The 288358-nt window shown below is 42.2% G+C and overlaps 13 protein-coding genes and 1 pseudogene across 20 annotated transcripts in view; 8 read left to right on the forward strand and 6 right to left on the reverse strand.

Moving 5' to 3' along the window:
* The first annotated feature begins 15338 nt into the window (after positions 1-15338).
* Positions 15339-45826, forward strand: LOC124005190 (ubiquitin-conjugating enzyme E2 E2). 2 transcript variants are annotated; one of them, XM_046314194.1, is made up of 6 exons: positions 15339-15494; positions 17481-17666; positions 19296-19346; positions 42980-43112; positions 44457-44604; positions 45066-45826. In XM_046314194.1, exons 2-6 carry the CDS (start codon positions 17488-17490, stop codon positions 45161-45163), a joined length of 609 nt encoding a protein of 202 aa, XP_046170150.1. In that variant the 5' UTR covers positions 15339-15494; positions 17481-17487; the 3' UTR covers positions 45164-45826. The 2 variants fall into 2 exon arrangements, with proteins under 2 accessions (XP_046170150.1, XP_046170149.1); XM_046314193.1 differs by lacking the exon at positions 15339-15494 and adding an exon at positions 15593-15738.
* A 385-nt stretch (positions 45827-46211) lies between these two features.
* LOC124005191 (ubiquitin-conjugating enzyme E2 E1-like) lies at positions 46212-59193 on the forward strand. Its single transcript, XM_046314195.1, has 6 exons — positions 46212-46348; positions 47755-47929; positions 48154-48204; positions 55688-55820; positions 58429-58576; positions 58964-59193. The coding sequence occupies exons 1-6, from the start codon at positions 46216-46218 to the stop codon at positions 59059-59061; spliced, it is 738 nt and encodes a 245-aa protein (XP_046170151.1). The 5' UTR covers positions 46212-46215; the 3' UTR covers positions 59062-59193.
* Positions 59194-62460: 3267 nt separating this feature from the next.
* On the forward strand, positions 62461-70995 carry LOC124005830 (nuclear receptor subfamily 1 group D member 2-like). 2 transcript variants are annotated; one of them, XM_046315429.1, is made up of 8 exons: positions 62461-62910; positions 66195-66422; positions 66652-66740; positions 66884-67028; positions 67216-67940; positions 68198-68374; positions 68712-68913; positions 69572-70995. In XM_046315429.1, exons 1-8 carry the CDS (start codon positions 62727-62729, stop codon positions 69766-69768), a joined length of 1947 nt encoding a protein of 648 aa, XP_046171385.1. In that variant the 5' UTR covers positions 62461-62726; the 3' UTR covers positions 69769-70995. The 2 variants fall into 2 exon arrangements, with proteins under 2 accessions (XP_046171385.1, XP_046171386.1); XM_046315430.1 differs by lacking the exon at positions 62461-62910 and having other exon boundaries at positions 66389-66531.
* A 12252-nt stretch (positions 70996-83247) lies between these two features.
* Positions 83248-101554, forward strand: LOC124006234 (retinoic acid receptor beta-like). Of its 2 annotated transcripts, XM_046316100.1 has the most exons (9): positions 83248-83863; positions 87332-87480; positions 90043-90184; positions 91800-91829; positions 91938-92104; positions 95371-95547; positions 98128-98332; positions 100103-100261; positions 100621-101554. In XM_046316100.1, the coding sequence occupies exons 1-9, from the start codon at positions 83713-83715 to the stop codon at positions 100797-100799; spliced, it is 1359 nt and encodes a 452-aa protein (XP_046172056.1). In that variant the 5' UTR covers positions 83248-83712; the 3' UTR covers positions 100800-101554. The 2 variants fall into 2 exon arrangements, with proteins under 2 accessions (XP_046172056.1, XP_046172057.1); XM_046316101.1 differs by lacking the exon at positions 91800-91829.
* A 1196-nt stretch (positions 101555-102750) lies between these two features.
* LOC124004855 lies at positions 102751-111074 on the reverse strand (annotated as a pseudogene).
* A 1133-nt stretch (positions 111075-112207) lies between these two features.
* LOC124005206 (septin-7-like) lies at positions 112208-126458 on the forward strand. 2 transcript variants are annotated; one of them, XM_046314216.1, is made up of 15 exons: positions 112208-112360; positions 113339-113340; positions 114038-114140; positions 118582-118688; positions 120756-120856; positions 121026-121160; positions 121885-122002; positions 122267-122359; positions 122682-122778; positions 122857-122908; positions 123053-123181; positions 124073-124093; positions 124716-124851; positions 125152-125294; positions 125514-126458. In XM_046314216.1, exons 1-15 carry the CDS (start codon positions 112357-112359, stop codon positions 125551-125553), a joined length of 1281 nt encoding a protein of 426 aa, XP_046170172.1. In that variant the 5' UTR covers positions 112208-112356; the 3' UTR covers positions 125554-126458. The 2 variants fall into 2 exon arrangements, with proteins under 2 accessions (XP_046170172.1, XP_046170173.1); XM_046314217.1 differs by lacking the exon at positions 124073-124093.
* Positions 125856-128326, reverse strand: LOC124005207 (protachykinin-like). Its single transcript, XM_046314218.1, has 5 exons — positions 127804-128326; positions 127467-127569; positions 127342-127365; positions 127008-127064; positions 125856-126921 (listed from the first exon to the last, which is right to left on the reverse strand). Exons 1-5 carry the CDS (start codon positions 127942-127944, stop codon positions 126911-126913), a joined length of 336 nt encoding a protein of 111 aa, XP_046170174.1. The 5' UTR covers positions 127945-128326; the 3' UTR covers positions 125856-126910.
* Positions 128327-128456: 130 nt separating this feature from the next.
* si:dkey-256h2.1 (uncharacterized protein LOC337520 homolog) lies at positions 128457-140439 on the forward strand. The gene is made up of 12 exons (XM_046315238.1): positions 128457-129144; positions 129226-129365; positions 129635-129810; positions 129969-130129; positions 130424-130564; positions 130985-131106; positions 131799-131967; positions 134715-134860; positions 136076-136200; positions 136380-136506; positions 137147-137280; positions 139803-140439. Exons 1-12 carry the CDS (start codon positions 128660-128662, stop codon positions 139926-139928), a joined length of 2052 nt encoding a protein of 683 aa, XP_046171194.1. The 5' UTR covers positions 128457-128659; the 3' UTR covers positions 139929-140439.
* Positions 140440-140456: 17 nt separating this feature from the next.
* Positions 140457-154427, reverse strand: LOC124005734 (collagen alpha-1(XXVIII) chain-like). Its single transcript, XM_046315239.1, has 37 exons — positions 154153-154427; positions 153846-153939; positions 153609-153742; positions 150318-150886; positions 149599-149619; positions 149448-149507; positions 149223-149276; positions 149078-149122; positions 148910-148936; positions 148773-148817; positions 148633-148677; positions 147667-147720; positions 147041-147109; positions 146882-146950; positions 146604-146672; positions 146375-146443; positions 146160-146227; positions 145964-146033; positions 145759-145827; positions 145604-145675; positions 145418-145486; positions 145259-145330; positions 145105-145173; positions 144910-144978; positions 144734-144802; positions 144562-144630; positions 144356-144424; positions 144137-144205; positions 143954-144022; positions 143699-143779; positions 143579-143614; positions 143456-143492; positions 143148-143368; positions 142548-142881; positions 142113-142297; positions 141400-141673; positions 140457-141271 (listed from the first exon to the last, which is right to left on the reverse strand). Exons 3-37 carry the CDS (start codon positions 153733-153735, stop codon positions 141099-141101), a joined length of 3567 nt encoding a protein of 1188 aa, XP_046171195.1. The 5' UTR covers positions 153736-153742; positions 153846-153939; positions 154153-154427; the 3' UTR covers positions 140457-141098.
* Positions 154428-155258: 831 nt separating this feature from the next.
* On the forward strand, positions 155259-165396 carry LOC124005818 (GATOR complex protein MIOS-like). The gene is made up of 12 exons (XM_046315390.1): positions 155259-155524; positions 156132-156991; positions 157167-157656; positions 158410-158508; positions 158722-158976; positions 159403-159572; positions 159845-159910; positions 160023-160181; positions 160559-160711; positions 161102-161306; positions 161823-161952; positions 164105-165396. The coding sequence occupies exons 2-12, from the start codon at positions 156173-156175 to the stop codon at positions 164193-164195; spliced, it is 2637 nt and encodes an 878-aa protein (XP_046171346.1). The 5' UTR covers positions 155259-155524; positions 156132-156172; the 3' UTR covers positions 164196-165396.
* Positions 165397-166039: 643 nt separating this feature from the next.
* On the forward strand, positions 166040-183446 carry LOC124005067 (glucocorticoid-induced transcript 1 protein-like). 4 transcript variants are annotated; one of them, XM_046313980.1, is made up of 9 exons: positions 166040-166701; positions 169770-169918; positions 173147-173239; positions 177000-177110; positions 177843-177980; positions 178639-178822; positions 180338-180458; positions 180733-180973; positions 181727-183446. In XM_046313980.1, exons 1-9 carry the CDS (start codon positions 166359-166361, stop codon positions 181730-181732), a joined length of 1386 nt encoding a protein of 461 aa, XP_046169936.1. In that variant the 5' UTR covers positions 166040-166358; the 3' UTR covers positions 181733-183446. The 4 variants fall into 4 exon arrangements, with proteins under 4 accessions (XP_046169936.1, XP_046169934.1, XP_046169932.1 ...); XM_046313978.1 differs by having other exon boundaries at positions 166040-166189; positions 166309-166701; positions 180733-183446; XM_046313976.1 differs by having other exon boundaries at positions 180733-183446.
* Positions 183447-184002: 556 nt separating this feature from the next.
* Positions 184003-195319, reverse strand: LOC124005068 (islet cell autoantigen 1-like). The gene is given in 15 exon segments (XM_046313981.1): positions 184003-185218; positions 185443-185535; positions 187659-187937; positions 188089-188151; positions 188415-188455; positions 188570-188673; positions 189137-189235; positions 189347-189472; positions 189919-190117; positions 192903-192927; positions 192930-193025; positions 193171-193243; positions 193472-193646; positions 193761-193790; positions 195263-195319. Coding segments are annotated over 14 exon segments (1512 nt in total). The 5' UTR covers positions 193778-193790; positions 195263-195319; the 3' UTR covers positions 184003-185096.
* A 16005-nt stretch (positions 195320-211324) lies between these two features.
* LOC124006468 (neurexophilin-1-like) lies at positions 211325-218586 on the reverse strand. Its single transcript, XM_046316501.1, has 2 exons — positions 218287-218586; positions 211325-212952 (listed from the first exon to the last, which is right to left on the reverse strand). Exons 1-2 carry the CDS (start codon positions 218359-218361, stop codon positions 212191-212193), a joined length of 837 nt encoding a protein of 278 aa, XP_046172457.1. The 5' UTR covers positions 218362-218586; the 3' UTR covers positions 211325-212190.
* A 774-nt stretch (positions 218587-219360) lies between these two features.
* LOC124006364 (thrombospondin type-1 domain-containing protein 7A-like) overlaps positions 219361-288358 on the reverse strand; it is a 99631-nt gene continuing 30633 nt past the window's right edge. Inside the window, 29 exon segments of the mRNA XM_046316339.1 lie at positions 219361-221428; positions 223198-223285; positions 223921-224134; positions 224493-224578; positions 224783-224827; positions 224830-224877; positions 227640-227813; positions 228321-228495; positions 229912-230057; positions 232622-232739; positions 233392-233507; positions 236958-237099; positions 238507-238660; positions 238881-239019; positions 239906-240085; positions 245344-245610; positions 246030-246159; positions 246161-246225; positions 247585-247688; positions 247944-248079; positions 250678-250793; positions 255063-255321; positions 263747-263941; positions 268505-268708; positions 269522-269677; positions 271845-271913; positions 277733-277914; positions 278872-279126; positions 282853-283684. Coding sequence (XP_046172295.1) covers positions 221338-221428; positions 223198-223285; positions 223921-224134; positions 224493-224578; positions 224783-224827; positions 224830-224877; positions 227640-227813; positions 228321-228495; positions 229912-230057; positions 232622-232739; positions 233392-233507; positions 236958-237099; positions 238507-238660; positions 238881-239019; positions 239906-240085; positions 245344-245610; positions 246030-246159; positions 246161-246225; positions 247585-247688; positions 247944-248079; positions 250678-250793; positions 255063-255321; positions 263747-263941; positions 268505-268708; positions 269522-269677; positions 271845-271913; positions 277733-277914; positions 278872-279126; positions 282853-283684 — 4886 coding nt within the window. The 3' untranslated portion in view covers positions 219361-221337.

Consider the following 288358-nt stretch of genomic DNA (forward strand, 5'->3'; position numbering starts at 1 on the left):
TTCAGACGGCTATATTGGTCCACTAATACAGGACTCGTAAAGGCCACTAATACAGGACCTTGTTTGGCTGGGTAGCCAGCTCTAGGAAGAGTCTTGGTGGTTCCAAATGTCGTCCATTTAAGAATGATGAAGGCCACTGTGTTCTTCAGGACCTTCAATGCTGCAGAAATGTTTTGGTACCCTTCCCCAGATCTGTCCCTCGACACAATCCTGTCTCGGCGCTCTACGGACAATTCCTACGACCTTATGGCTTTTGTTTTTGCTCTGACATGCAATGTCAACTTATATAGACAGGTGTGTGCACATTTCCAAATCATGTCCAATCAATCAAATGTACCACAGGTGGACTCCAAGTTGTAGAAGCATCTCAAGGATAATCAATGGAAACAGCATGCATCTGAGCTCAACTTCAAGTCTCATAGTAAAGGATCTAAATACTTATGTAAATAAGGTATTTCTGTTTTTTATTTTTAATACATTTGCAAAAATGTCTCAAATCAAATCAAATCAAATCAAATGTATTTATATAGCCCTTCGTACATCAGCTGATATCTCAAAGTGCTGTACAGAAACCCAGCCTAAAACCCCAAACAGCAAACAATGCAGGTGTAAAAGCACGGTGGCTAGGAAAAACTCCCTAGAAAGGCCAAAACCTAGGAAGAAACCTAGAGAGGAACCGGGCTATGTGGGGTGGCCAGTCCTCTTCTGGCTGTGCCGGGTAGAGATTATAACAGAACATGACCAAGATGTTCAAATGTTCATAAATGACCAGCATGGTCAAATAATAATAAGGCAGAACAGTTAAAACTGGAGCAGCAGCACAGTCAGGTGGACTGGGGACAGCAAGGAGCCATCATGTCAGGTAGTCCTGGGGCACGGTCCTAGGGCTCAGGTCCTCCGAGAGAGAGAAAGAAAGAGAGAATTAGAGAGAGCATATGTGGGGTGGCCAGTCCTCTTCTGGCTGTGCCGGGTGGAGATTATAACAGAACGTGGCCAAGATGTTCAAATGTTCATAAATGACCAGCATGGTTGAATAATAGTTACTAAACCTGTTCTCGCTTTGTCTTCATTGAGTATTTTGTGTGGATTGCTGATTATTTTATTTAAATCAATTTTAGAATAAGGCTATAATGTGAAAAAAGTCAAGGGGTCTGAGTACTTTCCAAAGGCATTGTATGTTTTCATTCTCAAAAATATAGACTCTTAGCTTTCATTTGACACCCAATTTTATATCCTCCTATAAATTTCACATGTTTGTGCTCATGAGTCCTTTTCATTGATATGCCCTTACATAGATTTCAAATCAAGGTTATTGGACAGTTCAACGTATGGATGCCTTGAAAAATGCACATTTTCGTTGTGCTAAAAATCATTAGAGACAAGGAATGTTTTATGGCATTCCCATGGTTGGATTAATGCCTACATAATAGAAAAGCAACCAAAAATATGTATTGGGTTCAGATACACAAGTACAATTCAAAAATCACTAACCCCTGAAAATGTTTGTCGATTTTTATTTTCTTCTGAACAGAGGCGATCATTCTTGAGTGCAACAGCAACAAACTGGCAGGTGTCCAGCTCCATTTTGTGAAGAGAATCAGTTTCACACAATTTGCCTTGAAATAGGGCAAGACAACCACAAAAGAGAACTATTGCACACTTGAATGATTTCTACACAGTCCAAGGTCTTCTGTGATTATTGGAAAAGTTTCAAGTCTGTCTCAGAAAAGCTCTTCTTGGTTTCAATGGGCTTGGGTATGATAGGTAGGTGTGCTGAGTGAATGTTTTTTTTCAAGGAATTCTTTGTGGCTCTCACAACAGGAGCAGCCAACTCTGAAATGAGAAGGATGTGATGTCTGCAGGCTTACTAATCAGGTATAGGACTAAACCACCGGCTTCAGTCCATCTCCTGAACATGGATGGTAATCTATCGACACTGACTTAATCACGATTAGTTCAAACAGGATTATAGTGGTGCCGGATGTGAACAAAAGTGCTGAATCTGTAAGACCAATGTTGACATTGTAATGCTATAGGAGAATTGATCAATCTACATGTGGATAATAGTCATGTCATTCCCTTCTATAAGAGTTCAAGGAGACTCTCAAAACACTTTACTCACGGTATGGGTTCCCATAAAAAGATAAGACTACATTTCATTGCCTTTGGATGGGCAAAACAGATGCCGTTGAATAGATATCTAGTGAAAATATTCCAAATTCAACCCCTGAATATAATCAATAAACACAACACCAGAACACCTTGGTCTCTCTGCTTACGGGTCCTTTGATAATAGAAACTCCTCAAAGCCCCTATTGATAAGTCACCCTCTGAAAGAAAATATTTATGTTTGAGTTTGCTTGTCCCTGGCTTCCTGTCCAATCAGTGTCTCTCAGCCTGAATTGCTGCCAGTCCCTGGGATGGACGAGTAGCAGACAGCCAGACAGACAGTCCCCTGGCCTCCTCTCCCCTTGTCCTCACCACATCACCATGACATTAAGATGACAGAAATGTCACGGGTGTCAGTGCGGCATCAGACCACAGAATAACATGGGGATATACAGGCATGAAGAGAACAGTACAGCAGAGAGTGAGAAAGTCCAGGAGAGGAGAGTTGATTAGGCCACAGTGGCAGGTGTCATAGCCCCACCTTGTGTTCAACACCAGGAAAGGATTAATACTCGCTAATACATTTAGTGTGTATTAATCCACACTGATTAATACACACTGAATCTCAGGATGTTGAGCCATTTCAATGTATTTTATGTCAGACAGGATCTGATCACTGTGTCTGCCATTGAATAGGGCCGTCAAATAGATTCAACATATAAATGTTGGACAACAAGGGATGCACCGATATGACATTTTTGGTCAATACCGATATCCAACATTTTCCTTGCCAAAAAAATGATACCGATTACAAATATTTAACATTTTAGCTGCCTTTTAAACATTCTAGTACAGTTAAATAGTTAACACACACACACACACACACACACACACACACACACACACACACACACACACACACACACACACACACACACACACACACACACACACACACACACACACACACACACACACACACACACACACACACACACAGACGCAGCGGTCTAAGGCACTGCATCTCAGTGCAAGAGGTGTCACTACAGTACCTGGTTCGAATCCAGGCTATATCACAGCCGGACGTGATTGGGAGTTCCATAGGGCAATTGGCCCAACGTTGTCCGGGTTTGGCCGGGGAAGGCCATAAGAATTCGGTCTTAACTGACTTGCCTAGTTAAATAAAGGTTACACACACATACCACACGCTGACCAAAAAGTTATTTTGTTGGCATTTACGTACTGTATGTCCCCATTACCAGTAAAACATAATCAAAACCTATTTCTTTCACTTACTTGCTGTTCTGTTTCGTTATTCATTTGTTCAGTCGTTTCATTCTCAACCAGGATTTCATCATACATGTTAAGAAGTGAAGATTCAGCTCTGTCTGTCCGTGGACTCTCTTCCTCCGTGCCCACTGTCACTGTGTCCATTTCCATCTTGTCCAGCTATGTCTGTAACATTTCACGTTAACCCTGTTTCTTGTCTGCATCGAAGTAGCGGTCCTTGTACCTAGCATCGAGCATGGTGGCGACACAGTAAAGAGGCTCAGAGAGAATGCCACTAAATCACTTGTTCACAGCCTCCAGTACTTTTGCAAGTTTTAACCCCACGGTCTGTGTCAGCAGTTTTGTTGAACAGGCGTTTCAATGCCATGACAGAGGGTATCATGTCTGCTGCAGACGCAGTGGATGAGCTTATTTCTCCAGTCGGTTGTTCGAATGGAGCGAGGAGTGTGTTCATGTTTCCAAGTTTCAAACATGTTCTCAAATGCCACTGAAATGACAGCAGGTGTATGAGAACCAGCACACTCCAGCCCCATGAGCATGCAATACAGCTTTCCTCAGTACGAAATCCTCGTCGACCCACTGTGCTGTCAGACTCAGCATGCTTATGGGGCTGACATCGCTGGTCCAAATGTCAGTGGGGAAGCTAATAGCAGTGACGCCCATAGAACGTAGCTCATGGATGTGTTTCAACAATAGGGCAACATCTGAGAAATAGCACCTACTGTAGGTGGTGTGTACCGGTGCTCGACCAGTCGGCGAAAGCCAACATCATTTGCGACAGAGAACGGTTGATTGTCAAGGGCAATGATTAGTTTGGCATTAATGGACTTCACCTCTGAGTTGCTGAAATTGTCTTCCTCTTTCAAATGACTGCTCGACTTTAACTTGTTTAGTTGTTGGAAGTGTGCGCTTAGTATTTTTCTGCTTTTGTTCTGTGTAGCGCTGCATTTTTAGTGGTGTCATTACGTCATCTACCGATGTTTTATTTGTATAGTTTTTTTACCCCTTTTTTCTCCCTAATTTCGTGGTATCCAATTGGTCTTGTCTCATCATGGCAACTCCCATACGGACTCGGGAGAGGCCACGGTCGAGAGCCATGCGTCCCCCGAAACACAACCCAACCAAGCTGTGTTATATGGGTACATGTATGGGTACATGGGTACATGGGTACATGTATGCACGTCAGCTTTGACAACGGGTTTTACACATCGGCGTTAAACTAGACATCGGGTGGATGCCGATGTTGGCATTTTTAGCTATAGCGGCCGATTCCGATATGCTCACCGATATATCGTGTATCCCTAATAACAACTGATGTGAGCGCCATCAACATAAAGCCTTTATAATACACCCTGCCGCTGGGGCGGTAGCCTAGTGGTTAGAGCGTTGGACTAGTAACCAGAGGGTTGCAAGTTCAAATCCCTGAGCTGACAAGGTACAAATGAGTTGTTCTGCCCCTGAATAGGCAGTTAACCCACTGTTCCAAGGCTGTCATTGAAAATAAGAATTTGTTCTTAACTGACTTGCCTAATAAAGGTTAAAAAATATATATACACTGCTCAAAAAAATAAAGGGAACACTAAAATAATACATCCTAGATCTGAATGAATGAAATATTCTTATTAAATACTTTTTTCTTTATATAGTTGAATGTGCTGACAACAAAACCACACGAAAAATTATCAATGGAAATCAAATTTATCAACCCATGGATGTCTGGATTTGGAGTCACACTCAAAATTAAAGTGGAAAACCACACTACAGGCTGATCCAACTTTGATGTAATGTCCTTAAAACAAGTCAAAATGAGGCTCAGTAGTGTGTGTGGCCTCCACGTGCCTGTATGACCTCCCTACAACACCTGGGCATGCTTCTGATGAGGTGGCGGATGTTCTCCTGACGGATCTCCTCCCAGACCTGGACTAATGCATCCACCAACTCCTGTACAGTCTGTGGTGCAACGTGGCGTTGGTGGATGGAGCGAGACATGATGTCCCAGATGTGCTCAATTGGATTCAGGTCTGGGGAACGGGCGGGCCAGTCCATAGCATCAATGCCTTCCTCTTGCAGGAACTGCTGACACACTCCAGCCACATAAGGTCTAGCATTGTCTTGCATTAGGAGGAACCCAAGGCCAACCGCACCAGCATATGGTCTCACAAGGGGTCTGAGGATCTCATCTCGGTACCTAATGGCAGTCAGGCTACATGCATATGGAGGGCTGTGCGGTCCCCCAAAGAAATGCCACCCCACACCATGACTGACCCACCGCCAAACCGGTTATGCTGGAGGATGTTGTAGGCAGCAGAACGTTCTCCACGGCATCTCCAGACTCTGTCACGTCTGTCACATGTGCTCAGTGTGAACCTGCTTTCATCTTTGAAGAGCACAGGGCGCCAGTGGCGAATTTGCCAATCTTGGTGTTCTCTGGCAAATGCCAAACGTCCTGCACGGTGTTGGGCTGTAAGCACAACCCCCCACCTTTGGACGTCGGGCCCTCATACCACCCTCATGGAGTCTGTTTCTGATCATTTGAGCAGACACATGCACATTTGTGGTCTGCTGGAGGTCATTTTGCATGCTCTGGCAGTGCTCCTCCTGCTCCTCCTTGCACAAAGGCGGAGGTAGCGGTCCTGCTGCTGGGTTGTTGTGCTCCTACGGCCTCCTCCACGTCTCCTGATGTACTGGCCCGTCTCCTGGTAGCACCTCCATGCTCTGGACACTACGCTGACAGACAAAGCAAACCTTCTTGCCACAGCTCGCATTGATGTGCCATCCTGGATGAGCTGCACTTGTGTGGGTTATAGACTCCGTCTCATGCTACCACTAGAGTGAAAGCACCGCCAGCATTCAAAAGTGACCAAAACATCAGCCAGGAAGCATAGGAACTGATAAGTGGTCTGTGGTCACCACCTGGGGGTGTATTGGGGGTGTCTTGCTAATTGCCTATAATTTCCACCTGTTGTCTATTCCATTTGCACAACAGCATGTGAAATGTATTGTCAATCAGTGTTGCTTCCTAAGTGGATAGTTTGATTTCACAGAAGTGTGATTGACTTGGAGTTACATTGTGTTGTTTAAGTGTTCCATTAATTTTTTTGAGCAGTGTATATATATATATATATATATATATATGCATAATGCTTAACTGAGCTGCTCTCTCAGGTCAAATCTTGGACATTTGATGGCACAATACTTACTTATTCCTCATGATTTGCTGCGGAAGGTATTGAATATGCTGTAGCTAATGCTATGTTGAATATGTTGTAGCTTTAATAACTCTCTATAAAGATGTTATGTCGTTTTCATTTAATTAGTGATTGTGTTATCAGTGGACATGTAGCCTATAACAAACTATAATTCAATATATCAAATATTGATACTACTTCCAAATAATCCTACATTTGCTCAACAGCTTTATCAGTGAAATACTATTTACACCCCATACAATCCACTGACACATTTGCCCAGATGGACCTAATTGAATGTGTTTCTCTCAAGCAGCACAACATCTGTGTTGAATTTGGTGAATCTAATGTCACTCCACTCAACTGTTCAACGCACACAAAAAGCACAACAGCCACGAACTCAAGTTCCAGCCAATCTGAAGACAAGCCTAGTAGGCCCTAACTGTGAACTGCCTCAGGAGACTCAGCATTCCTTCTCCATTGGTTTCGGTGTGGAGAGGGGACCTGATGAACATGGAGGACGAAGTTCCCAATTGTTCTGGGTTTAAACTTATCCACTGCAATTTCCATCACAAAGGCCCTCCGCACAGTGCAGAGCTGACCTTGAGCCTTGTCGGGGGAGACTCAGGAAGTGCTGGTGCTGCAGCCAACTCTATTCACACACTGGCCCGTAGGTCGCTGTCAGGACCTTCCACGGCCGAATGCTATTGTTATGTTGATCTAATGGCTGTGAAGGGTAATCCAAAAGGCCTTCATTAAAATGAGGATCAGAATTCATAAACATTCAATGATGGAGGAACATGGAGGCATTGCATGGGAGGGCTACATTTAATTATTTGATTGAATATGTTTGGATTAAATGGTGTGTCAGTGTGTCATAATGAAGTATCTCACAGTCCATACAGGAGAAGCTCTGCCCTGCACAAGAGAAGCTCTGCCCTGTATGACAGTGTGTTGTATTAGGCTATTTTTGCAAGGAAAGACTTTGTTTGAATTCAAACCTTAAATGTTTGAATGAACATGGCCTTGTGCCTATTACAGCATATTGGATGACTGTCATTCATATTCCATTCATCCAGCTCAAAGTAACATCGATAGGTTGAGGCTCCTACATGATGCTACAATTTTCCCTGTTCCCATCATGAGGTTGTTACAACCTAGCCTATGAATTAAAGTATACAACGTAGGTGATATTTTAGATATTTTTATGTAATCAAGTTGAGAGACAGTGACACATTCAATACTGCCTTGCACACTCTTTCCTCCATTTAGCTGATCTGGGGTGTAATCATTAGTCCAGCAGTTGCAAACGAGAGTGTCTATTGGACAAATTCAGATATGTTTATCCCTGTTTCGTTCAGTTTGCGTCCGTTTAAGAAAAGTTTTTCAACAGAATCTGCGCAATGAATTCACCCCTGAGCACACGCAAACACAGTTCACTTTCATAGCAGCCACGTACAAACAGCTTGTTGTATATACAATTCCTTCTTGCATCTATCTATGTGCTCTCCTCCATTGACCTTTTCCCTTCGCTTGTGGGCTTCAGTGCACAACACATCAGCTGTTTGTGGCGGAAAAAATATTCCAAGCCAAACCTTCATAGTCAACCTAGCTCAGTGTTACTCACTATTTTATTTTGTAAGGGGAGCACTTTGGGTTGAGACAATTATTCAGAGGGCCACACAGATCTTAAATTTTTTGTACTTTTTCTTCCAATATGATCAATTATCAATTGAGAAAAAATTCTGAGCAATAGAGCACATGCAATTGATATGATGTACAGCACATTAGAAACATATACATACACACATCAAATAGGCTACAACACATGTATAAGACCCATATTAAGGGTTACCTCAGTAGTTGGATGAGCGAAAATGTCTCTTCTTGACTGAATTAATTCTAAATGTATAGTCTGTTGTTGCTATCCTTGTGAGGCAATCCATGTGTGCATTGGTCAGTCTGTTTCTCTGTTTTTGTTTCACAATGTTCATTGTTGAAAATGTTGCTTCACATATATAAGTGCTGACAAAAATGGCACTTTTTGCACACACTGCTTCAGAAGTGGATGCTCTGTGTCTGACACAAGGCTCCAGAAATGGGTAACACCTGATCTTAGTTCACCTTGCAATGTGTCAATTGCTCGCAGCTCCACTATCTCACTCTCTATTCCAGCACGGTCAGGACAGAGGGCTGTGATGACAGGGGTCAGAGATCACACTGGCACATGAAAGTGGTTCTCATGAAGTTGAAAAACTCCTTGTACTCAAATCAAATCAAGTGTATTTATATAGCCCTTCTTACATCAGCTGATATCTCAAAGTGCTGTACAGAAGCCCAGGCTAAAACCCCAAACAGCAAGCAATGCAGGTGTAGAAGCATGGTGGCTAGGAAAAACTCCCTTGTAAGGCCAAAACTTAGGAAGAAACCTAAAGAGGAACCAGGCTATGAGGGGTGGCCAGTCCAAATCTGGCTGTGCCGGGTGGAGATTATAACAGAACATGGCCAAGATGTTCAAATGTTCATAAATTACCAGCATGGTCAAATAATAATAATCACAGTAGTTGTTGAGGGTGCAACAAGTCAGCACCTCAGGACCTTGGCTTTTCATAGCCGATCATTAAGAGTATCTCTACCGCCCCTGCTGTCTCTAGAGAGTTGAAAACAGCAGGTCTGGGACAGGTAGCACGTCCGGTGAACAGGTCAGGATTCCATAGCCGCAGGCAGAACAGTTGAAACTGGAGTAGCAGCATGGCCAGGGGGACAGCAAGGAGTTATCATGCCAGGTAGTCCTGAGGCATGGTCCTAGGGCTCAGGTCCTCCGAGAGAGAGAAAGAATTAGAGAGAGCATACTTAAATTCACACAGGACACCAGTGTCATGACGTTGGCCTGAGGGTGACAGTCATAAATACCTCTTCCCCCTTTTTCCTCTCTCTACCCTACTGATGTAACATTTGCAAAACCCTTGGTTAACATAGAGATTCTGGGAACATCAGAAGGTGTGGGGAAATTAACTCTATTCTGGTAATCCGACCAATTGAACATATGCAGTGGTACTTAATGAATATGATGTCAGTTCGGTTGTCATCTGACACATTTTCAGCAATGATAAGGTGACATAAACTCTACAGTGGAAAGTCTACGCATCAGAGTTATCGGATTCCAGTGGTGGGCCGTCAGGGCCAGCAAGGCCTTCTCTGCTGGCCTAAACATCATCAGAATATATATATTTTTAAAATATATTTTCCCACAAATATGTATTAAATTATTCCCCAGAGTAAGAGTTACACTCTTCACTTCATAGCTTTCCTCTCGGTTGCACTGCTTCCAGCCCCAGGTTGAGATTTGGAGGGTTGGTCTTTATGTTAGATATTTTATCCAATCATATTCAGCCATCATGAGTTGCCAGGGGTCTAAAATCTGCCCTCAGGCCTTCAGAATCAACAGTGCGGGCGCTTGTAGCTTAAAGTGAATGGAAATTAAAATTTAGTGTCAACCAATCAGCTTTAGAGTTGGCTATTGTACGCCTGCTGGCTGGCTCCAGTGTTACACAGGAGCCAGCTAGCAGGCGTAGTGCGTGCACGTCTTTTGATTGGATTACCAATATTAAGAGGCAGGTCCTATATGGGCAGGTCTCAGAACAAGGAAACTCAGAACTAGGAAACTGAAATTGATAAACAAATTAATTTGCGTACTACTAAGCTGTTTTTTCAACCCACAATGGCGGAAGGAGAAGATATCGATTTGGTCGAGGATATAATTAACGGCATTCTCATGACAAACTTTTCAAGAAAAGCTAGACATTGTCAGGAGTGGTCGACGCCGACGCTACAAAGCCTGTCACAGGCGGGAAAGGGGTTCGTTCGCCACTTTCAAAGTTCCAACTACGAGCGCTATTAATGGTTCACAGGCTCCGAGAATCACTGCAAACTGTACAGCTGGGAATGCCTATTATTTGCAAGTGATCGATTTGGTGTTTGGAGCCACACTGGCTTTGCAAACCTGAGTTGTCTAACCAAGGCAGCAACGAGACACCAAAGTACGGCTGGGCACTTACAAGCAATGGTGCTTTTGAAAACTTTTGGGGACACCCGAGTGGATCTACAGCTCAATGAACAAGCGCGCAGGGCAAAGAAGCTGCACAATGAAATGTTATTGTACTCTTCCCCTGCAATTCTCTGAATAGAAATGTCAATTTCAAGGTGACGCAACGCCTGGTTATACTGCATTTCTGTCTAAATGTATAGTGTCTAGAGCCATGGCATCATAATGATGGTAATAAGAGGTGGATTAATTTGGGTGGGACTGTGTAGGACTTCACTGAAGGCCCAGGCCCCAGGCCCACGGCACGTCACTGTCGGATTCACATGGAATTGTTGTTCAATTTACATTTTTGACTATGAAATTATTCGGGATGAAATGTGATTTTAGCTTCTAAAATGTGAGATTTGGGTTTTCATAAGACTGGGCTCTGCTCAATCAGTGGCCCGCCCCTGTGAAGGGACATGGGCTATAAAACTTTTCAAACATGCCCTCCTCTCCCTTCCTATATAAGCCCTTGACGACAATATAACGTCCTGTTCCGAGGATGTGGGGACGACGGTACGATGTCAGAATGGTTCAGATAATAACTACAGAACGAAGCCAACATCATCGTGAGCTTTGGTTGCAAATGGTATGAACTTTGAACTCTTATTCACTACAGAAGTAATACCTCCTAGCCGTTGAGTTAGCAACAGCTGCTGCAAACGAGGCTTAGGAAGGAACAGACAGAGTATCCCGTCTATCACACAACGACGTTACTACAACGTATCCAATTGACAACCAGAGAAATTTTTCAAAGTACAAAGGACTTGGTTGGGCAACACGGCCTTCCATCTACCACCAACCTACCGAAGCGCAGCTCAGAGTAAATATTTATTGCATTTTCCTTTTCCAAATGGGCGGTAATTTAGAATGCATAATATACTGTATTTACGATAGCACAGCTTCGCCCTTTGTTCCTCAGTCTTCCTGCTCTTTCACTCCAAACCAGCCCTTTTCTTTTGTGTAACCAGGTGTCATATCTGTTCTGCCCGCTAGGGACTCTTTCCTTTATGACGTTATTTGTAATCAAGTTATGATATAAATATGTGTATGTATAATTCTGTGTGATTAGTTAGGTATTTAGTAAATAAATAATTAAACCCAATTTTGTATTGCTGATTCAACTTGTTAGCCAGGGTTCGTGCAGATAACTAAGAATTTACAACTTTCAGATGAGTCTGAATTAAGATGACGATTAATAATGACTGCTATTGATGTAAAATATTACTAGGTCTTTAAGAGTTTCTTCGGAAGATAACAGCTCTATAAATATATAATCAGGTAATATTAATTACGGAGAAATTATTTTATAGAATAGCATGTCATATCACTTAATCCGGCATAGCCAAAGACACGACACCGGATAAGACAGGAGAAGTACTCCAGATATAACAGACTGACCCTAGCCCCCCGACACATAAACTACTGCAGCATAAATACTGGAGGCTGAGACAGGATGGGTCAGGAGACACTGTGGCTCCATCCGATGATACCCCCGGACAGGGTCAAACAGGCAGGATATAACCCCACCCAATTTGCCAATGCACAGCCCACACACCACTAGAGGGATATCGTCAACCACCAACTTACCATCCTGAGACAAGGCAGAGTATAGCCCACAAAGATATCCGCCACGGCACAACCCAAGGGGAGCGTCAACCCAGACAGGAAGATCACGTCAGTGACTCAACACACTCAAATGACGCTTGAATCTAGACTCAAACTCCAACTTCAACTCTTCCAACACACACACAAATGCATGTTGCAGTATGTTTGGGTAGGATGTTATGACAGCTCTGAGTTATGGTAAATGAACAAACTTTCTATCAGGTATGAACATGTGGTGATTTTAATTTGAAATTCTGTGACCACACGCAGCATTTTGCCCGGAGTTTTAGTTTTCCCTTGGAACTGGAGGTTCCCCATGTTCAGGTGACAGGTGATGTCGGTTACAAAAGCCAGCTTTAATATCCACTGTGGATCACCCAGCTCTGGCTTCTCTCTCCCCTTGCTTGCAACAAATTCATGGATTTGAGGGAGGCGAGAAAGAAATCTTTCCAAAACTCTGCCACGAGACAGCCATCTCACCTCATTGTGAAATATCAAGTTGCTGTATTCTGTCTGGTATTCCTCCAGCAGCTCGCAGAATTGACTGACAGAATTGACAGTGTCCTCGCAATAATAATGTTCACCACGCGCACGACTTGCTGTAAGTCACAGTCTTTGAGTTTAGTCACAAGTGCTTCCCGATGAATGATACAATGAAACGTAACAAATTTGGGAATATCTTCTCTCTTTCTCATCAAGCCTATGAATCCTCTTTCTTTCTTATCAGGCCTATGAGTCCCTTCACCTTCCCTCGCATGTTTGGGGCACAGTCAGTGCACACAGATGCCAGATTTGACCAGTCAATATAATTATCAGCAAAAAAATGTAACAAGGGCTTTCAGAATATCCTCTCCTCGTGTTTGTCCCTGAAGGGGCAGTAAACATAAAAGTTCCTCTCTGAACAACTCGTTTTGAGGGAAGCGGACCCAAACACATAATTGGGTATTGTCACTTACATCAGTGCCTTCGTCAAGCGCAATACTAAAACACGGCGCCACGAATATGTCAGTAATCAGTTGCTTACCGATGTCCTCGCTAATGTCTTCTATGCGTTCATTTAGTTTAAAATAGTTTCCTTGTTCGTGATATCAGCATACAATATTTCGGCCAAAAAACATTCTTTCACAATATTCCGCATCTGTGCTGGCCTTCTTGTTTCTTGCGAGTATCCAAGCAATCATTGTTTTCTCTGCAACAGTGCTCGATCTGTCCATCATTTGTTGTTGTCCTTTGAGCTGTTCTTTGAGTTGCACTATTTTGTTGTTTCTGAGGTTGCTTTGTGTCGGATATGTTTTGTCAATGTGGGCAAGGTGTTACTGGAAATGTTGCTCTAAATTTGCTTGTTTAAAACAATTGATTGCCTCCTGGCAAATAAGACGAAGTGGCCTAGTCCCATCATGCAGTACAAAAAATACTTGTCTGTCCATCTCTTGGAACTTTCTGGGTTCTTCTTGAATCAACCGTATCCTTCTCTTAGCCACCGGAGCCACGTTAGCTATGTTAGCTAGCTGCATTTCTCCGTCGCCATCTCACTGATTTTTCTGGTTCTCTGGTGGTTGTTCGTTCATAATTGTCACGTTGTTCTCCAGCTCTTCCCCTTCATTTTAATTGTCAATAGATTTACGTTTATTTTTTTACAATAAATCAATCCATGTCGACCAGACTGCAAATGTAGCTAGTAGCAAACTGATATGTGTCGGTCCCTGTAGCTAAGCAGTTGCGTTCTATTTTGGCAAATGTTCTATTTCGGATTTTCTGTTCATCAGCTGTGCTATACTGCTATCTATCTGCTGTCCAGGGAACAATAGTTATATTCAATGAAGTGATTCAGGCCTGCACTAACCACGTTGAATTGAAATTGCGTTAGTAAACCAGCTACGATCATGCAGTACAGTGTACAGTCAGCAGCAAGCAGTTTAGCAGTTCCCCGGCGGGCCCTGGTGGCAATGCATTTATAAAACCAAGAGCTTACCTTGACTTGGAAGAGTTCCAATGTTGGATAGCCATAGCTAACATAGGTTCCCTTTCTGTTGGAGTCGGGTGTTTGAGTAGGCTAAACTATTGAAAGTGATTGACCACAAAATATAGTTAGCTCACTCTCTCTCTCTCTCTCTCTCTCGCTCTTGCTTTTGGAAGAAATGTATTTGTTCAAAACTGTTAAACTATTGTAATTTCTCTCTTTGAGTCAACTACTCAGCACATGTTTTGCACTGCAGTGCTAGCTAGCTGTAGCTTATGCTTTCAGCACTAGATTCATTCTCTGATCCTTTGATTAAGTGGAGAACATGTCAGTTCATGCTGCAGAATCTCTGATACGTTTGAGGACATTCTCCGGAAGTTGTCATAATTACTATGTAAATCTATGGAAGGGGGTGAGAACCATGAGCCTCCTAGGTTTTGTATTGTAGTCAATGCACCCAGAGGAGGACGGAAACTAGCTGTCCTCCGGTTACACAATGGTGCTACCCTACAGAGTGCTGCTGAAGCCACTGTAGACCATTGCAAAACAGTGTTTTAATAAATTATTTGGTGATGTGAATATATTTAGTATAGTTGTACTATTTATTTATTTTGAAATTCAATGAGGAGGGTGATCCTGCCCTTCCTCCCCTGAGTAGCCTCCACTGATATGCACATACACTATTCATGCCAATTACACTTAAGTTATGTTGCCCATGGACAACTATGTGTGGACAAAGTCTGGGTTTCCCAAAAGCATTATAGCACTAAGATCATCTTTCGTCCATTTAGTTTCAATAGAATTAAGATGATCTTAGTGATAAGATGCTTTTGGGAAACCCAACCCAGGGTGTTATGCCATGCTTTGTTGAGTATCTTAATGTACAAGCACGTTGTCATATCCTACCTTGCTCACTTGACCTACAGTGTCCATCATTTTCAGTAGTTTAACTAGTAGTTTGACTAGTTAAATTCTATCTTTGCTGTTTTGAATATTACAACTGTTTTGTGATAAAGCATACAGATTTGTTTCATCTCCGGCCACTGGGACCATCACACGTGCACGAGCTGCGCGCGCAATATGAGAGCGCGCGTGGAGGCGGTCCGGCTTCTTCAGTTTTCTGTAATCGCTTTTCGGTTGCTACCTTCAGTTAAATAGCAAGGACACGAGTGCGAGCAGACGGCCGTGTGTGTGGATATAATTTTCACCTGGCATTGTAATACTAAGTACAGCATCGACAGTCAGCTGCCAGGTAATATTTATGCACGCTTGTTACTGTCCTTGGTATGTGTACAAAAAGTAAGTAAATGTCCCGTGAAAGTGGCATTTTCCGATGAGGGGGTGTGGGACGTGCCTCCCTTTGTGCCTGAGCAGCTCAACGCTTTTTGTGGACACTTGAGAAACGTTGGATTCACACATTTTGAAGCCGTTCATTTGGCCCTCGCGTCGACTGGCCTTGACGAGCCCTTGATGCCTTGTCGAAGAATCTCTAAAACGTGAGGTTCTCTGCATATTTTCCCGAGTTTTAAACGCTCAGGCCTCTTCATTTTAAATTCCCCATAGCAGGACATAGCACAGCGGGTGCAACTTTTTCCCTGCAGTGTTATTGATGTTTGTTATGCATTGTTTTTTTTGACAGCTCTATTTATGTCGCGTGCACATGTTATTAAAAAAAAATTCAGTCGAAAGGGGGAGGCTTTGAAATTGTGTTGACCTATTGCTCAGCTGGGTCCGAAACAACGACAGGAGAAAGTGATGCATTGTTGTGTCCTATTTATTGAGGCCCCTATAGTCAACATGCGCTTCTTCTTTGAGAAATGTAACTAACAATTTTCAGAATTAATATAATTTCCCCAACGTTGCCGTCACTCACCTGTTTCGCAAGTTGATACATGTCTGGCGAGTGGATACACAAGTAGCGTTGATGTCCTTATCATAACACCCCCGGGAAAGATAGTGGTTAAGCACTACTGACGGTTTGTATCTTTCACCGTGACGTTAGTCCTATTCCCCAGGCTTTTATTCGAAACAATATAAACGGATATCACTGACCGTGATAGATAAAAAATGACCTCACCTCATTATTATGATCAAAGCCTAAGGCGATATCTCAGTCATCTGATGCCCTTTGTAGAGGCACATGCCTACTGTTCTAGTGTCTCTTTAGCCTACTGAACTCAACTCCCTGATTAGTTGAGTTTAATCGCCTAGTGTCTCTTTCGATCTATGTTCCATCAATCGATGTGGTTAACTATTTAAAAGGTTCGTGAGTGGTGATATTGAATTCATTGTTTAAGATAAGACTATATTGTCAGTAGGCCTGTGACAAGTTGACTCTTCAAGTCCAGGCTAGTCAAGACATCTTGACAGCATTGTTCTTTCATACTAGGCTATATTCCATTACATCTCACCGGCATTTTTCTAATGCATTCCACAACATGTGTAGGTGGTTTGTTAACATGGTAATGTTTAATCTTCTTGAATGAGTTTGAGATCTTAGTAGTTTGTCATAATACTGTTGAACAGCTCGCAACCTTTTATTTTACAACACACAAAATAGCTTCACCACCTTGCCTTCAACACATTAACCAGCAAAGTGAAACAGACTTACATAATTACCCTGTTGTGAAAATAATTTCCTCCTGCAAGGACAATAAAGTATTCTGTTCTACTCAACCATGCAATGGAGGCAGGTAGCCGTTGTTGTGTGGTTAGAGAGACGAGCCAGCAACACGATGCTTGCCAGTTTGTGGGTCCAGCGGGAAGTGAGCTGGCAACCGGAGTGTTGCTGGTATAAAATCCTAGATGCCATTGCCTGCTGTTGTGCCCTTGAGGTAGGTACTTAACTCCCCACAACAACAGCTCCCCGGGCGCCAAGTGTGGCAGCCCCACGCACCTCCCCCCCCAAAAACTGTATTTGTGTCTATCGGAGGTGTTGGGTTAAAAGCGGAAGTCAAATTTCAGTTGGACCGTGTGTGCAATTGACCAATACAGTCAATTGACCAAAGTGCCTTGCTCAAGGGCAGAATGGCAGGTAATGGCATCTTATTATTAACCTGCCAAACAGCACAATGACAAGTAAAATTATAGAATGTGCAACTTCGGAACCCCGGCAGTCCACACAAAGTATTTTTTTGAAAAGGCCTGGGAAGGCTAACATACCATTACAGCACTCATTTATTTTGTATAGAAAACATAATGAAAGATAAAGCTGTGCTGCTTGTTGTCTGTTTCCCAGGGCCAGGATGTCCAGTGAGGTGCAGAGACCGGACGACAGCCCCAGCACCAGTGGGGGGAGCTCGGATATCGAACAAAGAGAATCATCAGTACCCCCAGAACAGGAGCGGGAACAAGCACAGCCCAAAAAGAAGGAGACCAAGATCTCCAGTAAAACAGCTGCCAAACTCTCAACCAGTGCCAAGAGGTAAACCTTGAATCTGTCTCAGTTTAGTGGTATTTAAGTGGGGCAGGTTTGAGCACCTTCCTATCCTCAGGGTGGTGAGTTGCACTGAGTGTACAAAACATTAGGAACACCTTCCTAACATTGAGTTGCATCCCCAGAACAGCTGCAATTCAGAAGGGCATTGGCTGTACAAGGTGTTGAAAGCGTTCTACAGGGATGCTGGCCCATGTTGACGCCAGTGCTTCCCACAGTTGTCAGGTTGGCTGCATGTCCTTTGGGTGGTGGACCGTTCTTGATACACCTGGGAAACTGTTGAGTGTGAAAAACCCAGCAATGTTGCAGTTCTTGACACACTCAAACCGGTGTGCCTGGCACCTACTACCATACCCCTTTGAAGGCACTTCAAATATGTTGTATTGCACATTCACCGTCTGAATGGCACACGTACACAGTCCATGTCTCAAGGCTTAACAATCCTTCTTTAACCGGTCTCCTCCCCTTCATCTACACCGATTTGAAGTGGATTTAACAAGTGATATCAATAAGGGATCATGGCTTTCACCTGGATTTACCTGTTCAGTCTATGTCATGGACAGAGCTAGTGTTCCTAATGTTTTGTACACTTAATGTATATAACGCTAACCGGTCCTATGGACATCATTATTTTAGTCACACTTATGCTATTAATATATCCATTAGATGTAATCCATACAAGATATGTAATGAAAGGTAACATTGATCTATCCCATCATGACACTAATGCCCGTCATTCGTCTGACAGGCAGATTACTATGATGACTATGCTCCCCGAGTCTTTCCTGGAGCTGACCAGGAAACACTCTGGACCCGGCCTGGTTATCCTTGGTTATAGCATTTTCATAGAGCTTTCGTTAGTTAGGTCCGGTGGCCTGAGCCCTAATGATGATGACCATACTTTCATTCATATCACATCTGTGTGGTTAGTGTTGTCACGAATAGCATTCCCACTGTCGCCCACCTAGCCTTGCCAGTGGAAACACAGATTGATGCGGGGTGATGATAGAATTATGCAACCAGCTGAGCCAGGGATTGGCTGAGGCTACAGTGCTTTTTATAACTACCCTCTGATATTTGGAACATCTTCCTGATGTGTAGCGCACTTATAAGACAGTCCACTGTGGTCAAACCCAGGGTTTTAGTATTACGACCGCAAAACTGGACACCACAGCTCTCTGTTGATTAAAGGGGTGCAGTCAGTGATGGTACAATGTGTTTCCATGCTGTTTTCCCCCATGCCTGGTTCAACACAGATGGTTGTGACATAACGTTATGACTGTTATGTCACAAGATACATTGCACTGTTGAGCGTTTAATCATTGCATGTCATTGTAATTCGTCATCCTTTTTATACAAAGATGTTTATATGATGTTATTAACCCTTCCCTCGCAGGTGACTGCTGCGTGGGTGAATTTGAAAGAGTTATTGAAAGATGTTGACATTTGTGCAGTTCTATTGTAATAACACACACACTGAAAAATCATTTCAGGTTTGAACCTTTCAGGATCTGCAATTTGACACTGGGGTCAAATGCATTCTGGGAGCTTTTTCAGTTATGTGATTAGAGATATTCATTTCCACAAAGATTAAAAGAGAGTATCATTGTTTTTCAGGATTCAGAAAGAACTTGCAGAAATTACACTCGACCCACCTCCAAACTGCAGGTAAGGAAATATTTCTCTCTACCAGCATTTATGTTTATTCACCTTGCTCATGTTATGGGTTTGGGATTTCAGGATATACTGTATTTCTGTTCGGGATTCTTGGTTCTAAGAATGAAGGTGGGACTTCAGTCTTTCTGGTTTTACATAGGCGGTCGGATATTACAGTTGTATTTATTGCCTTACCTCCCTAATCTTACTACATTTGCACACACTGTATATAGATTTTTCTATTGTGTTATTGACTACGTTTTGTTTATCCCATGTGTTTTGTTTATCCCATGTGTAACTCTGTTGTTTGTGTCGCACTGCTTTGCTTGATATTGGCCAGGTCGCAGTTGTAAATGCCTTCCTGGTTAATTAAAGGTGAAATAAAAATCTATATATATCCTTGTTATGATAAAGATGTTTATCATGTGCGTAAGAGTTATTACACCAGCACTTTTCACAACATTTCTGATGTTTGTTATTCTACCTAACACAAGATGTAGGCCTACTTATCTAACCGTATAGGAAACGTACCATTTTAGATCCTAGAATGTCAGTTGAAAGACCATCTAAAAAGGGAAAAGAGAACGTGTGATTTAAAAAATAAGTTTAGATTCTCATGTGGTTCTGCTGGGGATTTTCCATAGACAGACAATGGTTATTGTGTTCTGCTGCCTGTCCTTTGAAGAAGAGATATGGTGTTCAGCTAGCGAGTGGTAGACCGACCAAATGTGCATCAGCCGCTGAATGACAAAAGGCATCCCAGGGGGATGTTGTGCAGAGGCCTTATTAACTTAAAGAACACAAAGTGACGTTGTCATTGATTATCCCCCTGTTTATAACAGCACAGTAATTACCTCAGTCTCAGCATTCAAAGGAAAATTACCAGAGAAAATGGAGGCCAGGCACAAGGCAAGTTTAGGCATTTATCTGCAGGAGATGGAGTGCAATAGCAGATGCTGTTGCTTTTTGGCCATTTTAGATTGCTTGTGTTAATTTTATATGCACCTGTTAAAACAACAAAGAGAAAAGGCCCCGAGTGACTCATCCAGCTCTGTGTGTTGTGCTGTGCAGGAACTCATCACTTTAACTGAGTTTCATGTAACACCCCTGCTGGAAGGATGTGTGTATATATATATATATTAGTGTGTAACCTTTTCATTCTAATTCAAAATGTAGTTACTGAAGGGTAAATTAGATATTGAGTATTGGCTCTTTACTCAAGGACTTCAAATACTCTGTTTCAATGGACTCTGAAAAATGAGGTTGACGTGTTGGAAATAATTTTGCTTGAGGCTACACAGGCAGGGGGATTAAAGGCAGCATCATTTTTAAGTAAAATAATCACTAACAGAAATATACGCAGCCATAAAAATAACTAGTTGTCTGGAAAACAATTAGGTATTTTAAAGATAATCCTCTCTGTGTATTCCCAGGCTGCATATTCATGCTAATCCCATAACAACTAGGGCTGGGGCGATACCAGTATCGCAATATTTTTTCTGTACACAAAAATGAAAACACGAAGCAGACCAGACTCTGGTCCTTTCTAAAAAAAAATCAGCTCTATGTAAAACAGTGTGTGCTATAGCTTGAAAATAAATACATGTGACTGGATGACATCGTAATGTTTGTTTCCAACATCAGGGCTATTTTCCTAAAGAAGTTAAATCCAATTTGTGTTTGGATTTTGTTTCCTTGCCACAATACTGGTATCGTCCCGGCCTCAATAACAACTGAAATAATATGGATTTTATAACACATTCCAATTCATGTTCTTCCATTGTTATAATGGTCTGATTAGGATTATAGAATATGTATAGAGGACAATTTAATTTATCCTTAAGAGTCTATTGATGCACCCGTGCGTCAATATAAGTAACAAAATACAAAAATCTGTCACTTTAAGCTAGAGAGATCTGCATTCGCCTATGTCGGTCTCTCGCATCTGCGGTAGAAGGTGGCCGAACTATAGCATTGTTTGTCAGACCATGAGGCATCCTGAAAATCGGTCTTCTCACGAAGCGGTTTGGTTCTATCGTGGAACATTTCTGAAGGTAACACATACAAATGAATAGAGGTAGTTTTGTGCCAACACAAATAAGGGGTTAAATATGTGTCCAAAACTAAAATATTTCCTTATATCCTAGGACATATAGGACATATAGGACAGACACTAAAACCTTATTCCGTATGATTTTCCTTTCCTGTCTTTTTTGCCATTTAATAATGTGTTATACAATGTTATTTGTATGGTTTATAGTAGTTGAGGCCAAATTCAATATTTTATCAATTGTTTTGTATATATTTTTGATGCCTACAGGGTTCCTAAAATTCTAAATCCAATTGCTAAATGATCCATGGTATGACCATCTTAAAACAATTCCATATGTTAGCTTAGTAGAACCTCCCCGCCCCCCCCAAACACACACACACACACACTTAAAAAAAAAGTAAATGTCAAAAAGGGCAAAAACAATTATTTGCTTTGCATGAAAAAGAGGCTTGTCAAAGTCTTCATTTATGCCTTACACACCGCTCACTACCGACCAAGTTAGTCCCAAAGGTTATTCATTTTATTTCACACTGCAAATGGTGTCACTGTCTGTTGGCCCCTTCAGGAGACAGTGTGTGTTGTGTTGTGTTGAAAAGATCACCTCGCTCGGCATATTACACACAGAGCTGGGGTGGCTGATTTATTTCCTCTCGTCGCTCACCCCACTGAGAGGCCTGCAGTCAGACATCCCCTTTGTTCAAGCAGGGGAGAGTCTCCCAGCCTTATCCTGTAATAAAACATCTCTGGAGATTCGGAGACTGGCCAGAAAATTTAATCATGTGATTGTGGAAGGTTGAAAGTAATGGTTGATGAGTAGTTGGCTACTGTCTAATCACTTTCTAGTACTCTGCTTTATAACAGTCCTAAGCATCCATGATCTGACATTGTCTTTCATCAGCACTGTTACTAAATATTTGTTAGAAATTGTGTTCGTTTCAAGCGGTTTGGAGCCTGTTGGTGCTTTTTCAGCATGTGAACACGAGGGCAATACGATGACATTTCCAGCACCAGTTTACTAACATTATTGTGACAGCTCTCACCTTGTCATTGTCACTCATCAAACCAAATAGGAATTGGGAATTGTGATTTTGCTAACTATCAGATATTTCAAGTATTGCTGTACAAGCAGCAATGTTTGTCATGAAACAATGAAAAGAGTCTGGAGCAGAGTAGCATTTATTCTGACTGAATGTTGCCATTGACGTATAGCCTACTGTAGCACTGGACACGTCTCTCATGAGACCAGATGCACTCTAATTAGGATGATTTACACTGTCAGTCTTCAGCACAAATAGCTTCTGCTGGCCTCTGAATCCAAATGGCATGATGTAATGCCTTTAAAGATGACCGAACCGTGTCACTTTCAGACAATGCCAGGTCCAATGGGAAATGTCCGCACTCAGCAGGATTTATAACATGACATTGTGTGTTGTTGACTGGTTGCTTGTTGCCATACTTATTGTCTACATGCATTCTCTGAGCCATGAGGCAAATAACCAATAATACCCACACAGATCTCCATCCCCCCTTTACACGATGGAATCATGACTGAGTGACTGCTGCTTATTAGTGTTGCGTTGTGGCCCTCTAGGTGTTCTGTAGCTCAGTTTGTAGAGCATGGCCTCTAGGTGTTCTGTGAATGTATGCACACATGACTGTAAATAAAAGCTCTGCTAAATGGCATATATTATTATATTATTATATTATATTATATTATTATTATTATATTATTATTATTATTATTATTATTATTACAAACTCGGAGCCATTTTTCACAGGCTTTACCAGGGGACTTCACATCTAAGAGGCCACAGCAGGGGAGTTATCAATATTCATGAGGGGGGAGGAGATGTGCGCCACAGTTGCCTCTGGGAAATATACTTGATCATTGTCATTTGCAGCTCAACTTTCAAGAATTTCAGCACATATCTCCAAGATTTGTGAGATTAGGGTTTAATAACGGGAACCGGGTTACTAGGATATCCCGTCCAAACCCACTCCTGTTTCCCAGGATAAATATCTGCGAGAAACTGCTAAATTCTAATAAAATTTTTATATGAACAGTATGACGTGAAATGGAACTGTTAAATAATACAGAGTGGCTACGGATACAGAATTTCTGTATCCCAATTTGCCCAGGCTAAAAATACAGATATTTTTGCGCATGTGCCAGATAATTTTTTCTACGTAGCCGAGTGCCCACTCAGCTTCCTAGTAGCTACTGTGCTGAGTGCTCCGCTGCCGCTCCCCTTCCTTGATCGCCTTTGTCTGGTCAATGGTGTAGCTTACAAACTTCATGTTGTATGTGTAGTGGGGGGGGGGGGGGGGGGTCACTGGGGGGTGTCCAAACTATCAGGTATGCTATTAGCAAAATTAGCATCACCATTACAGCACTTAAGTCCCTCCCAAAACATTATTTTGAGGTAGGGAGTCGTTTTACCCCAAGTTACCCTACAATTGAGCCCAGTTACATTTAACTTTCATGTTTTGAAAACGTTTTAAATGGTGCAAATCCTGCATATTTAAAAGTTGAGTAATAAAGTAGGAATGGAAAGCTGGGATCCCCCTCTTTTTTTAACAAAGGCCATTAAAGCTGCTTTTTCCCCCAGCGATTGCAAGAATTTTTGTGCATTGACTGCTTGTCAGAAAGCATGTTTTGCCATGTTCCCCATAACTTGAATGTGTTTTGAGAGGAATATGTATTTTGCATAGAACACACAACTACAAGCTGACCTTGGTAAATAGAAACCATTCTACTATGGGGTTGTCTGCTGATTTTTCTTTATTCATTACTTTTTTTGTTTGCAGAGGACTGTTCTAGCATCTTCAAAGTGCACCTCGGTGCACATCTTTTTTCCCATGTTCCATATTTGTTTTGCCGTGGGCTCAGCGCCACAGCTTGCAGTGGAAAACAATGCTAAGCTCACCGAGAGGCAAACAGGAACTACAATATGGCAGCAGTTAAAGATTAGCCATCACACACAACGCTGATCGTTTTTTCCCCAAGGTGTAGGAACTGCTTCCTGCTTGTGCAACTGCAATATCTGTTCTGACAGAGAGAGAAGGTTGTAGCCTTTATAATATATATTTTCGAATGTTTGTTCAAAACGCTGTAGGGTTTTTATTTCAACTGTTCAGAAAGAGGTCGAGACGGGCTACATCATCATGGTTAAGAAGAGGGTGAGATAAAGAGCAAAATGTGAAGGGAGGGGTAGTGTGAGCAGCAGCTACGTTAGGAGAAATGAATGTCTGCGGAAAATAACACATGTGCAGAACATGATTGGGATCTTTAGCTTTGAGAAAGAGGATTTCCTGGTGCGGGGCATGGGCGAAAACTCACGCGTGATCTGAAAATGTGGTCGGAGGCGCCATATGGATGGTGTGACGCAATTGCGGAGCCTCCGGAGGCATGCAGAGGCCAAATTGAGCTCCTTACTGCATCGTCGTGCACCGCACAATGCGGAGGGCTCCGTATAGCTCTGCTTTGACATGGTTGGTTGGTTGGTTGGTTGGTTGGTTGGTTGGTTGGTTGGTTGGTTGGTTGGTTGGTGGGAGGTGGGGGTGGTAGGTCCTGTATTAACACAAACTCACTTCCTTGACTACTTCCTTCATAACAGTTCTGTGCTGCTCCGCGAAGCGCAAAAAAGTATGAATGCCATATCTTCTGCATAGGCCGTATCACCCTAAATGCTGCACGGCCAATGCAGACGTCAGATTGACCATGCAACGCCTTTAAATTATATGCAATGTCTAAATCTGTATTCTCTACAGCTTTCTCTATTCTGCTATATGCATGATCAATCATCAACGCTCAGGTTAGGGACAGGCAAGTGAGAGAGGTACAGTTTCTGCAGCATAGCTTGTTCTACAGTAATGATTGGTGGAGTGCTGCAGAGATGTTTGTCCTTCTAGGAGGTTCTCCTATCCCCCCAGAGGAACTCTGGAGCTCTGTCGGAGTGACTATTGGGTTCTTGGACACCTCTCTGACCAAGGCCCTTCTCCCCCAATTGCTCAGGTTGGCCGGGCAGCCGGGCTCTAGGAAGAGTCTTGGTGGTTCCAAACTTTTTCCATTTAAGAATGGTAGGGGCCACTGTGTTCTGAGGACCTTCAGTGCTGCAGACCTCTTTTGGTACCCTTCTCCAGATCTGTGCCTCGACACAATCCTGTCTCGGACCTCTACGGACAATTCCTTCGACCTCATGGCTTGGTTTTTGCTCTGACGTGCACTATCAACTGTGGGACGTTATATAGACAGGTGTTTGCCTTTCCAAATCATGTCCAATCAATAGTATTTACCACAAGTGGACTCCAAGTTGTGGAAACATCTCAACTGGTTAGACAGAGACCTACAAGCCAGTGTCCCACTGAAATTTGGTGGAGGATCGGTGATGATCTGGGGGTGCCTCAGCAAAGCTGGAATTGGCAGATTTGTGTGTGTGTGAAGGACGCATAAATCAAGCAACGTACAAGGTTGTCCTGGAAGAATACTTGCTTCTTTCTGCTCTGACAATGTTCCCCAACTCTGAGGATTGTTTTTTTCCAGCAGGACAATGCTCCATGCCACACAGCCAGGTCAATCAAGGTGTGGCTGGAGGACCACCAGATCAAGACCCTGTCAGGGCCAGCCCAATATCTAGACCTGAACCCCATTGAAAACCTCTGGAATGTGATCAAGAGGAAGATGGACGGTCACAAGCAATCAAACAAAGCCGAGCTTGCTTGAATTTTTGTGCCAGGAGTGACAAAGTCACTCAACATCAATGTGAGACTGGTGGAGAGCATGCCAAGACTCATGAAAACTGTTATTGAAAATCAGGGTTATTCCACCAAATATTGATTTCTGAACTCTTCCTAAGTTAAAACATTAGTATTTTGTTTTAAAATTAATATTTTAAAACAAAATTTTCTGCAAATAAATGCTCTAAATGACAATATTTGTTACTTGGAATTTGGGAGAAATGTTGTCAGTAGTTTTTATATAATAAAACAAATGTTAATTTTACCTAAACACATACCTATAAATAGCAAAACCAGTGAAACTGATAATTTTGCGGAGGTCACTTAATTTTTTCATGGGCCGTATATGGATGTCCTAGCCAACTTCTTTTAGGTAATACATTCAATGCAGTATTAGCTCTCCAATGGCCTCCCTCCTTAGCTCTTATGCAGCCCCAGGAAAAGCTAGACTAGAATTGCTTGTTGGACATTTTTTTGTGCAGTTCTTATACTAATAGACTATTCGAAGAGGGATGCAGCCTTGCTCTTTTTTGCTGAATGTTAAATACAGCAGCCAAAATAACTTGTGGGGAATTTGAAAGGAGAATGGGAACTCGTTATGGCGATAGGCTATAGCAGTTATTTCTTCAGACCATAACCGTTCTGTTTGTGAAGAGAAGCGAACTCCATCTGCATCTTAGACATTACAACGCGTATTTCATTTAACTTTTGAGAGCGAGGAAGGAATAAAGCAACAGTTGAGAGCGAAAAGAGAAAGTAATACGCACGTCTCACAACATTAGGAAATATTGAAAGGTAGCCAATGCGTTAGCCTACTAATTATCAGTGCTTGACTTGGGCAGTCCGTAGCGCCACACCGGCACCTATCATTTTTAGGGAATTACATACCAGCTCCTCTATAAAACAAAGTATCCTATCTCTGGCTCAGATTCACACATCGAGGCAAAAAAGTTAATCAAAGTGGAATGAAGACGGGGTCTGCATTGAATAGCAATGGAGAGTGGGCATTCATTTCTGATTCTGCTTTGTTCAAGTTTATTTGCTGTTTGTCTGTGAATCTCGACGTGACAGTAGGCTATTTGAGATTGTGCAGATTGAAAATGCGCATGCGCTACTCCAAGTTGCCAATTGAGGTCATAAAAATTTGTTTAATCATTTTTGTTCGTGTAATTCATCAAGGCACGCTTTTAAATTGTATCAATCACTCACTTAAACTACATATCAACCATCATCGGAATGACCCTTCAGTGCGTGTGTGTGTGTGCACGAGTGGGCCGTTGCCCAAGGGGGGAGAATATGACATTTCAGCAGCAGGGATAAAATGACAAGCAACAGACTGACTAGATAACTTGTAGTCGTTATGTTCTGAATTGGCTATCTCGCTAGTTAACTAAGCTTTAATGTCATTGTTGCCTTTCCACCAGCACTTTGGAAAGCCTGAAATAAATATGCTGGAATTCCCCTTGATTAAATAAGATGGTATTCCCCTCTATTAAACAATAGCCATTGTTTGGGTGGTTTAGTGATAAACTGATGGCAAACATCCATGGCATTACAACATAAACATATCGCTGATCAGTTTCAACAAATAATTGCAACAAATTGCAACAAATAATGTGCATTGATCTCCCCTGAAACATGAATATTTTAACTTTAAAGTAGCCTACCAAATCCAAATGATTAATTGAATTAGGGAATAATTTTATAAAGACAAAGGTATTGGTTTGCAATGTTGCAATTATGGCAACCATCCTCCAGGATAGCTACTAGGTGTGCAGGCTTTTGTTCAAGCCCTGTCCTAACCACGTTGTAGCTTAAACATCGACTGCTCAACATTATCTTGATAAGCAGACTTGGGTGTTGCAGGGCTGAATCAAAAGCCAAGCCTGCACACCCAGGAGCTCACCAGATAAAAGGTTGACCACATGTTGACAACGTGACTGATGGGTACCTTGATCAAGGGCACTATTGCAGGAGATGGTAGGTCTACATGGGATCAGACACAGCAGCCTTCCGGTCAATAATGCTTACTTTTCATGTAGGCTATAATAATGGACAGTTGGTTAAAAGTGTATTAACCCTTAACAGAGAATAATCAGAGGTCTCAATAGCATAATGTCATTTGTGAATTTCGGTGAAAATGGTCTAATGGACCGACTTGGGAAAAGACCGCTCCTGCATTCTTTCATCCCAAGTCAAGCACGGCTAATACAAATTGTAAATGGACCCTAATTATATTTCAAAATCAAATTGGTGTTAGTGTTGGCGGAGTTGGTGTTAGTGGTGGTGACCAACCCTCCACCTGAACAGAGCGCTACTGGTTCTGGGTGTGCAGGGTTTTGATTGACATCTGATTCAACTAGGTTTTAGTGTAAAACTGGGATATCCTGATGGCCAAACATCCATAGGATTACAACATAAACATCCATGATCAATTTCCCTATCATAATGTCTGGGATTGGTATTTACAATGTGGGTGGGTGGGTTTGTTTGGGTGGTTTAGTGATAAACTGATGGCAAACATCCATGGCATTACAACATAAACATATCGCTGATCAGTTTCACTATCGTAATCTAATGTCTGGGATGGGATTTGTTTTATTTAGGGGGTTTCTGCATGCATGTTTTCCACCAGCATTGCGTGTTCTCTCCCAGCTTCATGGTTTGAACGGGGTGTGTAATTCCAGTCCATATAGTACAGTAATACAATCCACACTCAAAAAGATTACTGGCGCTTGTTTAATTTATTTACCCAAGAGAGCATACATATATGGGCTTTTATGTTTTTCTGTCGTGCGTAATGTGCGATAGCCTATCATATGTACACCTATTGGATAACGGCACAATCATTGGTGCTTTTTGGTGTTTGGGCTCCTAAAATGTGTTTAATGTAGGGCTCATAATCTGGCTCAGGTAGCATCAGGCTTGAAATTTCATCCCGATCAAATCCAGACATATTTATATGCTTTAGAATGACACTTACAGTTTTGGCTATAAATACCAGGTTACTCTGGAGGAAAGCGATTTATTATTGGGATGGAACATTTTGTAAAACACAGGGAAAATATTAAACCCTAGTACAAATACAGGATCTTAATTTTATCAATCTTTTGCTGTGGCAATGTAGGTCAAACTGAGATCCTACACCTGTACAAGATTTCAAATGTTTCACCTCAAATGCTTTTGATAAAACTGAGCTGGTGTAGCATCTGTTGAACTAAGCATGTTCTAATGAACAGTCTGTCAGTTGTTTTGCAGAGAAAGTTGAGTGGAAAAGAAATTAGCTGTGAGTGACTGAAGTTAACATGCTTTGTTCCAGACCTCAGACATCATCTCACTTTAATTTATCCTTATTGCCCTCCACCAAGGCACTTGTTTGAAAGCTAACACAGCCTGTCTTGATTCATGCGTGTCATTGGATTCTCAATGTCCTCATTTGTGCAGCACTTCCCATAAACATTTGTCCCAAATGTTAATGTGTTCTATGGGAATCCAAGTGTGACACACCACGTGGCCACTTTATGGTGAAGTCTAGCCATTATACAATTGGTTTACAGAAGCCGTTTAGGTCATTGAGACTGACAGGATGGTAATCCACAGCTAACGTGTAAGCAAACAGTCAAATCTTGACAAAGGAACAAATGACTCCAAAGTAAACAGTTGCTCTTGATCACATTACAATTTTGGCAGGGATACCATCTCAAAGCTTAATGGCTTTCTCCAAGTTACAAATAATAGACCATCCCAAGAGGATTAGGTTTCATTTTACCATCTGTTATTTCTATTATACAGACAAAAATGTACAATTTGTTCATCAAAATCAACTGAGATTTATCGTGGTGACAACGTGTAAATGACGTGTCATTATCAGATGAGTAATAACCTGAGAGCCTATATGAATGAATAATACCTTTTTTTCTGCGATGTCGGCACAAATGTGGCCTAGGCCTAAAATATTTAATCAGCTGGACAAACTTTTTTTTAAATGAGGCAATACAGGATACCGATAGGGCTGTGACTGATGGAACTTTGGTTACCGGTAATTGGCCAGCCAAATGACCGCAATCTCCGTAATAACCGTTTGAATAGCAAAACAAATTAAATGTATATATTTGTTTTTTTGGTGGGGGGCACATTTTCTCCTTTCCTCCATTCCGGACTGCATGTGCTGCCATAGAAATATAATGTCAATGATCGCATAATGGGTGGACTGGCGGCCATTGAAAGCATGAAGTGTACACATTAGGGATGTTAGTCGGTTAGTTGCCGAAAATACATTTGACCCGTCATGCTTATTGCGCTATGGGGTAATTTGCATAATTTTGTTGAATCCAATTGGTGCGTGTGTGTTTTAGTTCGTTGTCATGCATCTTTTTTATCACACGCGCACAGCATACAGAGCCTAGTTTGAGGAGCGGAATAGCCCACCATCTGTAAGACAGCGGGAGAGTTGCTCCTCAAAACGCCTGTAGGCTACTGGAGTGAAACCTGCTTTTGTAAGCTTAGTCATTGCGCAAAAAAAATAAAAATTCTAAATTAAATCGTGTGATAACTTTGGTGGCCACGATTCATTAAAAAATTAGCTATTTTTATTTGTCAAGGAAATATTTTTTTGATTGTGTTCTCCCATTCTCCATTCCCATTCTCCATTCTTATGCATAGGCTATAGCCTACCTATCAGAGCGCCACCCACCACTTTGCCGTGTGAGCTTGAAGCGGTATAATTGTTTGAAACCTGAACGTTTTACTTTACGTCAAATAATGAGGCATGTCTTACCTTGCTTCAAAGTAGCTCTGCGAAAATCAAGCCATAGAAACGTGGAGGCAATTATGTTATAGACTTCCTCGTGCCATAAATGCTAGTTAATCTCTTGTTCTATTGGTTTTCATATCAACTCTATCGTTGTCTAGAAGCCAAAGGCACAATCTTAGTGATTTTAGCAACCCATCATAGTTGCTATTAGATTCCCCCTCTAAATTTCTAACTGCGATTTTAATCTCGGTCACATATGGAACTGCTCGCATTAGATGCGCAGTTTTCCGCAAATGTTTGAAAATGTGTTTTATTAACTGCAGCATTACATGAGTTGCATGTTCAATAATAGTCTATAGCATTTTGACTGTAGGACGATAGGCTTGCTATTGTTTCATTTTTCCATGCGTTTAATAAAAATAGTCCGGTCCTTGTATGCATGCATAGTATCAGAGAGGAATAGGCGAAGTGAGAGGTTTTACTCTCACCCAGATCTGTCCAAAATAAATCCAATGCGTTTCTATGGGCGTATTTCTATGGGGCCTAAATTTGTCGCCTGCCTTCCCGCCTTGGGACGACTACCATCGTTAGTGCGGAAACATAAGCATCTCGTCATTGTATACAGATCTCTGATAATATTTTACATTTACATTTACATTTAAGTCATTTAGCAGACGCTCTTATCCAGAGCGACTTACAAATTGGTGCATTCACCTTATGACATCCAGTGGAACAGCCACTTTACAATAGTGCATCTAAATATTTTAAGGGGGGGGTGAGAAGGATTACTTTATCCTATCCTAAGTATTCCTTAAAGAGGTGGGGTTTCAGGTGTCTCCGGAAGGTGGTGATTGACTCCGCTGTCCTGGCGTCGTGAGGGAGTTTGTTCCACCATTGGGGAGCCAGAGCAGCGAACAGTTTTGACTGGGCTGAGCGGGAACTGTATTTCCTCAGTGGTAGGGAGACGAGCAGGCCAGAGGTGGATGAACGCAGTGCCCTTATTTGGGTGTAGGGCCTGATCAGAGCCTGGAGGTACTGAGGTGCCGTTCCCCTCACAGCTCCGTAGGCAAGCACCATGGTCTTGTAGCGGATGCGAGCTTCAACTGGAAGCCAGTGGAGAGAGCGGAGGAGCGGGGTGACGTGAGAGAACTTGGGAAGGTTGAACACTAGACGGGCTGCGGCGTTCTGGATGAGTTGTAGGGGTTTAATGGCACAGGCAGGGAGCCCAGCCAACAGCGAGTTGCAGTAATCCAGACGGGAGATGACAAGTGCCTGGATTAGGACCTGCGCCGCTTCCTGTGTGAGGCAGGGTCGTAATCTGCGGATGTTGTAGAGCATGAACCTACAGGAACGGGCCACCGCCTTGATGTTAGTTGAGAACGACAGGGTGTTGTCCAGGATCACGCCAAGGTTCTTAGCGCTCTGGGAGGAGGACACAATGGAGTTGTCAACCGTGATGGCGAGATCATGGAACGGGCAGTCCTTCCCCGGGAGGAAGAGCAGCTCCGTCTTGCCAAAGTTCAGCTTGATTTTCTGTTGGTCAAGTCATTTTACTGTTTATGAAAAAGTGTACCCGTTTGTTGACCGGTTTAGGGTCAGTTAGTCGGCCGAAATTTGAATCCCATGTACCCATCGATATGGGCTGTGATTTACTGATTTAACTCAGCTGAGATAACTAAAAACACATGTATTTGCATGAGCTTCATCAGTTAACATAATTTGAATGAACATTCTACTTTACTATGTCAATTATTGCATCACAATACCAGACAGCTATTGCGATTGTACCCATGAGTTCACCAGTCAAATTGCCAGCCCATTATATTCATGTTTGTATGGAACACGGTTTGATACACATCAAATAACACTATCTGACGTGTCAAATAAGCTTGTTGACCAATCGGGACCCGAATATGATTGCACGTGATGTAATAATTTTAACACGTTCATTAATTTGACGTAGTTATATTACACATTGATTACACGATCACTCATATTTCATATGTCACATTGATTCACCGATACGTATGCTATGATGCTGGTATAGTTTTGTCTGGCGCCGTTGGTAAGAGCACAGAAACGCTTCCCCAAGCTCTGGACAGTGCTGGTTGTAAAAAGGCTAGCAATTTAATGGATGCAAACAATGGTCTTCCCCAAAAACATAGCAAAACGACATCTGTTTCAGTAGCTATAGTTAGCTAGCGTACTATTTAGCTAAGTGTCATCATCTAAAATACCCCTAATTTATAAAACAGTTCTTATTTGATTAATGGTGGTCAGACCCAGCTATGTGAAGCCAGACACAATAGTGGAATTTGCAGTTAGCCTTCAAAATAAGTCTCAAAGAAAGGCATGCAAATAATACAAATAGTGGAATCATGCCATAATTGAATAGATGATGCTAAACGAGGTTGGAATGTTCTTATATAAATTCAACAAAATATAATAATTTGTTAAATTTACAATAATCTGTTGAAATCACACTGGATGTATTAGACTTTAGAATTGCATTGGGGGCATACTTATTTCACTGTACAGCCTTGCCTATGGATTGTGTGTGTGTGTGTGTGGGGGGGGGGGGGGAGAGTTGGGTAGTTAGTAGGCTGATGTCTAACAGTTGGGGATAAATTAAATGGGGTAAGATGGGGTTTGGCTGTACAATGCAATATGAATGTCAATACGCACAATAGGCAGGCAGACTAGGGAGGTGATTTTCCATAGTCAAAGTCCCACAATAAGAGCTACGACGCTAATATTCCCGTAAACTCTACACAGTTGTGTTCTCTGGGTGTATGTTCAATACGTTCAACTGTAGAATCAGTGTAGTAAAATAGTGTCAAACCTAGAAATGTCAATGGTTGTATGCAATTTGAGGCCAAGATATAGTTTTACATCAGTCCAGAACACTTCTATATATTCTAGTTCACAAAAACTGCATTAACTGGTAACATCAGGTATATATTTAGAAATCAAGCTATTACATGGATAGAATCTATGGATAATCTTAAAGGAGATCTCCTTTACTGTATTGGTCATCATAAATTTGTGTGGAGTGAGCCAAGCACGGTGCCAGTTTACATCAAACGATGAAGCCCGACAAAATATCGCAGAGGGAATAGACTTCCTGTAGAAAATGTCCCTTAATAAACGATTGTTGAATTTCGTATTTAGTAGACCTATGCCGTTCACATGGATATCGCTTACAATCGTGGATATTCCAAAATATGCATTGTTCTGAAGTATAGTTTTTATCCCACTAGGTATAGCTTTAATAATAGTGTAATATGGGCGGCAGCGTAGCCTAGTGGTTAGAGCGTTGGACTAGTAACCGGAAGGTTGCAAATTCAAACCCCTGAGCTGACAAGGTACAAATCTGTCGTTCTGCCCCTGAACAGGCAGTTAACCCACTGTTCCTAGGCCGTCATTGAAAATAAGAATTTGTTCTTAATAAAAAATAAAAATAAATATTCCTTACTTGAAACCTCAAAGTAAATAGATTATCACTAATATTAACTAATTGGCTGACAAGGACAATATTTTTCGATAACCATTTATGGTAAAATAACTTAATTTTTCTATGTAGTATCGACCCATTGTTCCAAATTAAACATTTATGAGGTGAAAAGTTGTGTTTATACAATAACGGCCATCTTTACACCGAGGTAGGCTACAGTATCTTTTTCAGAGATGTTACAATCTGCTGGATTGTAGCATCTGGATTGTCCCTACTTGCACGTGCAAATTCAGCACACACAATATTCTATAATAGAATTGTGTTATTTGACGTGTCAAATGAAAAGCTTATTTGATGCGTCAAATAGTGTTTTGAAGTGTATATTTTTTGACACGCAAAGACCCAAACAGCATTCCATATGTTTGAGCAAAGGGCAACAAAGTTTTGTCACGTGGCCTAAATTCACTATAATAGGCAAGGCGTAATATGTAGACTAGTATTCAAAAGGTGGATTAATGACCATTAGTGTAAAGTACTTAAGTAAAAATACTTTAAAGTACTACTTAAGTAACTTTTTGGGCTATCTATACTTTGATTTATGATTTACGTTTCTGTCAACTTTAACATTTACTTCATTGCATTCTTAAAGAAAATTATGTACTTTTTACTCCATACATTTTCCCTGACACCCAAAAGCACTCGTTACATTTTTGAATGCTTAGCAGGACAGGAAAATTGTCAAATTCATGCACATATCAAGAGAACATCCCTAGTCATCACTACTGTCTCTGATCTGACGGACTCACTGCACACACATGCTTTGTTTGTAAATGATGTCTGAGTGTTGAAGTGTGGCCCGACAACCAGTAAATAAAAAAACAAAACAGTGGCGTCTGGTTTGCTTAAAATAAGGAATTTAAAATGATTAATACTTTTAATTTTGATACTTAAGTATATTTAACACCAAATACTTTTAGATTTGTACTCAAGTAGTGTTTTACTTTGTGACTTTCACTTGAGTCATTTTCTATTACGGTATCTTTACTTTTACTCAAGTATGACAATTGGGTACTTTTTCCACCACTTGTTAATCCCCCAGCCTATGAATTAACTTCTCTCTTCTGTCTTCACTTTTTGCGCAATTCATGCGGCTCCACTGGCCTCTCTTCCATCCTCTCTGTATGTCTCTTAACTCTTGAACCAGTAGCCTAGTCCAATGCGTGTCCCAGAAGTAGCAATATATTTTTTGACATATTTTGAGCAATTAAAAAATATACTTCGCAAAAATACAAACGCAAGATGTAAAGTGTTGGTTTCATGAGCTGAAATGGTCCCAGAAATGTTCCATGCGCACAAAAAAACATGTTTCTCCCAAATTTTGTGCACAAATTTGTTTACATCCCTGTTTGTGAGCATGTATCCTTGCCAAGCTATTCCATTGACCTGGCAGGTGTGGCATATCAAGAAGCTGATTAAACAAAGTTATCATTACACAGGTCCACCTTGTGCTGGGGACAATAAAAGGCCACTCTAAAATGTGCAGTTTTGTCACACAACACAATGTCACAGATGTCTCAAGTTTTGAAGGAGCGTGCAATTGGTATGCTGACTGCAGGAATGTCAACCAGAGCTGTTGCCAGATAATTGAATGTTCATTTCTCTACCATAAGTTGCCTCAATGTCATTTTCGAGAATTTGGCAGTATGTTAAACTGGCCTCACATCAACTGCAGACCACGTGTAACCACGCCAACCCAGGACCACCATATTCAGCTTCTTTACCTGCGGGATGGTCTGAGTCGAGCTACCCGGACAAACTGTGGGTTTGCACAAGCAAACAATTTCTGCACTAACTGTCGGAAACCTCCTCAGGGAAGCTCATCCGTGTGCTCGTCATCCTCACCAGGATCTCGACCTGACTGCAGTTTGGCATCGCAACTGACTTCAGTGGGCAAATGCTCACCTTCAATGGCCACTGGCACACTGAAAAAGTGTGCTCTTCATGGATGAATCCCAGTTTCAACTGTACCGGGCAGATGTTGTGTGGCTGAGTGGTTTGTTGATGTCAACATTGTGAACAGAGTGCCTCATGGTGGCTGTGGGGTTATGATATAGACAGGCATAAGCTACGGACAACGAACACAATTGCATTTTATCGATGGCAATTTGAATGAGTAGAGATAGTGACGAGATCCTTTGAGCCCATTGTCGTGCCATTCATCTGCCTCCGTCACCTCATGTTTCAGCATAATAATGTATGACTCCATGTCACAAGGATCTGTACACAAATCCTGGAAGCTGAAAATGACCCAGTTCTTCCATAGCCTGCATAATCACCAGACATGGTGCCCGTTGAGCATGCTTGGGATGCTCTGGATCGACGTGTACAACAGCGTGTTCCAGTTACTGCAAATATCCAGCAACTTCACACAGCCATTGAAGAGGACTGGGACAACATTCCACAGGCCACAATCAACAGCATGATTAAGTCTATGCGAAGGAGATGTCAAGCTGCGTATGGGAAATGGTGGTCACATCAGATACTGACTGGTTTTCTGATCCACGCCCCTACCCTTTAAAAAAAATTAAGGTATCTGTGATCAACATATGCATATTTGTATTCCCAGTATTTGTGAAATCCATAGGTTAGGGCCTAATGAACTTATTTCAATTTACTGATTTCCTTATATGAACTGTAACTCAGTAAAATATTTGAAATTGTTGCATGTTGTGTTTTATATTGTGGTTCAGCTGCTCTGATCACATTGGCTGATGGTAAAAATGCATTAAATGGGGAAACATCTGTTCTTCCAACACCAAATGTTTGTTTCCAATGAAATGTATTACATCAGAATTCCCAATGTTTGAATATTTCCAATCAAATTTATGAAGTAAATTAGAACGTTTTGCTCTGTCTCATTTGCATAAACATTGTGATTGGATGATAGCTGTGTGGGTTATCGATTTGGGATCAAATCCTTAGATCTCCTCGAGCTCATTAATGATAGAATTGGCGAAAGGAGTGGAAGGTAATAGCTGAATAGAGACGGAAATCAGGCTATAAATCATGTGCTTCACCAAAGAATAACACCACACCACTCATCTCTGCCAGTAACCTTCTGGTAACGAGTCCATTTCCTTGGCCACAGGCCAAGCAACTGCCCCGGGAGCTGCAGCTTTGTGGGGGGGTTATGTGTACTGAAATAAAACCTCTGGTCATGGTTGAATGTTTAAGGGTTTGGAGTGAGAGCAGCGTTGCTTTTCTGATGTAGCTACTTAAAGTATGGCCTCCTTTGTTTGTTGTAACATACTTCAGTTCAGTACACAAACTTTGTGGGTTAAGTGATTTATTTTTTAATGACTCATCATTTTGAGTCATTCATGTATGCAAAGCCTGTGTATTATGATATATGCTGTACATTATTTATGGAGAGTCCTGAGACACATTTGCAATGCATAAGAAAGCTTGCTTCAGGCACCAGCAATGCTGTGAGGAGAGCGATGTTTACCCACCAAAGTCTCTGTTTTTCCAGAAACATCTTAGTAAATTAAAATGGAGGAATGGGAATAGAAAATATTTTATTACCTATTGATGTCTTAAAAGTATCTGAAGTGCCTTCCAAAGTACACATTCTCATCAATACCAAATGGAAGGTAGTTTAAATGGATTTAACCAGCATGTGAAATGGCCTGTTGGGGGTAAATATTGGTATGTGGTTCACTTGGACTCGAAGAAACCGTGCACATATTCAACCATTTCTGCCAGAAATGCTTGTTTCAGGATAAATCACAGGCAAATAATTACAGTATTCATAGTAAGGATGAACAATAAAACGCTTGATTTAAAAACAAACCATGTCATTTGTGCAAATAAAGACTAAAGTCTGGAGAGGGAGGTGTCACCTCTGCTGCTGAGCTACATGGTAATTGGTCGTCGGCGCTTTGCTTTCACGGTCAGGGGAAACGAAGATTGTGTCATTAAGTTCCCTTTCTGATAACCGCCACAGCCGCCGCGCCAATGGAACAGAAGATCTTAACTGAATGACTATGCCATTAGCAAAGAAAAGTGCCTAAGGGAAATTAACTGGAATGGTGCATAATTAAGATAATAGCTCTATTTGCACATGGCAGCATTAAAAAGCACCAAAACCGACTGAATCACATTCAATTATGGGTTCCGTTACTCTTTTATACAACACCTTTTGCTGTGGCGGTCAATTTTGAGACCTTTTTATACAGCAACATACTGAACAGCTTGAGGTATAAAAGGTTATTGCTCAATTATTTTAAGGAACTGTGGTCCTGGAGGATTGGGCCACTTGCACCAAGCACATGTTCAGTCGGTACTGCAAAAGAAGGTACTTTCTCTAGTCTCCACATCCATACGGTTCCCTGGCCTTGTACGTTAACAATTCAACACATGAACATGTACCCAAATGCCTTTTTAATTTGTTGATTTAGTATGGTTGTTGCTACTATGCCTTCTGGCAGCATACATTAATTATTATTATTTTGTACGCTTTGACAGTTTTTGACCTTGAACTGTACTACAAATTCTGGCATAGTTTATTTCTGTGTGCTTGGTTCTGTCTGTCTTCTGCAGTTATTAGCTTGTTGTGTTAACAAGCTAATAAGTTGAGGAATAAATTACACTCTCTTAAACTTTTTGTGCTCTCTTGTCTCTGGCTGCACAGCAGATGTCAAAGGTGGAATAGAGAGAACATTTTAGACATTCTGCCGAACAGACACACTCCTACACACAGTGAGTGCTTGCCAGAAAATAACCCACAATTTAATAAATACTGTAAGTGAACAGCATGGGCCCTCCTAGAATGGTCTGAGTTTTGTGGATTTTTGTCTGTCTCATGCGCAATCAAGCAATGTTCCCTGTAACTGAGGTCAGCAGCGGTAGAACACTGTCATCGGCTTGTCTCTGTCATCATGAGTTGGATAAATGACACAGGCTGATCACCTGTCTGCATCTGCTCGTCAACTCAACTGCTTCCCTGATGTCAGGGAGAATTACCAGGGCTGGCGATAGCCCGGGGAGGGAAGGTCACCGATTTGCCAGAGATTACTGTAATCGCCATACAACAAGATAAAGGTTTTGGCATGTTGGCACAATCTCTAGATTGTCTGGAATCATGTAATATAGACCATGTTAAATGGGACATGGGGTGCTCTAGTCCCTCACAGCCACTGCAAGGAAAGGTCATTCAATATATATGGAAATTATGTCTGGTCTCCGTTACTTATGGATCACAGCTTGTTACATGGATAGTTTCCAGTAATGTTGGTGTGAAGTGGAACGGTGTATGAATGGAGAAGACCTGCAGTACACCGCCTCCATAAAAACAACATTTTGTAAGGGTTCCTTTGTGTCAGCCAGCCTAGTATATTTTATATTGAAATGGTGTTATTTGTATTTATTATGGAGCCGCAGCAGCTAATCTTTCTGAGGTCCGGCAAAATTAAGGCAGTAATGAGATGTATTTCAGAATAGATTCTTTGTCCACTGTCTATGGGCATGTAAGAACATATAAGAGCATGCATGAAATTTACATGGTTCATTATGATATGTATGTGGTTTGTCCATGTCGTCGTTCAACATCATGTAGACGATCTAGTCAGTGGTTTTGTGTCTGTGGTCATATGAATAGCCATCTTCTGTTAATTGAAAATGTCTATATGTATGCCAGATTTACCAGTGTATTATTCCATTTAGAATATGGCATGATAAAAGATGAGATACAACTTGTATCATGTTAAAAAGGAATCAACCATGCCTAGCTAACTGACAAGCATAACATGTTTTAGCTTGGCATTCCATTTTTAAAAAATTGGATTCGAACAAGATGATAAGTGGTTTGAAAGCAGAGTAAATCGGGCCCGAGGGGTTTTATTTGGGGATTCTGTTGGGTTGCATTCTGTTGCGGAGGCAGCACTCCAGCTGTCGGGAGCCATTCCCACATGAGTGTAATCGCAGAGGATGGCTAGTGGTAGATTCTCACGGACACCCGCACACTAATGCATCCCAGATTCTTGGAAGAAATGACCCAAATACTCTGTGACTCAAAGAAATCTACTGACGTACTGTAGATTTATTATAACTCTCGAGTCGCACAGAGGATATTATTGTAAACCGTAGCGATTTCATGTTTAATGTCATGTGTATTAAACTCCTATGTCTGCATTAAAGGATGAGTGTTTCCATAGTAGAGCGAGGAGAGCTCTATTACTGTTGCGAAATCGCAGTATTCGGCTATAGGCCTATATGCAGTCAAATTAGTCACTGGTTAGATCTGGGGTTAAAGTCTAGCGACTTGACGTAAGATTTTGAGCAGGCACATTCATTCCCTCTAAATGTTAAGCATCTAAAATTGCAATTCTTTGACTAGCATTAAAATCATTGGGCATTTTAAAGTGGTTCAGTAATGATTACTTATACCCCTTGCACAGTTTTGGGCTTGGTGAATAGGATCTGCTATAAAACATCTCTATTCATCCCATGACCAAAGCAGGATGTAAGGGTGAGCAGAATCTCCCTTGACACCTAAACCTGGCCATTCAGGATGCTGATTCAGTCGATATCCTTAACCTAGACAGCTTCTCTCTGTCTCAGTCCGATGCTGTGGCCTCGGCCCTGCTCTCCCACTCCACTGTTCTAATGAGACACTGTCAGTCAGGTCCTGAATGCTTAGGCAGCCTCCACAAAGCACCGCAATCCCTGCTGCTGGGGTGGGGGGGTGGTTGCCGGGCAACCTACAGTCGTGGCATGTACTTTAAACTATTGACAGCCTTTACCCAGAGGTCCGTGTGTTGTCAGATCTACACAGAGGTGGTGTAGAGTGGATCCTCTGCCATGCTGTCTCATCTATCTCATCTGGGCTGGAAAGTGATCGGCCTCAAAGGACATGAAAGAGTCCCTGTATCTGTGCTGCTTTGAAAAGGATCACACATCTGGCACAGTGGGAGGTATTTATTTTTTATTATTGCATCAAGCTACAATGAGTTTTTCACCTTGAATCATGTTTTATGTAGGCGCTTGATTTAAATTTGATTTTTTTCCGTGAGTATTGAAAAGGAAATTGCCTACAGCTAAAGTGTGCGTTCAAAATGGCACACTGTAACAAAACCCTTTACAACGGAAAATGAAAACCAGTAGTTCTCGTTGTATAATTTCACATACAACCTTCCCATTTTACTCATCTTTCTTCTGTTTCGGGCCTTATGAATATGACCCATTAAATTTGCAGATTACCTCTGGTGCAGGGATGTGTAGATGAGTAAATAACTTCTTCCCCCACCCACATAAAAACTATTCTCCCTGTGTCTGGTTGCAACTCATTTTCTCCATGAACAGTGCAGGGGTTACCTCACCCACCAAGCAACATCAGAACATTTCTTCATTACAGCAAGCTATTAATAGGCCACATCTGCCCTGTTGCAATGCACTGACAATGAATTTTTCCCAATATGGTCTCCAGATGATATGCTTAAGTCATTTCCAAATCATACCAGTATAAAACAGATTTCCTTTGTGCCTCATCAAGATAAGTCCATATTTGCATTGCTCTTATGGGCACAAAACAGCTATTGAAAAATATTCAAGTTCCTTAACTAATTAAAGAAGGCTTTGAATAGTTGCTTTAGAAAAATAAATAGTATAAGACGAAATCTGAATGGGTTGACACTCGTCCTTTCATTCTATTTGTGAAGACTGATCCATTCTCATGGGCATGCACTGAGTCAGACACTTGTTTGATACGCAAGTCGCGCTATTTGAGGTTATTATGTTGTGGAGAAATCATAACTTGCTAGTCATTTCATTCTGACATGGCCACCTGGAAATGTCAGTCACAGATTATTGGTGCTTGTCAAGATGAACAAAGCGATTGGTGACTTTGCTAGTCATGCTTTTTCTGTGCTGCTGCAATCCTGCTCCCAATCTCTAAGTATGTGTGAGCATCTGTGTGAGCAGTCGTCGGTGTGTGTGTGTGTGTGTGTGCACCTGTGGGTTTGGTCGATGTTAAAGTTCATGTACAGTAATGACATGAAATCTGAGGAATTGCTCATTTGTCCTGGGATTTCTGATCTGGTCGGTGTTCAAGACAGTCTTCTGTTGGGGGAGGGTGGAGACTTAATATGGAAATTACATTAATTACCAGACTATCCAACAGATGTGACCCTCACCCCACTCAACATAACTACACATCTAATAAAGGACCTTCAAGATACAATTACATTTGTGTGTGTGTATATATTGTATGAATTGACATAGCTAAATTGTTCTCTATTTGTGAAATGATAATCCTCAATCCAACTAACAAACTGTTTATTTCAATGGATGGATGATTATATTAGCCTTTGAATGTTGCACATTTTTGGGGGTTTAAGAATGTTTCAGATTTTCTTTGGTAGCACAACCTAGATAGCTTGAGTGATAATCATTGAACAGAACTAAATCTCAGGCTAAAAGTACAAACTGAGAATCTCAAATCTCTGCTTCATTAACTCGTCAGAAACTAGCATTTCCTCCTCTCTTGCTCACTTGGACTCAGACTGTCTACTCTAGGCTACTCTGTCAGTAGCCGGTTGTCAATCCCAATGCCCTGAGTTGCTTAACATATTGACATGTTTCTGTTTCAGCGCCGGCCCCAAAGGAGACAACATCTATGAGTGGAGGTCAACCATCCTGGGACCACCGGGCTCTGTTTACGAGGGAGGGGTCTTTTTCCTGGACATCGCCTTCACACCTGACTACCCCTTCAAACCACCCAAGGTCAGCACCCACCACCACACTGTGACCACAAATGGTTTATAGCTTTAGTGCCATTGTGCTGCTCTCTTCCTGTGTGGAGAACTCTTGCTTTAATGTAATTTCAACAGCTAACATGATTTTCTGGAAATCTGGTGTGCTCCGCCAAGCCTTTACCAGTTCACTGTTCATATTTTCAATTCATTCTTTATTAGCCTTTTCATGAAACGTACCCTGTGGAGTATTTTCGGTTGTTGAGTGGATGTCATTATCATTGTATGAAATGTGCTTTTGGATATCTCTTTGCTTCTTATAACCCAATTTCCCTCTCACTGGCTTTCATTTTGGGTTCTGACTCTCTCTGTTTCCTCCCCCCTTCTTTCATTCTCTCTTTTTGTCTCTGTTTCTCTCTGAGCTGTGTAAGAACCGGCTCTGCTGTTTGACAGCAGACTCAAACAAATCCACAGGCTCTGCTCAGTGTAGCCAGAGGGCTCAAGTGTTTTGTCCCACTGTGATCTGTAGCCAGTCCTTCCGTCACTATAGCACATGATACATGCTCCATTGGAGTTTTGCTGTATACTATAGACTCTTACCATAGCTTTTTTCAAGCCCCTAACTGAAACTCCAGTTTGACAAGCTTGTTGGGCAGATTGGAAGTATAAGATTCAGTTGTTAAGGTTAGTGGGGCAGAGTGCACCATTGTGGGGTTATTTATAATGAATGTCCTGTTCTCTGTGTGTTCAGAATGCCAAGGCTCATTAGAAGTTTCCTCTGCAAGGTCAGGGTCAGTCTGTCCAGATGTTGGTGATTGGAGGACTGGGCTGGTGTCAGGTGTCAGGCCTAAACAGATGTCAGACTCACGGTCAATCAGAAACATGATAGTAAACTTAACAGGGATGTTTGTGTGGATGTTTCTTGTACAAAGGTTTGACGTCAGCACATTTGAAACCAAATAAAGTAATTTTGACCCCTTATTTGAATCCCTGTTAAAGTCTTATGGGAATGATTGTTTTCCTCTCAAACTAATATATGTAATGGTTATAGCGAGATTAGAGATGGGCATGGGTTTTTCCTGGGGCCATTTCATGACAATTATACATATTTTCTGCATATTGGTAAATGCACCATGCTGCCTCCTGTTGGCTATATTAAAGCCTATGGAAATTAGAAGGCATATGAAAATTCTGGTATTTTGTTATGGTATATCGAAGGTCTGCAGCCGTGTTATAAGGGTTGTCACCATCTGCTCAACGAAGAAATTACACATACTGCTACTTTATTTTGTCCAATTCAGACTATTCTACTGTCAGTATTGCTGCTGAACCAGGCTTCTAAACTATAAATGCTGTCTTTTCCTGTACTTACCAGGTAACGTTTCGGACAAGGATCTACCACTGTAACATCAACAGTCAGGGGGTGATCTGTCTGGACATCCTGAAGGACAACTGGAGCCCCGCCCTCACCATCTCCAAGGTGCTGCTGTCCATCTGCTCTCTGCTCACAGACTGTAACCCAGGTAAGAGACCCGTCAATGTCCACATCAGGATCTGCAGTGTTCTCATTTCAGCTGGTGATTCATGACTGATTTTAAATGACATTTGAGTTTACACTATCTACACACAGAGATAGCGATAGTGTAAACTCACCGCATGAAGCATTATCACCATCTCTGTGTGTAGATAATGTAAACTCACAGCATGAAACATCTATACACAGAGATGGTGATAATGTTTAATTGATAACTGTCTGCAGCTCTACTAGCAGAGTTCTAGTGTTCCCTTCCCCAGGGACAGTAGCTCCGTTGCTGTTGAACCTGTTGATGGATTTTAAATTGTTTTTTTTTAAAGTCCTTATTCATATTTTAATACAATGTAATAATATGCTCTAAACTCTCTCTGGTCCAAAAACTATACACCTGTGAAATGCTATTCATTAATGCATGCTCTGATCTGCATCCTTTTCCTTTTGTCATTGCAGCGGACCCTCTGGTGGGGAGCATTGCCACACAATACCTGACCAACAGAACGGAACATGACAGAATAGCTAAGCAGTGGACGAAGAGATACGCCACATAGATCCCCGTCTGACTTTTCCACTGCCCCCCCCCCCACACACACACACCCCTCACCCCCACTGTACCTCTCTACCTCTCTCCCCAGCCTTTCAAAGCACACTCACTAAGTGCAACGGTATACCTGTAATCCTCCCCCTAAACTTTGTATCTACCTTTTTATTTGTAAAGAACTGTCCTTTGTTCCTTGTTGACTTGAAAGCTTCTTTTTTTATACAAAGAGTAGATTGGGATTTTATTTTCCAATATCTGAATGTTGGAATTGTATTGAAAAAATACTATTATTCTGATGAGTATTGTCCCTCAACTATACAGTAGGTATCCTTTTTTCATAGTGGCTCCAGGAACAAAATGCAGATTATATACTCTTTTTACTGTACCCTAGGTTCTTTTGTGTTTTTTAAATTTCCTATTCCAGTCATCAATGTTATCTGCATGGAACAGGAGGAAGATTTGCATCAAATGACATGTCATGCTCTTCTGCGCTCTTTGGTTTTGTTTGTACTGTATGTATTTTTTCAAACGCTTTTGAGGCAGACCACAGAAATATAGGTCTGCTTGTGAAAGAGGCAGGACTTGTACATTTACTGGCTACTCTGGCATGGCAGGGTGGTTTGTTATGACTTGTATTAATGAAGCACCCAATAAAACACTGGTTGGCTTGTGACTATACTCTCTGTTCTGTAACTGTGAACCCTCTGTGGTCTGTGACAGGTGTTAAAAGGATCATCTCTGGACCTATCAGTCTTCTGCCTCATGACTGACTGACACACATTGCCACTGCCTGTGCATATAATGAACTCTGGGGAATCCAGGGAATCAGTGAAACCAGGGTAAAATAGACTACATCAGAACAAACTGCATTACAGGTCTAGGTTAGAGGTGGGCATGAACCATAGACCATATATGAACCTCTCTCTCACCCTGACTTTGTAACACCATATTCAGTGATACTCCACATTTTATATTGGCCCTCATCCAACAAGTGCTTTTTCGTGCATATTTTTCAAATGTATGATATCAAAATGTCATCAGTCTACCATGACCTAATATTGAATGATCCCTACGCGCCGATATACTGTCATCATAGTGAGTGCGCGATATGATTCCACTGCACCCGCGGCACTTCCGTTCCACAGAAGGCGATACGCACGAGCTCAGGCAGTGGGGAGATCCAGACACAAAGGAGGTAATTTGCTACTTGGCTAACGTTACTTTTAATATTGAATAGGTCTCATGATTTATAAAATACATTGACGTTCAATGAGTGTATTCAACTTGTTTTGTATTGGAAAAGACGGCTAGTTAACGACTCGACAGACACATTTGTGGTGACACTGCCTGGCTCAGGAAATAAATCTAACGTTAGCTAGCTCAAGCTAGTAATGTTAGTAGCTAAGCTAGCTTTACTGTATGGTGTAACGTTGTTTGCCTTATAGCTAGATAGCCAACTAACGTTAGCTAAGTTAAATATCTCAGAACGTTGAAAGGTTGAGGTGGGCGTCAACTTTCATGTAACTACAATATTTTGCGAACTTTGGCTACGGTCTGGGCAGTCAAACGGTCGGCTAATAAGGGGGGGGGCGAGGAAATCAGGTCGGCGGTTTGTGACTAGCGTTAACTAGCTAGCTAGATGGTTATGCTAGCCAACTGTTAATGTCCACATAGTTAACCAAACCTAGTCCAACCAGCTTGACTTGGCACAAGCAGTTGCAAACATAAACTCCATTTGTTCCTCTGGGCGCTTTTATTATTAGCTGACGGTAAATGAGCTACATTTTCACATATCATTCATGATCTATTACATTTGGGGAATCATGGAGGCTTGCCATATCAGGGCTGGCCAACATTGTTTGCGCAACCAACCATAATCACAATATTATTGCCAGGGGTGGCAGCTAGCCAGTTACTTATATTTCAACTGAGCACAAGCCAAGCAGCAAGCAGTATGGGACTCCCTAACCCAGTGGTTCCCAACCAGGGGTACTTTGCCTATCCACAGAGGGTACTTGAAGAATCAAGAGACCATAGGCCTGCTGGTAAAATGCACATGAGGGGGTACTCTGGGCAGAGCAAAATTCTGTTGGTGGTACAGTGACCGAAAAAGGTTAGAAACCACTGCCGTAACCTAACGTAGCAGGTGTAAAAGCTCAGTTGGATAAACTGTATCCCTGAAAAGCAGATGCATCAGGTTGTTGGCATCTCCGCTAAGCCTAGGGACTCCCTAAAAACATGCCACCTCAATACAGCTATGACCGGAAGTGACTTTTCCTAGCAGGTTAGGAAAGCATTTTCACTAAACCTTTTCCTAACCTTAACCTAATTCTCCTAACCAGCTGCGTTAATTCTCCTAACCTGCTGCGTACATTCTCCTAACCTGCTATGAAAAAGTCACTTGTCGTAGCTGTGTTGAAGTGGCTTGTTTTTAGGTCTTCTCAGCAAGCTATGTTGAGGTAGCTGTTTTTTCCTAGAATGTCTAAGGTGCTCTGTCATAACTGTAACGTAACTTCATTTTGCAAATAGCTTGAAAGCAATTTCATTTGTCAAAGCTACTGTTTTTTGTTCTTCAACTGCTGCATCACAATCGCATTGTAGGTTCCTGCTCATTTCTTGTCCAAACCGGTATGTCAGATGAGGAGTCGCGTGTCAGCACCAGCTCTTCATCTTCTTCCTCCAATCAAAACAAACCGAAGGACACACCTTGCAAGAAACGGGAGAGCAAAGCCAGTATGAGCAAGACCTCCAAGCTGCTATCCACCAGCGCGAAGAGGTAACACCCAAACCTCATGAAATATTGTCTGGTTGTCACACACAACACCAACAAAGTGACAGTCAGAGGGGTGGGTTAATCTCCTAGATGATATTCTCTGTACTTTATTTGTGTTTTAAAATATTCTAGCCTCACTGTATTCGACCATGGCTGAGAAAATAAAGGTGTGTAAAGATACGGCTGGGCAATCAATGATTGATCTGAAGGCATGTTTGTTTCTGCAGGATTCAGAAAGAGCTGGCAGATATCACGCTGGACCCTCCGCCAAACTGCAGGTTGGTTTTATTTGAGCTCATCTTCTCTGTTCTAATCCGTCCATAGTCTTTCGTATTGCCATGGTCAATACCAACATGCGACTCTCCAAACAATAATGATTTGACCACTTATTCATAAAGGCTTGCATTACTTTCTGATTTTTCTCATGTCCCATATGCTGATAAAATAAAACTGCACCTTCTATTTTGATCAAAATGTTTAGACTTGAAATGCCAGGCTGGATTAAGATGGTGGGAAAAAAGGTGTTTAGAAATCAACCAAGTATGATTTTTCGATACCGATTTATTGGCGGACCAAAAAAAAGCTGATACCGATTAATCGGACAATTTTTCTATATATATTTGTAGTAATGACAATTATACAATACTGAAAGGACAATCATTTAATATAATACATAAAATCTATTCTATTAGTCTCAAATAAATAATGAAACATTCTCAATTTGGTTTAAATAATACAAAAACACAGTGTTGGAGAAGAAAGTAAAGTGCAATGTAAAAAAGTAAAAATAAACATTGAAGTTCCTTGCTCAGAACATAAAGTAAAAAATAAAATAAAAAACATTTTAACTTCTTATGGCTGCAGGGGCAGTATTGAGTAGCTTGGATGAAACGTGCTCAGAGGAAACTGCCTGCACCTCAGTCCCAGTGGCTAATATATGCATAGTATTATTAGTATTGGATAGAAAACACTCTGATGTTTCTAAAACTGTTTGAATGATGTCTGTGAGTATAACAGAACTCATATGGCAGGCAAAAACCTGAGAAGAAATCCAAACATGAAGTGGGAAATCTGAGGTTGGTCGATTTTCAACCCAGCCCCTATTGAATACACAGTGGGATATTGGTTATTTTGCACTTCCTACGGCTTCCACTAGATGCCAACCATCTTTAGAAACTTGTTTGAGGATTCTACTGTGAAGTGGTACCGAATGAGAGAGAAATGAGTCAGAGGTCTGCCAGCAGTCACGCTGGTCACGCGCATTTCACATGAGAGGTAGCTGCGTTCCTTTGCTTTTCTGAAGACAAAGGAATTCTCCGGTTGGAATATTATTGACGTTTTATGTTAAAAACATCCTAAAGATTGATTCCATACATCGTCTGACATGTTTCTACGGATTTCGTCTGCAACTAGGGAACGCGCTTCATGACTTTGGATTTGTTTACCAAACGTGCTAACAAAAGTAGCTCTTTGGACAAAAATGATGGACATTATCGAACAAATCAAACATTTAATGTGGAACTGGGATTCCTGGGAGTGCATTCTGATGATCATCAAAGGTAAGTGAATATTTATAATGCTATTTATGACTAATGTTGACTACCCAATATGGCGGATATCTTTTTGGCTGCTTTGTAGTCTGAAAGCTGTACTCATATTATTGCATGGTTTTGCTTTTTCTGTAAAGATTTTTTGAAATCTGACACAGCGGTTGCATTAAGGAGAAGTGTATCTATATTTCCATGTCTAACAATTGTATTTTCATCAACATTTATAATATTTCTGTAAAATTATGTGGCTTTCTGCAATATCACCGGATGTTTTGGGAACTAGTGAACATAACGCACCAATGTATACTGAGATTTTTAAATAATATATAATATAATAATATATGCCATTTAGCAGACGCTTTTATCCAAAGCGACTTACAGTCATGTGTGCATACATTCTACGTATGGGTGGTCCCGGGGATCGAACCCACTACCCTGGCGTTACAAGCGCCATGCTCTACCAACTGAGCTATTTTAAATATAAATATGCACTTTATCGAACAAAACATACATCTATTGCGTAACATGAAGTCCTATGAGTGTCATCTGATGAAGATCATCAAAGGTTAGTGATTAATTTGATCTCTATTTGTGCTTTTTGTGACTCCTCTCTTTGTCAGGAAAAAGGGCTGTGTTTTTCTGTGGCTTGGCTCTGACCTAACATAATCATTTGTGGTGCTTTGGCTGTAAAGCCTATTTGAAATCGGACACTTTGGTGGGATTAACAACAAGATTACCTTTAAAATGGTATAAAATGTATGTTTGAGGAATTTTAATTATGAGATTTCTGTTTGAATTTGGCGCTCTGCACTTTCACTGGCTGTTGTCATATCAATGCCGTTAACCACTTGCTCCTACCTGGCACGCAGGCGTCCCATCTAGAGCTCTGGAAATGCAAATGCGCTACGCTAAATGCTAATAGTATTAGTTAAAACTCAAACGTTCATTAAAATACACATGCAGGGTATTGAATTAAAGCTACACTCGTTGTGAATCCAGGCAACAAGTCAGATTTTTAAAATGCTTTTCGGCGAAAGCATGAGAAGCTATTATCTGATAGCATGTAACACCACAAAAGACCCGCAGGGGACGTAAACAAAATAATTAGCATATTCGACGCTACACAAACCGCACAATAAAATATAAAACATTCATTACCTTTGACCATCTTCTTTGTTGGCACTCCTAGATGTCCCATAATCACTATTGGGTCTTTTTTTCCCGATTAAATCGGTCCATATATAGCCTAGATATCGTTCTATGTAGACTGTATGATAAACGGAAAAAAAGAGCGTTTCATAACGTAACGTCATTTTTTAAAATTCAAAAAGTCGACGATAAACTTTCACAAAACACTTCGAAATACTTTTGTAATGCAACTTTAGGTATTAGTACACGTTAATAAGCGATAAAATACATCAGGAGGCGATGTAACTTCTATAGGTGTCGTCTGGAAAAAAAAACATGGCCGAGAGAGCTCGACCAAAACATCCGGTCGGAGAACGGAGGGAAGGAGTTCCCTTGAACCGGTTAGAACAAGAATCAATTGCGAATCAAATGACAAGACTCTAGACAACGTGTGGTAGCTGTAGGCGCTGAAACCTCGGTCTCATGTAATTCGGTTCACTTTGAACAATTCCTGGAAGTAAGCGCAAGGATATTTATTTCCATTTTCAGTGATCAGGTTTTCCTGCGCTATTCGATGAAACTCACGCTCTGTTAAAGTCACAGCCGTGATTTAACCAGTTTTAGAAACATCAGAGTGTTTGCTATCCACACATACTAATCATATGCATATACTATATTCCTGGCATGAGTAGCAGGGCGCTGAAATGTTGCGCAATTTTTAACAGAATGTTCGAAAAAGTAGAGGGTCGACTTAACAGGTTAACGGGATTGCAACCCTAAGAAGTTTTAAGTTCCTTGCTCAGGACATGAAAGCTGGTTGTTTCAATACTCCCAGTTAATAAGTTTTAAGTTGTAGTTATAGGAATTATGCCGTGTCGACTATTTCTCTCTACCATTTTGTATTTCGTATACCTTGGCCTATTGAATGTTCTAATAAGCACTTTAGCATTGCCAGCCTAATCTCAGGAGTTGATAGGCTTGAAGTCATAAACAGCGCTGGCAAACGCAATAAAGTTTGAATGAATGCTTACGAGGCTGTTGCTGCCTACCACCGCTCAGTCAGACTGCTCTATCAAATCATAGACTTAATTATAATATAATAAACACAGAAAGATGAGCTGTTTGTCATTAATATGGTCAAATCCATAAACTATCCTTTCGAAAGCAAAAAGTTTATTCTTTCAGTGAAATACGGAATCGTTCCGTATTTTAATGAATGGGTGGCATCCATAAGTCTAAATATTGCTGTTACATTGCACAACCTTCAATGTTATGTCCTACTTGTGTAAAAGACTGGCAAATTAGTTCACAACGAGCCAGGCGGCCCAAGCAGTTGCATATATCCTGACTCTGCATGCAATGAACGCAAGAGAAGTGACACAATTTCCCTAGTTAATATTGCCTGCTAACATTAATTTCTTTTAACTAAATATGTAGGTTAAAAAATATATACTTCTGTGTGTTGATTTTAAGAACGACATTGATGTTAGGTTAAGTACATTCGTGTAACGATTGCGCTTTTGCTAAATCATCCATTTGGCGAAGTAGGCTGCGATTCGATGATAAATTAACAGGCACCGCATTGATTATATGCAACGCAGGACAAGCTAGTTAACCTAGTAATATCATAAACCACGTGTAGTTAACTAGTGATTATGTGAAGATTGTTTTTTATAAGATAAGTTTATTCCAACTTCCGCGACGCATATAAGGCCCTGCCCCACTCTCCTTTCGGAAAAGCTGACCACGACTCCATTTTGTTGATCCCTGCCTACAGACAGAAACTAAAACAAGAAGCTCCCGCGCTGAGGTCTGTTCAACGCTGGTCCGACCAATCTGATTCCACACTCCAAGACTGCTTCCATCACGTGGACTGGGATATGTTCCGTATTGCGTCAGACGACAACATTGACGAATACGCTGATTCGGTGTGCGAGTTCATTAGAACGTGCGTTGAAGATGTCGTTCCCATAGCAACGATTAAAACATTCCCAAACCAGAAACCGTGGATTGATGGCAGCATTCGCGTGAAACTGAAAGCGTGAACCACTGCTTTTAATCAGGGCAAGGTGACTGGAAACATGACCGAATACAAACAGTGTAACTATTCCCTCCGCAAGGCAATCAAACAAGCTAAGCGTCAGTATAGAGACAAAGTAGAATCTCAATTCAACGGCTCAGACACAAGGTATGTGGCAGGGTCTACAGTCAATCACGGATTACAAAAAGAAAACCAGCACCGTCACGGACCAGGATGTCTTGCTCCCAGGCAGATTAAATAACTTTTTTTGCCCGCTTTGAGGACAATACAGTGCCACTGACACTGCCCGCAACTAAAACATGCAGACTCTCCTTCACTGCAGCCGACGTGAGGAAAACATTTAAACAGGTCAACCCTCGCAAGGCTGCAGGCCCAGACGGCATCCCCAGCCGCGCCCTCAGAGCATGCGCAGACCAGCTGGCTGGTGTGTTTACGGACATATTCAATCAATCCCTATCCCAGTCTGTTGTTCCCACACGCTTCAAGAGGGCCACCATTGTTCCTGTTCCCAAGAAAGCTAAGGTAACTGAGCTAAACGACTACCGCCCCGTAGCACTCACTTCCGTCATCATGAAGTGCTTTGAGAGACTAGTCAAGGACCATATCACCTCCACCCTACCTGACATCCTAGACCCACTCCAATTTGCTTACCGCCCAAATAGGTCCACAGACGATGCAATCTCAACCACACTGCACACTGCCCTAATCCATCTGGACAAGAGGAATACCTATGTGAGAATGCTGTTCATCGACTACAGCTCGGCATTTAACACCATAGTGCCCTCCAAGCTCGTCATCAAGCTCGAGACCCTGAGTCTCGACCCCGCCCAGTGCAACTGGGTACTGGACTTCCTGACGGGCCGCCCCCAGGTGGTGAGGGTAGGCAACAACATCTCCACCCCGCTGATCCTCAACACTGGGGCCCCACAAGGGTGTGTTCTGAGCCCTCTCCTGTACTCCCTGTTCACCCACGACTGTGTGGCCACGCACGCCTCCAACTCAATCATCAAGTTTGCTGACGACACAACAGTGGTAGGCTTGATTACCAACAACGACAGCACTCACAAACTTCTACAGATGCACAATCGAGAGCATCCTGTCGGCTGTATCACCGCCTAGTACGGCAACTGCTCCTCCCACAACCGTAAGGCTCTCCAGAGGGTAGTGAGGTCTGCACAACGCATCACCGGGGGGCAAACTACCTGCCCTCCAGGACACCTACACCACCCGATGTCACAGGAAGGCCATAAAGATCATCAAGGACAACAACCACCCGAGCCACTGCCTGTTCACCCCGCTATCATCCAGAAGGTGAGGTCAGTACAGGTGCATCAAAGCTGGGACCGAGAAACTGGAAAAACAGCTTCTATCTCAAGGCCATCAGACTGTTAAACAGCCACCACTAACATTGAGTGTCTGTTGCCAACACACTGACTCAACTCCAGCCACTTTAATAATGGGAAATGATGTAAAATATATAACTCGCCACTTTAAACAATGCTACCTAATATAATGTTTACATACCCTACATTATTCATCTCATTTGTATACGTATATACTGTACTCTATATCATCTACTGCATCCTTATGTAATACATGTATCACTAGCCACTAACTATGCCACTTTGTTTACATACTCATCTCATATGTATATACTGCACTCAATACCATCTACTGTATCTTGCCTATGCCGCTCTGTACCATCACTCATTCATATATCTTTATGTACATATTCTTTATCCCCTTACACTTGTGTCTATAAGGCAGTAGTTTTGGAATTGTTAGCTAGATTACTTGTTGGTTATTACTGCATTGTCGGAACTAGAAGCACAAGCATTTCGCTACACTCGCACTAACATCTGCTAACCATGTGTATGTGACAAATACATTTTGATGTTGATGTGATGTGATGATGTGCTAGCTAGCAACTTACAGTGGCTGCTTGCTGCACTCAAGTAACAGGTGGTCAGCCTGCCACACTGTCTCCTCGTGGAATGCTATGTCATCGGCGTCCAAAAATGCAGATGTACTGATTTGTTATGAACATTTTTAATCGGCCATGCCAATTAATCGGTCGACCTCTATTAGAAATCTACATGACGCTGAATTTTTACATCTCCCACGTTATATTGGATCACCCTTGTAGTCATCACTCCCTAGATAATTCCCAAAACATGTTCAGCATGTACCAAGGATAAAGGCTGATCTGCTCTGAGGAAATCAATATGGGTCATGATACAGAGGCACGTCATCAGGGATTGGTTGTGAATGGAGGCTTCTTCTTTGACGCTTGAGAGAAAATGTACTGTTCTCTCAAGCAATATAAAGCTGTGTGGTCACCAAGCGAGTGTAACCCCAAGGGATAATAGGCTCTAAACAGTTTGACAGACACGTTTTTTTGCAGATGCAGTAGTTTAAAGGGACAATCGATTAATCAATTTTGGGACTTCTGAATTAATTACATGTACCCATAACTTATTCTATAACCTTATGAGCTTAGTTCAACTCATCAGAACCCAAAATATATATGGTTGTTTCACTCCAATGGTTGTAAACAAAGTAAATGTTAACCATGTTTTGAGGCTATATAGTGATTGTTAAAACTATCATTTTGAAATATTGTATGGTCAGTCTCAGCATCCATTGCTCTGTCTATGAATTTGAGTGGTTACATTTCTCTAGCCCTTTTAGCTTTTTACATAAGCGGGTGGGGAGAATGCTTTGTCATTTTTGCAACTGCTGATTTGCAGCTTTAAATGATCTGTTCCTTGTGGCAATGAGACAAAGTACACACACACACACACACACACACACACACACACACACACACACACACACACACACACACACACACACACACACACACAAGTGACCTGAGCCATAACAATAACAAAGAACGTTGTCTGGTTTACACCAATTAGGGAGACTGTTCTCCTTTGGTTTACCTGGTGGGTAATGACAAAGGAGTGGGCTATAGCACTTACAGATCTGTGACCAGGCTAATAGTTAAAAATAATCTGTAACTTTCTCATTTAATACCAGCGCTGGTCCCAAAGGAGACAACATCTATGAGTGGAGGTCAACCATCCTGGGACCACCGGGCTCTGTTTACGAGGGAGGGGTCTTTTTCCTGGACATCGCCTTCACACCCGACTATCCCTTCAAACCACCCAAGGTACTAGGCAATCGTCAGCTTCCAGTCACTACTTACTCTCTACCAAACAGTCATCTTGGTTTAGTCCCGCGCAATGAATGGGACAGATTTACTTAGTATTAATTTGCTTGTTCGTCAGGGTATACACAGCAAAAAATGCGACCGGCGATGACGCCAGTGTTTCTGTTATATTACGCTGCTGCTAAATTGTTGCCGCCACAGCAAAAAAAAGAAAACAAAAAATGAGACTCGCTTTCCAGATGCTAGAGAGCTATTTGCATGTGTGCCTCTGTTTGTGCGTAATGTGTGTGTGCGAGTCGGGTCATTTCCAGAGAAGGAGGAGAGACAGGTAGCCTATGCAATTTGATACACAACAGCAACACAAACTAAATAGACAATTTGAAACATAGCTTGTAGCTTGGCTAGTTAGCTCACTAGTTAACTTTTCCGTTCTAAGTTTAATTCCATGTGCTAAAAACGAATCCAAACGTTTCATAAAAATTTGCTAAAATGAAATTCTATTATACTTGGATTGTTTTGTCACATTTGATCATTTCATTACAATATGGAATTTCTTTTTGAGAATGGTGAAATGAGGATGACTGAATTTCCTCCCGTTTCTAGAACACAGCAGGCAGCATATCTACAGTACTTACCATCCCTGCGGTTTGACAGGTTTTCCCTGTTAACATGTGGAAGTACTCTCATTAACCAACACCTCCACTTGGGTGCCAGAACAGTCTATGGATGTGATTTTCTTTCACAGTTAGATATTTTCTGCCTTGTGTGTTTAAATGATTCTGTGAATATTGGTTAGTCCCATATTGCTCCTCAGTAGTTGACGCTTGAATTAAGTCCAGGATGACAAGTATCACAATTTTGAAAAAATGGCAAAAATGAAAACACGAAGTAGACCAAACTCTTTGGTCCTTTAAAGCCTTTTGTATAGAGCCTCCCGAGTGGCACAGCGGTCTAAGGCACTGCATCTCAGTGTTTGGTTCCCAGGCTGTGTCACAACTGGCCAGGACCAGGAGTCCCATAGGGCGGCGCACAATTGGCCCATCGTTGTCCGGGTTGGGGAGGGATTGTCAAGGGGGGTTTTACTTGGCTCATCGTGCTCTAGTGACTCCTTGTGGTGGGCAGTGCGCCTGCAGCCTGACTTCGGTCGTAAGTTGAACTGTGTTTCCTTCCGACACATTGGTGCAGCTGGCTTCCCGGTTAAGTAGGCGGGTGTTAAGAAGCAAGGTTTGGTTGGTCATGTTTTGGAGGACGCATGATTTGACCTTCGCCTCGCCTGAGCCCGTTGGGGAGTTGCAGCGATGAGACAAGATTGTAATATCACGATTACAAACAAAAAAATGGCGAATAAACCTGCTGTATGTAAAACAATTGTGATGTAGCTTGGAAAATAAATGTGACTGGATAACAACGAATTGATGTTTCTTTCCAACATTAGAGCTATTTTGCTAAAGAAGTCAAATCTGCTTTGTTTTGTGTCCTTGCCACAATACTAACAAGTATTGCGATACTGGTATCATTCCGGCCCTAGATGTATTGTCTTTTGCCCCAATAAATGTTGATCCACTTTAATAAATAACTATACTGAACAAAAATATAAATGCAGCATGTAACAACTTCAATGATTGTCTTGAGTTACAGTTCATATAAGGAAATCAGTCAATTGAAATAAAATCATTAGGCCTTCATCTATGAATTTCACATGACTGGGCAGGGGCGCAGCTAATCAGAATAGGTTTTTCCCCACAAAGGGCTTTATTAGAGACAGAAATTCTTCTGTTTCATCAGCTGTCCTGGTGGCTGGTCTCAAACAATCCCGCAGGGCTCCCGAGTGGCGCAGCGGTCTAAGGCACTGTGTCTCAGTGCTAGAGGCGTCCCTATAGACAGCCTGGTTCGAATCCAGGCTGTATCACAACCAGCCGTGATTGGGAGTCCCGTAGGGTGGCACACAATTGGCCCAGCGTCGTCTGGGTTTGGCCGGTGTAGGCTGTCATTGTAAATAAGAATTTGTTCTGAACTGACTTGCCTAGTTTTTAAAAAAAAAAATTAAGAGGCAGGATGTGGAGGCCCTGGGCTGGCATGGTTACATGTGGTCTGCGGTTGTGAGGCCAGTTGGACGTACTGCCAAATTCTCTAAAATGACATTGGAGGCAGTTTATGGTAGAAAAATGAACATTTAATGCTCTGGTGGATATTCCTGCAGTCAGAAGGCTAATTGCACACTCCCTCAAAATGTATTTCTGGTGTTGTGTGACAATACTGCACATTTTTAGAGTGGTCCTTTATTGTCCCCAGCAGAAGGTGTGTGTAATGATCATGCTGTTCAATCAGCTTCTTGATATGCCACACCTCTCAGGTGGATTGATTACCTTGACAAAGGAGTAATGCTCACTAACAGGAATGAAAAGCAATTTGTGCACAAAATAAGCTTTTTGTCCATATGGAAAATGTGTGGGATCTTTTATTTCACCTCATGAAACATGGGACCAACACTTTACATGTTGCGTTTTATATTTTTGTTCTGTATAGATTTTGATCTGGATCTCTAGCCTTGTTATTATGTTTAATATGCACATGGCATGTATGTTTTCTACTTTTATTTTTCCTCAAGGTAACGTTTCGGACAAGGATCTACCACTGTAACATCAACAGTCAGGGGGTGATCTGTCTGGACATCCTGAAGGACAACTGGAGCCCCGCCCTCACCATCTCCAAGGTGCTGCTGTCCATCTGCTCTCTGCTCACAGACTGTAACCCAGGTAAGATATCCATCGGGGAGCCTAATTGGCTTCCTTGTCCCCTTTTACTTGTTTCTCTTCAGATCTGCGTCTGTCCCAGGCTGAAAATATGATACCAGAACAAATATGAGTATTCCTGACTCTCCAAGGGTCAAATTGAATCTGCAGGTAACATGGTAAATAGCAAATACCTGTCCATTTCTTTGGTGGCATTTTGTGCTCAGATATGGATTACTTTTTTAAAAGTTATGGGTATCACTTTGAGGCCCACACATAATGCCTTATATTGCATGTATAATTCATAAGTAGTTATAAAATGCTTATAATTCATCACTTGGAGCAAAGTAATTGTTTCAAGATTCACCACCCTCTAACTGTTATTTCCCTCATGTTGATTTTCACTTTCAGCTGATCCCCTGGTTGGAAGCATAGCCACCCAGTACACGACAAACAGAGCCGAGCATGACAGAACAGCCAAACAGTGGACGAAGCGGTACGCCACATAGGCCCATAGAGCACAGCCGTGTGGGGGGGATTTCTATTTCAGATTTTTAGTACTTTATTGTCTGGTATATTTTTTGGTTTCTGATTAAGTTATCTGTGCATATATGGAAATAAAGAAAAACAATGAAAATATATGTAATGTCATATATTTTATTACTCTCTGTAGGATACTCCACTGCTTAGCCTATTGCTAATCTCCTGAAATATAGTAGGCTGTCCCTCAAATAAAATGCAGAAACAGTGCCATTAAAAACATGGATTTCACCTTTTAATATGGAACTACAGTACAGTTGTACCACAATAGCCACGAAATTTAAGTACTCTTTTACACAGTTCTGTTGTCCATGTTTTACTTTTAATAGCATTTAGTTATTGCAAAATAACATGGTAATCTCTCACTTGAAAGGCCAATGGAATTTGGTGCTAAAGGAACAGTGCAAGCTCATATACATACCGAGTGTGCTTGGTTATGGTCAGATGAAGGAATAGTGATAAATTGCCTCTACTGCAGTGTTTTCAAGAAATATTCAGACCCCTTAACTTTTTCCACATTTTGCCTTATTCTAAATAGGGATTACATTGTCGTCGTCGTCGTCCCCCCCCCCCCCCGTTAATCTACACGTAATACCCATATTGTCAAAGCAAAAACAGTTTTATATAAAAAAATATTTAAACCTTATTAAAAAAAATCACTCAGGATTCAGACCCTTTTACTAGGTACTTTGTTGAAGCACCTTTGACAGTAATTACAGCCTTGAATCTTGGGTATGACGCTACAAGCTTGGCACATGTTTTGGGGGAGTTTCTCCCATCCTTCACTGCAGATCCTCTCAAGCTCTATCAGGTTGGATGGGGATCATCGCTACACAACTATTTTCAGGTCTCTCTAGAGATGTTCTATCAGGTTCAAGTCCGGGCTCTAGCTAGGCAACTCAATGACATTCGGAGACTTGTCCCAAAGCCACTCCTGCATTGTCTTGACTGTGTGCTTAGGGTCGTTGTCTTGTTAGGGGAACCTTCACCCCAGTCTGAGGACCTGAGCAGGTTTTCATCAAGGATCTCTCTGTGCTTTGCGCCGCTCATCTTTCCCTCATTCTGACTAGTCTCCCAGTCCTTGCCACTGAAAAACATCCCCACAGCATGATGCTACCACCACCATGCTTCACTGTAGGGATAGTGCCAGATGTCCTCCAGACGTGACGCTTGGCATTCAGGCCAAAGAGTTCAATCTTGGTTTCATCAGACAAGAGAATCTTGTTTGTCATGGTCTGAGAGTCCTTTAGGGGCCTTTTGGCATACTCCATGCGGGCTCCCATGTGCCTTTTACTGAGGAGTGGTTTCTGTCTGGCCACTCTACCACAAAGGCCTTATTGGTGGAATGCTGCAGAGATGGTTGTTCTTCTGGAAGGTTCTCCCATCTCCACAGAGGAACTCTGGAGCTCTGCCAGTGACCATCGGGTTATTGGTCACCTCCCTGACCAAGGCCCTTCTCCCCAGATTGCTCAGTTTGACTGGACGGACAGTTCTAGGAAGAGTCTTGGGGGTTACGAACTTCTTCCATTTAAGAATGATGGAGGCCACTGTGTTCTTGGGGACCTTCAATGCTGCAGACATTATTTGGTACCCTTCCCCAGATCTGTGCCTTGACACAATCCAGTCTCGGAGCTCTGCAGACAATTCCTTCGACCTCATGGCTTGGTTTTTGTTCTGACATGCACCATCATCTGTGGGACCTTTTATATAGACCGGTATGTGCCTTTCCAAATCATGTCCAATCAATTGAATTTACCACAGGTGGACTCCCAGGTTGTAGAAATCTCTCAAGGATGATCAATGGAAACAGGATGCATTTTCTTTTGTATAAATTTGCAAAAATTTCTAACAACCTGCTTTTGCTTTGTCATTATGGGGTATTGTGTGTAGATGTATAAGGATAATAAGGCTTTAATAACGTAACATAATTTGGAAAAAGTGAAGGGGTCTGAATACTTTCCGAATGCACTGTATGTACAACATGCCAATGTGGCTTTGCAGCAGTCCAATAAGTGGCTGTTTTACCCTTCCTAAAGAACAGCTGTTCTAAATGGACATGAAATGATTTCAATGAAACTACAGTAACTTTGGGCCCTGAGGTTTAAACCATGAAATGAATAACCGGTATGGCAATATCTCTTGGTTTTGTATTTATTATTTTTGTTGAAAATGGACGTAAGCATTTTAGAAGCGCAATCTGTTGGACAATGTTTTAGATGCTCGGTTGAACAATGATTTTAAGCTGCATGAATATACATAAAAACAATACTTTTACCAAAATATTTACTACTTATGCAGGTCATTCCAATAATAACAACAAATATCTATTTCCATCTCACATGGAAATAGAAGTACACTCACTCATCAGTAGTATTAGCCAGATTACTTTTAATCAAACTAACTCTTGCCTGTCAAAATACATCTGGCATTTGATGTTGACAGACTTTTACCTGCACTGTGTGACTACTAGAGCAGAAGGTACATGATAGGAATGATACAGGCTTTTTGAATGTTGATGACATCAGTGCTCAAATTTGTATGCACACAGATTGTGTAACTTTCCAGTAGGGACACAAAGCTTTCTAGCATATTCTTTATTATTGACATTAATAATAGTAGTACCCCTATGTACCATTAGGAGTTTGTAGTTTTTGAGTTCTATTTCTGAACTATACATATGTTGCATTCCTTCTGTACCACCTTGACGTTATCCAATGGAGGATGGATCATCACAATGCACTGCCTATGGATTCACGTTAGGCGAGGCAGTCAACCTGAGAGCAGTCCAGAGATTGGCTTGGAGCAGTCCCGATTATGTTTATCAATTGTGTTAAAGGTCCAATGCAGCCATTATTTGGTTATCTCTATCAAATCATTTCTTGGTAACAATTAAGTATCTTAGTGTGATTGTTTTTCCATTTTAATGGAAAAAACAATTAACTTCTCAGAAAATAGCAATTTCTCAAGCAGTAATTTTGCTAGGACTGTTTGGGAGTGGTCTGAGTGGGGAGATGAAAACTAGTTATTGGCAGAGAGGTTTGGAACTCTTATTTGTATATTAACTAATTTTCCGCCTGGTGTTGTCGCCAGGCAGGCCAAAACTCCATCCCACCAAATCAGGCTGAAATGTCAGGTGGTCTTTTCAAACAGCTCGTACACTAAAGGGCATTATCATTTTCATAGTATTATTCCAAGCTCATAGTGTGGATATATAGTGTTTGTATGTATAACACAGATAATTCACGTTTTTGTGTGCACTGAGCCTTTAACTCTGCCTCTGGTCTGTAAAAGTGTGTCACTGGGTTAAAGTGACTCAAGCGCCCAAGGCAAGTGGGAGTGGCTGACAACTGGGTCACATGGTTAACGCACTATTTAGAACATTGAGTACAGAAAAGTCGTTCAACAAGGGAGTTCGTCCAGCGTCTCATCTTGTTACATGTTTTTAAATGTACAAAAACTATTCAGGTTGTATTAGATGCCGCATAAACGTCTCGGGAATTTTGACTGAAAGAAGATCGGGAACTTGTTTTGTTCAGGATACTGACATGAGAGTGCAGATAATTATATTCATGCTACCAATATTTACTACAGAAATGTAGTTGAGACTGAATTAATATACAGTGTTGAGCTTTAGATGATCGACGCTTTTAATTTGAGTTTGTTACAGTGTAACCACTGTGCTACTAAGGACAATAGAACTTTGCAATCCTTAAAGTCAAACTGGCGAGTTATTGACAAGACATTTAGTCAGCATAGGTTGCTTTCTCCAAATATTCACGGAATCAAGGCGCCTGCAGACATGGGATCAATCAAGACTGGTAAGACCGGCTTTATTATCCGTGCTATTACAATGTTACATGTAATTGGAAGTGTCCACCTCTCGCTACATTGATCAGTTACTTTTTTGCAAATGTGTTACTTTGTTACAAATATAGTGTTACTGTTGCTGTCTAGAATCAATGTGTCGTGCTAAGAATCTGTTCTAGAAAAAAGCTTGTGCAATCTGATTTACCTGTCCACATTTTATTTAGTTGTGTGCTTTTTAAACGTTATATGTGGACCACAATTAGAAACCTTCTAATGGATTATTTAGCTTTTGTGGTCTGCTTATTGTCAAGCCATGTATATTGGGTTAGGAATGCCACTGTGCTACGTTTTTGTTTGTTTTGACACTACAATGTTCTACTTTGCATCACCTCACATGGAACCAAGCTGCCTAGCCATGTGCCGATGCTTCTCGACTCTCACTGCTCATTGGTCGAGAAGAGGCTGTGACGCAATCAGTGCATAAATCTGCACTGAGTCTAAACTCGCGGGCGGCATGCAGGTCCACGTGAGCCTGAATGAGGCTGTTTTGGTGACCTAGATTTAATCTCTTAGACATGACAGCTCCACATGTGGGTGGGTTTTGGAAGAGAATAGTCGTAGCTGGTTAGGTAATCATGGCCAGGTCTTCGAGACCATTAACTACATTTAAGGCTACATAGTATAATATATATGTTGATTTTGTGACAGTACACCAAGCAGCATGTGTATTATTTTCCTAGTTTGTCTTATTTAGCCCATATTTAAGCATTTGGTTTAATGTCTACATTCTTATGTAATAATGTTATTTAACACCAATGACTACAAGAATAACTTTGATTTTGCCAGAAACTAAAATAAGATATATTTTTGTGCCCTGTCAAGCAAAAGAGCAGTAACTGCTCATAAATGGAAACTTAGAAAAATGACTTCAGTGTTTTTTAATTGTGGAGCCAAATGAATTGTAGTCAGATCATTGGAGATGTTAACTGTTGTCTTTTTTCCCAGTTTATTTTGGATTCATATTGACCCTGACCTCTGGCATTATCTGGCAGTTACCGCCTTCTGGCTTGGTACACCCACTGGAATGACGATTTCTTTTTACAATGCAAACTTGTGTTCGTACATGTATTTGTATGTGTTGTCAGTGTCATATGGTTTGATACTTGTTTCAACAAACAACAATAAATTGGTAAACCATAGTAACTACAGCCCAAAGCTTAGGTTAAAAATAAATCATTAAAAAGCAGTAACTGAGGTGAGCGATTGCATTTAATGCTTTTTTTCTTTGGTTTCACTAACTTTTACCAGCCACTGCAAACATGACATCCCATTTTATCTGAAATAATTTATCTTTATCTGCCATCAAAAAATCCCTGAGGTTGACAGGTGGGATCTCAAGCGAAAGATGATCACCTAAGTCTCCTGAATATGGGTGGGGTGGGATGGATCTGCTTGACTCACTGATTGCACTGTACCGGAACAAAATCAGATCAAGGAGGTGGTACGACAGGCTGGTGTTTCACTTCCTGGATATGATCATCGTGACCACCTGGCTGCTCTACTGAAGAGATTGTAAGGTGACTGGCATGAGAAAGAAGGAACAAATAAGCTGTATACCTTCAAGTTATACATCGCTGAAGGCCTATGCAAAAGTGGAAATAGTCTGGAGCGCAAGAAAGGTTGTCCCAGTTCCACAATTGCTGGTGAGTATGAGGAGAAAAGGGCCCACTGCTCCAATTCCAGTCCCTGATGTGCACCTGGATGCCACGGCCCACTAGATGATTATGGCTGAAAAGAAGGGGAGACGCAAGGTACACCAAAATCCAAGTGCCAGAATTGTGATGTCCACCTCTGTTTCACATCCACCAGCAACTGCTTCCTGAGGTTCCACACAGAATAGGAAATCAGAGTGTGCTTTGTCAAAAAGAGAAACACTGATTCAAACATTAACCCACACAAACACACATTCAGAAACACTCAAACACACACACACACTCGCACATATAGGCTATACCCTCCAAACACACACATACACCACACACACACACAGTCATTTGGATATTGGTTTATATGTTTATATGAAATGTGAGAAACATTTATACATGAGGTGTTAGTTGTAGTTTGTTTATTTGATCCTTGATGTTTTGACTTTAAAGCTTCTAATTGTGATTGGTTGGAACTATTTGTGGTTGATGTTTGTCTAAATAAAACCCGTTCCAATTCATATATTGCTTCTTTTCCTTATTCCGCTTATCATATGTATTATAGAAAACTAGACACATTTTATGATGGATATATTAATAGGGACCCCCAAGCTCCCAAAGAAATTGGGTGAAATATCTTTTCCCCCACAAAATAATTAAGGGTTAAGTCATTTAGGTCAAAAGGAAGATATTTGCGATTTTGATTATGTTTCTGTGTGTCATGTAACACACTTTGTCACCCTGTGCCCAAACCTCTTTAAATGAAGTATTTTTGTGATTATTTGTGTTTTTGTTCTAAAAAAAAACGTCAATAATGGTGACATGCATGACCCTGGCTGGGACTGCAGGCTTTGCTGTGCTGTTTAGAATAAACACCCATAGAGCCAGCTTGTTATGTAACAGTGGTGTTATTGTATCGCCAGGCATGAGGTGGTAAAAACAGGTCAAGCCTCCCGGGTGGCGCAGTGGTTAAGGGCGCTGTACTGCAGCGCCAGCTGTGCCACCAGAGACTCGGGAGGTCCGTGGGGCGACGCACAATTGGCCTAGCGTCGTCCGGGTTAGGGAGGGCTTGGTCCTTGTCTCATCGCTTATCAGCGACTCCTGTGGCGGGCCTGGGAGCAGTGCCCGCTGACCAAGGTTGCCAGGTGCACGGTGTTTCCTCTGACACATTGGTGCAGCTGGCTTCCGGGTTGGATGCGCGCTGTGTTAAGAAGCAGTGCGGCTTGGTTGGGTTGTGTATCGGAGGACGCATGACTTTCAACCTTCGTCTCTCCCGAGCCCGTACGGGAGTTGTAGCGATGAGACAAGATAGTAGCTACTAAACAATTGGATACCACGAAATTGGGGAGAAAAACGGCAGATGTTCAGGCAGATGTTTTATGGTTTATATATGGTTTATTATTTACCTTTTGAAATAGTTGGTCGATTTCCATCACTATTATAACCTTACTCTGACATACAATGGGATAAAAACTCATTTGTGTCTCTCTTAGTTGTTACAAAATATTTCGACTTCAATATTATGTTTTTGATATGACATTTGATTTATTTTCCAATAACCTTTTGTGTTTTTTTTTTCCTTCTCCCCTCAGGTGGTGTAATAACTTACATCTCTTCTGGCTCCGCCTCCAGCCCGGAGTCTTGTTTGAGTGACAGTTGCAGCAGCAGCTACCTGTGCTCCTCTCCACCTCATCCCTCACTGCCAAGCCGGGCAGTAGGAATCATGGTGGACATCGCCCGCACTACAACAGCCAAGCACCCACGTAGCCACGGCACAGAGAAGACTGGGCGATCTACCTCCGCTAAGAGCAGCATCACCAGTGAGTGTATTTCAGTCCTGGAAATACATTCAGTATGGCAAAGGATACTAGATATGTTCAGAATGGCAAAGGATAGGAAATGCATGTATGAGTTGCCACACTAATCCAGGTAATAGGTGCATTTCGTTTTCTCAAGTCTACATGAGTCATTATCATGTACAGGTGGACCAGTACATTTGTTAGAGAGGTGTGAATTAGTAGTAACATTGCTGTGCACTTCTCCTTACAGAGATCAACGGCATGGTGTTGTTGTGTAAGGTGTGCGGTGACGTGGCCTCAGGGTTCCACTATGGCGTCCACGCCTGCGAGGGCTGTAAGGTAAGACTAGTCCTGACTGCTTCTCATGGAATGCCACACGGCCAGTCCAAGGTTTCATTCATGTTATTCAGTGGCTCTGTGTCATCCGCGTTTTAACGTGGTAATAACTGCGCACAAACAATGTTCTCTGTGATTGTTCTCAGGGTTTCTTCAGGAGGAGCATCCAGCATAGCATCCGGTATAAGAAGTGCCTGAAGATGGAGAACTGCACCGTCGTAAGGATCAACAGGAACCGCTGTCAGCAGTGCCGCTTCAAGAAGTGTCTGGCTGTGGGCATGTCTAGAGACTGTGAGTCTCCACTTTTAAATGTACATGTAAATAATAATGGAATTTATCCCAAACGGAAATACAATGGTTCATGGGGGTGAGGGGGTTTCCTTTTACAAGTTTGATGGATTGACTGACTGTAGGGATATTTCAGCCCTTATTAGTGATATATGTACTCATGTGTGTTATATTTGATTTCCTTCTCCAGCTGTTAGGTTTGGCCGCATCCCAAAGAGAGAGAAGCAGCGCATGCTGCTGGAGATGCAGAACGCCATGAACAACATGATGATGAACAACAACAGCCAGCTCCACAGTATGCTCCACGGCACCCAGAGTCCACCCTGCCCCATGGAAGGGCTCCCCAATGACGGCAGCTCCTCTTCCTCTGCCTCTTCTTCCTCATCTAGCTCGTCTTCATCAGGCTCCAACCCTTCCTCACCCCGTTCCGTTCAAGACTCCCTGGAGACCAGCTCTAGCTCCGCCTCTTCCTGTTCGTCGGATAGCGGTGATGACGAGGTTCCTCCTTCCAGGGTGTGTCACCAGGGCACATTCACGTACCGCCGTGAGCAGCAACAGTCCATCAAAGAGGAAGCGGAGGAGTCACCTTCGCAGGTCGCCGGGGAACCTGTAAAAGACAGGAGAGACAGCCGCATGGAGGAACTGCAGGAGAGCTGGAACCGCTGCAACAACGATGCCAGGGGCTACCAGCCTAGTTGCAACATTCATCAACAAGTCTCCAACGTTCCCTACCGGGAAGAGAGAGTTGTTTACCAGCAGCAGCCTGCGCAGCTAAACGGCGCCCCCAGTGGTGGCATGCCAGAAGACTCCTGCAGCCTCCATCACAGGAGCGATAACACAATGCACAACGTACAGACTGTCTCCAATGGCTACAGTGGACCATCATACAGCCTACAGGACCACAAGACAAACTTGGTGTGTGTCCTTTTATCATTTAATTGGCCTTCGTTGAAACATTGAGGAGATTGGAGGTCTCTTTACAAAATGTTACAGTAGAAATGCATTGTATACTACACACCTGAAATTACCCCATAACCATGCCTAAAGCACACATGGAAAATACCTAAAAAGGCCTATCCTCTAAATCCCCCCATTTAGTTTCTTCTGCGTTATTGCTCCTGTGTCCTGCTTTCCACAACTGAGGGCCCTGTTCTCGACTCTTGTCACCCCAGGTCATTCCTAGTCTCTATGTGGACCCCAGCCAGCGCAGCCAGGAGATCTGGGAGGAGTTCTCCCTGAGTTTCATCCCGGCCGTGCGCGAGGTTGTGGGGTTTGCCAAGAGGATTCCGGGCTTCCGAGACCTCCCAGAGTACGACCAAGTCAGCCTGCTCAAAAACGGAACGTTTGAGGTAAGAATCCCTGGACTCTCTGACACCAAAAATAGATATTTCCCAACTCTGGCTGTCGTGTTCCAACTGAACATTGCACTCTTATTAACTCTGAGTGTTGAATTGGCTAAATACATTACAGTCTGTAGATATGTTATGGTAGAGTATCAGTGTATTTTAACTCAACATAGAACTCTCTCTACCTGAGTTAGGTGGGCATTATCACTGTTAAATTCTGCCAGTATGTTGCCTAGTGCTAGTCACCATAGTGCTAGTCACCATAGTGCTAGTCACCATAGTGCTAGTCACCATAAACCCCCGTTCTAACACACCCTCTCTCCCACCTCTCTCTCTCCAGGTGCTTATGGTGCGCTTCGCTTCTCTGTTCGATGTGTCCGAGCGCACCGTGACCTTCCTGACGGGGAAGTGTTACAGCTTGGAGCTGCTGCGGGCCGGGGAGCTGCTCACCTCCATGTGTGACTTCAGCGAGAAGCTGGCCGCTCTGCAGCTGGACAAGGATGAGATGAGCCTCTTCATTGCCGTCGTCCTCGTTTCTGCCGGTAAATAACACTGTCCCTGTAAACAGTGTCCTTGTAAAACACAGTGTCCCTGTAAACAGTGTCCTTGTAAAACACAGTGTCCCTGTAAACAGTGTCCTTGTAAAACACAGTGTCCCTGTAAACAGTGTCCTTGTAAAACACACTGTCCCTGTAAACAGTGTCCTTGTAAAACACAGTGTCCCTGTAAACAGTGTCCTTGTAAAACAGTGTCCCTGTAAACAGTGTCCTTGTAAAACACAGTGTCCCTGTAAACAGTGTCCTTGTCAAACACAGTGTCCTTGTAAAACAGTGTCCTTGTAAAACAGTGTCCTTTTATACACACTGTAATTGTAAACACACTGTCCTCATATCACTGTACTCTGGCTGTACTCTGGCTGTCTGTCCTCTGGTTAGCTGGCTGGCTGTTCTCTGGCTGACTGGTTGGCTGGCTGTCCTCTGGTTAGCTGGCTGGCTGTCCTCTGGCTGTCTGGTTGTCTGGCTGTCCTCTAACTGGTTGGCTGACTGTATATAGTGCACTACTTTGGTCAAAAGTGCCATTTAAAACGCAGTCCTGTACATACCATTCAGCCACTGGTGATAACACAAAATACTTATGTGTACGATGAAACCTAAAGCCTTGTTTGATACAGACTGTTCTTATGCTCTGTTCTGTGATCAGATCGTTCGGGGATCCAGGACTTGAAGTCAGTGGAGGCGCTGCAAGACACGCTGATCCGAGCGCTGCAGAGTCTGATCATGAAGAACCACGCCAACGAGACTACCACCTTCACCAAGCTGCTGCTGAAGCTGCCCGAGCTGCGCTCCCTCAACAACATACACTCTGAAGAACTGCTGGCCTTCAAAGTGCACTTGTAATGGGACACTCACAATAGGGCTCATCTGACTCCTAATACCCTCCTTCCACACTTTGAAACCAGGACTGGCCTCGTCTGCCACTCCTATACCAGGACCCAGGGGAGAACTTAGGGACCTACTGTTTGCAGTCAACCAACTCAGTGTTTTTCTCCAGAATGTATTGAGAAGGTCTTCTTTTGAACTATGTTGATAGGGACAAAGGTCAAAGAAGAGAAGATACTGTACTCTAGTCATTGAAGGCTTGAGAACTGAGCTATTGCTCGTGTGTGTGTGTGTGTGTGTGTGTGTGTGTGTGTGTGTGTGTGTGTGTGTGTGTGTGTGTGTGTGTGTGTGTGTGGGTGGGGCTTGTGGTTTTACCAAGTTAGAGGCACCTTTCTATTTTTAAAGAAAAAGATGAAGAAATGCTATATTGACATTTTGAAATGATGAAGTGCAGAACTACTTGGTTTGTTTGTTAAATCCATTTAATTCCAAAGTGAATTGCTCGCGAGCAGTGTGAATGTGATGATTATGCCACCTATTGGATGTTTCATTCGAAGCGCAATATCAAATGGTCACTGTTTTTGACCCAATAGGTTTGATAAAAGCCCTCAAGACTCAATGTAAACATCTATCTATCAAAAAGAATGCTTGATGAATCTGATAATTGCCCTAATTGCATGGCTATCCTTAAGTGAACAACTTGACATTTTCCTCCCAACCCTCCGAGGAAGGACTCGTATATTTATTTTTGAATTGTTCAACTGTATTGTTATGTTTACTGTCCTTTGTGTAGGGTATTTCATTTGTCTGAATATTTCATCTTTGCGTGTCTTTGTTAGCTGCTACTGCCACGCCTCCTTCTGGGGAGTTGTTGATAGTACACTTTTTCAGCAACACAACTTTGCACATTGTGTTGTGGACCGTCAACCTCCAAAATCACACATGTCAGCACAGACCCACATCATGTGTGCATGATGTGAACACGATGACACTGAAGTGTTCCTTAACTGATTCCCCACCTTCCTCACAGTGAGGAGTTACTGGGTGGTTTTGACTTTGCCTCCTGACATTTCAGCACTGACTTTAAAACTGATAGTTTCCCATCTATTGTTTTTGTTGTTGTTGAACAGTCTGTATTTGTCTCCATTTACTGACAAGATTGCCGTTTGTAATGAATAGTTATGCTATATATCTATCATATAAATGTCTATATATAAATAGTAGAAATAAATACAAGTGAAGTTATTTACGGTGTTGAGTTTTTTCAGCCTGGATTCAAACCAGGGACTGTAGTGATGCCTCTTGCACTGAGATGCATGTTACGGTTTTCTTCCGTCGAAGGAGAGTCGGACCAAAATGCAGCGTGGTGAGTTCGATACATCTTTAATAAAGAAAGAAACGAACAATACAAAAACAACAAACGGAATGTGAAAACCTACTGGACCGAGGACACGCACAGGAAGCCTGGTGCGGGGAGCTGCCACCGGAGGACTGGTGTGTGAAGGTGGCACAGGATGGACCGGACCGTGAAGGCGTACTAGGGAGCCTGAGAGCAGGACTGGCACAGGACGTGCAAGGCTAGGTAGGTACACAGGAGGCCTAGTGCGTGAGGCTGGCACAATTTTCACCAGCCGACTAACACGCACCTCAGGACGAGTATGGAGCGCTGACCCAGGTGCCATTAAATCCCCGACACGCTCCGTCGGGCGAATATCGTACTTAAAGCACCAAACTAGCAACTCCCTCATAACTCTCTCCTCCACTTTCCCCATTAACTCCTTCACAGTCTCTGCTTCACTCACCTCCAACACCGGCTCTGGTTCTGGTCTCCTCCTTGGCTCCTCACGATAAACAGGGGGAGTTGGCTCAGGTCTGAACCCTGACTCTGCCACACTCTCCCTGAGCCCACCCCCCAACAAATTTTTGGGGCTGACTCTCTGTCTTCCGTCCGCGCCGCCATGCTTGCTTCGCCAACTCCATTCTCCGATAACCTGCTTCGCACTGCTCCAGAGAATCCCAGGAGGGCTCCGGCACTCTCTCTGGGTCGACCGCCCACCTGTCTATTTCCTCCCAAGTCGCATACTCCAAACTTCGTAGCTCCTGCTGCCGCTGCCTGTCACCACGCCGCTTGGTCCTGGTGTGGTGGGTGATTCTGTTACGGTTTTCTTCCGTCGAAAGAGAGTCGGACCAAAATGCAGCGTGGTTATTTCGATACATCTTTAATGAAGAAAAACACGGACAATACAAAAACAACAAACGGAATGTGAAAACCTATACAGCCTATCTGGTGTCTCCTGACCCCTCCTGTCTCAGCCTCCAGTATTTATGCTGCAGTAGTTTATGTGTCGGGGGGCTAGGGTCAGTTTGTTTATCTGGAGTACTTCTCCTGTCCTATTCGGTGTCCTGTGTAAATCTAAGTGTGCGTTCTCTAATTCTCTCCTTCTCTCTTTCTTTCTCTCTCTCGGAGGACCTGAGCCCTAGAACCATGCCCCAGGACTACCTGACATGATGACTCCTTGCTGTCCCCAGTCCACCTGGCCATGCTGCTGCTCCAGTTTCAACTGGCCTGGGCCCTAGGACCATGTCCCAGGACTACCTGACATGAGGACTCCTTGCTGTCCCCAGTCCACCTGGCCATGCTCCTGCTCCAGTTTCAACTGTTCTGCCTTACTATTATTCAACCATGCTGGTCATTTATGAACATTTGAACATCTTGGCCACGTTCTGTTATAATCTCCACCCGGCACAGCCGGAAGAGGACTGGCCACCCCACATATGCTCTCTCTAATTCTCTCTTTCTTTCTCTCTCTCGGAGGACCTGAGCCCTAGGACCGTGCCCCAGGACTACCTGACATGATGGCTCCTTGCTGTCCCCAGTCCACCTGACTGTGCTGCTGCTCCAGTTTCAACTGTTCTGCCTTATTATTATTTGACCATGCTGGTCATTTATGAACATTTGAACATCTTGGTCATGTTCTGTTATAATCTCTACCCGGCACAGCCAGAAGAGGACTGGCCACCCCACATAGCCCGGTTCCTCTCTAGGTTTCTTCCTAGGTTTTGGCCTTTCTAGGGAGTTTTTCCTAGCCACCGTGCTTTTACACCTGCATTGTTTGCTGTTTGGGGTTTTAGGCTGGGTTTCTGTACAGCACTTTGAGATATCAGCTGACGTACGAAGGGCTATATAAATAAATTTGATTTGATTTGATTTGATTTGATCTGGTGACAACTAACACAGAGACAGGAACAATCACCCACGAAATCTTCAAAGATTATGGCTGCCTAAATATGGTTCCCAATCAGAGACAACGATAATCACCTGACTGATTGAGAACCGCCTCAGGCAGCCATAGACTATGCTAGACACCCCACAAAAACCCCATGACAGGGCGTGACAATGCAGTACCACTTAGGAGCCCTTGGTTGATGAATTAAGGTCACTAATTAGTAAGGAACTCCACACATCTGGTTGTCTAGGGCTTAATTGAAAGGAAGAACCAAAAACCTGTAGACACGAGGCTCTCCATAGAATGAGTTTCACAACCCTCACTTAAAGTGACCACTCAACTCTGAAACCACAATGTGGACCTGGAATGCAGTGACTAGGTTCCTCCACAAGGGCGTGCTGTCCACATTTTTATGTCGTACCACTATTTCCATGTTGGAAACTGATATCAATACAGTAGCATAGAAATGTACACATGTTTATTTCAGAAGAATAATTTAGATTTTTTTTTGTAGTACAAAGTACAATGTCCAAAAACAACAGCAGAGGAACTGCCCAGAGACTGACAGAAGTGGAGTCTTTGTAGCCGGTTTATACAGGTAGTCTAGTGGTTAGAGCAACTAGTAACTGAAAGGTTGCAAGATTGAATCCCCGAGCTGACAAGGTAAAAATCTCTCATTCTGCCCCTGAACAAGGCAGTTAACCCACTGTTCCTAGGCTGTCATTGAAAATAAGAATTTGTTCTTAACTGACTTGCCTACTTAAATAAAGGTAAAATAAAAATCACACCAGCCAGTGTAACGGATGCTGCGTGAGTGTAAGGTAAGTACAAAGTACACTCAATTCAACACAATTCTGACTTATGAATAAGTTATAGCTTGTATTTTAATGGATGTAAGACTGCATTAAAATGCCCTGAAGAAGCAACAATTAGCATCAATCAGCTTTAAATATTGAATATTTGTATAGTTGCATGGACAGTGATAGTTAGAATTTATTAGCGAGACAGGAAGGGCTGAGATGGGATTCATACACACGTCGCCAGGGGTGTATGTGGTCTAGGGGGCCAGACTCTGGCACAATGAGCATCAATTCTGTCCTAGAATAACACATTTCATTTCAGCGTGCTCAGATAATTGTTTTACACATAGTATTATCAGGGATTGTGCCCTCCCCACACACACACACACACCGTCATTCAGGCTGTCATTGTAAGTATGAATGTGTACTTAATTGACCCGCCTAATAAAATAAAGATTAAACAAAAACTGTCTGATCAAACAAAAGGCAAATGCTGAGGGACGCCATATAATTTTTAGCGTAAAAGTTTGAGTGTGAGTGTGTGAGTTTGAGTGTGAAGGTCTACCAAATTCTAGACCACTAATGGTTGAGAATAGACTCTGGGAAACACACAGTACTACATCTGCTATGGTTGCAAGCCAAATAACCCTTATTTGGCACTATATAGAATTCTAACTCTTCTAAGAACTTTGCTAAGAACTCTTCGAAGAACGCTTTTCCATAATACACCCCACCCACCCATCCTCATTCCTCACCTCACATGACCGGTACCCAAACCGAAAACAGATTTAATGCGTTGCTCAGTTCAGTATAGAGTCATGTATTGTAAAGTGACTGTTCCACTGGATGTCATAAGGTGAATGCACCAATTTGTAAGTCGCTCTGGATAAGAGCGTCTGCTAAATGACTTAAATGTAAATGTAAATGTAAATGTAATCATGGAATGCTCTGCAACCAGAGGCTACTGCAAAAAGCAAAACATCTGATAAAAAAAACTATTGTATGACAGAAGCTCTCCTCTTTTTAAAGATCTAATTGAACTGTATTGTATATAAGAATATAAATATGTGTATATGAATAGTGTGTAAATAATATTTTTGTTGTCTCTTGGTGTCTTATTTTTTTATATATTTTGCTGTTCTTGTCTATAACAGTTCTGTACTTTTTCATGTATTTGTAAGTTTTATGTAGACCCCAGGAAATGTAGCTACTGCATGTCCGAATAACTGAACTAAACCATGTCCCCAGGCTAATTGCTAGAGCTGGCTGGTGGACGAGACTACCCCTGACCTGATGTGACCTGCAATAACCCCACCTCACCTTCTACACACTAAAAACAAATGGTTCTATAATGTGCCTAAGAAGAGTTCTTTAGCTTGTAACCACTGCGGAATACTTTTTGGTTCTATATGGATTTTTTAAAAGGTTTTATAAAGTACCATGCTCATCAGATCCTCAATGGAACCTGTATGTTTCTATAAAGAACCCTTTCATATGGTTCGATAAAGAAACATTAAAAAAGGTTCTATATATCACCAAAAAAGGGTTCCGCTATGGTTCTAACCCATTTTGGGGCTATATAGAAAGAACCATTTTTTTAATGGTTATTTATATAACCTTTTTGGAGAATGGTTCTTTATAGAACCAATCTCAAATTCAAAGGTTCTTTGTAGAACCATATAGGGTTTTTTATTCTAGTTTAATAGTCATATTATATTGTAAAAATTCTGTAGGTTTTAATATTGTGTTAATTAACAAGTTGAACCAGGTGTGCTAGCTCTGGAAAGGCTGCGGGTCCCTGAGGAGAGAATTGAGAACTACTGGCTTAGTCAATCGTTCTCAATTGACACAAGGCCATACGTGAGTCTTTCACAGGACACCGTCACTGGACATAGCCATAAATAACACGTACTAGCATAAAACAACAGATTGGATCAACTGGAATAACGCTCACTCACGATTGCACAAAAAGAGCTGTGAACAAACCACGCCCCAAAATATTTGAATGAGACGCTTCTACATTTTAATTATCACTAAAAGAGGAAATAACCCTTTTCTGAAAAGCAAATAACCATTGAAGGGCTCAAAGGGTTATTTGAGTCAGTATGGTTCCACACAGAACCACCAACTGTTCCCAAAAAACCCTTGAAGAACCCTAATTTATTGCTACACAGGAGGTTGGTTGCACCTTAATTGGGGAGGACGGACTCAAAGTAATGGCTGGAATGGAATTAATGGAATGGTATCAACTCATCAAACAAATGGTTTCCATGTGTTTGATACCATTCCATTCACTCCATTCCAGTCATTGTAATGAGCTGTCCTCCCTCCTGTGGCTTGCAGCTTTTCTACAGGAAAACATACATCACAAACAAGTTCTCCCTTTTCAGGATTCATCCCAGCACATGCCTTCCCTATGACTATTACTATGTGAACTTGCCCATGACCTGGGCCTGAGCACAGAGCTACTGCAGAGAGAAGTATATTGACCTGGCCACCGTAGTCAGACATGGAGGATATGACTCCACCGAATGACATTACGGCTGATTATACTGACTTGGCCTGGATAGGACTGTATGATAACATTACCAACTGGACATGGCCATTGGCTAATAGCACTGATGAGAAAGATACAGGGTTTCAAAACTGATGGACCGGTCAACCGAATAATAAGCATAGCGATCAGCACTGTGTAACGACAGAGAGGAAAATGGGGATAGCAGAGACTGGAATGATGTGCCCTGTAGTGATCGAAAATCCTTTGTCTGCTATTATGGTAAGAGCCATACACAAACGGTTCTGTTAAATCAACAGCAACTGTGGAATGGTTTCCACTATGGAAATGACACGTTTTATTGGGACAAAATGGGATTGTGGTTGGGATTGAATGTCCTAGTGTGTCATTTAAGTCATTTCATTTTATTGTTCCTTTTACAGTAAGAGTATAAGGTTTATCTCATTGTATGCATAAAACAAGCTAAATGTGTGCAGAGGTTTGGTGACAAAATTGAAATATTAAATTGATGTACGCAGTGGTTTCTCAGTGTAATCTGCAAATTGTTGTTAACTTGTGTTCTGTTGCATTTAATAATTTGTTTATGTAATTATGTTGTTTGTACAGCTGCTTTGAAGATACTCAGCATTTTGAGTTATTTATATATATATATTTTTAAATGTTTTTGGTTCATTACAATGTTGAACAATGATAATACAATTTAGCCATTTTCAATGAAACAATTGTGCCAGACACACTTTGTAAACATCCTTAGAATACTCTGCTCTGTGTCACATGACCCATGCTATAATCCATGCAACTCATCTATGTACTGGTGTAGGATCTTCATTTGATCATTCTTTTTCTTGGGCTTCATGATTTAAATAAATTCACTGAAAACCTGCACGACCACACGGTTATATTAACAGTATGGCACTTTTCAGGTAGCTAATAGCCTAACCACCCTATCAACCAACATTATGGACTAAATGTTTAAATCCTGTTGCTGCAGGATTGTTTTGCTATGGCAATACTGGTCAAATTTAGATCCTACATCTGAATGAATTTTACTGTGTCTTTTACAAATATGGGACAAGTGCAGATGAATGTCCTCTTACAGTCTTAATTCCATATAGATTAGGGTTATGGTCCCAAAACAGAGACAATGTGGATGTCCTCAATCCCCATTGGCCACATATGCCCCATTTTGAATAACCATGGCAACCATACATCAATCAAGAAGATGGTTTTCCTTTGTTCGCGTCTTAATAGGCCTGACACTTTCCCTTTAGAAAATCAAACACCCCTTTAAAAAGGGTTTGATTGAACGTTGGCAGCTTTAAAGCCACTTTGTCCCTCTCATCCTGTTTCTGCTTGTGTAACAGCCCGTATAAAAGATATATAACTCCAATAAATAACTCTTTAAAGATGTGATGGGCTGAGTGAGGGCTAACAACAGGCTGTAAACAGCTAAAAAGCAACGCTAATAATTAAAGAAAATGTTGCCTTTACTCATAGTATCTCTTTTCCAATTCTTGCCTTTTTAAGGGTGAGGAGAAGAGTGTCATTCCTTCCAGAACTAAACTATAAGGATATTCCCCAGGGTTTGGAATGGGATGGGTGTAATGTAGTCTGATGTTGAACAGCAAATAACATGCCAATATTTAGTCAATCATACTAAACTCAGCAAAAAAATTAATACATTTCAGGACACCGTCTTTCAAAGATAATTCGTAAAAATCTAAATAACTTTGCAGATCTTCATTGTAAAGGGTTTAAAGACAGTTTCCCATGCTTGTTCAATGAACCATAAACAATTAATGAACATGCACCTGTGGAACAGTCGTTAAGACACTAACAGCTTACAGACGGTAGGCAATTAAGGTCACAGTTATGTAAACTTCGGACACTAAAGAGGCCTTTCTACTGACTCTGAAAAACATTTTTTTAAAGATGCCCAGGGTCCCTGGTCATCTGCGTGAACGTGCCTTAGGCATGCTGCAAGGAGGCATGAGTAATGTAGATGTGGCCAGGGCAATAAATTGCAATGTCCGTACTGTGAGATGCCTAAGACAGCACTACAGGGAGACAGGATGGGCAGCTGATCGTCCTCGCAGTGACAGACCACGTGTAACAGCACCTGCACAGGATCGGTACATCCGAACATCAAACCTGCGGGACAGTTACAGGATGGCAACAACAACTGCCCGAGTTGCACCAGGAATGCACAATCCCTCCATCAGTGCTCAGACTGTCCTCAATAGGCTGAGAGAGGCTGGACTGAAGGTTTGTAGGCCTATTGTAAGACATCAATGGCAACAACGTCGCCTATGGGCACAAATCCACCATCGCTGGACCAGACAGGACAGTCAAAAAGTGCTCTTCACTGATAAGTCGCGGAGGTGATGGTCGGATTCGCGTTTATCATCGAAGGAATGAGCGTTACACCAAGGCCTGTACTCTGGAGCGGGATACATTTGGAGGTGGAGGATCCGTCATGCTCTGGGGCGGTATGTCACAGCATCATCGGACTGAGCTTGTTGTCATTGCAGGCGATCTCAACGCTGTGCGTTACAGGGAAGACATCCTCCTCCCTCATGTGGTACCCTTCCTGCAGGCTCATCCTGACATGACCCTCCAGCATGACAATGCCACCAACCATACTGCTTGTTCTGTGCGTGATTTCCTGCAAGACAGCAATGTCAGTGTTCTGCCATGGCCAGCGAAGAGCCCGAATCTCAATCCCATTGAGCACATCTGGGACCTGTTGGATCGGAGGGTGAGGGCTAGGGCTATTCCCCCCTGAAATGTCCGGGAACTTGCCTTGGTGGAAGAGTGGGGTAACATCTCACAGCAAGAATGGGCAAATCTGATGCAGTCCATGTGTCATGTTTTGTCTTATATTGTCTTGTCATTTTGCTTTTCCTTCTGTTCGTTTTCCCCCTGCTGGTCTTTTTAGGTTCGTTCCCCTTTTTCTCTCTCCCTCTCTCTCTCTCTTCTCTCTATCGTTCCATTCCTGCTCCCAGCTGTTCCTATTCCCCTAATCAATCATTTAGTCTTCCCACACCTGTTCCCTATCTTTTCCCCTGATTAGAGTCCCTATTTCTCCCCTTGTTTTCCGTTTCTGTCCTGTCGGATCCTGGTATATTGTTCACCGTGCTGTGTCTTTGTATCGCCCTGTCGTGTCGTGTTTCCCTCAGATGCTGCGTGGTGAGCAGGTGTCTGAGTCTGCTACGGTCAAGTGCCTTCCCGAGGCAACCTGCAGTTTATTATCGAGTCTCCAGTCAGTTCTCGTGATTACGAGTGGAATTGTTTTTTATGCTTTATTTACCGCTCCGATTTGTCTAGGAGTATTGCTATTTCCTTAAACTGGATTAAAGACTCTGTTTTCGCCAAGTCGCTTTTGGGTCCTCATTCACCTGCATAACACCATGAGGAGGAGATGCACTGCAGTACTTAATGCAGCTGGTGGCCACACCAGATACCGACTGTTACTTTTGATTTTGACCCCCCTTTTGTTCAGGGACACATTATTCCCATTTCTGTTAGTCACATGTCTGTGGAACTTGTTCAATTTATGTCTCCGTTGTTGAATCTTGTTATGTTCATACAAATATTTACACATATTACGTTTGCTGAAAATAAACACAGTTGACAGTGAGAGGACGTTTATTTTTTTGCTGAGTTGAGTTCATTGATGATGTAGTTTATGTGGCTAATTGGAACAGATGTATTGGATAATGTGGGAAGAGAAAGAGGACAGGCACAGTTCATATACAGGACCATATTTATTCACTAATAATAAATGATTCATCACAAATACATTTACTGTGGTATCAATGTTTCACTGGGATCTGAGTAGCAATGTGGGAGGGTGCATTGTGACAATCTAACTATGGTCTTAAAGTTGGGAAAGCTGCTTCCCATATTAGGGCATCCTTATCTAATCAGTGCAGATTTGCTAGTAATCGGCACTACTGCACTCCTTTGAGATGAAATTTCACAGCTATTTCACATGCGTGGGAAGAGAGTGCTTATCTTGGTAGAAAGGAATGCTATTTTTATTTTTTTACGCTCATGCCACAGAAACATGCGGCATTTTAAAATGTAAAGTGATGAATAGATGAACAGACAGGCAGACGCAGACACAGACCGACAGGTAGACTGAATGACCACCAGACCAACAGACAGACAGCAGGTCCTGTACCATGTCCGTGGTATGGTGGCGCTGAAACATTTTTACAGAGGAAGAGAGTGAACGGGGATGTATCATGGAAATGTACCCATGGAAAGCGAGTGAGTACATACCAGCCCACATCCCACTGCTGGTCTCTGAAGCTAAGCAGGTTCGGTCCTGAGTCTGTCTCTGGATGAGAGACGCTGCTGGAAGTGGTGTTGGAGGTCCAGTAGGGGGGCCCTCTTACTTCTGGTCTAAGTAGATAATAACAAGTATAGATGTTTTCTGCCCTACAAAGCAAAAAGGCAGTAACTGCTCATTGCGTGGAACTGAGAAAAATGGCTTTTATTCACCTTGGTTAAACAGTAACCATTTTCTCCCCCATTTTGTCCTAAACACAATACAATATAGGCAGGATACTTGTCCACATGATTAAGCATGTAGCAAATGTAGAACGGGTGTCCCGACTCTCTGTTGTCACTACAGATCCCATGGCACTTATTTTAAGAATTGTGGTGTTAACCACGGTGTCCTGGCTAAATTCCCAATCTGGTCCTCATACCAACATGGCCACACAACCATCCCCAGCTTCCAATTAGCTAATTCATCCCCTCTCCTCCCACTGTAACTCTTCTCCAGCTTTTTTTCTCTTTTCAATTGAACCTTTATTTAACTGGTCAAGTCAGTTAAGAACAAATTCTTCTTTACCACGATGGCCTACCCCGGCCAAACGCGGATGACACTATGCCAATTGTGCGCCGCCCTATGTGAATCCCAATCACAGCCGGATGTCTTACAGCCTGGATTCAAACCAGGGACTGTAGTGACACCATTTGCGCTGAGATGCAGTACCTTAGACTGCTGCGCCACTCGGGAGCCCAGTTGTTACTGTAAAAGACAATATGTTCTCAGTCAATTTACCTGGTAAAATAAGGGGAAACTTGAAACTTCGAGAGAGAAAGAGAGATACTGTAAAGGGAGAGGGAGTGAGGCTGCCTGGGCTGGGTGGTGGGGGCCAGCAGGCTGTAGGAATGCTCTGCATGCCTGTCCTCTGAATGACCCCTCCTCCCTGGAGTGTGGGAGATACTGGGTAATTAGCCTCCTTTACCATTGAAGCTATGGTCCCGTGGCATTGAGGGAAACTATTAAGTGTATTTACAATGTAAAAAACCCACATTCTAATATTTGTTGTATTTGTTCTCTCAGTCAACCCCCATCCGGTTTATATGAATCAGTCAACCCCCATCCGGTTTATATGAATCAGTCAACCCCCATCCGGTTTATATGAATCAGTCAACCCCCATCCGGTTTATAGGAATTTCCAGTTGATATTTCTGAGTTAATCCCCCACTCCTATTTTCTTTGGTTTCGTTTCCAGTTGATGTATGCTGCAGTTGGTGCTGTTATGATGAAACTGGCAGATTTTTTTCTCTTTTCTCCCTTTTTCCCCCATCATGATGGCCTACTTTATCTCTCCTGCACTAGATTGAATTATGATGCTCTCTCTCAGTGAATTTGTCTTCCTTGTGGCAGGAATTAGAAATGGAAGAAGACATGGATTAAGAAAAATGGAAGCTAAAGAGTATTGATTTTCCAGAGACATGGTAGTTTAGATAACAAAATGCCAATACTGTGACATCCTCCATATTAGTTTTATTTTCGACTCTTGTCATTTTATTGAATTCTGAGTGTCCCTTCAAAAGAGACAATTGAAGTGTCCTTTTCTGACAGTTACAGGTTCTGAATTTGCCTTAGCCACCTTTTTGCTTACAAAACCACACATTCTCAGGGAAAATATACTATTAAAATCAACAACACAAATCAGCTTTAAGTCACACACTGTGAGATGCATAATATTGTAAAGGTGTGCCAAATGTGTGTAGTCTTTTTGCTAGGAAAGGCAGTTGTACTACTCATTGAAGTATTTTAATGTGTCATATCTGTTCTTTAAAATCAAGGGGTATACTTCTTCAGTTTAGATTACCGTAAATCTTACAGACTGGGGCTTTAAGGTTCCTTATCTGAGATTGCCTTGTTATTTTAGGTTTAACTTAAAGACGAGGAATTTGACATATTTCAAATTAGAATCTACATACCTCTACTGACCTTTCCTTTCTATTTCATTCCATCGCTATCTTTAGCTTAAAGCTATCATTTTCTTATCATGTTTTCTGCTGATGTGAGAGCATAGAGAATAGCTTTGAAATATTTGTTATAACAGGATTCAATCTTTGAACTGCTTATCTATCTCACCCACCCAAGATGTACACTTACAGAAACATTTAGCTCAATTTTTAAGTATCGATTACGCAATTGGCTTTACTGTGGAACAAAAGAGTAGGGCCTAGTTCATTACTATTAGGCCTACCTTCCAGATAGGAAAGACAGCCTAGCTTCCACTTACTCACAGGGTGAGACTTAGATGATTGCACATGGTTGCTAGATAGCCTACATTTTGAAAAGTGTGTTTTTCCAAGTATCTATTTTATATTATTCTGTTCTGTTGTATTTCATTATATTCTATCGTGTCAGACTTACCAAATACATGCCATTTCAATAATCAGTAAAACGTGTGAAATCAATGAAGAAAGTCAGAATCATACAACTTGCTTGCACACTGTATTTCTACTACCATTTACCTAACATTCTATCCAAGCGCACACAAAATATTGTCGTCTATCTCGTCTGGTGAGGGAATCATTGTACTTGGTGATGTCAGACAGTGTTTGGGTCATTTGCAGGTTAGCGGCCGCCAAAAAGGTTCATGGAAAGTTCACCCGCATATATTAGGTAATTCAATCGGTCCCTGTGACATAACTAGTATGAAGTGGTTGTGTAGAGACAACATAACCCATTTGTCAATAAATGGGAGCTAAGAACTCCAAAACAAACTTTGTTATGTAAAATAGCCTACTATTCTGTTTTTGTCGGGTTTTCACAGGGACGGACTATTTTGCTGAGCCCCCTGCGCGCGATGGACGCAAATATTTTTTGAATGAATCCATCGATGGAAATCTTCTCTCAGCGCCCGCATACAACTGTAGATATTTTTGCATCGACTCAAATTAATAAAATATAATTTTGGTCAATTACAAACTTTGAACAAAAATGTCCATCATACGCTTGACTGAGAGGGAAAACAGAATCCTACTTGGGCGTGCGAATTAAGGACAGTTGCATTCCATTTGTTCCATTTGTTCCATTTCTTTAGATCCTGACGCATCTTGATAAGGACTCGGCCTTACACTAATGTTATAGAAAACCATGTTTGACTATATGGATTTTCTCGCAGTTGGTCCAGGGGAAACGCTGGACTTCTATACTGCAAGTCCTTGTATGCTCCTGGAACCATCTCAAACCGCATGCTTCACTGGACTAACAGAAACGGAATGGCAAGTTCATCGGGTCGCGCAATGTAGGTGAAGCTTTATTTTTATTTAGTCTATTTACAGGTTTAAGTAATAACCCCTCATTTGCCAACTGTTTTACTCTTTACTAAATCGAAGTATTTGTTTGAAAGACTGAACGTGGGACTTGACATGATATATCCAGTTGTATCTTCTTCTCACACCTTTGATGCACTGTTTATAATATAGCCTATTCCTTGCGTCAATTGTTCGTCCATTGTAGCCTAAACTGTTCCCTGTGCAGTCCTGTATCATTGCATCTTTAATCCAAAGACAATGTAAACATATTTATTTAGGTCATGTTGTATGCAGGCTACCATCTTTTTTTCCAGAGGCTGTTGTTCGATGGCATTTATTCATATATCTTTCTGAATATGTCATTGATGTCATATCTAGTTCAAATCAACAAAAATTACACAATTATTTCAGATATAGGGCCTACATCAAATTCAATACAGAAGCCTGCACAGTAAAATCAAGCTTAAACCAAAAATAACACACAACAGCATTTATGTAGGCCTACACGTGAAAGTTAAAGGTGCGGTCTGCAATATTTACTGATTTTTATGGTCATTTCAATTAATGATACCCATTGAATCTTGAAGAATAATTTATAAACGCCTAATGCGTTCAGTGCAAGTGTATTACTTACACCTCTATAACCCAAAATATAAGGTTGCTTTTTAAAAAACTCCATTTGTAAATAACGCCTTTGTAAACAATGTATAGTTCAAAATATGTTTCAAACTATAATGTTGATATAACTGTCAGTCCTTGCATCCATAGCTTCATTGATAATCAGAGAGTGGTTACATTTCTCCAGCCCCAATCCCTCAGCTTTATAGCAAACCAAGTGACAGGGCTGCTATTTGGCTGGGGGGGGGGGGGGGACAGATTGTGGCTTTATAGCAAAGGAATATGGTCAATATTGTTGTTATTTTACATATGCATATTGTTTGCTTTGCTGCAACTGATGATTGCATTAGTATATATTGGTAAGTCTACCTCCTAGTTTATGGAATGAATTCACCGTTGTGCAGTCAGTCGGTATACTTACTTGTTATCCTAAATCAATCATACATGGATTATTACAGTGAACCCATTGATAATGAATTGGCCATAAAATCTGCACTCTTATTTGACTTGTCACGCCTCTGTTATCACCTACTACAGTCACTGTCCCTCTTTATTAAATGTTGTATTTTACCTTTATTTAACTAGGCAAGTCAGTTCAGAACAAATTCTTATTTACAATGACGGCCAAACCCGGACGACGCTGGGCCAATTGTGCGCCGCCCTATGGGACTCCCAATCACAGCCGGTTGTGATACAGCCTGGAATCAAACCATGGTCTGTAGTGACTCCACTAGCACTGAGAAGCAGTGCCTTAGACCGCTGCGCCACTCGGGAGACCATTTCCTCAACTTGTTGTTGATATTTACAGATCCAATCAGATACCTTTGGTTTCCTCTATCTGATGGTTGATCTAGCTGTCTCTTCAGAGGTTTTCATTTATCCAACACCGGTGTGCTTCTGACAGTCAGCCTCAAGGGCTTCACATGACATTATGGTCCTTATATTTTCTGCGATATCAAAAGCATTTCGAAGGCAGCACCAAAGCTAGTTACAACATTAGACCTTCTCTGGCAGCGCTCAGTGTTTGTAGATGGAGGAGCATCTCAACCGAAGCACAGCCAATGTGGTCAGCGGTCACTGGAGGTCACTGAGTGTTCAGTGGACGGTCACCAACAGGAGGTCAGACGAGACTCAGACTGCTTGGCTTGTCTCACCCACAGCAAAGAAGTTGTTGGAAAACAATCATATATTTACCCCGTTCGTCACTTTGGCTATTCTGTGAGTACATTCATGTTGTATGGCCAGTGCTGATATCCTAATGACTATAATTATTGTTCCTGTTTACAAGTGTAATGTTAAGGGTGTTTGGATTTCACTGAGGAATTGACCTACTCACAACACATAGACATTCCCTCACTACAGATTGCCTTTACTTTCAGCATCCAGCCCTAAAAGTCCCCCAAAAGACCTCAGTAGAGTGTGATAGCATTGTGATAGCATTGGGATAGCATTGGGATGGCATTGTGATAGCATTGGGATAGCATTGTGATGGCGCGCAGAGAAAGTGACTTTCCTTTGACATAGTGGAAGCAGATCGGGGCACACATCTTCAAACTTTACTCGTTACCAGTTTCTCTCTTAATAAATGTGGATGAGCACCTCCCTCCCCCTCCAAACCACTTAGTCTAGCTTAATATTCCACTGCTTCATCATCAGTCAGTTGATCTTGTGGCATGCACCACCATTGTTTCGCAGCGGAGAGAATACTTGCTAATGGGTGTGTTCTCTTGTTTGACCCGGCGAGGGTAGGTTCAACTGGAGGCCACGGGTTCAAGGGGATGGATATAAGGACATTTTCTATTTTAGTCCCCTCAATTTGCCTTTTTTTAGTGATCTGCCACTGATCTGGCACTATGTGCTTTTATGGTAGAGGTGATAAGAAGCCAGCAGGGATGCTTGCCCTGTCACAGTGGAGACTCTATAAAACTGAAGAGATGTCTTAAGAGTGTCTGCTGTCGTCATTTTCCCACAAAGTATGGCATTGGAATAGTATGACTGTATCTGGCCTCTTCTTCACCCATTTGCTCTCTCTGTGAAAAGGACGACACAAAAGTCTGAAAAGAAAACCTGAACATTATCTCGGTCAGATATGCCTATCAACACAAGGCCTCAACATGTCCTCGGGAACACAAGTGGACTTGGCACTGTGGGCTGACATTATCTGTGTTATCAGCTCAGCTACAGTAAATTCGTGATTCTTTTTCCATAGAGATAGTTCTGTGGCTGAGTTCCGCAGTACAATGTTTACCGGCCGTAGAAATTAGTATTTGTATACTAATGAAAGATCAAAGATGCCCAAGCACTTTTCTGTTATTTGTTTGGTTGAAAAAATAAAATAAATGGATTGAATGCTATGTTGCGTAGTCACTTTGCAGAATGTTTACTGACCATAGAAATAACTGTGGGTCCTCGAATATAAAAGAGGAGGCCCAAAGACATAATCCAATTTGTTTGATACTTCAACAGTTTTTAGGGATTAAATACTGTTTTACTTCAATGCGTTACTGTTTGAAGAACATTAAGCTACATTAATTCGATGTATGACCGCATTTTCAGCAGCTGCATTGGAATTTTCTCCTTCTCCCAGCTTTGTCCGAATATTACTTTTCTCTCCTCCTTGTCTCCACGGTAGAGATTTTTGTGAATTAAAGTGACAGAAAAATGATGAAAACTCAGTCACAGCTTAGAAAGGAGACAAGGAAAGGAGGCCATTTTAGAGTTTATGCAGTGGCAGCCCTCATCTCACTCCCAACACTCAGTGCCTGTCATTCTTCCCAGCGCCTCATCATCCCTCTCTCCCTCACTTCCTTTCTACCTCTATCCCCCCTGTGTGTCAGCAGCTGTGGAAACCCAGAGCTCCAGCTCAGAGGACCTGTTCGCCAGTCCTCTCTCACCTCTGCCCCCTCCTCGCACCTACAAACCCTGCTTCGTGTGCCAAGACAAGTCCTCAGGCTACCACTATGGCGTCAGTGCTTGTGAGGGCTGTAAGGTAAGGGACCAGACTGGCCATGTACATATCGCAAAAACCATCTGACTGCTCAAATGATGAATCAATTCCACTTTTATTTCTTCAGCGGTTTCAACGTATTCAGCATGTTCATTTCTACTTTGGAGTTCAATCCCAGACCTAATTTACCTGGGATGTGGATATGTAATGCGAGAAACTGCAACAAACACCACACACACACACACACACACACACACACACACACACACACACACACACACACACACACACACACACACACACACACACACACACACACACACACACACACACACACACACACACACACACACACACACACACACACACACACACACACGATTCCCACTATTCTCTGGGGTTCTCAAATGTCCCCCCCTCTATCACCCTTTGATGGTCCATGGCAGTGAGCTATAGTGAGTAGGTGTTAACACAATTGTTCATGAAAGCTAGGCCGATTGGCCCTTCGCGCGAGCTGAACGCTCAGGCAACAGAAGGCTCTACAGAGAGAAGGTAAATAATTGATGGGCAGCACCGTGAACAATACCAAGAGCATGGAGGAGACCATGACTACAGATGACATTCTCTCCTCAGCGTCTTTCAGAACAAGATGAAAGGCAATGATCCTAATTATAGATTAAGTGTGAGATCACATCTGTGTTAGAGATGAGAAGTGGCGTTTAGTTACAGAGTTTTCCCGCTGACAGTTTAGTGCAGAAGGTGAGAATGGAGCTCATCTCTCCTGCCCTGGAGGGGGACCTCGTATAAGGAGCTGCATGAAAGAGATTTGTCGATGGTTCGTTTTCTCAACTGTAGCAGGTCGAAAGTGGAAATGGCATGCTTTAGAAATGTCAGTTGGTGTCTGTTGATACACGTATTGGTCTGACCTGGCAGATCTATTTAGATGTTCAAATTAAAAATCAGATATTTTTTTACTCCAATATAGCATATATATAGCATATAGATGTATTTACATTTTTTATTTAACCTTTATTAACTAGGCAAGTCAGTTAAGAACAGATTCTTATTTACAATGACGGCCAACCAAAAGGCAAAAGGCCTCCTGCGGGGAAGGGGGCTTACAAATCAAAAATAAAGCTTCTGTTACAACTATGTAACGTTACTCAACCTACTGTTTTGAACCCTAAAGAGTAGACTCAAGGCCACTAGGGACTGTTTGACTGCCATGTTTACCCAGAGCAAATACTAGTATCACTAAAGGGCCTGAATCTTAGCCCTGATAAACTGCTCATGTGTCGGGATACTATTGACTGACTAAGAACAGGACAGTGCGTGTGGTGTTACCCCGCTACACCCTATACTATTGACGTGTTTCACAACATGTGTGGTGTTACCCAGCTACACCCTATACTATTGACGTGTTTCACAACATGTGTGGTGTTACCCAGCTACACCCTATACTATCGACGTGTTTCACAACATGTGTGGTGTTACCCCGCTACACCCTATACTATTGACGTGTTTCACAACATGTGTGGTGTTACCCCGCTACTCCCTATACTATTGACGTGTTTCACAACATGTGTGGTGTTACCCCGCTACACCCTATACTATTGACGTGTTTCACAACATGTGTGGTGTTACCCCGCTACACCCTATACTATTGACGTGTTTCACAACATGTGTGGTGTTACCCCGCTACTCCCTATACTATTGACGTGTTTCACAACATGTGTGGTGTTACCCCGCTACACCCTATACTATTGACGTGTTTCACAACATGTGTGGTGTTACCCCGCTACACCCTATACTATTGACGTGTTTCACAGCATGTGTGGTGTTACCCCGCTACACCCTATACTATTGACGTGTTTCACAACATGTGTGGTGTTACCCTGCTACACCCTATACTATTGACGTGTTTCACAACATGTGTGGTGTTGCCCCGCTACACCCTATACTATTGACGTGTTTCACAACATGTGTGGTGTTACCCCGCTACACCCTATACTATTGACGTGTTTCACAACATGTGTGGTGTTACCCCGCTACACCCTATACTATTGACGTGTTTCACAACATGTGTGGTGTTACCCCGCTACACCCTATACTATTGACGTGTTTCACAACATGTGTGGTGTTACCCCGCTACACCCTATACTATTGATGTGTTTCACAACATTATTATAGTTGCATTTGGCCTGTTGTTTTGTTATTTCTCTAATTTCATTGTGATTGTGTGATAACAGTCATTCATTATATATGAAGTACTTAAAAGTCGTTTCTTCTTCTTCTTTGCATGTGGAAAGCACATGTTGATGTTAAAGGGATACTTGGGAATTTTGGCAATGAGGCCCTTTATCTACATCCCCGGAGTCAGATGAAATCGTAGATACCAAAATTCCCGAAGTGTGCCTTTAAGGTCCTCATTTTAAGAAGGATACATGTATTCAGAGGGTGATGTAATAACACTACTACGTCACCTACAAAGACATTCGAGCTCCTTTCAGACGTCTGTAGAATGTTAACTGCTGGTAGCTGAATGTACAAGGGAGATGTCTTCTCTACTGAAAGCATATTATTCTTTCCGTTGGTGGCTCCCAGGGTTTCTTCCGTAGAAGTGTCCAGAAGAACATGGTTTACACGTGCCACCGGGACAGTAACTGCATCATCAATAAGATCACCAGGAACCGCTGTCAGTACTGCCGGCTACAGAGGTGCTTCGCCGCGGGCATGTCCAGGGAGTGTAAGTGTCAATAATATTTCAGTGTCTCCATTCAACCACTGAAGAGCAGCATTTCTAAACAACGCCCAACTCCTCTGTAATATACCCCAAAACTGCTAAACACTGCTATGCAATATTCCCAAACTTTTTCATAAAACTCTTACCCAAAATACCCAGTGCCTTCAGAACGTATTCACACCCCTTAATTCCCCCCCACATTTTGGTGTGTTACAAAGTGGAATTCAAAATGAATTGTGACTATATGTAACTTTCTGCATAGTGCAACTTTAATTGTCATTTTTTTGTCAAGGATCTACACAAAATAATGTGAAATGTCAAAGTGTAAGAGAAATTATACGTTTTTTGGGGGGGGGGGAATAAAATGCTCATATATTTTGATTAGATAAGTATTCAACCCCCTGAGTGTTAGAATGTTAGAATGTTAGAATCACCTTTGGCGGCGATTACAGTCTTTCTGGGTAATTTGACTTAAAACATCTTGAAAATCTATGGCAAGACATGAAAATGTCTGTCTTGCAATGATCAACATCCAATTTGACAGAACTTGAAGAATTTTTAAAAGAATAATGTGCAAATATTGTACAATCCAGGTTTGCAAAGCCCTTAGAGACTGTTGGAATATTTTTATTCTGTACAGGTTTCCTTCTTTTCACTCCGCCATTTAGGTTAGTAGTTTGGAGTAACTACAATGTTGTTGATCCATCCTCAGTTTTCTCCGATCACAGCCATTAAACTCTGTAACTGGTCTCAAATCCCCATTAGCCTCATTGTGAAATCCCTGAGCGGTTTCCATCCTCTCCGTCAACGCTGTCAAGGATGCCTGTATCTTTGCAGTGACTGGGTGTAATTGATTCATCCAAAGTGCAATGATTATTGCACGCAGAGTTAGTTTTAACTCAACAAAATGTGGAAAACGTCAAAGTGTGTGAAAAGTTTCTGAAGGCACCGTACCTAAAAACCTGTCTAATCATGTCAATGCTTCTGCTGTCTGAACGTTTTCCAAGAAAACTAATTCCACCTCCGCTGTCCAAACACCATTTCCCAGAAGGCACACTGACCCAGATACAATCTCTGTTGTGGGTAGGGGGATGGTGTCATGGTGATGGATGCCTGCTATTCTGAATGTCATTCATCTCTTCTACCCAGCATGTCAGCAATACATAAATCCATCAGCACACGCATCAGCCTTGTGGCCTTGTGGCCTTGTGGCTGGAATGTAACGGCTACTAATATTACTGTGTCATTGTCTGCCGTTGTCACTGACTTGTATGTAATGCAGCCCAGAGGGAAGATTTTACACAATGATTGCAGGAAGTAGGGCAGACTAGAGTAGACTATCCATTTACTGAACAGATCTGTCAGTAAATGTGCCTGTCTGAGGAGACCAGGTGCATAAGATGGATCTCTCCCTGAGATCCGGCTCAGTGAAACGAGTGGCCTGTGTTGAAAACCAATGGTTGAAGTATGTTGACGTGATTTATAGATCAGTTGGAAGGTATAACATGACTATTTTACATGACTTAAGACACTCATTGGTAAATGTGCATGGCTTGTTGAGAAAAATATGGTCCTTTAACAGACTCTTTACTGTTAACACCTACTATATATTCTGCAGGTGTTGCCCACAAGGGAAATCACACCAGAGGTATTGTGTTACAAGCACCATGATCCAACCAACTTAGCTATTGCAACAAATTCAATTTCACATTTTTTCTTGAGTTATCTCCGTTCATATTTCATCCTCTCTTCCCAGCTGTCAGGAATGACCGGAGTAAGAGGACGGAGAAGAAGGAGACTCCCAAGATGACCATCATCGAGACATATGAGCTGACAGCAGAACTGGGCTGTATAGTGGAGAAAATCTGTAGGGCTCATAGAGAGACCTTCCCTTCCCTCTGCCAGTTGGGCAAATACACTACAGTGAGTAACAACCACTGCCATGTTGGCACCATATATACAGTTGAAGTCAGAAGTTTACATACAATTAGGTTGGAGTCATTCCAAACTCATTTTTCAACCACTCCACACATTTCTTGTTAACAAACTATAGTTTTGGCAATTCGGTTATGACATCTACTTTGTGCGTGACACAAGTAATTTTTCCAACAATTGTTAACAGACAGATTATTTCACTTATAATTCACTGTATCACAATTCCAGTGGGTCAGAAGTTTACATAAACTCAGTTGACTGTGCCTTTAAACGGCTTGGAAAATTCCAGAAAATAATGTCATGGCTTTTGAAGCTTCTGATAGGCTAATTGGCATCATTTGAGTCAATTAGAGGTGTACCTGTGGATGTATTTCAAGGCCTACCTTCAAGTGCCTCTTTGCTTGACATCATGGGAAAATCAAAAGAAATCAGCTAAGACCTCAGAAAAAACATTGTAGACCTCCACAAGTCTGGTTCATCCTTGGGAGCAATTTCCAAACACCTGAAGGTACCACGTTCATTTGTACAAACAATAGTACGCAAGTATAAACACCATGGGACCACGCAGCTGTCATACCGCTCAGGAAGGAGAGATGAACGTACATTGGTGCGAAAAGTGCAAATCAATCCGAGAACAACAGCAAATGACCTTGTGAAGATGCTGGAGGAAACAGGTACAAAAGTATCTATATCCACAGTAAAAGGAGTCCTATATTGACAACCTGAAAGGGCGCTCAGCAAGGAAGAAGCCACTGCTCCAAAACCGCCATAATAAAGCCAGACTACGGTTTGCAACTGCACATGGGGACAAAGATCGTACTTTTTGGAGAAATGTCCTCTGGTCTGATGAAACAAAAATATAACTGTTTGGTCATAATGACCATTGTTATGTTTGGAGGAAAAAGGGGGAGGCTTGCAAGCCGAAGGACACCATCCCAACCGTGAAGTATGGGGGTGGCAGCATCATGTTGTGGGGGTGGTTTGCTGCAGGAGGTACTGGTGCCCTTCACAAAATAGATGGCATCATGAGGGAGGAATATGATGTGGATATATTGTAGCAACATCTCAAGACATCAGTCAGGAAGTTAAAGCTTGGTCGCAAATGGGTCTTCCAAATGGACAATGACCTCAAGCATACTTCCAAAGTTGTTGCAAAATGGCTTAAGGACAACAATGTCAAGGTATCGGAGTGGCCATCACAAAGCCCTGACCTCAATCCTATAGAGAATTTGAAGGTAGAACTGAAGTGTGTGCGCAAAGAGGCCTACAAACCTGACACAGTTACACCAGCTCTGTCAGGAAGAATGGGCCAAAATTCACCCAACTTATTGTGGGAAGCTTGTGGAAGGCTACCCAAAACGTTTGACCAAAGGTAAACAATTTAAAGCCAATGCTACCAAATACTAATTGAGTGTATGTAAACGTCTGACCGACTGGGAATGTGATGAAAGAAATCAAATCTGAAATAAATCATTCTCTCTACTATTATCCTTTCATTTCACATTCTTAAAATAAAGTCGTGATCCTAACTGACCTAAAACAGGGATTTTCTTACTTGGTTCAAATGTCAGGAATTATAAAAATCTGTGTTTAAATGTATTTGGCTGAGGTGTATAAACTTCTGACTTCAACTGTATATATTACATGTATCATGGATATATTTCCATTTAATTCTGTGGGTAGGTCTGTCTCTGTTGAGGCTCAGAAGCACTATCCCTGTACCATAATCCAGTCATCTAAATGGATCATACTGGTTGTAATGTTGAGATTATACTTAGAACTAATTGCTCTCTCTCTCTTCTCTCTCTCTCTCTCTCTCTCTCTACATCTCTCTCTCTCTGTATCTCTACATCTCTCTCTCTCTCTCGCTCTCTCTCTCTCTCTGTCTCTCTCTCTATATATATATCTCTCTCTCTCTACATCTCTCTCTCCGTCTCTCTCCCTCTCTCCCTCTCTCACTCTCTCTCTACATCTCTCTCTCTCCGTCTCTCTACATCTCTCTCTCGCTCTACATCTCTCTACATCTCTCTCTCTCTCTCTCTCTCTCTCTCTCTCTCTCTCTCTCTCTCTCTCTCTCTCTCTCTCTCTCTCTGTCTCTCTCTATATATATATATCTCTCTCTCTCTACATCTCTCTCTTTCCATCTCTCTACCTCTCTCGCTCTCTCTCTCTCTCTCTCTCTCTCTCTACATCTCTCTCTCTCCGTCTCTACATCTCTCTCTCTCTCTCTCTCTCATCTCTCTCTCTCTCTCTACATCTCTCTCTCTCTCTCTCTACATCTCTCTCTCTCCGTCTCTCTACATCTCTCTACCTCTCTCGCTCTCTCTCTCACTCTCTCTCTCCCCATCTCTCTCTCTCCGTCTCTCTACATCTCTCTCTCTCTCTCTCTCTCTTTCTCTCACTATTTTTCTTTTCCTTGCTTTCTTTTCAATTCAATTTATTGGTTATGGGAAACATATGTTTACATTGCCAAAGCAAGTGAAATAGATAATCAACCATAAACAGTAACAGTAAACATTACATTCACAAAAGTTCCAAAATAATAACAACATTTCAAATGTCACATGTCTATATACCTTGTTGTAATGATGTGCAAATAGTTCCCCGAAAGGGGAAATAAATAAACATAAATATAGGTTGTATTTACAATGGTGTTTGTTCTTCACTAGTTGCCCTTTTCTTGTGGCAACATGTCACAAATGTTGCTGCTGTGATGGCACACTGGAATTTCACCCAGTGGATATGGGAGTTTATCAAAATTGGATTTGTTTTTGATTTATTTGTGGGTCTGTGTAATCTGAGGTAAATATGTGTCTCTAATATGTTAATACATTTGGCAGAAGGTTAGGAAGTGCAGCTCAGTTTCCACCTCATTTTGAGGGCAGTGAGCACATAGCCTGTCTTCTCTTGAGAGCCGGGTCTGCCATTGGCAGCCTTTTTCAATAGCAAGGATATGCTCACTGAGTCTGTACATCATGAAAGATTTCCTTCATTTTTGGTCAGTCACAGTGGTCACGTATTCTGCCACTGTGTACTCTCTGTTTAGGGCCAAATAGCATTCTAGTTTGCTCAGTTTTTTTGTAAATTCTTTCCAATGTGTCAAGTAATTATCTTTTTTGTTTTCTCATGATTTTCTCTCTCTTCATCCCCATCCCTCTCGGTCTTCCTGCCCCTCTCTCTCCCTCCCTCTATCTATCCCCCCTATTCTCTAATCTCTCCTTTACCCTCCCCCTCCCCCGGACATGCATCTGTAGAACTCAAGCTCAGACACTAGGATCCAGTTGGACCTGGGGCTGTGGGATAAGTTCAGTGAGCTGGCCACCAAATGTATCATCAGGGTTGTGGAGTTTGCCAAACGGGTTCCTGGTTTCACCGGCCTGACTATAACTGACCAGATCACCCTCCTCAAAGCGGCCTGTCTGGACATTCTGGTGAGTGGTGTGTGTGTGTGTACTGTACGTTTGTGTGTGTATACTGTATGCGTGAGGGGATGTATATGTGTGTGTACGGCACCATCATCATCATCTCCAAAGCACATCTGGCACCTCATCAACTGGCCTGTGTGGAGTACAGGAACGGTTCAGGCACTATAGACCTGCTGTTACATTGTCTGTCAGCCACAGTGTGCTGTTTGGGGCAGACACTATGGATCTGCTGTCACATTGTCTCAGCATACGTTTGTGCTGAAGACAGACACAGTGGTGGAGGGTTCAGACACAGTGGTGGTGGGTTGTAACAGAGTGTTACCGCTGGAGGCATGTTTTATTCTCTTTCATCTCCCCATATCTTCTGGTTTTCATTGTCAACTCTGTGCTTCTCCAGCACCATCAAAGGTTGGTAGATTCTCACTAGGTGCACCATCATGATTCACTCACGGCTCTATTTTCTCGACGGGGAAATCTTTAATCTGAAATCAAAGCATTATCATGTTTATTTTACATTACTGACGTGGTTTCTAATGAGGCGTGCAGGGATAATTACTGTGCAGATTGATGGTGATTTAGGCCGTTTGTGAAACTTGACTCAGTGCCTTGCTATGATGTAGCGTTATTTAAGCTACAAATGTTTTTTAAGGAGTTTTTAAGGAGTCTTTCTCTATCTCTCTCTACCTGATCTATCTATCTCTTTCTACCTGATCTATCTTTCTCTATCTCTCTCTACCTGATCTATCTATCTCTTTCTACCTGATCTATATTTCTCTATCTCTCTCTACCTGATCTATCTTTCTCTATCTCTCTCTACCTGATCTATCTATCTCTTTCTACCTGATCTATCTTTCTCTTTCTCTATCTCTCTCTACCTGATCTATCTATCTCTTTCTACCTGATCTATCTTTCTCTTTCTCTATCTCTCTACCTGATCTATCTATCTCTTTCTACCTGATCTATCTTTCTCTTTCTCTATCTCTCTCTACCTGATCTATATTTCTCTATCTCTCTCTACCTGATCTATCTTTCTCTATCTCTCTCGACCTGATCTATCTTTCTCTATCTCTCTCGACCTGATCTATCTTTCTCTATCTCTCTCGACCTGATCTATCTTTCTCTATCTCTCTCTACATGATCTGTCTTTCTCTATATCTCTCTACCTGATATGTTTATCTCTCTCTACCTGATCTGTCTTTCTCTATCTCTGTCTACATGATCTGTCTCTCTTTCTCTATCTCTCTCTACTTGATATGTTTATCTCTCTCTACTTGATCTGTCTTTCTCTATCTCTCTCTACCTGATATGTTTATCTCTCTCTACCTGATCTCTTTCTCTATCTCTGTCTACCTGATCTGTCTCTCTTTCTCTATCTCTCTCTACCTGATCTATCTTTCTCTATCTCTCTCTACCTGATCTATCTTTCTCTATCTCTCTCTACCTGATCTGTCTATCTCTTTCTACCTGATCTATCTTTCTCTATCTCTCTCTACCTGATCTGTCTATCTATCTTTCTCTATCTCTCTCTACCTGATCTGTCTATCTCTTTCTCTATCTACCTAATCTGTCTATCTCTCTCTCTACCTGATCTGTCTATCTCTTTTGACCTGTTCTATCTATCTGTCACTTTCTCTATATCTCTCTACCTGATCTGTCTGTCTGTCTCTATCTCTCTCTACCTGATCTGTCTCTCTTTCTCTATCTCTCTCTACATGATCTGTCTTTCTCTATCTCTCTCTACCTGATATGTTTATCTCTCTCTACCTGATCTGTCTTTCTCTATCTCTGTCTACCTGATCTGTCTCTCTTTCTCTATCTCTCTCTACTTGATATGTTTATCTCTCTCTACTTGATCTGTCTTTCTCTATCTCTCTCTACCTGATATGTTTATCTCTCTCTACCTGATCTGTCTTTCTCTATCTCTGTCTAGCTGATCTGTCTCTCTTTCTCTATCTCTCTCTACTTGATATGTTTATCTCTCTCTACTTGATCTGTCTGTCTCTATCTCTCTCTACCTGATCTGTCTCTCTTTCTCTATCTCTCTCTACATGATCTGTCTTTCTCTATCTCTCTCTACTTGATATGTTTATCTCTCTCTACTTGATCTGTCTTTCTCTATCTCTCTCTACTTGATATGTTTATCTCTCTCTACTTGATCTGTCTGTCTCTATCTCTCTCTACCTGATCTGTTTCTCTTTCTCTATCTCTCTCTACATGATCTGTCTTTCTCTATCTCTCTCTACTTGATATGTTTATCTCTCTCTACTTGATCTCTCTTTCTCTATCTCTCTCTACCTGATATGTTTATCTCTCTCTACCTGATCTGTCTTTCTCTATCTCTGTCTACCTGATATGTTTATCTCTCTACTTGATCGGCCTTTCTCGATCTCTCGACGTGATCCTTTTTTCTTATGCAGACTAGATGTAGGTTTGTGTTTTACCTCTATACTTCTCTCGCTTTTTTTGCCTTTCATGTCTTTGTATTTTAATTTCCATCCCCCTCTTCTTGAACATGCATCTCACCATTGCCTTTTTCTATACTGTCCCTTTCTATACTCTCTATACTACCCCTTATGTCTCCTGTAGATTCTGCGGATCTGTACAAGGTACACTCCTGACCAGGACACTATGACCTTCTCAGATGGGCTGACCTTGACACGTACACAGATCCACAACGCTGGCTTTGGCCCGCTCACAGACCAGGTGTTCACCTTCGCCGGCCAGCTGCTGCCCTTGGAGATGGATGACACAGAAAGTGGCCTCCTCAGCGCCATCTGCCTGGTGTCTGGAGGTACTGCAACTATCCATAGCTTCAGTTACAGGCAAAGTTTTTATAAAACAATATTTTTGGAGTTTTATGAATGGATGTACTTTTAGTATAACTATTTACTCTAATAAATTAACCTCACTCGTTTTTGTGTATAGAAGTTTCTGTGGGTGTAGTTAAATTCTACATATATCAAATCAACTTTTATTGGTCACATACACATGGTTAGCAGATGTTAATGTGAGTGTAGCGAAATGCTTGTTCTTCTAGTTCTGACCATGCAGTAATATCTAACAAGTAATCTAACAAATTCACAACCACTACCTAATTACACACAAGTGTAAAGGAATGAATAAGAATATGTACATATAAATATATGGATGAGCGATGGCCGTGCGGCATAGGCAAGATGCAGTAGATGGTATAGAGTACAGTATATACATATTAGATGAGTAATGTAGGGTATGTAAACATTATATAAAGTGGCATTGTTTAAAGTGACTAGTGATACCTTTATTAAATCCATTTATTTAAGTGGCCAGAGATTTGAGTCAGTATATTAGCAGCAGCCACTCAATGTTAGTGATGGCTGTTTAACAGTATGATGGCCTTGAGATAGAAGTTGTTTTTCAGTCTCTCGTCCCTGCTTTGATGCACCTGTACTGATCTCGCCTTCTGGATGATAGTGGGGTGAACAGGCAGTGGCTCGGATGGTGGTTGTCCTTGATGATCTTTATGGCCTTCCTGTGACATTGGATGGTGTAGGTGTCCTGGAGGGCAGGTAGTTTGCCCCAGGTGATGCGTTGTGCAGACCGCACTACCCTCTGGAGAGCCTTGCGGTTGAAGGCGGTGCAGTTGCCGTACCAGGCGGTGATACAGCCCGACAGGATGTTCTCAATTGTGCATCTGTAAAAGTTTGAGTGTTTTAGGTGACAGGCCAAATTTCTTCTGCCTCCTGAGGTTGAAGAGGCGCTGTTGTTCTTCACCACGCTGTCTGTGTGGTTGGACCATTTCAGTTTCAGCTTCACTACTGTGCCATCAATGTGGATGGGGGGGTGCTCCCTCTGCTGTTTCCTGAAGTCCACGATCTTCTTTGTTTTTGTTTACGTTGAGTGTGAGGTTATTTTCCTGACACCACACTCTCCGAGCCCTCACCTCCTCCCTGTAGGTCGTCTTGTAGTTGTTGGTAATCAAGCCTACCACTGTAATGTCGTCTGCAAACTTGATGATTGAGTTGGAAGCGTGCATGGCCACGCAGTCATGGGTGAACAGGGAGTACAGGAGGGGACTGAGAACGTACCCTTGTAGGGCCCCAGTGTTGAGGATCAGCGGGATGGAGATGTTGTTACCTACCCTCGCCACCTGGGGGCGCCACGTCAGAAGTTCAGGTCCCAGTTGCACAGGGCGGGGTCGTGACCCAGGGGCTCAAGCTTAATGACGAGTTTGGATGGTACTATGGCGTTAAATTCTGAGCTATAATCAATGAACAGCATTCTTACATAAGTATTCCTCTAGATGGGATAGGGCAGTGTGATGGCGATTGCATCGTCAATGGACCTATTGGGGAGGTAAGCAAATTGGAGTATGTCTAGGGTATCAGGTAGGGTGGAGGTGATGTGATCCTTGACTAGTCTCCCAAAGCGCTTCATGATGACAGAAGTGAGTACAACGGGGCGATAGTCATTTAGTTCAGTTACCTTAGATTTCACGTGTTGTCACACAAATTAGATATGAGCTGAATTAGCAGATGAATGATGTGTCGGTGTCACACTGACAATGTCTCTCCTGTGTCAGACCGCCAGGACCTGGAGGAGCCGTCTAAGGTGGAGGTCCTGCAAGAGCCCTTACTGGAGGCCTTGAAGATCTACTCCCGTAAACGCCGGCCCAGCATGCCCCTCATGTTCCCCAAGGTCCTCATGAAGATAACCGACCTGCGCAGCATCAGCGCCAAAGGTTAGAGGTCAACTCCCTATCGGCCATGACACTTACTTTGACCTTAAGTCTGTTGGCTTGGCTTCATGACTGTTATAACCAGGTGTTATGGCATATTGTGATTTTACAACACCAGTGCACATCCAACGCTAATTTATGGATGTAGTGTAAAGAGAGAAGTAGAAAATCAGGGGTGACCCGTGGATGTCGGTGTGGGCAACAAGCCTAGTCAGTGTAAAAACCCTTTCAGACATGCTGGGTGGTGGTGGGTTAAATAGGAACAAATAAAGGAAATGTGCCTCTCATGAGAGTGAAAGAGTTAAGAAACACTTCTACTACTCTATAAAGTGTCATTTACATTTTCCATTCTAATTACACAGGAGCTGAGCGAGTGGTGACGTTGAAGATGGAGATCCCAGGTTCCATGCCTCCTCTTATCCAGGAGATGCTGGAGGAGATGGAGAACCTGGAGAAGCAGAAGCATTCTGAGGAGGAGCCGAGAGCAGACAAGAACATCACACCCACACACACACACTCTCCATGTCCACACAGTACATAGACACTGGCCTGTTTGCTTGAAAACCTTATTAAAATGAAAAATATACCTCCAATGGGATGTCCCGGAAAGGAAACGATGAGGAGAAATGTGAACAATACCAGTGAAAACAGTGTATTCAGAGTTATATAAAGGGAATTGTAAATAGAATCATGCCACAGAACTTAGTTGTGACGTACATACAGAGAGTAAAGAGAATACTCATAACTGGACGTGACTGGAGATATAACAGGACCAGCCTGTGTGTTGGTCAGTATCATAAGGTGCTTAGAAGATGGTTTAAATACATACAGTGCATTGCAGTACTAGAGAGTAGCTTAACATATTAACCTCACACAGAGAGCCTTTCTATACGGATGGGAGTGGGATTCATGTGAATTGTGACTAGACATTCCATTGTGGTGCGACACAGGGGCAAGGCATGACAATATGCATGATATGGATTCAGTTTAACTCTCAAAAAGGGATGCATTTTCCAGAGGTTATTACTGGGTGTGTGTAGGTCACAAATGTACGAGCGATTTTAAAACAGGTACCTACTCTAAAGTAAGGGGGTTCACGTTTCCATTATTTAAAGTCTTGCATGATTGGCTTTGTTAAGTAAGTGCTATTACTCTCACCATGTCAACATATATTCTTCATACCATTGTATGGTTATGTTTATCTCTATGATGAACGGCATGGTGCTTTTTTGTGATATTGATTATAATCATATTTCAGATAGTTATTGGTCTATTAAAGTCTTGGAACTATATATACCCTGGGTGTGTCCGATTCATTTTGTTTAAAAAAATCTTGACAGGAGCCAATACTCCATACAAAGGTTGATACTGCCCCTTGTGGCCTTTGTGGAGAATTACACTCTACTGTATAAACACAATAACGATATGAAATATTCAAGAGTGGCTCAATAATCTAAAGCCAGACATACAAAACAGGGTTCTCCACAGCAATAGATTTATTTCCCATGTAATGGAAATACATGCAAGAGTTTCTATTAACACACAGACCTGAGTACACGAATACCGGTCTGTTAAACGTAGGTAGAAAGTGCATCGATCTTCATCTGAGATTTCCTCAAAGCATAGCTGTTGAGAAACAAATTCAAATGTACAATTAATAACGTTTAACATAGAATACAATCTGGAAGTAGGCAACAACAACAAACAAGTCATTGTATAGAGACATTAGGAACATGCCGTCTGATGTGTGATTCTGCAATTTAATACTAGAAATAAAGCAGTAAATAACCTGAGCGAGATCACAAAATAATCACACAACAGCACCCCACTGAGAAAGACCCTAGAAACGGTGTAGATTTGTAGATATGATCAATGCATGAGTACATTATCTCAGTGCAAACACAAAGAGGAAAAACTCCAAGTAAACATACAGTTTCAACGTCTTAGGCCATAAATAGTCTAATATGCATATGTTATTGAGAAGTATGGATGCTTTCTTTGACCCGAAATCAGTACTCTGACCCTATTTGTCTCTGTTTGAGCCTGTGGTGAAACACTTCCCCTTTATGCAGACTGTGTATCCAGGTTATCAGCCTCTCAGAAATGTAGTGCTAGCCCACTTCAACAGTGTGACTGGAAAACACTAGCGTGCTAATAAAGATATGATATATAAGGATGGAGGTCACTTGTTTGTCCCCGTTGCACCCTGGTCATTCCTCATTGCGTTCTATCCATTCTCCTCCAGAATCTCCTCTATAATGGCCTGAAAGGAATTATCACTTATACCATCCATATTTCCAGTTTCTCCGTTTCAGCCAGACATAGACATCCACATGTCCAGAAATATGTCAACTTCAACGGGCTAACTTACTGTATTTATTTCTATACATAAAAAGAAAACAATCCCAGACACTAACCTGCATCTGCTCATAGCTGATTCCCATTTTCCATACCACCTGTAGCCCAAAGCTAGACTTGTTAGCAGATCAATTTTAGGCTTGTAAACACATAGACAGAGTTATAGCAACCCCCATGGGAGACCATGTGAGCACACAACAATCATGTAGCAGTGGCCCTTGCCTCAGTACTGTTAGATTGCCATGTTAACCAGTTTGCACTAGCCCTGAGGTTAGCGTACCTTGCTTGGCAGCACCTAGATGGTCTCCTCCAAAAGACTGGGCCAGAGACCACCAGTCTGAGCTGGCAGAGCCCGACTCCATTAGCTCTGGAGAACCCTGGAGCAGCTGGAAACAAAATGGAGATCAACACATACAGATTTAACCCGTTAGATGAACAAGACTGGTAGATAGGCTTTACAATGCCACTCTAACTACCGCAGTGCAACTCCATAGTTGACGCAGACCGCTCTAACGTTGTTGTAAGTTTCTGGTGTCTTGCACTTTGTTAAGCTTGTTAACCTTGTTAAGCTCCACCTTGAGACTGTAGGGACTGCTTCCATAGTGGAATAGGGACTTTTTAAATCTCTCAATCGCCTGACCGTTTGACACTGTGCTGAAGAGCTGGGGGAAGCTGAACATAAAATGGTCAAAAACAGTACGATTTTAAATATAATGGTTCAAATGTCTAGACATACTGTATACACCAACTAACTGGTACATAGTTCTCATTATATTAACGGAACTCTAAATCGAATGAAAATCTAAAGTACATATAGACTTACCTGAGTGATACCGGGGTTTTTTGGATGGGATCACCGGGTCTGCCAAACCTTCCTCTGAGATACACAGATTCCTGCTGACGCTATGAAACCCACATGTTTATCAGTTGAGTTGAACCCATTTCACTAAAGAGTTAAAGGAGGAAAGCAGAACATCCTTCAAAATGACCCAATTTAGCTGGTCGAAATTTTGGCTTCAGAGCAGCAAACTCACCACTGAGGAAAAGAGGATGGTTATTTTAATCACTTGACTGACAAACTGTTGTCATGGCACAAACAGTATAGGTACTCTTCAGATGAAATGATGATATGGGTAATATTCAACAACATATAATATATCAGAGTATGATCATCAGACTCACACGGCTAAGATTTGTTCATCTGCCACAGAAGCCCTGATGCTGCTCTTTTACAGGCCCTTTAACAAGAACAAAGATCAATTGATTCCAATCCAAACAGTACACTTGGGAATACTCCTAGCCGTTGAACGATCTAAATTCAAGTGAGCATTTTGAATTCAAGTGCTCACCAGCGTCTTTATACCCCGAGGCAGTGGAGATGTTGACATGAGAGGGATCTAGAGCTCCATCGGAGCCACTATCTATATAAACACATAGATCATAATCAACATGGTAGCAAATGTTTTATGAGAAACATCAATTATGGCCATATAATCCAGGGAAGATTTACCTTGGCGGTGTATTTTTTTGCTTTGGTTTGAGCTGTGGCCTAAAAAGAAGTAAGGTACCATGGACTCATCAGTCCTACTAGGGGGTTTCTCCTGGTCTTTAGAGGAGTGGCGGCAGTTGCCCCTGCCCCGATGGCTCTCCAGGAAGTGTGCTCGCTTCCTGTCTCGCTCCGGCCCTCCTCTCCAAAGCATTCTACGAGGTGTACAAGCTGTCCATGAACCTCATAATGATGTAAGAGATCTTGGCTCTGACTTCCACGATGTCTGGACCCAAGTCTGTGTCGGTTGTCAGGCACCTGAGGGGTATTATGGGCGTTATTTAGGAAGTAATCAGATAATGTACAGTGAGGGAAAAAACTATTTGATCCCCTGCTGATTTTGTACGTTTGCCCACTGACAAAGAAATGACCAGTCTATCATTTTAATGGTAGGTTTATTTGAACAGTGAGAGACAGAATAACAACAACAAAATCCAGAAAAATGCATGTCAAAAACGCTATAAAGTGATTTGCATTTTAATGAGGGAAATAAGTATTTGACCCCCTCTCAATCAGAAAGATTTCTGGCTCCTAGGTGTATTTTATACAGGTAACGACCTGGGTAGCCTACTGGTTAGAGCGTTGGACTAGTAACCGGAAGGTTGCAAGTTCAAATCCCCGAGCTGACAAGGTACAAATCTGTCGTTCTGCCCCTGAACAGGCAGTTAACCCACTGTTCCTAGGCAGTCATTGAAAATAAGAATTTGTTCTTAACTGACTTGCCTAGTAAAAGAAATTAAAAAGATTAGGAGCACACTCTTAAAGGGAGTGCTCCTAATCTCAGTTTGTTACCTGTATAAAAGACACCTGTCCAAAGAAGCAATCAATCAATCAGATTCCAAACTCTCCACCATGGCCAAGACCAAAGAGCTCTCCAAGGATGTCAGGGACAAGATTGTAGACCTACACAAGGCTGGAATGGGCTACAAGACCATCGGCAAGCAACTTGGCGACAACAGTTGGTGCGATTATTCATAAATGGAAAAAACACAAAAGAACTGTCAATCTCCCTCGGCCTGTGGCTCCATGCAAGATCTCACCTGGTGGAGATGCAATGATCATGAGAACGGTGAGGAATCAGCCCATAACTACACGGGAGGATCTTGTCAATGATCTCAAGGCAGCTGGGACCATAGTCACCAAGAAAACAATTGGTAACACATTACGCCGTGAAGGACTGAAATCCTGCAGGGCACGCAAGGTCCCCCTGCTCAAGAAAGCACATATACATGCCTGTCTGAAGTTTGCCAATGAACATCTGAATGATTCAAAGGACAACTGGGTGAAAGTGTTGTGGTCAGATGAGACCAAAATGGAGCTCTTTGGCATCAACTCAACTCGCTGTGTTTGGAGGAGGAGGAATGCTGCCTATGACCCCAAGAACACCATCACCACAGTCAAACATGGAGGTGGAAACATTATGCTTTGGGGTTGTTTTTCTGCTAAGGGGACAGGACAAGGTCACCACATCAAAAGGACGATGGACGGGGCCATGTACTGTCAAATATTGGGTGAGAACCTCCTTCCCTCAGCCAGGGCATTGAAAATGGGTCATGGATGGGTATTCCAGCATGACAATGACCCAAAACACAAAATCAGTAGGGGATCAAATACTTTTTTCCCTCACTGTAGCATCTTTAAAAACACATGTCAATAATCAACTGACTGGCTTTTCTTGATGTCTATAATATTCTCTCTGTTATGCAATCTGGTTTCAACTCAGGTTATGGATGTGTCAATGCAACCTTAAAGGTCCTCAATGATGTCACCATTGCTCTTGATTCTAAGCAATATTGTGCTGCTATTTTTATTGACTTGGCCAAAGCTTTTGATACGGAAGACCATTCCATTCTTGTGGGCCGGCTAAGGAGTATTGGTGTCTCTGTGAGGTCTTTGGGCGGGTTTGCTAACTACCTCTCTCAAAGAGTGCAGTGTATAATGTCAGACAATCTGCTGTCTCAGCCACCGCCTGTCACTAAGGAGTACCCCAAGGCTTGATCCTAGGCCCCACGCTCTTCTCAATTTACATCAACAATATAGCTCAGGCAGTAGGAAGCTCTCTCATCCATTTATATACAGATGATACAGTCTTATACTCAGCTGGCCCCTCCCTGGATTTTGTGTTATTTGCTCTACAACAAAGCTTTCTTAGTGTCCAACAAGCTTTCTCTACCCTTAACCTTGTTCTGTACACCTCCAAAACAAAGGTAATGTGGTTTGGTAGGAAGAATGCCAAACCTCCCACAGGTGTTATTACTAACTCTGAGGGTTTAGAGCTTGAGGTAGTCACCTCATACAAGTACTTGGGAGTAGTCTCAGTACATATCAGCACATATCAAAGCTGCAGGCTAAAGTTAAATCTAGACTTGGTTTCCTCTATCGTAATCGCTCCTCTTTCACCCCACCTGTCAAACTAACCCTGATTCAGATGACCATCCTACCCATGCTAGATTACGAAGACATAATTTATAGATAGACAGGTAAGGGTGCTCACGAGCGGCTAGATGTTCTTTACCATTTGGCCATCAGATTTGCCACCAATGCTCCTTACAGGACACATCACTGCACTCTATACTCATCTGTAAAATGGTCTTCTCTGTACACTCGTCGCAAGACCCACTGGTTGATGCTTATTTATAAAATCCTCTTAGGCCTCATTCCCCCCTATCTGAGATATCTACTGCAGCCCTCATCCTCCACATATAACACCCGTTTTGCCAGTCACATTCTGTTAAAGGTCCCCAAAGCACACACATCCCTGAGTCGCTCCTATTTTCAGTTCGCTGCAGCTAGCGACTGGAACGAACTGCAACAAACACTCAAACTGGACAGTTTTATCTCAATCTCTTCATTCAAAGACTCAATCATAGACTCTCTTACTGACAGTTGTGGCTGCTTTGTGTGATGTATTGTTGCCTCTACCTTCTTGCCCTTTGTGCTGTTGTCTGTCCCCAATAATGTTTGTACCATGTTTTGTGTTGCTACCATGTTGTGTAGTCATGTGTTTCTGCCTTGCTATGTTGTTGTCTTAGGTTTATCTTCAGGTAGTTTTGTGTTGTCTATCTTGCTGTGATGTGTGTTTTGTCCTACATTTATATTTTTAATCCCAGGCCCCCGTCCCCACAGGAGGCCTTTTGCCTTTTTGGTAGGCCGTCCTTGTATATAATAATTTGTTCTTAACTGACTTGCCTAGTTAAATAAAGGTTAAACAAAAAAATCTGAAATAAAAAAATATTAGTGCCAAAATACATTTCAGATTCAATTTCTTTTGGCACTAAAATCCCTCCATAGTCATGCCAAATTGTACAAATTCAAACTCAAGCATGCAGAGGTAGTTAAATTCTAGTGATTGCAATTCATGATCATGAGTCCTTGAAATCCAAGCACAATCAGACATGCCACATCACTCACAACCACATTGTAATGGCTGTCATGTGTCCACTCTTACAGGCACGTTATGGTTGGCACTGATGAATGGCTCAGCAGGAGGCTCTACCTTGAACACACTGCTGAAGGCCCCAGTGCCTAGAAGGTCCAGTATGGAGTAGCCATTGATCACTCTCAGAGGAGGGTGGTTCTGGCCGAAAGTCTCAATACTCTCCCTCAGACTGTCCAATTCCTCCTGCTAAAGGCAAGCCAATACAAACCAGTAAACAATCCTCACAGAGTGGAGTAGGGTAGTAATGGCTGCAGAGAACAAGTAATGAAAATAGTAAATGTATCATTATTATACGGGGCTTTACATTACAATCTAAATGTATTTAACAGGTAAAAGGAGACAGGAAAGGGCCCTTGGATGTACAGCTAACTGCCCAAATAATGAAAACACTTGAGTAAATGAGGGATAAAAAGTATATTGAAAGCAGGTGCTTCCACAATATTGTTCCAGACACTTGTAAAATCTATGCCAAGACGCATGGAAGCGGTTTTGGTTTGTGGTGGCCCAACAACCTTTTAAGACGCTATATGTTGGTGTTTACCTGTATGTTACATATAGTTGTTTTTACAGTAGAGTAGTTGTGTCACCGTGTGGAGAGAAACTTTTGCTTGAAGTGCTTCATAGACAGTGATGTCTCTCACATAATGTCCAACATCAATGAACATCACAAATAAATCTGTAGGATAGAGCCTGAAACAGAAAGTTTTTTTCATACATTTTCTGAAAGGAAAGAATATGTACATTGACTTTAAGAAATAATCTCATATGTCATCACCTTTTAAACAGATGTCGGTTACATTCCATGCTGAAGAGGAAAGGTAGGTTCAGAAATGCATAGCACTGTCAATATCAACAATAACATAATTACTAACATTGCAGTATAAGGACAAACATGACATGATAATTGTAGTTACACCGTTATCTAATGCGTGTTTAATACCTGTAGGGATATTTCTTTTGGTCCATTGAGAAAGCGTCGTGGCAGAATCAATTTCGCAATTACATAGACCCCATTCTCCTGACGAAGCAAAGGGAACGCATTTCAAAAATATCCTTTACACTAACACTATTCTGAATTAATATCATAGTCCTAAATACTGCCCAGTTCATTGACCATTCTAATGGTAGCCAACACTCGGTTTCTTTTTGTGGGTAGGTGCCCTTTTCCTGAACCACCTGATGTGCAGTGGTGTCATCCAAAACGAGCTCAGTCAGAGCCGCACAGCATGCAGCAATAAAGACAGACATTTACATAAGTTTATGTTCGACGTAGATCAATCTGTATGAGCTATAGTCAACATATCCAGTGTGTGTTCCTACCTGACTGTAGAGATATGGTGTCGTCCACATCCTCCTGTGGACTGAGCTCCTCACTGATGTGCTGTCTCTGGAATGCGTCCCGCTGCATTGGGCCTCGATAGAGGGGCGGTCCGAAACGTACGCCCGTTCACTAGAACAGACAACATACAGTACATTACAGAAGTCTACTGATCTGGGTTGCATACTGCTTTCTCATCAACTGAATTTTCTCATGGTTATAATATGCACTAACCAATGTTTCAACTACTGTCTTTGACCCACTAAACTCTTAAGTAACTCTTGATTAATATATGTTCTAAAGCTTGAAATACTATTTTTATCAAGGCACAAGGCGAGACCCAGATGCAGACACAGGAGGCAGATGGTTGGAGTCTTACAGTGTTTATTAATCCAAAGGGGTGGGCAAGAGAATGGTCGTGGACAGGTCAAAGGTCAAAACCAGATCAGAGTCCAGGAGGTACAGAATGGCAGACAGGCTCGTGGTCCACGCAGGCAGAATGATCAGGCAGGCGGGTACAGAGTCAAGAAACAGGCAAGGGTCAAAACCAGGACTAGAAAAAGGAGAATAGCAAAAGGAGTATGGGAAAAACACGCTGGTTGACTTGACTAAACATAAAAGACAGACTGGCACAGAAAGACAGGAAGCACAGAGATAAATACACTGGGGAAAATAAGCGATGCCTGGAGGGGGTGGAGACAATCACAGGAATAGGTGAAACAGAGACATGGCGTGACATTTTTAGCCTAACCAGAGGTTGCATACCATTTTCTCATAATCACAATTTTCTCAGGGTCATAACATGCACTAACCTAGGCCTCACCCAATATACTGCATTTGACCCAGTGAACTCCTGAGTAGTCTATGCTCTCCATGAACTTTTATGATACTTCTTTAGTCTATCCAGAGGTAGCCTCTCACCTGTCGAGAATGTGGAGCAGCTGTTGCACCCCTCCCCAGGTGCGTATCTCGGCGCTGGTGTCTGGCTCCTCACACAGCTGGACCAGGACCCACACTACGCTCCACATCAGCTTCAGGTGCTCCCCGTGCAGCAGGCTGAGCAGCACCGGCAGGCCCTCGCACTCCCTCCCCTGCTCCCGCACCTGCCGCACCGGGGAAAGCAGCCGCAGAAACTCTGCATTCATCCTGAAAGGGACACAAAGTAAAATGGATACGCAAAACACACATCAAAGCAAGACATTGGAAGGTGCATGTTATTGCCAGTGATATAGTCATGCTGTTGATGGGGGGGTGTAAGGCGAACTGTTTATTTTGAAGCAACTTTATTGCGCAAAGATGAACGCATAGTGTGTGACTGATTAGGGAGGTAGGCACTGTACCTTATGGACAGTAAGTCATAATCTTGAGTATAACAAGAAGATTCTCCACGATTGATGACTCTCCTATCTTTTCCTTGCATTCTGAACAAGGGGATAGATCAAGTGATGTATTTAAGTGTTAGTTACAGTGTATACTCTTACTAAAAGGTATGCATGATTTTTCCAAGGTCACTTTATAAAAGCAGTTACTTCTCAGCCAATGAGGTGAGTGCTAGGAGGGAACCTAGTAACACACTGCTGTCACGTGTTCATAGGAGCTTAACCAGGGTCTGAGCATGAGCATGAAATCTTATGTCATTATATGCTCATTAGTTACTACTTTCCCAGACAGAAAAAAAACTATCCACAAGTAATGGGGATAAGACATCGGACTAACAGTCAGTTAGGAGTACAGTTATTTATTTAACACAATCCCACAGTATATTGTATGAGGCAGTGCAATTGTTACACTTGTTTACCTTATGAGCTCCACTCTCAATAACCCACTGCCTTTGGTCCTCCACTGCAAACAGTTTCTGAAACATATCTATTCAGGAATGAAGAGACAAGGAATGATAAGAAAGGACATTGAGGGAAATACAGGCTACTATTTGGGGGGATATGATAACTCATAGTGACCAACTTCTCCATGGCAAATGTCTGCTGTCCACACTCCAGATAACTGCTGCACATCAACTCCATGTACTGGAGAGGGAGTGAACGGGACATAAAGCGGCAACTGTAAAAAGCACCGCAAGCTGTCAGACTTTAAGGTTTTAAAAATAGATTTAAAGTAAATTTACCCTTGCAAGAAGATCAACAGCTTGGAGTTGATGAAAAACTCTCTGAAAAGAGAGGGTATAAAGAGAATAAAAAATCTACCTGAATTCAGAGTGTTGAATTGTCCGGCTCTCTTGTCAGGTTTTTGCCAAAAAGTCATAAAATAAAGGCAGCACAAGTCATATCTATTTTACATCATATGAAGTTGAAGGAAGAAAAGTACCATCATTCGTTTTACAGATGAGCACTTTAAGGACAGACTCAGGTGGTGCATGGTCGACCCAGTCACTACAAAGGAAGTACACGACATAGTTCGGGAATAATGCATCCATCCACTACAAGGGAACACAAGACAAAGGAGAAACGTGTTTCCTTTGAGCCACTGAGCAGTACCTTACCCTCCTTCACCATGGCAAATATGTAGAATACACCTGTTATTTTATTATTCTTTTTCAAGCCTGTTTTCTCCTTCAAGGATGCAGTTTATTCATGAGCATATGGGAAAGTATGTGCCCGAATTGGAAAAGGTCATTCTGAATTTGATGATAGCTTTAACCAATAGGAGGAAGCAACATTATTATGTGGTAGTGTACACCTGTTATTTTATTATTCTTTTTCAAGCCTGTTTTCTCCTTCAATGATGCAGTTTATTCATGAGCATATGGGAAAGTATGTGCCCGAATTGGAGAAAAGGTCATACTGAATTTGATGATAGCTTTAACCAATAGGAGGAAGCAACATTATTATCTGGTAGTTTCTATGGATACAACTGACGCCTTTTCACATTCCGTCACCAGATAATTTTGTCTTTGGAATGTAGTTGTTAGTTGTTCCCCTGTTATTATAGCTCAGTTGTTGTTACAGTTTCACCAAGTACATAAATAAACATATTAATACCAAATAACTGTATTTAACAAGTAGGTTTATAGCTCTTATGTTGATTAATATTTATTTTTCATAAACTACTAACCCGTGTGCATCTATCTATATGCAAAATAAACTTCCGATTCTGGAAAGTTAAGTAGATGCAGAGTTTCTGTCAGGTTTATGTTGATAGAAAATAAAAATAAAATAAAAACAGAGATTCTCTTTCGCAAAAATGTAATATTGTTGTCGCGATAGCATGTGGATAACTCAGGAAATGAACAAACTACCGCGAGATGTTTGGTCCTTAATTTTTGCTATTCATAATCACAGTACGCATTGTATCTGGCGTAGTCTCCGTCGTTCAGGTGTGAAATTACGTCGGCCATAGTACGTAGGTATGCGCTAGTGGTAAAGAAGCGGAATGTCGGGTTGTGAATGATCGGTTTCTGAGCGGCAGCGAACGTCAATATTATGGGTGAGTCTACTTACTGTATCAAAAATGTCCTAAAACTGCTTTGGAAATTACATATATAGCTTGTTGTATCAGAATGGCTATTTTAAAGTAATGGTTGTTCGTGGCTTTCTAGTTGTCTGAGTAACCAACGCCCAGTCGTCCCCCCACCAGTTGTTGGATGAGTTGCTAGCTTAGCTAGCAGGTTAGCGTCAGCTAAGGCATTTCCTGTGTACTTATTTTCTACCTCCTCACTAATTACTCCTAAATGTTTACCTACCTAGTGGTTCATTCCAAAAGCGAATGTCTTATTTGATGTATTTGGTGTTTGTTAAGGAAACTCCATCGAGGTAACGCTAGCTATCTTTTTTTCCCCCTGTGTGTGGCGATAACGTCATGTTCACCACCTAACGTTAGCCAGCTGGCTTGTTAGCCTACGATTCAGAAAATGCTAACACCAAGTCCTTACCCTTTAAATTATTGTCCCAGTATTCACCAAGCAAGCCATTGTTAATGGTTAGCTAGCAAAACAACAATATCAAGCAATGTATTTACTTTCAGCTATTTCAAACACTGAATTTCCCCATGAGTTCGACACTGGAAAATAAATTGAAGTGTGTGTGACACCCTATAATGTCGAAAACAGCAAACTAGAGTATGTTCTGATAATCTGAGGGAAGGGGACAGATGAGGATAAACAGTCGCTCAAGCCAACACAGTTAGATTCTCAGACCTTGGATAGATCTAAGGACAAGTCAAGTGTGAAGATGGGGTATCTTTGGGTGTCTGCCTTTTCAAATTGTTTTGGGGTAGGACCAAGTGAAAGTGAGTCAGGTTTTTATTAAAGAAGGCCTATTTAAATTGTGATAAATATACACATTTTTATCATGCAGTCATGAGTGTACACCTCTCGCCACTTCCTTCAGTTGACCCGCAAACTGAAACGGAAACTACACTAGCTAGCATAATCGTGAAGAAGGATTTGTTACATTTTTCATGTAGCTGTGGGAGGACGGGCTCATTGTGATTGCTGGAATAGAATATATGGAACAGTATCAAACCCATGGAAGCAAGGTTTGACAGTTTATTTTATTCTATCCATTACAATGAGCCCGTCCTCCTATAGCTCCTCCCACCAGCCTCCACTGGTGTACAGATAGTGATCTCACTCATATGATGCATTGAACGTTTCTTGCATGGACATAAAGACACAATTTGAACGATAATTTCGCACTGACATAGGCTTTCAGTTGAAAAAAATTGAACAACAGTCCAAGGCTAAGGGAATCAACAGAGATTGGACTCCGTTATACCCCATGGTGAAGCCAACAACAGTGAATAACATTATCATACTATCCAACTCTGTGATGTTATGCTTGCTAGCCTAAGCACATGTTATTTATCCCCAGATTTTCCAGTTTGTGAAATTGATTCTGTAAAAATAATTATTTGTTAGGATTATTGCTGATATTGACTTGTCGTGTGTGTTCTCTCCTTTGGCTCTTACCTCACGTTGGACCACATCACATGATTATTTCCATAAAACAGCTGTAAGTATGGATGGATTGGTCAGTTAGGCCGATGTTGATTTGTCTGCTTATCAGAATTACTTTATCCTAATTTTAAAGTAACCTAGGCCTGTTACATAACATTGCAAAAGCTGTGGTGGTGATGATGTTGTGCTCGTATGTTACTTTCCAGCAACAAAAGAATCTGGAGGGGTATGTGGGCTTTGCTAGCCTTCCCAATCAAGTGTACAGAAAATCAGTGAAGAGAGGCTTTGAATTCACCCTGATGGTTGTGGGTAAGAAAATGCTATTCATATATTGAGGTCATGGTTCAACCGAGTCATGTTTTCACTCATTTCAGTTTACACAATACAGTTGACCAGGTAAGGCTGTATATCAGGGGTGTCAAACATACGGCCCGCGGGCCGGAACCGGCCCCCAAGGAGGTTCGATCAGGCCCGCAGGATAATTTGAAAGTGGAAAAAATGCATAAAAGACATGGAATTAATATTTTTAATTCGCTGCAATTCATGTATTATCCGCTAAGGGGCGCACTCTTTCCATCAGAGTAGAACACAAGCCGCATCACTGAGACAGACTGAAAACAGCAGACGGTATCAATGCGCCATCTGCTGCTTGTTACGACGTTGTTAATATCTTGGTCTCTACCTCTCCGCTACACCTTCATTAGCCAAAATGTCGTTATCCAAACGGAGAAAAGTAGATAAGGAGTGTAGAATTTTCAAAGAAAAATGGACCACGTCCTATTTATTTACAGAGATGCACGGAAAACCTTTGTGCTTGGTGTGTTTGCAACAAGTTTCGGTATTGAAGGAATATAATATTCGACTCCACTACGAGACTCATCACAGCGAAAAATATGACGGCTTGCAAGGACAACTGAGAAGAGATAAGATTAACGAATTGCTGGCGGGTCTGAGGAAACAGCAGTCAACTTTCATCCAGAGCCGAGAAGTCAGTGAAGCAGCGGTAAAAGCCAGCTACCTAATTGCTAGCGAAATAGCATTAGCATCGAAGCCGTATTCCGACGGTGACTTTGTTAAACGATGCATGATGAAGGCGGCTGAACTTGTATGTCCCGAGAAGCGACAAGCTTTTGCCAATATTAGCCTGACGAGGAATACATGGTCGGAAAGAAAGCAGGTGTCGCGACAAAGTTCAAAGACAAAGTACAAGCCCTTAATGGAGGAGATCGTTTCTGGACATTTCACTGTATTTTGCACCAGGAGGCATTGTGTTGCAAGTCGCTGAAAATGGACCACGTCATGGAGGTGGTTGTTCGCACTGTAAATTTCATCCGGTCCAGAGGTCTGAACCATCGTCAGTTTGACAAACTTCTCAGCGACAGCAACATTACCCACAGCCTGCCATACCACACTGAAGTGAGATGGTTAAGCCGAGGCGCTGTGCTGAGGCATTTCTTTGATCTACGAGAGGAAATCGGACAGTTCATGGAGAAAAAGGAAAACCGGTGTTGGAATTACAATCTCAGGAATGGCTACGGGACCTTGCATTCTTGGTTGATATTACTGAACACTTGAACAATCTGAACAAAATGTTGCAAGGCTGCAAAAAAGTTGTCACACAGTTTTCTGACAACATACATGCATTTAAGTTGAAGCTGACTTTGTGGGAGATGCAACTGGCAAATGGCAACCCTGCTCATTTCCCCTGTCTGAGAGATGTGTGTGTGACCAGACCTGATGCGGACATGAAACGGTACAAAGACAAAATTGCAGGACTACTGCGGGAGTTTGAGAAACGTTTTCAGGTATTTGGTGAACTTGAGACAGAATTTTCAGTTTTTCGCTCACCTTTCACAGTTAAAGCTTCTGATCTGCCGGTCGAAATTCAGCTAGAGATAATTGATTTGCAGTGTGATGCAGATTTGAAGGGCAAATTTGCCTCTGTAGGTCTGGACAGATTTTATCAGTATCTACTACCAGGGTACCCCAAATTAACAGCCCTGGCTGCTAAAATTTTGTGCATGTTTGGGACAACCTACCTTTGTGACCAAATTTTCTCAGTGATGAATATCAATAAAACAAAAATGCGTTCAAGGCTCACAAACAAGCACTTAAATGACATTCTGAAAGTGACAGCTAGTCAGGACATGACACCTGGTGTTGATGCACTTGTACAGGCCAAAAGATGCCAAGTTTCAGGTACAAATACAAGTCCAGACTAGACTAACACCTTTAAAATGCTGCCTTAGATACTGTTTGCATTGAAAGAATACAGCTCTGTGAAGATGAATCCTTACTGTGGTGATTTAAAAAATGTGCACTTTAATGTTAGTCAGCAGCTTCAAAACAAAAGTTGTGTGATGGAATTCTACTGTTCATACAACTCCATAAATTTTCAGTATGTATTGTATGTGTATGTATGTTTCATGTATGAAGTTTACAGATTTACAGGACAGGCAACACTTTCTTCATTACACATTTAAAATCACTCTCCTTAGTTTGTAAGGTGTACGCAGGGATTACATTTAGATTTTATATGCGTATGTGTAAGTGGTTTAAAAATTCCTTTCTTTAAAAGTCTCATTTAATCTTAAAGTGCATTACTATATTTTTCAGTACCAATTAAAGTTTTGTGCCTTTGTACAATCAGTGGGATCAGTTGCAATGCATATTTGTGAATGATAAAAGTAAATTGCACATTTGTCTAAGGAAATATGAGGTGTTTCATGAAATGTTTTGTAAAAGGATAGTTCATTAAATTTCAATATTTTCCTAATGTTCTTGTGCTTCTTTACACCAAAACAAAGGAAAGACATGATATTTTGGTTATTTATAGCAGAGTATGGTATAATTTTAATGGTCCGGCCCACTTGACATCTCCCTAGGCCGTATGTGGCCCACGATGCGAAATGAGTTTGACACCCCTGCTGTATATGGTAAGTTAAATTTGTAGACACAAATGTGTGTGTGACCACAGTTATGTGCAAGCAAAGTGCGTGTGTGTGGTTAACCTCCTCTCAGTCAACCTCTCTCATTTGACTTTTTTTCACATCCGCCTGCCTATTAAAATAGCATTGATTTATTAAACATTGCACAGTATTATCAAAAATACAAGAGTGCCGTTGAAGTATTTAGATGCGGTCGTTGAACTCGCCCAGGGGCCTTAATTTGCTAATCAGTCACTGTTTGGAGGGAATATGTTTCTTTGGGTCAAACCATTTCCTGTGGTCGGCATAGCAGAATTTCTCCCTCACTGCTAAGAATAGTTCTGGCATTACAAGAGCGTCTTTCTGAGCCAGTCATGGGTTTATCATTGATCAATTTTAAGAAGTTCGCCTACACTTGTCATTCTATCTAAACATGCCTGTCTTGCCAGGCACTCACATGCAACGGGGTTCCTCTTAAACAAGTCACCATGATTTACCCTGCTGTATAAAATGTCCTTTAAAGGCAATGTGTTGGATGGTGCCCAAGTTGGCTGTTGGGGCCCAAAAATGCCTTGAAGATTTCGCCAGCCTGATTGCTGCAATGAGAATAATAATATGATTTTTAAAGTCCTATTTCTGTGAATGTGAACGCATCACAAACGATGCATACTTTGCATATGTGAAGGCTCATTTTAATCAACACACCAGTGTTTTCCAGGTAACGGAACAGGTTGGCGTGCTGCGTCCAGCGAGGCATAGTGTGCTGTGCCAGTCACTGCTGATAACGCCAGACTGAAGACTGATATTGCTGAATTAGCAAACAAACTATCAACCATTTCATTTTTTGCTGTGGATTTTGTATGCATTTTTGTACTTTTAATACAAAATCTATAGCAACAAATAATGGTTGATAGTTTGACCGTTTGCTAATTCAGCAATATCAGTCTTGTATACTGTTACAAACTCTCTGCCTCAGCAGTAGGCAGAGCTAGCACATCTACCCAGTCCTGAGGAGCTTTGAGCCCATGTCACTGGTAGTGTGAGAAAGGGCTGATGTTATCAGCAGTGACTGGCACAGCACACTATGCCTCGCTGAATGGAGCACGCCAACCTGTTCCGTTACCTGGAAAACACTGGTGTGTTGATATAAACTAGCCGTTCATACTCACAGGAGTATGAAGATGGGCATTGAAATGCACTTTGTCAAGTGCAATCACTCAACACAGAAATGGTAGCGCTCAACTCCCAATACTGTAGCCTGTAAACATCAGCTCGTTGACGATCGAGGTCAGTGCCAGTGGTCATTTCCACTGCGTTAATGATTCCATTCACCAGGAGCATGGAAACCAGGCACACAATGGCTAGCCAAACTAGATAAACGAGACCACACAGCCGGCATGATAAGGTATTCTCTATCCACGTTCAGAATAGGATCTGTTGTCCTAGCCCTACACAATCATTCAGATTGATGGTTGTCTTTGACAAATGTCAATAGCCCAATCAAAGACATGACCTTTGGGATTTATTGGCTGGGATTTATTTGTTGCTTCTATAGTACCATTGGATGCCTCTAAAGTCGCATGAATAGCTATCACACAGTGGGATGTACCTGCTTTCAACATGTATGGTTAGCTGTTTTATAATGTCAGTGTTCCCTTATATCTTTAAATGTTGTGTTCTTAGCTACGTGTTATACTGTGCACACTAGGCCAGTATGTTGATTTGAGTTGCATTGATTCCCTCATTTTTAAAATGACACTGACCCTAATGTAGCAACACTGTCATTAGGCTTTATGATCTTTTTTATTCTCTTTTTTTTCTAGGTGAATCGGGATTGGGAAAGTCCACGTTGATCAATTCTCTGTTCCTAACAGATTTGTACTCGTCAGAATACCCTGGGCCTTCGCACAGAGTCAAAAAGACTGTACAGGTAGTTTAAAACACTTCTGCTTAACAGTCCTATATTCTCTTGTTGAATATTCTTCTTCCACTGATGACCATGTTAGTTTGCCTCTGTGTTGATGCCTTGGAATTTGAAACACATTCTGCGATTTATAGAGCAGACTAAAGTATTCATACCCCTTGACTTATTCCACATTTTGTGTTATAGCCTGAATTCAAAATGGATGAAAGCAAAACAATTTGCACACATCTACACACAATACCCCATAATGACATTTTTTGTTGTTGTACATTTTTGCAAGTGTATTGAAACTTATGAACATGCATTTCATTTTTCACACCCCTGTGTCTCAGTCGATACTTTGTAGAAGCACATTTGGCAGCGATTACAGCTGTGAGTCTTTCTGGGTAAGTCTCCAAGAGCTTTCCATACATGGATGGTGCAAAATTTGACGTTTTTTTATCATTTTAAATGTTTTTTTCAAGCTCTGTCAAATTGGTTGCTGGTCATTACTAGACAACCATTTTCAGGTCTCTCCATAGATTTTCAGTAGATTTAACTCGGCCACTCGGGAACATTCACTGTCTTCTTGGTAAGCAACTCCAGTGTAGATTTGACCTTATTTTAGGTTACTGCCCTGCTGAAAGATGAATTCATCTCTGTGTCTGGTGGAAAGCAGACTGAACCAGGTTTGCTTCTAGGATTTTGCCTTTGCTTAGCTTTATTCTGTTTATTTTTTATCCTGAAACTTCCCAGTCCTTTAATTAATGATTACAAGCATACCCATAACATGATTCAGCCACCACTATGCTTAAAATATGGTGCGTGGAATTCAGTAATGTGTTGGATTTGTCCCAAACACAACACTTTGTATTCAGGACAAAAAGTTAATTGCTTTGCCACATTTTTTTAGCAATATTACTTTACTGCCTTGTTGGAAACAGGATGCATTTTTTTTGGATATTTGTATTCTGTACATCCGTCCTCTGTCATTTAGGTTAGTGTTGTGGAATAACTACAATGTTGTTGAACCATCCTCCGTTTTCTCCGATCACAGCCATTTTAAATCAAATCAAATGTATTTATATAGCCCTTCGTACATCAGCTGATATCTCAAAGTGCTGTACAGAGACCCAGCCTAAAACCCCAAACAGCAAGCAATGCAGGTGTAAAAGCACTGCAGCTGTTTTAAAGTCACCTCTCCGGCAACGGAGTTAGGAAGGACGCCTGTATCATTTTAGTGACTGGGTGTCAAGATACAACATTCAAAGTGTAATTAACTTCACCATGCTCCAAGGGCTATTGAATGGCTGCTTTTTCTTCTTCTACCCATCTACCAATAGGTGCCCTTTAAGAGGCATTGGAAAACATCCCTGATCTTTGTGGTTGAATCTGTATTTGAAATTCACTGCACGATTTCAAGACGTTTCAGCTTTTCTTTTTATTTAATCAGTTTGTTAAAAAAAATGTGAATAACATTATACGACTTTGAAGTTATGGGGTATTGTGTGTATGCTTGTGACAAAAAAAATCTCAAAATAATTCATTTTAAATTCAGGCTTTAACACAAAAGAAATTGGAAAATGGCAAGGGGTGTGAATACTTTCTGAAGGCACTGCATGTCATTTAGTAGAGAAACTTGCTCTACTTGGTCTCCAAAACCCAATGTTATCTCCACACAGAACCTCGTCTGTTTTTCTGGTTCCTCTGCATAGTTAGGTAATAACAGTGTTAGACTGCATGTTGATACATGCAGCTAGAACGAGAGTCACCCACTGTCCTCTGTGTGCTACACAATTGGGGACAAGGTGTCTTCCTGAGAGGGTGTTTTGGTCCTCTTCTTTCCCTTCATTGGGATTGGCAGTATGCTCATTTCTTCTGTGTTGTTGCAAACACTCTCTTGTGGAGATGGGCGTTTTGCTGAACCCATTGGGTCCTGCATTGTTAAACAGCTAGAGGTGTAGTGAGTGCTTTATGTTCTTAGGAAAGTTGTATTGTTCACTATCTCACTGTCATACACCAAATATGAACAGTAACCAGTATGCATTTAGACAAGACAGCTATTGAATGCTAATATAACTCTGTATTTCCCAGGTGGAGCAATCCAAAGTGTTAGTAAAGGAAGGTGGTGTCCAGCTCCTGCTCACAATAGTCGACACCCCAGGATTCGGCGATGCTGTGGACAATAGCAACTGGTACGCAAAGTTTGACAACTCCATTTTGGCTCCAATCAATGCATTGATCTTGACCCATTTGACAGCCATTTCAGCTCATAGCTTGCGAACAGGTTTCCAGGAAGTTGTGACCGTTTTGGCTCAATGTGTGTGGGTTTGTTTCCTCCCTGTGGCTGTATGTACCACGCAGCTGGCAGCCGGTCATCGACCACATAGACAGCAAGTTTGAGGATTTCCTCAACTGTGAGTCGCGGGTGAACAGACGACTGATGCCCGACAGTAGAGTGCAGTGCTGCCTCTACTTCATCGCCCCCTCGGGACACGGGTGAGTCTAGGTGGTAGGGAGAGCGTTCGGACAGTGTGAATGAAGGGGGAGGGCTTAAGATTTACTAAGATTTCAGAAGTGTAAAGTGCACTACGCCATATTAGAAATTTAAATCTGTTTTGGCTACTGCCTCTTAGGCTTTTTTCTCTCTTTAGGGTTGTTTTGCAGTATACATCCATAGTTGTGTTTCATATGACTGATAGTGCTAAAGGGTATCGGCTCTCTGTCAGAGAAGGCTGTTTGTGTCGTGGCTGTGGGGTAAATGTGGTGTGTGCATGCGTTCACTGTTCATACTCTGTTCTATGGGACATTGTCCTTACAATCCCTCAGTCAGTGTTGAGACAGGCTCTTAGAATGAGCAGCTTATGCTGGCCTCACACACACTGACCCCTCACACGCACACACTCCTCACAGCACCAGCTGATATAGCTCACTCACTCTCGAGTGCCTTGCACAGTGACACTGCTAACGAGATACAGCTGGGGAAAGTGTTCTGGGGACACAGACAATAGTTATTTGTGTTGTCATCATCTTTGATAAATTGCTTGTTTGTTCACACTACTAGAGCTCCATTGCAATTTTTATTTTTTTATTAGTTAATATATTTAAGGAAAGAAATGTGAGCTTTGTGGTTTGCTATGAAAATACTGGACTGAATCTGTCCATCAGTACCCATACCCCACCATTTATGGTATTAATGTTATTATGTCATGTCTCCCTCCAGACTGAAGCCTCTGGATATTGAGTTTATGAAACGGTTGCATGAGAAGGTGAACGTCATCCCACTGATCGCAAAAGCAGACACTCTCACCCCAGAGGAGTGCCAACGGTTCAAGAAGCAGGTCAGTGGGCTCTGTCTGGGGGCGGGGCATCAAGGGTCTACACAGAAGAAGACTTGATTGTTGCAGATAGAAATAGACTGTTTGGGCAGAATGGGCCTTTTCCTATTCCACATAGTGCTCTGGCGATGCCTTCGGCATTTCCTCTGGGTAGTACATTCATACAGTCTGAATGGAGTTGATACCACATGATAAAGAACTGTCCCACATGTCTTTTGGATTGTCATTGGGGTCCTTGTTAATAAAACATACTGAACGTTCCCTCAGATCATGCGGGAAATCCTGGAGCACAAAATCCAGATCTACGAGTTCCCAGAGACTGATGATGAGGAGGAGAACAAACTGGTGAAGAAGATCAAGGTATGACACAAATGTACTGCGAGTAGTTTTAAACACCATGCATGAACTTAGCCATTTAAACTGTGAGGCACTTAGCTACATCAGTCCCGCCTGGATATTGGAATGGGTGTCGCAATTCATTTTTGCAAAATCAACCATTTCCGCTTATTGTACGAGGGCGTGCAAATTCCCAGTCACTGCACTATTACCACCTAAAACAGTAAAACACACTAAATAAAAGAGTGCTGGACATTTTAACCAATACAGCATAAAGTGGTTCAATCAAGCAGCATGTTGCAGATGTACACACACACACACGGCTCACACGTTATTTTGCTTGCAGGACCGTCTGCCCCTGGCCGTGGTGGGCAGTAACACCATCATCGAGGTGAATGGGAAGAGGACCAGAGGACGACAGTACCCATGGGGAGTGGCAGAAGGTACCAGGCATGATGAGATTAGTAAGAGGCTCCTTCTGGAGAGCGGTTTGAATATGTGTTGATTGTCTTTCCTTGCAGTTGAGAACGGAGACCACTGTGATTTCACCATCCTACGAGACATGCTCATCAGGTACAGACTCGAAACATGAAGTTACAACAATTGATAGAAAATGGGGAAATGACAATGCTGTTTTTTTTGTCAACCACATTGACCATAGCCTCAACTTGCTAGGTTTCTAAGACGTGTTTTGTCTGTCTTTCTGTGTGCATACAGAACCCACATGCAGGACCTGAAGGACGTGACCAATAACGTCCACTATGAGAACTACCGCAGTAGGAAGCTGGCGGCTGTCACCTACAACGGACAGGACAACAACAGGGTCAAGGGTCAACAGTCGACCAAGTGAGTCCAACAGCTACCAACGGTTCTCTATTAGGCATAGCCTAACTCTCTTTGTCAATGATCAAAGGCATATTTTACCTGACAGATAATCTACTGGACATCTGAAATGTTTTATCATATTGATGTGATATTTAGGCTGTATATAAATGGATGTTATTGTCGTAGTGTTCTTGGAGGTATTTTTTTCCAATATAGGTCCATTCCAAATGTAGGTATTACAGCTTAAAGGGATACTTCAGAATTTTGGCAATGAGGCCCTTTATCTACTTCTTCAGTCAGATGAACTCTGGGGTACCATTTTTATGTCTCTCTTTGCAGTTTAAAGGAAGTTGCTTTCTAGCGCAATGCTAACTAGCGTAAGCGCAATGGCTGGTAGTCTATACCTATAATCTTCCAGTCATTGCACTTACGCTAGTTAGTATTGTGCTAGATAGCAACTTCCTTCATACTGGACACAGACATATAAAAATGGTATCCAAAAATTCATCTGACTCTGGGGGAGTAGAAAAGGGCATGATTGCCAAAATCCATAACTATCCCTTTAAATTCCACACTGTTGCTCTCACACCTAAGACCCTTTTATGTACACCAACCACTCTCAGCATCTTAGCTCTTTACTGAGACACCCTCACACACTGCGGTTCCTAACGCACAGCTACGCACCAAACACATGCTACTAATGTAAGGCTACTACTGCACACACTGTTTCATGCCTCTTGAAAAGTAGTTTTGTTTCTTTGAACTTTTCCTTGTTTTTACCATGAGAAAGGAGATGTTTCGTTCTTAGTCCATGTTTTTTTTGTTAGTGCGGTCAGTCTATTTTTTTCCCGTAGTCGTAGTGCATGATTTCATCACAGCATGCTAAGTGTGTGTGTGTTTCTGTTTTTTTAGACATGACACAGGTGAAGGCATGTAAGTGGTCAATTTATGTTTCCTTTGATCCTAATTTTTAAAAAATATATATTTTTCCTCCCCTGTTCGTGTTCCTTTGTCTGGGTTCTCTTTTTCCCAGTTCAGTTCTCTCTCCTTTCTTCCCCCTTATGTCGGAGAATGTCTCAAGGAACTCTGTAGATGCCAACATTGAAGTCAACTGGGAATTGATAAATATGCATATTCCATTGCAAATACTTCAAATGTAATTAGCGTAGTTGGACTGGTGGCTTCTTCTCACGTTCAATTGCGTTTACTAACATTTAGCTAAGCTAACATCTCAAAGCACCACTATTTCACTACAGTTACTCACTAGCCTATGCTAACAGCTTCGCTAACTCAGCTCCATGATTGCTTGGTGCTGGTCTTTGAGTCCCCTGCTCCAGAGCAAATTGGGTTTCTTCTTCCCTCTGCTTTTCCACACTTCAGTCACCATATTGTTGGGTCCTACCGTTCCTTTCATGCATATATCCATGTATGTACCAATTCCCTGCAGGAAAATGTGGGTGGCATTACTGTGCGGATTATTCCAGTGTGATGGAGGGGGTCGTTGCACTGTAAGACTGGTCTGACTGTTTGCATGCATACGTGTGTGACCCTGCAGGAGCCCCCTGGCTCAGATGGAGGAGGAGCGGCGGGAGCACGTGGCCAAGATGAAGAAGATGGAGATGGAAATGGAACAGGTGTTTGAGATGAAGGTCAAGGAGAAGATCCAGAAGCTGAAAGATTCCGAGGCTGAGGTAACATCAGTCACATTGCCTTACTACACTACTGACCTCTACCATATGGTTTGACTTCTTACTTCCTGATGCATGAACACTCACTTTTTGGTGGGTGTTGATGCACTGAAAGTCTTATTGAGGCAGTGAGTGTTTAATGACGTGTGTGGAACTTCACTGCCTCTCTCTCTGAAGTGTTACATTTCCAAATGCACACTTATTTAACCAGGATAGTCTTCTTCGCAACAATTCACTTTTTCAGTAAGTCATACAGTTGTGATCATGCCTTTTCATTTTTTTTTCAAAATGTCTCTTCTGCAGCTCTCTAGGCGTCATGAGCAGATGAAGAAGAATCTGGAGGCCCAGCACAAGGAGCTGGAGGAGAAGAGACGCCAGTTTGAGGATGACCGGGCCAACTGGGAGACCAATCAGCGCCTGGAGCAACAGAGACTGGATGCCTCCAGGTAACACTCACGCACCTGAACTGTAGTGGTGACTTTGGTTGTTACTAAAGTAGCTCTATTTAGTGTTGTCTGTTGGATAGAGAAAACAACTAAACTAGACACAATGGTCTTTGCAGAACATAATACCTACGTGTCCCACTAGATGTCATTATAGTCATCTCAACCACTTTGTAAATGTTTGCATCATTTTATTGCCTTAAATACTATTCTCCTCTACAGGACTCTCGAAAAGAACAAAAAGAAAGGGAAGATATTTTAGAGACAGTCTGCAGAAACACCAAGTTGTACTTGTTGCCAATGTTGCCAGCTCGGACATCTGTGTGTGGCACCAAACCAACACCAAAGCTCATGTACAGCCCAGCTGGGTCACAATGACCGGAAGAGAGCTGCCTGTGGACTTCTCCAAGGAATGTGTTTACCTTAACGAAACTTACTGTCTTAGACAGGCCAAACCCATATATAACTGAATACTGCCCCTTCCCCCCAAGGTTGCATTGCCTATTTAACAACTGATGTCTACTGTTTAATGCAGAGCAACAAAAAAAATGAACTGTTCTACAATCATGTTTCAGTGGTTTTATTTGTTTACATGCACAAAAGATCTTCAATGATGTGGAAAAGGAAATGGCATTTACAAAATAATTTTTGTTTAGTAAAGTGTAACAGATAAACCTCATACTGAACAGCTCCCCATGCAATGTAGCCTAACACGAAATGACTGTCTCAGTCTCTCAACAGGAGTAATGGGAAATCTGGAGGGTAAAATGCACCTTGGGCTTTGTTATGGCTGAAGCTTTTTTCCAAAATGTAACGCTTTCTGTTTTTAGCTAATTTCACTAGCCTTGGACCACCATTAACTTCATAAATGTTATATTTCAGTTTATTTTTTATATATACCGAGCCAGCTAAAGTAATGTTTTTTTTGTATGGAGAATTATTCTGAAGCTTTGTCCAGTTTCTGAAGAGGATTGACTGTTCAAAATACATTCAGTAGTCATATGAAGAGCAAAAATAAATGAAAGGAATATTTCTGTAACTCCACATGTCATCAGATTATGTTGGAAATGAAAGTCAACACCATATTTTGCTTTGGCTATGTACTCATCTGTATTTTTTTATTTGTATTGTACAAAGTCACTTAATAAACATGTAATAGACTTGTAATGCAATGAATTCTGATGAGATGCATGTTGATACTGCATTACTACGTTCAGTAGGCCTACTGAAACTTAAACAGTTAAATTGTGATACTTATTTTGCTCTGTAGTTTATTCATCTTTGTCTGTACCATGTCTCCACCTTCATACAGCGTTTTTCAGTTTAGTGGTTTTACTTTTGTTTTACTTCTGCCACATTACAAGCACAATATGAATGTTTTCAGAGCACTAACAGGTTATTTGCCTGAATAGATTTGACATTTCACACCACAGTAATATGCATCTTCCTTAATTATCTAAAGCAATTTTTGCAAGTACTGTTTAATTTGATGCTAAATGTTTTCAAAATATTGGACATCACACGTGACTGAAACAATCATGCAAACACATGTTCAGTGCATCCTGGTTCATACTTGATTCTTTTGATTCAAAGTTGTATGTAGCTGCTATGGAGATCCATTAGAAGTTACCTGCAGGAATAACAGTAATCAACAGTATGTCCTAAGAGAAAGAAAAAATCAGAATGAGTCAGATACACTAAATGCTGGTATTTTACCTTGTTCCTCTGAGCTCCTTTTACCCATCAGTCCAACAAAAGACTCAAATTTCTGCCCTGGAAAAGAGTTGAGAGTAGGGCTATTTCAGACCGAAAAAAGTAAGTCTCCCATAGTAATCCCATTTTGACATTACACACCAGAGAGTCTTGCAGGAATTGTATATGGCATGAGAACAGTTCCACCTTAGTGGTGTTCATACCTTTATCATATATAATTCTATCATTTAATAGGATCTCTGCCTTGTATCCCATCAATATCTTCATAATAGTAGCCTCGGTTAAATGCTATTGAAATTGTCATTGCCAACCATTGTCTAATGCATGCAACACTTACTTCTTCTTGTTACCTGGGATTTTGCTGCAAAGAGTGGAAGGGAAAAAGCAAAAATACAGATGAGCTTCTATAGAAATACAATTATTGTCCTTTAAAATATTGAATTATAACTAGGAAGTAGTTACCAGAGCCTCTTTTCCCCATAAGACCAAAGAATTTGCGTGACTCAGGTTTTCGAGTCATTCTTTTCAGGATTTCTTTGTATTGCTCAGATTGTGGCCATTTGCTCTGAATAAATAAAATACACAATTTAGCTTATTCGTTTGAATGTAGCATAAACTAATCACGATATGCAAATTATGAAGCCTATCACTGCCCGTCGCTGCTTCCTAAATAGTCCACATTTCCAAATGTAAGGGACAGTGCTGAAACATTTTTTAAATCTTAATTTCGACAATGACACTATAGGCTATAGTCAAATGTTTCAAACATATTTTTGACAATTTGAGAGAAATGTCCTACCGTTTCATTGTCTTCTCTCCAACTGTCGTCAAAATAGATTTTTTGGCTAAGGACAGTTGCCAAAACGAGGGAAAATACCATGAGTAGAATTATCTTCATTGTGTTAGCAGGTGTGCTGTGCGTAAAGTTGTTCCTCTTCATGCGATTATTTTATTTGATGAGAGTAACTTCACTGATAAAACCAGACTAATGGCCTGAATAAATACAGAATTCCTATAATATCAATAGTTCAAATATGCAGCCTGCTGGAATACCCCATGGAGCAAATTTTAACAGAGAGAAGTGCGTCAATCCATTGGCGTAACATTACAATCGGCGCGCCGGCGTTTTTATACAGAGACAGAGTTTAAGTGGATGTCAATGTCAAGCCGTTTTGTTGTAACATAATTAGGTCATATTATGAGTCAGTAGTTTTGTCTTTGTGTTTTATTTCTGAAGGGGTAAACCACTGTTGCTTCTGTTCAACTGAGAAAGAGTGCGATGTGTCAGAGTGAGCGAGAAAGCAGGTGTGTGTGTGTGAGAGAGAGAGCGCAAGAAAGAGACAGAACGTGTGTGCGTGTACAGTGAAATCCTTGAAACAAGCACACATACAGTAATAATCCTTGCGTCTAAGACTTTTTAGCATTTATGGGCCACCGTACAAGTAAACGCGCCCACTTCATACATCCCTTGGAATAAACAAGGAAGTACTCGTTATTGTACAATCTGTCAACTTCTGGCTCAATGCTGTCAGTTTAATTAAAAATAATAATAATAATACATATTTTGCATTTAAACAGCAATGACCCAAGATACTGCTGTGTGCAAATTGATTTAGAAAATTATCGACATACCGCCACCGTTGTGGGAGGAACATATGGCTTGGTTATCATCAACTTTGGTGCTGTGCTGCTTAACAGTAACGTTAGTCCTACATGTAATTCAAATTGATGCAACAGCGAAAATGAGAGGGATGAAGTCAACTCATAATTTAGACTACGACGAGCGTGAATTCTCACCATCTACATTTGCGCATAGCACCGTCAACTTCAGATCCAAAATAACTCTTCAACAAGTCACGGTATTGGAGCCAGGTAACACAGCTCCAGCTTTCAAAGTGGTAACCCTTGATGGAGAATTCGTTTACCCGCCACTTGCAGGGTTGAAAGGGCCATTGATAATTCATGCTTTTACCAACAAGTCTGCCTTTTTGGAGTGTCTGTGGAACTCCGAGTCGTCATTAACCGACTTGGTCCAGAACCTACCCGATAGCACCCAAGTCCTCTTCGTGTCTCTTGATGACAGCTCTGTCAACGATGCCTTATGGATGAGAGATCAAGTCCTTCGTGTAGCATCGCATAGGTAGCAACACAAATGTTTACTGTTGCTTGTTAATATAGAGGAGACATATTACAACATTCCCTTTGTGTTTCTGTTCAACAGAAAGAAAGAGGTTTTGTCCAGATTGCACTTCTCCCCTGTTCCTGTATTTTGTTTGGGGAACTGGATTCCCAGTGTGCTGTACTCTTGGGGTTGTTCCGGACACAACTGTGGCCTTTCTCAGGCAGTTTTTACATCTACAGGTAGGGAATGGTCTCTATGCACTGTAGGACTGGTGCACTCATCAAAGCACCAGTGGAAGTTTTATTGTCCCTTGCATTTAGATCCCAACTGTTTGTGGTGCATTGAACTTTTGTTTTTACTATTATTATTCTATCCTGGATGAACATATTATAGTTCAGAGTTCTCAGGGTGTCATCAGTTATTTAATGACAGATGGGCCATGCATTTATTGTTTTCTATGTCCATCTTCTGGAAGTGATGTATTTATTGAAATGTTAATTACATACAGGGTGGAATATGCCGGTGATTGTCAAGAGACTTGATGCGCGATACGATTGGCTGATGGGTTCCTGGAGCCAGATGAAACACCAGTTGATTGATGCAGGCAATGGATGTGAGCCCGCCCCCTCCGCTGCAGGTGCTGTTGCCTGGGTTTCCGAGGGCAACTGCTCCTTTTTCACCAAGGTCAGTTATGAGACAGGGAGAGGGATAGGTGGAAACATTTAACTGCCATTTTCCAGGTTTAACAGAAGAGTTGTTATACAGTTGCCCATAAACAGACTTTCCATGTGCCTGAACTGGACATGAAGGAACACATTGACATTGTTAGTTTCCGTCCCCAGGTGAAGAACATGGCCAAGTCCAATGCCACGGGTGTCCTTGTCCATGCAGGTCCTGGAAACCCGATCCAGGATATGAACTGTGTGGGAGACGAATGTTCTACGCCACTAGGCATACCTGCTGCCATGGTGCATTGCGAGCCCTCGGTAGCCCAGGCCCTTAGGTAACTAACACTGACTGACTCATACAGTGTTAGGTCAAGTTGCTTTCCTCACTTAACTCACTGGAAGCCATGCTTCCTCTACAGATAATTTTGTTCTCTCAGTAGTCTTAGACGGATTACTCATGGAAATTATCTATCGAATCCTGACCTGATGAGAAATACGTGTAATTGTCAATAGAACGTACTGTGTATGTTATTTTACACTTGTTGATTGTCAAATTTTCAACCATTAATGAATATTGGACCAAATAAACTGAATAAATTGATGTTTATATTCTGTTCTATGTTTTGTAGATATGGGCACATGGTGAACGTGTCCTTTCAGAGTACCCCCTCTCCAAACTTCTTCATTGGCATTGACCAGCAGGGGGCACTGTCTGAGATGGGCTGGTTCCTCTACCCCTCCTTTAAGTTTATCAACTGGCAGGCCCAGTGGTAAGCAGTAAGCACACTATGGATTCCCCAGTTTATTACAGCAAACTGAAGACATCAGGAATTCATATGTCAGTATACTGAAGACATCAGGAATTCATATGTCAGTATACTGAAGACATCAGGAATTCATATGTCAGTATACTGAAGACATCAGGAATTCATATGTCAGTATACTGAAGACATCAGGAATTCATATGTCAGTATACTGAAGACATCAGGAATTCATATGTCAGTATACTGAAGACATCAGGAATTCATATGTCAGTATACTGAAGACATCAGGAATTCATATGTCAGTATACTGAAGACATCAGGAATTCATATGTCAGTATACTGAAGACATCAGGAATTCATGTCAGGAGGATGTGAAGAAGGATAAATATTTTCATCTATTTAGTAACTGTATCCGTTCCCTCCTAGGTTTGATTTCTATGAAGGGCTTCAGACTAGACTCCATGACCCAGCCTGGGTGGTCCCTGTGTTTGAGAAGGTCCAGATGCAAGGACAGAGTGGAGCAGTAGCCACTGTGAACCTGCCTTCTGGTAAAGAGACCTCATGGTATCTCCACCAGGTCATTTGCACATACACTGAGTGTACAAAACATTAGGAACACCTGCTCTTTCCATGAGACTGACCATGTTAATCCAGGGGAAAGCAATGGTCCCTTATTGATGTCACTTTTTAAATCCACTTGAGTCAGTGTAGATGAATGGGGAGACAAGTTAAATAATTATTTTTAAGCCTTGAGAAAATTGACACATGGATTGTGTATGTGTGCCATTGAGACAGTGAATGGGCAAGACAAAAGATTTTAGTGCCTTTGAACAGGGTATGGTACGTGCCAAGCACACCGGTTTGAGTGTGTCAAGAAATGCGACGCTGCTGGGTTTTTCACGCTCAACATTTTCCTGTGTTTATCAAAATGGTCCACCACCCAAAGGACATCCAGCTAACTTGACACAATTATGGGAAGCATTGTAGTCAACATGAGCCAGAACCCCTGTGGAACGCTTTCGATACTTTGTAGAGTCCAAGCCCCAACAAATTGAGGCTGTTCTGATGGCAAAAGGGGTGCAACTCAATATTAGGAAGTTGTTCTTAATGTTTTGTACACTCAGCATTTATGGTCGAGCCATCCACTAAGTCGACATTAAATGCATCAGCTTTGAATATAATTTGATAGTTATTTAAAGGAGATCGGAATATTGACTTTTCCATTTCACTGTGTTGGTAGACATGTTGGATTTTGACATGCTGGAGCTGGACGCGTCTCTGTCCTGTCCCAGCGAGAGGGATGACTCCTGCGCCCACTGGGACCACACTGTGCAGCTGTTTGTGTGCTGTGACCATTTCAGTCCCCACTGCAACATGGAGATGGGGCGCTGGATAACAGCCTTCCGCAGGTATAGTCTGTGCATTTGTTGTCACTTGACATGGATACCATGTGACACGAGTCCCCAAAATGCATTTTGACATTTGTTAAGATCACTCAAGAAGGACAAAGCTGTTCCACTTCCATTGATGCAGACGCTTAAAAAAAAATCTCCATATCAAATAATTTATGGATAACAATTAAGTATCTTACTGTGATTATTTTCAATTAAAATGGTCAAAAAGAAACCCAAATAGCTTCTTATCAAGAGAATTTCTCCAAAAATAATTTTGCTAAAAGTGGTCTAAGTGAGGGGCCTAATTGGAGGAGCCTAATGGGAGGGATATGTAACCTGAAAACTAGCTGTTATTGTCAGAGAGTTTTGAAACTCTTTATTGGTCTTAACTTACACCGCCTGGTGATGTCACCAGGCAGTCTTTTCAAATAGCGCTCACACTAAAGGATATTATCATAATTTTCACAATTTTACAGTGTTATTCCAACTTCATAGTGTGGAGGTATACAGTGGCAAGAAAAAGTATGTGAACCCTTTGGATATACCTGGATTTCTGCATTGGTCATACAATTTGATCTTCATCTAGGTCACAACAATAGACTAACAGTCTGCTTACGCTAATAACACACCAAAAATTATACATTTCCATGTCTTTATTGAAAACAGTGTAAACCTTCACAGTGCAGGGTGCGAAAAGTATGTGAACCCTTGGATTTAATAACTGGTTGACCCTTCTTTGTCAGCAATAACCTCAACCAAACGTTTTCTATAGTTGCAGATCAGACCTGCACAACGGTCAGGAAGAATTTTGGACCATTCCTCTTTACAAAACTGTTTCAGTTCAGCAATATTCTTGGGATGTCTGGTGTGAACTGCTCTCTTGAGGTCATGCCACAGCATCTCCCTCAAACTGAGGTCAGGACTCTGACTGGGCCACTCCAGAAGGCGTATTTTCTTCTGTTGAAGCCATTCTGTTGTTTTGGGTCGTTGTCCTGTTGCATAACCCACCTTCTGTTGAGCTTCAATTGGCAGACAGATAGCCTAAAGTTCTCCTACAAAATGTTTTGATAAACTTGGGGATTCATTTTTCCGTCGATGATAGCAAGCTGTCCAGGCCCTGACGCAGCAAAGCAACCCCAAACCATGATGCTCCCTCCACCATGATGAGGTTTTGATGTTGTTGTGCTGTGCCTTTTTTTTCTCCACACATGGTGTTGTGTGTTCCTTCCAAACAACTTAACTTTAGTTTCATCTGTCCACAGAATATTTTGCAAGTAGCGCTGTGGAACATTCAGGTGCACTTTTGCAAACTTGCAGCAATGTTTTTTTCGACAGCAGTGGCTTCTTCCGTGTTGTCCGTCCATGAACAACATTCTTGTTTAGTGTTTTATGTATCGTAGACTCGTCAGCATGCTCCAGAGATTTCTGTAAGTCTTTAGCTGACACTCTAGGATTCCTCTTAACCTCATTGAGCATTCTGCACTGTGCTCTTGCAGTCATCTTTGCAGGACGGGCAGTCCTAGGGAGAGTAGCAATAGTGCTGAACTTTCCCCATTTATATACTTTTAGGCTTTTTGAGATACTTTTGTGACACTTTCCAGCTTTATGCAAGTCAACAATTCTTAATCTTAAATCTTCTGAGATATCTTTTGTTCGAGGCATGGTTCACATCAGGCAATGCTTCTTGTGAATAGCAAACTCAAGTTTTGTGAGTTTTTTTTATAGGGCAAGGCAGCTCTAACCAACATCTCCAATCTTGTCTCATTGATTGGACTCCAGGTTTGCTGACCCCAATTCGCTTTTGGAGAAGTCATTAGCCTGGGGTTCATATACTTTTTCCGTCCTACACTGTGAATGTTTAAATGATGTATTAAATATAGACAAGAAACATACAATCATTTGTGTGTTATTAGTTTAAGCACACTGTGTGACTAAGATGAATATCAGAACAAATTTGATGACCAATTTATGCCAAAATCCAGGTAATTCCAAAGGGTTCACATACTTTTTCTTGCCACTGTATACTGAACAAAAATATAAATGCAACATGCAATCATTTTTTAGTTACAGTTCATATAAGGAAAACAGTCAATTGAAATAAATTCATTAGGCCCTATTCTATGGATTTCACATGACTGGGCAGGGGTGCAGCCATGGGTGGGCCTGGGACCCACCCACTTGGGTGCCCGACCCAGCCAATCAGAATGAGTTTATAATTACAGACAGAAATACTTAATTACAGACAGACGTACTGCCAAATTCTCTAAAACGAAGTTGGAGGCGGCTTATGGTAAAGAAATTAACCTTCAATTCTCTGGTGGACATTCCTGCAGTCAGCATGCCAATTGCCTGCTTTCTCAACTTGAGACGTCTGTGGCGTTGTGTGACAAAACTGCACATTTTAGTGGCCTTTTCTTATTCCCAGCACAAGGTTATTGATATGCCACACCAGTCAGGTGGATGGATTATCTTGGCAAAGGAGAAATGTAAACAAATTTGTGAACAAAACTTTAGAGAAATACATTTTTGTGCGTATAGAACAATTCTGGGATCTTTTTATTTGAGCTCATGAAACATGGGACCAACACGGTTGCGTTTTATATTTTTGTTTAGTATATATAAAACATAGGAAAATCCTGTTTTTGACTCCACTGGGCCTTTTACCTCTGTGCCTATGGCCTTTACCACTTCAAAGCGATCCTTTTTGGCTTAAAGAAACGCTCCTGCAAATTCTTTCAACAATGTTAATGTTCCTCCCCTAGAGGCATTGGGCGCTGGCTCACTGATGTTTCTCCTCTGGTGCCTCTGTTGGACAATGGGAGATGTACCTTCACCATGAAGACTGTGCCTTGGGCCATGCCCTGGGTGGTGTCTCTGAGTCTGAGATTCAGCCACACAAATCACTCAAGTAAGTTATAATGCCTTCATAACACGGTCACAGGTGTTAGACTGCTGCGCCACTCGGGAATCCTAAGGCATCTCAGTGCTAGAGGCGTCACTATAGACCCTGGTTTGATTCCAGGCTGTATCACAACCGGCTGTGATTGGGAGTCCCATAGGGCAGCGCACAATTGGCCCAGCGTCGTCTTTGTTAGGGTTTGGCCGGGGTAGGTGGTCATTGTAAATAAGATTTTGTTCCTAACTGACTTGCCTAGTTAAATGTTTAAAAATACAAATAATAATGCCTACATAACACTGTCATAAGACATTCATTCATACTTTTTCATTAGTATTTTACTGTTCATTGTGTATCAATTCCTCTCTAAATTATCTGTATATTCTTTTACAGTATATAAAAAATGCTAAGTGATGTTTAGGCAACAGGACCCCCAACATTAAACAGGTTTCCAATAGGTGGGTATGCCATCATGTTGTGTACAGTTCTACTAGTGACAAAGCAATGGACAGAAATCACTCTTCTTGAGCAATTTAGACCATTTCATCCCTCTTTCATCATGTGTAGAAAAAGATGTGCACTTCCATCCTAAGCAAAGTGTTATAGAAAATAACAGGATGTTTGCAAATTGTTGTTGGAAAGTTGTCCTGGCAAAGGACAACCCCCCTATGAGTCTCGGTCACAACAGAGTAGTCATGGAAAAAAAGTACTCCAGTATCAGATTTTTCTCACTGCACGAATGCAATACTGTCTAAAGACAGTATCATTACAGTATCATGCTGTATTTGTAACGGCTTTCTTCCTTCGAAGGAGAGGAGGACCAAAATGCAGCGTGGTTAGACTTCATGTTTTTTTAATAAGAAAACCTAAACATGAACACAATAACAAAATGTGGCAAAACCGAAACCTATCTGGTGTAGAAAACACAAGGACGGGAAACAACCACCCACAAAACTCAACACAAAACAGGCTACCTAAATATGGTTCCCAATCAGAGACCATGACTAACACCTGCCTCTGATTGAGAACCATATCAAGCCAAACATAGAAATAGACAAACTAGACTCACAACATAGAATGCCCACGCAGCTCACGCCATGACCAACCATAAAACAAGGAAAGCACACAATAACTATGGTCAGAACGTGACAGTATTCTTATATGGTAATAAGTAACAGAATGAACTCTTCAAACAGATGTTAAACCTAGATTTTGCTCTTGTTACAGCCAATCACTCAGACAAGCTTTACCCCTTTAAGCTGATGTCATTGTACAGTGGAGGCACCTTTGACAAGGAATACAACAAGAGATACCAACCAATCAAATTCACTGTCCCAGACTCAACAAAGAAGGTATGATGCAGAGTTGATATTACTTCTGTTTACATTCACTCATAATAAAGGGTAATTGTCATATACTGCATGTTCTTAATTTTTTAAAATATGCCTTTGTTTAGTTGTGGGTAAACAGCTGCTTTACAAATCATGCTATTATTGTAATCAGTCATCTTATGTATCATATTGTGTCTTAGGTGGAGTTGTATGCCGTAATCACGGGCCACGGGAGCGACGAGAACGGCTGCTGCGAGTTCTGTGTGACATCACACCACTTCCTCGTCAACGGAGCATTCAATAACACCCGTATTTTTGACTCGGCAGGTGAGAAATGACTAACGTTAGAGTTTGGTCATGCAGATTCATATAATCTTCCCTTAGTCTGGGCCATAGTTACATTAGCATGAGGTTGTATTCCTCTGAGGGCAATTAAATTGAACCGTGGGATGATTTTTCTTCTAATTGGATGGGCTGGGGGAGGTGGAACATTATTGTCTTTACACCGTAAGTAAGCCCAAGTAGATATTGTATTTCACAATACCATAATCATTTCATACCTTGATTACATTGAGACACGGTCACATAGGTCTCTTTATGTATTCACAGGAATACTTGGGAACAGATTTCCTAAATTAAAAGAATTAGCTAAATTCCTGGAAATGTGTGTTTTTTGCCCAAGAACAAAAATGATAATTTGTACAAAAATTATTTGTAAAAATGTATTTTTGGGGGCCAAATTAAATCCCTTTCAGGTGAATTTGGCCTGCAAGCTGCCTGTTGCTGACCACTGTCCTAGGGCATTTGCCTGCTTGTGTCCCTATTCTTGTTTGAGTGAGTCAGGTGTGGGTCTTTTGTCATGCATTCCATTCCAAATGAATTATACTGCATTTACCATGTTTTTAATGCAGCGTTCTTTAACCATCCCATTGTCCTGACTGTTTTCTGGTGTGGTTTTACTCTCCAGGTTCAGCCCTGGGGTGTGCCATGCGGGTGGGAGAGGGGGCGGTGCCCAACGAGCATGGCACTTGGCTGTACGGCCGTGGAGGCTGGTGTGATGGGCTACAGGTCAACCCCTGGAGGTTTGACATCACCACACAGGTATAGAACTATCACCAGACAGCGTCATAAATAATTGCCCTTGCGGTTCGTCATCAGAAACCTGTTTAGCTAGCGGTGGATACGATCGCATGCGACTTCAAATGCAGCTCATACAAGTTAACAAACACGTAATCGGATGGTTATCGTCTGCAACATCACAGATGTCATCAGAGGATTGATTAAATCACAAATGGAGCTAGTTTAAGACGGAAGAATAATGCACTTGTTGAACATAGCTATAGCCATCAGTCTTGCATGTTTTCACGGTCATCACTCAGTTACTGTTAAGTTTGTCTGGGTCCCGACTAGTGGTCGACCGATTATGATTTTTCAACGCCGATACCGATTATTGGAGGACCCCAAAAAAAAAAGCCAATGCCGATTAATCAGACGTTTTATATATATATATATATTTGTAATAATTACAACAATACTGAAGGAACACTTTTATTTTAACTTAATATAATACATCAATAAAATCAATTTAGTCTCAAATAAATAATGAAACATGTTCAATTTGGTTTAAATAATGCAAAAACAAAGTGTTGGAGAAGAAAGTAAAAGTGCAATATTTGCCATGTAAAAAAGCTAACGTTTAAGTTCCTTGCTCAGAACATGAGAACATATGAATGCTGGTGGTTCCTTTTAACACGAGTCTTTAATATTCCCAGGTAAGAAGTTTTAGGTTGTAGTTATTATAGGAATTAGATGACTACATCTCTCTATGCCATTTGTATTTCATATACCTTTGACTACTGGATGTTCTTATAGGCACTGTAGTATTGCCAGCCTTATCTTGGGAGTTGATAGGCTTCAAGTCATAAACAGCGCAATGCTTGAAGCACAGGGAAGAGCTGCTGAAAAATGCAGGAAAGTTCTGTTTGAATGAATGCTTACGAGCCAGCTGCTGCCTACCACCACTCAGTCAGACTGCGCTATCAAATCATAGACTTAATTATAACATAACACACAGAAATACGAGCCTTAGGTCAGTAATATGGTAAAATCCGGAAACTCATTTAGAAAACAAAATGTTTATTCTTTCAGTGAAATATGGAACCGTTCCGTATTTTATCTAACGGGTGGCATCCATAAGTCTAAATATTGCTGTTACATTGCACAACCTTCAATGTTATGTCATAATTATGTACAATTCTGGCAAATGAATTATGGTCTTTGTTAGGAAGAAATGGTCTTCACACAGTTCGCAATGAGCCAGACGGCCCAAACTGCTGCATATACCCCGACTCTGCTTGCACAGAACGCAAGAGAAGTGACACAATTTCCCTAGATAAAAGACATTCATGTTAGCAGGCAATATTAATTAAATATGCAGGTTTAAAAATATATACTTGTGTATAGATTTCAAGAAAGGCGTTGATGTTTATGGTTAGGTACACATTCGTGCAACGACAGTGCTTTTTTCGAGAATGCGCTTGTTAAATCATCACCCGTTTGGCGAAGTAGGCTGTGATTCGATGATAAATTTACAGGCTCCGCATCGATTATATGCAACTCAGGACAAGTTGGATAAACTAGTAATATCATCAACCATGTGTAGTTAACTAGTGATTATGTAAAGATTGATTGTTTTTTATAAGATAGGTTTCATGCTAGCTAGCAACTTACCTTGGCTCCTTGCTGCAGTCACGTAACAGGTAGTCAGCCTGCCACGCTGTCTCCTCGTGGAGTGCAATGTCATCGGCCATTGTAATTAAACTTGAAATCGGCCCTAATTAATCGGCCATTCCGATTAATCGGTCGACCTCTAGTCCTGATTTTAGCGTTGGCTATCCTGCTACAGAGCTTTTTTTGTGTGGGGATGCGTGTGCATCCCTCCGAACGTGACAATGGCTTGTAAACGAAAAATGTCTTTATACGTCCTTTCCATATAAAAAATAATTTATCATTAGATCTATCTAATTGAATCATTCTATTTCTATGGTTCTTTCATCCTCACCTCATACTGGAATGATATTGAACTATGAAATGATGATGTAACAATGTGCAATGTTGCCACCTTCAAATTCATTCTAAAGAGGCATTCCTCCACCACGTAAACAAGACCATAACACATAGTCTTTGTAAATTTGCAAGCCTTTTTTTGGTGTTTTAGCTGCTATTTCTGACATTGAAAGAGATTCAAGACAACAGTTTTGCTCATCTTCTATCACATAAACTGCAGGGTTTTTGACGGAAAGGTTAAGCATTCAAATTATATATATATTTTGCTACAGTAGGCATTTGTGTCCATTAGTTTGCAGTGAAGCGCCCTTCGTGAAACTAGCCTATTAGATGAGTAGAGCACTCGGTCACTCATGAGTCCTTGGAAAGGCACACATGACCCTCTCTTTCCAAAGCTTCAGTTACATTTTATTCATTTGATACACACACATCATGAACACTTAATTTAATTACCACAGGCTTCATTTGTAATCCATAGATATTACAGTATTGGGGCTGTTTGATTTACTATAGTGTTTCTCCTGAGGCCTTGAATTGTTATTTATTGTCTTTCTCAGCTGGACATGAGTGGGATTGAAGCCAATACTCTGCTCTACTTTGGCCTTTACAGTGGACAGGACCCCAATCCGTCTCACAACCCTGGCTACATTGTCATGTTCTCTTATCTGGTGTTCTACAAGTAGTCTCCCTGACAACCAGGGTGTCTTGAATGTGAATTGTAATGACTGTGATTAATGCGACTGAGAACCAATCATGATAAAATATTTATTTTTATCCAGTAATATTGTAGCCTATTCTATGTTTGGGTGTGTCACCAACTTGCACTGTTTTCCCACTCAAGAGTTTTCACTCAAGTTCGATACAAAGAAGACGTCATCTTGAATAGCTCATTTTGCTCTTCAGAAAAGTTGAAGGAGTTATTGCTATCTTGCTACTTAACCTGGTCAAGTATGTGTAATTACACAAACTTCGCTTTTAGTGTCAAACTTAAACTTTCAGGTGACGACGAGACGCTTTTCCTGACGCAAGATCAACCACTCTCTGATCCTTCAATTATTCAAGTATCTCTTTTTGAACGGTTTACCTGCGAAGGTTAGAGGAGTGGGGGGTTGGTTACATTTGCCACCACAGACACGAACGCATTAAACAGTGTAATATTTCTTAAAATGTGAAAATATATCTGGATGTTCAAATGAACAACATTCTCTTGGTTCATTTAATTAACTTTAATGAAGGTGTGCAGTATTATAAACTAGTATCCAGCAGTCAGTTTTCATACAAATGAGTTACTTATAGAAAAGTTAATCAGGGATAAAGGTTAGTGTGAAGACCTTCTGCCACGTTTGCAACATTACTATTTAGTGTTCAACAGTGTTTCTGGAAACCAATACGGTTCGCACTGCCCTTATTGCTCCATCTTGAACATGAATAAATGGAAAGGTTCCCTCACTGTATACTTCTTTCAAAAGCCCTAAGTCTCATTCACTTACAGTTAAGCTCCCTCATTTCTTGGAGGTATGTTAAACCAAGGACACACATATATACAGAGTTATGTAAATAGCTTATTTCCCCTGAGGGGATTAATTCGATTTAATTCAAGTTAAATTGAAATGGTGTCATGTTACCACCAACAGTTCCAAGACGAGAGAATACGAATCCAAAATAATTGTGATTGAACATTTGGTCCTAGTCCTCTCTTTTGACACGTTTTCTATCCCCATGTCAAAGTATTGGTGGAGAGATAAGGCACTGATATTGAAATTGACCCACCTTTGACACAAATATATCATCTGTCTCATCAATACAATCAAGTCGATTTGTAAGCATTCAAAACAAGTCAACAAAAGTGTTTGTTAGACCTTCACACAGGTTTTTTTGCAGCTCTTCTCCGACTCAAACTGGTTTTGGTTTCCCTGACAACCTCCAAACCAGAACTGGGCACAGGCGTTAGCCGTAGTGTCATAGTACCACTTCACCACATAATTCCTGCAAGGCCCGGAGTCCAGAATCTGTCCACAGCTCTCATCTGGGAAAAGGGAAGAGAAATGGAGGATATTGATTTTACTTGTACTGTAGGTAATGGGGAAATATCAGTAAGGTGCTACACAGTAGTTTGAGCTCTGGAAAAGCGCTATATCCAATAAATCAAATGACCTGGTATTAAAGCATCCTGGGGCAGAGGTGGAGAGGTTGGGGGGAGCCTGGGTAGCTTTACTACGGGAAGGGGCATCTGGGTGGGGGCCTGGGGGCCAGTCATGACCACACCGTGGGTGGGGTTCTTCACCTCTGACGGAAGAAGGAACTCTGGTAGGCGCTTGAAGGGTTCCCTGTCAAAGGATGGGACCCTGTAGGTCTCAGAGTTATCTCGGTCCCCGGTCTCGGGGCCCGTTGGGGTAAAGACTCTGTCTGACTCTCCTGGTGGACCTGGCTGTTTTAAACCAGGGTAAAGAAATGGTTAAATGGATATATGTACTCTGTACATCTGCTATAGTATGTGATTGCACCTGCATAGGCTTGAACCTAAGTTATTGTCTATAATATGTGATTGCAATCAAAATCTTGACACACAGGTCCATGTATGAACGCATGCAAATGAACATGTGCACGTACACACACTCAATTCATGGCTGATTTTAGCGGAAATACAATTTTGGGCCCAAGTTCAGACACTATCCTTATGTGGGGCCTTTTTAGCAATCTTTTGGTTATGATGAGTTCTCCTAATTTTCTTCACAATATTATATTTTACAATGACATGATATATTGTACTGCAAAGCTTAGTGAGCTCAGTTAAACTCAGTAAATGTGCAGCCCTATTCTGATCATGACAGAACCATTATGTAAAGTGGAAGTGTTGTCATTCTCACCACCATCTGTGTTTTCTTGAAGTCTCCATTGAAAGTGGGCTTGTCGGTATCAGTCCTCTCTGGGGTTTCCCTGACAATCCCAGCTTGTCCAGGGGTTCCGGGGGAGTATCTGGAGCTGGGGATGGAGCTGAACTGGGCCCCACCATCACTCTCACAGATACGACTCAGCAGCTTGCTCTCAAGGGCTGGATGATCCAAGACAAGACAGTACCCTGATATTATTGGGACTAGGCAATGACACACAGCTATGCAAAACGTACAGATATTTAGGACTGGCTAGTTGGCTAGTTTTAACAGCACGGGTGTTTCTCTGGCTTTAGAAGTATTTAGTTCTATATTAACTCTTCAGATATAACTGGCTTTACAAGATCTTCCTTTACAAGGAACATACACTTCAGTAAGGATGGATATCATTGAAAGGTACTTCCTGCTTACCAGGAAGTGTCCTGAAGTCATCAATCAGGTACACGTGTTCCCTGTCTGGATCAGAGGCCATGAGGTGGAGCTCTTTCTTAAACTCCTCGTACAGCGGATCACTCTGGTTCACCACCCCGATGACAAACGTCTCAATGTTACTGCCATTGGCCTCTTTCACCGCCTCCTCCAGCCTCACAGTGTCCCTCTCGTCCGCCTGTCCATCTGTGATCACTATGGCCACTTTCCTCACCCCAGGCCTGGCCGCCTGGAACACCTGGTTGGCCTGATGGATGGCGCTGCCCGTAAAGGTGCCTTCACCCAGGTAGGTCATAGTGCGGACCGCCGCCTTCACCTGGTGGTGATAAATATTTATAAAATCTCTAATGTAGCCTGGTCCCAGATCTGTTTGTGAGGTCTTATGTGACAATGACCATAAGAGTTGGCAAGACAGCACAAACAGATCTGGGACCAGGCTACTGTATTAGAGAGTAAAACTTTTCATTTTGGACGCTTGAGAGAAAATCACCTTGCATTGAACAGTTATATCATATGAATTGAATATTATCATTACAGAGGCCTCAATAAAGTTTTGAGAAATGTAAAACTAAGATTCTTGACCTGGTCCCGGCTGGCCTGCTGGTGCAGACTGACCACCACCATGTTGATGTGGCTGTAGAGGACCACCCCGACGTGAGTGGTCTCCCGGCTCACGGAGGCACGGTCGACCAGAGCGTTCACAAAGTCCTTGACCACGTTGAAGTTGTCGGGGCCAACGCTCTCTGAGCTGTCAATCACAAAGACCATCTCCAGTGGGCTCTCACGGCACTTCACCCCACAACCTGGGGAAAGAGAAAAATTAATTGAAAGTCTGCAAACAGCCATTATAGGTATGGTATTGTACCTGATGTGTGAATTACCACACTAACCACATATAGATCTGACCAGTTTGATGACCTCCTCTCTCTGTAAAAGATGGTAAAACACTTTAGTGCCTAGTCATTGTAATACTACAGTACGGAGGCACAGTGTACAAAACAGACTATACTTACTGTTAGGCCAGGTTCCCCTTTTTCTCCCAGTCTGCCCTGTAATTCAGGAGGTCACTCAATAACAAATATATACATCTGATAATGTCCATGCTTTTTCCAGATTTATAGTAAGACTAGTACCAAATGTCCAGCAGCTCCTCTCTCTCCAGTCTCTCCCCTGTCCCCCTTTCTGCCTCGTTCACCCACGAACCCCCTGTCTCCCTGTAGGAACGGCAAAACTGCAGAACTTTTCTAGAACTTGGAAAGCATTAAAACTTTGTCAAGTTCAAGACCATTTATGAGACTTGATTTGGTTCTGGGCCCCGAGATTATAGATTGCATAACATTATGTATTTACTAAGCTACATTTTATGTTGTTTGTGTGGAGGTTCTTACCTTATCCCCTTGAATACCCTGTCCTGGGGGCCCCCTGGGGCCCGTGATCCCCTGGAATCCTGACTCCCCCTATCAGACAAAATCAATTCAGCAATTTGACCTGTGGAAATACAGCACTAGTATACTGTATGCCTGGCTGTACAATGACCTAACATGGCATAATAAATGGTCCTTTAACTGTACCTTTGGTCCTTGAATGCCCTCTCCAGGCAGTCCCTGGGGACCCGGTGCTCCAATCTGACCTGCTGATCCCTGCAGAGAGAATCATGTCATCTTGATGCTCCGCCAGTCATACGGTTCCTATCAATCTTTCTCAATCCTGTGTACTCCAATCACGATGGCTCATTTCTCTTCCTATACATTGATAAAATGATTATTATTGGTCTGAATAGGATTCATGACCTTGGGACCCATTAGCCCGACTCCAGGTGCTCCAGCTGGTCCTGTGGGGCCTGGAGTTCCCCGGTCTCCCTGAACAGAAAGATCCTCAGGTTAAATACTTATATATAGATCACAAAAACAAACACATTAAGTTGCCCCTATAATTGGGTTAAGGTTATTTTGTGTCCTAAATAGAGTTTATGCAATCATTATACTGGAAAACTCACCTTAGGACCAGGTAAACCTTTTCCTTCTGGTCCAGTCTCACCTGTCAGTCCTGGTATTCCAGGGGGGCCCTAATAGACATGACAGAACATCCATTCATACAGTACACAAACTGAATAGTCAGCATAGATCAATGACTATTATCATAATACTGGAGAAAATGGGGATAGTTACTGGAGTTCCAGGGAGGCCTTCCCCTTCAAGCCCAGGTGGACCAATGGGCCCTGGTAGCCCTCTCTCACCCTAAAAAGTGAGAGTGGTTTCACACCAATGGTCTTATGTGGTTCATTGGACATCTGAGAAATACTTGCACCTCCCAAATCAAACTGAAAGAAGCTGAATCAAATGACCTTCGGTCCAGTGATTCCTATTCCTGGTTCACCAACATGTCCTGGTGGGCCTACCGCACCAGGGTCCCCCTGGAAACAAAACAACCCAACATAAAATAGAACACTGACATCATCCTTAAGATATGGTAACACTTTAATATCCTAATAAAGTGGTAACCAACAGTGTTGTCAATGTTCCTTCTCACCAGAACATACCTTGATACCGGGTAATCCCCGCCCAGGTGGTCCATTTGTACCTGCTCGTCCAGCACTTCCAGGTTCACCCTGAAACAGGAAACATTTTATAATAGCAGAACCAACCATGCTTTGGGTCAGTAGTGTTGAGCATGACTGTTGTGCATGTGCTTACCTTGGCCCCCATTGGCCCCACAGGCCCTACTGCCCCTAGCTGGCCCCTGGAGCCCCGCTCCCCTCGGTCCCCCTGAGAGAATAGTCACAGATTGATTTCAAACACTCCTCCATACATCCTTTGAAATAGTGAAAATGCTTTAAGACTGCTGATTTGTACCTTTTCTCCAGGGACACCTTTTCCGGGTGCCCCATCAGGTCCCCTGGGCCCTTGTAACCCAATGTCACCCTGATACCATGTGAAATAAATACACAATACTGTAAACAATAAACACTGAGTTGACAGACTGGCATTAATGTACTGTCCTAGTGATAATGACATTGCATCACAGCACACTGTGCCCACCTTCTGTCCTATGTCTCCATCCTCTCCAGAGAGGCCCGGAATACCAGGCAACCCCTCCGATCCTGGGTCTCCCTAGAGGAGCATTTTCAAATCTCTATTAACACAGTTTTACTTGATCTGGTTTAAATACTGTCTTACTGAACCATCAGACTTACTTTAGGTCCTGGCTCCCCGACTCCTCTCTCCCCTGGGATTCCAGGCTCACCTGAGAAGCCTTGGCTTCCCTGCAGAACAAACAGTATATGTGGCATCATATTTACTAAATGAATATACTGTACGTTTGCGTCTTGCGTTCAGATCCAAGACTTTAGTTTTTGCCTGACATTAGACTCCCTTTGATCATGTGACATTCAACCTTACCTTTTGGCCCATAAGTCCCACACCTGGATTCCCTCTGGGGCCTGGAGGGCCAACTGGCCCTTGGCTCCCTGGAAAGAAGGGGACATTAGAAGAAAAGGAATATGAGTATAAATATGTGTGAGTATACAGTATGTTTGAGAATAGACACATTTACATTATACAAAAGGATCTGACTGCAGTTGAATCAGAATGTACCTTTTCTCCTTGAATTCCTGCCCCTGGCATTCCCACCGGTCCTTGTGGTCCAAGCTGTCCAGGATTTCCCTGAGAAAAATACAAGACCTCTCGTCAAATGTCATTTCACTGAAGGAATATGGGATCATTCTCAATGGATCATTGATCATTTATCCTCATACTGAACAACATTAGACCTCAACATAGTAATGTCCAATAGTCTTAAACTTGCTTTACCTTATCACCTTTGACCCCAACACCAGTGAGACCACGCTCACCTCTGGGGCCTTCGTAGCCTCGATCCCCCTGAAAAATAGATACTTAGTCCACATTGATATTTTTTTAAATGACATATTAATGGCCCACTGTACTTACACCAGACTTCATTCAGACTTAAGGATGTGCACAGTTATACCTAACAGTATACATGAAACAGGATAAATGCTCGGACACTCATTTTGCCCACCTTTGGGCCAGGGAGCCCCTCCCCAACAGCTCCCTGGTTACCCTGTGCTCCAGCAAGTCCTGGGGGTCCCTGAAATAAACAAACAGTCTCGTAATTTTTGACCCTCAAACAGTTTTCAAATTTTCTGTCCAGTAAATGGCAACATTTAGTTTTGTTTTTAGATTACCATTGTCAAATCTGATCATATGAATCAGAGGTAGAAGGATAGGGTCATGAATAACGTTCCCATAGCGATCACTGTTTAGGTATCCAAAGCTGGCATCTACAGTAATACTTACTGGCTGTCCTGGCTCTCCAATTCCAATGGGACCAAGGGTTCCTGGTCTTCCCTGAATTCCTTTGGCCCCCTGAGAACAATGACACATTTCAACATTTAGGTTATTTACATAAACTGTAAATGTATAGCATAATCTCTGTTATGGTTATTATTAGGTTACCTTTGGACCTGGGAACCCAATGCCAATGTCACCTGCTGGTCCAGATGCACCGGTGGGTCCTTGGTCCCCCTGTGTTAGAGGTGTACGATCACAGTGTGAATTTGTCAAAACGCCTACTACTTGAAACCCACACCACCAACAAGTTAGTCATAAAATACTTCTATTCCAAGTTCATACTGTAAGAGAGAACCCTTCCCCAGTGCTTCTCCACAGAGGAACTCTATCCATTCCAACAGAATTGTACGAGGATGGGAAAAAAGACAACGGATCTTCATGGGATTCAATAATGCATCTGTCACTTGTTCCTGCTATACATTCTTCTTGATTACGTCAGAACTTTAATTTAAAAAATCTAAATAGCTAAATGGCTATATATTACTTGATTGCAAGGCCTTCCTTGTTTGAGAGGTCTGGTCAATGTGTGAGAGAAAGTGAAGGATCAGTATTTAAATAGACATGGACAGAAAGATCAACTCAGCTCTCATGGCTTCTCTGGCCAAGCAACATACTTTGACAATAGAGATGCTGTGTGAAAATGTGTTTGCATGTAAGTAGCACCCATGAATGTAATTGGCTGATTTCCTAGCACCGCATGAATGTCATTGGCTGAGAATCAGCGTGCCTACTTTAGGTCCTGTTTGGCCCTCCGGACCCTGGTCCCCGGGTGGTCCGTTAACACCCTGTGGAAGAAACCAAAAAAAAATATCAAAAAATTAACTTCATGAATAAAAGCACGATGAAGTTGATTCATATAATGCACTGGTTCCATTGCAGTATCCTAACAGGTCCATGTGAAATGGTTTTGAAATGGTGTGTACAACAGCCTTTTTTCTCACTGTACAGTATGTAGCTATTGTTAGTATAGAATTGATAACCCAGAAAATCTAACTCATCCCTGATATCTGCCAAATCTATATTGTGAGGAGTATTTTACATTGTACCAGTTAGTAGTCAATTCTTACAGTTGAACTAATGCAATACAAATGCACAGAACTATACAGATCAGAGCAGTAGTTTTGTTCCATTCTCAGGGCCTGCTGTCAAAACAACACAATTACTGATACCATGCCAGACGAGGGGCTGATAGTGAGGAGGAACAGTGCCACTGTACTGGCAACCCTGTCCTAGCAGCTAATCCTACGACACAAAGTCTGCTCCTGGAAAAGAATAATATCCTGCAAGCCTGGATTCACTGCTTTAGATACTCACATTAGCATCGGGATTAGGCGTAATCCAAAATTCACATTCCATAAGTGCATGGGTGGGAAAACGACAAAACTCAACTTCCACGATCCATGTTTGAGAATGAAAGGGAATAAGGGATGTCTCTGACTGACTTAGATGCATGCAGTCTGTTCTCAATGTCTGTAATCAGGACTCAGGTATTTTCACCCTGTCATCAAACAACATCTTAGTGAAAAAAAGTACTCAGCCATTGCTCTAAAGTGCATCATTCATTGAGAATCAATTAACCTATTTCAGATGAACATACTGTATCATATGCAATCATGATTAAAACAAGGTCCTAAAAAGGTAGTGAAATATACCTGTTCATATACTGAAGGAGTAAAAACAACAATGATACATTGTACCTGTTCTCCTCTGGGTCCCCGTGGGCCAGGAGGTCCTCCAGGGCCCTGTAATATGACATCATGCTTCAATTGGCACACATACTGTAGAATAGATCACAATGTTGATTGAACCAAAATGGCACATTAATCATTGTACTTACTTCATCTCCTTTTTCCCCATGGGTGCCACAGTCTCCTATCTCCCCCTGAAATACAGCACAAGTTCAACCAATCATTGGCAAAACACTTTTAAGCAAGACAGTTGTATTCTGAAATGTCTTGAAAGCAGATGTCCCACCTTGTCACCTTTATAACCAGGACTGCCCTGTGAAGTAAGAACAACCGTGTTCAACACCCAGTGCTGAAGGTATCTCAGTCAACTATGGGAATGTGGCGGTTAGATGGAAGTTAATTAGAATAGAATGCCTCAGAAAATAATTACAGAATAAAGAAATACATTGTATACCTCAAGACCGTCACTTCCTGGTCGGCCACTGACTCCAGGTTCTCCCTTGTAGAATTGAGACGGTGTTATGAATGTGAGATCAGGATTGTATGTAGATCACTGAGGTCATTCAAATAGTGAAAATCTCTATCGTTTTACGACTTACCCTTGATCCTTTTGGACCAGATGGTCCTTCATATCCTGGATCTCCTTTTTTACCCTTGACGAAACACAATACGTTAGTATATGGAGTCACTGTTGAATGAGAGTATTTGGTATTTCTTATAATGCTTTTATTTTGTTTTGTGTGATGTGGCAGTCATACTGGGTTACTGCATAATCCTCACTGTAGACCTAACATGTTCTGTTGAAAAACGTCTAGTGTACTCACTGGGTTTCCAGGAGGGCCTCTCTCCCCTCTTTCACACAAACACACTTTAACCTGTGGACACTGATACAATGAAAAAAAAAAAAAATCAATCTTATCACTCCATCTGCTACTTCCAGTGCCAATGTAGTGTTTATTGTTTTGAAGTACTTACCACCTCAAGCGCTATTGCACCCTGGATGGAAACAAATACAAGATTGTGTGAGATGTTTACCTAGAAACAATCCCAACAGTACCACTATTGACTGAACATTGTATTGTACCTGAGCAAGCCTTGCTGTACATGAACAATGGTACAGATGGTCAAGACATTGTTCTAAGGAAGAATAAAACAACAGAGGGGACAGGCGATAGAAGGCGAGGTCACTTCCTGTCGGTTTTGCTTAATAAAGCTGTTCTCTTTTAAACCTCTGCTAATGATGAATATGAATTAGAAAAACAATGATGGATTTTTGGAAAATGTATAATTCATGCTATTGTCTGTCCATAGACAGGTCTTGACCTCATTTAGACTATAGACAAATCTCTGTGTTTATGGAAAATGCATATTAGGGGAAGAATTCCCCACGCAGGAACAATTCTGCCATTGAGGTTTGAGCCCCCGTTTAGGACACAGACATGATAACAAGACAAGTTTATCTGAGGAGCTCAGAACTGTTGGACAGGGATGTTGTGTGCCAACTACCTTAGTTTCCCCCACAAAACCTCTGGAAAAAGCTGTGAAGTTCTTATACTCATATAGAAAAGACAGTGTGGAGGTACTATCATACCCATTTCACACTACAAACTAATGATTCCAAACCATACCGTGCTGGCGTGGTTCAGCATATCAATCATCTTCAACTTGGGTGACTTTGATGACAGAACACTCACCAACTCTTTCAGTAACTTCTCCTCTAGCTGGGGGTCAGTGAGACTGTGGACGAACTGCTGGGCCGGTGTGCTGGCGATAGCCCGAAGTTTGGCACTTTTCTGGCTCTGGCGGGCCAGGTCCGACAACCCTACAGCAAAGAGCTTCACGCCACTAGCCTTAGCATCTGCCGCTGCTCCGATCACATCAGGGTTCCTCGGATGATCGGCACCGTCGGTCATGAGCACCGCCACCCTGACACTGTCCTCCTTGGTCTCCTGGGTGAAGAGCTGCGTGGCGTTGGTGATGGCGTAGGTGGAGTAGGTGCCATGGCCTATGTAGGCCATGGAGCTGACTCTGCTGTGGAACACATCCAGGTCCTGCCAGGCAGTGAAGCTGTGCTCTATAGACACGGAGCTGCTGTACTGCAGAGCAGCCATCCGCAGCTTCAGGGTCCATCCAGACACATGGAGCATGGTGAGACGAGTGCTGAAATGCAGAACAAAGGACTTCTGCTTCTCGAACAGGAAGGTCTTGGCACTCTCCGAACTGTCCAGAATGAAGGCCACCTCCATGGAACATGTTGTCATGTCTGGGAGAGGGATACATGCATGTGTTTCACATGGAGATCGATTGGATAAACTTCAGGCCAATGTCAAACGCAAATGAGCATCTATACTGAACAAAAATATAAACGCAACATGCAACGATTTCAAATATTTTTGCTGAGTTACAGTTCATAAGGAAATCAGTCAATTAAAATAAATAAATTAGGCCCTAATCTATGGATTTCACACAGTGATATAAAGTACTTAAGTAAAAATACTTTAATGTACTACTTAAGTAGTTTTTTGGGGTATCTGTACATTACTATTTATATTTTTGACTACTTTTACTTAACTACATTCCTAAAGAAAATAATGTACTTTTTACTCCATACATTTTCTCTGACACCCAAAAGTATTACATTTTGAATGCTTAGCAGGACGGGTGAAATTGTCCAATTCACGCACTTATCAAGAAAACACATGGTCATCCCTTCTGCCTCTGATCTGGCAGACTCACTAAATACAAATGCATCTTTTGTAAATAATGTCTGAGTCTTGGAGTGTGCCCCTGGCTATCAATACATTTTTAAACAAGAAAAAAATCTGCCTGCTTTGCGTAATAGAAGGAATTTGAAAGGATTTATACTTTTACTTTTGATACTTAAGAATATTTAGAACTCAAGTAGTATTTTACTGGGTGACTTTTAGTTCTACTTGAGTAACTTTCTATCCTTTAGTATAGTAACTTTTCTGTAAGGTATCTATACTTTTACAAGTATGACAATTGGGTACTTTTTCACCACTGATTTCACATGACTGGGCAGGGGCGCAGTCATGGGTGGGCCTGGGGGGGGCATAGGCCCACCCACTTGGGAGCCAGGGAGCCAGCCAATTAGAATTAGTGTTTCCGTACAAAAGGCTTTATTGCAGCACAAGTTGCACCTGTGTAATAATCGTGCTGTTTAATCAGCTTCTTAATATACCACACCTGTCAGGTGGAGGGATTTTCTTGGCAAAGGAGAAATTCTCACTAAAAGGGATGTAAACAAATTTGTGCACAAGCTTTGAAAGAAATAAACCTTTTGTGCATATGGAACATGTCTGGAATATTTTATTTCACCTCATGAAACGACCAGCCACCTCCAACATAGTTTTAGAAATTTGGCAGTACATTCATTTTTTTGGCAGCCTCACAACCGCAGACAACGTGTATGGCGTTGTGTGGGCGAGCTGTTTGCTGATGTCAACATTGTAAACAGAGTGCCCCATGGGTGGTGATGGGGTTATGGTATGGGCAGGTATAAGCTACGGACAATGAACACAAATCATTTTATTGATGGCAATTTGAATGCACAGAGACACCGTGACGAGATCCTGAGGACCATTGTCGTGCTATTCATCCGCCGCCATCACCTCATATTTCAGCATGATAATGCATGGCCCTATGTTGCAAGGATCTGTACACAATTCCTGGAAGGTGAAAATGTCCCAGTTCTTCCATGGCCTGCATACTCACCAGACATGTCACCCATTGAGCATGTTTGGGATGCTCTGGATTGACGTGTACAATAGCGTGTTCCAGTTCCCGCCAATATCCAACAACTTCGCACAGACATTGAAGAGACAACATTCCACAGGCCACAATCAACATCCTGATCAGCTCTATGTGAAGGAAATGTTTCGAGCTGCATGAGGCAAATGGTGGTCACACCAGATACTGACTGGTTTTCCGATCCACGCCCCTACTTTAAAAAAAACATTTTTTTTTAGGTATATGTGACCAACAGATGCATATCTGTATTCCAAGTCATGTGCAATCCATAGGTTAGGGCCTAATAATGTTAATAATGTTAATAATAAATGCTAATAATTGACTGATTTCCTTATCTTTGAAATTGTTGCATGTTGTGCATGCTGTGCAGCAATGCTCCACATCCAACCTGACAGAGCTTACGAGGATCTGCAGAGAAGAATGGGAGAAACTCCCGAAATACAGGTGTGCCAAGCTTGTAGCATCAGACCCAAGAAGACTCAAGGCTGTAATCGTTGCCAAAGGTGCTTCAACATAGTACTGAGTAAAGGGTCTGAATAATTATATAAATGTAATATTTCCATTTTTGTTTTTAAAAATAAATTTGCAAAAAAATCGAAAAACCTGTTTTTACTTTGTTATTATGGGGTATTGTGTGTAGATTGATTAGAGGGGGAAAAAACTATTTAATTTTTTTTATTTTAATAATGCTGTAACAAACAACATTTGGAAAAAGTTAAGGGGTCTGAAAACTTTCCGCATGCACTGTACATCTACTTAGAATAAATCACGGTTACAATGACTTAGACATCAATAAATTAAAATGTTCCTGTTGGCTGAGAAATTTATTTGACTCCTCCAGCAGATTGTGAACCCTTTTAAAAAAAAGACAGAAACACCTTAAAGAGCAAATGAACTTAATAAGCAACTTTTCCTTTTGAAAACGGCCTGTGTGGCATCGATATGAGAAACATGTATTCAAGTGTAAATAGGATCATTTTCGACATAAAGTCAGTCCAAAACTAAGATTTGCGAGATAATTATGAAAAACACTGTATGTCACGGAACGAATGTTAACTGTTATTTCAGTCGCATATCCTAATGAGAATTGAAACCGAGGCTAAATCAGGAAGTTCAGTCCCCCTTTAACATGTAATGTAGCCATATAGATAAACAATAATAATGGATAAGCCACAGTGACTGATCATCCTCACTAACATGTGGACTTCATTTACCATTTCCTCCATCTCTGAGGACACTGTATTTTCCTTTTCTTCTTCTCTGACCTATAGCCTCGTGAAGAAGTGCCAACAGTAGAAGGAACAGAGCCACTCCTTTCCCCATTTTGTTCTTTCTCAACATTCACACCCTATGCATAAAGGGGAAAAAACATGTCGTATTCAAGTGTGACATCATTCTATATGGCAGGTGTGGATGCGATCTCCTCAATCACGATCATTGTTGATTCTCACCCCAATTGTTGGTGCACAGAATCCATGTACAGTACATGGGCCATCTGCAGAGTCACTGTATCAACTATGGGCTGAAGCTGTACTTTATGAATTCCTGTAATGTTGTCAATTATTTATACAGGGCACTAAAAAAACGAAATATTCAACTAAAACAACATGCCACATAATTAATGCTAATTTGTTGTGCCTAGAAAACAAAGTCAGTGTAATCTATTTTTCATATTTTACATTCCACAAGACAAAATAATTGGCCAACTACTCAAAAAGTTGTAATTTGATTTGAAAATGTGGATTTTTATCATCTTACCTTAGTTATCATTTAAATACAGCCGCCGGTTTAGGTTTAATCATCTGGAGTGGTTTGGAAGCAGCATCTCGTCCTGATCACCAGTTAGGACTAGTGCACGACGTGAAGTGCGATGTCGCATAGAGATGGACAGCGCTCGGTTCCTCTGCAAGAATGTGTCGTTTATTGTGCGCTACATGTCACTATGCATTCTCTTCACGTATCTTTATGAAATTTCAGTTTTACAAACTCACAGATACTGAATAAATTGTAGTCACCCATAGGACGTGTATGTGACCAATACAATTTCATTTACTAGCGCGCGTAATATTGTCGCTCTGGGCAGTACACGTACACGTCCTATGGGTCATGCATTCCTTATAACGTATTATGCTTCATTAAGCATTATAGAGGTGTAAAAAGCCAAGGATAAAAAGTTAAAACACGTTGTGGTTTCTTTAAACATTTCTCTTTCCCCACAGTCTACGTTTGAATCCCGTTATTTGCTATTTATAACTGTTTGTAACCTTTCTGCATGGTGATTATATGGATGTTGTATATAAAAGTCCCAACTGATACATGTTATGACGATTTTCCTCTTCTCCACTTACACGCTAACTTGAAAAACAGGCATTATGTTTTTTTTTCAATAGATAGAGACAGAACACAAGCTCCCCCGCATGTTCAAGAATCATTTAACGCCCACGTGGAATGATACTTAATTTGATTTACAGTAGGATAGGGCCAACCTGCCATTACTATGGTAAACTTGGGCTAACTTATGTCCCAACTTGTGTTCTGCATGTTCGATAAAACAAACGTATAATTTAGTGAAAAATAAGAGGGGTCAATTTGTTTCTCTTTCTCCAACTTTTCAGCGGACCCCCGGGGGTCTGGGGCCTCCAGTTTGAAAACCCTTGATCGTCTAACAGATGTAAAAGCCTATTAAACATGCATATCTACTATTACAATATAATACAAATGTAGTCGTATCCCAATATCATACATCTTTGTTTGTAGCGCCACCTTTAGGAATTGACAGTGCCGTGTTCCCCAAAATTCTAACGGGTTTGTGCGTAACCGGACCAATCGAATAGCAATGTTTTTTCCGGGGAAATATTTTGGTGTAACATGAAAACAAGCACGGTTTTGGTTTGTGGTCGTCTAGTTACCGCAGCCACAAAATCATAAAGCTCGCCTATTTCTACAATGTATCTTCTTAAACGGGGATTTTAAACCTAACCACACTGCTACCTTTATGCCTAACCTTAAATTAAGACCAAAAAGCTAATGTTTGTTTTCATGAATTTTTACGATATAGGCAACTTTGACTTTGTGGCTGTGGTAACTAGTGGCCACCCAGTTTTGTCCATGTTGACATGTCTAGCAATTTGTAAGTTTCTTTCAATAATTTGTTATCTTTATTATTAGAAACACAATTTTCGAATGTTTATTTGCGGTTGATCTGTTGATACTGGTACTTCGGAAAGCTAATCTTGTGATGTCAAAACAATTGTAGCTAGCTAGCACTGCAGCTAGACAGAAAGTTAGCTAACTACTGTAGCTCGCTAAGATAGCAGACGTTCACATTTTTTTGCTAACAAATCTGCTACAAAGTATCCTATATCCACATTTTTTTAAGTAACTATTTCGCTAGATACAATGTTGCATTAACATCTTGCCATTTTAATGCAATTTATGCCTATCGTTATTTTACGCCTTGGGATTGCTAACTAAATCGTCTGTTAGCTGTGCCACTTGTCACATGTCACTAGCCAGCAGTTAGCGACCTAATATGTTGCTCCCGTGCTGCACATAATGGTAGTTAACTACATTGTGACAACATTTGTACAATAACTTCAGCTAAGTTTATAGAAAGTAGGTTCAACATATTAGTTTATATAAAGTAGGCTAAACACATTAGTTTGCTCACTATTAGACTACTTGCTAGATGTCAGTTGGTAACTTTCAGCTGTACTGTAAATGCTGTTTTCCCCCAGTATACCCAGTTGTAAAAAGCAAGAAGCGCTTCCTTTGAACAATGAGTGGCTCAAAGCCAGACATTCTGTGGTCTCCCCACCACGCCGACCGCTATGTCATCTGTGACTCAGAGCTTGGACTGTACCGCATCGGACCTGTGGGGAGCGGCGAGACCAAAGCCGGAGCTCTCCCCCTCTCTGAGGAGACCGCTGCTACCCTATTAGCGATCAACTCTGACACCCCCTATATGAAATGTGTGGCCTGGTACCCAAAGCACGAGCCTGAATGTCTGCTAGCAGTTGGACAGGCTAACGGTAGGGTCGTCCTCACTAGCCTAGGCCAGAGCCACAACTCCAAGTGCAAGGAGCTAATGGGGAAAGAGTTTGTGCCCAAGCATGCACGTCAATGCAACACCCTAGCCTGGAACCCTGTAGACAGCAACTGGCTAGCCGCTGGGCTGGACAAGCACAGAGCAGACTTCTCAGTGCTCATATGGGACATTAGCAGTAAGTTCTCCCCAGAGGCTAGTGTAGCCACCGAAAAGATCCGTCTCTCGTCAGGAGACACAGACTCTGGCCTAGTGGTGACCAAACCCCTGTATGAGCTAGGCCAGAACGATGCTTGCCTGTCCCTCTGCTGGCTGCCCCGTGACCAGAAGCTGCTCTTGGCTGGCATGCACCGCAACCTGGCCATCTTCGACCTGCGCAACACCAGCCAGAAAACCTTTGTCAATACCAAGGCCATCCAGGGTGTGACAGTGGACCCCCACTTCCCAGACCGTGTGGCCTCCTTCTTTGAGGGCCAGGTGGCCATCTGGGACCTCCGCAAGTTTGAGAAGCCAGTGCTCACGCTTACCGAGCAGCCCAAGCCGCTCACCAAGGTAACTTACTGGTATGCTTTTTTTGGTCTGTTGTGAAATTCTGTTGTCCCCAGTGTACAATCGACTTGCACATATCAAGAGTCTACTTTTTGTGTGATAGCGTAAATCATAATTGTGCTGTAGCCTACATGTTTTGGATGTAAGGATGTACAACTCACTTTCCTTTCATTCCCAGGTGGCCTGGTGCCCCACACGTATGGGCCTATTGGCCACGCTGACACGCGACAGCAACATCATCCGCCTTTACGACATGCAGCACACGCCCACGCCTATCGGCGACGAGACAGAGCCCACAATCATTGAGCGCAGCGTGCAGCCCAGCAACAGCCTCATTGGCAGCTTCGCCTGGCACCCCACTTCTCAGAACCGCATGGTGGTGGTTTCGGCAGCCAATCGCACCATGACCGACTTCACTGTGTTCGAACGTATCTCTTTAGCCTGGAGCTCCACCACTTCGCTCATGTGGGCCTGCGGCAGACACCTCTATGAGTGTGCTGAGGAGGGGGGCGTGGGAGGGGAGGGTACTGTAGAGAAGGACATAGCCACTAAGATGAGGCAGAGGGCCCAGTCCAGGTACGGTCATGATACGGTCCAGGTGTGGAAGAACCATTTGCTGGCCGGAGGGGATGACCCCCAGCTCAAGTCCCTGTGGTACACTCTGTTCTATATCCTTTATTATAAACTGGGTGATTTCAGCCCTGAATTCTGATTGGCTGAAGGTCCATTGTATATCAGACCGTATACCACGTGTATGACATTTTGTTTTACTGCTCTAATTACATTGGTAACCAGTTTATAATAGCAATAAGGCTCATCTGGTGTTTGTGGAATATGGCCAATATACCACGGCTAAGGGCTGTGTCCAGACGTTGCGTCGTGCGTAAGAACAACCGTTAGCCGTGGTATATTGTCCATATACCACACCTCCTCCGGCCTTATTGCTTAATTACACTCAATCTTAACTGGACCTCGAAGCCAGCTCCACTGTCTTTTTTCATTGTTCCCCACTAATCAAGGACTGATTTAGACCTGGGACACCAGGTGGGTACAATTAATTATCAGGTAGAACAGAAAACCATCAGGCTCCGGACCTTGTAGGGTAAGAGTTGAATACCCCTGGTTTATTACATTACTGGTGCTTACTAATTTCTAAACATATCTAGGTTTGCGTGATGATTCATGTGCTATTTATTAAATTTGTTGTTCTGTTTATTTTTAAGTAGAAACTGTCCTTGTGTGAGAAACATGCCTGGTGTTCTGCTTGCACTGTAGTGATTCTTTGAATTATCATTTGTCTTTGTTCTTACACCTGACATGCTGGATACAATGTACATAGACTAAGTTGCTATATTGTATGTCACTGTTTGCACTGTGGTTCTTATGATGTCTCAGCGTTCCGTTTCCTATGTAAGTATCACTCATGAAGCAGTACACTGAAGACGTGGAGCAGAAACAGCAGGGGAGCAAACAGGCCCTGGTCTATTCAGGCATCAAGAACATAGTCAAGTCCAGCTCAGGTAAGCAACCTAAAGATCTAGATCATCTTTAGGTTTATATCTAGGCTAATTATACAGGCTGAACCCTTGACAGTATTATGTAACACTCTACATAGATACTGTACCGTAAGTTATACAACTCTTTTTCAGTGTTTTCCCTAGATTTTTCTTCAAATTGGAGCAAAAAAGTCCCTGAAGTAACATTTGTATATCTGTTTGTCTCTACTCCACCAGGCACTACAGAGAACCGGCGGTGCTGGAGCGGCTCAGACCGCCAGACGGACGTCCCCAGGTTCCACAGCGAGGAGCGCAGCCTTGCCCTGCGTCTGTGTGGCTGGATCAACCGAGGCCCTGACATCAACGTGGAGCCCTTCCTGCGCTCCCTGGAGGGGGAGGGGGAGTGGGAGCGTGCGGCCGCCGTGGCCCTCTTCAACCTGGACATCCGTAGGGCCATCCAGATCCTCAACAAGGGAGCCTCCGCTGAGAGAGGTATTGGCGTGGAGTCATCTGGGACAGGGCTATGTAATGCATTTTTTAAGATTCTTTAAAGGGCTCAAGAACTTGTTTGCAATATACACTTTATGTATTGTACACAGCATAAAGTATGCTACTAATTACTGCCTGGTCACAGACTGACAAAGGAGATTAATTAGATATTGCGTGTTAACAGTACATGCATTGCCCTCCTGTGCTCTTGCTGCCTGAGGTGTCACTTCCATCACAGCAAAAGTACTATAACATACTGCTAGGATTTCACCACTGTAAACAAACAAAAGCAGTATACAGTCAAAGTATACCCACCAATATTAGATTCGGATTTGGCTATAGTGTACAGTGGAAGCTCATGAACCAAGATAATAAACCAAGCTATCCAAGCAAAATAAACCAATCTTCCCCACCCTTCCTTCCTTGCAGGGGACCTGAACCTAAACGTGGTTGCTATGGCGTTGTCAGGTTACACGGACGAGAAGAGTTCCCTGTGGAGGGAGATGTGCAGCTCTCTAAGGCTGCAACTCAAGAACCCCTACCTGTGTGTCATGTTTGCCTTCCTCACCAGTGAGACTGGCACATACGACGGAGTACTGGTACGCAGGGAAGGGGGTAAACCATTGCTATAAACTGGGTTGCCAGATTTTTATATGCATTATCCAACCCTTTATAACATTCATTATCATGTTAGGCTGAAGTACAAAGGGCTATAGTACCTGAATTGTCAAACGGGGCTAGGGACCACGAGGGGGCCTAAATATCAGCAGCAGCATGAAGAGGGCAGTGTTTGACATAGTAGTTTGAAGATTCCAACGTTTAAAAAAAGTACAACTTAGCCATTGAATCCCTGTTGTGTTTCCCTCCTTAGTATGAGAGTAGTGTGGCCGTAACGGACCGAGTGGCCTTCGCATGCATGTTCCTAAACGACACACAGGTAAGACCTCCTCCAGCAAACGCGCGACAACATACACTAAATAGATTCACTGATTACCCCGTTTCTATCTATTGAAAGGACTGTTTCATTTTCTCTGTGTGTTGTTATGTAGCTGCCTCGCTACATGGAGAAGTTGACCAGTGAGATGAAGGAGGTGGGGAACCTGGAGGGGATCCTGCTGACGGGGCTGACCAAAGACGGAGTGGACCTGATGGAGAGCTACGTGGACCGTACCGGAGACGTCCAGACCGCCAGCTTCTGCATGCTCAAGGTATGGTCAGAGCAGGGGCTGAATAGTCTTGCACAGCTCGACATCACATCGACCTTGTGGTTCATACTACGATCACCTGTCCCATGTTGGCTCGAATTAGATAAGTTTTGCTCAAGATCGATTGTTGGATCTTTTATCCAAGGTTTTTCCCCACATTCAGGCTTATAGATTTGTTGAATCTTTAAGATTTGCTGGAGTTCAAATGCTTAATGATAAAACAAAAAACAACTGTAAAAGTGACAATACAAATATCATAGAAGCTATGCTGATGATGTGAGACTGACACAGTAACAGGAGCCCACTTCCATTCTGTTTCAAACTCAAATACCTTTGTCACTATAAGGGGAGATTCATGGCCTAGTGTCCTTCCCTCCCAGGGTTCCCCAGGGGAGGTGGTGAAGGACCCGCGTGTCCAGTGCTGGATCGAAAACTACCGTAACCTGCTGGACGCATGGAGGTTCTGGCACAAACGGGCTGAGTTTGACATCCACAGGAGCAAGCTGGACCCCAGCTCCAAACCACTGGCACAGGCAAGGGAAAGGGAACACTGCACTAAGAGATGGACTGTTGTTCATAGTTATTAATGTCTCTGTCTTTTGGTTTATCTGTTCATAAATCTTCACATGGAGGATGTGACTGAGTGACAAACTTGCTTTCAGGTTTTACATAAACTTAAAACACAATAATTAATATGATTATCCTGATTAATATGATTATCCTGATTAATAAGTGATGCTAGTTGTTTATTTGTTATTGGTCAGCTAGATAATGATGCACTGTATTGGACGAGTACATTAATCAATAGCTTCATAAGTTTAACAATGATCTCGATGCTATAACCTATTCATGTTGGCTTCTGCTAGCTCTAATTTAACCTGCCTGTCCTTATCACACTTGACCTTTGTTGTTGCCTGCTGCAGGTGTTTGTGAGTTGTAACTTCTGTGGGAAGTCCATATCGTACAGCTGCTCGTCCATGCCCCACCAGGGCCGCGGCTTCAGCCAGTACGGGGTCAGCGGCTCGCCCACCAAGTCAAAGGTCACCAGCTGCCCCGGCTGCAGGAAGCCCCTCCCCCGTTGTGCGCTCTGCCTCATGAACATGGGCACGCCTGTGTCCAACTGCCCAGGTACTGGACATGGTATACTCCACAGATAGGCTCTGGGTGGAAGTTGCCTGTAGCCACAGATCTAGGATCTGTTTACCTTCCCCTAATCCTAACCATAAACAATATGGGGAAAGAATGAAAAACTGGTCATGGATCAGTGTCAAAGTTCAACTTTACCCTACTGTCACAGTTCTGCAGCCAGTCTAACTTCCTCATTACACACCCTATTATGCAAATAGGAATGCAAGTGCATACACACACTTCAGGGTAATTGAGCGAGAGAAATGCATACATGCAGTATATTAGCTAGTGATACAATGTTGTTGTATCACTAACTAATACAAATCACACAGAAAATAAATAAAGCAGATCATTAATGTGATAATGATTGTAGATATTGATCTCTATTTAGTTGGCTTATAAAACATCAACTAGATTATTAATAGTAATTTAGTTAACCTGTATAGCTCTTTTCATTACAGAAAATAATCTATTTCGATTAGATGTGTGTAGTCATACCGCTGTTGTTTTTTCCAGGCACGGGGAAGTCAGACGATAAGGTGGATCTGACCAGGGAGAACAAACTGGCCCAGTTCAACAACTGGTTCACCTGGTGCCACAACTGCCGCCATGGCGGCCATGCAGGTCACATACTCAGCTGGTTTAGGTAAGAACATTACTGGAACGTTCAGATAACATTTTCTTTATCAGAGTAGTTTTGTCAACAGAATGCATCGTAGGTCTTGTACGATATCCTGGCAGTGTGGTGCTTTGACCTCTCCTCAGTGTGAGAAAGACAAAGGAGCTGATCGTGGACTACAGGAAAAGGCGGACCGAACAGGCCCCTATTAACATCGACGGGGCTGTAGTGGAGTGGGGCGTGAGGTTCAAGTTCCTTGGTGTCCACATCACCAACAAACTATCATGGTCCAAACACACCAAGACAGTTCTGAAGAGGGTATGACAATACCTTTTCACCCCAGGAGACTGAAAAGATTTGGCATGGGTCCCCAGATCCTCAAAGTTTTACAGCTGCACCATCGAGAGCATCCTGACCAGTTGCATCACTGCTTGGTATGGCAACTGCTCGGCATCTGACTAAGGCACTACAGAGGGTAGTGTGTACAGCCCAGTACATGTTCTCTCTGCTACCGCACGGCAAGCGGTACAGGAGCGCAAAGTCTCGGTCCAAAAGGCTCCTTAACAGCTTCTAACCCCAAGCCATCAGACTGCTGAACAATTAATCAAATGGCCACCTGGACTATTTACATTTACCCAACCTTTGTTTTTACACTGCTGCTACTCGCTGTTTATTATCTATGCATAGTCACTTTACCCCTGTCTACATATACAAATGACCTCGACTAACCTGACTAACATTGGAGCTCCCCAGGGGTGGGTGCTCAGTCCTCTCCTGTACTCCCTGTTCACCCACGACTGCATGGCCAGGCACGACTCCAACACCATCATTAAGTTTGCTGACGACACAACAGTAGTAGACCTGATCATCGACAACGACGAGACAGCCTATAGGGAGGAGGTCAGAGACCTGGCCAGGTGGTGCCAGAATAACAACCTATCCCTCAACGTAACCAAGACTAAGGAGATGATTGTGGACTACATGAAAAGGAGCACAGAGCACGTCCCCATTCTCATCGACGGGGCTGTAGTGGGGCAGGTTGAGCACTTCTAATTCCATGGTGTCCACATCAACAACAAACTAGATTGGTCCAAACACAGCAAGACAGTCGTGAAGAGGGCACGACAAAGCCTATTCCCCCTCAGGAAACTAAAAGGACTTGGCATGGGTCCTGAGATCCTCAAAAGGTTCTACAGCTGCAACATCGAGAGCATCCTGACCAGTTGCATCACTGCCTGTTACGGCAATTGCTCTGCCTCTGACCGCAAGGCACTTCAGAGGGTAGTGTGTATGGCCCAGTACATCACTGGGGCAAAGCTGCCTGCCATCCAGGACCTCTACACCAACCGGTGTCAGAGGAAGGTCCTAAAAATGGTCAAAGACCCCCAGGAACCCCAGTCGTAGACTGTTCTCTCTACTACCGCATGGCAAGCGGTACCGGAGTGCCATGTCTAGGACAAAAAGGCTTCTCAACAGTTTTTACCCCCAAGCCATAAGACTCCTGAACAGGTAACCAAATGGTTACGCGGACTATTTGCATTGTGTGCCCGCAACCCCCCCCCAACCCTTAATTTACGTTGGTGCTACTTTCTGTTTATCTTATATGCATAGTCACTTTAACTATACATTCATGTACATGCTACCTAAATGGCCTGACCAACCAGTGCTCCCGCACATTGGCTAACTGGGCTATCTGCATTGTCTCCCCAACCACTCTTTTTACGCTTCTGCTACTCTCTGTTCATCATATATGCATAGTCACTTTAACGATACCGACATGTAAATACTACCTCAATAAGCCTGACTAACAGGTGTCTGTATATAGCCTTGCTACTCTTTTTTTTAAATGTCTTTTTACTGTTGTTTTATTTCTTTACTTACCTACACACACACACACACACACACCTTTTTTTCCCGCACCATTGGTTAGAGCCTGTAAGTAAGCATTTCACTGTAAGGTTTACACCTGTTGTATTCGGTGCATGTGACAAATAAACTTTGATTTGATTTGGTTAAGGGCTTGTAACTAAGCATTTGATGGTAAGGTCTACACCGGGGCATGTGACAAATAACATTAGATTAGATTTGGTAGCATTGTGAGAAGTCACATTTTCGGTGGTTTGTGCATTTTAATGGTTTTTATTGATTGACCTTTGGTTGTCCTCTCTGTTCCCCATAGGGACCATACAGAGTGTCCAGTGTCGACCTGCACCTGTAAGTGCATGCAGCTGGACACCACAGGAAACCTGGTGCCTTCAGACAGCCACTAGAGGGGCTTCTGGTAGGGTCCATAGCCTAACCACCAGCCTAAAGCCTGCCTGTGCACGCTGACTTCACTACGGCACCCACCATCCGACACATCCCAGACTAAGCCAGGTTGCTGGGTACTGTTCTGGACAGGCCGCTTGAATAGTGTTAACACTGGGTGATAGCTTGGGTTGAATAAAAACTTCACTTCTTTTCATAATCATATTGTAAAAGAGGCTAGATGTGTTACTGATGAATCAATGAATGTCTTGAAGGATTGTGGTTTGATGCTTGCTAATGATATTAAGGAGATCCTTAAAGGGATATATTATAAAAGTTGTTATAAACGGCCTCCTTTAACCAAACCTGAATCAGGATGATCCTTTAATTCCTAACAGTAAAGAATGTGATTGTGTGCCAATATATTGTAGCTATGTTTTAAGACTTACATTTTTTCAAGCTTTCTTTCTGGGTCACAATCAGACTGAGATATCTCGAAAAACATTGACAAAGTGATGAAATAAGGAAGTTAGTTACCCCAGGCAACAAACAGAAAGAGAACAAATTGACAAAGCTTTCTCTTCTGGTTACCCTGGCCTGTGCCACTTCATCTCACATTGTATGTCAGGGTTTACAGTGCAGGGGCAGGGTGGGGGAAAGTTGTCTGTGTATTCACCTCCCCACTCCAGGCCTGTGTCTTGTGAAAAGAGGCAGAGAAAAAAACAGCAGCTGCTCGGCACTCCGACAAGACCCTCCAGATTGTTCTCTTCATAAAGAACTTCAGCTGCTGGAACACCACTGAACACCATTGACTCAAAGAGGGCGAGAGCAGGAGCGCGAGAAGGCCCTCGGTTCTCTCTCCCCGGGACAAAATCGCGCACAAAATATGCACACACACATCAATCCGGGATGGGTGTCCAGACGTACTCCACAGGGACGGCGATGTGTAAGATGCATTGTCAATGTGTTTTTCTTTCTCTGCCGCCCCCCAATGGACTCTACTGCTTCGACTCGGGGAACCATTGTAAACGTGAGGGGCCTGCACCCGAGCTGGCTAATTAACTTAGTCATGGAGTAGGGAGGGGGCATGCGAGCTACTGTATTCTGTTTTTCACCACTCTCTCAGCGTCGGATATTTTCTGGCGTACCCTTTTGTGAACCATAATGGAGTGGGGTTCGCACATTTGGTAGGCGTGTACCGTTCTGAATAAAAAGTTACTTGAACTTACGTCTCCAAAAGAGTTTTTGCATTTGCCTTTTGAAAACGGAATCATAGTAACGAATTGCTTCAATCTTTGGTGAAAATGTATGCCCTTTTAATGATAACTTTAGGCCTAAATCTTTGGTGTTCTCGATCATGTATGATGCAACCGTTACCGTTTTACCTCATTTACATTTGTAAAGCAGATAAATACACTGACTATCCAGTAATTATATAGGGGGTATACTTAAAATTGCCTGGTTAAATAAATATATACGTATATACATATAGCTTAGTCCTGGGACTATGCAAATTTGGTTTAAAAACTGTGAGGATCATATTTCATCAAATCGTGTCTGTCCTAGAATCAGGTTTGTTCAACATTTCGTCCATATGAATTAATGTCATTACATCACACATTATGTATTTAATTGTACAGGTAATTACACAAATATTGTAAAGTACATTTTTTATAACGAAGGTTTTGAGAAAGAAATTGGTCCAATCCTTATAATACATCGATGACGTTATTGGCTGAAAGTACAGTCGATAGACAACATTGGACCAATGAGTAATGTTACTGTATAATTTAGCTGTCCAACCACATGATCAGAATTAAAGATTGCAGCCCGCCCAGGTTTATCAGCCAGTAGTCTTGCGGATACAACTGTCATTTACAGTGGATATGGGGACGGTAGATAATCGCCAAATATTAGGAGATATGTTTAGCTAACTACAAATTAAGTTTTTCAAACAACATATATTTAAAGTTCTCGACAATCATGCCCAAAGAATACTTGTTTTAGTGTTCTTCAGGTAAGTTATTGCAGTAGAATTCGCCTTTTCAAGATGCAAGATAACTGCGAGATTGCTGCAAAATGAGCTCGAGCAGCATACGAGCTAAAATTAAAGGAAGTTAATCCTGTGTTTTCCAGAAGCGGATATCTTGGCGATTTTTTTCCTGAAAGTGATACGAAGCAGCAGAATGTCAGTTCCCAACAACTCGCTTCAACAACAGTCCACAGTCAGACGTAGCAATGCAGGGTCCCCCAGTTTTTCCAACAGCTGCCGTTTGCACCCCATCCGTGCTACGGTGCCCTACCAGCTCATACGCGGGGGCCAGAGCAGCCCGACACGCTCTCTGCCTCTCTCTGTTGGAGGCAACAATGGACAGACAAATAGCCGCGGGTCATCTCCCGGGTCATCTCCCCCAAGCGCGAATCTGAGTCTTGGAGTAAATTGCACTGGCGCCACGAGACAGAGACTGTCTCCTGAAAATAGGGTCTCGCACTCACCTGACCGGGGTCCAAACTCACCCGTTTGTAGAGGTAAACTATTGTTATATTATCCACTTACCACATGCTACAATATCGATGTATTCAGGACAAATGCACCATTTTGCTTGCTCTTGGTGATGGTCAAGAGATTGTAGGCCTTTTGTATTCTTGTAATACAGTCTTTGCTATGCATTTTATAGCCTAATTCATTGTTACAATATTGATGGATTAGTGAGACTGACTGGGCCCTATTCAGTCACCTTGACAGGAATAGGGCCCTGGGTTTCTAAGGTAAGTCAAACACATGATCTGTCTTGTGCTGATTAAGGAAGCATATTATGTTTTGATTGAATATATGGCCCCAGAGTTAGACAAAAGAGGAAGTAGGCCCATACTAAGGCCTACTACTACAGTACATCACATCGCTAATAATGAAGCTTATCGTGTCCTCTCTTATACACTCCTGCTGCTTATGAACTATTGACAGAAAAAGGGAGGAGATAATTGGCAGCAAGACATGTTTAACGGTTACAAGGGGGCCGTAGACCGTGAGAATTATTGTTGGACAAACAGGCGTATGACCTACTCCCTTTCAACTGTACGGTATTGTACACATCGGGAACATATTGTGAGCCCTATGTTATGGAGAATGGAAGTGAGCGGTGTGACATTTCATGTCTCTATTGGTTCAGCCTGAGCAGTTGTTCCTTTCAGGTGATAAGGAGATAGAGGGTGGACTGAATGGGGAGATGGGAGACTAGAACACTCTATATCCTGTTTCTGAGACAGGCTCTCCTGTCAAATATTGATGTTTCCACTGGTATTGAGACTGATTATATTTATCTTCCCCAACAAAAAAACTTCTGGAATAGGTGTATTTCACAGCAGTAAAATGCAAGACACACAAAGCATCCAGTTAATGTCTGCTTGCCTTTGTGAAGGTAAAATCTCTGAATACAGTTAGCTTTTTCTGTCACAGCTTGGAGACTGTGTCGAACCTGCTGTGTAACTCCAAATCTGCATCCAACAAGTTTTGTTTTACTACATTGACCTTCTGCACTTTACGAGGGCAGATCATGAATCACCATGGTTTAACCAGTGACAGCCATGACGTTCCAGCTGTCTTGACGCCCTCCTACATCAGTGGAGTATAATGGCGTCCGCCTTACCTTTCCCCAAGATGGCAGCCTCCTTGTCTTTGAGCTGCATTACGTTTATTGTAGGGTTGCTAACTCAATGTTCGGGAAAATGACATGACATGCCTTGCATTCCCTGGTCCTCAGAATGAGATGACCTTCAACCCTGAGCAGTGTCCAGTCACATACGTCGTGATGGAGACCCGCTGTTGGATGGCAGTGACCTCTCAGTCGAAACAAGGCTAGTTTGTTTCATGTGATGTCATCTGCTAGCTAGGGGTAGGAGGTGCATTGCAACAAGTGGAATTGGGATACCACTGGGAAGTGCACAGGGATGGAAATGTGTAGATGTATTGTTAGTCTTTCATTGTCAAACGGAAATATGGAGCTATTTTTATTTGACCGTTTCCTCAGAATTGCAGGCTATTTGCAGCAAACACACTGAAGGGAATTTGTGGTTTTATCTTTCGAGGCATTTGACAAATTAAGGTTAAACATTAAAGTTGACAATACATTTTTAATTTTTTTTTAACCTTTATTTAACCAGGCAAGTCAGTTAAGAACACATTCTTATTTTCAATGACGGCCTGGGAACAGTGGGTTAACTGCCTGTTCAGGGGCAGAACGACAGATTTGTACCATGTCAGCTCGGGGGTTTGAACTCTCAACCTTCCGGTTACTAGTCCAACGCTCTAACCACTAGGCTACCCTGCCACCCTTGTGTCCTTGTCAGCCATGCAGCTTTGTGATTGGAACATTGGAGAAGTTAACTAGTGGACATCTTCCTTTCAGTCAGTCAGCGTGTTCATTCGCATCACCCATCTCATCTGAGCTCGGTGGTGGGGAAAGGGTAGCAAGGACAACGGGTCAGGGTGAAGGCAATGGAAAAGGGTGACATTCCACCACATGATCTTTAGGTTCACACTATGACATCACCCCCACACCAGGCCTTCCCAATAGTCTCAACAAAGAAACTCCCCCTCCCTGTTAAAGTGCCAGCTGTGCTGAAATGGCCTGCCTCATTGTCGCACGTCCCCAAACTGCAGAGTAAGAGTAAATTGGAAAACAAGCTTGTTGTTAAACAAGAACCCAGCTCAAAATCTGTCAACTTTGGTAGAAAGTGCACTATCTTTGAAAAGGTTGATTAGAAAATTGTGAAAGGGACCGTATGCATACTAAAAGCCAGGAAATGATCTGACTTTATTTTGCTCTTGAGAGCCTAAATTTAGCAAAGTGTAGAGACAGTGGAAAATCACTCGGGCTAAATTTTCATGCTGTGTTTGGAGAACTTTGGCTACAACAATATTGATGGAAATCCACTCCCTTTTACTCAGATAGTTTACCCTAAGTCATTGGGTTTACTTACTTAGCCAACATATTTTGGTTGATATGCTCAGACTTGGCTGATCATCTAGGCCCTAGAGCCCAGGAGGTGTGCAGTGGTATCGAAAAGGAACACTGCATATGCACTTAAACAAGGAACAGATTGAATGAGGAATGTGTACCCTGGTCACCTCCTTCACCCCCCCAGAAGCTCTTTGATATGGAAAGCCAGGAGCCCTCTGACTTTCAACAATCACAAAGCATAATACTGCTTACTAGCTGATGATTTCACCCATTTCCTCCTTCATGTCTCCCTGCTTTAGAAAAACAGCACATTTCTGTGTTAGGGTTACTGCAGGAGGAATGTTGAGTGAATACAGGCCATATTGCTGTTAATTGTGGTGTGGTTGTTAATGAGTTCTTATGTGGATGGTGTGTGTTTAACTACTTTGCCTGAGAGAAGGCAGCTCCCATAACATCATACCTAGCTTCAACACATCCAGATTCGTTAGGTCTAGTATATATCACTGTAGTGCACTAATAGTCTAAGGTTAGCAACAGAGACGTTTTATTGAAACAACAAGATGTTTCGGGCCAATTGTTCAGTATGACAGTGTGGGTGTTCCTATACTGACCCTGGCTCTCCCCTCGCTCCTGTAGGAGAGAGGTCCAAACTGCAGGTGCGTAGCTCCAGTGCTATCCGTCGGACATCTTCCCTGGATGCCATTATGGGCCCGTACCTCACAGGCCAGTGGCCTCGGGACTCCCACGGACCCTACCCTTCCTGCATGAAAGACAAAGCCACACAGGTAACTGTAGGCCAAAGGACCCATAAAAGCAAATGATGCACATAATAATTTATTTAAAAACATATGTTTTCTAAATGAAGTTTCTCTTGAAAAACACGTACTGGGTGTATTTTAACAAAAAAAAATCCTGGGTAGCAGCCCACACATCAGCACTCACTAATCTGGTCAAAGTGATTGACCGTTCCATGCAGTTTGAGAATGGGCAGATTTTTGTGGTTATGAACCCATATTGAATATGTATGATGATGGCAGGGCCATTGACCATGGGCGCGCTGTCCATCCTAATAGAATCCTTTCATGTGGCTGAATGAGCGCCGCCCAGCCTCATTTACATGGCTTCTTCCCTTTAACCCTTCATTCACCTTGGGGCTCTTTGTTTAGTCTTTGGAGGTGGTGAGTGGGCCTCCAGGTTCAAGTAGCTACATATAGAATCAACATTCTCCTAATGATGGTGTGGACTGCTTCACTTAAACCACTTCGATTAGGAAAAGCACAAACTCCCCAAGTACAGTCACAGACTAGCTACTTCCTGTTAACAAGATTTCTCCCATTACCCCAAATCGCCTGTAACACTGCAACAGCAAAAAACCTGGGACAGAAAGTCTTTGTTGTAGCACACAATCTAGAGACGGGCTCTTTTCAGAGCTGGAATGTAGCTGTCTGTGGAGGTGAAGTTGTTTGCACCTGTCCCTCAGGCGATGGTTGGGGCGAGGAGAGGAATCCCACTGCTTACCACCTGGCCCTTGTGGCTGGCCCTTCTGCCTTTGTGTGGGAGTGAGGAGCGGAGGGCTATACATATGCTAATCACTGTTCCGGGATAGATCTGTCTGCCCCAGGCCCTGTGGTTACAGAACACAGAGAATGTCTGTATGAAGATTAAACAGACACACACACAGGCATACCCACAAGCACACACAGACAGACAGAATGCATTGATTTGGTCTGGTCTGTGTGTGTGTGCACTAAAGACTGTCTTAATCTTTTTTAGAATTGTTTTACACGGGCAGGATGTGGACAGTCTATTATCGATGACTATCAACTCGGCATGTTTTACTTATGAGTCGTTTAAAGTCAGCAGTTGTGCACTACTGCTCTTTCCTTGTTCTTCAAGAAGCTTGAATCCATAATGAGCGTTTAGTCAAAGATATCTATCCTCGAAAAAATGTTCCTCATGTTTTAGACGTGCATGATATCTGTAGATGAGAAGACCTACAAGGTCACAGAACCAGAACGTAATGCCCCCATCAACTCAAATCAGACCAAATGATAGCAGTGACATTCTATACTCTTACCTCAGTATGTAAACTAAACAAACTAACTTCAATTCCATTGTAAATCCATTGACGTTCAATATCCCTGCTGGGAAATCAAATAGGATTTTAAGTGGGGTGAGAGTCATTTAACATGAGCTGTAGACTATGTGAAAGTAAAGTACCCTACCCTTATCTCACTTTAGCATTCTGGCACGACACCTGGCAAACAACCCCACAAAACACACAAGGCAGGACGGGAAGTGCAAAAACTAAGTCGATAAAACACACAAGGCAGGCCGGGAAGTGCTTAAACTAAGTCGATAAAACACACAAGGCAGGCCGGGAAGTGCAAACACTAAGTCGATAAAACACACAAGGCAGGCCGGGAAGTGCAAAAACTAAGTCGATAAAACACACAAGGCTGGCCGGGAAGTGCAAAAACTAAGTCGATAAAACACACAAGGCAGGCCGGGAAGTGCAAAAACTAAGTCGATAAAACACACAAGGCAGGCCGGGAAGTGCAAAAACTAAGTCGATAAAACACACAAGGCAGGCCGGGAAGTGCAAAAACTAAGTCGATAAAACACACAAGGCAGGCCGGGAAGTGCAAAAACTAAGTCGATAAAACACACAAGGCAGGCCGGGAAGTGCAAAAACTAAGTCGATAAAACACACAAGGCAGGCCGGGAAGTGCAAAAACTAAGTCGATAAAACACACAAGGCAGGCCGGGAAGTGCAAAAACTTAAGTCGATAAAAGAGGCTTGAGGGAAACAAAGCTGGGCGCTCTGTGAACAGACACTTCATTTGTTACAAAAAATAAACATTTAAATTGTTATTACAATGAGGATGGAGATAAGTAGCCTATGGTGTAAGCATTGCTATGTTCTTGTACCCTTCAAACTATTTGCTGAAGGGTTTAGTAGTACTGGAGAACTAGGCTACAAGTTAATAATACCAATATTACTTAACATCTCAATATACGTTTTTGCAAAGTTTGCACTTAGCATTGGAAACTTTCACTATTCATTCAGCCCTCAATGTTTGGCTCTAGTATCAAACACCACAGCAATACCATAGCCATGTTCAAAATGTTACTCTAAACGCTAGCACATCTGCTATCCAGCATAGTGGCCTCTTTATTGGCGCACAAGCACCCGTTTAAACTGGTTGTCCTTTCTGAAGAGCAATGTGCCAGTAGCCATAATGCATCACTAGTTCATATTGCATATCATAGAGTGGGTCTTTTGTGTAACGTTGTGCGTTATAGAGGATGTTTTGTTTTTCGACAAGGGTCAAACGTAAGGCAGTACGAGGACACTGACATTTGAGATGCTTCACTCTACTGTACTGACCACGACTCCTTGGAGGACCAATGTCACTGTTGATATGCATAATGGAGGGGAAGTGCATCATGGTTGCAAACATGCTTTTGAAACATCCTGTTTCTTTTTTTGCATGTATTTTACATAAGTTAACCGCTTCGTTATTTATGTAAAGGTTGCATTCTTGTAGACACTAGAGCACTTTTCTCTATCTGCTGTAGTGGAGAAAGAGCAGCCATTTCCCACAGACTTACCAGCTAGTAGTTAGTATGTAGTTTGTCAGTCACCAACCACAAAGTAGCCTTTGGCAATCTGTCCTAATGTGGATTGTCAGTAAAACTGTGAGGATACAACTTTAAGTAGTAGCTATCACACATATTATTACTCTTTTGTGCCTGCATCCATCTTTATCCCGCAAAGACCATTTTTGACTCGTTTGATTGATTACAGATGTGTGCATCTCTGGCGAAGGCACAGGGGTGATGATTGATTTCTCCCACCTCTCTCTCGTCTGTTCATCACAGTGAATTCCGGAGTCTTGTCTCTCAGCCCTGAATTCCATACAAATGATGGGGAATGATGTGGGTCTATTTGTTTATCCACTGCTTAGAGTATGCATATTTAAATGTGTGTGCGCGTGTGTGTGTTTCAGACTCCTGGTCTGTGGATAGAGGAGGGAGGAGGGGAGCAGGGAAGCCCACACCAGCGGTCAGCCTCCTGGGGTAGTGCAGACCATCTGAAAGAGGTAGGTGCCACACTCAACCTTCCTAGCATATATAGCCTAGCCTACACACTCTCTGCATGACCTATGTCCCTAGCCAAAACAACTGTAAGGAGCGCTATCCTATTATTTGTAATTCAATACTGTAACCGATGTCAACACCATAACTCTCTGAGGAGTTTGTTAGACCAAAATAACTGGTCTGTCACAAACCAACCAGCGAGAGTTATATTGTTGACATTATTGGATCTGCGCTGCATGTGCATAATCAAATGTTGTTGTCAGGGCTTTGAGGTTCAGCCATTACTTGAGATGTGTTTTATTTGTCAGGATATGAGGTTCAGTTAAATATTATTCTCCTGAAGGTCGGTTTCCGTGCGCGTAGCCTGGCTGAGTTAGTGGCTAGTTGGAGACCACATTGAGCTATTAGTTCTCTAGCTTTTCCAGACCACAGTCTTTATTTAACCTTCCTTTCCCTCTGTAGTCTAGTCCGTCACATCTCGTTGGGCCTGGTTGTTTTGAGAGGGGGAGCAGGCACCGAACTTGTCTGCAGGGTGTAACAACCATATCATTTCTCTCTCAGCTTGGCCCTGTTGATACTCTAGTGACAAGGATGAGCCTTATCTGTCTCCATAAAGGCCTAGTCCTCCTGCAAACAACACATAAGTGTGTTAGTCTGCTGGCTTTTGCTCAAGAGCAATACAGCAAAAACAATGGTTTAGAGGCTTTTGAAATGGGCTGACTTACATAAGATAGGCTTGTTGTTAGATGAGCGATAAACACTAAATGGATACAATGTTCTCTCACTATGTTGAGATGTTTCTTTTTGTTCTTGACATGATTATGATGATATGCTACTGTACTGTATGTACATGTGGTAACATATAGTACAAGTTTATCCAAGTCGCCTGTTGTAGCATATCAAAGTAGCAATATGTACATTTGGATTTGACATGTAGTCTTACATACATATTTTAGCTGACCCAGTCATGTATAGCCAAAGGATAAATCTTCCCACCCAACGGTGAGTGGTACAATACAGTAGAGATGGGGGATTCAATACAGGAAGAAGGGGTGTTAAAGTCTTACCCTACAAGGTCTGGATTTTTCTGTTCTACCTGATAATGAATTGCACCCATCTAATGTGACAGGTCTAAATAAATCCCTGATTAGAGGGGTGGGGGGAGGGGGGGGGGACGACGACATAGTGGAGCTGTTTTCCAAGTGTTTCAAGGCAGTAGAGTATTTCAATATTGTTTTTGTTGATTTTATATCGATACCGTTGACTCGGAAGTATTGATTTAAAAAAAATCCAAAATACAAGATAGCGTTAGCTAGCGCTAGTCAGGTGTTCCTGCGCCAAAACTCTGGTATTTATCATCCTATAGCTAGTTCTTCATCTTTTTATTTATTTTTAATGGTGAGTCAACATGTTTTGAGCACTTTTACCTCCAAAACTCATTTTGTCATGGTTTTCTCTTATCTGTCTGCAGCAGACATATAGTGAGCAATATGTTTGGAATATGTAAAAAGTAATTCAGCGCAATAAAATTGCAGTATCCAATCGTAATACATATAGAGTCATGATACATATAGAATCGCAATACATATCGTATCGCTCACCTAAGTATCGTGATAATATCATATTGTGAGGTGCAGCCCTTTAATACACTGAGCTTTACACTGCCTTGGTCGTTCTCATCTTCAGAAACCTGATATGGATTGCCTTGGCACTATTGCCTCCTATTATGTTGTAACGGCATTCATTAGAAGAAGGTGGGGACCAAGGTGCAGAGTGGTACGTGTTCATATTGTTTAATAGTAATAGAACACTGAAAATACAAACAAAAAAAAGTGAACGAAACCGAAACACTTGTCTGGTGCAGATACAAACACTCAACAGAAAACAACTACCCACAAACACCAGGTGGGAAAAGGCTACCTAAGTATGGTTCTCAATCAGAGACAACGATAGACATCTGCCTCTGATTGGGAACCATACCAGGCTAAACACATAGAACAACAACAACAGAATGCCCACCCCAACTCACGCCCCGACCAAACCAAAATAGAGACATTATAGAAGGAACTAAGGCCATGGCGTGGCATATGTACTCTCAAAGCAAGTCAATCCAGACGAACCACACTGTACCCTTCTATAATAACCACTGGGAATGACATGGTACTGTTAAAAAATAACCTATATGGGTGACATGGTGCTGTTATAAAATAACCTATATGGGTGACATGGTGCTGTTATAAAATAACCTATATGGGTGACATGGTGCTGTTATAAAATAACCTATATGGGTGACATGGTGCTGTTATAAAATAACCTATATGGGTGACATGGTGCTGTTATAAAATAACCTATATGGGTGACATGGTGCTGTTGTAAAATAACCTATATGGGTGACATGGTGCTGTTGTAAAATAACCTTTGTATGATGACATGGTACTGTACTATAATAACCTGTATGGATGACATGGTACTGTACTATAATAACCTCTATGGATGACATGGTACTGTACTATAATAACCTGTATGATGACATGGTACTGTACTATAATAACCTGTATGGATGACATGGTACTGTACTATAATAACCTCTATGGATGACATGGTACTGTACTATAATAAACTGTATGGATGACATGGTACTGTACTATAATAACCTGTATGGATGACATGGTACTGTACTATAATAACCTCTATGGATGACATGGTACTGTACTATAATAACCTCTATGGATGACATGGTACTGTACTATAATAACCTCTATGGATGACATGGTACTGTACTATAATAACCTGTATGGATGACATGGTACTGTACTATAATAACCTCTATGGATGACATGGTACTGTACTATAATAACCTGTATGGATGACATGGTACTGTACTATAATAACCTGTATGGATGACGTGGTACTGTACTATAATAACCTGTATGGATGACATGGTACTGTAACCTCTGATGACATGGCACTGTGCTATAATAACCTATATGGATGACATGGTACTGTACTATAATAACCTATATGGATGACTTGCAGGGAAGTGCATCCTATAGAGTAGACATACTCTTTCTGTGTACTGTATATCCAGGATTATAAGATCAGCATTAAAAGACCTCGCCTTAGTCTGCGTTCTACAACTGATTATGTTATGATTATATAACCAGTACAGAAACATAATAAACCTTTGACTTCACTTATGTTTGATCGTAGCTATATCCATAAAAGCCCTCTCTACATATTTTTTTAAAAATTCATTCTGAATCTGTGGACAAATCACTCTGAATGCTGAAGAAATGCTGTTCTGAGGAAAACAACAAAAAACAATGGAAATCCGAGGAAGCTTATGGTCTAATGGTCTAATGTTGTTATCGTAGAATGTATGCACACATGACTGTAAGTCGCTTTGGATAAAAGCGTCTGCTAAATGGCATATATTATTATATTATTATATTATTATTATATTAAGCTCAGTGCCACTCCACTGTGCATTGTGGCACAACTTCCACATCGTGCATTATTTTCCATTGAAAGCATTGCTCCTCGTTGATTATCCCTTATGTATTTAGAAAAGGTACAAAGCAATACATATTTTATTTTATTGAAGTGTATTTGTGCTTTAGCCAACTCATCTCTGCCATGTATGGCATGAAACAATAGAAGTGTTGGCTACACAGCACATGCAGTATGTGACCACCAGGCTACCTTGAATGTCCATTGAGAACCATTCATTTTCTCTGAGGTAAACCCCCTGTCTTTCTCCAGCAGATTGCTAAACTCAGGCTGCAGCTCCAGCGCAGTAAACAGGTCAGCCGCCAGAGCAAAGACAGAGATCAGCAGCTGGGACTACACACCAGCTCGACAGGCCATCCCCAGGTGAGTTACACCCTACTGCTGCCTCCCTGGGTCTGCCATCAAGATCACAGGTCATGATAGCATGGAACTAGTATGGTGTCTGCACCAATGCTATATTCACAGTGGGAGTGTCACTGTACCATGTACAACCTTAAATAAATGCAGTACTTATTAAGGATAATACTTGATTGTAAATGTATAGACTAGGGTTTTGGTAGCCTGGGTGCCAGGCTATTTCGGCTTCAGGCAACATGTCCTTCCAAAACAACAGCGTGGCTTTCCTGTAGTGCAGAATTGTTCAGGCATGATTCCTGTCATACGAATGTTTTTATATATATATATATATATATAATTTAAAGAGCTTTAAAGAGCTGTAGTTCACTAGTCCCTAGTCCCTATTCTGACCAGAGGAGGAGACGTGTCTGGGCATGCCCAGTTCCCAGTACTCTCTGTGTTTGTGGTTCATTCATTAACGGATCCTGAGCAACTGTAAACAAAGCACTGGGGAAAATAACATAAACTAACTTTGGCATGGTATGACTTTCACCTGTGGTAGATCAGCCTGTATTATTTTTGTCCTCACTTTAATGTAATTTAACTTCAAATTTACCCTCGCATAAATCACATTCCATAGCGATATCATACACTGAAATACTGGGGAGAGCATACAATTGACGAGATGTCTGTTTAAAATGATCATAGAAAAGCTACAAAACATTTCTACCACCACCCTTGGTTTGCCATGTTTTCCAGAATAAGGTGGTTTCCAAAGCCCTGTCGAACATCCCAGTGCCAAAGTCCCTCATATCGAGAGTGCCTAGCAGCGTGGAGGGCATCAACCACGAGCTGGAGAATGTGTTCATCAGAGAGGACTGGAAGCAGGGAATACAGGTGGGAACACACACACACACACACACACACACACACACACACACACACACACACACACACACACACACACACACACACACACACACACACACACACACACACACACACACACACACACACACACACACACACACACACACACACACACACACACACACACACACTATATTCTCACTCGCACTGATTTAAATTGCTGAGAGTTGAGTAGAGCTGTAAATTGTGTGTGAAGTAGGGCAGTAAACCTTGACAGGTTAGTGAAATGGCTCTCCCTCAAGCGTGTGCATGAGTGCCCGCATGCGCACGCACGCGCACACACACGCACGCACGCACACACACACACATATTTACGACCTGCAGCGCAGCAAGTCTTCTTCTGCTCAGAATCAGCTGTACTCTACAGCACAAGCAGAAGGGCTCTGAACATTTTCATACTGTATCATGCATTATCATCTGCACTGGTATTCGCTTTTCTGCTTGTCATTCAAATACGTCCACACATGCTGGAGTTTACATGCAGTGAGATAATACTGAAATAAAGTGAATGCATTGCATTGACTCATGTATGATGATCAATAACAACTGTGAGTTATATAGTGCCCTGGTGTGGTTCTTGCACTCCTCTCATCCCTTCATCCTTCCCTCCATCTCCACCTCTCAGGATTTGGACGTGTTGGACGGCCGCCGCGCTCCGTTTCAGCCACATCGCTACGGCAATGGCGGTGACACACGTGACACGGACACCCAGGCCCCCTCTAGTGGCAGTTCCAGCCCCTGGCCCTTCACCCCTGACCCCCTCAACTCCCCAGAAGGCAGTCCCTGCTCTACAGAAGAGCTTGACAAAGGTACTCCATTCAGATGTATTTTCTGGCTTGCATGATCTATTACTATAGTTCAATGCACACATTCCACAGTCTCCAGCCATTGCATGTCTCAGGAACATAGTTGAGCGATTGGAAATCCCGCTCACCACTCCAATGCTCCATGTCCTTTCCTACTGCTCTGCAAAGAAAAACGCTCTACGCTCACAGGAGAAAAAAAAAGTCCCGCTCCAAATTCACCTCATTCATCAAAATCGCAATTTAACCAACACCCATCTATTTTTGTGAATAACTGGACCTACCAGTTGTTTTTTAAGTATTGAATAAGGATTTGAATGTTAAACAGCATAAACAGCAAACACTGTTAAACAGCAAACACTCTAAATAGACCAGGAGCCTAAGACGGAACAAATGATTTATGCTATATTATTTCAAGGCTATAGCCTACATTGTGAAGCATTTGCGAATTCGACACAATAGGCTGGTAGGGACATAAAGCGAGCAGCATTTAAACAACATTTAGTTGTATTCAATCATTATAGTCTATAAATTGCGCATTTAGGCTTTGAATTAAATACAAATTCAACGAAAAATGACTTGTTAGTGCCTTTGAATACATTTTTAGCAGGCTCATGTGATGGTGCATGTGGACAGCCAGCAGTGGAGAATATCCTCTCCACACTTGCAGAGCCACTGGGGATGCTAAAAACACTTCATGCCACTCTTACCAGGCTGGGTAGAGATGCAGAGTTGTTTTTAAATGTATTTTTATAGGTAGGCCTAAAAGTTTTTAGATAAAATAACCCAATCAAAACGGAAAGCTCCTTGAAAGTTGGAATATGCCAGGCCTATTGGGATAAAAATCAATGATGACCTATTGTATAGATAATAGAACAAAAATGAACAAAACGTTTAAGAGATCGGATTTTTAGTTTATAAATACTTTCTATAATGACGCACTTACCCACCTCATTCCTTTCTTTTAGCATGTGCACGTAGTAAGTATCCCATCATACTTTTGGGATAAGTGTCTTTTCAGATTCCACAATCATTGTAGACACTATCACCACACTCCCTCTCTTGCTATTGGTCCTCATCTTTGTAAGTCACCTTGATTTAGCACCTGTGTGTTTTATCAGTTTCTTTATGAAAATATTTAGTGAACTCCATAACAGTAGCTAAAGCAAGTGGCTATTAGCAGCACACAAGTAGACTACAAATGCATGCTGGGGCGGGCATTCCCTGAGCTCCTGAAGGGATCTCTACTGGGGCGAAATTGGAGTGGGCGAGATGGCCAGCATTTGGGAATCTTGCCTCACGTTCCAATCAAATTGGGCAGGCTCCGCTTACATCCTCTGTTCAGGAGTCTAGTGATCAGGATTTGCTTAATGATAAATGGCTCACGCTGTATTAATACTGTGCCGTATTATGTGAATCACCTCATTGTCTTCTATAGGCAACAGCTCTCTAACACACGTTCCTTTATAGGAACATAAGATCACCACACTGACCTGCTTATATGTTTCATTCTGTTTTCAGACAGTGGCTGCAGCTCTCCCCTTCCCAAGTTTGCCACCTCTCCCAAACCCAACAACAGCTACATGTTCAAACGGGAGCCTCCGGAGGGGTGTGAGAGGGTCAAAGTGTTTGAAGAGATGGTGTAAGTCTTCACTATGTTGAGGGGTGTTTCTAATTCGAATGCTTCTCAACTTCATAGTGTTACATATGTTTTAGTTTATTTTTAAAATTGGTCTGATAGTGTATGTCCTTGTGCCACTGTACATATGTAGGATCTTCATTTAGTTCTCCTGCAACGGCACAATCAAATTAAGATCCTACATCTGTAGGACTCTCTCACTGTAGGTGTTTCATATACACACTTTGGTATGTGATGAAAAAAGATGAAGACATTCTCCCTCACTTTTCCTCCCCAGGTCTGGTGTCTCCAAAGGCTTCCCTCTTTTTTCATGCCCAGACAAAAACAAGGTGAACTTCATCCCCAGGGGCTCCGCCTTCTGTCCCGTCAAACTCCTCTGCTCCTCCCACTTCACCACAACCTCGTCCAGCCCTGGTCTCCATGGAAAAGGCAGCACATGGCCCGACGACGCCATGACACCCAGTAGTTCCACTACTCTGGCCTCCACTAACTGGAGCTCGTCTATAGCGACAGACATGGTCAGTAGCTCAGACACAGGCGTAGGCATTGACACAAGCACAGGTAACAGCACAGACAGTCTGAGCCCAGATACAGGCCCTAACACAGACGAACCGACAAGCACAGCTGTTGTCCCAGACGGCCTGTCTACAGATCCCTGCTCCACTACACACATCCTTCTTACCAGCTAGTTCTCAGGTACAGTCCAGCTACTGAGCATTAGCCTGGTCCCAGATCAGTTTGAGCTATCTTGCTAACTCCTAGGGTCGCAATGGCCATAGGAGGTGGCAAAACAGCACAACAGTTCTGGGACCAGGCTAGCTGAGAATGCCTCTAGCTGAGTATAGCTCTTTAATACAACATTAGCCAGCAAGGAGGGCATATCCTTACTAACCTAGCCTTCTCTTCTGAAAGGTGTGGCAGGCAATATCTTCCAGAAAGACTTGTTTTCTATTCCAAGGGTAGATTCAATTGTTTCATATATTGTGTTCTGTAGCAATCAGCTTTATCAAAATCTATTCAAGAAGTTGAGAAAAAAATAAGGGAATTAAGAGCAATGGGCAAGAGAAAAACATGTATTTTATTGAATTTTGAAAATGTTTATCTAACCAGCTTATTTAGCTGTTCTGTGTTACTAGCCAATATTACAGCATGGATAAGCTTTTTAATATAAAATAAAATATCATGTCTGTTTATATTGAAAACCCTATTGGGATGTCCTACAGTTATAATACAATGCTCCACCTTTCCCTGAATGTTTACATTTATTTCAGGTTTGAATCCAGTTTATGTAAACGCATGACAAAAATCTGAAGACGATCTGAAAGCGACCAAACAGCCAGCTACAAAGCACAGTGTCCCCACATAGCCTTGTTTCAGGTCCCCTGAATAGCCAATGAACTCAGGTCATTTGGAATGTACTACTACTCAAGCATGAACTTTGACGTTGCTTTTTATGGTTCATTCATGACATTACTCCAAAGACATTCCATAGTCTTTATACAAGTGCTGATTCTAATCTTTCAACACAACATATTAAAGGTTTGCCATCGATAGAAAGGAGAACTTGGTGCACGGGAATCTGTCAAGTGCTTAAGAGACATTCCAGAGGTTATTATATTGTAGCTCCAAGATATCAGCAGTATTGTCTTTCACAGCCTGTTCAACCTCCCTAGTGAATGAAATTGATTAAATATGAGCTATGACGTTTAACCAATAAAATTGATCAAAATAAGGCCTAGATTCAATCGGATTAAGTGTTAACCAGCGGTGCTTTGAGTTTTGCCGGTGTCAGTTGTTACTGCGTTGAAGTTGTCAAATCAGTGAACAGCTGCTTCTGTGATCATTGCCACACCTGTCCCTCTGGCGTTAGAAGTTCAGAAAGAGAAAGTGTAGAAATAATGACGCTCTAATTGAAAATCATTCAATAAAATAATGAGGAATTCTATCAGCCTAATCGAGGTATAGATTACATCTCAAATTCCAGTGTTCGAACTTGTAAACAAGGCTACATGGGATTTACATTTACATTACATTTAAGTCATTTAGCAGACGCTCTTATCCAGAGCGACTTACAAATTGGTGCATTCACCTTATGACATCCAGTGGAACAGTCACTTTACAATAGTGCATCTAAATCTTAAAGGGGGGGGTGAGAGGGAATACTTATCCTATCCTAGGTATTCCTTAAAGAGGTGGGGTTTCAGGTGTCTCCGGAAGGTGGTGATTTCTCGTAATGCTTCTCCAAGAAGCCAATGGCAATGTCCACTTCAGGTATAATGCCACTGCGGGTGTTGGCCAGTGCGCGTCTGATAGAATCTAGCCCAAAACAAGAAATTAGCAAGAAACCAAAGCCGAAAGTTACTTTTTTTTATACGAAATAGATAAGCAATCAACAAACACTAATAATTCTGTCATATTCAGAATTAACATTGAGGCACTTAATTCCAGGCGTGATAATAATCACTATATAATATTACACAGTACTATATAAAATGTAAAGCAAATCAACTGAGTATCCTAGTGTTTGATTTGACGTTCAATATGGAGTCAAATGTTTCTTGAAACTGTACAAGGACTGCATTCAATCCTTGTCGCGGATGTACCGCGGGAATTATTGCCTTTAAATTTAAGTCGAGCTATAATGTGGACCTCCCCGGATACTTCTACGATACGGATTGAATCCATTCCCTAATTGTATTATGTATCTTCAGTACATTACGTTAAAACCCCTTGGCAATAATATCAAAAAATGATCCCAGTATTTGAAGTAAAAACAGACAACCATTTGCAAAACGAACACAAACATATGCAACACAATCCTCCCAAACCTAGATGTATATTTTGTCGGTAAAGATGACCGCTGCTCGGTGACTAGTTTGAAATTATACTAACATTTTCAAAGTTCAGCAAGGCTTGCCATGTTCGGCACTAATATTTCATGCCTGTGTTTCATGTTTTATATGTAGACCTTGTGTTTTTACAATAAAGTAAGCAATAAAAAACACTTGTCTATTTTTTAAAGCACTAGCTTCATATTATTTTAGATGTATTAGAACCGCTTCCGCTTATTAAGCCCAGGCTTCCAACAAGACAGGATTTTGGAAGGCTGGCCAAGCGAGACTAGGTGCTAGATTCGGTCCTTATTGCCAAAGTTCAGAGCTATAGCACAAATGTAATTTAACGGCAACGTTCCTGCGTTCGGAGACTGCATTCACGGTAAACGCTGCATATGTCATTTCAATCTGACATTTTACTTCAAAGGGTGCTATAGCGCTGAACTTCGGCGATACGGATTTAATCGAGCCCTAGAACCCCTTAACCTGGCTTATTAGTTCAGTTTCATGGTTCAGAGGAAGCCTACAGTGACAGCATATGCCTCAGGGATTCATCGTGCGATAGAAATTCTGTCAGTTGAGAGAATGCACACATCCCACTATCTATTCAAAGCTAATAAACCAAAGAGGAAATAGTCTTGTGGTAGTTGTAACCTGACAGAGGAACAATAGCATAGCTTTGCAGCATTCAAATAAAGCAACAATACATAAGATAACGGGAATAAACAAGGCTTTTAATGTAAACAATGGCAAGTTTAATTCTAATAAGTTAGTCTCATTTAGCAAATTTTTACTGACAATCAAAATGCACACTTCAGCACTCCACAATTAAAATATAATTCTAATCATTTTGATTACAAGCTTAAAACCAGTCACCAATTACAGCATATGTATTTTATGCAGGTTAGAATGTGTGTTATTTCACATTTCCCACTCTTCCATAGGTTGCTCTCCAAGCAATAGAATACAGATTGTGTACTTGAAAGTGCAGCTAGTTAATACATGTACACCTAGGCTGGGATGCAATCTGAGGCATGTTATAGAACAGCACACTAGAACAGACAAAGGTCCTTTACCCTGGAGCTGACATGTGCAGTGATTACCATGAATAGGATTTCCACAAATTTCCACCTTTTACAAAGGTGCATTGTCAGCTGTCTAGTGTGCTGCTCTATAACACACCTTGAATATATTCCAGGCCCTAAAGACAGTGTATCAAACAAATCAAATGTTAGATATGTTATTCAACAGTAACATATCGTGAGTACAACCACACAACTAAATAAGGAATACACAAAACATGCAATAAATGTATGATCGATCAGACAAAACTGATACATATTTTACCCTTTCATACTGTACTGATTTTCCTATTGTTGAGATTGGTGTAAAGGCCTCATCATTGTCACCACCAGAAAGCTTACAGGTATACCCAAATGACAAGTCAATAATTCTGAAAAAGCTAATCGTACATCCTTTGGTTGTTGAAAGCATCTACCCGCTCTGACATCTTAACTTATAAACATTGATAAATCGTGTTAAAACAGACACATAACATTTGTTTTCTTTTGGAATTCATGATTTCAAGCTCAATTGATTGATACCATTGAATACTTGTACAGTAAATGCCTCTAACAGCTGGTCCAGGGTAAAATTGTTGTTTAACTCAATGGTAAGGAGTAGGTTGGGGGTTGAGAAAGAGATGACCCTAGAACAGATGTTAACAGCAAAATAACCATGACCTTGTTGTGCATTATGCTAACTTATAGCGTAGGAGCTTGCCCTGGATGTGAATCAGGTCGCAGGTCTATGCGTTGTGAAGCTCATGCTCCTGCCCACTCCTGCCTACTGCATCTGGGTTCGACAGAGGGTCCAAGTCGGCGAACAGGTTGAACCAGGCTGAGAGGTCTTTGGCGGTCTCTGAAGTCTCTGCACAATCAGAACCAGAGGTAAAACATCTCATACAGTAAACTTGGATGTTGACTGGTAATGTCTTGTTTAATACGACTCAGACATTGTGCTATTTATACCCAACAAGTACTTGGAAAGCATTCAAACAACAGGTTCTTGTTGGAAACACAGCTTTTTTTTTTTAAATGAGCTAAACCCTTACAATTCTATTCATTGGTTTTACACATTTGGCCCAATCCTACCTCTCACTGCTGCTGGCCTAGAGGGGTTCTGATTGGCTCCAGATGATTGCGCTGTTGCCTGGGAGATGGGCTGTGGAATGCTCGTGGCCCAATCTGGAAGGGAGATTCAGATTTAGATCCATCTTGAGGGGATACACATCGTTGCTTGATCCAGGAGACAATAAATTACTTTCACGCAGAACTTTTGACTTTGTACAATAGACAAGAATATTGCAATTATTGAACACTGCATGTCCTCACTAAATCTATGTTCTCCAAAATACAATTGTCAGTCAACCATTTCAAAAGGTCAAATAAGGGGTACTTATTTATATTTGTCCTGTTTCACGCATGTACAAGTATGTATGTACCCTTCACAAATGTGGTGTGAAGTAGAAATGTGTTTAGTAATGCATTTAGATCCACATGAGGTTAAAATATTATATTTCAGTGGGACTGTTCACTTCACTAGCCCCCATGTGAATATAGACAAACACAAAAACAGATGAGGGACTACTGTAGTAGTCACTGCCCAGACCCAGAAATAAATGGAATGGAAAGAGATGAGTAATTAGCTATGGGTAAGCGAATCAAATAGCCAGTGCCTATTACTTACACAGCTGTAGTAAAAAAATCAATTAAAAAAAAATCATTTTAGGGCCACATTCTGTGTGGAAATAGTTACGCATGGTGAAGAAAAAGAAAAACAACTGGCCAACTGCACAGCCCTAATTATGTCATTTCTGGGCTCATTCATAAAATCTAACCAACCACAGGGTTAAATTTAATTACGCTAATAACACACATTGATGATTCAATTGTTTCATGCTTCATACTCTGGTCAGGGATTTCTCCTCAATTTAATCAAGGATAATCTTTTACAGCGAGGGGAAAAACTATTTGATCCTCTGCTGATTTTGTACGTTTGCCCACTGACAAAGAAATGATCAGTCTATAATTTTAATGGTAGGTTTATTTGAACAGTGAGACAGAATAACAACAAAATAATCCAGAAAAACACATGTCAAAAATGTTATAAATTGATTTGCATTTTAATGAGGGAAATAAGTATTTGACCCCTCTGCAAAACATGACTTAGTACTTGGTGGCAAAACCCTTGTTGGCAATCAGAGGTCAGACCTTTCTTGTAGTTGGCCACCAGGTTTGCACACATCTCAGGAGGGATTTTGTCCCACTTGTCTTTGCAGATCTTCTCCAAGTCATTAAGGTTTCGAGGCTGACGTTTGGCAACTCAAACCTTTAGCTCCCTCCACAGATTTTCTATGGGATTAAGGTTTGGAGACTGGCTAGGCTACTCCAGGACCTTAATTTGCTTCTTCTTGAGCCACTCCTTTGTTGCCTTGGCAGTGTGTTTTGGGTCATTGTCATGCTAGAATACCCATCTATGACCCATTTTCAATGACCTGGCTGAGGGAAGGAGGTTCTCACCCAAGATTTGACGGTACATGGCCCCCATCCATCATCCCTTTGATGCGGTGAAGTTGTCCTGTCCCCTTAGCAGAAAAACACCCCCAAACTCCACCAAGTGAGATGTTGCATGGAGCTCCAGGCCAAGGGAGATTGACAGTTCTTTTGTGTTTCTTCCATATGCGAATAATCGCACCAACTGTTGTCACCAAGCTGCTTGGCGATGGTCTTGTAGCCCATTCCAGCCTTGTGTAGATCTACAATCTTGTCCCTGACATCCTTGGAGAGCTCTTTGGTCTTGGCCATGGTGGAGAGTTTGGAATCTGATTGATTGCTTCTGTGGACAGGTGTCTTTTATGCAGGTGCCAAACTGAGATTAGGAGCACTCCCTTCAAGAGTGTGCTCCTAATCTCGACTCGTTACCTGTATAAAATACACCTGGGAGCCAGAAAACTTTCCGATTGAGAGGGGGTCAAATACTTATTTCCCTCATTAAAATGCAAATCACTTTATAGCATTTTTGATATGCTTTTTTCTGGATTTTGTTGTTGTTATTCTGTCTCTCACTGTTCAAATAAACCTACCATTAAAATTATAGACTGATCATTTCTTTGTCAGTGGGCAAACGTACAAAATCAGCAGGGGATCAAATATTTTTTTCCCCTCGCTGTACATGTTCTCTCTCCACAAAATCCTGTGTTTTTGAAGAACTACACAGTGATGCTTCACTTGGTTTGTTTTTCAATAAAGAGCAATGCAATCTGACCAATGAATAAATATGCACAACAGTCTTGTATTTGACCTCTGACCTGAGAGAGAAGATTGGAGGTTGTTCCTGTTCTGGTCCAGGAGGTGAGATGGGAGGAAGATGGAGGAGTCTTCCTCCTGCTGGGGTTCCACTAGGCCCCCTCTACTAGTGGCTCCGCTCCCCTGGTCCCCCTTACCAAACACCTCCTGCCACTCCTGTGAGAACTCGCCCTCATCCAGAGACGTGCTGCCCAGAATCTCATTCAACAAGGCCATGCTGTCCCTCTCTCCACCCTCCTCCTGCTCCTGACGAGAGAAGGCTGAGAGAAGATCCTCAGGCCCTGGCATAACCAATCAAATACTGTGTTATTTAGAGGTGGGCAGTTGATGATATGTTTTTGGGGGTAAAATAAATAATTTTACATGATCTGTCCATATATTTCTATGATATTAATTTAGGACACACATTGAGGTGGTGCTTCTGTACATTACCTGTCATTTGTCTATTAAGGTCGATGTCTTCAAAGAATTGTCCAGAAGGTGTCTTGGTTTGAGCTGCACAGGATGATAATGAAAAGTGCATGGTAACTTAATTCAAGGCCTAGATTCAAGGCCTAGATTCAATCAAATTTAGCGTTAACCCAGACTCCATGCAGCCAATGTGATAGGTATAATGCCGGCAACCGCTTGTGGTTTTGACAGCTCTAACACAGTTCCACCTCAGACACTCAACACAACAGCTATGCGGGTGTTGGGAATCTGATTTAATCTATCATTATAGATCAAGTGAGCATTACAATGGCACTATGGTTCTTTACCTTCTTCATTAGACTCTTCATTGGGATCTATTGAGATAAGTCTAAGGACAACAACAACAAAAAACATGTTACATGTAGTGTGCAGTATAGGATCCTGTGTAGCCTAATGTAAGACTTTAAATTAATTCTGTCATGTTGTATGGATTTTCACTTACTGGCCATCTGCAGTCTCCTCAAGATCTGTCTTTGTTTTGACTTTCTTCTCCCTCTTTTTCTTCGATCCCTGAGATGACAGTTTATCCATGGGGTCTTGGAGGCTCTGGAAGTAGAAGAATGACATACTGACAACGTCACAAGACATGACGCTGACAACGACACCTTGTGCTGTCATCTAAGTGAGGCCCTGTGGTGAAACACACAGTTCCTTCTTAATGTAAAGTACAACACTGTACGGACACCTTTTCAGTATATCATAGACTATTCACCGATTCCAAAATCCTGACAAAGATGATACAGCTTTAACAGAGGGATAGGGCTCCAGAGTGGCACAGCGGTCTAAGGCATTGCACCTCAGTGCTAGAGACGTCACTACAGACCCTGGTTCGATTCCAGGCTGTATCGCAACTGGCCGTGATTGGGAGTCCCATAGGGCGGCACACAATTGGCCCAGCATCGTCTGGGTTTGGCCAGGGTAGGCAGTCATTGTAAATAATAATTTGTTCTTAGCTGAATTGCCTAGTTAAATAAAATTTGAAAAAAGATATGATAGAGGCCTCCCTCACCTTGATTGTAGAGAACTCATATTGCTGGCAGCCCTTAAAGCTCTCATGAATGGCAGCCATAGTGTGAGACGTCTTCTCCCAGAAGTGCAACAGGGTGGTCTGAAACACACACATACATATTCACACAAGGCTGTAGCCAACAATTACTATTATACAATAATTGTTATTTTACTTTCTGTGCATACACCACTCCTTGATATTCCAGTGTACCTGGTATGTGGTTAAAACATGAGAAAGCAGATTGCAGCGGCTGGCTCCTAATAAATCGACTTTCTGGCAGACATCATTCTTCAGTTTGTCAAAGCTTGTTTTAGTGGTTCGCACCTGCACTTGGACCTGAGGTGGAGAGAATAGATATTAAATATTGCCCAACTGAAGACAGGATCATAACTTAGGCACGTAACATTGCACGGAATAATGATCATCACACATGACAAAACACAGACGTTGCAAGTGCAACCGACGTCTTTCTCACTCAAGATAACCCCTGAGTGCAACCAACACAAAACAGAAGAAAACATGCCTTTCCCCTAGTTCCCATGAATCAGCTCCATACTAAAGTACACAATCTCACTCACACAATTTTACAGTAAATTGCACCATCTAGTGGTAAATATAACAATTCCATTTTCAGTTTGATTCTATGAAATTTAGATGTAATTCTTCATACAGAAACAGGTACAAATGCTTAATCAATCTGGCCCACAGACTTCTTTCATACGGTTTAAACAGTCCTTCATCCTGATATGATCGAGACCAATATCTAAAGAGAGTATCCAAACCTTGCGGAATTTCTCCATCTGTTTGTGTGTGTCTGGATCGAGCTCCTGGGATACATCCTTCATCCAGAGCAGTGCTCCACGGTATTCCGTCCTGGACTGTTCCATGCGGTTCACCGTCAGCCAGGTGTCAGAGATGGCCCGGTATCGGAAAGTCTCCACCTCCTGGTAGAGGCGAGACAAAGGACTACGCAGAGACAGCCTGAGGGGGACAAAAGACTGTCATCAACAGAGAACAAATCCACTCATCCAAATGAAGTGCAGATGACAAAATGTGGATTGAGTGAAGAGCAGCAGCTGGACAAAAATATACATTTAGAAAGAAGACGATTGTCTGTTCACCTTTTTTCTGCTCCTGAATCTTTTGGACTGGGTTATTGATCACTAAGGCTTAAATATGGAACCGCAAAGAGTACGTCAAAATTAACCTATGAAACATTACCGAAACAACGTGGATTACCATGGCAATCTCTCCATTATGAATCATCAGTTTCTATTCAAACACTCTGGATACGGTGTTGATACAGTACAGGCCCATGTCTGTCATAATACAAAATCTCTCACTGTATGCCGTTTTCTTTCTTGCCTCTACACAGCAGACTCCTCGCCTGTCCCTTAGGGGCCAATTCCACCTCATCTCTCTCTACACTGGTAGTTTATCTTCTCTGTAAGAGGGAGACTACCATCATAGGCAGTGTGTGAGTTTCACATTTGAGGAAGCTAATTCTCAAGATAGAACTGTACCCTTTATAAATATAGCATTCCATGCATCACCACATTCGCAGACTTATGCAAGATAACCTACTATTCATAATGTGATGAGTAGATTGGATCGTCATGATTTAGGCCAATCACTGTTTGCAAAAAGACTGTTCAATGCATGGCTGACTGCGTAGTGACGTAGAGCTATAGGCTAGATCAGATATGTTTCTTCTTTCTTTGCATGGGGAAAATGTGGCCTTTAATAAACACATTTCATGAAATTCTACTACACTTTATATGACCGGAGACATAAGCAGAATCTTTTTTTATAAATACGACAAAAATTAAAAAGGTAACCTACTCTGCTGAGAACGACAAACAGATCAATGAAAATGGTCTCCCCTTCTCCTAGGCCTAATATACGAGAAGGAGAGACACAAATACTTACCGTATGACATCCATCTAACCCGGAAGAGGAAATTATTGTCCAAAAACAAAAACTTTCAAGTGGCACTGATCAGTGAACATGTGCCCTCACTGGTGATATATAGCCAATGATCCCTCACTGGTGATATATAGCCAATGATCCCTCACTGGTGATATATAGCCAATGATCCCTCACTGGTGATATATAGCCAATGATCCCTCACTGGTGATATATAGCCAATGATCCCTCACTGGTGATATATAGCCAATGATCCCTCACTGGTGATATATAGCCAATGATCCCTCACTGGTGATATATAGCCAATGATCCCTCACTGGTGATATATAGCCAATGATCCCTCACTGGTGATATATAGCCAATGATCCCTCACTGGTGATATATAGCCAATGATCCCTCACTGGTGATATATAGCCAATGATCCCTCACTGGTGATATATAGCCAATGATCCCTCACTGGTGATATATAGCCAATGATCCCTCACTGGTGATATATCCCTCACTGGTGATATATAGCCAATGATCCCTCACTGGTGATATATAGCCAATGATCCCTCACTGGTGATATATAGCCAATGATCCCTCACTGATCCCTCACTGGTGATATATAGCCAATGATCCCTCACTGGTGATATATAGCCAATGATCCCTCACTGGTGATATATAGCCAATGATCCCTCACTGGTGATATATAGCCAATGATCCCTCACTGGTGATATATAGCCAATGATCCCTCACTGGTGATATATAGCCAATGATCCCTCACTGGTGATATATAGATCCAATGATCCCTCACTGGTGATATATAGCCAATGATCCCTCACTGGTGATATATAGCCAATGATCCCTCACTGGTGATATATAGCCAATGATCCCTCACTGGTGATATATAGCCAATGATCCCTCACTGGTGATATATAGCCAATGATCCCTCACTGGTGATATATAGCCAATGATCCCTCACTGGTGATATATAGCCAATGATCCCTCACTGGTGATATATAGCCAATGATCCCTCACTGGTGATATATAGCCAATGATCCCTCACTGGTGATATATAGCCAATGATCTCAGCTGCTGCTGATATGTTTGTTCTCTCAATTAAGTTGAGAATTTTGATAACTAAAAGACAGTCTTTTCATTGTCTTCTCTTTACAGCAATAGCCATTTGCTTTCAAAACAATGTTTTCCCGCGATTGTATTTTGAAATATTGCAATATGCCAGGCTGGGCCTCTACTTTTCCCTGACAGTCGCAACTCAACAATCATCTATTTGGTATTTGCCGCGCACGCTGCAGAAATTCCGACTGAAGGCAATGCAATTTAAAACAATCCACAGCTAATCTTTTTTTATATATTTTTACATTTAGAAGATGCTCTTATCCAAAGCGATTTACAGGTGCAATTAGGGTACAGTGCCTTTCTCAAGGGTACTAAACACATTTTTCACCTAGACGGCTCAAGGATTCAAACCAGCGACCTTTAAGTTACTGGCTCAACAATCTGCCACCCATTTTAAAGAAGCTAATGATTCTCTGTGGCCAAATAATGCTTTCTGGTATAGTAGCCTATGTTGAAGGAGTTAGGCTAATTAGGCTAGATAATTTGGGCAATTTAATTCCCTTAGCCTTATGGACACACCACCTATAACTACTATCCTACATGACCGTCTCGCTACCCTAGTAGTCTGTCTCATATCCTCTGGCAGTGGGAGAGAGACTACTATCCTGCATGTCTGTCTCTCTAACTTGTAATGTGAGCCCCCTATCCTGTCTGTCTCTCTATCTACACTGCAATATCCAGTCTGTCTGTCCTCTGGTAGTGTGGTCCAGGTACAAACCTCTGCTGGGAGGAGAAGCAGAGGCCTTCCCGGTAGCCTGCATGATCTTCCCAGCCCTGGTCCGGTCCTGGGAGCCCTGTGAGCGCAGGAACCGCCCCAACTCATTCTCCTCCTGGGATAGAACTGAAGAGGAGGGATAGAGCCACATGGTAGAACTCAGAGGATTGCACAGGGCTTCAGAATCCGGGTCCAGAAGAACCTTGGGTACCCAGATGTAACTGGGTCCGACATGGAAGCAGGTGCCAGATGGGAGGGTGAAAAGACTCACAGCAGATTCTTCTCTGGTACTGCTCGATCACCTTCAATAGCTCCATGCACGTTCTCTGGACAGAGTGAAACACCTACAATGCCATGGAAAAATGACTTATGCCAGTCAACAAATATATGCATTTTATGCAAATCTTTAACAGTCATCTGCCTCTGTTATGTGAGATGAACAAAGGTTGATACTTGAGATCGTCAGCTCAGGTCTTTGGTAATTGGGAGCAACAGTTGTCTGTGTATCTATGACAATGTATTCATGACACAGTAACAAAACAGATTTGAAGCATTTGATCTGTGAAGCGAACCTCCAGTTTGCCATCCAGGTCTGCGTCTGACGCCACGACATGTTCGTCCTCTTTCTTTCCCGTGACCTTGATGATCTTCTGTTTGGTTTTCCAGTACTTTTGCTGGAACTTGTTCACAACAGACGAGTCTTGGCTTTCAATAAAGCGGTCAAAATACTCCCGGGAGTAGCCACCGCTGCAATGACATCCGAAACGGTCAAAGTCTTGTTACTTTATCAACCATATGGCAAAAAAAAACAAATACATTTGTGATGTTAATTCAAAGAATATGGTGAATGTTTGTACTCACTAATTTCCCCTCTCCATTTTGTCAGGTTACCTGTAACATAGGTTACATGTTATGTCATGGCTTTGCAGGCCAACTTCAACTCCCTTCCCCAGGTAGGTTTAGACCAATGGTGTTGGCAATGGACTAAAACTGTAGGAGTTTCAACCTGCCCATTGGTTGAGGTCAAATATTAAAATAGAGTTGACATCCAACACCATTATGAAAAGTGCACCTGCCGCCCCGCCTGTTATCCTAGACAGTCATGGGCATATGATTGGGAGAATGGTCCATTTATTAGCGTTTTTCTTTAAGCAGTTTCCAGCTACAATAGTCATTTATAACATAAACAATAGCTATACTGCATTTCTGATCAATTTGATGTTATTTTAATGGACAAAAAAATGCTTTTCTTTCAAAAACAAGGACCCCAAACTTTTGAAAGGTAGCGTACCTTAACAAACAAAGTATATAAAATGTATCATGCTTGGGAACTCATTATCTTGGTCGATACAGTTAAACTGTAGGCTATATATATATTTTTTTAAATAGATATTCAATAATCTTTAACCAAATTAACAATGCTCAACCTATCATGCTAGTCTAGTCTGTTGGCTAACAGTCCACACCCGAAAGGGCCTGGCAATACTCTGTCACGATTCAGCAGCCTCTGATAATAAGGTGCCTGGTTTTGGGCCTCTCGCTGAGAAGGCAAGCACGCACCTTGTTCAATACATTATCATCGGATAGCCAAGGATAATGCCATAGCATAAGAATTATAATAAGATGATTCCTGCATGTGAGTGATTGAATGTAATGTCCGGCTTTATTTGGCCGCAGTACCAGAATAAACACAGAACACTTCACATCATCAGCGTATGTTAACCAGACTGCCCTCTCCATATTCTTGTAGCCGCCAATAAACACCTATTGACCAAAGCAATTTATTTACATTGAAAATCAAGATCACATACCTTGCTGTGTTGATAGCCTACCATTCACCTATAGACAACGTACATACATGTATTCTACTATTATTGACTGTAGGCTACACAGCGTAACCAGCTGCTCATTCTGTTGAATACAATTCTTGCGCAGAATGGTCGATGACGTCATGTAACAACGCACCAAACTTGCTCCCATAAAAAAGGGTGCAGTCGCGTTTGTTCATCAAATATTTGCGATTAGCAAATAAAGCTGCAGAATATCCTCCCTGAGTTACATAAATGTTCGTCGTGAAAAAAAAACATGTTCCAAATAATTTTTGGGGGAAAAAAATTGTATACATTTTTTATTGTAGACCTATGCGAACTGTAGTGGCCTTAATAAGGACTCGTTTGATAGTAAATATGAAAAATGACATTAAATGGGGATAGTAGGTAAAAAAAATAGCGCATCTTGATGTCCACTGCAGAGGACATTTACTAACAAGCTTCTATTTAATGTGAAAAAATAATAATATTACACTGCTCTGAAAATTCACCTAAATATTCCTGAAATATGTACCTGTTAAGCTCTGTTTATACCTGGTTCTAACTTGCATCCTTTGTCTTGTCCACATTCTGATTGCGCCCTCATCTTCAGACAGGTGTAGACGACTACAAGATGCATTGTGATCTGATTGTGATCGGACCTTGCAGACCTCGGTTGTAGTCAGGCATGCATTGGTCGCGATCCCCTGCTCAGACTTTGCATGGGCATCAACCAATGGTTGTGTGACACGTCATCGACTGACAGATTGCTATAACATATGATCTTATAGCATGTATTATGGCTGATACCTAAAATACATATTCTGTCGTTGTAAGATCTGGCAGCAGTCAGCATTATGGACAGTGAAACCATTATCATCATGATCCCACCTCCTAACCAGGTGGCACGATTGACTTATGACATAAATATTTATATTTTTATCTTTATTTAACTAGGCAAGTCAGTTAAGAACAAATTCTTATTTTCAATGACGGCCTAGGAACAGTGTGTTAACTGCCTGTTCAGGGGCAGAACGTCAGATTTATACCTTGTCAACTCGGGGTTTTAACTTGCAACCTTCCGGTTACTAGTCCAACACTTTAAACACTAGGCTATCCTGCCGCCCATTATTAAAAGTTTTACTCAATAAATTACTGGGAGTTTATATATATAGAATGTGCGACAATTTTTTTGTAGTTGCTTACAGTATATTCACCGTTAGCCAGCACCTCCACTGCCAAATCATTTTTATACAGGGAGGGACCAGGGAATCTGGTCACAATGCGGACACAGTGGACTGATATGAGACACATTTTAATACCACCTGTATACCACAGGAGGCTGGCGGAACCTTCATTTGGGAGGACAGCTCGTGGTAATGGCTTGAGTTGAGTAGGTGGAATGGTAGCAAATACACATGGTTCCCATGTGTTTGATATCATTCCATTTGCTCTGTTCCACCCATTATTATGAGCCGTCCTCCCCTCAGTAGCCTCCACTGGAGTAAACATATTTCTGAAAATGTGGGCACAGTGACGTGCTTGAAACTAATAAATGTAACTAATAAATATGCCTATGCGACAGGGATGATAGGATTTGGTCCACTATAATAAAGTGTTGATATTGTAACGAAACAGTAGGGAGCAGGCCTCGAACCCTTGACCTTCGAGCCCGAGGTCCGGCGCGCTATCGACTGTGCCGCAAAAGCATGCTCATGCGGCATGATCGATTTCCGCGCTTATAAACCCAGGGTCGTTACAATATTGACATTTTATTACATTTATTTTTTTTGCTTTATGTTTCGTTGGCTCGCAAACCCTTTATACACACACACACACACACACACACACACACACACACACACACACACACACACACACACACACACACACACACACACACACACACACACACAAACGTTATTTTTCACATATTATAGCCAGACTAACGTTAGCTACTGTACATCAAAATAAAAAATGGATAACCAGGAAAACACAATAAAAACTTCAGCAAACAATAGCTGATAGTGATGGTGGAGGAAATAGCAGCCAGGAAATGGTTGCTGTTGGAGAGACTTAATAACTGCGGGGTCACTGCAGACACCAAAAAGAGAGGATGGGCGAGAGTGGCCTAGTCTGTCTCTGCCATCGGGGTTATGGCAAAGGACAGTGACGACGTAAAAGAGAAGTGGTCCGACATCAAGTCGGCTGCTAAGAAGGGAGCTGATAGACCGATAATGTGGACCAGCTGGAGGAGAAGGTGTCATCCATGATAGGAGCGATGGTGATAGAGGGACTGCGCAACCTGTAAGTTAGGTCATGTTAGCTGCCTTACAGGCTGACCACACCGCTTGCGTTGCGTGCACGAGCGAGCGTTGCAAAATGAATGCAGAAATGTATGTTATTCAATTATTTCACACATACTGCTGGCGTGCTCCAACGAGCAATAGAAATCAGTTCTATTTCTGACGCAGATAGTGTTGCAAGTCCTGCCTCTCCCATCTCCTCATTGGTTTAAAGAAGCAGGTACCCACATGCCATCTCCTCATTGGTTTTACCCACGTGGGTGACTGAAAGAGAACGTGGCGGTAATCGCAATATAAAGAGAGATGACTAGAAACGATTGGGTTGACTGTTTTATGTGTGGATTCATTGGCGGAGTAGAGGACCTTGTGCATTTCAGGTAAAACAACAACTCAATGTTTATATCCCAGGACAACAGCAACAGCAAGCTAGCTAAATCGGACAAATTATCTAGCAAGTGCAAGCTAACTAGCTAAATTGCCATAAATGTTTAATGCTTTTCGACCTGTCCCCAAATTAATATAATTGTTTCATTATAGCCAACAACATAGCTAACGACGTTATCGTTAGCTAAGTTAGCCAAGTTCTTCTTTGCAAATTGACGAGATAACGCTAGCTATTTAACACTTCTAGAATATTGTAACATATTGTTAATTACTAGGTAGCTAGATAATGCACGTGTAATTTGTTTTCTTGCTGTATTTAAATATCCGGTAGCCAACTGTGTCTGTGGTGCAAGAAAACGTTAATGTTTACAAAAGTATCCATTTAGCTGTCCTAAAGTTAAGTACATTTCCAAGAATAAATCCTAAAGCATTTTTTTCAAGAATCGCATTTCTTAACTTTTTTTTTAGGAAGAAACTTAGGAAAAACCGAAAGAAAATTTCCAATGAGGAATAGCAACTTTGCTTAACTTTCTTCTTAAGTCTAGTTAATTAAGAAGACATTTCTTCTTAAGAAAGTTTTGTGAATCCGGCCCCAGGACAAATGATGCATTACAGCACCAGGTAATTACACAATTACAAACACTTACCATAAGGTGAGCTAATTGTGATGGTAGCCGTAATGATGAAAGAAATAAGAAATGATCAAGGTGACACCCCCACACACGTGATATCATTGAAAAGCCTAAAATGTCCTCTCAAAGGTAAACCAGGACATAACACAATGGCATGTATGGCCTTAGAGATAAGGAACAAATATTAATGTCCATTAGAGAGGACAAAAATGAATTGTTGGGTCTCAGGAGGATATGACATTATGGCCTTATGATGAATTGATGAACAAATAAAAACAAAATATAGTCAAGGGACAGCCCTGTGAAAGAGAGGGAGAGAGCGATATGAAGAATTCAAAAACCTTGGAAAGAAATTGAGAAACCTATCCAGCCAAAAACACAGAGACCCAGAAAACCTTAACGTATGCCTTTACTACTGGGAAACACTGAAACAGTACATTAGTACCCTAAGAAAAAATAAGGAACAACATGTCAGAAAACAGCTCAATGTGATTGAAGATTGCGTAGAATCAAATCACTTCTGGGAACACTAAACAAACAACACAAAGAGCTATCTATCCGAAACCACTTCTCTAACCTTTTCATCATATAACAAAGAACCAAGAACAAAAACATGATATTTTAGAAAACTTAGAATCACCTATTAAATATCACCAATTACACTGTATGAGCTACAGGACAAAATACAAACCCTCCATCCCAAAAAGGCCTGTGGTGTTGATGGTATACTAAAGGAAATAATAAAATATGCAGACCATAAATTCAAATTGGCTATTCTTAAACTCTTCATTATGATCCTCAGCTTTGGTATCTTCCCCAATATTTGGAACCAACACCTGGTCACCTCAATCCACAGAAGTGGATACAAATTTGACCCCAATAATTACTGTGGAATCTGTGTCAGGAAAAATCCTCAGCCGACTCCAACATTTCCTCATTGAAAACAATGTTCTGAGCAAATGTCAAATTGGCTTCTTACCAAAATATCGTACAACCAATCACACATACACTTATTGACAAACAAACAAAACAAAAGCCTTCTCATGCTTTGTTGTTATCAACAAAGCTTTTGACAAAATTTGGCATGATGGTCTGCTATACACATTGATGGAAAGCAGTGTTGGGGGAAAAACATATGACATTATAAAATCAATGTGCACAAACAACAAGCGTGCAGTTGAAATTGCCAATAAACACACATATTTCTTTCCTCTGGGCTGTGGGTGAGACAAGATTGCAGCTAGAGCTCCATTTTCTTCAACATACTATATACAGTATATCAACAAATTGGCGAAGGCACTAGAACCGTCTGCAGCACCCGGCCTCACCCTACTGAACTCGGAAATCAAATGTTTGCTGATGATCTGGTGCTTCTGTCCCCAACCAAGGAGGACTTACAGCAGCACCTAGATCTGCTGCACAGATTCTGTCAGACCAGGGCCCTGACAGTGAATGTCAGTAAGACAAAAAGAATGGTGTTCCAAAAAGGATCCAGTTGCCAGGACAACAAATACATATTCTATCGAGACACCGTTGCCCTTGAGCACACAAATCATTTTACCTCCTGTACCTTGGCCTATGTATCACCACCACAGGTAACTTCCACAAGGCTGTGAACGATCTGAGAGACAAGGCAAGAAGGGCCTTCTATGCCATCAAAAGGAACATAAAACTCAACATCCCAATTAGGATCAGGCAAAAAAATACTTCAATCTCGACTTTGTTTCGGGTCTAACAAAACTTGTGCCATTATATCCTCCAAACACCGGCTTCTCGTGCATTATCACGTAGAATGTATGCACACATGACTGTAAGTCGCTTTGGATAAAAGCGTCTGCTAAATGGCATATATTATTATTATTATTATTATTATAAATAGAATGCCTCTATGGTTGTAAGTTCTGGGGTCCACTCACCAACCAATAATTCACAAAATGTGACAAACACCTAATTGAGACTCAAAACCCCAACCAATGCATGCAGATTTAGGATTATACCTGCTACTTATCAAAATCCAGAAAAGAGCTGTTCAATTCTACAACCACCTAAAAGGAAGCGATGCCCACACATTCCACCACAAAGCACTCACCTACAGAGCCCCAGGAAAGCAACACAATTAAACCCAACCAAATTGTGATAAAGGAAAAAGATAACTATTTGATACACTGGAAAGAATCAACCAAAAAACATAGCAAAATGGAATGCTATCTGGCCTTAAACAGAGAGTACACAGTGGCAGAATACCTGACCACTGTGACTGACCCAAAATGAAGACAATCCTTGACTATGTACAGACTCAGTGAGCATAGCCTTGCTATTGAGAGAGGACACCATAGGCAGACCTCACTCTCAAGAGAAGACAGGATATGTGCCCACTGTCCACAAAATTAGGTGGAAACTGAGCTGTACTTCCTAACCTCCTGCCAAAGGTATGACCATATTAGAGACACATTTCCCACAAAGAATTTGAAATCAAATCAAGCTTTGATCAACTCCCAATATCTATTAGGTGAACTATCGCAATGTGCAATCACAGCAGCAAGATTTGTGTCCAGTTGCCATAAGAAAAGAGCAATCAGTGGAGCACAAACAACATTGTAAATACTTATTTATCTCCGCCCACTATTCGTACCACAACTTTTTGCACACTGTTAAAAACTCTGTGCATAGCTGATAATGTAACACTTGAAATGTATTTTGTCTTTTATAAATTATTTTGAGTGCACTTTCCTGTTAATTTCTAATTGATGTTGATGTTGTTAAATTAGTTTCTTCTCACTTGTGTTTATTGTTTATTTCACTTGCTCTGGCAATGTATACATAACCAATAAAGAAGCCCCATTGAATCGAGAGAGAGAGAGAGAGAGAGAGAGAAGGGAGAGAGAAGGGAGAGAGAGAGGAGAGAGAAGGGAGAGAGAGAGGAGAGAGAAGGGAGAGAGAGAGGAGAGAGAAGGGAGAGAGAGAGGAGAGAGAAGGGAGAGAGAGAGGAGAGAGAGAGGAGAGAGAAGGGAGAGAGAGAGGAGAGAGAAGGGAGAGAGAGAGGAGAGAGAAGGGAGAGAGAAGGGAGAGAGAGAGGAGAGAGAGAGGAGAGAGAAGGGAGAGAGAGGAGAGAGAAGGGAGAGAGAGATGAGAGAGAAGGGAGAGAGAGAGGAGAGAGAGAGGAGAGAGAGAGGAGAGAGAGAGGAGAGAGAGGAGAGAGAAGGGAGAGAGAGAGGAGAGAGAGAGGAGAGAGAAGGGAGAGAGAAGGGAGAGAGAGAGGAGAGAGAAGGGAGAGAGAGAGGAGAGAGAAGGGAGAGAGAGAGGAGAGAGAGAGGAGAGAGAAGGGAGAGAGAGAGGAGAGAGAAGGGAGAGAGAGAGGAGAGAGAAGGGAGAGAGAGGACAGAGAAGGGAGAGAGAGAGGAGAGAGAAGGGAGAGAGAGAGGAGAGAGAAGGGAGAGAGAGAGGAGAGAGAAGGGAGAGAGAAGGGAGAGAGAGAGGAGAGAGAGGGAGAGAGAGAGGAGAGAGAAGGGAGAGAGAGAGGAGAGAGAAGGGAGAGAGAGAGAGAGAGAAGGGAGAGAGAGAGGAGAGAGAGAGGAGAGAGAGGGAGAGAGAGAGGAGAGAGAAGGGAGAGAGAGAGAGAGAGAAGGGAGAGAGAGGGAGAGAGAGAGGAGAGAGAGGGAGAGAGAGAGAGAGAAGGGAGAGAGAGATGAGAGAGAAGGGAGAGAGAGAGAGAGAGAGAGAGAGAGAGAGAGAGAGAGAGAGGAGAGAGAGGGAGAGAGAGAGGAGAGAGAGAGAGAGAGAAGGGAGAGAGAAGGGAGAGAGAGAGGAGAGAGAAGGGAGAGAGAGGAGAGAGAGGGAGAGAGAAGGGAGAGAGAGAGGAGAGAGAGAGGGAGAGAGAGAGGAGAGAGAGAGGGAGAGAGAGAGGAGAGAGAAGGGAGAGAGAGAGAGGAGAGAGAGAGAGAGAGAGAGAGAGAAGGGAGAGAGAAGGGAGAGAGAGAGAGAGAGAGAAGGGAGAGAGAGAGGAGAGAGAAGGAGAGAGAGAGGAGAGAGAGGAGAGAGAGGGAGAGAGAGAGGAGAGAGAGAGGAGAGAGAGGGAGAGAGAGAGGAGAGAGAAGGGAGAGAGAAGGAGAGAGAGAGGAGAGAGAGGGAGAGAGAAGGGAGAGAGAGAGGAGAGAGAAGGGAGAGAGAGAGGAGAGAGAAGGGAGAGAGAGAGGAGAGAGAGAGAGAGAAGGAGAGAGAAGGGAGAGAGAGAGAGAGAGAAGGGAGAGAGAGGAGAGAGAGAGGAGAGAGAGAGGGAGAGAGAGAGAGAGAGAAGGGAGAGAGAGAGAGAGAGAGAGAGGAGAGAGAGAGAGGGAGAGAGGGAGAGAGAGAGGAGAGAGAGAAGGGAGAGAGAGAGGAGAGAGGGAGAGAGAGAGAGAGAGAGGGAGAGAGAAGGGAGAGAGAGAGAGAGAGAGAGAGAGAGAAGGGAGAGAGAGAGGAGAGAGAAGGGAGAGAGAAGGGAGAGAGAGAGAGAGAGAAGGGAGAGAGAAGGGAGAGAGAGAGGAGAGAGAAGGAGAGAGAGAGAGAGAGAGAGAGAGAGGAGAGAGAGAGGAGAGAGAAGGGAGAGAGAAGGGAGAGAGAGAGGAGAGAGAAGGAGAGAGAGAGGAGAGAGAGAGGAGAGAGAAGGGAGAGAGAGAGAGGAGAGAGAAGGGAGAGAGAGAGGAGAGAGAAGGGAGAGAGAGGGAGAGAGAGAGGAGAGAGAGGGAGAGAGAGAGGAGAGAGAAGGGAGAGAGAGAGGAGAGAGAAGGGAGAGAGAGAGAGAGAGAGAGGAGAGAGGAGAGGAGAGAGAAGGGAGAGAGAAGGGAGAGAGAGAGGAGAGAGAAGGAAGAGAGAGAGGAGAGAGAAGGGAGAGAGAGAGGAGAGAGAGAGGAGAGAGAAGGGAGAGATAGAGGAGAGAGAAGGGAGAGAGAGAGGAGAGAGAAGGGAGAGAGAGAGGAGAGAGAGGAGAGAGAAGGGAGAGAGAGAGGAGAGAGAAGGGAGAGAGAGAGCATACAATTGTAACAGAATGTGTCTTTGAATTACTAGCGCATAATGTTTTCATAATAAGGACACATTTGTAAGAGGCAACATCTGTACTGCAACGACATGGTTTCCCATCAGCATACATTGACCAACTATGGACTATCAAGGACATTAATATCACATATGCTGCAGTAACAGTTACGACCATAGGATGGCAGCAAAACATCAAGGAAATGAGAAAGAATTGTCCCTCCCTTTCCATCGAAGCACTGATCTATAGATGTCTCATCATGACAGAAGTCCAATTCAAGTATAGTTCCTTACATTGCATACTATTGTGGAGATGATGCCTCATCAATTCAATGATAAAGATACAATGAATAAAAAGTTGTTGAATCATCATTGTGAGTTTCAACATCTTAGGCCTACCAAAAGGCTGATGACTGAACCAAATAACCTTTATTCATGTCTATCTATGCAATGTATCTTTGTGTGTATCTATATCTATGTAATGGATCTTTGTGTGTATCTATATCTATGCAATTAATCAATGTGTGTATCTATATCAATGCAATATATCTTTGTGTGTATCTTGTGGTGGAATTATTGTAATCAAAAGGATAAACGTTTAGATTTCTTCAAAACAATCAAACTTTATCATTTATTAGTGCAGTAATGGAGCTGGTTGGTAATCACCCCTGGAGGTGATCACTGAGAACTCAACCAGCTGGTTTGAGCCACAGTATTATTATAGCAAAGTCCATCCTCCTTCAGTCTAAATGACAAACAACAGATGCATGGAATGGGTCACAAGGTTAAGATTTGTGTGAAAGATACTTTTTGTTCACAGTAGACGGTATCTGCTGTAAAAACAGTTCTTATTGTGTAGAGACCAGTGTCTGGCCCCCCAACTCCATACTGGAGCCATCTCTCCCTGGTACCCCAGTACAGAAACATTAACTCATGCTCTGGAATGCGGTATCACCCATCCTCAGTAGAACACACACAGATGAGTGTTCTAACAACCCCTTATTCTGTTGCATAAAACAACCATTTGATGCAATAACAGCATTATAACATAATTTTGAAATTTCCACAATCTACACTACAGGTAATACGTTTTAGAACACCTACTCATTCAAGGGTCTTTCTTTATTTGTACTATTTTCAACGTTGTAGAATAATAGTGAAGACATCCAAACTATGAAATGACACATATGGAATCATGTAGTAATGAAAAAAGTGTTCTATATTGTTATATATTATACATTATATTTTTATATTTGAGATTTGAGATTCTTCAAATAGCCACACTTTGCCTTGATGACAGCTTTGCACACTCTTGGTATTCTCTCAACCAGCTTCATCTGGAATGCTTTTCCAACAGTCTTGAAGGAGTTCCCACATATGTTGAGCACTTGTTGGCTGCTTTTCCTTCACTCAGTGGTCCGATTCATCCCAAACCAGAGATCATCCATCCACCCACACAGCGTCTCACAAAGACATTGCGTTTGGAACCAAAAATCTCCAATTTGGACTCCAGACCAAAGGACACATTTCCACCGGTCTAATGTCCATTGCTCGTGTTTCTTGGCCCAAGCAAGTCTCTTCTTCTTATTGGTGTCCTTTAGTAGTGGTTTCTTTGCAGCAAATCAACCACGAAGGCCTGATTCACACAGTTTCCTCTGAACAGTTGACGTTGAGATGTGTCTGTTACTTAAACTCAGTGAAGCATTTTTTTGGGCTGCAATTTTGAGGCTGGTAACTGACTTAAATGTAAATGTAAATGTAATGAACTTATCCTCTGCAGCAGAGGTAAGTCTGGGTCTTCCATTCCTGAGGCAGTCCATATGAGATCCAGTTTCATCATAACGCTTGATGTTTTTTGCGATGCACTTGAAAAAACTTTCAAAGTTATGTAAACTTTCCGTATTGACTGACCTTCATGTCTTAAAGTAATGATGGACTGTCATTTCGCTTTGCTTATTTGAGCTGTTCTTGCCATAATATGGACTTGGTCTTTTACCTAATAGGGATATCTTCTGTGTACCATCCCTACCTTGGCACAACACAACTGATTGGCTCAAATGCATTAAGAAGGAAATAAATTCCACAAATGAACTTTTAATTGAAATGCATTCCAGGTGACTCCCTCATGAAACTGGTTGAGAGAATGCCAAGAGTGTGTAAAGCTGTCATAAAGGCAAAGGGTAGCTATTTGAAGAGTCTCAAATATAAAATAATGCTTTGATTGGTTTAACACTCCTGGTTACTACATGATTGCATGTGTGTGATTTCATAGTTTTTATGTCTTCACTATTATTCTACAACATAGAAATAGTAAAAATAAAGAAAAACCCTTGAATGAGTAGGTGTTCTGAAACTTATGACCGGTAGTGTATATCTATCTAACGTATCTTTGTGTGTATCTATGTAATCTATCTTTGTGTGTATTGTTTTTTTAAACTGGCAAATAAAATCAATCAATCAATTATCCATGGATTTATAACAATTATATGTGTTTAATCACTTATTTGTATTTATATAGAGGTCATTCTCATTAAATATGCAAAAACATTTTGTCATGTGAATCTGTGCAAAGTATAATCTACGAACACAGAACCAAATCTACCTAAAGCACTACTCTGTCATACTCTTCACACAAATCGTAACATGTCTCCTTTCCACTTCATTTCAACTTGCCTTTTCTCTGAGAAGTTCATAGCTTGACCTCTGACTTCACTGGAGGGCTCTACGCCAGGCTAGGGCTAATGTAGTAGTGTCTCATTTGAATCTTGATCTCCATCATTTCCATACTTACTGATGTCCTCCACCCCATCTGTTCCCCCAACTGGTCTTATCTCAACGTCCTGGATCTTATCAAACCAATTTGGCTCTACTTAAGCGACACAAGAAAATGGAACATCTTAAAATAGTTTTTTTTTTTGGCAATACAATTCAATCAGGATAGACTCACAGAGAAAGGTTATCAATTTATAAAGATCTCAATCAGACCGGAGGCTACCTAACTGATTGTTTCTTTCTGTCTGACAAGTGCCATTCTCCTACTGCAGCTTGTGTCCCCACACTTGAGGATAATTTCCATTAATATCTTGTCTTCCTTGTCACAGTCTTGTTCTTTGTTAAAATACTTCCCTCTACCCTCTCAGTCTCTGCTACATGAGCAAATGTCACAATTAACGACTAATTGAGCAAATTGGGTTGTGTCTGCAATCAACAAACAGCGTATTATTTCCCAGTACACTGGGTCAACATGAAAATGAAAAAAAATGTTTGTCACTATAGAGGTTTCCACTCCTCCAGATCCCCTGACCCCCAAATGGACTATTCCTGCCTTGATAGGTCACGAACAATTGCCCAATTGACTTTTCTCTCCAGTTAAGCTCGAAGATAAGGAACCATGGCATTTACTGAGAACCATAATGCACTGCTCTTATCTCTGTATCTGCTGTACAGTAAAGCTATGTCTGGATTTGATGGGAAACAATTCTAGATTGTTCATGTAAATTGGTCGTTTTTATTCATCCATAGGTTGGGAGTCACAAATTCCACTCTCAATCCTTCTCATGATGGACCTAGGCTTTATACCAGGTTAAAATGATACAAGCGAGATGTATACAAACCTAAGTCCATATTTTACACAGCATACACAAGACTCTCCTGACCATTCTTATAAGGATTATGTGCATTTTACCAGCCTTGTATCTCGACTCTTACAGATGGAGAGAGAAGACCTGATAAAGGCTTTATGCCAAAACCCAGTGCTTTCCCAACATGTCTTTCTCTCTAGAGTAATGACCAGTTAAACCCTTTTTAAAAAACCAAAACGTCTCTGCCCGTCTCTGTTACGAAGTAGTGTCTGTTTCTCTCTACCTTTCCTCAGTTTGTCACTAGAACACGATCCAGATTCCAAGCTGAACTCCTCGGTGCCCAGTCATGATTCATCACTTCTTCCGCTTGTGTTTGAAGATTAGTCTGTAGTACAGATACATCCTCACTGGGCATCCGGGCAGCTTAGAGGCCAAAATCCATAATCCCTTCCCCTTCATGGGAATTGTCCATGCACTTTACTACACTGCAATACGGTCCCATTTTCAGCAGGCTTTCAAGTCCCAGCCACACACAACCAGAGATGTGTATGTTGTGTGTTTCACCAAGTGTTGATTTTGAGCGTTAGATTGAGATATTGTATTTTGGATCCCCTACTTATCAACAGTTAATGGTTGTCAGTTACTCTTGGAATAGATGTGACAAGCACTCTCAATGTTCAAACTACTCAAGAATATTTGCTTTTAATAGGTCGAATGACATTGAAATCAAGTCTTAGTTTCTCTGAATTTCACTGTACAACAAATAGCATAAGCCTTTGTCAGGGAAAGTAAAGCACTATCTGTTAATGCCATTGCCTGGCTAGTTCCATCCCCACACTGTTCGGCATGCTATGTGGCACTGAGGGCAGAATGCACGTCACTGTGTTGGCACAGAGTTTGACTCATTCAAGGTTGAGCCTTGATTTAATGGTGATGCATTTTTTAAAGTGCATCATCTCTCTCTCTCTGTGTAGCACCTAGTTCATCTCTGTCACAAACATTGCCTTTTCATCTCACCTTTAGCGGTAGAGGTAGGAGGAGTGGTTCTAGAGATATAAATCAATTGAAAACTAACCTCCAGCTCAAAAACATGCCGACCCTGATTGTTTCATTGCCAGAATATCCAAGGCGGGGTAGCAGCGGAGTAGTTCAAAGTAAACATGGCACTTTAGACATCAACTGGTCATGAATCATAAATACTTTTATTTACATGTCTGGATATGTTTTTTCAGTAAATGAAATGGGGCCAAACATATTCAGACAAGGGAGCTGGGTTCAGCCTCTTCTCCTCTCGCTGGCAATACATAGCGGTAGCAGGGAAACACAGCTACATTGTCCCTGCTGATTGGAGGGCTTGATAACACAGATGATGGGTAGAGGAATGTGTGAGAGGCATGTAATCCCCTTAAGCCTCATGTAATTTGCGGAAGCCTATGGATCCTTAACGTAAAAACGTCAATACTTACTTAGGTGTCTGCTTTACATCACACAATGTCACACTTACCATTGATGCTACATCAGAGCGATCCCAGCCCTACTTAGCGTAATGTGGTAATATAATATTGTATACCCAGCTGTGTAACTATTACGCTAAATTGAAAATGCTTCCTCAAGTTTCCTTTAGATAGCCCTCTGTGGTACATTTGATTCCTGGCTTGATTCTCTTTATTCTATTGAAACAATAGGTCGAGTAATAGTTGACCTGCTCGGAGTTACAGTGAAAGCCGTTGGAAATATCCATACAGAGTTTGAAAAGTGTACCAGCTGACAACATGAACATGTAAAGAATAGCTTCAGAAACTGTCTTCATGACTATAATGTGAGAATGTGTAGGTGTGGAAGCCTTCTGTTCCAGAGAGGAACACAGACCGATGTTCATATGGTGGGGCGATTGCACTCAAATTATGTCAAATATGAATTCTCTTCGTACAGTTGAACGTTGAATAGAATTATGTCCTTCTCCAAATGGCAACAATTTGCCTGGAACTGAGTGGCAAAAGTTTAGCATGTCAAATATTGCTGCACGAGCAGTTAGACAGGATTAATAGAGCGTAAACTTAATTTCATGTTGCCACAATTCATTCTATTCAGATGGGCTAAATAGTAGTGTTCATTTTGCAGCATATTTAGGTGCGAAGTGTTCATACCTAGTTCTGCCCAGGGGCATTAATCCAGAGTAATGAAACGATCCTATCCTCTGTGGCTTTTTAATCTATTCACTGGGAAAGTAATTGACAAGCCACAGTATGTGCATTAGGATAGCTCCATCACCACAAGGACAGCTGTCACTAAAGCAATTAAAATGACAAAGTTTAATTAATTATCTCTAGTTTTACCTGATATGAGACGTTCACAATGAGTGAGCTTTCATTTCCAGGATCGTAATAGCGTTTGGACGAGAGCAATTCATTTGTAATTCAAAAACCACACGCCATTGTCTGCTAGAGCTTTAATTCGTCAGTATTTCACACAGAAATTAACACCACAGATTCAAAGCAAAACACCACATGAATGATGCAATAACATAAGATATGAAATGACAATAATGAATTATTCTGGAATTAGATGCCAATTGCACATACTCAAATAAGTCATTTTACATCCCATCTGATGATCTGTTTATGAGTGATGTGCTATTTGGTCACTAATGTAGATGTCATATCAGATAAAGAGCTAGGCTAACCAAGTGTACCTAGCTCTACATACAGTACGTGAAGGACTGCAACAAGCATGATACTTAGCATGCTTTTAGCTTAGCTTCTTGAAAAAGGACCAAGACACAATTAATTACGGAGCCAACTACCTCCGACACCAAGAGAGCAGGATCCCAATAACATTTTAATCCACCTAAATGTCAAGGCAACGTTTACAGGTCTCCTCCCAGTCTCCAATGGTTGCCAAAAGGCCAATGGTTAGTCATCTGTTTACTCCTGCAGCTGCTGGGTGTCGTTGGGAGTCTGAAGGAGAAATCCCCTGATTCGATCTGCCATTTGTGACAGTTCCCCAGACCACATTAATCAGGAAGTTCTCTGAGAGCAGGAGGAGACCAGAGGCTTGGTGAATGGCTATGGCCCAGGACAACTGCACCAACGGACTGGATCTGGGATGAGGGATAATTCACTCATCGAAAGCCTTGTGTTAATCATGCAGTAGTATATTATAGATGGAGGGTTTCATTCATAGAAATGGTACCAGATAGAGCTTAGACTCAGAAGCAAGTGCAACTATCGGACATGGCCCATCATAAAAGAGTGCAGTTGAATTCATATATGTATTTCAAAGAAATAATAATTAGCCATAAATCAAGTATAATGTATTACATAAAATGAAGACGAGTGTCCAGGTTGGCAACGTATTGAACTGATCTTATACAGAAAATGACTCTTTATAAAAATGGAAGACCCACTCAAATAATATAATCTGAAACATTTGTCAACCAGTAGCCATTATGACAGATAACTGCTCTCAATTTACGAGTCAAATGTTAACGTTTATTTCTGTCAGCTTTGTTCGTTCACATCATAAATCCCTGTTCACACTCTCTTATCAAATAGGCCCCTCTCTTCACAGGAAACGAACCCTATTTCTTATAAAGTACCTTGTCAAATCTTCCATTCCATGTTTCAGTTGTGTCAACAACAAACGAGTCTGTGTGCAAGTGTACAGTACTAAAGACCTTGTAATAGTTGACTAGTTAGATGTACAATGCAAACCGCATTAAAAAACGATACCTCAAGGTGCCTATCAACCTCATAAAGGGTTTCTATTCCCATTGTGTGTCAGTGTAATTCCCAGACATTATTCTCTCACACAGGGATGACAATCACAGTGATGGTTCTCAGAGATGTTTCACAATCAGCTACAAGCATCACATTTGCATAATGAAAGCTCAACGGCCAAATCGAATATCCAGTATCATTATCGTATGGTGTTATTACATCATCATCATCCAGAATTTGCGTTATTGATGTCAGAAAGTGGTTGTTATCATGTGTGGAGAGATGCCTCTGCAGTTTAATACATGTCCTCTGGCAAGCAGCAGATCTTATGCTGAAACTTCCTTTGATTTCCTTGATTTAATGTTTTATAGCGAACAGAGTGGGGACTCTTTACTGTTTTTTTCCCTCATGGGGCAAACATAAATGGTTATTTTTAAAATATTGAAATACACTTAGATCCATAATGAATGAAAGTCCTCCGTTGATCTGATTTACTCTGCACTCACTTGTGTCGGACAGGATATAACCCAGGGCAAGAGATTGCTATCAACAGGGCATCAATGTCAGAGCTGAAAACCATTGCTAACATTTTTTTTTGTTATTTTTTCTTTGTTATCTACCAAAAACAATGTACACTGAGTATACAACACATTAAGAACACCTTCTCCTTCTATGATATAAACTAACTAGGTGAATCCAGGTGAACACTATGATCCCTTATTGATGGAATTGGTTAAATCCACTTCAGTCAGTGTAGATGAAGGGAAGGAGACAGGTTAAAGAAGGATTTTTAAGCCTTAAGACAATTGAGACATGGATTGTGTATGTGTGCCATTCAGAGGTGGCAGGCACACCTGTTTGTGTCAAGAACTGCAACACTGCTAGCTTTTTCATGCTCAACAGTTTCCCGTGTGTATCAACAATGGTCCACCATCCAAAGGACACCCAGACAACTTGACACAATTATGGGAAGCATTGGAGTCAACATGGGCCAGCATACCTGTGGAACGGGTTGACACCTTGTGGAGTCCACACCCGGAAGAATTGAGGCTGTTCTGAGCGCAAAAGGGGGCGCAAATCAACATTACGAAGGTGTTCCTAATGTTAGGTGTACTCAGTGTTAATCTGTAGGAAATGTTTTTTAATATAATTGCTCTTATTAAATGTAGCCTAGATTCTAGATGCCTGCTGTTTAGTGTCTATTTCCCCCATGTTGATGTTTTAATAATTCGCTGAGACTGAAAAAGAAACAATTCTGAAAGGATCCGTATTTCTGGCTGTCATACAGATACAAACACGCAACGATATAGATGGCACGTCTTAATGCGCTCTGACACTTTCCTTCGCAGTAAGTCAGCATCTACCTACTTCATTTCCGCTTTGTAATCACCGGTGACAAACACAAATGGACAATGAGAGGGAAGGAAGATTCAAAATGCTATTCCATCAACACACAACTAGAAGATCGAAACAGTTTCTAATAGAATAAAGTGGGCTTCATCAGTTATTATTTACATAAATGACAAATCTTCAGAGAAGGTTCCGGCAGAGCACTTTCTTATAGCTACTGTAGAGGGTCAAAATACACGAGTAAGAAGTATGCCAAGCCAGGAAATGTTGCGTACTAATTGCTCTTACAATGGCCATAGGGAAGGTCTGCTCAGTGTTGCGATCTCACAAGCAGCAGGGATTCATTGGCTTTAATAATACCTTTTAACAGTTCCGTTCCGACAGTAAAGCATCCTCCCCTGTTCTATTGAGGGCCGTGCCAGCCTAGCTCAAATCAACTGACACCTCTCAGGAGCCAATGCCCTGTCTGTCTCTGTTCCTTTCCCTTAGCCGCTCAGCCAATCACCCGGTGGGGAGGTAGGGAGTATCGCTGTGGTAGTTGTAATCCGGACACACTTTCTGCACCAGCTTGTAGTCGGTGCTGTAGAAGGAGATGTAGATGCAGATGACTTTGAAGGGCTTGGAGCACAGCCAGGACACATGGCTCTGGGTCTGCTCCTGGGGGCAGCTCTGCGAAGGGTCGTGGGGACACAACGACTTCCTGGCGCCCTTCTCCACCTTCTCGTACTCCACCCTGCAGTTGAACAGCTTGGTGTCTTTGGGCTCGAGGACCGTCGACTGCCGCAGCTGGAACTCCACGGCCTTGGTGGGCGGCACCAGCCCCACCGACACGTTGCCCTGGCCCGTCGCGTTGTGGCGGAAGTAGACGCTGAACGTGCCGTTGCCGTGGTCTACGATCTTCCCGGTGATCAGCAGGTTGAGCTTCACGGTCTTGATGTTGGAGTGGAAGTCGCCCCAGCCGAACATCTTCTTGAACTTTCCGGTCTTGACGATGGGTCTCCTCTTGGATCGGGAGCGGGGGTCACGAAGGCTAGAGGTGTTGTGGAGCCAGTCCCAGAGCTCCTGTTTAGAGTACGGTTCCAACTTGTCATAGTTCAGACCCAGGCCAGACAGATTCTTGTCATAAAAGGTCTGGGAGAGCAGATGACTGATGGATACGTCCTTGCTGGTGCCTGTTGTCCAGAGGTCCTTAGCTCTCGACTTTGGTCTCTCTGACTTCAGATCGTCTGAACTTCCAGATGCAGATGAATGGGCACTTGTAACCTGTGGAACACAAAGAGACATTGCAATCCTATTTCAATGATGAAACACAACAGGCACAAACCATTAAACAAATAAGCCTGCTGTGTAGGATAAAAAGTGATATGTCCTTGATATGCCATTGTTGTGTTTTAAACCAATAGATCATACATGAACTGTCTGTCTGAAATGGCAATAAAGTCAATTCCCATTTGAAATTCAGTGATGCTGAAGAACGTGACTAATGCACATAGAAAGAATATGAGACACATTCAGTGATGCTGAAGAACGTGACTAATGCACATAGAAAGAATATGAGACACATTCAGTGATGCTGAAGAACGTGACTAATGCACATAGAAAGAATATGAGACACATTCAGTGATGCTGAAGAACGTGACTAATGCACATAGAAAGAATATGAGACACATTCAGTGATGCTGAAGGACGTGACTTAATGCACATAGAAAGAATATGAGACACATTCAGTGATGCTGAAGGACGTGACTAATGCACATAGAAAGAATATGAGACACATTCAGTGATGCTGAAGGACGTGACTAATGCACATAGAAAGAATATGAGACACATTCAGTGATGCTGAAGGACGTGACTAATGCACATAGAAAGAATATGAGACACATTCAGTGATGCTGAAGGACGTGACTAATGCACATAGAAAGAATATGAGACACATTCAGTGATGCTGAAGGTCGTGACTTAATGCACATAGAAAGAATATGAGACACATTCAGTGATGCTGAAGGACGTGACTAATGCACATAGAAAGAATATGAGACACATTCAGTGATGCTGAAGGACGTGACTTAATGCACATAGAAAGAATATGAGACAAATTCAGTGCATGACACAATTGGCTCATATGAACACAGTGCCCTTTATCAAGAGTAAGGCCATTCCAATCCTGTCATACATATAGATGACTGAAGCGTTTATTCAGTAGCCTACAGACGTGATGCAACACCAGACTATTACCTGCTGAATGTACCCTGAACGGTTGATTGATGATTCCTTTACTCCGGCCCTCATAATAATACAGATGACAGGGCTAAGATTCCCACTGCACTTCACGAAGAATGGTGACAGTGATGGCCTAACCCCATCTGTGGAACGTGACAGCAGATCTATCTGGGCAAAGTCTTACATCTTGTACCTTTACCTCAGATCAATACTAGGAGAATAAGGTCTCTCTTTCAGAAAGTTCACTGGATGACATTGCGGTATGGTAGTCTGCATATTGCAACAGTTCTAGTGTGGATGCATGTTGGATTTTGGACGTAGCATACTTCATTTGAAAAAGATCATTTGTGGTGCTCAAGCCTAATTTCAATCTCATCTTTGTTTCGGACCAAATATGACTTCATACATTGAACATGAAAACTATGAAAGAAATTGTGCAAAAACCTAATTATAATCTGCCATCTTGATTTAATTTGAAACTTTTCTTCAGCAATTTGAGTTATAAAGGGGACAGTTTACTAAACTCTGGTTAAATCATTTGTATTTTTTTTGCACTTTGCACAATTATTTTGCACTAAAGAAATGTCACTGCAATGTTCTTTAACTTATACATTTGCGTTCTCCATCTGAAAAGAAATAGGAAGGGTTGAGTGCTTCAGTTCCACTGAATAGAAAGTATGACCCATAATTCAAACAAGCCCCATTTATTTCCCAAGGCTTTCTCTTTCCTGATTCATTAGCAGTGGGGTCTCCAATGACCAAATGAAAAATAGCTTTCATAGAGCTGTAATTACCTGTGCTGCTAAATGACTGAAGCTCAATCTCAACGGATTCTCCCTACTTGGAAGGACAGACAACCATTCTTTTCTCTCTCTCATTTAACCTTTATTTAACCAGGAGAAAGACTCAACGTAAAAAGCTTATTTTGCGAGGGCGACCTGGAAAATAAAACATTTAGTTTTCCCTTTAAGGATCTCACAACATATATCCCATTTAGTTGATTCAGCCATGTTTTCTCCTAAGCAATCATATGCACAATTACACTGTATAGGGTACATCTTAAATTCACAACATTTTCTTGAGAGTTAGCTTGGTCCTTACTGTCTTGTCATGAGGGTTATTATACTGGGTTCAACACTGACATCCAATTAGCTTTCATCTGAAGCACCTGACAGCCTGGGCAAACTGTCATGGTCGGGATTAGAGGGCTCCATGTCACATTCGCAGAGACCCCAATTCACGGATTATAACCAACCTGTAATCCACACGACAGAGATTAGGCAAATCGAGGCACTCCTGACTATACCAACATTGACATCAAGGCAGCCTTGCCCGAGGAAACAGGGGAAAAGGCCAAGCTTACCTCGCTCTGTTTGAGATCATGTGAGACGGAGAAGACAGAACATTAAAAATGTTTCGCTGGTGTTAAATGGAGGTGGAGAAACAGGTTGTCACCAACAGCTGTACTGGGGTGAATTTGAAAAAAGTGCAGCATTGCTCATCAGCCAGTTCTAAATCTCACTTTTTGTCAATCTTACCTGTGGCCTCAAACAAACCAGAATTCCTGCACATGATTACACAAATGCTGGGATGATTTTATCATGGAGGACACCCTGTTAAAACCTTATTGGAAATACCCTAGCGAGTCCTATTGTAAATAACCATAGACATAATGTGGTAAACACAGTAGATGGATGAACCTGAATATTCCTGTTATTAAGGCCAGAGAGAGGAAGATACAGTCTGGTACTGTACAGTAGCTTCCCTTAAGATAAGGAGGATATGCTATAGGTTAAAATCCCAATATAGCAACAATGTCTTGTTCTGATAAGACAACCTTGCTAGCTAAAAACACCTAGGAGAGACTATTAAAAACGTGTGAGCTTTCATTCACTGAAATGGTGCTGCAGCTGGAACTCTTAGGGGAGTTTCTGGGGAAGACTTGTCTCTTCTGACAGACTGTTACCATTTTAGCAACTTAATTAAGTTAATTCTGGGTGCTGTGATTAGCTGACACTTCCTGTTTAAACAGTCATTAGAGCTGGAATGGTTGGAACCAGCTATCTCTATTCTTATTCAAAGCAACAATGTCGTCCATCTTGTTTAGGTAGTTGGAGTGGTTTGTTTACCATAACTTGGCTCAGGATTTTGTGTTCTAGTGAAACACAATTGCACCATGTTGATGAATCAATATACATCCCAGAATCATGGCCAATCCACCCATTCTATTTAGCATATAAAGGATCTTCACTGACATGACATACTCGAGGTCCCTTTCAACTCTCAGCTACCATATGTGCCTAACTGAATCTCAGAGAGCACCGTACAGCACTGGTCAATCAGAACCATTCAGAATCTGTGAGTCCGCAGGGACATGATTCCATCGTTCAGTGAGCAGAATGGAATTGGATCTAAGCGCAGTAAACTGTACACATCTCCAGGGATATGTTTTAGGCCAGATGTGGCCTACTCTTCTCCTGGAGAGCTACTCCCCGCAGGGTTTTGTTCTAGCCCTAATCTAACACTTGATTCTGCTAATCAGTAGCTCTCCTGGGGGAGCTGGCCATCACTTTTTTTAAGGGATCGTTTGATTGTACTGATATCCGAATTGATCTCGGAAAATGTAGGATTTTCTTTCTCTGATGTTTTCATGGATCAGCTATAGCATTCTCAGAGATGAACAGAGATCAGCGTGAAATCAGAAGAAAGCTCGGTCTCCATGTTACCCCAACTGTTACCTGAGGGGGTCAAAGATTATGGGCTTTAGAGTGAGGCATCTCAAGACATCTCAAATAGGTGTGAAATAGAATGGTAGACTATGAAACATAGCAAACATAGGGCGGTATTATCGCCATGAGGTCTGTAGAGGATCAAAACGGTCAGCAGTTGGCCACATTGCCACTAGTTTCTCCAACTCACCCAGAGGATAAATACATAATCATTTTATTTCACACACGAGTTGGTTCAAAGGCATCCGAAATAAGTTTGCGAGGTTCCCATGGGTCTGTCAATCTGTCGGAGGAGCTCGAGGCTAGAGTTTAGGATGCGCCGAGCACAAAACAATTATGAGCACCCCATTAAAGCATGGCGAAGCAATTTGGAGGCGAAGCCTGGGAAAACATCCACATCAAGTGGTACAATTGAGAGTAAACACTTTCTATACATCCAACACTTCATGTTTACAGGGCTGTAATGACATTTTACAGTAATATAGTATTAGTTTAATATAATTGCATCACAATCAACTGAATAAAAGTGTTCCTTAAAAAAGAGAATGCTTCATTAGTTCAGGGATAAAATGATTAGTGAGCCTAGTCAAGTGTGAAATTGAGTTAATCATTTTCAAGACTGCGAATTAAATTCGATAATGGGAGTTAAGTCGTAGAAACAATTATTATTAATTGACTTATTTCAATCACTATGCAAATTAAGTGCTGATAACCCAGTGTAACTATTGAAGATTAGTCAACTTTGTGAGATTAAGTTAAAATAATGTGTAAGAGACAATTTGGGCCTGTTTCTCTTGCTTGCCTGTTGACAGATTTACCTCACGCAGGGTTACTATGTACCCGACGATTTACAAAATTGAGACGCCAGAAACTGTGGCATAACAATAAAGATATTATGTCAAGCTTATCACAAGGTGAAAGGTCAAGCGCGAGTACTTTTCAACGGAATGGAGTGACTCAAATGGGAGAGTCATCCGAGTTGATTGATTCAAATTAGATCTACAACCATCGCAATGGGAATGACAAAATGTTTCCCTCTGCACACAACACAATAACACATCTATTAAAACAATAGATGAGTTAAAGAAGGGAAATTTCACAGTTGTTCAACTTCATATTTCTCATCTCCAGCACCATCCCAACATCAACATATGCGAAAATGGCACGTTTCTATGTTTCGTAGTAAAAAAAGATAAAGGAAGATAAGTGTTTCCAATGACATCGTCGGTGTGCATCGTGTGATTTTAACCAATTGTTAGTATGCATTGCCTACTAATTGTCTACTAATTGGTTGACGATGTCATTGGAAACACTTTTCTTCCTCTATCTTCTTTACTACAAAACATAGAAACGTGCCATTTTCACATATGTTGATGTTGGGGTGGTGCTGGAGATGATGAATATGAAGTTGAATTACGGTGACATTTCCCTTTAAGAGTAAAATCACAGACTGGTGCTCTCCAAGGTGCTGAAAAGTATACTCAAAATAGGTATGCAGCATATACATTTACCAAACACTTGTGAGTCAAACGATCTTTGGAAAAATGCTATGGCACAGACAACATCTGTACATTTAGCTGGTAGCTTTGAACTCAAGATTTCAAAAGACGGAAAAATATAGAGAATTTACAACAAAAGCTCAACTTACCATAGAAATGAGTGACAGGAGAACGATGCACCAACGTGTGGACTTCATTCCTCTTGGTAGTCCTTCACTTTTCATGCCAACCTGTACGCAAAACCCTTTCTTGAAAAAAAATCGAATTGACTAGGTAAAAATGCCACAACTAGAGATAAATGACAAAAGGAAACATGAAAAAGACCCTGGAGCAAATAGCAGGTATCAATCTTCAGATTGACTGAGGGATGAAAATCAAAATGCTCTGTCTATGTTTTGTCTATTGGAAGATATGAATGATACGTTCTTTGTGGTAGGATTAGTGGCGGTGTTGCGTGAATGGTAGTGCTTGTAGGTCTGATTGTCAGTGTGATGTGATGTTTTATAGAGCGAGAGAAAGAGAAGAGAGAAAGAGGCAAAGAGAGAGAGGGGGATAGAGAGAGGCAGGAAGAGGGAGAGGGAGAGAGAGAGGGGTAGAGAGAGAGAGGGGTAGAGAGAGAGAGAGAGAGAGAGAGAGAGAGAGAGAGAGAGAGAGAGAGAGAGAGAGAGCGAGAGAGAGAGAGGCAGGAAGAGGGAGAGACAGAGGTGAGGAAGAGGGGGAGAGAGAGGGAGGAAGAGGGAGAAACCGAGCAAGAGAAAGACAGAGAAAGGAGAGCGAGGGAGGGAGTGATAGAGTCAGGAAGAGGGAGAGACCGAGAGAGAGAGAGAGAGAGAGAGAGAGAGAGAGAGAGAGAGAGAGAGAGAGAGAGAGAGAGAGAGAGAGAGAGAGAGAGAGAGAGTGAGGAAGGGATAGAGAGAGGCAGGAAGAGGGAGAGAAGAGAGAGGAGAGAGAGAGAGAGAGAGAGAGAGAGAGAGAGAGAGAGAGAGAGAGAGAGAGAGAGAGAGAGAGAGAGAGAGAGAGAGAGAGAGAGAGAGTGAGGAAGGGATAGAGAGAGGCAGGAAGAGGGAGAGAGAGGGGGTAGAAGAGAGAGTTGGAAAGGAGACTGCAAGAGAGTCTTGCAGTATAACTTTTCATTTGTGTCTAGAGAGACATCTAGTGGTACATCTAACATAATGACAGTACACACTGGAAAGGCATCAATCAACATTTTCACTGTAACTTAGTATGTTTATAACATTTTATTCATTTATTTTTAGTAATACTTCCGATACATATATAAACAATCTTTACAAAACGACGGAGTCTTGTCTTTTTTTACAACACACAACTTGCTTCAAGAGAACCCCCCATCAGTAATATCATACACCCACATTGCAATATTCAAACTAAACATTTCTGTGCAATACAAAATAAATGTTCACATAAGTTGACCTTCTTTTTCTAAAAAAAAAAAAAAAGGTTATTATTTACAAGGAAAACTAACAACAAAGTAAACATTCTCCTCATCAGCTGTTCTTCGACCAATCAGGCAGACTGGTCGAATTCTGCCACTGTAGAACAACGGCGTCATATTTCCTCTGTATTCATACACTGTGATGACGGCTGCTTAGATGGACCTCGATATATACAGAATATATGATGTGATATTGTACGCCGAGAGAACGAACTGCATCATTGTCATATGTCTAAGGGCACTATGATATGGGTCATTGTGAAAAAGGACATTTCCCATAGTCTTAAGTCAGAACTGAAAACAACTGTAGTGTTCCTGGAGCCTTTGTCCAAGAAAATGGTACTGTTTATTAACTTTCGTCGAAATTCATCAATCATTCATCACATGAATCAATGACATACCGTTTAAACCTGTGCTGCACCCATTATTACATATGTTGGTTTCATGAATGTATATGGTACTGTAGATAGTTGATCATTGACAATAAGGCAGAAGTTAGGTTTGCGTGACATTAGAAGTTAGATAAAAAATACAATAGCGGTCACACACATCGTTTTAGCTTTAGAAGTGTTTTGTTTTTTTGCAAAACAAGTTATCGAAAAAATAAGAAAATCCATTTGCCCATTTATCTTCCATGTACATATGGGTTATGTTTCATATTTACAACATTTAAACCATTGGAAATATCTCATTGTAAGCCAGAACAGAATCAATGGTCCTCATTTAATGTGGTCTATTCGATTTCATTCGGGCATGGAGAGGGACAATACCAAACAAGCTACAGTATATAGACCACAGAAGATACTGGACCAAAAACAAAAACGAGTTGTGGCAAAATAATATCTATACATATTTACTATTGATTCACACCCCCTGTGTTATAGAACGCAGACATCATCTCCAGTTTTCATGTATCCATGGTCTTGAAAATGCCTATTATATTCACATTTGATTTCCAACTGCATATCTGTCTTAAGAGAGGCAATCTTCTATGGCAATGCAACATATAAGTCAGCATGTGCATATCATGCTGCACTAATGTAGTGCAATAATAGTTCCTGAAACAAAGCAAAAGAGAGACAGGCAATAGATCCAGTAACCAGGGATGGTTTCTCATCTTGTGTTCTCTGTCTGTATATGTTTATCCTTCAAGATAGTCCACTGCCTAGGAATCAACTGGAAACCAAAAGTATCTCTTTGTTCGCGACCGAAGAAGGAGATTTCAGTCAAAACCCAGAAAGGAAAGGAATCCAAGCCTTTTCATGGAGATTTTCCTCCCCTTCCCTGCGGTGACTTTTGGCAACGTGCGAACCGCCAGTGCATCCTAAGCCTCCAGCTACTCAACGTTTCAGGGACGAGCAGAAAACACAGCAAAGAAATGAGCTTGTGCTGTTTGTGTTCAAGGAGAAAAAAAAGTTTGTCTCTTCGCAGCAGCTCTTCCATTTAAAAGCAAAAAGGGCAGACAAAAAAAGGCATTTTCCTCGTAGTGAGTGGAGGCCATGAAGGCGTTTGCTTAAGGAAATATCACAAAAGAAAATGGGGGAAAAAGGAGAACTGCATGAACTAAACCCAAATATCTCTAAGTGGAGAAATTGTTCCTCAATTGCAATTTCCATTGAACTCATGAGGACCCGAAATGGATTCAAGATGGCCGTTGGTCTTCTTCTTCTGATCTGCAGATGAAAACACCCCTGTCCTTCCTATGATGGGATATGTCTCCTTGTTTTTACTAGGCTATCCCAGAGTCCTACATGTCAGCGTCCCCGTCATAGGCTAGGGTGAGAGGTTTCAGTCGGTTGTTCATCTGCCTCTGTCTCTTTGGCTTCTTTGGCTTTTTGCTAAGAGGAAGAGTAAGACGCCATGTTACCCTGCCTTACAATCTGTACACTACAGTGCAAGTAAAACACCAGCAACACTAGAAAGTGGCATACTATTATTATGTCAGTTATAACATATCGCTGCGTTTGTTCCAAATGAACGATATCTCTATAAAACTGACATTTCGGGAAGACATGGGCATATTAAAAGGATAAAAAGCTAGTTAAAGGGATTAGTATGTCCATTTGCATTAATGACTGTGGCCATGCTTCACTTGACTTCTAGGGCTCGGAGCTATAAAGTACCTTTTCTATAGGTTATGAGAGTGCGAGAATATTACAGAGCTATTTAGCAAAGGCCACCATCCTAGGAAAAGAGAATAAGTATTGTTGTCCTGCAATCATTAATGCCTCATAAAGATGCATGCATAAGTGCTTACTTCTACTGCATGTGTCCATATTCCTTGACGGTAGTGTGAACTTGATCATCCTCAACAATTGGTGTTCCGTGCATAACAAACGTGAGCAACATAATAAATGTGTGTGACAATGTATGGTAAATAGAGGATTAACAGGGATGAGATGGCAGAGGGGATTTGATAAAAGCAGGGGAATGTTGCTCCTGCTCTAAAATATAGTAGCTGTCTATCATGGCCACCAGAGGGCAGTATGGCACCATCATTGTGCCATTTTACAGTCAGGAAAACAAATTAGTCTACAGGAAAAGGCCTGAATGAGTCTTAATGGGGTTGAATTTGTATTTTTTTATATATTTTTTTATTGAATCTTTATTTAACTAGGCAAGTCAGTTAAGAACTAATTCTTATTTACAATGACGGCCTACACCGGCCAAATCCAGACGACGCTGGGCCAATTGTGCGCCGCCCTATGGAACTCCCAATCATGGCCGGATGTGATACAGCCTGGATGCGAACCAGGTACTATAGTGACGCCTCTTGCGCTGAGATGCAGTGCCTTAGACTGCTTCGTCACTCTGGAGACCAAATCAGTCAACGGTAGTCACATTAGTAGTCACTTAACCCTGGTCACATATTTTGTTCCAGGCCAACGCTAACACTTCTGAGTTAACTCATCTTCATCTTGAGTCATTGATCAGTAATTGGTTGTGTTAGGGTCTGGAGACCACTGCCCTAATGGTTTAGGTTAATGATTTGGTGAAGGTAAGGTCATCCTAAAGTCGGAGGACTTCCTACGACCAGGGTCTATCTGGAGCCTACCACCTACAGTACGAGGGAACCCTAGAAGGTGATTTCCTGGGACCTCACCTGCACCAGCAACTTCACAGAGCTGGTCAAGCGGGACATGTCATGTGCCACTGGTGGAGGGGTCAGAGGTCAGGGGTCAACGATTGGCACTGCAGCTACTCTATAGCTGCTGCCCTGGCTCCTGCTTTGGCCACTGCTTTGGCCACTGCTTTGGCCACTGCTTTGACCCAACTCTTGGCAATCGGGGCACATATAAGTCAACTCATGTACATTTTGGCCCATCCAGACCACCGTCCTATTGGCGTTGGACTCGGTGGCCTGAAGATGGCTGCGGAGGACGCTGTACCTGCTGCTGGCGACAGACGGCATGAAGAAAACAAAACAAACAACAACAAAACAATAAAGACACCAAAAAGATGAGGGGGGGGGGGGTGGTGAACGGACTAATGACTGAATGACATCTAAAACATCTCAAATCGGACCAAAACAAATCACTACGGGGATTGTTTAATGAATGATGAAGGGATGGATGAGTAAAAAAGGACAAGATCAGAGCGGACTCACCAAGCTAGGTATATCATAGACACTATGAACATGAGCAGTACCAGGGCTCCCGCTGTTACACCATACACCCACATCTTCAGCTTGCCATCTGTGGAGGAGGGAGAGCTGTCAGTTCAGCTGGCTACGCGGCTGACTGGGTCTAGTTTACATTCGTTTCTGTCTTTGAAAATGTTGATCTGAATTGTGCTTTGGAGGACATGTCTAGACAGTCTCAACCTGTTGAAAATGGAAAGAGCCCAAGTGCCACTTACTGCCTCAGTGACATGCAGCACTCTAACCCGGAAATAACTATGGTGTTCACCAAGCAAATTTGCTAAGAGCGTACAGGACATTAGCATAATACATAGTATCGCCTGTATTGGCTGCAATCCCGTTGCAGCGTCTAACAAATCGTCAGCCACGTGCTTCCTTTTCATTTCCTGCACTTATTTAGCAATAATGAAAGAGTAGCAGAGAAACATTTTCCTCTGATCCAAAATGGTCCTCCCATCACTTCACCTTCTTGCTATATTTGCCATTGTCAGAAGTGTGTGCAGAAATGTAGCTCTCATAAACCAAAAGCTTTAAAAGCTATTTACTGTGGTCGACGTAGCTGCGTCTGTAAGAAATAATCCCCCCCCCCCCGCAGCATCTAACTTTCATGGGTTTACTTTTTGTACTCTGCATCTGCAAGTTACTGAATGTGTGTTCACTACTTCTACACTAGTGACATAGCTGGTTCACCTGGTCCAAAGGGCTGCAGGTACCAGGTGCGTCCGGTGCGTCCAGGCTGTATGGTGGCAGGCAGGGTGGGGTTGATGGCACGGCTGGTCTTCACATCAGTCTTCTTGTCCCCGGCTGTGGGGATCTCCAGAATGGGTATGGGGGTGCAGAGGTTCAGCTGGCCACTGGAGGACATCACCTCTGTGTAGCCCTCCTCGCACATACACACGCCAGCCTGAAGAGGGCAGTGTTACACAAATACTGTTCACTGCTGTGTCTGAATATGTCACTGTCTGTCGAATCCTTGCTTCCTCTGTCCTTGTTTCCTCAATTCCTTTCAAAGCTAATTGGAGGAGGAGGTCAGAGGGAGGGACCGTGGATCCTCTCCTTTGATGCACTTTGAAAGGAATTGAGGAGACAAGGATGGAGGAAGCAAGGATTTGACAGGTATGAATGCTTTTAGACACAACCACGGTTGTCAGCTTGTCACTATCTGGCCAAGCTAGAATGGACTGAAGTGCAACGCGTTCAGAGCACAAACCTAATCTGAACCACTCTCACTAAACATAGAAGACTACCCGTGAACAGCTCACCTCAGTGCAGAAGGACAATGGCATTTGACACGGCGGGTCACAGGAGTTGTTGTCGTCCCCTGGAGGATTGATAGGGGGGCATCCCCCTGTAGGTCAAAGGTCACCAAAGAAGGATCAGATGACATGTGACTGGTCAGATTTACATTTACATTTACATTTAAGTCATTTAGCAGACGCTCTTATCCAGAGCGACTTACAAATTGGCTCTTTAGTCTTTGATGTAATCTCTAATAAGGCATATGGAAAGAAGTGCATTAAGGCACCATTGAAGGTTTAGTAGTGCCGCCTACCTGTGACGTTGAGTCCATCAGAGCGCTGACACCAGGTGACACGAGGGAGCCTGACCACGTGCTGCTCATCCACTGGTACTCAAAACACTCCCCATCTGTAAGAGCACAAGACATAATGATATCGATAAGCCATTAAGCCAGGTACAGAACGGAGCCAAATTGAATTCAGATCAGTTCTACTGAATTAAACAGAACTTCATTGAACAGAGGGGTGTGGTTCGATTTTTACATTCTGGATGAAAGGCTCAGGCTTTTGCTAGATGGCTATGCATGAACGCTGTTAATGTTTCGTCAATATCTCCATCAGTGCTCCAAGTGACCCTTATTCTTTAGGGAGCCCTCTGTAACTAATCACCTGCAAAACCAGTTCAACTCTATCCAAAATGAGCAATCTAACCTTGACAAATGTAGATTTTTCTCTCGGTGCTCGCTGGCTACAGTTTCATCGCTACAATCAGTACAATAGATTTTTATAGTGTCATCTGAGTATAATGATCTGGGGTGTTTCTCTTTCTTCCTCTCCCTCTCTCTCTCTATTCCCCACATTGCTTCCTCTCCCTCTCTCTCTCTATTCCCCATATTGCTTCCTCTCCCTCTCTCTCTATTCCCCACATTGCTTCCTCTCCCTCTCTCTCTCTATTCCCCATATTGCTTCCTCTCCCCTCTCTCTCTCTATTCCCCACATTGCTTCCTCTCCCTCTCTCTCTCTATTCCCCATATTGCTTCCTCTCCCTCTCTCTCTCTATTCCCCACATTGCTTCCTCTCCCTCTCTCTCTCTATTCCCCATATTGCTTCCTCTCCCCTCTCTCTCTCTATTCCCCATATTGCTTCCTCTCCCTCTCTCTCTCTATTCCCCATATTGTTTCCTCTCCATCTCTATTCCCCATATTGTTTCCTCTCCCTCCCTCTCTCTCTCTATTCCCCATATTGTTTCCTCTCCCTCCCTCTCTCTATTCCCCATATTGTTTCCTCTCCCTCCCCATCTCTCTCTCTATTCCCCATATTGTTTCCCCTCCCTCCCTCTCTCTCTATTCCCCATATTGCTTCCTCTCCCCTCTCTCTCTCTATTCCCCATATTGCTTCCTCTCCCTCTCTCTCTCTATTCCCCATATTGCTTCCTCTCCCTCTCTCTCTATTCCCCATATTGCTTCCTCTCCCTCTCTCTCTATTCCCCATATTGCTTCCTCTCCCCTCTCTCTCTCTATTCCCCATATTGCTTCCTCCCCCCTCTCTCTCTCTATTCCCCATATTGCTTCCTCTCCCTCTCTCTCTATTCCCCATATTGCTTCCTCTCCCTCTCTCTCTCTATTCCCCATATTGCTTCCTCTCCCTCTCTCTCTCTATTCCCCATATTGCTTCCTCTCCCTCTCTCTCTCTATTCCCCATATTGCTTCCTCTCCCTCTCTCTCTATTTCCCCATATTGCTTCCTCTCCCCATATTGCTTCCTCTCCCTCTCTCTTTATTCTCTCCCTCTCTCTCTCTATTCCCCATATTGCTTCCTCTCCCTCTCTCTCTCTATTCCCCATATTGCTTCCTCTCCCTCTCTCTCTCTATTCCCCATATTGCTTCCTCTCCCCTCTCTCTCTATTCCCCATATTGCTTCCTCTCCCTCTCTCTCTCCTATTCCCCATATTGCTTCCTCTCCCTCTCTCTCTATTCCCCATATTGCTTCCTCTCCCCTCTCTCTCTCTATTCCCGATTTTGCTTCCTCTCCCTCTCTCTCTCTATTCCCCATATTGCTTCCTCTCCCTCTCTCTCTTCCCCATATTGCTTCCTCTCCCTCTCTCTCTATTCCCCATATTGCTTCCTCTCCCCTCTCTCTCTATTCCCCATATTGCTTCCTCTCCCCTCTCTCTCTCTATTCCCCATATTGCTTCCTCTCCCGCTCTCTCTCTATTCCCCATATTGCTTCCTCTCCCTCTCTCTTTATTCCCCATATTGCTTCCTCTCCCCTCTCTCTCTCTATTCCCCATATTGCTTCCTCTCCCCCTCTCTCTCTATTCCCCATATTGCTTCCTCTCCCTCTCTCTCTATTCCCCATATTGCTTCCTCTCCCCTCTCTCTCTCTATTCCCCATATTGCTTCCTCTCCCCTCTCTCTCTCTATTCCCCATATTGCTTCCTCTCCCCTCTCTCTCTCTCCCCAACGGAGATAACCCAGACGAAGGAAGCGGGTTGTGAGCGTATTCTGCCCAGGGAGCTGTTATGCGGTAAGACGCAGTCTGATTCCCCATATTCTTCCTCTCCCCCTCTCTCTCTATTCCCCATATTGCTTCCTTTCCCTCTCTCTCTCTCTATTCCCCATATTGCTTCCTCTCCCCTCTCTCTATTCCCCATATTGCTTCCTCTCCCCTCTCTTTCACTCCTCTCTCTCCTGTTCTTTCTCTCCATCCAATGTCTCGCTCCTTCCCACTCTATCTCCCCCTGTCTCCCCTTCCTCTCCTTCTTAAAGAGCGCCCGGCCACCCCATCCCCTCTCTCTCATGGGCCCATAGTGATGCTTATAAACCAGGTCATCCCAGCTATGGCTGCTGTGGGACGGCCACAGCAGTGGGTGAGAAAACCAGGATCTCCCCAACCAGAACCCAGGGAAACGTAGTGGGGGGTTGGGGATTCACATAACACTGTATGCGGTAGTCCAGTCCAACATGAATAAGATGCCATGGCACCATGCTAGTACTGTATAGAAACATGAGGAATTTGTTTCGCTATATTTTGACCTGGTAAAATAAATTCCTCATTAGGCACCAAATGGAAGAAAACAGACTGAAGCGGGAAAGGACTACCTTAATGGTCCAATTGCAAAACATTTAGCTTGTGTGCCCTAATTAATACAACCTTGTTTTCCCAGTCTCACCAATGCAGGGTCGGGACTCCCAGTCCTGGTCAGGACACAGCTGGATATTCTCAGGCTCCTGGGCCACGACGGCTCGCGAGCGCACCTGGACAGATCCAAAGTCCACGCCGGCCCCTTTGGCACACACACTCAGACACGGGCTCCAGTCAGACCACTCCATCAGGTAGCATTCACCTACAGAGAGGAGAGGGAGAGGGAGAGGGAGAGGGAGAAAGAGAAAGAGAAAGAGAAAGAGAAAGAGAAAGAGAAAGAGAAAGAGAAAGAGAAAGAGAAAGAGAAAGAGAAAGAGAAAGAGAAAGAGAAAGAGAAAGAGAAAGAGAAAGAGAAAGAGAGACACACACACAGTTGTTAGCCTCTTTGTTCCATTTGGAGTGATATGCCTAGAGAAAAGACAACAAAGCAAGAAACTCAACTAAAGCTAACCAAGTCAGGCTTATTCATCTCTCTGGTTGAAGAATGTCTATTGCAGTTCAAAGCAGATTGTTGTTGATGTAATGTATGTGTATATCTGCATCAAAAGGAGATGATATGAATTCACAGTGTGTATTTTTTCTCCATGCTGTTTTTGTACAGGAACATCTGGATCTATGCTACCACCCACACTGTACCACGATGCACAATATAAGTAACAGCACACCTCCATCAGACGGGAGCGCTGTATACAGTTAGCCGGTTGGTTACCTGGACAGGGCAGAACACAGGTCTCCTTCAGTATGATCAGTTTATCTCTGTTGACAGCCATCTCCAGACCCCCACACAGCTCCTCCTCCACCATGCTGCCCTCTCCCTCTCTGGAGCCGTCCGACACCACGCACGTCAGGTTCCGGTAGCGAAGTCCCGCTCCACATACCACCTCCTGGGGCAGACAGACACACACATAGAAGCACACACACGCACACACGCACACACACACACACACGGAAAAGTTAACACCTCTGTATGTGTCAACTGAGTAAAAGGGTCAAAGAGAGAATAAGACAGTGTGTGGTGTAGCCTACCTCCACTCTGCAATCATACCAGGGAGAATAAGACAGTGTGTGGTGTAGCCTACCTCCACTCTGCAATCATACCAGGGAGAATAAGACAGTGTGTGGTATAGCCTACCTCCACTCTGCAATCATACCAGGGAGAATAAGACAGTGTGTGGTGTAGCCTACCTCCACTCTGCAATCATACCAGGGAGAATAAGACTGTGTGTGTGGTGAACTTGAAGGAACCTCCCGGGAGCCTACCTCTGCACCTCCCTACCAAAAACTGAACACCCGACATCATCACAGCCCTTGCAGATAGCTGTGCCCCATTCTCGAGCCCGGCCAGTAAGGAGTGAAATGACACACAGCTCTCTCTCTACACAATCTCACACTGCGTGACGGCACTCAGTGGGCTGCCCTGGAAGCAAGTTACCTCTGCACTCAACTCATACCAGGGAGAATAAGACTTTGTGTGGTGTAGCCTACCTCCACTCTGCACTCATACCAGGGAGAATAAGACTGTGTGTGGTGTAGCCTACCTCCACTCTGCACTCATACCAGGGAGAATAAGACTGTGTGTGGTGTAGCCTACCCACTCTGCACTCATACCAGGGAGAATAAGACTGTGTGTCCACTCTGCACTCATACCAGGGAGAATAAGACTGTGTGTGGTGTAGCCTACCTCCACTCTGCACTCATACCAGGGAGAATAAGACTGTGTGTGGTGTAGCCTACCTCCACTCTGCACTCAGACCAGGGAGAATAAGACTGTGTGTGGTGTAGCCTACCTCCACTCTGCACTCATACCAGGGAGAATAAGACTGTGTGTGGTGTAGCCTACCTCCACTCTGCACTCAGGGGAGAATAAGACTGTGTGTGGTGTAGCCTACCTCCACTCTGCACTCATACCAGGGAGAATAAGACAGTGTGTGGTGTAGCCTACCTCCACTCTGGAGAATAAGACAGTGTGTGGTGTAGCCTACCTCCACTCTGCACTCATACCAGGGAGAATAAGACTGTGTGTGGTGTAGCCTACCTCCACTCTGCACTCATACCAGGGAGAATAAGACTGTGTGTGGTGTAGCCTACCTCCACTCTGCACTCATACCAGGGAGAATAAGACTGTGTGTGGTGTAGCCTACCTCCACTCTGCACTCATACCAGGGAGAATAAGACTGTGTGTGGTGTAGCCTACCTCCACTCTGCACTCATACCAGGGAGAATAAGACAGTGTGTGGTGTAGCCTACCTCCACTCTGCACTCATACCAGGGAGAATAAAACTGTGTGTGGTGTAGCCTACCTCCACTCTGCACTCAGACCAGGGGCTGTACTGCCACCTGTAACAGGGTCTGACAGGACAAGGTTTCCACTGCTCCAGCTGAGAGGGACAGGGACGCCCGTCTCCCTGGGATCCCTGCACCACCACCCTGCTACGCCACATCCGCCCTAGAACACAAAAATGCAGTGACATCATTAATGTGAAACACTCACTGGACAATTAGTCTTGTACAGATGTAGGATCTTAATTTGATCACCCTGTTGCAGGAGAACTTTCCTGCAATGCAGTGTAGTGCATTTGAGGTTTAAAAGGCTCCTGAAGTAAATTTCACTTTGAAAATTCAGACTTGATTTTCCCTTTATGAAACACCTTAAAAAATGTCCATGAATTATATCCAGATTTCCTGTTTGTGAGGATTATTTTCCTGCTGTTGCTAAACTGACTCAAATGAAGATTCTAAATCTGTAGTAGTTACAGTATTTTACTAGGCAAGTCAGTTAAGAACAAATTCTTATTTTCAATGACGGCCTAGGAACAGTGGGTTAACTGCCTGTTCAGGTGCAGAACGACAGATTTGTACCTTGTCAGCTCGGGGATATGAACTTGCAACCTTTCGGTTACCAGTCCAACACTCTAACCACTAGGCTGCCACCCTGCCACCCAAAGACAAGTCTGCAGACATTGTGACTATTTGATTCAGAAAGAATGCTTTGACTGTGATTCACATGGACATATGACTGATGTCTGAATAGGGAGATGCACGAGGTCGGGGCTACAAACCAACCACAGCAGGGATCTCCGTCTAGACAAACGCAAGTCAACGATGTCTTGTTCCCTCCTGTATTCTTTTCCTTTATTTTGAATGAAGTCTGCTAAAGTTCATCCATTGTCTTAATGTCAGGCCCTTCACCATTCAGTGCATTCAATTCAATTGGCAAGGAAATGTAATTACAGTATAGGCCTACAAACAGTTATTGTGTGTAGTTATGTACGTGTGTATTCGTGTGTACTCCTGTGCCTCTTTGCACGCGTGTTACTGTGTTATTTATAGGTTACTGTATCAGTCGTCCCTAACTGCTTGACAAAGGCAGCTCTTGAAAAAGCCTGCTACACTGTTCTGTCCTCCAGCCATATTGATTACCTCTCTACTTCCACTCTTCCACTTGAGCAAAATGACTTTTCCTTTACAGGACCCTATGAGGTGGTGAAGTCTCTCGTGGGTAATGGATTGGGTGTGCTGCAGTTTGAGCATTTCGTAAGCCTTCTTGATTCTAAAGGCTTTGCAATGTGATGTATACAGTAGTTATACTAAGAGTGCATCATCTCAGATAAAGTATAGGTATTAATAAGTGAGCTAACACACACACACACACACACACACACACACACACACACACACACACACACACACACACACACACACACACACACACACACACACACACACACACACACACACACACACACACACACACACACACACACACACACACACACACTGATTGTGATTTGCTGTAAAACACTGGTACTTCAAGTACTGCAGACTCAATGTCCACCTCGCATTCATTCCTCTCTTTCCACCCCTCTCGTATAAATTCCTCTCACTGCTTCCATGCCACATACTCTTTCAAACCCCTTTCTCCATCTCTGTTTTGCAATTGGTCACATATAACAGCTCATTTTCCAACACAGAGCCAGCAATCCTCTCTCTCAACCAAACAAACAAAGAACACCTGCTACACTTATCAGACAGTAAATACAACATTCTCCATCAGACATAATACGACCTCACATCCTGTCCTAGCCAACAGAACATCCTCTGTAGATCAGGTGAGGATCCCCATTGCACCTTTAGCCACTCTAAAAACACTTATCTCTTGCCTGTGATTTAGCTGCAGGTGCTAGAGGCTACAGGCCGGCTGTTACTTCAAAGGGCTTCCCACAGGGCCGCTAGCAGACAGACATGATAGGACAGAATCAATTGTCTGATGCTGTACAACAACAAACAACAAAGGACAGAGCAGCCACTTTACAGGGCGACGTATGAGGCAATCTCTCTCAGTTCAATGAGCAATCCTGCGATTCTTGTGTGATTTTGCGCAGACGGAGATCCCCGTGACCGTTGCCAATCTGACAGTGTAGAGGAGCTGTTGATTTAACGTGGGTTGACAGCACAGCGAACGTAGGAAGGTGTGCATTCTATTACGTAAGGTTGACCGAAACAGAGTGAGATTTGACGATACTGTATGACCGTGTTTAATGCCATTTGTCTCGTTTGTAATCTTTGTTTTTTTCCCCCCAAACCCTGGCTGCCTGAGATATGTTGTGATATTAGCTTGAATAGAATATTTGTAGGAAACAAATCAAATGGTCCTTATGTAACTCATGCACTGTAGTATCTCATATGGAAACAATATACATATAACAACCAAGATTAACCCATTAAGTGTCCTTCAATTCTTCTTGATCATCTCAGATGTTTACCTAGGAGCCATTGACAGTAAAAAGATATAGGAGTATATATAAAACATTTCAAATTGAACCTTTATTAAACTAGGCAAGTCAGTTCAGAAAAATTCTCATTTACAATGACGGCCTACCGGGGAACAGTGGGTTAACTGCCTTGTTTAGGGGCCGAATGACAGATTTTTACCTTGTCAGCTAGGGGATTCGATCGAGGAAACCTTCGGTTGCTGGCTCAATGCTCTAACCACTAGGCTACCTGTCTTACCATCCAATCCACACGTGTGCGAGCATTCCGACCAGGCCGACCAATCAGACAGCTGGCAGTTGACGGGACACTCCACCACACAGGAAATGTTCATCTGCCACTTCCTCTCCAGGCTCAGCTGCGAAAGAGCGGGATCATTATCACTCAGTTACAGTATCAGTCACAACACCTATCATAGTGGCGTTTTGCAACAGACTGCTACAGCCAGCCCAGACCCATTACTTCTTACTTCTGTCTGACCCCTAGGTAAATAGCCTATAATTCTCAGGAGCCGCTGGTTCTGTTCTGGCACAAGATGGGCACCCGGCTTGTTTAAACCCTATTATCTCTGATTGAGCCGGACTGCAACTGGGCCATGGGTTCAATACCAGTGAGTTTAGTTTTCCCACTGCAGCCTGCAGGGTACAATTTGAGAGAGTCTGAATGGATTATGAATAAACTGAGTTGAATCTGATGGGGCTGCAGCAATCCTCATGTGTAAACACTTCTGTATGTTTTATGAAGATACTGTACATGCCTGTCATTTTATTTGCCTAGAATCACTTGTGGCTGATACTGATCCAAAGAGATAATATATTACGTTGTTGCTGCTCTGCTGCGCTAAATTAGTAATACTCCAAGGACACACAACTTCAAACTATTGACACTACTGATGGAAACGGTCCAATTTCAGAATCTCTAGCTCAGTATTGACTTTCACCATAGTGGATCGGAATGAGAGCTAGGATTGTAATCAGGAGTTGGGGATAGAGCATTTAAGAGGATCTCACCTCCTTACAGAACTTGAGGTCGACAGACTTGCTGTCGCTGCGTACACAGTCCAGCATCCGCGTCTTGATGCCGTTCCCACACACAGCATTGGCACTTAGCTGACATGTGCTCCAGTCTGAGGGCAAAAGGCAGACCAGTATGAAAATCACACTCAAATTCAAGACAAACTCACAAACATACACTGAGTATACTAAACATTAGGAACACGTTCCTAATATTGAGTTGCACTCCCTTTTGCCCTCAGAACAGCCTCGATTCGTCAGGGCATGGATTCTACAAGGTGTCCAAACGTTCCACAGGGATGCTGGCCCATGTCGACTCCAATGCTTCCCACAGCTGTGCCATGTAGGCTGGATGTCCTTTGGGTGGTTGACTGTTCTTGATACACACACCGGTGTGTCTGGCACCTACTACCGTACCCTGTTCAAAGGCATACATTGTTTTTTGGTCTTGCCCATTCACCCTCTGAATGGCACTCATAAAACAATCCATTTCTCAATTGTCTCAAGGCTTGATAATCCTTCTTTAACCTGTCTACTCCCCTTCATCTACACTGCTTGAAGTGGAGTGAACAAGTGGAATCAATAAGGGATTATAGCTTTCACCTGGATTCACCTGGTCAGTCTATGTCATGGAAAGACCAGGTGTTCTAAAATGTTTTCTATTCTCAGTGTACGGTAGGTCCCGAACCAATGATTTATATATATACTAGATGGCTAAAAGGGGGGCACTGATTTGAAGCCACCGCTGTTCCATTTTACTACTCCCCCATCATTGTAAAAAATAAGCTATAGAAATTAATTTGATTCATTTTAATGCATACATTTGTTTTTACCAAGCTTATTCTATTACAGACACCTTAATGCATACTTTGAAATGATATTATGTGAGCTAAACATAGAAATAATCATAAGTAAATTTAAATAACATTTTCCTTAACATATAACTTTTAGAAAGTAATAATGTTGCTGTCCCCACTACAATATTAAAATTCTTAAATACATGTAATTTTGTCCTTGAAACATTTAATTGAAATACTGTAAAGACTTCCATTTATTCCTTCTTCTGGGAAGTACCAATATGTCCGACCGGTGGCTTCAAAGCCTCTCATTGGCCAATACACAGCATTTGCAATCTAGTGTTTATATAGATCATTGCCCCTGAACTGGACAGGAGATACACATGCAAAGCTTCAATCATTAGGCAAAGGGTACATTTGATGTCAAAGCCTGTTTTAGGCAGTTCCAACCCCAAGCCATTTTCTAAAGATAGGATATGTACTCAGTTGAGTTTGATTAGTTTGGCAACAGACGCATTGGGAACACCTCTAACACTTGAGCTCATTAACTGAATGACCACTTGTAACACCTGCTCTGCCATGCTTTTGACAGCTAAACTAGGGCATATGACGGAGGAGCATATAAAAAGATCCAGAGTAACGCCCACGCCTATTTCAAGAGAAGTGGTGGAATTGTCAGACTTGCGTCAAAGTAAACATACCTTAATAGAATATGACTCAAGTAAAAAAGTCACACAGTTAAATACTACTTGAGTGAAAGTCTAAAAGTATTTGGTTTTTAAATATACGTACGTATCAAAAGTAAAAGTATATTATATTAAGCAAACCAAATGGCACAATTTTTTTTTTTAATTTTTATTTATTTAAGGATAGCCAGGGGCACACTCCAACACTCAGACGCCATTTACAAATAAAGCATTTGTGTTTAGTGAGTCCGCAAGATCAGAGGCAGTAGAGATGACCAGGGATGTTCTCTTGATAAGTGTGTGAATTGGACCATTTTCCTGTACTGCTAAGCCTTCAAAATGTAAGGAGTACTTTTGGGTGTCAGGGAAATTGTACGGAGTAAAAAGTATATCATTTTCTTTAGGAATGTAGTGAAATAAAAGTTATCAAAAATTGAAATAGTAAAGTATTTACATAAACAATCCTCTGAAGTGAAACATATTGTAACGGTTCTCGTCCTCCTTTTCTGAGGAGGAGTAGTAAGAAGGATCGGAGGACCAATGTGCAGCGTGGTAAGTGTCCATATTGTATTTATTATATGAACACAAAACAAAAACAGTGAAAACGAAACTAAATAGTCCTGAACGGTGAAATAGCACAGAACAGAAAATAATCACCCACGAAACACAATAGAAAACAGGCTCCCTAAATATGGTTCTCAATCAGGGACAATGATTGATAGCTGCCTCTGATTGAGAACCATACCAGGCCAAACACAGAAATAGCAGATCATAGAAAAACTAACATAGACAACCCACTCAACTCACACCCTGACCAAACTAAAACAAAGACATAACAAAAGAACTAAGGTCAGAACGTGACACATATCGTTTGAATCCAGAGAAGTTGGAATCGCAGAACCACAATCAAATAACCATGTGGCTCTAGTTAAGCCAGGAAGCATGTCTACCACTGAGGGGCCTGGGGATCACTCAAACGCCTGCAACACTCTGACAAAGATGAGTGGCTGTTTTTAGCGGCTGTTTTAAGTGCTCAACTCCTGCTGCAAAGCTTTGTGGCACTCAGGGGAGTGGAAGAGGGAGATTGTGGAGAGAGAGAGAGAGAGAGAGAGAGAGAGAGAGAGAGAGAGAGAGAGAGAGAGAGAGAGAGAGAGAGAGAGAGAGAGAGAGAGAGAGAGAGAGAGAGAGAGAGAGAGAGAGAGAGAGAGAGAGAGAGAGAGAGAACGATTCAGACAAGCAAAGGCAAGATGGATCCTGGCTACTTGAAATAGAGTATTTCCAGTAATGATCTCTACTGGTATTTTATTTGCATAGTTACTGTGTGGCCCTGAAAGGCCTGGGTGACGCTGGGAGCAGAGCGCTACAGATTAGCAGTGAAGCGAGCAACAGACAGAGAGAGGAGAGAGAGAGAGCTACGATATTGAAGATAACACTACACATCTCTGGAATCACAGAGGAGCCACCAAAAAAGACTGCAGTTTAATTGGACCAAGTCGTTTTGGAGTAGCACTAAATAAGAGTATGCTGCACCAAGAGTGTGCAAAATGAATACATAACCTTATAGTGTGTATATAGATGTTTTTAACTGCATTAGTTGGGTAAAGTTATTTCAGTATGAGTAAAATTGGAACACTTCAAAGGCCGAGTGAGGTCAATAACATGATTTCCCAGGGTTTTGTATATATTTCCACACTATGAACTTGGAATAATACTATACAAATTGTGAAAATTATGATAATGCCCTTTTAGTGTAAGAGCTGTTAAAAATGGCCGCCTGACATTTCTGCCTGTTTTGGTAGGATGCAGTCACCAGGAGGAAAATAAGTTAATAGATCAAGAAATTGCTCACGCTAAGAAGCTATTTTTGTTTCTTTTTGACCATTTTGATTGAAAACAGTCACAGTAAGGTACTTAACTGTTACCCAGAAATGATTTGATATTGAGGTAAAAACAGCAGCATTGGGCCTTTAAGTAACAGTGTAAGTAGATAGCCACTGATGAGGGAAAGTAGCTACTTATAGACAAACTAGATGGAAGATGTCAAAGTGAGATGTTCTGCGATTGATTTTTTTTTTTTTACCTGTGATGTTGTAGAAATAGTGAAAGCAGTTCAGGTTCAGACTACATGGCTCCTTCTCTGTGGTGTCCGGACATTGTCTCCCTGCTCCAGGTGACCGGATGGCGTAAGCTGTCCGTTTCCTACTGTTGTTGTAACTGCATGGCTGAAAAGTAGGCACAATTTCACATCGACATGGAGGGGTTGAGCAAAAAGGGGGGAGGGTTGTGTATTTTTGTTATAGCGTAAATGATTTGGCAGCAAGTCATAAGACGTCTACGTAGACAGATCACTGAACTGGAACTAAGCCCCTTTTCAATGGAGACGCCTTGTCGCCATGATGTCCATATTTATTGAACATGAAAGTCGATTCAACTGTGTGAATTTGAAGGCTTCTGGATTATTTCCCAGCTTTTTCTCCATATTTAATTGTCTTAAATAAAAGTGGATTAACATTCCATGTTTTGATGTCATGCCATTCCCAATTCCCAGGGCTGCCAACATTTCCATATCCTCTCTACTGGCATTCCTGGAATATGGAATTCCTAGGAATTTTGCGGAAAAACGTTGAGGATGCTTCTCAAATAGATATTCCAACCTTACATTCCCTTTACACAGTGTGAGAGTGGGAAGAACACTGCCTCTGGAATAACATCGCTGGAATATTTTATTCCTCATGAATTAAACATGGTACCGGCAAGACTCCATGTTGAGATTGGAATTGTGGGAAGTCAGCATGTCAAGCACTTCAAGAGAACGGGGTGTGATTAACAATGGCTGGCGCCTTTTCAGGAAAACAGCAGGTGACGTCGAAACAGTTCAATCGCTCTTTTTTTTTACAACCAATGAAATGTGTCAGAGGGGGAGGAGTGGACCCCTTACTGCGGTTAACTACTGGACTTTGATTATATTCAGTAATATTTCATACATGTGTCTATTTTACAGCTGTGAGGCAACCATGGTCGGGCTGCCTTTACCGTGTTACAAAGGCTTCCTAGCAGTGTCAGGCTGGAGAGTGAGAATGGTTCATGATCCGATCGGAGCCGGTGCAGCTGTTTCACCAGGGGATTTCTACATCCAGAAATACATTCACCTCCACTGAAGTCTCGATCAGGAAGTAGTTACATCGGTTTCTTTCTCTGTGTATTTTAATGGGCGAGAATTGGATAATGTGATTCACAGGCATTTGTTACCGTTCTGCAGCACACATTTCAATTTTTATTTTATTTTTCTGCCTCCGTGGAGGAGGAAATATCATACTGTGAAGGACTCACAATCCATTTATCCTAAGACAAACAAACTCTTTATGTTAGGTTCCAGTCTCTTTCGAAAAGTGAGAAATGGGTATCAGTTTCAATCACAGGACTTCATATCACAGAATCAGTGGGGTGAATAAAAAAAAACTATCCTACAGATCCAGGGTCAGTTCCTACCACATACATGTACCAGGCTGCAGCAACTCCAGAGAGGCCAAAACTTTTGTACAGATCCAGGAAACCTCTTACCACACTCATCACATACACATCATACATACATGAATAGAGATGACTGGTCTCAGACCAGTTATTCTTACCAGGCTGCAGCGGTTCCAGCTGCTCCAGTCAGAGAGGACACAGTCCTCGGGGCAGGGCAGCCGGCTTCCCCGCGTCCCCAAGGGCATGTCCTCCGGGTCACACAGGTAGTCCTCCACAGACTCAGATGGACCGTCAATAGTGTTCAGCATACACCTATGGGATTGGCCCAGAGATGTGTTCATATGACCTTACATAGTCAAAACATTTAGCTGTCAATCAAACGCAATATATACAACATATTTACATGCATATGTTGAGGACCATGGATTTATACTGTGCGTGACACAACGGTCTTCGTATGAGGGAGTGGAACATCGCTTGGGATGGTTTTATTTAGGCTACAGTAGTGTGATGTAGTGAAAGGGTATAGTACCTGACTTTGCGGGTCTGGACGCCCTCTCCACAGTTCTCCTTCAGGTCCAAGTTGCTGACCTTCCACACACTCCAGGGTTCAGCCACCCACACATACTGACTGCAGTCACTAATACAGGGCACAACCTCATACACCTGGGGGAAGGCACCAGGCAAGAGGTTTGACACTTAATATGTATATGGTTATTACCTCCGTTTATCATTGAGTTTGGGTGACAAGAATAGTGTCAATGATATTACTGTGTTGAGATGATTAAGACATTACCAGAGGTGTTTTGTTAGTGCTTATGTCTATCCCTTTTAATCTTACCCCTGCTACGTCTGTGAGTGTTCTGTACAGTACTATGCACAACAAGAGATATTTAGTATGTGGGACATGGTTGACAATGGGAATTGATAATACTGAAAAGGGTCTTACCTGGGCCTATTGTGTTTATCCGTATCCAGTGTGCATTGTGGAATGAAAGTGACAAAGATTTGGTATAATTGACAAATGCAAATATTGAATGGCTTCGATCAAACATTTGATTAATGTGACGTTGTAAATAAAGGCTGCCTCTGTGAAGACCCCTTTAGAGAGTTCAAACACTGAGAAACAGATCAACATACCATGAATTTAATCCACTTCTCTGAATCTGTTGCTATTCATGTTGAAGGTAAAAAAAAAAATGTAATTTCTCAAATCATTTCTGTTGGATGGATCCATTTATAGTATCCATTCCCCTGGCCCTCTATTCTACCCAGCAAAAGCAATTTGGCAATCATGAGAGAAAGTAACGGAAGGTAATTCAAACAGAATATTTTAATGAATATTTCATTTGTTTCTCTCTCCTATGTGTTTGTAATAATGTGTTTCTAACACAAAAACGGTGTTATTTATCACAAACAGTGCCTGAAAAAATAATTTATATTAGGAAAAACTGGCATCCATATTAGGAAGTCCCTCAGCTGTCAGACAAAATTCTTACAAGTAAACATGAACTAATTTCTACATTAGACAGTCTTGTGAGTGTTTCTCATGCTGTACCTGGTTGATGTGGTCCAGTTTGGGGCAGGGTCGCCCTCCGTTGTAGGGTTTCTCCCGGAGCCACTTGGATCGCACTTTGACCCCGCTACCACATGACTTGCTGCAGCGGGACCAGTTGGACCACTCGCTGAGCTTACAGTCTGATGGACAGGGGATGATGCATGCCTCCTCAATGTAGCCTGCATGGAGGAGAGAGAGAGTGGTGTGAGAAGGGCCAGGAAAAGACAGGGGCCCATGGAGGCCCCCAGGAGCCCTATGATGCATAGCCCTTCCTTTCCATGGTATAGCATCTATTCTAGTCTGATTGCGATAAGGTTATGACATGTTGCAAAACGTAATTGCATGTTCATGACATTTTCACGAAGGAGTTAAAGCATAATGTTACCCATTCTATTTTTGTTTTCCGTAATAAACAATAACGTCGTAATAAACTCTTGTGAAAATATTGTATGTGCAACTTGGAGAAAATCCAAGGTGTAACGATATCACATGACCAGAAAACCAATACTAGCACCAACAACATGAGCAAATAATGGCTCAACTGTTGATTTCCAGAGACGGCTGATGTTGCGCTATAACAATAGAGCTACACCCCAGGGTCTCATATGGAGCTGTTAAAATAAATAAAAAATACTCTGGAACAGTGGTTTGGGTCAACTGTAAGCTTTTTCATGTAATCTATGTTTCCTCAAGTGGCTGACAGGGTCATGACATGGCAACTGGGGCTGGCTGGCTTAAGCGTCTCACTCTGCTTTATTACTCCTGTTTATCTGGATCCCTACATCCCCAAGCCCTGATATCCTGTGTCTGTCTCGACAAGCACACAGAGGTCGCAGGCTAATGCACTGGAAGAGGTTATCCATGTGAACCACTGGCTACATTTCAGTGGAGATCAACACGTTTCTTCTCGATGCTTTTTCACGAGATGGTTGTTAATGAACTGGAATGTACGGTGTATTGTATACGTTTGAGGGCTGGGTCTGAACTAAAGCTTCAGGGTTGAAGGCCTGAGGCTGTGTTATTGTGTAGCAGCGTTTCCCTGTGGTCCCATCCAGATTGAATTGGAAAACAGCTAAATCAATGAAGTGAACACGCAAGGAGACAAAATGAGGTGTTTGTGCATAAAATGCACTTTTTTTTGACAACATTCTGTCTTCCTGAAGACTCTCTAGGTGCTGGGTGTGTGATTGATTGGAAGCCCTGGCTGTTAACTGCTACCATTGTCAGCAGTATTTGACCCTGGAATCCTGTTCAAACATAGGAGCTCCCTGAGTGATGGGGCAGACCACATGGCAGGAAGACGGGGTGGCAGGGAAATAAGCCTCTCCGATCCCAACAGGGGTGACCCTAGTGGCACAGTGACACGCCTTACTGTGACATCACAAACACCAGTGGAGGCTGGTGGGAGGAGCTGTAGGAGGACAGACTCAGTGTAATGACTGGAATGGATGAATGGAACGGTATCAAACAGATCAAACATAATGAAACCACATGTTTGACTCAGTCCCATTTATTCAATTTCACAATGTAAATTGTCTCATTAAATGCTTTCAATATTTCTATATGAATTTGTATAATTTATAGTTGGTTAGAGATTTTTTAAGTTATATAAATTTGGAGCTACTGACATTTTAAAATATTGTCCCATATCCCTTAAGGATAATGAATGCCAAACCAAATTGACCATGGGCATGATGATTGTTCACGTGCAGCTGCGCGGTCCTGAACTAATGATTACTTGGGTGCTGCCAGCTGTGGGCAGGATTGAAATAAACCCAACCCAAGGAAAACTTATACACTAACCTTCATTCCGTGACGTGCCATTGTTTTCCTAATTATCTCTCAAATCTCAGTTTGGACGTGACTGACCTTATGAACAAAATGATCCTATTTACACTTTGTAACACTAGAACAAATGTTTCGGACTAATATCGATGCCACATAGGCCATTTTCTACCAGAGAAGTTGTTAATAGCCTTCAATTGCTCTTTAAGCCAGCCTAATGATCTGAAATCATCCCTTATGCCATGTAGTTCATGGACCCTCACATATGTGTTCATCCCCTATAGATCTACATGAACCCCCTGATACAGTTCTGTTCCTACAGTGCCAATTCCAATCAGAGGAATTAGAACCAGAGTTAAACATACAGAGAGTGTCTCTATATGTCTGATTAGTACTGCAGCTACAGTGTAAAGACAGTTTCAAACCAAAACACATTTTGATGTATAGTTATCCGCTGCGTGTCTGCAGGGGTGTGGTGGAATGAGAGGATACGGAGTGGGAGAAACACTGCATATTGTATCACATTTCTTGAGGGATCCATAGAATGGATGTGTTGCTGTTTAATCAGAACTTTTCTGTTCCACAGCACAGCTTAAATTTAGCACAACCTATTGCGTTCACCTGATTTGTTTTGCTGCGTCATTTCGGCAGTTTGGAAGTGGCCCAATCATCTCTTAATACCATGGCAGCCCCTCCTCCTCTCACTACATTAGCTAACCCTAATCCTCAACAGCACTCTCCTGCCCATGTAGAGTAGTTCACTAGCCCTTACTAATATGTCGGCTCCCAATCGCCTCCAACTAAACCACTTCCCCACCACAACCTCACATACTGCTAGAGGTTACTGGTCCTTAACAACATGTCCGCCTTACTACAAGCCTTCACCTACAGCGCAGATTCCCACAGTGACCTCATTCCTCAGTCCTTCTCCGCTATGCAATCTGGTTTCAGAGCTTGTCATGGGTGCACCTCAGCCACGCTCAAGGTCCTAAACGATATCTTAACCACCATTGATAAGAAACAATACTGTGCAATACTGTGCAATACTGTGCAGCCGTATTCATTGACCTGGCCAAGGCTTTCGACTCTGTCAATCACCACATCCTCTTCGGCAGACTCGATAGCCTTGGTTTCTCAAATGATTGCCTCGCCTGGTTCACCAACTACTTCTCTGATAGAGTTCAGTGTGTCAAATCGGAGGGCCTGTTGTCCGGGCCTCTGGCAGTCTCTATGGGGGTGCCACAGGGTTAAATTCTTGGACCAACTCTCTTCATCATCAATGATGTCGCTCTTGCTGCTGGTGAGTCTCTGATCCACCTCTACGCAGACGACACCATTCTGTATACTTCTGGCCCTTCTTTGGACACAGTGTTAACAACCCTCCAGACGAGCTTCAATGCCATACAACTCTCCTTCTGTGGCCTCAGAGCAAATGCTCTTAAATACAAGTAAAACTAAATGCATGGTCTTCAACCAATCGCTGCCTGCACCTGCCTGCCCGTCCAACATCACTACTCTGGATGGTTCTGACTTAGAATATGTGGACAACTACAAATACCTAGGTGTCAGGTTAGACTGTAAACTCTCCTTCCAGACTCATATCAAACATTTCCAATCCAAAGTATCCTTCACTCATGCTGCCAAACATACCATTCTAAACTGACCATCCTACCGATCCTCGACTTCGGCGATGTCATTTACAAAATAGCCTCCAATACCCAGTCAATAAATTGGATGCAGTCTATCACAGTGCCATCCGTTTTGTCATCAAAGCCCCATATACTACCCATCATTGCGACCTGTACGCTCTTGTTGCTTTGCTTTATCTTGGCCAGGTAGTAATTGTAAATGAGAACTTGTTCTCAACTTGCCTACCTGGTTAAATAAAGATGAAATAAAATATACATTAAAAAAAATTCCCTCTTAAACACCCAATTCCTGTCAAGCCAAGGCCAAGCCTCTCAGAGCCATCCCATAGTTTATAATCATGGAAAAGGGAATGGCTGAGTTACAAAGTACAGAATCCATACTAGAAACATTGTCAAGGTGAGGCGTGAAGGTCCAAGGAGGAGGAATGGCAAGGTTCCTAATATGGATTCTGTACACATGGTCACTGGTCAGTACTCCAACCAACACCTTTTAACCCACCATGGAGACTTGAACAGTTCACGTGTGAAACGTTAACCCCATAAAATGGGGAAAACTCCATAGACTCCAGCAAATCAGCAATAGATGAACTTGTGTCAAATCATCACCGCTTGAGTCCAAAACTTTACAAAAAGGTTAACAGTAAAAGGAATGTCTGTGTATGTCGTCGCTGTGAGCAACACAGCCTTTCAGCGTTAATCCCCGCCTCTATTGATCTCTGGGGGGGGGTAGAGATAACTACCCCCCCCCCCTCCTCTTCTATTAATATTAACCCTGACGATGGGAGGAAGAGAGAGAGCAAGAAGAGAGAAAGAGAGAGGGCGAGAGAGAGTGAGAGATACGCAGAGAGAGAAAGAGAGAGGGAGAGAAGAGAGGGAGAGAGAGTCAGAGAGAGAAACATGAGAGGGAGAGAGATAGGGAAGTGATATTGCATGTATTACGCTACATACCGTAACGAGACGATCATCTCAGTGACAAAAACACATTATTCGAGAACACTATCAATAATTCCTTCCATAATCATATACATTATACCTTGTCCCACAAACACACACATATTTTCATTCCTAATACGTCCCAGTGCCGGGCTCCAGTCGTACCCACTCCCAGGCTTACTAATGTGCAACTGATTCTCTGAGTCATAGCTTGGGCTCTGTTCAGAAATGTATGACACTGATGTGTTCATTTCTACATCTCGCTCTCTGCTGCCACTTATATCAGTACATGTCTTCAAAATTCAACTATTCTAAAAGCAATTTGTCTGCATGTGTCAAATTAGAGAGGGCATCGAGTGTTCCTTTGCGCTTCATGTTTTAAGAACAAGAAGATAAGAGCGATTCAGATAAGAAAAGTTCAGACAAGAATATTCGAGAAAATAAATCATGTCAAGTTCAGTTTAAAAGAAAATCCAGTTTTAAAAATAAACAGTTGTTTTAAAAATAGTAATATTCATGAGAGCCAGAGAACTTAGAAAGTGGTAAAACATCTTACATTTTAATACAGATATTGCAATGTTTTGTACACGCATTGCTTATTGATTCACTGAAATCATCATTGGAGAGAAACCTAGCAACCCAGTCGACCCACATCCCCGCCCTTGGCATCAAACCAAGCACTGTAGCTGTGATTTGGGGCAGATTTGGTGCTGGCAGGTCATCAGTCATCATCAGAGATGAGGGGTCATAGTTAACAGAGCAATGCATGATGCCATTAGGAGCATACTCTCTCTGTGTCTGTATTAGTGTGTGTTAATTAGTGTGTGTATTGGTGTGTGTGTGTATTAGTGTGTGTGTGTATATTAGTGTGTGAGGGGCTCAGGGGGAGATTACGGCTAGTCAGCTTCCCCCTGGGGGGCACGCACACACACACACACACACACACACACACACACACACACACACACACACACACACACACACACACACACACACACACACACACACACACACACACACACACACACACACACACACACACACACACACACACAACAACTCCACCCCACCATGGCTGTTGCATCGTGAGGTCTCCACCAGTCTGTTGTCCTGGTCGTAACACACCATGGCCTGGTAGCGGTAGCCCTGGCCACACTCCTTGATGTTCCCCTGGACCTTCGTGCCCGGGAGACTCTCCACCCGGTCTCCCACGGCCAGGATGCAGTCGGACCAGTTGCCCAAGGGCTGGGCGTTGTACTTGTCACACGGGCAGTACTGCGTCTCGCTCAGAGGGTACATCTGGGTGTTCTTACACTTGTCCTTCTTCTTGCTTCTCCCTGGGGTGGAGAGAGGATAAGGGTTAGTAGGTAGGACGTTTGTGTTTGTGTGTGTCTGCCTGCCTGCAGGTCTGTCATGTGCAATTTAAAAGCTAAACTCCATCCTGTCACTAGGCATTAATATGCATAATTATGTTCTCATTGAGTAACATATAAATATTCCACATCCAGATTAATTGGACCAGACCTCATTAAAATTCTTAGGCTGCTCCCCAAAACAAGAGACTTTATCTAATAGTTGCTAATAGCATCTATGCTGCACTCTAGCAGGCTACATGCTACCTCCCCTTCTCGCAAGGTCATAGAGTAAACTGAATCAGTCATGTGTTGCTTATAAGCTATAGAACTTCCTTAATGGACAGCCCCGGTGCAAAGTGCCATACTACCAAAAGTCCACGCATTTTGTTACTATTCCTCACCTACAAGTAACCTCTTCCTGGTTCGGACCCCCACACAGTCAGCTGTGCAGGACGAGAACTTGGACCAGTTGGTGAGCTGGCAATCATCCTGGCATGGGAGCTGGCACCGCTGAGTGATGGGGGGGCATGGTGTTGGCAAACTTCAGACACTCCCCAATGTCTGCCTGCGCTCCGTCCAGCTGGCGACAGGACACGGCTGTGGGGGGAAATCAAAGGCACAATGTCCCTTGGTGGCCATTTTGTCTGGGTCAAAGAGATTTAGCAGGAATGGAGACATTGATTGGTTTGGTGGGTTGCAGAAAAGGTGTACTATGTAATACAGGGTGGTTGTCAATTGAACACAGCCTCAGGCAGACGTTTTTTTTAAATACGGTCAGTAACAACGTAGAAAGAAGGGTCAGGTTCAATGTTAATATGACAAATATGTTGAGTTTTGAATAAAAGGACATTACTGAAGATATTGCAATATGTGCTTTTCGTTATGCCGTAGACACTCAAGATCCAATTATTTTTCTACCCCAAAGTAACTTACAAGCAGAGTTCTGCTCAAACTCCCTTGGGCCTCTGTTGACTCTATACGTTTGGATCGCTGTAGCCTGTTGATATGTGTGGGGTTGTTTGTGGTGGCATGTGTGTTGACAGTGAGTGTGACTGGCGGTCAGGAGTGTTCCAGGTCCCTCCAGGTACACAGCAGTGAGAAGCTGTGAGAAGCCGTGAGACGCCCCAGGGGTAAAGAGACACTGTGTCTCAGCATGTCTCAGAGAATGACAAGCAGTGACCTGGATTCTTTAGAGCCCAGGGATGTTAACGTCTACAATCACAGGCTATGAGAGTCAGCCCAACGCTTACAGGAGGATTGTGGATGTCAGATCGTTTGTGTGAAGAAAAGGAAATTGTAACGTGTCTCTTTCCATTTATGCATATTAGCACTTCACAAGTGGCAATTTACAACATTGCTACTGATTATAGTTCTATTTAAAGCTATATAACAATGGAATTATTCTGTGACCTGAAAAAACATATGTACGCTCCTTTTATCTACAGTAGGTGAGCCATTCCTGAATGCAAGTAAAACGTACGCTTCAATATGCTGTCATATGGTGTTCGCTTACAATTGAAACATATTTACAGGTTGTAGTTAGCCAGGGGAGGAATGTAGCAGCTCTCCCAAATGGAGCTGTGATTGAAGCTGCATGAAAAGAGCCTGAGGTACCTGGTACTTAGAAACTGTCTCAAACAAACAAGGTGGATGCCTAAGTCATGAAGACATTGACATCCTAAATTCACTGAGGGATGACAAGCGGTGTCCTCAGTGCTGCGGGGAGTGTCAACCCCAGTTCACGTCTTCGCCTAAAGGAGAAGAATTTGACAAGTGGTTTAAGAAGCACAATTTGCCTCTCCTAACCTTGCCAAATCCATCTGTTTTCTCCTGGCTGAGATTCAGAGGCCACAAAGAATGTCAATTTCATTGTGGATGTTTAAATTGGATAGAAGAGTAAGTAATAGAATGGGATTTGTGAAGGAAAAAAGAGACGGTTAAAGGATGTCATTTCACCTCTTGTTTGAAGACCTGGTCCACATGTCTCCCGAGCCCCTGGGCTGTCCTCCCTGATGTACCATGGCACCAATTGACACCTTCTCCATTTGTGTGACTTCCACCTGCAATAGAGGAAGTATTGTGATGATGCTGATTGTGATAATGATGTTGAACGTGATGATGATCATCAAGTCAATGTCATCACAATCATTAAAATCATCACATTCAACAGTAACATTATCAGCAGACAGTAGAGGTCATTAGTGTATAGTAACGATACACTTTATGAGTAAGAGTTGCTAACGACAGTAGCAATAGTATCATCGTTGGTGTAATCATCTCCATGTACAGGGTCTTCAGAAAGCACTGTGCTGTACCTGTAACCAGGGCAGACTTTAGGAGCCTCACAGTCCTTTTCCTCCTCCAGCACCTCAGGACAGTCTTGGCCCCCGTTGGCTGGAAGCTGGAGGATGACGTGTTTTCTCCACTGCTTCTTCTTCTGAATGTTACCAGCTGACAAAGCAAACAGTACATTGAGTATTACTTTAATTCTATCTTATAATTCGAGTTTCAAACACCGGAAATTTGTCACAGTACCTAAACCTGTCTGGCTCGGTGTTGGACTGTCTGTCACAGTGTTGGACTGTCTGTCACAGTGTTGGACTGTCTGTCACAGTGTGCAGCTCTCTCACTCGTGGAGAGTGGAATAGAGCTAGAGCTAGAGCTAGGTCACAATGTTAAGCGACCCTCTCCCTCATTGCAGCGCTAGATAGAACTTTGTGGAATAACGCAGATCTATGAAGAAAAACCAGGTTCTGTCACAGCGAACAAGCTTTATTCGGGAAGCCCCTTTGATTGGGAGATATGGCATATACATTTTATGTGATGCATTTGTGTTGTGGGTTCACAATTCTTACCTTTTATAAGATCTCTGCCAAGCAGGGAGGGAAATAATCTACTCAGGACTTACTGCACATGCAACAACACAGCACAAGGGAACTCCTCATAAACACTACACTGTCTCCTGCAGATTTCTAAATACACTAGGACATCCTTTTACTATACTGTCAGAAGCATCATCAGACCTCGGTAGAGGCCTATTTCATATCCCTCTTTCAACGCATTCATCTGGAAACCAAGCAGAACACTTTGACGTTTGAGAAACATGGATGAACGTCTCATTTTGACGTGAGACTGTGAGAGCTGGTTGCTTTCATGAGCTCGAGAACTGTAGCAAAACTTCCCCCACCTTTTAGATCAGAAGATATCCGCCTACCATTCCGTCATGTCAACCATCCATCCATCCAAATCCAATAATTCCATGGCTTCGCCTTTGTCTTTATAAACGTTCACACACTTGGCCCATTCTATGACATGGGATAATCCAAAGAGCAACACAGCAGCTGTCGATTGCCAGTGACCATCCTTCATCAAGTAGCATTTGCTATATATGATCAACACACACCTTTCAAGGAGTATGGTATTTGATGCAAACATGTAAGAATAATTGGGCTTGGCTTGCAAACAAAATATGTAATTTCGCTGTCATCACAGAACGTAGATTATTTTTGTAGATCTGCTTCATTCCACAAAGTTCTATCTAGCACCACAGTGAGGGGGAGGGTTGCAGAACCTTGTGACCTAGCTCTAGCTTCTACTTCACTCTCCACTCTGAAATGTGCCGCTGTTCCCTTTTAAATGATGTTGAGACATTCCATGTCAAACTGATGTATTTCAGGGTAGAGTGGGCGAACGTTGACTGCTTTATCGTTGCAGTGAAATCATCAACAAGATGGATGCTTTCTCCACGATCAGCGGTATTCCCAATAGACACACCCGGTGAATAAACACAATTAAGAACTATAAAGTTCTGCCAGAGCTCTGACTATAGATCACTGGTTCTCAATCCTGGTCCTGGGGACCCAAAGGGGTGCACATTTTTGTTTTTGCCCGAACACTACACACCTGATTCAAATCATCAACCCATAATCAGGCTTTGGTGATTTGAATCAGGTGTGTAGTGCGAGGGCAAAAACAAAAATGTGGGTCCCCAGGACCAGGATTGAGGACCAGTGATCTATACTGATGAAGATGTTGTTTTATGGTTCAGGACTGGCCCAGGAGTGATGAATCATATTATATGAGTGTATTACAGGCTCCGGGTAGCCTTGACCTTCAGTTTCAACCAGTGTGGGTAGGAGGCAGGTCATCCTATACAGCAAGAGAACATCAGCACTACTATCAAAATATACGACTGAGACTGTGTGTGGCGAGGGCCAAAGATTCATGCAGTCATGCCAAATATAGAAGTCATCAAAATCTGAACGATGATAATTTCATCCCATAAATCAATGTAATGTATTCAACAATGTTCTCCAGCTGTGGCCATGGCTGTCTGACAAAGGTGACGTGGTCTGAAGGTGTTTTTATCACAGCATGAAAACAACACTAGCAACAACAACATGGCATCTTGTCACTTGTAGCCACAGGCTAGAATGTTTACTGGTTTGCACTAAATTAGGTCATCTTAGGGTCATCCTACATGTCAATCTGTCAAATGAAATATCCGTAAAGAAACGAGAGTAATACAACTTAAGGAAACTGTAATGAGTCGTTTACATTGCATGCATCACCCAATTGGTGCCAGTTTCCTTATTCCTCCCAGTTTTCCATTGGTTTATAATATCAATGATTTCTATGCTTCATGATGAAAGCTGACATGCATAATATTCCTCTGAGCGGTTGGATAAGCAAGTAATTCCATTTAGGAGAGCATTTTTGCTCCATAGTACCTAGCTCCCAAGAGACTTACAATGAACAAGTACAGATGTATGATATTAATTTGAGCCAGTATGCTACAGCAGGAAAATAACCCTGCAGCAACAGGAAATGTGAATTATTATTATGTGGATTATAAATAATATTTTTTTTTTGTAGGGGTTGATATATTTAAGGGGAAAAGTCAGACATTTCTAAGTGGACATTTCAAACTATAGAAGCCTTTTTAAGACTCAAATACACTGCATAGCAGGTAAGTTGTCCTGCGACCGGGTGATCAAATTAAGATCCTACATCTGTCTTTGCACAGTAGCTTGAATTCTTCTTTCATACCTGCATCACAGGTGGGAGAGCACTGGGACCAGTCGCTGAAGGGGGTTACGATGCAGTCCTTCTTACAGGGCATTCGACAGGGCCGCACTGTACCTGGACGAGGACTCTCAGGACATCTACATGATAAGCATACACACACTACTGGTAACACATGCAAACACATAGCTGGTAACACACAGACACAGGCTTCTCACTTTGGCTGCAGGAATTCAAATGACTCATCGGATTGGCCAAGAGCCACGGAGCTATCGAGGAACAATGATAGATTTTTGGCTGAGAAGATACTCCTCTCAGAAAGTACTGTAACCTGCTTGGCTTTGTACTCTGTCATTTTTCTATGTAAAACCACTTGGCTTTTATCGAGAGAAATCCAGTGTTTTCTGAAGCACAAACTAGGACAACAAGAAGCAACTGTCTGATAAGATGTCCTTTATCTATTATGTCCATGTCAATCTATGGTACCACTGACAGATAAGAAAAGAGGGGGCCTCCCAGGTGGTGCAGTGGTCTAAGGAATTGCATCGCAGTGCTAGCTGTGCTGCTAGAGATCCTGGTTTGATTCCAGGCTCTGTCGCAGTCGGACGTGACCGGGAGACCCATGGAGCGTGCACAATTGGCCCAGTGTCGTCCGAGTTAGGCGAGGGTTTGCCCGGCATGGATATTCTTGTCCCATCGTGCTCTAGCGACTCCTGTGGCAGGCCGAGCGCAATCCACGCTGACAAGGACGCCAGGTGTACGGTGTTTCCTCTGACACATTGGTGTGGCTGGCTTCCGGGGTAAGCGGGCGTTGGGTTAAGAAGCAGTGTGACTTGGCTGGGTTGTGTTTCGGAGGACGCATGGCTCTCGACCTTCGCCTCTCCCGAGTCTGTACAGGAGTTGCAGCGATGGGACAAGACTGTAACTACCAATTAGATACCACGAAATTGGTGAGAAAAAGGGGTAAAAGTAAAAAAGGAAAGAGATCAACTTATGTCTTATTATGTAGGGCAATTTAAACATGACCTACAGTATACGGCTTTAGCAGCTCAGCAGCGCCTTTGTTAATATTCATTTCTGTTAAATGGAGAATCTGCATTTAATTCCTCCAGGCTAGATTCAGTTCACTATAGATAAGACCCTCGATGGGAATCATTCCCGTTTTAAATTGATTATATTGCTGGACGATAATCCGTTAGATCGCTGGGATTGTGGTTGGAGCCGGTCTTCATATTTAACGGACAAAGGATTATATGTAATCTCCAGCCTATAGTTATAAGTACCTCTGATCCCCAGTGAAAGGCCACTGGATGAAGATAAACGGGGGAAAATTGTCCGTCTAAAAGACATCAAGTCATCTGATTTTTCGGAACATGGGCTCTCCTGGGGCTTTTTTAAGTGATGTTGCGGCTCTATTTCCTCATCCTATTGCTGAGATAGCATAGGTAGCCTAGCTAGCGCTGATCATCTGACTCAGGTTTACACACTGGGAGCAAGAGCACTGTCTTCTTCTGGGGTTGCTCCACTCGTTGGCACCGTGTCGTCAGGGGAGAAATAGGGTGCCTGACACACGCACAATGTAATAACGCAGCAGGCAGCTATGCGAAGAAAGATTTACGTTTAATACCAATAGAGAGAGAGAGATAAATCCCTCTTTAGTGAGACAAATCCTCTGGCACGTCCGTACACTGTTTCTACACTCCAAAGCAGTGCTCGGGGATGGAGAATAGAGAGCTGTTGATGATGATAAATATGGGTCAGGCTTGGATCAAATCAGTTTCTTATTTCCTCTTTAGGTTTAAAGAGTTTACACGGATTAACTGCATCAACAACAGGCGCAAAGGTAATGGGAGCCTGTTTAAGGACAAGCTACTTCAGAAGACTTCAAAAGAGAAGCCTACAGGTAGCAATCTTCTAGGCAAAACAATAGAAGATGAGACACTTTCAACATGATCCAGACTGAGCTTTTGAGCTGAGCATTTAACTACCTCACGTCACCTCCCAGAACTAATGCTGAATTCCCTCCGGCAGACAGAAACGTCCCTACTGTTCCCTTTCAGTTTCAACGACGTTCCAGACAAAACACAGTTAAATATGAGACACAACAACAGCACCCAGATTGAGTTGTTGTCCCGAGCACTTAACTGCCTCACATAACTAATGCTGAAACTAAAGCTAAAACTAATGCTGAAACGAATGCTCCAGCAGACAGAAACATTCCTACTGTCCCCTGTTACTTTAATTGTATTTTAGGCCGAGTGTAATTGATAGGCACTACGCGGATTTTGCATGATAAAAATGAAATTCTCATGGAAAAAAAACAGGCCACGTTCATTGACCGAACACAAAACCGACGCCGCAGAAAACTCAGTCTTCGCGGCTATTGAAGTATGCAGACGTTTTGACTGGTCATTAGATTATCCAATTAAAGCATCCTCTGGTTTTGGCCGACTTGTTTTCCCCGCTAGTGTTATCATGTCTTAACGATCTTTAAATGTAATGATTTGTAGTGAGGCAAGCAACACAACGTTTACTCTGAGTCTGTCCCACAGCACGTCATTAAGAAGAATTTGCTAGGGTACTGTTTTTGTTCTGCTATTTTCTATTATCGCTTCAATAATCTGTTCGGCAAGAGAGATTCTTCAAAATGAGCATACTGTGTGGTTGAACAGAGAGTGGGGAAACCTTGCAACCCGCATCGTTTTAAGAGACCACAAAAGCACACAAAGCCTGGCACAGAACGATAAGCACTAATTAAATGCATTATTAACAAGTACTACAGCAAATAAAACACAATTTGTTTAATATTCGGGGGGGGGAAAACAGCTCCGGCTTTGCGTACGTTTCTCGACAGCTTTCAACCATCTGTCATCCACAGTGACTAAACGCAGTTGTCATTAGGACACATCCACGTGATTGACTATGACTGTCAAACACTATCACAATTATTCATCCCAACTCCTTTTCCGACTGTCCAAGTAAGAATCAGTGCGATAATACAAACATATCGGACATCAATCCCCATGCAAATTGTCACAATCAATAAACCAAGATGTTTTAGTTCCAAATCCCCCTGCAGTACTCTGTATATAGACTGATAGAAGCGTATGCCTGAGGGAGTGACATATTTGTCTCTGAGAGACTCTCTTCTCTATTGGGCTTTGACAGTGTGTGTGGTGACACTGTGTGAGGTTAACTGCATCGAGGTGTGTGAAGACAGCTCTGCGTCCTCTGTGAGTGAGTTGGGGCACATCTGCATACACACCAGCGAGGCAGGCATGTGTTTGTTTGCTCTGCCAGGTTCCTGGGGGAGGGCTAATCAAACCTACCTGCCAAGTAGAATGGTGGGAAGAGAAGACACAGGTGGACAAATAACAACTAGAGACCATGTCAAGTCACAATGCAGCGCACCAAGTGCAGGTAGGGTGAAACCACCTCTACACTTAAGCTAGATAGCTACTGGCCTTAGTGGTTTCGTTTGGAGATGAGTCGACACCATCTCTCCAAGGAATGGAAAAGATTGGCGCCAATTGGACATGGACTCACCCTGACATTAGACCACTTTTGAAGTCTTACAATGACTGACAAATATTGATTTTAGAATGAACTATCCCTTCACAACAAAGGGCGTATAGACAAAGCACTGAGAGAAAGCACTTTTGGAGCTTTGCCAGCTTCAGCGGTCTTAACCTAATCCGCCATGACAGGGCAAAGCCTCTTTAAGAGCAACAGTGGCTTGAAAGAATGCAAAACATGCAGGAAAGTTATTTCATAACAAAGGCAAAATACAGTGGCCTTAAAAGGATATGGACTCTATAGCAAAGCCTACGATGGCCCAGCACCTTGGACAGATACCACTGGGAGGTTTTACTTCAGGACCATGGATAGCAACAAGATCCGTAAACTGTAGACTCAAGGTTAAGATTTCTGGATCTTACATACAGCAGGTTAATTAGTTAAATAAACATAACATCCCGACTAGGTAAGTCTAGCAAAGCAAATCAGCACCCATGCAAGAGCAGAACTTTAGGCTAACTGTAAAGTAAACTTATCGATGCATTTTGAGGCTGCGGAGTTATGTTCTGCATTGCAAACCATCGACATCCTGCAGCTCTCATCTTGTGGTGATTTAATTGCCTTAAAGTATCCAAGCCACTTAATTACTGTCATTATCATCAGTGGGAAATTACACAGGCCTAAATGAACAGGGTTAATTAGCCTGTTTGGGACGGCATATATATTTATTTATCTGGGTTTGCCTGTGGAGTAGAGATAGGACTTGAAAGCGACTCTTCATACTGTATGACTGCTTGTCATACCTTTCTAAATAACTTTCTAGCTCTCTCTCTCTCTCACACAGACACACAAACTCACGCACGCATACACACCTAGGGCCTAAATGTTCTTACTTCTTGGGCGGCACCTGTCCCACGTTGACCCGGACACAGATGACCTTGCGTGTCTGCATGCCCTGGGAGCAGGGGCCCTGCCCGTTGGTGTTTGGGCCAGCAGCAGACCTGGGGCCAGTGGTGGTGTTGAGGGCTGAGGTTGACGGATCTTCAGTACAGGGGCCCCAGGGTCCAGTCTGCCAGTGATACACTGTACATGCATGCTCGTTGCAGTTCCGCACCTCCTGCAGAGAACTGCTGTTGGGGCACATGCCGCCACCTAGGAACACTCACGCACACATGCACACGCGCATGCACAAACAAACGCACGCACACAGAAAGGGCCACCTGATGAGTTATTTTATAGAGGTCCGGCATCATGCACAATGACAGTGCAACATATGATAAGCAATACGTTCAAATTCTCTACCACACCACACACATATACAGGGTAGTCCCAATGTCATCAGTCAGGGAGACTCTGGCGTATACATGAAGCCCTTAAATAATGTCAGATTCTGTCAGAGCAAAGTCTGAAAGATTCAGCCAATTATTGATAGTGACAGTCCATGATTGTGATGAAAGACCTCCCCCTGTGATTGACAATGCATTTTAATCCTCCAGCCCACTTTGAGGCTCAGACGATTCCTCTCCTCCTACTGCTAGTTGCAAGTCTGATTACCAACCCACTTCTCCATCTCTGTCGGATTTAAAACATCCAACACAACCAACATCACTCTGTCCCTTCCTCACCTCTCTCTCTCTCTCTCTCGCTCTCTCTCTCTCTTCTGTCTGTCGGTCTCTCGCTCTGTGTCTCTCCGTCTCTCTCATCTCTGCTCAGTGGAGGCAGGTGGGTCGATAGAGTGAGATTCAGAGCCCTTAGTGCTTCAGAGTAATTGCAGACACTTACAGGTTTGGGCAGTGATGAAGGGGCATTGTGGGACTGTAAGTCCTCCACACTTGCAACATCCTGAGATGAAAGCCAACCTGTTCCATAATGAGCAGCAGTGGTGTTGTTTACAGGCCGGTCAATGTGGAATGCCAACACAGACTAATCTAAACCTGATGGCAAATGAACAGACCTCCTCCTCCTTCCTTTCTGCTGACTGCTAGCTGTTTACATCGCTGACTAACCATGTCGGTTTTCTGGTTCTGCCAATAGCGTAAACTAACCAGACAAGTAAGCCACAGATGGTGCCCAGACTGACCTAGAAAAGTGGTTTGGGTTGGGAAGAGGTAATGTCTATGTCGATTCTACAGGGAGTTGTAGTGGATGATTTATGAATGGTGAAGCAAAATCAGTCCAGTCTTAATGTGACAAGTTGAGCTGCTTTAATGCTACGCAAAGGCTGCGGCTCGTGGAATATAGGTTCATTCATGTTTGCGGTATGCATTTCATCACTTTTCTGACTTATTCACTAAATTTACTTGGAAAGACATCCATAATGTATTGGGTGTCTGAGCTAGCGTGGTTACATTTAGTATGCGGCTTATGACACTGGAGCTTGGGATCACCTAACAGATGGCACACTTGACTGCTAAAATATCTATATTTGAGAGGTATTCTTCAAACAGGAAAATGTTAAAAAAATATTGAAGCAGCATACATGATGATGTGAAGACTTTCCACATTGGTGCCTTTCCACATTGGTGGGAAAGAACACCAATCCGAAAAACTTTCAAGGCCCAATATGCAGTTTTTGTAACCATATTTGGAGTTATTTGGACTAGAAAAATATAGCTTAAAAAATGACTAATAAACTTTGTTAATCCTCTACAGGATTGGTGGGTCCCCCGTGGGACGGTTGAGCTAACGTAGGTTATTGTTATTAGCATGAGGTTGTAAGTAACAAGAACATTTCTCAGGACATATCTGACATATCTGATATGGCAGAAAGCTTAAATTCTTGTTAATCTAACTGTCCAATTTACAGTAGCTATTACAGTGAAAGAATACCATGCTATTGTTTGAGGATAGTGCACAGTTATGAACTTGAACAGCACAGACTAGAATATGTTCTGGACTTCATCCAATGACACTGAGGAATATATCACCTCAGTCATCGGCTTCATCAATAAGTGCATCGATGATGCAGGGCTTGAAAACTATTTCGGACTACAAAGGGAAACCCAGACGCGAACTGCCCAGTGACGCAAGCCTACCAGATGAGCTAAATGCCTTTTATGCTCCCTTCGAGGCAAGTAACACTGAATCATGCACGAGAGCACCAGCTGTTCTGGATGACTGTGTGATAACGCTCTCGGTAGCTGATGTGAACAAAACCTTTAAACAGGTCAACATTCACAAAGCCGCTGGGCCAGACGGATTACCAGGATGTGTACTCAAAGCATGCACGGACCAACTGTCAAGTGTCTTCACTGTCTTTTTCAACCTCTCCCTGACCGAGTCTGTAATACCTACATGTTTCAAGCAGACCACCATAGTCCCTGTGCCCAAGGAAGCGAAGGTAACCTGCCTAAATTATTACCGTCCCGTGGCACTCACGTCGGTAGCCATGAAGTGCTTTGAAAGGCTGGTCATGGCTCACATCAACAGCATCCCCCTGGACACCCTAGACCCTCTCCAACTCGCATTCCGCCCCAACAGATCCACAGGTGATGCTATCTCAATCACACTCCACGCTGCCCTTTCTCAAAGACAGTTGTGAAGAGGGCACGACATAACCTTTTCCCCTTCAAGAGATTGAAAAGATTTGGCATGGGTCCCTAGATCCTCAAAAGGTTCTACAGCTGCACCGTCGAGAGCATCCTGACTAGATGCATCACCGCCTGGTATGGCAATTGCTCGGCATCTGACCGCTTGGGGCGGCAGGGTAGCCTAGTGGTTAGAGCGTTGGACTAGTAACCGGAAGGTTGCAAGTTCAAACCCCCGAGCTGACAAGGTACAAATCTGTCATTCTGCCCCTGAACAGGTAGTTAACCCACTGTTCCTAGGCCGTTATTGAAAATAATAATTTGTTCTTAACTGACTTGCCTGGTTAAATAAAGGTAAAATTAAAGGTGCTACAGAGGGTAGTGCGAATGGCCCAGTACATTACTGGGGCCAAGCTTCCTGCCTTCCAGGACCTATATAATGGTGGTGTCAGAGGAAAGCCCATAAAATAGTCAGAGACTCCAGTCACCCAAGACTGTTTTCTCTGCTACCGCATGGCAAACGGTACCGGAGCGCCAAGTCTAGGACCAAAAGGCTCCTGAACAGCTTCTACCCCCAAACCATAAAACTGCTGAACAATTCATAAAATAGTCAAAGGACAATTTACATTGACCCCCCACCCCCTCCCTTTAGTACACTACTGCTACTCGCTGTTTGTTTGTTACCTATGCAGAGTCACTTCACTCCCACCTACATGTACAGAATATCTCAACTAGCCTGTACCCCACACAGTGACTCAGTACCGGTGCCCCCTGTATATAGCCTTGTTATGTTATTCTTGTTGTGTTACTTTTTATTATGACTTTTTATTTTAGTCTACTTGGTAAATATTTTCTTCTTTTTGAACTGCACTGTTGGTTAAGGGCCTTAGGGCTAGGGGGCAGTGTTCGGAAGTTCGGATAGATGACGTGCCCAAAGTAAACTGCCTGTTACTCAGGCCCAGAAGCTAGGATATGCATATTGGTAGCATTGGATAGAAAACACTCTGAAGTTTCTAAAACTGTTAACATAATGTTTGTGAGTATAACAGAACTGATATTGCAGGCGAAAACCAGAGGAAAGTCCATCCTGCTTCCACTAGATGTCAACAGTCCTTAGAAAGGGTTTCAGGCTTGTTTTTTGAAAAATTAGCTAGAATTTGTAGTTTTTCAAGGTGGCTCTCATTTGGACTGTAGTCTTGTGGCGTGTGTGGATGAGGGTACGCACTTCATTATTTATCTCTGGTATTGAACACACTATTCTCCGTCTTAAATTTGATAGTTTGTTTAGATATTAGGGTACCTGAAGATTGGTTTATTGGTAACTTCTGGGATTCCTTTCTTTGCATGTTGAACTAGTGGAACGGGTGGATTACTGAATCAAACGCGCCAACTAAACTGACTTTTTTTGTATAGCTGGGACGCCTGGGATTGCAAACAGAGGAAGATCTTCAAAGGTAAGTGATTTATTTTATCTCTATTTCTGATTTTTATGATGCCTCTGCTGGTTTGCAAAATGTTTTTTTATGCTTTTGTGTGTGGGGCGCTGTCCGCAGATAATCGCATGGTATGCTTTCGCCGTAAAGCCTTTTTGAAATCTGACAAAGCGGCTGGATTAACAAGAAGGTACATTTTTAAATGATGTAGGACACTTGTATGTTCATGAATGTTTATTATTAGGATTTTGTCATTTGAATTTGGCTCGCTCCAGCTTCACCGGATGTTGTCGATTTTGGTAGCGCACGGATCCCGTTTCCGGTAAGAGGTTTTGAGGGCTTGTAAGTTAGCATGTCAAATCAAATGTATTTATATAGCCCTTCTCACATCAACTGATATATCAAAGTGCTGTACAGAAACCCAGCCTAAAACCCCAAACTGCAAGCAATGCAGGTGTAGAAGCACGGTGGCTAGGAAAAACTCCATGGAAAGGCCAAAACCTAGGAAGAAACCTACAGAGGAACCAGGCTATGAGGGGTGGCCAGTCCTCTCTGGCTGTGCCGGGTGGAGATTATAACAGAACATGGCCAAGATGTTCAAATGTTCATAAATGACCAGCATGGTCAAATAATAGTAATCACATTTTTCACGGTAAAGTCTACACTTGTTGTATTCGGCGCATGTGACAAATAAAGTTTGATTTGATTTAATTTATTATTAAACCAATTAGGCACATTTGGGCAGTCTTGATAAAATGTTGAACAGAAATACAATGGTTCATTGGATCAGTCTAAATCTTTGCACATACAGTACACTGCGGTCAACTAGTGGCCAAAATCTAAATTGTGCATGACATGGAATAATATATTATGGCCTTTCTCTTGCATTTCAAAGATGATGGTACAATTTGTTTTTTAAACGCATGTTTGTTTCTTTGTATTACCTTTTCCAGATGTAATGTGTTATATTCCCCTACATTCATTTCAAATTTCCACAAACTTCAAAGTGTTTCCTTTCAAATTGTATCACAAATATGCATATCCTTGCTTCAGGTCCTGAGCTACAGTCAGTTAGATTTTAGGCGAAAACTGTAAAAAAGGAGCTGGTCCTGAAGAGTTTTAACTGTTGTACCCCATCAGAAGCTAAAATATCAGCTTGTTTAACTCTAATGTTTGTAAACAAAGTCAATGTAAACAAACACTGTACAGCCTCAAAACAGGTTTAAAACCATACCTTTGATATAATGGATCATCAATCCTTGCATCCATATCTCTGTCTATACATTTTAGAGTGGTTCCATCTCTCCAGCCCCACCCCTCAGCATTTTACTGAAACAGTGACACTTTTTATTGTTTCAACAATGATTTGCCCCTTTAAATCATCTATCCAACACTCTACGCTAAAATATCCACTACTCATCACCTACTACTGCTACTACTACTATTACTGCTACTAATACTACTACTACTACTCCTACTGCCACTACTACTAGTACTATTACTAACTTTAAAGATACAAATAGAATGTACCAGAAAGCTTTGGAATCTTTGGCACCCTTGAAAGTCCTTTGGAAAACATCGATATAGAATGTTAAAATTCTCACATCAAGATATAAGAACGTGTAAATATGTTTGAAGAATGAGTTATACTTACTTACTGTACAACAACAAAACCAAAAGCAACTACTTCTTTCACTAGATCTATTGCTACTAGGATTTTAAATCAAACCTATGGTGCCCAAAGGTTGTCAAGGTATAACTACAGTAAAGCCTATAAACATGGACAGAAATCCAAATTATTTTGTAATTTGCCAACATATCGCTAAGGTTAAATCTAGCGAACAGCTAGTTTCAATCACAAGTGTTACCCTCCATCACTGTGATCCATGCCACTACCATTGCAGTTACTGTGGGGAGGTTAACAACATCCAGATCAACTTTTAGCCAAATGTTTCAATGAAAACAAAAAATCATAGTGACTGTACAGACAGACAGACAAACAGACAGTAACAGATAAAGGGACAGACAGACAGTAACAGACAGTGTGATAGAGACAGTGACAGTAACAGACAGACAGCAACAGACAGTGTGATAGAGAGACAGTGACAGTGACAGTAACAGACAGACAGACAGACAGACAGTGTGATAGAGAGACAGTGACAGTGACAGTGACAGTGACAGTGACAGTGACAGACAGACAGACAGACAGACAGACAGACAGACAGACAGACAGACAGACAGACAGACAGACAGACAGACAGACAGACAGACAGACAGACAGACAGACAGACAGACAGACAGACAGACAGACAGACAGACAGACAGACAGACAGACAGACAGACAGACAGACAGACAGACAGACAGACAGACAGACAGACAGACAGACAGAGGGACAGACAGACAGGCAGTAACAGACAGTAACATAGAGGGACAGTAAAAGACAGTCAGTAACATACAGTTACAGACAGAGGGACAGACAGTAACAGACAGTAACAGACAGTAACAGACAGAGGTACAGACAGACAGGCAGTAACAGACAGTAACAGACAGTTACAGACAGAGGGACAGACAGTAACAGACAGACAGTAACATACAGTAACAGACAGAGGGACAGACAGACAGGCAGTAACAGACAGTAACATAGAGGGACAGTAAAAGACAGGCAGTAACATACAGTTACAGACAGAGGGACAGACAGTAACAGACAGTAAGACAGAGGTACAGACAGACAGACAGTAAAAGACAGACAGTAACATACAGTTACAGACAGAGGGACAGACAGTAACAGACAGTAACATACAGTGACATACAGAGGTACAGACAGACAGGCAGTAACAGACAGTAACATAGAGGGACAGTAAAAGACAGGCAGTAACATACAGTGACAGACAGAGGTACAGACAGACAGTAACATACAGTAACAGACAGAGGGACAGGCAGACAGTAACAGACAGTAACATACAGTAACAGTCAGAGGTACAGACAGAAAGTAACAGACAGTAACATACAGTAACAGACAGAGGGACAGACAGAAAGTAACAGACAGTAACATACAGTAACAGACAGAGGTACAGACAGACAGACAGTAACAGACAGTAACATACAGTAACAGACAGAGGGACAGACAGACAGTAACAGACAGTAACATACAGTAACAGACAGAGGGACAGACAGACAGGCAGTAACAGACAGTAACATACAGTAACATACAGTACAGACAGAGGACAGACAGACAGACAGTAACAGTAACAACAGTAACAGACAGAGGGACAGGCAGACAGTAACAGTACAGAACAGACAGAACAGACAGAGGGACAGGCAGACAGTAACAGTAACAGTAACAGACAGAGGGACAGACAGACAGTAACATACAGTAACAGACAGAACAGACAGACAGTAACAGACAGTAACATGACAGTAACATACAGTTACAGACAGTAACAGACAGTAACATACAGTGACAGACAGAGGTACAGACAGACAGGCAGTAACAGACAGTAACATAGAGGGACAGTAAAAGACAGGCAGTAACAGTTACAGACAGAGGGACAGACAGTAACAGACAGTAACATACAGTAACAGACAGACAGACAGTAACAGTACAGAAGACATACAGACAGACAGAGGGACAGGCAGACAGTAACAGACCACAGTAACAGACAGAGGGACAGACAGAACAGACAGTAACATAGAGGGACAGTAAAAGACAGTAAGACAGACAGACAGTAACAGACAGTAACATAGACAGTAAAAGACAGGCAGTAACAGTACAGACAGAGGGACAGACAGTAACAGACAGTAACATACAGTAACAGACAGACAGAGGTAACAGACAGACAGAACAGTAACAGACAGTAACATACAGTAACAGACAGAGGGACAGACAGTAACATACAGTAACAGACAGACAGTAACAGACAGTAACATACAGTACAGTAGAGGACAGAGCACAGTACAGACAGGCAGTAACATACAGACAGAGTAACAGACAGTAACATACAGTAACAGACAGACAGAGGGACAGACAGACAGAGGGACAGACAACAGACAGTAACATAGAGGGACAGTAAAAGACAGGCAGTAACATACAGTTACAGACAGGACAGAGGGACAGACAGTAACAGACAGTAACATACAGTGACAGACAGAGGTACAGACAGACAGTAACAGACAGTAACATACAGTAACAGACAGAGGGACAGACAGACAGTAACAGACAGTAACGTACAGTAACAGACAGAGGGACAGGCAGACAGTAACAGACAGTAACATACAGTAACAGACAGAGGGACAGACAGACAGAGTAACAGACAGTAACATAAAAGACAGTAACAAACAGACAGAGGGACAGACAGAACAGACAGTAACATACAGTACAGACAGAGGTAACAGACAGTTACAGAAGGAACAGTAAAACAGACAATAGACAGTAACAGACAGTAGGACAGACAAACATGGTAAATGAACAGACAGACACTTTAAGACACAGACAGTGTAACTTGAAAGCTATACAAAGAGAAAGACCCCTTTAACATGGTAAATGAACACGACAGTAGATATACAATACAGACCGTACAGAACGGCACACCATCTACAGTACATAGTCTCATAGTCACCTTCACCAGCGTTGTAGGCCAGTACGGAGCGGGTCCTCAGCTGCTTTCCCTCGATGGTTTTGCTGGAACAGGTTTGGGAGCAGGAGGACCAGGAGGTCCAGTCGCTGAGGACACAGTCCTTAGGGCAAGGCACATCACAGGCGATGGGCTCAGGGGCAGGGTCTCCCCCACACAGCTCCTTGTCCACCATGTCACCTGGGTGAAACAATAGAAAAACAATAGTTGATGGAACTGTTATACACTTTTTCAATACAGAAAAAAATCTCAAACAAAAACAGAATCTGTCATTGTACTACACTTTATATAACTTATCAGACTCTTATCCAGAGCAATTTACAGGAGCAATTAGGGTTAAGTGCCTTGCTCAAGGCACATTGGCAGATTTCTTCACCTGGTCGGCTCGGGATTCAAACCACGAGGCTAACTGCCACCCTCCATTATAATGTCTACAATATGATAAACCACACTACAAGTTTCTGGTCCATTGGTGGGGTTGTTTATATAATGTTTCCTTAGTGTCATTGAATGCTAATCAATTTCAACCCATACAATTCATTAATACAGACGTTCAACTTGATCTGTTGTCTTCCTTCTGACATCACAGCTGGGTCAAATGTTTGGTAACTGTTTAATAACGTGTTGGGTTAAGGTTATCGAGGATAATCTGTACAACATATTAATAATGACGTCGCTATTCTCAACGCAACTCGATCTGAATACGGAATTAGCTTTGGACATAGTAAGTACAAACTCATATGGGACTTAAACATTTTTCACTTACATATTTATGATTCATGACCACTTCAGTGGGTTATACTATTAAGGCACATATTCGGTATGTGCTTTTAACAGGTTAACATTTTACTGTAGTGGTCTAAATCAGGGTCACACAAACACATCTAATTTGAAACAAAAGTATATTCCTCACACAGATCGTTATGAGCGTAAAGCCACCTGTACCGTGTCAGATATAGAGTCGAAATGTATAAGATTTTGAGTTTGCATCCCAATATTACACTTCATATACATAGCAGAAGACTGAACTATAACAAAACCATTTGACATAGATACACCGGATTTTCTGTTATGTTAATTAATTCTGAAATTATGAAAAATATTAGGAAAGGGCTACCATGTTGCAAGGAACTGAATTCAAGAGACTTCGAAAACCAAAACGAGCAACACAATGGCTCGGCAGAGTAAATGTGGATCTTCTGACGGTTGGTTTTTGCAATTTCATGCTGAGGATGAGTTGAGCTTCAAACCCTCCGATCGGCCCGCCTTTACATTAAGATGTCACTTTGAGGAGCATTCGGGGAACCAATTGTGACTGAACCCGAGACGGTGTGGAAATGCGAAGTGACAAGGAAACTCAGTGGCTCTCACGGTGGCAAAAACATGAACGAACAGAACACCCTTTATTAGAAAAACTCCAGGCTTAGTGAACTGAGAAAAACAGTTCCTTTTAAATGAGTCAGAACTGTTAATATCAGTGTCGATCAGATACGCTCAGTATCGACAGTGGAGTTTCAATGACATTTATATAGACTTTTGTCTGCGGTGTGGCTGTTTGTTGTTGGTGTGGCAGTTTCATAAAATTCAGCCTCAGTACGGCAGACAGACATTCAGCCCAAAGTCTCTGGGCAAAAAGTAGCACACAATCATAACACAACAAACATCAGTGGAGACGGGGAATCAGTCAACGCCAGTCAAGATAATTAGAAAAACACAAAGAGGTTGTGCCTCTCACAAAGCTACTAGGAAGACATCACCTGACCTGGCAATAACCCTGAATTCCACTAGTGGATGGACATGTACAGTATGTGTCCTGGGTGAGGTTAGATGACAATGTAACGCTGGATGTTTCAGTTTTTCCGAATTTGGAGGATGATAAAGAGGTCATTGTCAAAGGGAGTACCGTAGGAGTGTGATTTGGACTCAATCCATTACAGTGTCTGTATCTTTCTCGGTGTGTCTCTTCGATATCTCTCCACATCTCGTTGACAACGTTCAAACTAGAAATGGCGACTATACCTGGGATCGATAACATAGCATCTTTGTCGATCACACACACATTCTGAAATCGTCTGAAAAACCCAGACAGCATCTCTCTGCACCGACTGCCATTGTCTTCAGTCAAACAGTCTTCAGTAATAAAGTGGAGCAGTAAAACCACGAAGCTGCAAAGTTAAGGGAGTCCCCGAGACTCCCGGGCCAGAGAGAATTGATTTGATTTAGTGCGAGCAGGGTTTAATTGCTCTGTGAAAAGGGGGAGGGCAATATGTGGCTTTGCTGAGCTAGGGAAGTATTAAAGGAGAGGGGGAGGGGGATGTGAGGTGGGGGAGGGCGTCTGGAGAGAACTCCATGATAAATGGCAGGGCGGCTAACCACCATTCTCTCTCTAGTCGTACCCATCTCTTCACTCAGTTACAGTATAGCCATATGTTAGAGGGTTGATAGAGGTCACCTTGAGTAACATGAATTTTTTTATCCAGAGGGTGAGACCCTGATTTAAGGCATCAGCATGCTTCAGTTCGGCTGGTGCCTAGCTGAATTCGGTTAGACAAACTAAAGGAGTGTGCTCGCAAAGTGTCAATAGTACTGTTTGTCCATTTTGAGATGCCGTAGCCAGTATACATTTCCTCAAAATAATCAGAATTAGTCTAAGATATCACTGTCATTAATTTTGACGTTTTTGTCAAGGAGATCTTAGCCACTCAATTTTACATCTAACTAAGATGTTTGGTGCAGTGTTTCTCAATCAAAAAATGTGCTTGAAAATTAGTCGCCTTTATTGAAGACTCTCTTCTGTTGACCAATCACCGACGAAGGGGGCGTAGACTTCGGCTCCGAACTTGCCTCCAGAAAAAATGGTATGTGCCCGAACAGCCAAAAAAAACCTCACTGAAGTCAAAAATAAAAAAAAATGTAATAAAATGTCGTCAGGGTGCCTTCGGAAAGTATTCAGACTCTTTGGCTTTTTCCAAATTTTGTTACGTTACAGCCTTATTCTAAAATGTATTACATATTTTTTTTACTCATCAATCTACACACAATAACCTATAATGATAAAGCGAAAGCAGGCTTTTAGATTTCTTTGCAAAAGTACATTAATTTTTAAAATTAAATATAACATCTACATAAGAATTTACATTTTGACGGCGATTACACCTTTGACGGCGATTACAGCCTCGAGTCTTTTTGAGTCTGACACTACAAGCTTGGCACACCTGTATTTGGGGAGTTTCTCCCATTCTTCTCTGCAGATCTGCAGAAGCTCTATCCGGTTGGACGGGGAGCGTTGCTGCACAGCTATTTTCAGGTCCCTCCAGATATGTTAGATCGGGTTCAAGTCTGGGCTCTGGCTGGACATTCAGAGACTTGTCCCAAAGCCACTCCTGCATTGTCTTTGCTGTGTCCTGTTAGGGTCATTGTCCTGTTTGGAAGTGAACTGTCTCCCCAGTCTGAAGTCCTGAGCACTCTGGAGCAGGTTTTCATCAAGGATCTCTCTACTGGGACTGCAGGGTAGCCTAGTGATTAGAGCATTGGACTAGTAACCGGAAGGTTGCAAGTTCAAACCCCTGAGCTGACAAGGTACAAATCTGTCATTCTACCCCTGAACAGGCAGTTAAACCACTGTTCCTAGGCTGTCATTGAAAATAACAATTTGTTCTTAAGTTAAATAAACTTTGCTCCGTTCATCTTTCCCTTGATTCTGACTAGTGTCCCAGTCACTACCACTGAAAAATTCCACCACCATGCTTCACCGTAGGGATGGTGCCAGATTTCTTCCAGACATGGCATTCAGGCCAAAGAGTTATCATTATGGGTTATTGAATCATTCAGAGAATCTTGTTCCTCATGGTTTGCGTGTCTTTAAGAGCTTTTTGGCGAACTCCAAGTGGGGTGTCATGTGCCTTTTACTGAGGAGTAGCTTCCATTTGGCCACTCTACCATAAAGGCTGGTGCTGCAGAGATGGTTGTCCTTCTGGAAGTTTCTCCCATCTCCACAGAGGAACTCTAGAACTCTCGATTGCTCAGTTTGGGTCTGAATACTTATGTAAATAAGTTATTTCTGTTTTTTATTTTTAAGAAATTTGCTAACTTTGATTTGTCATTATGGGGTATTGTTGTAGATTGATGAGGACAATTTTTTATTCGATCAATTTGAGAATAAGGTTGTAACGTAACAAAATGTGGAAAAAGTCAAGGGGTCTGAATACTTTCCGAACGCACTGTATGCACAAGCTTTTCTGAACTGTTTTGGCTGGGAAGCATGCGGACACTTTTATTCATCACTAGATGTAAATAGTTCATCTGGAAGTGGTGGGCTACTTTTGAGGGGGGGGGGGATCAGGGAGCTGAGCTAACAATGTGGCGAATTCTGAGCATAATAGTAAGTCAGAATACCATAATACAGGTTTATTGTACTATGCTAGCTTAGCAGGAAATACTGGTTGAAATAACTTCTTAATGACAACATTTCAACCATTTTCTGGTTGTAACGACGTCATTTCAGTCAGTTTTGCCCATTGGCTGTGTTATACATGAATTAGTCAAGCAAACGTCCACTGAAAATAAAGGACTCTATAATGTGCATTAACCAAATCAATAAACCTATAGACTGCAATCACAGTGCTTTATCTACAATCACACAGCAACGATCATGAAGACTGAGTTTAACGGAATTAAATTAAGGAAAAAAACAATTGAAATAATCTTTCGCCGATAATTAGTTATCTCCATGATTTTCCTCACCGGTGCTGTTGACACACTGAACCTGAGGTATCTGTGTCCCGGGGCCACACGGCAGCTCCCCGTCGGGGATACACTCATCCAGTCTGACGAGGCGCCAGGCCCAGCAGCTGGGTTCGTCACATGGGACAGCCTCCACCAGGTGAGGACAGTTCCCTGGTCCACCCGTTGGCTCATTGCTGATCTCCCGTTTCCTCAGTTTAAAACCTGCCGAAGGTAAAAAACACATCATTCAAATTAATATGAAAAATGTATAATGAAAAATACATAAAACCACGTGGAAAAAATATATAAAAACTCTGAAAAAATGCATAATATGCCTAATTGTCTTCCATGGGAATTGATCTCTTCAACAGCTCTCTCGAAATGGAATAATAGGATATGTTACTATGATAAGACTGGGATTAGTGTACAAGTGCAAGCAAGTAATTGCCTAGTTAATTGTTGGCACTTTAACACATAATGTGATCTAATTGACCATAAATTGATACAATGAGAGGATTTCATTGCAAAGCGCCAGCGTGTTGAACCACCCACAGATGTTAGATACTACATTTATGCCAGAATATGTTTGTTTAAGAGGACTTCACAATGGCTACAATAACACCAACTATATATTCACTGATAATTACTGTATAACCTTCTGAAACAGTGCCATGTTTATAAATGGTTTATAGGTGTTCAGTAGATGTTCAAAAACTGTCAACAGCATTTCAACTAACTATCCACTAAGTCTAACCCTAAGCCCTAACCTTAACCATTATCCTAACCCTAAACTTAACTCTTACGTAACCTCTATTCTAAACCTAACCCTAACCCGAACCTTAACCATTATCCTAACCCTAAACTTAACTCATACGTAACCTCTATTCTAAACCTAACCCTAACCCGAACCCGAACCTTAGCAAGCATTTAATTGTTTGTTGCCAGTGTGACCATCTGTAGATCGTTTATATGGGGCCATCCAAATAAAGTGTGATGGACATACGATAGTCCCACTCGAAGCCTTTATCCACACACCTTTCTTCCCTTCTTGGACGGCACAGTTCTCATAGGTGCAGGGTCCCCAGGCCCCCCATGGGGACACTTCACACTCGATGGGACAGGGGATGTGACACAGCTGGGACGTGTTGGGGATGGGACCCCCACACAGCTTGCTGTCCACAGGACGGGATGCTAGAGACATGGAAATAAGGGACAGGCATACAAATATACTTACAGTATAGTCTGTTTAAAAATGAAAGAACTTGATGTATGTCGTCCCCCCATTTGAGTGATAAAGTTACAGGAGGCACAAATATCATACCCCCAAAAATATGCTAATGGTGAGAGGTTAGCATGTCTTGGGGGTATGATATTTGTGCCTTCTGTAACTTTGTCACTCAAATGGGGGGACGACATACATCAAGTTCTTTGAGTTGACAAGGTAAAAATACATCGTTATGCCCCTGAACAAGGCAGTTAACCCACTATTCCCAGGCCGTCATTGTAAAATAAGAATTTCTTCTTAACTAACTTGCCTAGTTAAATAAAGGTGAAATAATATATATATATATATTTTTTTAAACAAGGTCTGTGAAGTGCTGTCATTTCCTTTTGTTTATCGCCCCACTGTTAGCATACTGTTAGCATTTCAGGGCGATAAATGAACTCTGATTAACCTTTCAGCGCAATCTAACACTTGAAACAACATGAAGCACGGCCCACCGCTCTCACTGAAGACACATGAAGGCTGTACCGAAGGTGTGAGAGAGCTGCAGTGTCTCCTCTCATACATATTCTATGAAGAATAATCCATTGCCATGATTCCCCTGTTGCATCGCTTCAGATTTAGAAGCTGTGTACACGATGCGTATATTCCCGCAGAGGAACTTCACTTCACGCAAAGGAACAAAAGAGAGATTGTTTTCCTCTGCAGGAGGATAAGCGAAGCCGACTGTGAGACACCATTTTCTGGATGTTTCTTAAATGCACTTGAATAAATGGGCTTGTTTGAAAGTTGGAGTGGAAAGTTGGCGAGTGGTTTTGTGTGTCTGTCACATCAAAGCTGTTTTGGAACATAGCACAGTGCTGCTTGTTCTGGTTGATGCAACAAAGGCTCTTGATCTCCTAACAGATTGTCCAAGGCAAAATCCACTACCATTGGCTATATTGTCAAATGTACACCCCTCTGCCACAGCATATGAACACACACACTCACAGATGCAATGTGCAGAGGCACGTGGGCACCCACGTGGACGCGAACAGACGTGCACGCACACACATGCACATGCACAAATGCACGTACGCACACACACCTGCACACACCTGTATATGTGCACATATACACGTTCAAAATCTCAATCTACGATCCAAACATTGCATCAGCGGATGCAACACTTTCAATCAATTACACTTGTACACAAACACACTTTCTCACTAAGCAGGATCTGAAGATCAAGATGTCCTCACACGTCTCTCTCCCTACGTCTGACAGCTCCGACAACACATTCAGCGCTTCGAGTCTTATCAAGTCAAAGAGAGCTGAAAAATAATTCTGCCGAGCAGAACAGTGAAAAGCAAGCACATCTTTGAAATTGATATGCAAAAGGAATGATTCCCTTACAAATAGTCCAATACTGCATTTGGTAAGCCTGATAATCCTTGTATTATTAGTGTGCAGAGCAGACTTAAATCTAAGTACATCAATCCACTCTGAATAGAAATTGTCGACCAACAGATTAGTGGTGTTTGTGATAAAGAAAAACCCAGCATCTTCATTACACGACTTATACAATGTACTTGTATTTCCTGCATTGTATTGAAACTACAATAACAAATGTCCCCTCGCGCAACTAATGTGAGTGTTGCTTGTTGTGTGCCAGAGTAGAAAAACGGGGGGAAAAAAAACATCTCACAGATGCTTTGCATATTCCATTTGGAAAAACAACCGTGTGTTATTTCACCATTCCAACAAAGGCTTTAAAACTTGTCCCGATGTGCCAGGCAAATACTTTAATGTCCAATTTTCCGTACCACTTCTTGAAACCGTTTATTCTCAAACTTAGTTGAAAACACATGTTGGTGTTTCAGAAAACTACACCACTTGCGGAGAGGCCAACCTATCAAAACACTGTCATAGTATCATCCATCAAAACAGAAATGCATGCTAACAGTACATACTTCAACTGAGAAACATTATTAGGAAAATAAATACAAGAGAAATAGCAAGGAGGAGAAGAATGCAGAGAGAAGAAGTACGGATTGGTCTAAAGCACCTACAAGGCAGAGAGGGGAGGTTCGGATTGGTCTAAAGCACCTACAAGGCAGAGAGGGGAGGTTCGGATTGGTCTAAAGCACCTACCTGTAACTTCAAAGCTGATGGATAGAAGAGGGGGAACACTAGGCTTCTGCTGGTTTGAGGTCTGACCCTCTGCAGGCACAGGGAGATACAACTATTAGCAACACCGTCACTGGAAAGGGAGAGGGTTTTGGATGTTGAGGCATACGTTAAGTGCTGTTACAGGAGTCTAGCGGTTTTCCAATATGAGAATGAGACTTGTAGAAAGAATAAGGATGGGAAGCGCTGCAGGGATACACTTGTCGATCTTTAAAAATGTATATTGAAGGTGCTCTAATAAGATCAATCCAGTTACCCCTAGAACCTGATCAGCAGTCAGTTTTGGATTTTCCCCCCTAGAATGGTTAAGGTTTGGATTTAGGTAGGTTAAGGTGATCCTGGACCTGTTGTTAAAGATGTGTTCTTCTAGGAGCGTGGTGATTTAGTTTATGCATGCAGTGGTGGTTGCTGCAGACTTCACTGAGGCACTGTCTGCCTGTGTCTGCCTGTATCTATGTACCAGCTGGGGAGATTACCCCCCTGATGGGGAGGAAGAGGAATCCTGCGCCAGGAAGATAAGAACACTCTCCCTTCTAACTCCCACGCACACGCACACAAACACACGTGGGAACACAAACATGCACATACATTTCAACAAAAATCATTAGTACATTCTCCTTTAATGTCAGTCAATCTTTAACTGCGTACCAAAGCAACGTGTGTTTCAACATGCGGGAGGAAATGATGTGGTTTCAGTATCTATGGTTAGATAGAGAGAGAGAGAGACTATTGTCAATGCAAAGAAGCCCAAATTGCGGTAGTGACGTAAAGACATACGACAGTTAGTGACACCGAGTACAGGCAAGCATTTACTCAGAAAATATTCACACCCCTTGACTTTTTCCAGATTTTGTTGTGTGACAGCCTGAATTTAATATTGATTCATTTGAGCTGTTGTGTCACTGATCCACACACAATACCCCATAATGTCAAAGTGGAATTATGTTTTTTAGATATTAATATATTATATTATTTTTATATATTAATTCAAAATTAAAAGCTGAAATGTCTTGAGGTAATAAGTCTCCAGCCCTTTTGGTATGGAAAGCCTAAATAAGTTCAGGAGTAAAAGTTTGCTTAACAAAGTCACATAATAAAATGCACGGACTGCAATAGTAGTGCTTAACATGATTTTTGAATGACTGTCTCATTTCTGTTCTCCATACATACAAATATCTGTAAGGTCCCTCAGGTGAGCAGTGAATTTCAACCACAAAGACAAGGGAGGTTTTTCAATATTTCACAAAGAAGGGCACCTATTGGTAGATGGGTAAAAAAAAGTAGACATTGAGTATGATCATGGTGCAGTTATTAATTACACTTTGGATGATAAATCAATACACCCAGTCTCTACAAAGATACAGGCACCCTTCCAAACTCAGTTGCCGGTGAGGAAGGAAACCACTTAGGGATTTCACCATGAGGCCAATGGGGATTTTAAAACAGTTAAAGAGTTTAATAGCTGTGATAGGAAATAACTGACGAGGGATCAACAACATTGTAGTTACTCCAAACTACTAACATAAATGAGAGTGAAAAGAAGGACGCCTGTACAAAATAAAATAATTCCAATAAACATGCATCCGGTTTCCAATAAGGCACTAAAGTAATAACTTATTGTCCTGAATACAAAGTGTAATGTTTGGGTCAAATCCAACACAACAAATCACTGAGTACCACTCTTTATATTTTCAAGTATGGTGATGGGTGCATCATGTTATGGGTATACTTGGCATTGGCAAAGACTAGGGAGTTTTTTTGGGGGGCTAAAAATAAACAAAAACTTAGTTCAGTCTGCTGGGAGACAAAGTAATCTATCAGCTGGACAACTACTTAAAACACAAGGCCAAATATACACTAGAGTTGCTTACCAAGACAACATTGGCTATCTACCCAGCTAGATTTCAAGACGATCAGTGGTCATTGGGTTAAAAGACAGTCAATCAACGAAACAGCGGGCAAATCATTGGTGCACAATGATGTCATGACTTGTTATCTTCAAATCGGTTTCTTTCAGTCAATACATCCCGCGAAATGGTCCATCAGGTTTGATTGTGTTACAAACAAACCAGTTGATTGCAGTGAAACCAAACATGACTGGAAAAGTCACGTTCTGTGTGGGTTATTTACCTGGAATGTGTCGTCGAAAATGGAATGAGACGGAATTCACGACACAAGCGGTTCACAAAATGTTTCGTGTTAGGTTATAAAAACGGATTTTATCAAACAAAAAATCATTAATTGTGTAACAATGAGCATTGGAATTGCAAACAGATGAAGATCGTAAAAGGTAAACAATTTATTTTAATGCAGTTTGTGAACATGTTACGCCTGTGTTGGTTAAATTGTTGTTTTTTATGGGGCTCTATGCTCAGATAATCGCATCGTATTCTTTCGCAGTAAATCCTTTTTTAAATCTGACAACGCAGTTGGATTAGCAAGATTCTAGGCTTTCGATACATGTGAGACACTTGTATTTTCATGAATGTTTAATATGACTATTTATGTAGCGATCACCGTATGTTGTGGAATTTCAGCCCGCTAGCGGGTTCCGTGCGCAGAGGAGTTAAGGACACGTAAGCGTGGCTCATTTGGCCAATATCCCTCGTTTATGGATGGAGCTGGAGGAGCCAGGTCGGATCTGAATGTATATGGAAACCTGGTCGATGTCTTCAATGTCCGGTAAATTAACGTCTTCCCTGTCAGCTTGTTTCCTAAAGAAAACTCTGAAATGGCATGTTGTTTCCTAAAGAAAACTCTGAAATGGCATGTTGTTTCCTAAAGAAAACTCTGAAATGGCATGTTGTTTCCTAAAGAAAACTCTGAAATGGCATGTTGTTTCCTAAAGAAAACTCTGAAATGGCATGTTGTTTCCTAAAGAAAACTCTGAAATGGCATGTTGTTTCCTAAAGAAAACTCTGAAATGGCATGTTGTTTCCTAAAGAAAACTCTGAAATGACATGTTGTTTCCTAAAGAAAACTCTGAAATGGCATGTTGTTTCCTAAAGAAAACTCTGAAATTGCATGTTGTTTCCTAAAGAAAACTCTGAAATGGCATGTTGTTTCCTAAAGAAAACTCTGAAATGTCATGTTGTTTCCTAAAGAAAACTCTGAAATGGCATGTTGTTTCCTAAAGAAAACTCTGAAATGGCATGTTGTTTCCTAAAGAAAACTCTGAAATGGCATGTTGTTTCCTAAAGAAAACTCTGAAATGGCATGTTGTTTCCTAAAGAAAACTCTGAAATGGCATGTTGTTTCCTAAAGAAAACTCTAAAATGGCATATTGTTTCCTAAAGAAAACTCTGAAATGGCATGTTGTTTCCTAAAGAAAACTCTGAAATGGCATGTTGTTTCCTAAAGAAAACTCTGAAATGGCATGTTGTTTCCTAAAGAAAACTCTGAAATGGCATGTTGTTTCCTAAAGAAAACTCTGAAATGGCATGTTGTTTCCTAAAGAAAACTCTGAAATGACATGTTGTTTCCTAAAGAAAACTCTGAAATGGCATGTTGTTTCCTAAAGAAAACTCTGAAATTGCATGTTGTTTCCTAAAGAAAACTCTGAAATGGCATGTTGTTTCCTAAAGAAAACTCTGAAATGTCATGTTGTTTCCTAAAGAAAACTCTGAAATGGCATGTTGTTTCCTAAAGAAAACTCTGAAATGGCATGTTGTTTCCTAAAGAAAACTCTGAAATGGCATGTTGTTTCCTAAAGAAAACTCTGAAATGGCATGTTGTTTCCTAAAGAAAACTCTGAAATGGCATGTTGTTTCCTAAAGAAAACTCTAAAATGGCATATTGTTTCCTAAAGAAAACTCTGAAATGGCATGTTGTTTCCTAAAGAAAACTCTGAAATGGCATGTTGTTTCCTAAAGAAAACTCTGAAATGTCATGTTGTTTCATAAAGAAAACTCTGAAATGGCATGTTGTTTCCTAAAGAAAACTCTGAAATGGCATGTTGTTTCCTAAAGAAAACTCTGAAATGGCATGTTGTTTCCTAAAGAAAACTCTGAAATGGCATGTTGTTTCCTAAAGAAAACTCTGAAATGGCATGTTGTTTCCTAAAGAAAACTCTGAAATGGCATGTTGTTTCCTAAAGAAAACTCTGAAATGGCATGTTGTTTCCTAAAGAAAAAAACTCTGAAATGGCATGTTGTTTCCTAAAGAAAACTCTGAAATTGCATGTTGTTTCCTAAAGAAAACTCTGAAATGGCATGTTGTTTCCTAAAGAAAACTCTAAAATGGCATATTGTTTCCTAAAGAAAACTCTGAAATGGCATGTTGTTTCCTAAAGAAAACTCTGAAATGGCATGTTGTTTCCTAAAGAAAACTCTGAAATGTCATGTTGTTTCCTAAAGAAAACTCTGAAATGGCATGTTGTTTCCTAAAGAAAACTCTGAAATGGCATGTTGTTTCCTAAAGAAAACTCTGAAACGGCATGTTGTTTCCTAAAGAAAACTCTGAAACGGCATGTTGTTTCCTAAAGAAAACTCTGAAATGGCATGTTGTTTCCTAAAGAAAACTCTAAAATGGCATATTGTTTCCTAAAGAAAACTCTGAAATGGCATGTTGTTTCCTAAAGAAAACTCTGAAATGGCATGTTGTTTCCTAAAGAAAACTCTGAAATGTCATGTTGTTTCCTAAAGAAAACTCTGAAATGGCATGTTGTTTCCTAAAGAAAACTCTGAAATGGCATGTTGTTTCCTAAAGAAAACTCTGAAATGGCATGTTGTTTCCTAAAGAAAACTCTGAAATGGCATGTTGTTTCCTAAAGAAAACTCTGAAATGGCATGTTGTTTCCTAAAGAAAACTCTGAAATGGCATGTTGTTTCCTAAAGAAATCTCTGAAATGGCATATTGTTTTTATGAAGATTTTGGAAGATCTGTCGCCAATTGGATGGAAACCAAGCTAGTGCGCTAATCCCGTGTGGCTTTGATTATGCCTGCACATCATGGTTCACCAGCAGCCCTAATCATCTTAAGAATGCTCTACCCGCCAAACAAGCTGGTAAGAATTGGACTTAAACTCCCCCTCATACTCATCTGGAGGTCGAGCATTTTGTTTGTCTCTATCTCTGTAATTTGTCTGTATCTCTGTAATGCGACTCTATCTTTGTAATGTGTCTGTATCTGTGTAATGTAAGTATATGTATTCATGTAGAAAATAGTAGAAAGTAGGGACCACATTGGAAATAAGTCCCAGACTTATTTTAAAAAATCTTTGTGTATATATGTATATATTTTTTTACTGGCAAATAAAATCAATCAATCAATCCAAACTGAAAGAGCCATCTGTTACAAAACACTAAAAAGTTGAATGTCATTCAGAGATTGTCACGCCTTCTATACTGGGTAGGCCTACAAGGTAGGGAGGGAAGTATTTTCTGTTTGTCAAGATTGACATAGTCTATTTATTGTGTTGTTGAAAACACAAACCATGATATCGAAGTGCCCTAAGTCGGTATGCTTCGTTTCTTGATCGCGTGGTGCATTGGCACAGAAACCTGTTGGTGGTAAACTCTTTGCATATATTTTATATAATTATAAATATGGCTCGTCTGGGGTAGTCTGCAAACCCCTGACCTTTTGGCCCCTCGACTGTGCTGAAGTCGATATCAACGTTTATAAACACAGGGTCGTAAACATGATTTAGAGTTAATTCTATGAGGGGGAAGGGTGTTCCATTTATGTTAATGTACAAGGGGAGGGTCATGTGAAAATATTTTTTAGGTATATATTTTTTTGACTCCTTGATTTGGACCAGCCCCTCCCCCCAATACATTTTGATCAGTCCCTTATAAATATAGGAAAGACTTTGTTATGGAAAAGTGCTATATATAGAAACGCCTCATTACCATCTTCGTCTTTAAGGTTGTTGAGGTAGGTCAGTAGTTCGGCGTTGGCCTGGACACAGTACACCTCTCGGTTCTGGAGCCCTCCCCCACACAGGCCGGTCTGGTTGCTACGCCGGCGGTCCTGTTGGCTTAGCAACGGGTCCACCCTACAGTCGCTCCACTCTGTAGTCCTCCAGGTGTAACTGTGACGGTGACAGAGATGGGTGTGTGGGGGTTATGCTGTCAAAACACATTTAAAATCTGACTGATGTTTCCTTAGCTAATCAAATCCCTGACATGTCTGTGCTATAAAAACACATTTGTGACTTGTGTGTTGATCTGTTCTACCTGCATCTGAGGCTGCAGCTGCCAAACTTGAATTACACTAATCCTTATCGTTCCACTACAACTTCAACAGCTATCAGCTCCATGTTTGGCTAATTGCTTCCAATCCGTGTAAACCATGAGTAATATGAAAAGATACATTTTAGTCATGAAAAGAGTCCATTTTAAAGGCTATGTCACGACTGATAGTTTTATAGATGGTGTGGTTCTGAAGTATTTCGCAGAATCGGAACAGGAGAGCTCAAGTGTTATGTGAATGGTTGTGTAAAGACGGGATATGATCTGTGTGTGTGTTTACGTGGCAGGTTACAGGAGAGACAATATTGTCATAGACTCCACTTGAAGTCGGTGTCTTGCAAAAGCTCAAACACTTGCACCAATCTTTCTCCATATGCTCTCTCCTCCACCACAGACACAGGCCCACGCAAACAAACTCCTACGGGTCACCCAGGAGAGCGAACTAGCTAGGTGAAGTAGCTAATGGGAAATCAACAGGAGGAATGTATCACCTCTGTCAGTGAGAATCAAGTAGACTTTGGGATGTTAGTGCACTAAGTGGTTCCAATTGGTTGAAAACTTCCTGGAGGCCTATCAGGTTCCTGAACTATGTACGGTAATATCTTTCGACAGACTGGTACTACTGTGTAATACATTACATTCGGACACGACATTTCATCATTTAAAATTCCGCTAATAAAACATTGACTTAACCCACATTCAAGCTCTAGGCCATAAATGTTCCGTATCTTTCTTACCATATATTCAGTGTGAAACTATAACTTCCACACATCCTCGTGACACTAAGTGACACTCACGTGGCGCAGGGCAGTACTCCATCCCCCTGAGGGTCACATGGCTCCGTCTCCTCCAGCGGTGGGCAGTCCTCCCCCTCCCCCACGGAGAACTGGTGCACGCGTCTGGTCCTGGAGCGTTGGCCCCGGGGGGACTTGGGGTCTGGGTCTAGACAGGCCTTAGAGCAGGGGACCCAGTCTGCCCACTCGCTCAGCTTACAGTCCTTAGCAAGGATGCAGGACTGGACCGTCACTGGGAGGTCCCTGGGCAGACACAGACTGGAACACAGAGGTGAGGCCAGAGCAGAGGAGTGGCAAGGTCAGTAATCTGAGATCTGTCTGCGAGCTGCATGTAATTTGCGACAGTGGATGTGAAAGCTGGTCCTGGGGGAGCCCTGTGTGTGTTGATGGTCCTAGAACAAGTGGTCAGTGGGTTTCAAAGACAGTTGAGGTACATTTTGAGATAGAATTTGGCGTATGTTGATTGAATTTGTGGAATGTTGGTTTTCGTCCTGTCTATTGCAGTGTGTCATTCATCAAGGAAGCATTGTTTTACGACAGATAGACGGCTGTGTTGGGTGACGCCACCACCTGTCGGAAGACAATGGGAAGCCAGGGGTCATTCATCAATGAGCTGGATGGAAGTACATGATACTAATACTATCATATACTATAATGTACTAATACTTGTACTATAGTAGAAAGTACATTATACTATGCATGTTGTAATAAGCTGTATTCAAGAGTCCTAAGGGAACTGACTGGCATTGAACCATAGTACTCAACCCTTCATTCAGAATCATCACAACTTAATAAACAATAAACAATGCAGAAAAAAAAGATGGAAAGGCTTTGTACAACAGCCCCCACATTTAGGTAGTGAAATGGTTGCTGGTTCAAATCCGGCTCAAAGGACCATGAGAAGAGGGGTTTTGTACATGTAATACAATACAATACTTAAAAGTTACTTATACTAGGTTCATATCTACATCAATTCTGAAGGGTAGTGCCTCAAAAGCATCAGAGTAGTAACCACAACTGATCAATCACCAAAAGCAATCACTATGTTAATCATTCAACTTGCAATTAGAGCTAATGAATAAATGCTGCCTCTTTAAGCTCCTTCAAATGATTAGCAATTAATGCCGACCATTTTCTGTTCCTTGCTCTGTTGCGTGCATTGCCTTTCCCCGAGGCGCTGCGGCTGACGAGCTTTTACTACTAATTACAGCTCGGCTTCATTTAGAAACCTCTCATTTAGGCGACGCCGATGCCACACTTCACCTCTAGCTTCTCACACATCTGCTAGAAACGAGTGAAACTGGTTTGAAAAAGGCTTGAAAAAGAGCCTGACTTGTGTTTTTAACCCCTCTGTCTCCACAGATGAAGATTCCTTTGAATTGGTTGATGTGATGGGCCTGCAGGTGTGACGTCACGACGAAGCTCCGTTGTGCTGCCAGCAAGGCACGCTGGTGTTTCTTTCTCAGTGAACAACATTCAGGAATTAAAACCCAGGTTCTGTGACACAGCGGGGATAATGGCTCACTTCCTGACTCAGATGAAACTTCACACATGCTTAAAAAGCTTTAAAGCGTCCATTGACCCTTTTCACGGCATCTCAATCTCTTTAAGTATTTTTTTTATTACATTCTGCATTGTTGTAGGGATTTTAAAAGTCTTTAAAGTAGTCATACTTTAAAAAAATCTCCGTCAGTCAGACAGATCGGGGACAAACAATTTCACTTGAAATAAGAGAGTAATAATATTTCAAAAACACTCAAACCTCTCATTTTAAAACCAATAGCGGTTATACGACAAAACAACAAGAAATGCCATGAAATTCCACAAAACAGAATTTGGTTTCTGAAGAATATCCACATTGAACCCAAACGTGCTCATTATACACGAGGCTTTGGCTAAGAAACATGTTGTACAGTTGAAGCCTACAAAACCGGCTGTACTATGTGGGTCAGGGAATGTGAAACCCTGGGCGAAAACTTTTAACAATCTTTTTTAGCGCCTTGATGTGAGTGGAATGGTTGGAAGGCCAGTGTGGCCAGTGAAGAGAAACATAAGCATAAGCTAAAAGATGTAAAGTGATACTTTCTAGAAGTGCTTCTGGTGGTAAATGGAAACTTCAGAGGCCAACATGTAAGCTGGAACTCTACATTGAATAGCCAGCCACTATTCTACAACCAGGCTAAAACAAAGTCTAATGATTCAAGATTAAGTTGTGGCCCAATGATGACACATGTACATCAAACAACATGGGAAATGAAGTCAGCAAGATGTTCGGAGGACGACTGCCTAGATTCACTGGGTATCGCTTCAGAGAGAACCCGGCAAACCGGGAACATTCCCAGAACATTAGCTAAGATTCTCATTAAGTTCTATTTAAGGTTTCATCTAACATTATAACATCCCAAAAACATGCATTTTTGATAAGAACATTTTTATTTTATTCAAAAAATGTTTTAAAGGAAATATCCTTGGAATGTTCTCTTAACATTCCCGAAAATGTTGTGCATAACATCTGTAACAACCATCACAGAACATTCCCCCAAATGTTCTCATTAGGTTTCCAAATAATGTAATAACACAATGTGCCAGTAAAGTTTTTATAACAAACCGCTGCAACAAAATATGAGGGCAACGTTCTGGGAATGGTATTGCAACATCAGGCAAGTGTTTTATACAAATATTGTATAATCATCATCGCAACTGGACAGTTTTTGTGCTATGAGAACATTGCCGCAACCTAACAAATGTTCTGGGAACTTTCACAGAAACAATGTTGGTTTGCTGGGAAGTTTGTTCCACTTTTCTGGAGTGGCAAAAACAACAATAAATATTTCAGAACCAGAAATAAACAAGTCAAAGATTAATATTTACATTCCCAATGGCGTTAGATTTGTTTTCACGGTTCTTTTGAAATATTTGATCCCAGCCACTGCTGAGAAATTGGCCCCAACGGCGCATTAATGAATATATTTAGTACATAAATGATCAAATCTGTAGCATGGGACACATACATAATGTGGATGTAAGGCTATATAACGGAGACTGTAGTTCTCCTTGCTAGAGATGAAAGACCTCATGGATTCCTAGATGAAAGGTACTGTACCGTGCTGACATTACTGTGAAGTCATTGTCACTAAAACAAAGACATCATTCAACACAAAAGAAAGAGCTTCAAGGCAAGAAAGGGCACACATGCTGTCTTGTCTACTTTATATCGTATATAAGATATAGCATGTGAAGAACCTGCGTCATTGATAGCCTGAACCATACTCCTAATGTGAAAGATTTTCATTAAAAGTATTTGGTCAACAGCATTCAAAAATAAATGACTCTACTTTTTTAAAGTTGAACTGAAATTACTCTTAATAATCAAGCTTTTTGATTTGAAATGCTTTTATCTTTCCTCACCTGCACACGTAACAATACCAATACAATGAGGTGCTTGGTGCAACTCACCCTGCTCTTTTACAGTCGAAGATCACAGAAGACTTTTCAAAGCGCTTTACAAAGTGCTGGCTAAGATTCAATCCCTGTCACGGAATGAGCACCAGTGAATATAGAGTTGTCATCTCCACCGTTGAAAGTAGACACCAGAAAGTGGGAGTGCTCCATTGCTTTGACAGCAAAGCAGAGACAAATAACCATTCCCTTACCTGTCATCCACTGTACATCAGTACAGTACATCACCTCAAAACAATAATACTGTGCTTACAGTTGTGAAGAAGATAGAAACAACCCCTTGCAAAGGCCTGTTTAGACATGTGGCAGGTTAGTGCCTATTTTAAGATTGCGTGTTATTTAAGGACAAGCCAAGAGATAACTCACTATGATGAATTACAGTTCTGAAAGGACAAAAACACATGGTTTCCTTTCACCAATGACATATCATGGTTTGCCCATTTAGACTAAAAGTACAATTTTAAAGGACAACCAGCACACAGGCACAAACTAAGGACCCTGAAATACTGATGCTGAGCCACTTACCTGAGTCCCACCGTGCTCCCATTCCTGTGTGCACAGGACACCGTGCGACTCTGGTATCCCAGCTGGATGTCCCAGAAGGGGCTCTCCTGCCTGTTGAGCCGGTTCCTGGTCCGTTTCTTCTGTATCAGCTCCCTAGTATCAGGGTCTTTGACCCCAGGCCTTTCCCTGGCCTCCCCTTTACCCTTCCTACGCTTGGCCTGCCGCACCGGCCGGGAAATGGGGAGAGAACAGGGCATCCAGGGCCCCACCCTGAGGCTGTACACCCCCTCAGGCCCCTTACAAGGCCCTGGCTTACAGGTCTGGAACTCAGTCAGGTTGGGGCAGGCAGAACCCCCGAAGAGCGGAGGCACCAGGACACTGCGCACCCGGTTCTTTAGGCCGGTTCCACAGGTTTTTGAGCAGAACGTCCAGGGGGTGAATTCAGACACTACACAGTCATGAGGGCAGGGGATGAGGCAGGCCTGCTCTAGCCGAGGCTTGGGCTCAAAGTACTCACAGATGTTGTCGTCTCCAGGAGACTCGTCTGACTTTAGTATGCAGCCCACCTCCCGGGTCTGAATGCCCTCCTCACCCCCATTGCATACGTATGGCCGCAAGCCCCCAAAGGTTCTTGTTGACACGGACACACACTGGTTCCAGGAACCCAGTTTCCAGTCGTAAAGGTCCTTGTGCCAGTCGCACACACGGAAGCAGTTCTGCTGGTTGGAAGGCCGCTGGGACTGGTCACAGTTGGTGTGGAGGGTGGTCCAGCCGTCCACGTGGGCACACCACACAGCACGACTCTGGCTGCCACCTGGACCACAGTCACTGCCCATACATCTGCCCCATGGCCCTTGGGAACACAACACAGACAGGGTTAAAATAACCATATATATTTTTTTTTACATCAAATGGCAAAGTGGATACAGTTTACACTATACAGTATATCAATTGATGGGAAATTGATTATTTTAGGGGCAGTAGTTTATGAATTATTTGGAAAAAGCAAACCATACAAATAACATCCACAGGCGCAGTGGACGGATCGATGGAGACCAGTAATGTCTACCAGTAATGTCATAGAGAACCCCGACCACGCCTTCATACCCGCTGACAGAGGCATATAGCACATTGACAATTCATGCACTAAAAGATTAGTACATCAGCTATTCTACTATAGCTCTCCTTTCAGCTCCACATTATTACTCTGAATTAAGTCTCCATTGCAGCCGTAACACAAGAGCTTTCTCTGACTTTTACCCCGACGCCAAACCTCATCACAGTAAAAAAGCTGCGGCTTAATAGTGGTGTTGTTCATTGAGTCATTCAGCTCAACCTAATCCGTGACAATGTTGTGCTCTGACGCTGTTATCCGCAGGCTAGTGACAGCACAGGACAACCGAGAAAGAAGAGGAGACTAATGTACAGCTTCACCTCAGACCAACCCCTTCCATCTACAGCGTACACATCACAGACAAACTGAACTGGTCCACTCACACAGACAGTGTGGTGAAGAAGGAGAAACAGCACCTCTTCAACCTCAGGAGGCTGAAGAAATTTGGCTTGTCACCCAAAACCCTGACAAACTATCACAGCCTGGTACGGAAACTGCACCGCCCTCAACCGCAAGACTCTCCAGAGGGTGGCAAACTACCTGCCCTCCGTGACACCTACAGCACCCGATGTCACAGTAAGGCTAAAAAGATCATCAAGGACGTCAACAACCCGAGCCACTGCCTGTTCACACCGCTACCATCCAGAAGGTGAGGTCAGTACAGGTGCATCAAAGCTGGGACCGAGAGACTGAGAAACAGCTATTATCTCAAGGCCATCAGACTGCTAAACAGCAATCACTAACTCAGAGAGGCCTCTTTAGATTTGTGTGTATTAGGTAGTTGTTGGGGAATTGTTTGATTACTTGTTAGATATTACTGCACCGTCAGAACTAGAAGCACAAGCATTGTGCTACACTCACATTAACATCTGCCAACCATGTGTATGTGTCAAGTAAAATGTCATTTGATTTGATTTGAATTGATTGTGTTAGATGATGGCCTCGAGCTGAGTGGTATCCGTGTGAGGGTGCCTTGTGTTTACCCACGTTGCACCCCTAAACCGACCCCCCCCCAAATGCCTCAGATGACAGCCTATTAGTGGACTCATCTCATCGCTCAGCTGCTGATCCCGCAAGCAGGAACTGGCTTCAATCTGCGTATCAGCATGTCGACAGAAGCCTCAAGGCACATCACACATGGCTGTTCTTTTCCCCCCTATATCAACACAAGATCAATGCCCTGCTGTCAGACTGTACATGTATCATATATAGTTGTGATTCAGGGGATGTCTGTGCATCCGTTAGCTACCGATCAGATTGGGGTTAATTTAATAGCCTTATGAAATGGGGTGTCTGGGGTATTAGGCACTAAAGAGGCAGGGGGTAAACTATCTGGAGCATTCCCAAGGCTTATCCCTATGTTCTATTTGCCTGAGTAAATGAAACCCAAGCAAAATTATTTGCCGTGGTATATCAGACCGTATATCACAGGTATGACTAAACATCTATTTTTACTGCTCTAATTGCGTTAGTAACCAGTTTATAATAGCAATAAGGCACCTCTGGGGCTTTGTGGTATATGGCCAATGTACCATAGCTAAGGGCTGTATCCAGGCACTCTGCTTTGCGTTGTGTTTAAGAACAGCCCTTAGCCGTGATACATTGGCCATATATACCACACCCTCTCGGGCCTTATTGCTTGAATATATAACTCAGGGGAGAGTTTTCTTTCTTTTGTGATCCTAGTTAACATTTTTACATAATTTCCAAGGGCCTTAACAGATTTCCCATAGGCTCAAGTGTACATACTCCCAACTCTAAGCAGCAGATTAGGCTGGAGTAAGAAATGTTATATCCCCACTGTTGGAGAGCCAGTCGGATCTCTCTGTCCCCATGTGTTCATTAATGGACAGACATGTTTTGGCTCCCACAGGGTCATCCTCACTAAGGATGGAGTCACACAGAGCTGTTCACTTGGTTGTGTTTGCTTGTTATTGATCCTTCTAAGACAGGAACTACTTACTGCCAAGGTCAGGGATTATTTTGAGCTGTCCTTGCTGTCTGACAGCTACTAGTGGTGGTCCTATTGCCAAGAGATTCCTGTCGTTACTTCTGGTTTAGGTGTCTCATAGAGCACTCAAAACGTCTGTCATTCTACAGAATGTCAGGACCAGGTTGGACAGGTGTTATTATGAGCATATTAGGTTTGCTTTAGGAAAACCACTTCAAATAAAGTGCTATCACATCTCAGATGGCCAAAGCTATAAAAAAAGAACTGTAAAATGAAAGCGAGCCGAGGACCTTGTATCCCCAAACTACCATACCCAACTCCGAGGAAAATTCAGTTGCAGCACAGAGTGAAATGGAATACAAAAGCCCTCTTAAATACAATTGCACATAACCCTTGGCGGAGATGAACGTCAGCATAGTGAACATGCCAAGTTGAGCCCCTGTTAAACCCAGTAGAGCAATTAGTTAGCTAAAAGGCCTACAAACAATCTAGCCAAAAAGCTTGAATACAATCGGATGAGCATTCCACAAGGCCAAACTATGTATCCCTTCAGAGAGACCATGGAAAGACAAAGGACGAAGAGACAATCTCCACATATTCCTAAGGGGTAGTACAGAAGTCTGCATTTGAAGAGAATGCATCATAAGTCCTTGAGTTACTAAAGTATGGTCAGACACTTCAATTTCACTTCCAAATGAACATTGAGCTTCTTTTTCTCTTGATAAACAACACCAAATTGTAAGTCATGGGTTATAATGAAAAAGAGAAAAATATGTCTGAGGAGAAGGGAGAGACCAGAGGCTACCACTTAATGTCTGCTGAAAAAACTTTGAGCTGCATAACATTCATGGATAATTATCAACCCTATGTTCAGTGTGATCTGTGCTCTTGGCCATATTTCGCTAAGCTACAATCCATTGACTAAAGCTCTTCCTCTCACAATTGACCTGAATGTCATTAGCTGGAATACCACAATGACGCTTCCATGGTTTGAAGGGCTTTGATGATTTTTGATTCATCAAGCACAACACACAGCACCGCACGTAACTCTGAGGCAGACTTTCGATTTAACCCATACAATGTTCAACAGTTTCTTCCATTTAATGATATTTTTCACAAATAGGAAACATTGGGCGGACTCCGTGTCATTATTGATGCCATGCCATCTCCATGAACAAGTGTCATGGTTACCATCTGCTAGTCATCTCATTGGATTCAGCTAATTAAATCGTTAATCTCAGTGATCAATAACAAACCGAAGGTGGAATACTGCACTGCAGCTTGTGTAGGAGACAGACTCATTTGTCACTCCTGCAGTGACAAGGTATTTTTGGCATTCTGCACAAACCGCCCATTCAAGTGTGTCTGTCAAAATCCGACTGTCAATGCATTCAACAGCAGACACATTTCAAAAGGTAAAACGCAATGGTCCACTTAGAAATCTGTCAGGAAATGTGTCCAAGCTGTCGGTAACAGTAAGAACACAATCAATAAACCTCATCATTTCACATGGATCTCTTATGTGTGTCGTGGGAGTTTATGTTGTTGCCCAAACATCCTCTTGCCCCAGTTTGAGGCAGGATGTTGTGGGAGGAGCAGTCAGTGGCCTTTAAATAATGGGATAGGGATGGGAGTGTCCCTCCTGCTTTGCGGTGATATTCATCATGCAGCTCTGACAGGCGTGCCTTATGAGAACACAGGAAAGGTAAACCAGATAACCAACAGTAAATCCTACCGCAATTAGTCACAAGCCACTGAATCATGTTTCAATGAAAGGAAGAAAGCTGTTTTCAGATAACACGCGTATGATATCTATTGTAAGGTGGTCTGACACAGTAATTGGACCAAATCAACAATCTTACCATTCATAAAATTGGCATGTTGACATTTGAAGTTCAGAGGTTGGACATTTTGATTGATTACTTCCACAAATTCTAACTGATTCCGTCTCTTCATCTGGGAGCAGACTGCAGTGTTTCTCTTAATCAATAGTTATAGAAAGGATAAGTGGCGGGAGGACATAATAAAGACATTTCACAGTGGAATAGACTTCCATTCTGCAAAGCAACAGAATGGAATGGATTCTGATGTATATTTTTGGGCTTCCATCAACACAAGCGCTTATTGAACTGGGATACAAATAATCCCACGTGCTGCAATGTAGCCTACATGCTGATCACTTTACGAGATTAAACGAGTTGGAAAAAAGGGAAAAAAGTATGGACTAACGTCATCTTTATTTATACCAAAACACAAAATGTAAACCACTGAAATATGAAATATAATCCAGAAAATAATGAAATAACATCGTCACAGGTTTAAGTTAGATATACTAATCCATGTAAAACATTTGAAAGCCACTGCAATACAAAAACAAAGCCCCCTGAAATTATGCCGACAAAACTGCATTTCAAGCGAAACAAATCCACCATATTGAAAAAAAAAAGAGTAAGGATGAGACA

Source organism: Oncorhynchus gorbuscha, linkage group LG19 (genome assembly GCF_021184085.1).
Source record: "Oncorhynchus gorbuscha isolate QuinsamMale2020 ecotype Even-year linkage group LG19, OgorEven_v1.0, whole genome shotgun sequence".
NCBI lineage: Eukaryota > Metazoa > Chordata > Actinopteri > Salmoniformes > Salmonidae > Oncorhynchus > Oncorhynchus gorbuscha.

Excerpts from the sequence above, each read along its gene's own strand:
- LOC124005818 (XM_046315390.1), top strand. The coding sequence starts at position 156,173 with ATGAGTGGCTCAAAGCCAGACATTCTGTGGTCTCCCCACCACGCCGAC. Across the intron at positions 156,992-157,166 it reads AGCCCAAGCCGCTCACCAAG|GTGGCCTGGTGCCCCACACG; the intron begins GTAACTTACTGG and ends TTTCATTCCCAG. Across the intron at positions 160,712-161,101 it reads GCTCCAAACCACTGGCACAG|GTGTTTGTGAGTTGTAACTT; the intron begins GCAAGGGAAAGG and ends TGCCTGCTGCAG.
- LOC124005206 (XM_046314216.1), top strand. Across the intron at positions 121,161-121,884 it reads ATCGCCCCCTCGGGACACGG|ACTGAAGCCTCTGGATATTG; the intron begins GTGAGTCTAGGT and ends GTCTCCCTCCAG. Across the intron at positions 122,360-122,681 it reads AACTGGTGAAGAAGATCAAG|GACCGTCTGCCCCTGGCCGT; the intron begins GTATGACACAAA and ends TTTTGCTTGCAG.
- LOC124005734 (XM_046315239.1), bottom strand. The coding sequence starts at position 153,735 with ATGTTGAGAAAGAACAAAATGGGGAAAGGAGTGGCTCTGTTCCTTCTA. Across the intron at positions 146,951-147,040 it reads TTGGGTTCCCAGGTCCAAAG|GGGGCCAAAGGAATTCAGGG; the intron begins GTAACCTAATAA and ends CATTGTTCTCAG. Across the intron at positions 144,979-145,104 it reads GGGGATTACCCGGTATCAAG|GGGGACCCTGGTGCGGTAGG; the intron begins GTATGTTCTGGT and ends TTTTGTTTCCAG.
- LOC124005207 (XM_046314218.1), bottom strand. The coding sequence starts at position 127,944 with ATGAAGAGGAACAACTTTACGCACAGCACACCTGCTAACACAATGAAG. Across the intron at positions 127,570-127,803 it reads GGAGAGAAGACAATGAAACG|AGCAAATGGCCACAATCTGA; the intron begins GTAGGACATTTC and ends TTATTTATTCAG. Across the intron at positions 127,065-127,341 it reads ATCCCAGGTAACAAGAAGAA|GGCAGAAATTTGAGTCTTTT; the intron begins GTAAGTGTTGCA and ends ACTCTTTTCCAG.
- LOC124005191 (XM_046314195.1), top strand. The coding sequence starts at position 46,216 with ATGATCCCTACGCGCCGATATACTGTCATCATAGTGAGTGCGCGATAT. Across the intron at positions 48,205-55,687 it reads GACCCTCCGCCAAACTGCAG|CGCTGGTCCCAAAGGAGACA; the intron begins GTTGGTTTTATT and ends ATTTAATACCAG. Across the intron at positions 55,821-58,428 it reads ATCCCTTCAAACCACCCAAG|GTAACGTTTCGGACAAGGAT; the intron begins GTACTAGGCAAT and ends TTTTTCCTCAAG.
- LOC124005830 (XM_046315429.1), top strand. The coding sequence starts at position 62,727 with ATGATCGACGCTTTTAATTTGAGTTTGTTACAGTGTAACCACTGTGCT. Across the intron at positions 67,029-67,215 it reads TGTGGGCATGTCTAGAGACT|CTGTTAGGTTTGGCCGCATC; the intron begins GTGAGTCTCCAC and ends TTCCTTCTCCAG. Across the intron at positions 68,914-69,571 it reads CGTCGTCCTCGTTTCTGCCG|ATCGTTCGGGGATCCAGGAC; the intron begins GTAAATAACACT and ends TTCTGTGATCAG.
- LOC124005190 (XM_046314193.1), top strand. The coding sequence starts at position 15,713 with ATGCCTTGTCGAAGAATCTCTAAAAC. Across the intron at positions 17,667-19,295 it reads CTCTCAACCAGTGCCAAGAG|GATTCAGAAAGAACTTGCAG; the intron begins GTAAACCTTGAA and ends ATTGTTTTTCAG. Across the intron at positions 44,605-45,065 it reads GCTCACAGACTGTAACCCAG|CGGACCCTCTGGTGGGGAGC; the intron begins GTAAGAGACCCG and ends TTGTCATTGCAG.
- si:dkey-256h2.1 (XM_046315238.1), top strand. The coding sequence starts at position 128,660 with ATGGCTTGGTTATCATCAACTTTGGTGCTGTGCTGCTTAACAGTAACG. Across the intron at positions 129,811-129,968 it reads ACTGCTCCTTTTTCACCAAG|GTGAAGAACATGGCCAAGTC; the intron begins GTCAGTTATGAG and ends TTCCGTCCCCAG. Across the intron at positions 130,130-130,423 it reads TCGGTAGCCCAGGCCCTTAG|ATATGGGCACATGGTGAACG; the intron begins GTAACTAACACT and ends TATGTTTTGTAG.
- LOC124006468 (XM_046316501.1), bottom strand. The coding sequence starts at position 218,361 with ATGAAAAGTGAAGGACTACCAAGAGGAATGAAGTCCACACGTTGGTGC. Across the intron at positions 212,953-218,286 it reads TCCTGTCACTCATTTCTATG|GTTACAAGTGCCCATTCATC; the intron begins GTAAGTTGAGCT and ends TGTGTTCCACAG.
- LOC124005067 (XM_046313976.1), top strand. The coding sequence starts at position 166,359 with ATGTCAGTTCCCAACAACTCGCTTCAACAACAGTCCACAGTCAGACGT. Across the intron at positions 169,919-173,146 it reads TGAAAGACAAAGCCACACAG|ACTCCTGGTCTGTGGATAGA; the intron begins GTAACTGTAGGC and ends TGTGTGTTTCAG. Across the intron at positions 177,981-178,638 it reads ACTGGAAGCAGGGAATACAG|GATTTGGACGTGTTGGACGG; the intron begins GTGGGAACACAC and ends TCCACCTCTCAG.
- LOC124006234 (XM_046316100.1), top strand. The coding sequence starts at position 83,713 with ATGTTTGACTATATGGATTTTCTCGCAGTTGGTCCAGGGGAAACGCTG. Across the intron at positions 90,185-91,799 it reads CGCGGGCATGTCCAGGGAGT|GTGTTGCCCACAAGGGAAAT; the intron begins GTAAGTGTCAAT and ends TATATTCTGCAG. Across the intron at positions 100,262-100,620 it reads GCGCAGCATCAGCGCCAAAG|GAGCTGAGCGAGTGGTGACG; the intron begins GTTAGAGGTCAA and ends CTAATTACACAG.